Source organism: Erithacus rubecula (genome assembly GCF_903797595.1).
Source record: "Erithacus rubecula genome assembly, chromosome: 4".
In the NCBI taxonomy this organism is placed as follows: Eukaryota; Metazoa; Chordata; class Aves; order Passeriformes; family Muscicapidae; genus Erithacus; species Erithacus rubecula.
This window is the reverse complement of record NC_136686.1, coordinates 27,418,603-27,697,579: the sequence shown is the minus strand read 5'-3', so window position 1 is coordinate 27,697,579 and position 278,977 is coordinate 27,418,603. Positions and strand designations below refer to the sequence as shown.

Sequence of the window (278,977 nt, the reverse complement as noted above, 5' to 3'; positions counted from 1 at the left end):
CTGTTAGAGGGGTAAAAATTAGAGGCTGAAGGTCACAACAAAAAAAGATGATGGGAATGGGTGGGATGGACATCTTCAGCATCCCTCAGAAGACCTCTGAGAAACACGCAGCTTCCATGGGATGCTTCAAATGTTACTCTTCAAAGAGAGAAACCCAACAAGTAAAACAAGTTCTTGGTGTGTTCTGCAGAAGGTAGGTGTCACCCCTGAATAGTAGTCATCATCCTTCTCTCTTTACTCCTGGTGCCTTTCAGCTTACTGCCTGCTCCCAGCAAATCCTCCCACCTGGCAAACATTTGGATTTGCAGACTCAGAGCAACTACCATTTGCTGCTCACACCTGGCTCATATCACACTCATCCTTGCAGAAATAGCCCTGTAGCCACCAGCTTTGCTGTGTCTTCAAGGTGCTCAGGTCCCCATGTGTGCAGCACAAAAGAAAATTCAGTCCATTTTTTTATCATTCCAGTAATTCCTCAAGGAAAGAGAGCCATCTCAGGGTGGGGGCAGCCAAAGAGCCAGCACTAGGACTGGCTGAAAGGATTTCATCCTTTCCACACTTGCTGTCCTTGCAGCAGAAATATTCCTGCTGTGTTAATGGGATTAAAAAGATGGGTACCCAAGCACTAAGAATTAAGAGAATTTGAGTTCAAAACACTGTGTTTTTTGGAATGGCTGTGTAAACTCACAAATGATCAGCATATGGAGATCAAACTTCCACATTACTAAACACAGAAATGGACTTGGCAGTTTTTCTTAAACTAAAATCTTATGAATGTAGTGGAGATTATTTGTAGGCCAAGGCATTATGGTAACAGAACATAAACTTTTAGGGCAGACAGTTATCTGGCATAATAATTCTGTCTTTACTCATTAACAAACATCAGTAAATGCGTGCTGTAGACACCAATATTGGGAAGTGTCGGGTACAGTGGCGTCTTTGTGAATGAATCTTCTTTCTCTGAGAACTAGACCGCCAATAATTAATTATCTCAATGTCTTTGATCTATTTACTTTGCACATATTTCATCTGTTTTGGTTTGTTACTTGCATTTCAATGACCTCTCACATTACGGAGCAATTCCTTCTGTTGGGAAAATTGCCTTTCCCTTTCCCATGGGAGCACAGCAGTGGACTAACCCCTTCTCAGAGATGACAGGTCCATTTTTTACTTCTCTGAGGATGACTGCACTGATTTAAGGAATCTACCCATATAGAGCAGAGGACTTCACTTTGCTCCTATGAATCCTATGTGTGCATTTACAGCAAACTGCAAACTCTCTTGGGACTGTGAAGCTGTTTGCCTGTTCCCTCAGTTTTAATGCGAACAGAATGGCAAAGGATCACTTTCATTAAAGATCTGTCTCCTACTCATAAAAAGCAAGATCATCTCTATTTCTGACTACTAGTTAAGCACTTAATTGTATTTAACACAGTAATTACAGTGAGATGGGGTGTGCATTGATTTACTGTAGATTTTCCCAGGAGCAGTTTTATTAACTATTCATGTTGGGAACTTGAGTTAAAAAAGGAAGCTTTCTGTCTTTCTTTCTTTGCACATCCATGAAATCCATGTGGGACTTTTTTTCTGATTATTTGGATTGGAACATCTTGGGGAGTTTCCAGTTCCTTCCTCCCACAGGCTGTTATTTCTAACTACCTGATGTTTTAACAGTTTATGCTGTGCATTATATGCTATAGTGAAAGCAGATCTGAGGAGAGACTAGCAAATATTTTATATACTTCTGGTTTCCACTCTTGAAAAACAACATTGAAAAATGCACAGCAAACAACTTTAACTGGAATTACTGAAATCAAATCAGAGTTAATTTTGCATCCCAAAGCTAAGGCTGAGCCCAGTTGTAGTTTGCTATAACCTCGCCTGTCCCCATACAAACCAGTACTTCATTTCAGATAAAATTAGTTCTAGGTTGATCTGTACTAGACAGATTGAGATCCAAACAAGAATGGTGTATTACCAGAAGACAAGTCATGTCACCTCATCACTGCAGGAGAGGGACAGCAGGGGTCTGCCAAGGACACTGGAGTGCAATTCACACCCTGTGTCTGAAGGCCGGGGATTCAATCTCTGACCCTTGAATGCTGCTGTGGTTTGAGTGTAGCCTGCTTCACACTGTCACCAGCCCTCTCTGGTGTTTGCCTCCCTTCACGGTTCTTCTTGCAGGAAGGGCCAAATCTGATTGGTTTTGCTTTGCAGGTTGATACTAGGGCATAAACAACATTTGGTCTCTTACATTTTTTTAAATGACTGAACAGCTGCCCTTGAGCTGCACCACGAAGCAAATTAATTTGCCTGAGCTAATAAAGTGTAAAATGTATCAGACAAAGAGCACAGCAAAAGGATGTTTTAACAAAGGATGTTTTGCACTTGCTTTGAGCCACCATGATGCCCTGGCAGTGGAAGGATGAAGAAGTAGCACCCCATTAGCTGTGCCAGCCCTGGACCTGAGGTGCTTGCAGCCAGACTTGGGGCTGCCATTGCCCCACTAGTGCCTCAGCAGTACCTTGAGAGGCAGCAGCCACTGCAGTTCTAATCCTCTTTTCCTCCACTTTTTGTGCCAGGGAGTGGCCAACAACAGCAACCAAGGGCTGGAATGCCAGTGCATTATACATCTGACATGGAAGAGCAGTGCTGGCAGCATTTTAAGGCACTCTGCAAGAGGCAGTCTTTGAACAACTCTGTGGGAAGTATCCTGCCTCCATTCATCAGGGGCTTATGCTTAGGGGACACAAGTGCCTTGCCCAGAACCACAGAAAGATAAGGTGGGGCTTAAAGAGGATGAGATTTTGTCTTCCAGACCCAAGCAATCAGAGTAGCAGCAGGCAACCTTTCAAAGTCCTGTACCATGCTGGCATTTTCAACATTAGAGATTATGTGCGCTGGGAGAAACTCAGCAGGAGCTAGGAGGGTCATGGCTGCCAGTCCCCTTTTGGCAGGACCTAACCTTCTCAACAGCAAGACCTCAGAGCCCCTTACAAACATTTCTCTAAAGATGCCACAGTGCCCCATCCCTGTCTTGTGGTTACTCTGCTCTTCCACCATTAGACCACACAGTTTTTCCATTAAAGGAAAATTCAAAAGTTGTGGTCCTAGTAGGAGAATATATCTGTGCAAAGAAGAAATCTCATCTCCTTGACTCCTGAGTTCAAGACTCAGGCAACATTTTATGTCTCTTCCAGGAAAACAGAAATTTGTGTTTACTGCAAATGCTTCCTTTGCACTCATTCTATGTCACCATTTGGAAAAATCCCTTCTAAAGTTTAATACAAGGCTTCAGCTTGAGACAAGGAGACAGTCATTAATTCCTATCAGTCCGCTTTTTTTTTTTTTTTTTTTTTTTTGGTAGAAATAAAAGCTAAAAAACTTGCAAGGTAACTTGCTTATGTGGTTATCTCAGACTGCCCTCTTATGGCAGAATTTTAAACTGTTGGTTTTCTTAGGCTTTTTCAAATGTTTTGCAAGCTCAGTTACTGAAATGTCTAGTCTTGAAAATTACTGAACAATGTGAGGGAAGAAGCCACGGTTGCCTGATTGATTTCTGTCCCACACAGGTCCTGTCACCAAGTCATCCTGCCAATCCCAAGCGCTGCCAATCCCCTGGACAGCAGCTTGGCCAAAACCTGGGACCTTTGTGTTTGCCCATCCCTCCTCCTCTAGCAGAAGTGTGCAAAGCTGGTGTGTGTGCTCAGGAAATTTTCTAAACACTTGTGCTTTACACACACATAGACACTGCTCTTCATGTACACTAGAGGAGGCTTGACTTCTTGGAAGTGTGTTTTTCATGCAGGATTAAGGCTCTCAGTGGTCTTCAAATCGCTACAAACTGGAGCATTTTCTCAACTTTTACTGAAGCCATAGGTGAGCTCTGCCATGCAGCCAGCTCCAGAAAACCAGGAGAGAATTGCCACGTTCAGCAGTGATCCTGGGGCGCTGCAGCGTGCCTGAGCTCTGCCACATTCACCCACTAGAGGACAGCAGGAGGGTGTCCCTTGGCCACTGCCTGTCACAGCCCGCAGGAGGGTGTCCCGTGTCACAGCCTGCAGGCATAGACACATCACAGTTAGCAGAAGGCAGTCTGTACACATGAGAACAAGGAACTGATAGCTCAGGTGACATTTTGGTAGCGAGGTTTGGCTCAGGAAGGAAGCCAAAAAACCCGCTCTGCTCCCAAGTATTGTCAGTTTAAGCCACTTCTGCTCTCTTTTATGACAGTGCCCTGGGTATTTTGTAGCTGTCTGACAAGGAAAAACACCAAGGATGTCACCTGCGGTGTAGAGACCCTTTGCCAATTGCTCAAATTCCCAAGTGGAAAAAGGAAACTGAAGTGGCAGCATTGCTTGTTCTAACAGTGACCTGGAGAAAAAATGTCTTTTGTTTCCAGCCATGCAGAGCCAGAGATTATTTAATCCACAGATTTATTTACATTCCTTCCAGCACCAGTGTCTCTGAGGTACAGCCTTCTCCTGATGGCAACAGCTTACAGGCTGGGGAAGGGACATACATAACCTGTATGACCATACAGCCCTCTGGAAGAAGTTATTTCTTCTTACAACTGATTTATAAATAGTGAGGTAAGTGGAGTACAGGAACAGATACTTGACTCATCAACATTTTTTCAGTCCCATTTCGCTCCCAGCTCTTAGTGTATGTTACCTTACCTGAAGTTAAGAAGCCTCAATGTGACCTCTTTTATTTAGAAATTCAGTCTGGGAAATCAATAGCCTGTGCTTTTGATTGCAAAACCAGCAGTCACACCTGGTTAATACATTACAGTCCTGCACGGACTGAGAAGGGAGCCCATACATATAACCACAAGACAGCAACTTCAAAATTTTCTGTGGATTTGACATGAGAAATGGTTATGAATGTCAACAAAACACCTTCCCTCAAAATTAGAAGAGTATAAACAAGAAATCACTGGGTTGCCAGAAGACCAAAATTCAACGCATGAAACCAGTGAGGAAGTGAAATAAATAAAGGTCTGGTTCCTTTCTAATGAGGTGCCCCTGCTGTGAAACTCTTCTCCCCCAGGAGACACTCTCTTACCTGCTAATTCAGCTTGTGAAATGGGGCTGCACTCCCTGTAGTGACTTATTCTAAGTCATTTCTCTCCTTCAACCATCTGCTTTCCTGTGTACTAAGTGGAGATGATCATCATTACATTTACTGCTTTATCCATCTTGGATGATGGATTGCATGAGCCCGAGGACTTTTACAGGCTCCATTCCACTTGTACAGGGAATGTAACATTCAAGGCTCTACTTTCCAGGCTGCTTTGGCCCCTGAAGCCCAGACTCCAGTCCCCCAAACAAGAGTAGGTTTGAACATGACACAGTAAAGGACGGCTGTGTCAGTGCCAAAAGACACTCTGCATAGTCCTGTGTGGTTCCCTTTCCAGCTGTTTCCTCCAGAGCCACTGTGAGTGGAGCTTGTTTCCTTTTTCTTGTCCTCAGGTACCCTCAAATCCAGCAAACCCTGATATTTGCACACAGGACCCAAACACATTTTTGCCCCAGTCCCTGAGCCCAGCACTCTTGCCAGGCTTTGACTGCCTCAGTGAACCTTTAAAAAGCTCCCTGCTACCCTTGGGATCTTGCAGGCTGAGGCACAGATTCCATGTTTTGGTTTTTCTCAGCTGTTTTCCCCCACATGTGGTTGCAGACAGACAGCATGATGTATATCCTCCCTCACCCTTGACAGAGCAGCTTGGAGCCTCTGACAGTGTTCTGTGGAGGGCATGCAGCATCCCATACCTCCTGCTTCTTCAGAGAGGACAGGAAACTGTGCACAAGTTGTCCTGGGCAAAGAAAGTTTTTAAAAGGGTCCTTAAATCATCAAACTATCAAATATGTGACATGATTCCCTTGATTACATAATTCCTTTATCTGCATTCTCTCCAATAATAATGTGGGTATGGCACAAGCAGGAGAACTCCATGCAAAATTCTTCTCCAGGCCAATTCAGTGCAGTGCAATTGCCACTCCTAGTGAGGATGAGGAGCTGTCTTTGCTCCAGATTAACCTCTCATCTGGGCCAGCCAGGTCCAAACCTGTCTTTGCCCAGCCTCACCCAGCAATGCTTGTGTTTATACAACTTTCTCACACATGCTGTCATCCAAGACATCTGAATCATGAGATGTTGTGAGAGGCCCAAATGAAAACACACCAGAAAGACAGCATCCTTTCTCCATGAGGTGACAGCAAAACCTCTGCTTAAGTTGTCCCAGAGCAGCCTGTTCAGATCTGGCCCTGGGGCTTGTGTACCAGGGAGCAGCAGAGGAATCTGTGGACCCTTAGAGGTTAGTTTATAACCAAATGAAAGCAAAGTCTGGATTTCCTGAAAAATGTTGGTAAGTGTTTAACAAAATCCTGGTGAAAAAAGAATCACAAGGGTTTTTAGTGTTAAAAAGAGCTCTGTTAACTGAGGGCATTGGTAAAAATGAGCACTTTCTGCAGTCTCAGTGACTGCCTTGTTTTCCCTACAACAGTCTGGATGCCTTTGCAAATGCTCACAGACTCCTGCTGGTTTTACCTTTTGTTTTAAATGAGAATTTGAAAGCTCTTCACTGTGGTGGCCATCCTTCTGACCACAAATTACCTACAGAGGTCACCACTGGAAAGTCCCAGTTCTTATCACCAGTGACCACACCATTTAAGGTCTGGACATCACAATTTGCTGCACAGAAGCAGTCTGGCAAGTCCATGTGATGTCCCTTGTGTCATGGCCAAGTCACTACAGCATCTATAATTAGAGCAGGACATGCCTGTGGCATTGTGGTGAACACTATCAACAGCTTCCTTTCTGCTGCCACTTGCATGAGGTTGCTGCTGACATACCCAAGGACTTATGAGCCTAGCTGAGATGCAAGAGCAGTGTTGTTTTCTCCATCTTTCTTCATACTTCCCTGTCTGTGGTGATGTTTATTTCCCTTGCTTCTAAGTGCCTCAGTGGAGGGACCAGCTTTTCATCCTGCTGTAGCAGCACTTGTGATTGTGAGACCCCAGTCCCTGCTGGACACAGTGGTGAGATAACAGCTCTGTGTCAGTGATGAGCATTCTGCCTGTGAGTCTGGAGAACAAGCACTCCCCAACACAAAAAGATGTCTGAAAGAGGGTTCAGGAGGTGTATAGGAGGACCTGATTCAGTGCTGTATTCCCAGATCAGTATGCTCCAAGGAGAGGCAAACCAAAAAGATTAATTGTGGTAAAAAGCCTGGAAAGTCAGAAAGATGGCTTTGAAATCTAGTCAATTTTAAAAACTCAAAGTGGTTTCTAAAGCCTGCCAAATGCCCTTTGCAACAAGCAGTGATTTCACAATCTTGTTCTCCCATTTTATTGCATTATTTTTTCACCTTTATTTCATAAAAGGCTCACTTGTGTGGTGGGGCACAAAAAAATCCCCCAAAAGCCAGAGAAATGATACAAGCAGTAAGTCCACAAGGTTGTTGAGGGTTTGAAGTAAACAAACAGGAAAGACGTTTCCTTGAATTGCTTCAGCCTCTAGTACACCAAGGAGGTAATTTTGCCCATATTAGGTGAACTTTTTTCAAAACTGGGTTTTCTACTGTTGTTTCTTAAAGACACAGCTTGAACTTCTCACCACTCACAAAAAGCACAAATAAGTCTGCATCGAGTCCTGGTTCGTGATTATCTTGGCAGTAGAACCACAAAAATTACATCACCTCCTCCTCTACGTAAACTAGTGTCACATCTGTTTTGCAATTTCAGCTTTTATGAAACTTTGCCACAACAGCACTGGGTGACTGTGGATTAAACTGTGCTAAATGTCAGCACTGGATAACTAGAAGTTGTCATAATCTTAGGTTAGGCTCAAAAGTCAATATTTTCTTTTTACATTTTTTCCTGTAAGCAACAAAAAGTGGAGGAAAGAGAAGCCTCCAAAAAGTTTACAGAAAGTGAAACATAAATGTAAATTATTCTATTGTCATTATTATTAAAATAGCATTAGGCACATAAAAAAAAAAAAATAAAGTTATTACAGGAAGGAAGAAGTGTGCCTTCATGTACAGAACAGTGGGAGCAGATATTACAGCCAGGGCCTACCCCTGCTCCTGGATCTGGCCACTTTTCCCTCCTCTCTTTCACAGCCAAGGCTTGGGTGAGCAGAGGCTGATTTCTGAGCTCCTTCTACAGGGAAATTCAGCCTCCACTCTTCTTTCTTGGCCCCTCCCTGTCATGTGGGGAAGGAACTTCCACCCTCTATGAAAATATAAATAATTTTCCACCGTGTTTCCAGCTGTTCATAAATTTTGTTTCTTCTTTACGTAAGGGCTTTCTGAAGCATCTCAAGGTTTGGCAAGCCAGATATCACCCAAAAGAACTTGCTAGTACTTAACCCCATAAAGGTGAAGCAACCCAAGAAGCGTGACAAATACAATAAATTAATATCACACACTTCCTCTCCTATCCCCTGTGTCTATATCATCCATTTAAATGCAATCTCTCCACTGTGGTAACTTCCTCTTGCTATGCATTTTACCATGCCTAAAGGAGCAGGATGCTGCTGTCAGTCTGTCATCTTGTGGGAGACAAACATGTACATGTACATGCACTGATCTCCCATCCAAACCTGTGAATGTTTCCAAGTACACAAATACCAAGGGAAAATAAATACATGAAACATAAATCATCCTTCAAGACCAGGTTTGTAGTTCTCGCAGATCCTCGAGCTCCCACTGGAGTCAAGGGAAATACTGTGAGCACAAAGAGTGCATGCTGCATTCTTTGCTGTGTGATGGGCTCATAAGAGGCAGCTGTTGGCTCTCCACTCCCAGTGTTTAGGCAGCAACAGAAAGGAAACAAAACAAAATGCAGTCTAAGCCCCTGGAAATGCACAAGTACATAGAAAAAGCTGGGGTGGGGAAAAAAAACCTTTTTTTTTTTTTTTTTCTGTGCCTCGTAAGGTTTTACGGTCTTTATTTCTCCCACAGAGGGGTTTCTAGGTAAGAGTTATCTCAGCCATGACACATTTGAATTATTTTAAAGTATGGTGACATTTCTATACAAAACTATTTAATTGTTGTAACTAGGAAGCTGAAATTTTCCTGGGCTTTTTTTCCCTCCTTTTTTTTTTCCTTTCTTTTACTGCAACTGCTTTTTCCTGCCCCAAAGCCCTCGTTTAAACATGCATGAGGAGCAAGGTCTGGCAGAGAATTGACTGATCACACTGCAAATATGCCACCAGGTTTCCATTGGTTTATTTGAGGGGGACTGTAGCTGTGTCAATGGCAGATGTCTTGCTGTCTCACATGGACAGGGTTTTTGTCTGATGCTACTGTGGGAAGGGATCAGGGGAACCAGAAGGCCCCCATTTACACCCTAATCCAACCCAATGGCAAATTTGTTATTTCCTGGTCTTTCTTTATCTCCATCATCCTCTTCATCCTCTTCTATATAATTGTCTTGCCATCTCCGAATTGTGGGTAACTAAAAGCAACCATTTAAACTGCTGTTCTACAGAGGGGAAAATGACAACAATTTTTGGGTTTACAGGTAGTTATCAAAAAGCAACTGCTTTTCCAGCAAAACTGCCCTTATTTTATGTGCCACTTTCACATTCTGGCTTCGTTTCCTCTCTGCAATTTAGTTAGAGGGGGAGAGACATATAAATTTCCTGTGCATGCTGCCAGAAGGTTTTGCCCTCGAAAGCTCAGATCAGCAGGTAGCAAATTGGGGCTACTCGGGATCCACATGAGAGAGGCAAAATCAGCGTCGGGATCTGTAGGAAGCAACGAAATAGCATTAACTTGGTAGAGGTGTGACTTAGGAAATCTCTCCTTGTCACATACTTTAGAAGATAACAACCATAAGACCCACAATAAAAAACGTGTTAAGTGCAGTAGTGTTATCTGTACATTTCAAGTAAAAAAAAAAAAAAAAAAAAAAAAAAAAAAAAAAAAAAAAAAAAAAAAAAAAAAAAAATTAAAAACCCAAAACAATCTTTCATTGTTTCGCAGGACTGGTCTCTTGCAAGTTGAAATAAAGTACTGGAGCAATATACTGTTCTCTAGGGGTTAATGTTACATTAATCAGAACTGACAAGCATGAAAATCATTCTTTGTTGTCTTTAAATTGCTAATTTAAGATTGAAATCTAAAACGCTTGAGCACTGATCGTTAACACTGACGCTCAAACAAAACCCAAGTAAAATCTTCTCTCCTATGGGCCACTAAACAATTGTTTTACATTTGGTTGAGAAAGCAAATGCAAAGTCTGTAACTAAATCCTAATGTATCGTTTAAGTGTTTCAATTCACAGGCTTTCTTTGGCTAAACTTCAACGAATTGTACTACATTTAATTGAAAAGCAGCATTTGCACAGGCATTTACATCTGAAGGCAGAAAAAGTGGCATTGTACCATGTGGAGCAGTGGCAGCAAGAATTCCCCCAAATCCAATTTTTTACAGGTATTTTTTTTTCCAGTTGCAGAGGTATTGCAAAGAGCTGATTCTCAATTTAGATACTGAGCAAAGTCTGAGATACTTAGTAAAACGAAGCTTATTTAATAAGCTCATTAAAGTTTTTAAAATGCATTAAAGGGTACAGTCCGACCTCAGTGCAATGGAGATGAACACCGATAAAATCAAGGCGAATAATACACTATCAGCAGTTACAAAACTATATTAAAAAAAAAAAAAAAAGTATGAAAAGTATGTAGCAGCAGAACGAATAGACAAGCCTGTCCTTCTTCTGCTTCTTTACTGGAATTGGACGCTGTGTTAGGGCCGAATCAAGTCCAGTTTCTTTTGCCAGTTGGAATATTTGCAGGCTCAGATCCATTAGCAGACGCAGCTCCCACCGCAGTCCTTGGACATACGCGTTCGACGCTGAAATAAGCTGAAGCTGAATCTCCAGGTTGGTTGAAGCAAACTCCCTGGCCTAAAAACATTAAAGTCCGAACTCGTCAGTGCATCTGTTTCGACCTGTTCCTTTGTGATGAGGAGGGCGGAATAAAGACATCTGTGATAGAGTCACTCTGTGTGACTGTACGGATGCCCCAATGGGCGAATAGAGTAGGAGAAGGGCTGGGGGCAAAGCAAGCTGTCTCTCGGTTTCTCTGAGAAGCCAGTGAGATACAGTAGCTGTGATAGCCAGCATCCAGAGTGAAGAATGTCACATTTATCACATCTGAGCACTTTGCCTTTCATTGCAATTACAGTAAAGCAGGCTTGAGCTATGCAGACATACTTCCCACATCCATTGACCTCGATGGGAGATCCATAGCAAATCCTAGGGCAGAACCTGCTACACAAAAGACGTGTTAAAGACAGAAGCACTGTCATGCAGAACAAGCTCTTAGAGTAGAAGAAAAGGACTCAGCATTTGGCCAAGGAGAGGGGTCATGCACTGAGGGTGCTTTGTATTCTGGGAAGGACGTGGGACGATGACTCTCCAGACTCATGGGGAGCAAAGGCAGAGGAATACAGGATTTAGGGAAAGCAAAAACGCAAGAGATTCTGAGCATTCTCTCATCTGGCAGCTAAATCCACAATATGAAGGTTTCTGCAGAGGAGAGAATTTATCTTTCCACCTGGCTGATAGCAGTGTAACACTGTCCTTGAATTAATTGGAACAACATTCCTGTACTGGTTAACCCCAACATCACAAAGAAATCTCCTTCTGCTGTTTAGACTCAAAATCAGCTCAAATTTAAGTCACATATATTGTATGGTTGAGCAGGAAACGTTTTACCCTGTACACTTGTTTTTACAAGAAAATGTGGGAAGATTTGGTTTATATAATTCCATTGCATTAAATTCTACCTCTTGACACTTCCAATGCATTTTTAGCTGTTTTCTATGAAAGATTGGCAGAAGCAGGACCTGTCTGTTTAGTTTTAGTAACAATATTTGTGTTAGAGTTGGAACTCAGAAGCTCACCAGCAGCATAAGGAGAACTAGCCAAATAGATAATAATGAAAATTAACCTTAGAGTCTCTGACCTTTCAATCAAAATCTATAGCACATGACTAAACAACTGTTTGTTAAATATTAATTACTATTTCAAGTTCTTTAATAAGCAAAAGAACCAAGCAAAAACTACCCTAAAAAATCATTAAGTATTATCATGTATTTAGCATTGTTAAAAGGCCTTCAAAGCCCTGGTCCAAATATTCCTATACTGTTTAACCATTTTACCCATGGAGATAGGTTTGACTGCATTTTTCTGGCAAAGCCAATGTGAAGAAGTAAAGGGAAATCAAAAGGGAGGAAGAAGGATGGAATAAGCATGGCATTAACCTTGATAATGACAATTTTCACTAAAATCAGTATTAAAATTAGTATTTTCTGGTCTTTTTTTCTTATGAAAGAAAGTGTGTGAAGTTTTGGAAAAAATTCTAGTAATTAGTAACGTCATATGTAAACTTTATAATTTCTTTTTTGCTTTTACATCTGAAGATTATTTGAAAACTCAGGAATTATCACAAACTTTCATCTCATTTTTGAAAAATGCATATTTGCAAAATACATCTGTGTTTAGATCCAGCTGAAGTTTGATGAAATGAGTACACCTGCAGTACACCAGCAGACACCCAAACACAAGTATCCCTACACAGGCTAAGTGCAGGATTCAATTGCCTAAGGATAAGCAAGTGAGGCATCTGTCAACCCTGGTAATCTGAGTTGGGGAGAGAGCTCAGGCCCACAGGAAGATTCGATTCTTCTCAGACTCTCCCTCATGCCAGTCAGCTTCCAAGGTTGCCTTTGGTGCCCAGAGGCATCTATGGTGCCTATACTTAAGCAACTAAGCAAGTCTGCATTCCTGCTACAGGCAACAGGGATCCAAGGCTTTATTCAGTTGTCTACATGATAGCATCTAAAGCAATGTGAGAACCCCTAAGGTTCTGAGATACCTGCCCAGAGCCAGCAGATGTGGCACAGGACATATGGGAACTGAGGCATTTCCAGAAGCATACCCACAGACCAGGAAGGACATCCCACAGTGGCACTTGATGTTCACAGAACTGAGCTCTTTGTGAGTAGTTTCAAAGGAGACTGCATTCTAGAGATTCATTGAACCAGCCATCAGCTCTCTGCTTCGGGTCAGCCTAAGCACAGCTGCAGTGCTCAGTTCAGCACCATTTGAGATGTCACAGGTTAGTCTACAGCTTGTCTCCAGCTGCTGCTCCAGAAGGGCATTGCAGTCCTGCAGGTTACATGTCAGGTAAGCCACCCCTGTTTGAACATCTCACACCACAGAAGTACCTCAGGAACATCTTACACAAGTTCATCTTACCCACCCCCAGCCCTCATGGGAATTAAAACACTTAGTTCATATGCAGACACCATCACATGAGTCATCATCTTGAACTGAACTGCAGCCCAAAAGCTTCACAGGCACTGGAGAAAATCCTGTTATTTTCTCTTTGAGAATTTCTCTCTGAGCTCTGAATCTGTTTATAGATAAATTGAAGGGTTGGATTTTGGGGGTTTTTTGCATCAATAAACATGGAAACACAATGATCTCCCACTGCAGGTGTTGCATTAAGGTAAACATGCAAATATTGCCCAAACAGGAATATACTGGTTCATACGTGTATTGAGATTTTAGATATGCTTTCTCAGATTCACCTCCTTTTGTGCTGTTTTAAAATGCTCCCACTGTTTTAGAAAAAAAAATGTATTTATCATCTAGGGCTGAACTAGAAAGCATCAAGCTGATCCTATTAACATATGTAAATTTGTGATTTATTATTGCTCCCCTCATGTCATCTATTTTCTGTGCCTCAGATGTGCAATTAACTCCATGTAGTCAGGCCCATCTGCCAACATCTCCACAGAACACGACTGTACTGTTGTAAAAGCATCAGAACAGATTTCCTGATCACCAGTATTGCCTTGCTCTTCAGGGAAGCTGGTTGACTCTACATGAGGAGAGATTTCACATGGGAGCAGCTTGATGCCAGGACAGGTGCTGGTGCGAGCAGCGCGGGTGCAGGCAGAGTGAATCCCAGAGCAATGAGCTCACATCCCAGCACTGCGGCTGCCAGGGTGACATCACACCCTGCAAGCTCGGGGACATACAGCACATGAGCACCACTCTTAACTGGGACCTGCAAACAAGAGTGTTTGCACTAGCAAGAGAAAAAGACGACTCTGTGTTTGTTTAAAGCTTGCTTTCCTTTCTTTAGCTTACATGAGACTTTTTCTCTTTCCCTTTTCACAAGTTTTGAGCATTCAAACCCTAAATCCAGACCCAAACCTAGTGGAGAAAAAGACAACAGGTATCACACCAACTCTCTTTTCAGATAGACCCAAAAGGCTTGGTTAGCCTACCACTTTGTTGTTCTTAGGTATCAAAAGCTAGTACTATTTTATAATTACATTTATATTTGACAGAAATTTGAAGTTTCATACACTAGCAAAAGTTTAGACACCTCATTGGAATAATAGCTTATGTCAAATGCACTAAGTAAATTTTTTTCCAGCTGTACTAATGTAGTAGTTGTACATAATTCTAGCAACCATTTAAGAACACATTAAAACTATTTGCCATATTGGAACATTTTAACATTAAGTCAGAGGTGATGTTTCAGTTAGAGGTGGTTATGCCCTCCAGAAAATGTTTTCACACATCATAGGAGGTTACTTACTGCTTCTAGGAATTTATTACATTTGCTTGCTTCTTGACAATATATTCTGTATTTGGCATCCATTTTTATAAATGCCCAATGAATTTTAAATTAAACCACATTTGGGAAATCAATTTTTGGCTGTCTCAATAAATCACAACCTTCTAGCTGTAATGTCTGGATGGTGGAAATGACTTGAGTCTTATTATATGTCCCTAAGGCTCAGGAATTCTCTTATCAGCCTTGAATGTTTTTAAGGTGGATATTACTTAGAAGAATAAATATATGACTCAGAGAAAGGTTAAAGGAAGGTGAAAAATTTTAAGCAGGATGTCACTAAAGGCACGCAAGAAGCAGGGCAGATATGGTAGGAGCAGCACATAGCAATTCAGTGATTTACTTGTTATGCCAAAGCCAAATTCCAAATCAACATTTTGCAATGGATTAGCCAATGTGGCAGGAACAGAGACTGAAGTCTGCCTTAACCCAGTAAGGATATGAAATGTGTTTAGTGAATATCAGCTGAAACTTGTCCATTAACAGGTAAACCACACACAAACATGAAAAAAACCCAAAAAAAACAACATCCTTTATTCTGTGTTAAATCAGACACTTGCAGAGACAGCAGACACAAGGCAAATCTCTGGTACACTGGAACAAGGTTTGGATACATAAGCACTGCTTGATGAAGGTGAAAGGGTGTTAGAGAGATGATAAGACTACAAAATTTAAAATTGGCATAAATAAAAACGAATTTTTGAGGCTCATAATCACTTTGGGAATAGCTGCTTAAAGTGGCCATTTAGGATATAAATGGAGCTGGTGACAAGGCCTCAGGCTGTGTCTGAGTGAGCCACCAGCTGGGAGTGGGGTAAGTATGTGCATGGCTGAGAGCCACCATTTCCCATTTGCATTGCTGGCTTCAGCCTTCCTGTGAGCAGCCCAGATCAAAGCCTCCTCAGGATGCTTAGGAAAAACAGGATTTGGGATTCTTTCTCAGTGCCCTGGATGGTAATGCCCTGAGCCTCACCTATGCTTCATTCACCTAGAAAACACGGGCAAGACCTCCAGTGTGTGCTGAGGCATCAGGAAATTGGATTCCTCCTCTAGAGGCTCCTGGAGTTGAGGAGCCCAGGGGACAGCAGCCTGCAAAGGCAGCTGAAGAGGTCCCAGTAGGGATGGCCAGTCAGTCTGGTCTTGAGAGCAAATCCAACATCCACTTAACCAATGCACACGCACACACACACATTGAGATTCTGAGTGTAGAATGGTGTAATAGCACTCCAGCAAGAAACCATGGAAGGGTTAGTTTGCCAACCACGATTCAAGAAGAAATTGCTACTGTTAAAGACAGAATAGGAACTTGACAAAATAGTTATTTGAAAGTTGTTAAAGTTATCTTAAAACACCTAACAGGGAGATGCAAATATGTGGAATCACTAAGCATGAACAATTCCCATAAATATTTTGCTTAGGCAACAATATTTCTCACTTTAAAGTTAAAATTTTGAAACAGATTTGAAGCCTGGTGTCTTCAATTGTATACATTTTTAATGAGTTTCTGAAAGCACCATGACAAAGTGACCCTGCAGACAAATGGAATTGTGCCTCTTGGCCACATCCTGCAAATACCATCTCAGCAGCCTCATCAGAAACAGAAAGAATGGGAATGCACTACTGAAGAAGAATTGAGGCAACCAGGGCCTAAAGATTTAACCGTTTAAACTGAAACACATTTTCTCTCATGACACAACTAGGAACACAGAAACAGATGTGCGAGATTTTAATGCTGCCATGAAAACATCCTAATGCATAACGGATCCAAAAAAAGGGAGGAGGGGGAATCTGAAATGCTCACACTGCACCAAACCACTGCTTGCTTATTGTGAGTAAGCAGCAGCTCACACATCACAACTATGTTTTGTAACAGCCAGCAGCACCAAACTTTCTGAGCAGGTTCACATAAACCACAAGCCAGCCTGCTTCAGCATGGATGAAGAAATGATGCTGCCCAGCCAGGAGGGGTTATTAGCAGATTCCTCTTGTCCCAAACACAGCCTGCCCTTACACAGGGCAGAGCAGAAGGCATGCACACGTGTAAATTAATTCAGCGCTGGCAGAACTGGAAAGCAACTAAAACCAGCTGGCCGCACTTCAGGAACTTTACTTCTAAAAGTATCAGTGTAAAGAGACGTCAAATTTAAAAACCAGAACATCTGCAGGACGTGAGGTAACAAGTCTTTTGCCTATTTACATATCTGTAATGAAACCTGAGACTGAAAAACTACTCAATAGATGGGTAACAGGGACCTGATAAGACACTGGGGTTTTTACCACGTGAGCTGCCTTGCAGAAGTTTCCACAAACAACATGCACAGAGATATGAAGGCGTTTCAAGGGCTGAGGTCTCCGGTGCGTGACTGTTGCGTCCAGGCAGCGCCCAGGCCACAGATGGCTCCTGGTGGCACCTTCCAGCGGGGGAGCCACCGAGAGGCCTGGGGCACAGGCACACAGTTGCCGCTGTAAGGTCGACGACACCGATAACAAACCATGGGTGAAAATGTAGGAAGGAAATCTGGGCACCCACTCCTGGGGGGCCAAGAAGCGGTTCTTCCCGGCTGGGTACAGACCCGTCCCAGGGCAAACAGGTGCCCCGCGGGCAAGGGCCGGTCAGCGGCAGCTCCTCGGCACCTCGGGAACTGGCTCCCGACGGCCCCGCCGCTCCCCGCCAGGCCGCCCGCGTCCGGCCCCGCGGGACCGGCCCGGCGGGCGGGGGAGGCCGGGGGAGGTGGGAGGAGACGTGGGAAGGACTTCGGTTGCCACTACAAATCTGGTGACAGAGCCGCCGCCGGCACATGGCGATGGGCAGGTGGGTGCGGGGCGGCGGCAGGGCCCGGCGCGGCCGGGGGTGCGGGTGCTGAGCGAGTGCGGGGATATTGGCGGCGCCGCCCCGCCACCGCCGCGCGTTTCTCCGCCGCCCGCCGCGCTCCCCGCCCGGGCGGGGGTGTGGGGCGGGCGGAGCGGCCCCGCGCGGCACTGACGTCGCGGAGGGGCCGCTCCGAGGCGGCGGCGGCGGCTCGGGGCGCCCAAGATGGCGGCGAGAGAAGGGTGCGTGCGGGAGCGGCGGGTGGGAGCGGCAGCGGCGCTGCCAGTGCGCCCCGGGCCGGCCTGCGGGGAGCAGGTGCCCGGCGGAGGGCAGCGCGGGGCGGGAGACACCGGCGCCTTTTCCCCGGGGAGGGACGGTAGCGGCGGCGCGGTGCCTGCGGAGGGGCACCTGAGGAGGAGGCGGGTGGAGCCGGGCACGGCGCGGGGTCGGAGGAGCGGGACGCTGGGACCGGGCACCCCCGCCAGGCAGCAGGGGCTGTGCGCCTTCCCGCCGCGCTCGGTGTGTGGCGGAGAACCCCTGCATGGGCCCGCTCCCTGAGGGGCCGGGAGGGCGTCGAGGTGAGGGGGAGCGCGGTGGGCGGCGGTGAACGGGGCCCGCCGCTCTCGGCTCCTGCCGGCTGTGGCAGCAGGCGAAGTCGCGCCATGTCGCGGTGCGCCGGGCTCGCCGGAGCTGCGGGATCGCACGGCGGCACCGAGCCCTGGGCCAGCCGGTGCCCGCACCCACCGGGGCTGTCAGAACAGCGGCTGTCAGAGCACTCGGAGGGGCTCGTTCTTTAAACGGGATGAACTGTTAAGTGTAACGTCGGATCAGTAAGAAGTGCCGTGTTTTTCGTACTGCTGTGGAAGTGCTTCAATCTGTATTGTTTCTTTATCGTGAGGTCTCCACTGGAGGAAACGTGCGATTATTTGCAGGAGTAGACATCGAATGTAAAAATGTGCCGCTGTCTGTGGTGTCCTGGGGTAGCACTGGATGTACATTCTTTATCTGGTTAAAAAAAAAAAAAAAAAAAAAATAGAGCGAAAAAAGTTAAATGGCGATCTGCACGGCTCTGAAGAAGGGGGACTGGGAGATTCTTGTCAAAGGCTGTTCTTTTAGAAATCTGTAATAATTCACAAAATTCATTTTTGAAGTGCTGCTTTCATTTGAAACCTAAATTGTTGTGCCTGCAGACCTGTATTGCAGCTGGAAGTAAAACACATAAGTGTTTCGTCGAGATGTTTTCTTAAAGAAAACTCGTTTAAAAAAACAACAAAGTAGTACATCTGCCTTCTAGTTAATGTATTTGTTATTTAAAACTTTGAGTTAGGTACCCATGATTCCTGTGTTTTCAGATATTCAGCAGAGCCTGAGGAAAATCAGTTTGCAAACGGTCATCTGATTTAAATGCCAGAATATAAATGGGGCACAAGAGCACACCCACGTGTAAATGTAATTGCAAAATTCTGCACTGCATTTCTAGTATAATGTTTGAAACTTCTCATTTATGTGTTAGGCAATTAATTACACAAGTAGTGACTGTGGGTAAAATACATAATTTTGTTTATATTTATAGTTACACTTTATAAATTTTATCGGCTGTGAAAATGACCCTTGAATTATTAAAATCTTGAATTTTTTTTCTTTTATGGAAGAAAAACATCAATTTTCATGATTTCTAAGTTGGTCTTGGCATCAAGTACTTTTTCAGCTCATTAATTACCCAAAAATGTGTATTTTGCCAGCCATTCTTGAGTGGAACAAACGGAATGAACGTGTTAGTAAGGTTGAAATATAATACAATTAACAAATCCTTTTCTATATATCTTTGTTTCTGGCTTGTGAAACTTTGGTGCAGGAAAAAACTTCTGTGTATCTCTCTGTTTCCAGACAACTTAATGCTTTCAATGGTGCTATTCTATATGCTAGTAGTGGTTATTTTGCTTACTTCTTCAGCTCAGGTCTGTGGTAAGAACACAGAGGGGGGCTTGATCTCTGAAGTGCTGGTCAACTAATTCAGAGTTTCTTTGTGTGTGTGCACAGAACTGAACCTCAGGAGAGAAGAATGCAGAAACTAGAGCTGAATAACTTCCTTTAGGGAATTTTAACGTTGGAGCATTAGATTGTACTATTTTATTCCAGCTGCAGTTTTCAGGTGTGGGAATGAGTATGCAGTATTCTTCCTGTTTCTTCCAGCATTATCTGTCACATCACTCCTGTTTTTACCCTGAGATCTTTTGCCAGGTTTTAGTTCTAAGGCACAGTTTTTAAATGTGGGTTTATGCAGTCCCAGTACTTCCAACATTTGTGATGTCAGCGTGCTGCTTGACATTAATCTGAAATTTTCTTGGTCTCACTTTTGTACTCTAAGCTTTTTTTTTGCAGTGTTTTCAGATATTGCTCTTTTTGACCAAACTGCTTTTTGATTTCACTTTTTTTTCAAAGAAAGACTTCTCTCATGCTAAGATGTTTCCTCCCCCCTCCCCCTTCCACCCTGTCTCTTTTCTCCACACATCGATGTAGGTGGGAAAATGTCATGCTGGCTTGGTTGCTGGTGGGGGAGCTGGGGCTTTAGGTTTTCCCCTTCGAGGTGCTGATGTTGCACTTTCGTAGAATTGTGCTGCTTTTTGCATGAAGAGCTTGAATGTGCAGTCCTGATTTACACAGTCCAGAAATCAGTGAACTACTTTTCAATATTTGCTTATGCTGAGGCATGTGAGCAGTTTTAGTCTTGAGAATGTTTTTAGAAGTATGAAAAAAGTAATCTGATCATAGAGTATTAAAAGGAAGGGAAAGTAAGTCACAGGCTTTATGCAGTGACTTTAACAAATTCAGAAACAGTTGACCTGTCAGATTCCTCTGACTGACAGCATTGCTGTGTGTGACAGCCCTGAGGGGAGGCAGGGTTTAGTGTTCTTTTCTGGTTTGCTGGAAAGGGCTATTACTAATAGGTTATGCAGTAGAATCTGTGTATGTTAACCCAAAACCACCAAGATGAGTCTTTCCCCTTAAAATTCTCTATACCACATTTAATTATTGCAGCACACTTTACATACATACTACAATTCTGAATTTTATCAGTGTTACATATGTTCCAGTTTGTTGTGGAAAAGAGGTTGTCAGACCAGAAGACACGTGAAAATGCTGATTGTCTTATTTGTAAAGACAATATAAAAAGCAGACTTAGAGTGCACAGCTATTTGTAAAAGAATATAATTGGCAGTCTGCAGATAAGATTGTCTTTTGGAAGGAATGAATGTTATGGATGCAAGCAAATGAAAAAGTTAAGCAAGCCATTAATTTGTGATCAGTTGACCATAAAACACAAGAGATCTCCACCTCCCCTAATACACTATGGCTGGCACTTGATCTGGGAGCTGCTGAATGGCTCCCCAGAGGTTGTGGTGCCTGAAATTCCTTGGACTGGAAACAACTCTTAGCCAGAATGAATGAGAGATTAATAGGGGCATGTAAAACTGTGTACAGTTTTTTAGTTTTTCTACAGCTGGTTCACGTTTTTCTTCATTACAGAATAAATTCTATACAACATATGCAGTGCTGGGTGCTGATTATGTGCTTAGAGAGTTATTACAGCTCTTCTGTTGGTATCTGTATTGTAACATTTTAAAAGGCACTAGCCATGAGCCAGTTAACCAAACAAAGCAATTTTTTTAATATTTTAATGACAGTTTTATCAAAGTACCAAATTAGATCCTCTTTTCTAGCCATCTGCAACCTTTGCCTGTTTCTCTTCCTTAGTTGTGTCATGTACATTAGGATTCCCTCTATCTAATGCTTATTTTACACTAAACATCTGTTCTATATTGAGTAATCTATTCTTATATGTTTCAGAAGTGTAGAAATTGATAAATGTTAGCATATTTAAGGCTAATAGCTGGAATACAGCTTTTTTGGTTCTATCCAGAGTTGTGTAAATCACTCAGTTTTGTAGTATGGTTTATGCTGTAAAGCATAGACTCCAGGACCTTGAACTGTACAGCCTAGGCCAGGTCCAGAGCATGTATTTGTAAGGACAAACTCATCTCACTTGGCATAGATTAGAATATTTGACAAAGCCTTGAACTCCTCAGGTGAATGAATTGTTTCATCTGGCAAGGACTGTGCATAATGGTACTGGCACTGTGTACTGGGCTCCTTGGCCCTTCTGGTCAGTGATATCGTGGGCACAAATGGCCCAGATCAAATGTAATCACTTCCTGATGCATCATAGCACCGTCATCATTTATCTCTGGATGTTATATCTAAACAAGATAGTCAAAGGAAATGGTAAAAATGAGAATGAATCACTGTCTCTTTAATTTTTCGCTAATCAGAGACTGTTTTGATTAAATGCACCTTATCAGAGGAAGCAAAAACAGCAGCTTGGTTGAACATATAAATGCAACCATACAAGCTTAATAAAGGATATAAGCCAGTGCTAGTCAGACTTCTAAATGATCTTTTGAACACCTGGATTAGAAAGTTTAAAAGTTTATCATAACTGATGTATGTATCTCCTGTAGTTCTGTCTTAACAAATGGAGTTCTGCTTTGCCAAGTTACTCTTTTAGAGGTGTTAGGACGATGTGTTAAAATGTAGATATTTAAGATACATTATTATAGAAATGGTATAATTGGGTTTGCTGAGCACAGAGGGGCAGTGATTTAATTAAACATATGGATTAATTAAGGGTTTGAGTTGTATAAAGCCTCATTTTTCTGAACTGTTTGTACTGTGTAAACATAATAAATTTAAGTGAACTTTGCACTTCTGCACCTGTATGCTTAGGGGCAGAATTAATAGGAAAATTTTGGAATCACAGAATGGTTTGAGTTGCAAGGGACCATAAAAATCCTGTAGTCCAATCCCCTGCTGTGCACAGGGACACCTCCAATTAGACCCAGTTGTTTAGAGTCCAATCCCGCCTGGCCCTGAACAGTTCTAGGGATGGGGGCATCCACAGCTTCTCTGAGCAGCCTTTCTCACTTTATGTTTGTATCCAAATTGTGTAACAGCATCTTTTAACAAAATCAGTGCCCCTTTATAAAAAAAAAACAAACCAGGCCTAAAGTATAGCTAGTATGCTTCAGTCTGAGCCACAAAGCACTGGGACTATAAACAGTGGTATGCAGGCAATTTCGTGTGAACATGGAACTGTTGTTGAAGATGTGTGTGTGTGGTTCCACATGACTGATTTTTTTTCACGTGTTTGGTGGGACTCAGCTGGATGATGATAGTACCAAATTCATATTGAGATGAAGATCTCTGACTCCTGTAAAAGGGTTTTTATAACTTCCTTTTTTTATTTTTTTATTTAGTTGCAGGTCGGAGTATCATGGGCAGAAAATCGTTTGGATGATGTGTTTTGCCAGCATATCTCTGCAATTTGAGTTTTAACGATGGATAAGTGTAAGCACGTCGGGCGTCTGCGGCTGGCCCAGGATCACTCCATTCTCAATCCTCAGAAATGGCATTGCATGGACTGCAATACTACGGAATCGGTGTGGGCGTGCCTCAGCTGCTCGCACGTGGCGTGTGGAAGATACATTGAAGAACATGCACTAAAGCACTTTCAGGAGAGCAGCCACCCGGTGGCGTTGGAAGTAAACGAGCTGTATGTTTTCTGTTATCTCTGCGACGATTACGTTCTCAATGACAACGCGACCGGCGATTTGAAGCTCTTGCGGAGCACGCTGAGTGCCATCAAGAGTCAGAACTATGAGTGCACTACTCGAAGCGGGAGGACTTTGCGTTCCACGGGTACAAGTGATGATTCCTACCTTGCACACGGTGGTGCCCAAGCCACGCTTCGGAATGAAGACAGGATGTTCACAGCTCTCTGGCACCGGCGGCGTGCCGTCCTCGGCAAAGTGTTCAGGTCGTGGCTTGAGTTGACACCTACTGGAAGAAGGATTTTGGAAGAAGAAAGGCGTCAAGAAGAAGCAGAGCTAAAAAAGGACAAAGCCAGGAAGAGAAGACAAGAACGAAAGCGTGAGTTGAAAGCGGAGATGGAAAAGATGCCTCCAAGAAAGAGCAGTCGTTTACAAAATCAGATTAGAATGTACTCAAAACCTGAACCCTGCCCTCAGAAAACTTTAGAGAACATGGAATTTTTGGCAGAGTTGAAAGAAGCATATACCTCAGAAGACCTGAGATTGAAAAAAATAAGTGACTCTCCAATTAAACGAAGGCCTACAGTGACTCCTGGAGTGACGGGACTGAGAAACCTGGGAAACACATGCTATATGAATTCTGTCCTGCAAGTATTAAGTCACTTACTTGTTTTTCGAGAATGCTTTTTAAAGCTTGATCTCAACCAAACTCAGGAACTGCTGGCATCAGCAACCAATGGTAAAACAAGATCTTCATCTAGACACCTGTCGGTAGCTGCCTCAACATTACGCGTGAATGAGAACCAAGAGAAAGTAAGGGGATCGTACTCTGTGAGGCGGCCTAGTTTATCCTCTGGATTAAGTGGAGGAGCATCAAAAAGTATGGAGCTTATTCAGCCCAGGGAGCCCAGTTCAAAGCATATTTCTCTCTGTCATGAGTTGCATACTCTATTCCAGGTTATGTGGTCTGGCAAATGGGCACTGGTGTCTCCTTTTGCCATGCTTCATTCTGTGTGGAGACTAATTCCAGCCTTCAGAGGATATGCCCAACAAGATGCTCAGGAATTTCTCTGTGAACTTTTGGATAAAGTACAGCAGGAACTGGAGACTACAGGGACCAGATACCCAGCTCTCATCCCTGCTTCTCAAAGAAAACTTATAAAGCAGGTTTTGAATGTGGTTAACAACATTTTTCATGGACAGCTATTAAGTCAGGTATGTTTTATGATTACTTTTTTTAAGGTGTTTAATGATTTCTAGTTCTGAATTTACTCCACTCAAGAATGGACATACTTTAAAGGTTTATACGTTTATAGCTATTGGGGGGGGGGATTGTGAGGATTTATTACACAGTTTCAGAAGAAATAGTACACAGTTTTCAACAGAAGCCATCCAATAGCCCTCCTGCTACCAAAAACCAGGCTATTCAAACCCAATACACCTGTTAATCATAGAAGTCTTGAATTTGTTAATTTTGAATTTTAAAATGCACATTTCCACCCACCCAGAAATACTTGTATTCGCTGTTAAGCACAAACTCAGTTGAAGGAATAAAGAATTTACAATTTTAAGTATCTGGCTTATCACTATAGTGCTACTAGATAAAAGGTGTTAAGAAAGGTGTTAATCTCATCTAAGTAGAAACTGATTAGGTAATGGATGTCAAGCAGGATATTATTTCACTAAATAGCTTGAATTTGAGATTGGTTACCAGTGAGTAATTGTATGTTGATTTTATGTTCAGAAATACTAATACTTCTTTTCTGTTACAACACCAAGATACAGAAGGCTCTGTCAACACCTTCTTTCTGCATGACCACGGTTTTTTTTTTCCTTTCTGCTTCTCAGCTCCCTGTTAAGTATTTCAGTGCGTTCACTGCTATTATGCATATCCCAACAGCGTATGTGTACAAATGTCTGAAAACTGACTGAACAAACAAATGCTAGTTTCTGTTGAATTAATCTACAAACTAATCACATTGCAGCAGGAAAAGAAGTTGGGAAATTCCTGGCTCCTGGAATGGATCTGTAGTATACATGAATACGTTACCGAGGGAGTGTGGAAACATTTGAAATTTGAATTTTGAATATTGTGTGTAAAGAAAAGACTTAACACAAAATTGTCTGTTCCTGGTATTCTGACTATGTGATTGTTGGTTTAGTGTTTTAATATGTAAAACTGGAAATCCCAGGTGGTTTTTGACTAAGGGTAGCATTGCTACAATATCTATAAACTTCATAGGAAGGTAATAGGGTTGCTTGCAGCATATGTCAGCCCTCAGTCATTTTAGGTTTTGTGAAACTACTGGAAACTGTTAGATTTATCAATAAAACTGGGTCACCAGCTACCTTCTGTCTGGCCCAGTGTACAAGCACTTCTGTGGCATACTTCCTATCCTTGGGTAGTACATACCTAATATCAGTGTTTCAGTGTTGCACAACTGTGTTTAGTATATTATATCATTACGGAGTTTATTGTTTGAAAATTCCACTTCTCTCCAAAATAACAATTTTATAATCAAAATGATTTTTTTTAGGAATACTGACAAGGTTTGCTTGTGTTGCAAACCTCCTTACAGGATTCATTGCTTTGGTAAGAATTTTCAAGGCTACTTTCACATACTTTTAGCTTTATGTGAAAAGGTTTGTGACTAGAAACCCTTCAACCTTCCAGAGATCCAGGAGGGGAGTAGTGAGAATTCACTAATGAGTAAACTAAAACAAGAGAACAAACAAAACCAAAACCAATGCAAAACAAAAAACCCTTCTGATTTCCACACTATTGAGTAAAACAGAAAGGGAATTCAGCAGATTTGAGGTATCCTGTGACTTCTGTGACTACGTACAGCTCTTAGTGCAGCTGCTCTATGTCTGTGTGCAGAATACAGCTTTGATGAACTCAGGAATGCCTGAAGTGCGAGGGACAAGGAAAAGAGTATTGAGGCTGTTAACTAATAATTTCTCCCTGGCTCATTAGGCAGTTCCCACGGACTGTTCAACACTTTACCCCTCCCAGTGTTCCCTTTATCTTTTGCCACTGCTTTTTTTATAGTTTAGTCTTCACTTGTGGTTTTGAACATGATAAATATTGTAAGGAAAAGGTAAGCCCTGAAGATTTCTTCCTTGTAAAATACATTCAGGCATCTTAATGATTTAATCCCTGGTATTTGCACATGGAAAAATGAACTTTAAAACTTCTGTTAGGCAGTTTTTTTCCTTTCCTCAGTAAGATTCCTACAGCGTGATTTCACTAGGTGTTTGACAGAACTGCTTTAATGAAATTAACAAAAAAGGCATGAAAACAGCCATTAAGTGCTGAAAAAAACCCCCAAACTTCTTCCTATGTCATCTCATCTTGGACAGTGTTAGCTCTTAAAAGCAACACTGTGGACTCAGTGAATGTTTAGTCCTTACAGGCTTAGCTTTATCTACCAGCAAGATAAAGTAATACCGTGATAAATATAGTAATAAAAATAAAGTAATATGTAAATAAAATACTGTGACGGTACTACAGTTTCTCTCTAGAGTATAGTTGGAGCTGTTCCCAGCTGCCCTTATTAAAAACAAGACAGGATTTTAGTCTCATGTTTTAAGTTACATCTTACTTCATTGAAAAAGGGGAATTGGGAAGTGTCTGCAGTGTGCTGTTTCCATTTTAAAGCCCCTAAAATGTTACTATTTTTAATGGTCCTTTGTACAGAAGATATAAGTTCAAGAGACTTGATTCTGTGAGATACTCAAGTGCTATGAAGTCAATCTCCTGACCTTCAAACCTCAGGAATACTATGGACTACTCTTGATAAAGTACACAGAGGATCCCTTACAGTGCTGATAAGCTGTGTGTTTACTTAGGTGTCACATTACTTTCACATGTGCAGCTAAACTTTTTTCCCCCTCCTTCTAGTTCTAATTTAACTTGAAGGGAAGTCATAACCCTGAGTTTGCCATCAGTCTGTTGCTATTGAAGTGCTGCCTGGTTCAGCAGTAACTGAATTTAGGATACAAGATTAAGAAAGCAGAGAACTGAATGTTTGAGAATCTTATGCAGATTACTTTTTGTTAACTAGAAGTTTTGGGTGATGTCAAAACAATTGAATGTTTTATATGAGGTAGTTGTTTTTGTTTTGCTATGTTCTCAGTTGATTTAAAGTAAGTTTTCTTCATCTGCTGCTTGAAATAGCTTACTGTTTTATGGAACACTAAACGGGGTAATGGGTAACTCCAGGAATAGTGTGAGCAAATTGCCTCTGTTTTTATGTTTTATATTTATTCTACTACCCATTTTAGTATTTCAGCTTTTCACTTTGTAGTATTGTGAAACTGCAATACCTGGTACATCTAAGAGAAAAAACAATCTGCATTGTAGGTGCAAAACCCTTCCCCTCTGTTCTGTCTTTTCACATGCTAGTCTTCTACAGCAATTGTTTGGAGAAAGTGGCTCATACCTCTCAAACCCATTGGGACTCTGAGGAGATCCCAGTATGTCTATTGAAATCCTAATTGTTTTCAATCCCTCAGTGCTTGTACTCTTGTGGAAGGTCCTTTACTGTCTCCTGTCCTCAGCCTTCAATGGGAAAGGAGAAACTACTGTGCTGGAACTCATGTGGCAGTAGCTAGCTCACAGATTTCTAAAGTACACTTCAAGAGCTCAAGTGTGTTAGCTGTAGTCTCATAAGTTTTTTGGCTTGTGTTTTTTTAAATAGTACCAACTAAACAGCACAGTATGCAACTATTTTAAAAGTATCTTTATTTCAATTTTGTCCATATTAAGCAAGGAAGGGGACAGGCATCTTTCTAAAAATCCAGAAATTAAAATAGCAGATTTTATGTACTCATTTTTATGTATTCAGAAATCATATGAGCAGAAATTCTCATGCAAGGATAAAATCCACCTTGAGTTTCCTTCTCCAGGCTGAGCAGTCCAGCTCTCTCAGCCTTTCCTCATAGGTCAGGTATGTCTGAAGTTTTTCATCGTCTTCCTGGCCCTTTGGTGGACTCAGTGCAGCATATTATCCACGTCTCCCTTGAGCACTGGGCCCAGCAGTTCAGCTGTGTGGGGGCTGAGGAGAAGGTGGGGATCACCTGCTGGTGATGCTCTGCCAAGTGCAGCTCCAGAGGCATTGGCCTCCTTTGCCATAAGGGCACGTTACTGGCTTATGGGCAGCTCGTGCCCCAGGTCATTCTCTTCTCCCCCCAGGTCATTCTCTTCCCCCCCCAGCCTGTAGTGGTGCCTGAGTGATTCCTGCCCAGGAGCAGGATGTGGTGTTTCCTTTTGTAGAGCTGCATAAGGTTCTTGTCCCATTTCCCAGCCCTGTCCCATTATCACTGGGTGGCAGTGCCCTCAGCCAGCCTACCAGCCACTCCTCCTGTTTTGTGTCATCGGCAGACTTCTCAGAGTTTAGAAAAACTGGCTCAAATATTTTTTTCAGCAATGCCTGGTAGGAACTAGCTTTTGATACCTCTAGGCATGCTTAAAACGTCCTAAGCAGTTTGGTTACTTCCTGATAATTTTAAAGATGGAATCTGAGCAAAATGTTTCCTACTGCTCCTGCTCAGCATGGCAGAATAACAGCATGCAGTGATCAGAGGATATGCCAAGTCTCAACGAGTGAAGTAGGTTCCTACCAGTGTACTATGCAAACTATTCTTAAAGCATGTTTCAGGAAAGATTGTCTGAGAAAAGGGGAAATGTGATTTTTGAGTTGTTTGAAAGCCTTCAGTTTTGGGTAGTATGCTGTGAGTTCGAGTTTAGGGAGTAATGCTGAGGGTGATCTGCTGGGTATTAACTCTCCCACTGAATAGACTGTTAAAAAAACAAGAACTTTAGGCTTAAGGGATAATTTGCACTTAAATCAGCCGATGCCATGTATACTGATTTCTATATTTTGGTGTTAGTCCTTGTGTTTTTGTGTTTAGCCTGACCTACAAAATGATTGTCAAGTTGTTTTCCAACTAGATGAAAGTATAATTTTAAACCAATCTATAAGAGGCCTTGAATCTCAGACCACAGTTAGCTGTGGTTACGCTTTATGTTATTCTGCTAATAGATAAAGATCATTGTGATGATGCTGTATGCTTATGACTGTGAAGTTCAGTTGGGGTTCTTTTGTGCTGTCATATGAATTTGGCATTGTAGCTCTATTCCAGAGATTCCCTTCAACTTCAATTACTTTCCTGTGCAAAAATTGAGTTACTAATCATAATATATATGTCTCATCTAGTGAAAGCACAAGAATGGGACTGGCTATTTTTCCTCTTCTTAAAAACAACAAAGGAAAAAAAGAGTTGGGGCAGAGGTGGTTAAGAGTTTTCTTTCTTCCATGCAAGTGCAGGGAACATAGGCAAAACTGTTGATGATGGAGTTGGCTTTTCTGCAGCAATATGTTAACTATTTTCTTTGGTTGCATTTACACTGAATGCCATCCAGGGCAGTGGCTGTCTGTCACGTTATTGTGGCCACAGTGATGCTTGTCTGAGTAGTCTCTGTGCTTAGCTTGAATCAAGCAATTTGATCCAGCTCTTTTCAGTCTGGCCTTTGGCCCATGATTGAATACTAAGCTTTAACCAAACAATTGTATTTAGTACCCATGTTTCAAGGCATGAGAGGGTGGTCAGGGCAGAACATAAGGTAGAGATTTCAGACTAGTTAAAAATCTGTAGTTTATTTTGATCTAATGTGAACTTCACATTTGCTTTGCTATAAATGACAGCATTAAAGCTTCCTATAATAGCAATTTTGAATTATAATGGGAAAATGGAATCAAACTCTGAATTTATAAAGTATAATCATGGACATCACTAACCAGATTGCTAGAGTAGACTCACTTCCTTATTACTGTTGTGCATACTTATACTATACCAAGTTACACTGGACAAATGCTTAAAGTTTTTGCCCCTTGAGTTCATGTTTGGGGTTCTTTTTGTTTTGTATTTTACAAAATCTCATCTCACTCAACCAACTTTTGAACAATTTTTACAATTTCTGCCCCTCTCATGGAGAAAGAAAATCTGGGTTGTTACTGTGTGAATGATAATGGAGTATGAGATAAAGTGGTCCCATTTAGGACAGAAAGAATAGTGATGGGAGTGTTGTGAAGCCAATGCCAATGGACAGGCCAGTGCAGATGGATTCTATGGAAGGCTGGGAATCCTCCTGCTTTTTGAGTAATCCAGTTGGTAAGCTCAGGCTTGGCTAAGAAGAATGCTTCCACCCTTGCTGCAGCCGTGGTTGGCTGTCCTTTCCCACCTCTTCCAGGAGCAGGAGCACACAGGGGCTGCTGGGGTTGGGAGGCTTGCCCAGTGTGTCAGGTTACCATGCTGTTGGCAGCTACATAAATCCCAGAGTTTAACTCTGCTGCTGTCAGGACTGCCTTGGATTTGGGGAAGTAAGAGCAGCTGTATATCAGTACAGGGTTTTATCCCCTGTACAAATCAGCTTTGCTCACGGTTGCATGACAAGATGAGAAGCAGATTTATGGCATCTGTTTGTGTTCTTCAGGTTTTTTGACTGGCAAAAATTGGAAACTGGATCTATTATTCTCTTCTTTTTGTCTGGGATACTACTCATTAGCTACTTGGGAAAGAAGATCTTAACTTAGATTATTAATATAATACACTAAATTTAAAACTTCAGAATATCTTAAATTTATCTGTATTGAGGTCATGTGTGTTCTACATCCTGAGCTCCTTAATCTTAAGTGTGCATTCATGTGCAACAAATTCTTAAGTAACTCATCAATTAGATAAACTTACGGCCCAACAAAAGTGCCCATTTGTATGGCAGAAATGTATTAGTCATTCTGGGTTTGAGCTGGAGTGTGGTTGTACTGTGGCCAAACATACCATTTTGTCTCCCATGTCTAAATTTCAGCTCTGAATTACTAATGATTTGTGGCTTTGAAATGTTGCCAGATGTTAGCACTTACAAAAGATGCTCCTGAGAGTGTAAATTAAAACAGAAGAATCTCCTCTTTTCTATCATGTCAGTTTGAAGTTTTGTTTTCTAAGAACAAGGCAGTGGCATTTTCATCTTAGAACTTAAAGCAACTAACAGCTTTCCTAGATGCACTGCTAAATGTTCATGCTGGGACACAAATCCACATGTGCACTAGGTGGCTAATGCAGAGATGGAGTATAAGCTGTTGCAGCTACTGAGTGCAGTTACAAGAACACCTAGGAGGAAGATACCATGAGGTGACAGATAGGTCCTTATATAAATGATCATGAAATACCAAAGAAGGGAGAATAATTACCTAACAGCAAAGCTTCAGAGGAGAACAATGGAGCATCTGAACAAAACTGAGTGTACTTTCACACTTGTGTTGGCTTACTAACCAAACTGAACTACACTGAATTCGTGTAGAGCAGCAGGAGCATAAAGTGAAATAACAATCTTTGGATGTCACATGAATTTTTATTCCATTATTATTATGTCTTTCTGTTAGCTGTTCCAAACAACTTGTGGTATTTTCCTAAATAGGAAGTATGCAACACCTAATGTGTTGTCTTTCCAGCTTAGAAGAGCTGCTGCTTTTAACCTATTTTCTTAAGTATTGAATGTTATCCTGAATTGATTGTCTCCTGCTGTAGTATCTGCGTTTTCCAGGTTGACTCACTTCACATCTTTACATTTTATTTATGTTGTCTTACTGCTTGTCCTTTCCCTAGTGTAACAGTGGATCCACTTACTGAAAGAAGAAATAAATTATTTTTACCTGTTAATTTTTCTTTGAAGAAGTGTGCTTCCTAATCCAGGCTTCCCTGGAAGACTTACAAAGTAAGAAGGACATGACTTTAAAATCCCCAGCTGTTCCTTTTTTTTTGTTTGTTTGGGGTTTTTTTTGTTTTGGTTTTTTTTTTTTTGTTTTTTTGGTTTTTTTTTTTTTTTTGTTTGTGTGTGTGTTTTTTTTATTTATTTTCAAATTAACCTATATTGTAATTTCTCATGTAAATTTTCCTTTTGGAGAAAAGACTCCGGAGACTTCACCAGCTGCTTTCTTTTGGATGGTCCCAGACAGAACATTTTGGCACTGTTTTTGTTTCTCAGTAAAACGTAAGAACACTTATTTGTTTATGGTAACAGTTTTGGATGTGCTGCTTCAGAGAAATGAAATAAAGTGTATCACTCTGTTCTTAAATTACTTTGTCTTGTCTTTGGTTACCCTTGGTTATCTCTAGGAAAAAGAGTCTCTTTTTAGAGCTGTGTTATGGTACATGTTTAGCAAAGTACATTTTTGAGTCTAAGCAGCTGGTGATATGTCTTTTTTTACAGGTTACATGTCTCACCTGTGACAATAAATCAAATACCATAGAACCTTTCTGGGACCTGTCCCTGGAATTTCCCGAGAGGTATCACTGTAATGGCAAGGAGATGTCGTCGCAGTATCCATGTCTGCTGACAGAAATGCTGGCCAAGTTTACAGAAACTGAAGCTTTGGAAGGAAAGATATATGCATGTGATCAGTGCAACAGTGAGTAAAGGCAGTATGTACTCATGCATATGTTCTCTGTGTAAAATATAAGCTGACAGTTAAAGTATAGAAGTCTTAAAACTATGTTGCAAACAAAGACCACTTTCTGTTGTCCTGTGTGGTCACTTGACAGCTGTTACTTGCCCCCTAGAAGATTCAGTTGTTTAAAAGGTGTTTTGAAGTGTGATGCTTCATTTAGATACAACCTCATGACAATATAATGGGGTTTCTAGTAGTTCCAGATGAAGAAGCCATCACCTTTTTAAATTAAGGTGACTAATATAATCCCACAAGTATTTTTTACTTGCATTGCAAAATAATCCTTACAAAACTGCTCTCAGAGCATGTCCTTTTTAAGAAGGCATGTACCATAGATATTTAGGTCCACACAAATTCTGTGGATAAAACTTAGACTGAAATATAAAGCTGTTGCCAAGATTTGTATTGTGTAACTGTGTGTTTGACCTCAGCAAAACGAAGGAAGTTTTCTTCTAAACCAGTTATACTCACAGAAGCTCAGAAGCAGCTTATGGTGTGTCGACTACCTCAGGTTCTCAGATTACACCTTAAACGGTTTAGGTAAGTAGTACCACAACAAAAAGTGTTGCAAACTGACAAATTGAGTCTTGCACTACATTGCTTAGGATCAATGTTCTTCAGCATCAGTTTCGTTTCCCTTTGCTAGTATGGTGAGAAATAGTTACTAGAAACTTCTTTTTCTTGTTCACTTGAAACATCAGTAAGGTATGTTATAAGCAAGGAATTAACTTTTTGGATTTCAGATACTTGCTACTTTAGTACCAGAATTATTTTATCCTTGTTTTTGGTCAAAACCTATTATCTTTGCTCTGAACTCTATTGGTAAAAATTAATCTTGTGATATTTTAAGGTAGAGTAGGATGCCTTTAATCACTAATGCACAGATCTGGACTGTATTCAACGGAAGGCTCAGATAACCTTCCTATATCCAAATACATGTATACATTCAGCTTCAGAATAGGGAAGTGGACACTGCATCTTTGTGAACTCTTAGCCCAACATCAGTACCCTTGTAAAAAGGAAACTGAAAATAAGATAGAATAAATGAGAAATACCAAAGAGGTATAATGGGTGGGAAATACTTCCTATTCACCACTGCACTGATCTTAAGATGGATGTTTCAGAAGATGAGAGCAGTAGTACCATAGACACATTTAAAAGGCCTTAAAATAAAGAAGTGAAAGAGGAAGCCTAGAAAGAAAAGACTAGTGAAAATAGTGAAAATACTATGTTCCGTTCAAACATAATTTAAAATGCTGTGTTTTTTCTTTAAAAAAAAAACCACCCAAAAGTTTTCATTTGATTTAACTTTCCAGGTGGTCAGGACGCAATCACCGTGAGAAGATTGGTGTACATGTTAGTTTTGATCAAATGCTAAACATGGAGCCTTATTGCTGCAGGGAATCCCTCAAGTCTCTCCTGCCTGACTGCTTCATCTATGACTTGTCTGCTGTGGTAATGCATCACGGGAAAGGATTTGGCTCAGGGCACTACACTGCCTACTGCTACAATTCTGAAGGAGGTAGGAACCAGCTGGGAAATGAGCAGTGAGGGAGAAAGGGGTGTTCCTAATTCTAAACTGATACAATGACTGTCTTTTCTCAAAAGCAAAAGGGAATAAATTGTAGCTGATCTGCCTGGAATGACAAGTGCAGCTCTGTAGACCAACAGTTCTGTTTTTGTATTGCCTCGTTAAATGTGTTCTAGCTATAAATTCTCTTGTAAATCTGAGGAAGCTAAGTTGGGCTTTTAAAACATTGAGGCAAATAAACCAGATCAACTGAAACAGTTTACTGTTTGTACATAACTCGTTAAATGGGACCAAACACTAATTAATTATTAAGTATGATGCAATCACTTAAAATCAGTGTCCTGATGACATGTTTTTTCTGGTATATTTCCTTATTATAGGATTTTGGGTACACTGCAATGATTCAAAACTCAACATGTGCACTATGGAAGAAGTATGCAAAGCTCAAGCCTACATTTTGTTTTACAGCCAACGACTTACTCAGGCAAATGGACATGGTAGAGTCTCCTGTCCTAGCACAGCTGAAAGTCAGCAGCACACAGAATTAGCTGGCTGTTCCAGGGACAACAGCAGCAACTAATCCAAAGCCAGTTAACTGTGCTTATGGTAAAGTTTTAAATTGTCATAACTATGTATTTTTAAAAGGAAGTACAGTATTGTACTTTTTCAATGTTTATATCGTTTTGTATTAGTTGAAGTACTCTTTACAATGGTTAGCAAAAGTTTTTATTGACAATAAGTAACTTTCTAAGTACCTAGAATTTCAATACAGCTATTTTTTTAAGGAAGAGATTGCTATGTGCATTTAAATTTACCTCAGGCTATTTTTTTAAGCTGGTTTTGTATTTTGATAATATTTTTGAATTGGTTTAGAAAATTTACTTCAATGGGCAACTGGTATTCTTCTGGTTAATTTTCTGTATATGCTTGTGTACATTTTATAGTATAGTTCTAATGATACCATGATTCTTACTGTCTTGCAGGAATTGTTAGTAGGTCTTAGAATATTGACATTCACCAGCAAGCAATGTTAAAACATGTCAGATAGTAAGTAAATTTTTTGTAGGCAACTTTCTGTGAAATTACTTTGCAAGCTTGAATGACTATACTAAAGATACACTGATAGAATTTCTTAAAATATGAATTTGAGGAAATACAGCACAAAGGTATTTTTATGTGAGAGGAGTATTTAATAACACAAGAATGTATCTTTACCAAGACTTGCATGTTTTAACCTTAACAAACCTGACAACATAATACTCAAGTGCCAAATTCAAAGTAATTTAACAACTAGTGGCTTTTTTATTCCAAAAATGTAAAAAGTTTTCTTAAACAAGTAAAAACTCACAACAAGCAAAAACTCCCCAACAATAAAACCACACTCACCTCACTGTCATTGCTACAAGAACATTAGCATCCCTTTTCTTGAATTGGACCAGCTTGCTTTAAGCTCTGGCAAGCATTGTCTGTCTCAATCATCTCTGAACAAACAGCTGATGAAAAGCAGCTGCAATGTTTGCATGAAAGCATTCTCACTCTGGTTTCATTACCCACAACTGCTGTACCTTGTACTACATGGTCCTACCACTAGCATTAACAGAACTGTGCAGTGAGGAGAATCTAACAAGCAGAATTATCAATCCTCCACAGAGGTAGTTAATGCCAGTTAAATTTTGTGAAGTCATTTTGCGTAAGTCCTATGCAAATTGTTACCTCATTTTCTGCAAAGTTTATACCTCAATAAATTGCCTTGATATGGACAGAAAAGTGTGTGTGTACTGGAATTAATTCCTACATTATTAAATTTATAAAAATTCTTTTTAGATTTTGTCTAATGGGGTTTAAGGTGTCAATTATACAACTGCATTGACCATCTGTCAGTGATTTAACAGCTGATTTTATTAATGACTTTTGCTATCATTGCTGTTTCTGAAAGTTGCCATATTATAGCAAGAACATAGGAGCCTCAAACTTCAGTCTTGTGCTCATCCTAATTAAGTGTAAGAAACAGTTCATGTGGTGGTTTGGGAAATTTTTTCATTGTTTGGGTTTTTTTGTGGCTTTGTTTTTGTTTTTTTTTTTCTTTTCTGCTGTCCTTGCTGGTGAGGAAATTAATGTAATTTAAACACTTTTTTCTACTTACAGGTAGTTCAGAAAATTTGCCTTTCAGGCTTCTGATACTTTTTCTTCTTCCAAGTACATCTCTTAGGAGATCCATAGGGATTTTTAGAGACTCAAGCATTAAAGGAAGAGTCTGTCTTTGGATCTGTAGAGAGCAACTTGGCTGTGAGAGTCCATTACCCTCAATCTTCACTATTGAGCACATACTCAAGTCCCTTATAAGGACTCTTACCCTGCCATCTTTACTAGAAAAATTGCCTAGGCTGTGTTTCCAGCTCTTCCTCTGCATTGCAGCAAAGATTACTAAGTGTCAAGGCTTTCTCTGAAAGGCCTGATTAGCTCTACAAAAGCAAATCCAGCTTTCTTGCCATTGCTGCTAGTGGATAGAATAAGAGAAGGGGAGGATAAAGAGTTCTAGTCTTCCTAATCAAGGCAGTGGGGAGGGTAGAGATGATTTGTGCAGTCCACCACAAGGATGAGCTAATTTAGTTGCTCTTCTCCACAGCTTCTACTTCAGTTCTTAATACTTAAGTAGATTCAGGTAGTAGCTCTGCACCCTTTAACAGATTAAGGCTGCTGGCCTCCTTTGCCATAAGGGCATCTTATTGGTTCATGGACAGCTTCTACCCCAGGTCCTTCTTGAGGCACTGCTTCCCATGGAGCCTGTGATTCCTGCCCAGGAGCAGGAGTGGTGATTCCCATTGTAGAGCTGTGTAAGGTTTTTCATGTCTCATTTCCTGGGCCTGTCCTGCTCCCCTTGTGTGGCAGTGCCCCCAGCTGGTTTATCAGCCACTCCTCCTGCTTTGTGTTATCTGCAAGCTTGCCGAGTGATCACAGGGATGCAGCACACAGGCTGAAGTAGCTTCATTTTAATCTGAAAAATAGTAACAGTTTCCAATTCCAGTGGTAATTGCTGTGTGCATCCTGGCAGCACCTGCCTTCACTTTTCACTAGTAGTAGAGAAGGCTTCTATAGAGCCCTCTCCCATTTAAGGGATTCAAAAATTTAGGCTTACTGAAAGAAAAAAAAAAAAAATTAGTTTCAAAAACTGGAGACACAGGCACTTCCAAAGCAAAAGGGTAAAACATTTACTGTTCATCTGAACTGCTGACTAGCCTACACAGCTTTAGGTTTTTTTCCTAGAGGCCTGTTTCTTTGTTGAAGAAGGGAGATGTAAGCATTGGTAGAAATGCAAAGCAAAGCTAAAATGAGTATCACTTGGAGTTATAAGAGTTGGGTGCTTGTCATGGCAAAAACACAAGTCAGAAATTATGAGAGAGTCACAGCAGAGTTGTCTATTTTTTCTTTTGCTTTAAAAATACTGAAACATTCAAAATTATAAAACCAGAAAAGCCTCTTGAATACTTGTAGAAAAGAAAAAACCTGCCTAAGTCTTAAAAAATTGTAACCTGCTTCAAAGCATGCCATGCTTTTCTCAAGCTACATGGTCTTTATCTCTAAATTCCCCTTCATGAAAGTGTTTGGACTGAGGAAAATATACTGCCCACCTCCCATATTCCACAGAAGGCCAAGTACAAACACTGCATAATCCTGGGAAATTAAGAACAGTGAAAAGCCTCTTTTTTTGTTGTTGTTTAAAAGTAAAATTTCCTCTATCTCCACAAAAAAATCAAAATAACAAGTTCCAGTTATGTTTACACATCCCATCATGAAGTTTCCATACTGTGTTTTTGTTCTGAAATACTGGTAGTATTTTGATACACTGAAGTGAATATGACACAACCACATAGACAGAGCAGCAGTTTTCTTGCTAGAACAGGAACTCCACTTGTCTCCCCACATCCTATTTCAGCCTCCTCTTTGAAATGTTGTGGTTATACTCACCTGGCTATGCCTGTGTACCCACCAGACCTGTCTTACCCACACCTAAGAGGAGAAGCATGGTATTTGAGTCTAAAATTAGGAAAATCCTAGGCCATGCCTTTACTAAAAGGACTCATCACAAAGGGTCCAGCTGTACATGCTCTAAAAATGTGTCACACAAGGTCTGTGTGAAAGAACCCTGCCAAGTAGCTTCTGAACTCTGGCTTCTAATAATTTCTACAAAAACTATCACCATTTCTGGTACTGCATGTAAAAGGAACAAGATTGACCCCAATCTTATTTGGGTGTTCTGGGTATTTGAAAACAAACTTCAACATCTGGCTCCAAAGTCTTTTGGTAAACTTCTGTCAAGTGACAAGAGAGCATGGTTCACTTACCAGACAGCACAGTCAGGACTTTTAACACAGCAACAAGAAAAGGCAGCCTGAAGAGCATGAAAGCAGTAGGAAATGCATTTATGTAAAGCAGGTAGAAATAGGGTTTGCCTTTTATACTGCTGGGCAGGAGGATGCAGGAGGGCCAGCAACACAGGACGCTTGTGTTCAGATACACCCAGTTAAATTCGTGGGCAGCAATCCTCATACTCTGCAAGTATTTTTCTGAGTCATTTCCACTGCAACTTGTTACACATGATTACAGCCTCCACCTGTGAACTAACAAAGCCAGCAAGTCAAAAAGTTGAGGCTATAGTCCAAACTAGCTCTGCTAGTTGGCAACAAAAAAAAACCCCAAAACCAAGGGAAAGAAAACACATCATTGATCCATAAAACCAATGGTTCTAAAGTGACCATCAGTGAAGTTAAGAAAGCCTTAAGCTTTCTTAAACAATATCAAGTCCCACTGAGCTGCTACTAAACAGGCACCCTCTGAAGAGAAAAGTCTGGGAATTGCCAATAAGCAGGCAAGAACTGAAGCAGATTTGTCTTGCTTGTTTCTAGCACTTTGTATAAAAATAGGGGAGCAAGAAGCCAGAATCTGCTTGTATCACATCAAGAAGTGCAGAAGAGTATGGCCTTGTTAGCATAAATAAAAATAGTAGCAGCAATGTACCCAGCAATTCTGCTCACCACAGATTCTTTCAAGTGCCAGCTTTCACTTTGCAATGCACAAGCACCTACACTAGCTACTGTTACTTGGGAAGCTGAGACACACATAACCACACAGCTGCACAAATGAAAATTCATTGCTGAGATGCCAAGATTCCCAAACAGCAACAGCAGAAATACACATTTCAGTATGCCATTCCATCCATTTCTGCAAGTTTAAACAGTACTGAGTTTAAAAAATACTTTTAACTGGGGAAAAGCCCCCACCAGTCTATTACTTTTAAACTGTAGGCAGTACATGACACTACTCCCCTCTAAATAGCAGCTTACATAATCATGATTGAAAGGACAAAAATCAAATTTTACTCAAACACAGAGGAGAAAAACTGATGTTTCTAAGTTAATATGCACTCTTCTATAGACAGGCTGTGACTATAATGGAGCAAGTGAAGTGTCTGTTTCCTAAGCATTTATGTTTAAGGCACTGTTACGGACCTAAAAACAGAGCTGTCATTTTTATCACCAGTAACTATTGAAAATTTTAATACGCAAGTAATGAAGTAAAGATACAGCATTGGAAGACATATTGCATATAGGCCTGCAGAGCCATGGGATTTAGTCTACCTTTACAAATGAGATCCAACAGTCAGATTTCACTGCAGCAGCAGGAAGTCAGATAATGACTTTTTATGTCAAGAAAACAAATACTCCAGATTATTTTGCCTGCATGAAGTAACTTCTAACACTCAAAAATAAATAGTTTTTCTTGTCCCTACCACTTGTGCAGTCAAATGTGAACTTTAAAAGTACAGGAAATCACATGAAATTTTACTCAGTGCAAGAGGGCATGCCAATGGCAAAGATTATGTAGGCACATACACTAAATTTGAGTTTACTTCAGCTCAAAGCTGCATGTTGATGCCACCAGCAGCAGAGACCACCAGCTGCATTTGTCATGTTCTAATACAGCTAAAAGATTGGCACTCGCAAAACCTTTACCACACACCTTTACTGTAGTTGTCACATTTTGTCCTGTAAACTGTTGATGACTTTTTGATCTGTATCCCACCACTGACAAGCCTATTTAAACAAGCATGAAAGGCCAAGTTTCATATGAAGTGCAAGACGAGGTCCAGTTTCAAGACAAGAAATGGCGAATCAAGTTTGCAAAATATTTAATAGAGTAGTTTCCCAGTGGACTCCTGACCAGAATCATAACCAGACTTCTAAAAAGTATATATATTTTCAGATTTGAAAATTTATCTTTATTTTTTACAAAATGGATTTCAGGAAGTTTAAAAGGCAATATCATAGAGGACTGGGGCGCAGAAATCAGGTGTAGTCATTCAAAGCATTCAAGTAGGAATATGGTCATATAAATATTTGAAAAGCATCTTTTATCATAAATGTTCAGAACAAAATGTATAACTCATTCCAAACTAAAAATTGAGCTTTATAGCACGTATTTCCCTGAACAGAAAAAATAAGTAACTTTTGAAATATTTCTAAAGGCCTGAAAGCTTTTTCCATGGTTAGTTACAATTAGAAGACTTGCCTTAGATTAAATTCCTTCCTTTCCAAATACGGAAAGTATTAACATCAGTCCACTGTTAAAACAGACAATGTGTTGCAAATTAATTCTGGTATAGTATGTTCCAAGAAAGCCTAGAGTATAAAGGTGCTGAGGTGGCTCTGAGTTAGTAGTCGTCCCCCCTGCTGACGACCTCCTTGCAGGTGGGGCGCAGCAGGATGGTGTGCTCGAACTGCGCCGTGTAGGAGCCCTTGATGTCGCACAGGGGCGGGTACGGGTCCACGATGCCCAGGTCGCACAGGTTCTTCAGCGCCATCAGGTATTTGCTCTCCCCCAGGCGATCCAGCCACCGGCGGCAGAAGGCAAGAGTACCAAAGTTTTCATTGATAACATTTAGCAAGTGTTTTGCTCTGGGAAGCCTTGAAGGAAAGAAAAAACAAAGAATGTGTTGGAGAAGAAAGAGGTTTGGCCAGCATGCATTCGCTACAGAAACAGAACACGCCAATTAAGAATAAGGTTAGACTGCAATGTCTTTTCAGACTGCCTAGACTTGGGTTGTCTTTCTACATCAATCACATGTTCTCTTTAGAAAGTAATGTGCATTCTCCTCCTGCAAATAGATAACCTTCAAAACAGACTGTGAACCTTTCTGCAGGCTAAACTAAACAGGGTTAGGAATCTTACTCTTAAAAAATAATTTCATTTTATAAATTATTCCTGATCCAGAGTAGTCAGTAATCTGAACTAATTTTGGCAGAAGCTTGGTGGTTTAAAATGCTGAGTTTTCACTTCTGAAGTCAAATACTCGGTAAGCTTTTTATTCATACTTCTTACAATATATAGGCATAGAAAGATATATATTTATAGATCTACTAAGAACTAAGCTTATTTGCAGTCAAGCAGTTCCTTTGCCATCTCTAGTCTAATTCTTCTTCTAATACATTCCTATTATGTGCTATGGAAAAGCAGGTCTGCCTGCCATGGTTCCAACCAGAGTAGTCTTTGCTTCAAATAATATGCAGCACTCCTAGAAATGCCAAATGAAAACCCAGTGAAACTAAAAATGAGTAGTTTTTTCATTTTACAGCAATGCACTAAAACAAGAACTCAAAACTCAAAATATCCATGAAATAAAACAGACAGTATGAATAGCTTAACAGATTCTGGGAATAGCAGAAAGACACTGTGGCACACAACCACAGTACAGATATTAACTATCAAAATACACCAGGCAAAATCCAACCTTATTGGCACATGGCCGACATCGAAGTTCTTCATGTAATGAGAACACTCCATATCATCATGAACAACGCCTTTTCCTGTGCTACCAAAGGTTTCTATGGCATACACTTCACCTTCCTAAGGACAGAAAAAAGGAACATGCTGCAATATGAAGATGTCACATCGTGTCATTCTGATACAATCTCATTATTACAACTTCTGAATACAAGCCATTAAATATGAATAGATTCAATCCCCAAATCAACGTAGAAAAAAATTCAGCATGGAGATTTCACACATTAGAGTTACAGGTATCTCCAAATCATCAACTATTTACATTAGTACCATTTTATTTCAAGCCAGAAGCATCAGTATGTTTCTACTCACAATTTCTCAAAGTCCTTGCAGTTAAAACATTACCAAGACATACATCTAACATAGCTAAGAAACTACATTTGCTAATTGGAAGTACTTCTCCTGTGCTATTCAGATACAAGTCCTAGGAAATGTATAGTTTAGACATAGCAAATAGATGTTGATTACAGACACTTACTGCACTGATGAACTTTTCTGCCCAATTTCTGCAAGAATTTTCTGGTAACAGGTGCTAGTATATACCCTTAACCTGCTCATTTCCATTCCACAAGATGAATTTCTTCAAGAAATGAAGGTGATATATATCTGCAAGGGCATTATCAAAACTCTAGCCAAGAACATACTGAAATGCCATTTACAAACTCATTTCTGTCAAGTGCATTCAAATAACAGCAGGACTGTGACAGGGACTTGACAAGCTGGGACATCAAACACTGAGGGACACTATGAGTTGCACTGTTTATTTTATTAAGCTACTTTTAAAGTCACAAGCCCAAAATAAGAAGCCATATGAAAAGCAGTAACACAGGCTTCAAATTTAAGACAAAGTCTTGAAGATGTCCCTAAATATTCAACTGACTCAATAAAAAAACATAAATCCTCAAAAACCCCCACACAATGCTGCCACAAGATTCACTTAACACCCACTTCTTCTGAATAAGGATCATCAGAGGCTCTGTTAGTCACAAAAATCTCACTGGATTGTAGTTTGATACTATAATTAGCACAGTACAGTAAGACCTTGGCTATGCTCCACATTCTTCATTGCCAAGCTCACTGTGTTTAATGATATAGGATTGTGTCCTAAGTAACCTACAGGAGCTGAAGAAATTAAAAAACCAAGCCATTAACTAAGTTAAACTAAGAAGAACACACACATTTTTCTATCTTTCTTTTCCAATACTCTTAGTCCCTTTGCACAGTCATAGCTAAGATGATAGTTAAAAATCTGTCTTTTTGTGCACATCATAGGTCATCAACTACAATACAAGTTTTGGGTGATGAAAGTGAGGCTACCTCAAATAACAACCCTGTGCCTATTCAGCTCTTACAAGTCTTACCTATCCTGATAGACTTACTGGTGATCATTAATGATGAGGCTTAGAATGAAATTAAAAGCTTCCTGTCTCATCACCCATCTTTTAAATCTTACCTCATTAGAACAAGAGCTTCAGTGAAAATTATGGCTAAATCTCAGGTTCCATGTTTAAATACTGCCTTTCTAACCGCTACTGTGTCATATCAAGTACAGCCATTGCCCTTCCCCTGCTCCAAAACACTATCCAAACAACATCTTTCAACTAGCCTCTCACATTAGTTACAAATTCACTTAATTATTTTGCATCTGCAGAGAAAAACTGCACTGGAAGCTTAAAAAACCCAAAACAACTATATCTAACTTTACTCAAAAAAAGGTATCCAAAACTACACTATGTATATATTTATCAAGAACTACCTGAGTAAGAGAATATTACATTACTGAAGAAACAAACAAGGAGTATGAATAACCTGCAAGTCATTCAGGAAAAGTTTGATTTCCTGAATTCCAGTTCATTCCTAAATATGAATTTTTGTCCTTTTCCATGCTCCGAAATGCAATATTCCAACGCTCCATTTAATAACATGTACACACTGAGACAGAAATATGCAGAAGTTTCAATAAGTCGTATTACTATGGCATTCAGATTTCAACAGTAGTGGGTTTCTTTTGTTTTTTTGTTTGGTGGCTTGTTTTTTTCAATAGCAGGGTTCCAATGTTTCAATTTCAGATAGTGTTAGATACCTGAACATCCCAGGGCTAAAATGAAGAAGCTGCTGAGACAAAACTACTCCTGTACAGGAGCATTACACAGTACAGCAGTTATTCCAATGCAATTTTCACTGTGATCACAAATCTACAAACTGAAAGTGCACAGGAAATGCTATTCTTGCAATGATACTGGGGAAATTTAACAGAAAGAATAAAGAACTCAACTTACCTCCATTCTTGTGGCTTCTCCTCCTTTCACAATGGGTACTGTTTTTCCTGCATGTATCCTATACGGCCCAATGGAGTGTCCATTCAAATTGCGAATTGGCTTCACTTTGGAAGAAAACATTAATATTACAGGCAATTTCCTAACAAATGGTAAACTCTTTAAGGCAATTTGTTTGTTACCCCATATGAAAGTACAACAGTGAGCTGCCATATTGCAGAGGAACCAAATACAGAACCATCCACACTAACACACTTGTACTAACACTAGCCAAGAAACAAGTTAGTTTTGTATGCTTTAGAAAGGCTTCATTATTAAAGAGGAGCAACTCCCATAGTAATAAAACCTTATTAATAAAGTCAAACAGCAAGTATCAAATTATCACTACAGTTCAAAACTGTTGTTTAGCTCCATCTTATCTGTTAAAGATACAACATGTGAAAGGATAAGCTAAGAACATTTCTCCAACGGAAAAGTCAGTCATAAACATGTATTTATGCAAGACTCATACCATACTTCTAGCAGGAAAGTCTTCTCAATATCCTACATCAAGATTAATATGATAATACAAATCTACATACAGATATGCACTTCTAAAACAACTATCCCTATATAAAGAACTTGCCTTGGTATGTTTTGCCATCAATTTCAACTTCATAAGACTCCATAACTTCTTGTATGGCCTCTCCCACATCACAGAGACGTACATCTATTCCAGCACACTGAAAATAAAGTGCAAATATAAGTGGAAAATAATCACAACATTTACTGAAAAAGACTTTGCAAATTACTTACATAATTATCATACCTTTATTCCAGTATTTGTGGCATCCTTTACAGCTTCTAATAGTCTGTCATATTTTGGATTGAATGTGACTGTAAAAGCACAGTCAATAATACGACCTGAAATCAGCAGAACTTAGTTAGCTTTATAGTATTTGCATTGATGAACATTCTCAAAGTTTCATTTAATAAATGAAAACTAACCACTAATATGTGTTCCAAAATCTATTTTGCAAATATCATTGTATTGCAGGACTGTTGGATCTCCAGCATTGGGAGTGTAGTGGGCAGCACAGTTATTCAGAGAACACCCCGTAGGAAATGCAAGACCTGCATTTAAACCATTTTCCTTTATCAGCTTACGAGAGCAGTCTTCTAGTTTTTCACTAAAAGGCAGAGAGGGGAGGGGAAAAAAAAAAGAACAGCTGTCATTAGTATTTCTTATGATTACTTCAAATAAATCAATGCAAGAACAAAACCTCAGAAAAATATTAAAGCAAATGTTTTTATGTCAAACCAAACTACTTGTATGCTAAGTAGACAGAAAATCCTAGGCTGAAAAACACAGGCACAACACAACAACCCTCAGTTCTTTGTGTTGTTTCCTCTACCCCTTCTTGGGCAAAAATGAGTCCCTCTCTATCGTTTTTAATCTAAGTTTAAAATAATTATCCTTACAAGCTACATTTAATCCATTCTTCCTGAGAAGCAGAAGTTAGATGACCAAAGTTTAGGCAAATGAAATACATGTTTTACAATTACTGTGATTTAAAAGGAGGTGGGAAAAGGAGGTAAAGCCTTTATTTATTAAAAAACTTTGATTATAAAAGGACATTTTAAAAAAATATTGAGTGATAATGATGACAAAATAAAACCTTGTGAGACTACCATTTGCTTTTTGTCTAATCTCAAGGTGCTAGCTATTGCAAATTCACAAATACACGTTCACCGGTGCATTCTCCTTCAATGTCAGTGAATGAGGTAAATGGCAGCTCACTGCAGTGCACCAAACTGATTTTAAGAAAGCCAGAGAAATATGAAAAAAGAGAGCATATTTTAATCTGCAAAGCCCCATAGCCTGAGCTACTTTAGGAAGAATAGCCATGTTTTGAGAAAATGACTGCTTTAAACAGTCAAACTGTATAATTCACTATGACAGATTTGTTTCACCCAGACTAGTGAGATGCCTTTCTTCTACTTTCCCTCATGGTATATTACATCTTTCTGTTATCCTTGCACAGTTACCTTGGGGATCAGCTCTCATTAGCTTTCTTACTATCCTACTCTTGTCAGCACAGTCCTCAGTCACACCAGGCTGAAAGCACCTGATTTTGGAAGCTAAACTGTTCTGGATCAGTGCAGTACTTGGACAGTAGACATTCAATCTAGATAAACTGAAGGACAGAAAAAGTAATAGTTGGAAGAGTCACAAAAATCAGTCCAGGCTAATTATTTCTTTAACCTTAATCAAATTCATGTTCATCTGAATCCATTTGCTCAGTTATTTCTTACTAACTGAGAATAATAAAAAGCCCCACTGTGTTTCCACCAGAAACATCAGTCAGTCAATGAAGACTAAACACAGTCCAAACCTTCCTGTCCTGAACACACAGCCATGCTGGTTTTATGCCTCTTTGCCCAGTCCCAGGCACAGACTGCACCTGCACTGTCCAATGGCATTTCATGACAATTCTGGCAAGCAGCAGCAGTGTGACTGCTATTCCTGCTTCTCCCAGCACTGCAGAGTAGCAAGGGCACTGAAATCTACATGAAGCATATAATCAAAGTAAGTGAACATCTTGGAAAGCTTAGTTAAATATTCAGTATAATTCCAGGCCCTGTAAAGCTGCATAAGCTAAAAATACAAGAGGAAACTTAAAGGAAGTAATTGGCAACACTGCTTGTGTTTTCCCCAACACTCATTGCACAGTGAATTAAGCACACAAAACTGAGACTAAATCTCTCCCCCTCTGGAAAATGAAGAAAAATCTACAACAGAGACTTTCCAGAAGATGTATGTTCTCACCAGATTTCTATCATTGTCATTCCAGGTTTTATCCAGCTCATAACGTATTTCCTCACTTGTCTGTGTGCCTCTGCAGCCTCCCGAAAATCATTCCATATTTCCTCACTGGCTTGGTCTAGTGCTTTCTTTTCTTCACTAGTTGTTCTCCAAGCAGCAGTTCGCCTTAAAAATAAAGGAAATGTTTCACAAGGGTTACTATGATCACAGCAATCATTACAACTTCTAAAGCCTGCAAAGTGTTTATTAACCAGTCAAGTCTACGTTCCTGTGTGTAACAGAAAAGATCCTGATTCATACAATTTTCTGAATAAAGGAAGCCTATTAAAAAAAAAATATATATATATATATATATATCAGTACCACAGACTAGCAGCTGAGAAAGATAGTAACATCCTATCAAAGGCCCAGACAAGCAGGGTGCTTGATGGATGCCCATGTTTTCAAAGAGACAGAACAGGTATATAAAACTCATATTAATGCCTCCAATGCCACCTTAAGTTTAGCAGGGCAAAAAACTGCAACAGGCTCTACTCATTCAAAAAGTTTTATTTTCTCACAATCTTTTTAATTCAGACAGCACTGTTCCCTTATAGAGATGAACCTCAGCACTGTAGTGTGTCTGCTTGGCCCAGAAACTGTTGCTGACACAGACAATAAGCATCTTAAAAATTAAAGAGCTTGCAGGTCCAGTATTATTTTCATTCATGCTCAGAATATTTAGGTAATAACAGCTAACACAGTGCATGGCAACTGTAACACACGCCAAAATGTTACTTTCTAAATGGGCTGGATAGTGAATTAACATTTGTTACAGGAGAGTATCACTCATTGTGACTCTTTGGTAGGTTCATAGAACAAACACACAAATATTTGTAATATAGGACTAAGTATAAAATTAGCTTTGAATATATTTTGCATTATGAAAAAATCCAACTCAACTAAGGTTTAATAAAAGCAAACAAACAAAAATATAATTTAAGTACACCAATAATCATCAGACTACTGTGACTACAAAGTAGAGATAACCCTTCAAATGGTGAAGCTGCAGTCACATAACAGTGCAAAAAACCCCAGTGATGACTTAAAGTACTCTGTATATGCTATACAAGACAAAAACTACTCAGAACAATACACAGCTACACAAGCTGGCAGATGGGTCTTAAAAGAAAATGCGTGGTGGACAGAGGGACCAAAGACGCTGAAATATATCTGTTTTCAAATTTAGAAATTAATGCAAGAGAGTTTATTCTAAGCAAACAACCAAGTACACAGAGTGTAAAGGATTAGTCTTTGAAATCCAAAAGTGTAGCTTTTTGCCTGTTTCACAGTCATGTAACTTTGAACATTTTCTTTACAGCCAAAAAACAGGTACCAGTGAGCCAAGAGTCTATGCCCTGCAGTTTTGCTGCATTTTGAACTAACAACATATAAATATATGCAAATTTTAAGTATATGTATTTATACTGAGTATTTAAAAAGAGTGGCAAAGATAAAGGGGGATAACAGGCTATTCCATAAATCTTTCTTGGGATGATCAGAGGATGCAAAATATTTTGAGACCCTATTTCTTGTTTCCATTGAACTTTCTACTCCTTTTCAGATGAAAGTGCAAAGGAGAAATCCCACATTTACCTTTCTGAATGGTTTTATTGCTCCCATAACAAGCATCACACATACTACTCTTATAATTTGCCTCAATTTGGCAAATTCTACCAAAAAAAGAAAGCAACGGGCTGCAACACCTGGGCCCTCACAAGGCCACTAAAAAACTGGACTTCTGCCAGCAGAGTAGTTATTGAAGATGGAAAAGGTGCACTGCAGAAAAACACTGGGGACAGAGACTCAAGGATCCTTTCAGACTGTTCTGGATTCCAGCAGTGAACAGCCCTTGGTAGCAAGAACTGCTGACAGAGTCTGGGCAGCTGCTCTGCCATCTGTCACAGACTTGAGTGCAAACTCCAGCAAACTGGCAGCAAGCCATCCTCACTCTGTCTTACTGTATTTCAGCATATAGCCACCTCACACAAGTCAAGTGGGGGACAGAACTGCCTCTACATGTAAAAACACTGTCAGACCCAAAGCATTTTGCTGACAAAGCTGCACTACCACCACCTGGGAGCTCAGCAAGGGAGACAACGAGATTTCTGCTAGGGCCTAAGCACTTCAGGACATGTGAAAAATCAGTTGGTCAGATGAAGGCCTCACACCAAACATCAAGTCCTCCAACAGATACATAAGCTAACAAGTTTTTGGCAGTTTCCTAATGTGCTGCCTGCTACATGTCAACTGAAGAAATTCAACTCTCACTCCAAGCCATTTGGTCCAGCTTTTCACTCCAGTTCACAGCCTGCAATTTTCACTACTACCAATCTTTACAGGATCACACTGTAAACTAGATTCTAGTGATCAAAGAATTCCAGAAAATAATTTCCCCAGATTATCTTCACCCAGATATTCCATGTATGCTGGAAGGAAGAGATGCCATCCAGAGGGACCAGCACAAACTTGAGAGGTGGGCCTGTGTGAACCTCATGAAGTTCAACAAGGTCAAGAACAAGGTTCTGCACCCTGGGTCAGGACAATCCCATCACAAATACAAGCTGGGTGAAGGATGGATTGAGAGCAGCTCTGAGAAGGATTTGGGAGTGCTGGTGGAAAGAAGCTCCACATGACCCAGCAATGTGCACTCACAGCCCAGAAAGCCAAATCATACACTGGGTTGCATCAAAAGCAGCATGGCCAGCAGGTCAAGGATGGTGATTCTGCCCCTCTTCTCCATTCTTATGAGATCACACCTGGATTATTCAATTCAGCTCTGGGACCCAGAGAAAGATGTAGAGCTGTTTCAGTGAGTGGAGAAGGGCCATAAAGATGATGATGGCTGTAATACTCCTATGAAGACAGGCTGAGAAGAGTAGGGGCCATTCAGACTGGGGAGACCTTATACCCCTTCCCCACCCTAAAAGGGAGAGATTTTTTCCCCAAGTTCATGTAGCGACAAGGCAAGGGGTAACGGCTATAAACTGAAAGGTCAGTTTAGATGAGAAGCTAGGGAGAAATCCTTTACTGTGAGGGTGTTGTGGCACTGGAACAGGTTGCCCAGAGAAGTTGTGGAAGGTGCTCCTGCCCATGGCAGGAGGGTTGGAACTAGCTGATCTTCAAGGTATCTTCCAAAGCAAAGAAATCTGTGACTCAGAGGCAGAAACAAGAAGGCAAGATCAAGAATCCCTTAATCCTACTTTAACAAAATTAGTGTATCATGAAATATTGCTTATTTATTTTCTGCCTTCCCAGTTGTATAATTTCAAACTCCCACATCTTCATGAAAAAGCACAAGCTTTAAAGAAAACAAAAAAACCCCAAAAAACCCTGGAGAAATTAAAATGCTAAAACTGTTAGTCTGTTGTCTATGGAAGTATTGATTATCTCCTTTTTTAATTTTTTTTGCCGAAATTTGAATGACACCCACCTCTAGTTGAACTTCTCACACAAAATACACAATTGCAGGTTGATGAAAGGTAACTTTAGAAAGCACATGAAATCAACAGTTAAGAATAGAAGTGCAACTCTTAAAAAAATCAAAGCCAAAACCCTACTGACCTCAGCATGAACAAGACATGGAACAAAAATGCTCCACCAATATATAAATTGAAGCTATTACTCAGAATATGAAACATCCTGGCATTAACATCAACTACTAATTTAAGTAGTTGCTTATAGGAAATACTTAAGTAGGATATTAAGATTTAAATATTTAAATTAGGAAGAACTGTAAGCACATATTTGCTTAAGCACATTACATGAGGAAACTATTTCAAGTTCCTCCGAAGTGTGTATTTTTCCTCCATAGCAGAACATCGCAGTACAGAAAAGATGTCCCACTTAAATCCTTTTATGAAAGGAGGTTTGTTTTTATGGCTTTTGTCCCTTTTCTTTTCAATAAATAGTAGTTAAACCAGAGCAAATATTTTAATCTTCAAGAGCTCAGTATGTATGAAAGGTGTACAAAGAGTGTGTTATTTGTTAATAAACTATGTACATGCTTAAGCTGCTTATTATCAAATTTCCTGGTTTACTCAAATCATATTCTTATGAACATGGCACATGTTAAATGCTTAACTCTTAAACATTTAAAAAAAAAATCACTCTTGGTTAAGCCTGTCAGAACTATCCTGTGCAAGCTCTTCACTAGCATGCTGATCTTGTGCATGCAAACAAGGCAGTCATTTATAAATAAATAGGAGTACACTTTGTGTTCAAATTGAAAAGTTGAAAAAGAAGAAAAAGCTTCCTTAAAAACAAATTTTCATCTCACACAAATGAAATCACATTATCTGAACACAATTTATAGGAGGTACCAAACCCTTATTCATTTTACTTACATGCTATGAGAAACAGGTGTGGACTTGAAATAACTAATAAAAAAACATTTCAAAGTAATTTCATTCAGAAGAAAAAATCATTGAAAACTAGGCAATGCTTTCAGACATGCCAGTATTTACCCACTCTCTCCCTTTGGTTTAAACTATTTTTTCAGAGCTTTAATTCAATATTTCCTGAGAAGTTTCACAGTTTTCAGTAATACTTGGTCTTTTCATTCAACTTTGCATGCAATTCAAGCTAATTCTATACCGTGCATCCTGTGTCTCTCCCAGGTAAAATATGATCTTCCACAAGACTTCATACAAGGGAAAAAAATAATCAGGAAAACTCACTCAAGTTGGTATGCCCTAGTTTCTAACAATGCATAAAGTGTAAAAACATAAGGGTGCAGATTCTCTGAAACTACTGCAAGCTGTTTCTTGTTTAGTGCAATTGGACATTATTCCCCCATCACTGTGAGTTACAAAAACAGGTGAGGTTACAGTAACTATATTCATTCCAAGAGAGAGAAGTACAGAATATACAATGTAGGCTTTTAAATTAAATGGAGACACTGACATGTTTCTACCAAAAACAAGTAAGAAAAAGTTAAAATCTCAATGGTCACAAAACTGCTACATAATAGTCTCTCATCTCCCTGAATTTTAAACCTTCACTCACTTCTAATTCAGACAATGTTTTTCTTACAAGCTTCCTGCTGGAAGTCTGTTGGTACCCTGGGTCTCAAGGACCCCCTCCCTCATGGCAATTCTGCTCGTACTGGCTACACTTTTAATTAAAAGACAAATAATTCTGGCTTGAAGACCTGTATTCACTGAGTTCCTAGATAATCTAGTTAAAGAAAAAAAGGACAAAACCAAAAGCATATTACTCATTTTTTCCATTTAGTTGTACATTAATATTTTTTTCAGCACATCAGAATGAAAGCATTTATTTCTCAAGCTAAAAACACTCACCCATCTTGTGTTGGTGGATATTCGCATTCTTCCCCCTTCGGGAATACATTGCTGGGAAACAGATCACATATTGGAATAGAAGGTGGATCTGTCTGGACCTTAGCTGTTGAGTATAATTCAAGACAGTGTTACACATGGGACTCTGGAAATACTAACCATCTGACTTCAACCATAAAATTTAAACTGCAAAAATTATTTAAGATCCCCTTAACTAGAATCTGGGCCTCTACCAAAACAACATTGTATCACACTGCCCTCATAAGACTCTATTTAGCCAATGCTCAAGGCCTATGAATGCCTTCAATGGCATGCAGGGATACCAGAAAGAAGATAACTCAGGCAGACTTAGGCCTACAAATGCAAACTGCACCCCTAAATTTATTTCAGCTGCAAGAACAGCACTTTCACACTTAATACCAAATATTCACATAGTTTGTATTTTTATGCTTGATACCTACGTCCTTTCTTCTTTTTCTTCTTCTTCTTCTTTTTCCCAGTTGCTCCATCTCCTTCACCCTCTCCATCTATAGGAAAGAAAGTGCTCAGCTGAACATAAAATAATTGTAAAAGAACCAAAGAAGTTTGAATAAAACATAAAAATAACTGGACTATCTGGAAACACTTCTCTCACAGCAGAATTTAACGGATTAAAACATCCAGAAGCTGCCACCAAGCACCAGCATTTTCAGTCCCTACACCAAACACAGACTTAAGAAAATAGTTTTGAGAGTTGACAACAAACATATCACCAAAGAGAGGAGAAAAAGAGAGCTCATGTAAAGCATTTTCAGAAAGTCATACCTCATATTCTTCTGTTCTCAATCCAGGCAAATAGATGCCTGGAATTGTTGAAGGACATAAGAGGGAACTGTATCAGACACAACAGCTAACAAAAAGCTAAAAACTACTGCTTCCACCCCATCTTCTGATGCTTCAGCTAAAATAACTTACTGGATCTTGAAAGATAAAGACCCCAAAGTAAAGATGACAGCACTCTAGGCCAGGATAAGTTTAATCTTGAGATAACAGGGAAGGTCACAAACAACACTCAGCAAAACCACTGAACGTGGGAGATACAAGGGAGGTCAAACACTGGAACAGGTTTCCCTGGTGGAAAGATGGAAGATGCCCCATCCCTGGAAACAGTCAGGATCAGGCTGAATGGGGCTTTCAGAAATGTGATCTAGCTGAAGATGACCCAGCTCACTGCAGAGACTTGGACCAGGTGAACTTTAAAGGTCTCTTCCAACCCAAAACATTCTATGAATTTATACCAGTGGGAGGTTTGCAGGGAGCACAGCAGGTAAGCACCAGCCACATCATTTACAGCCACACTTGGGAGGTAACAACAACCCTGCAGACTTTAGATTTGACATCTAATGCCTATTTACTTCATACTCAGTATCTCAGGTGCCATCAGCTATCTAAACCTTATAGTCCCAAACATAATTTCTTTTCAAAGTAGATAAGTACTAGTCATCTACATGTAGAACATTTTCAACTACAGCAAGGAATAAAATTAATTTAATTCTAGAGTCAAGTCAAATCATTCCCTTTTGAGTGTATTTATGAAGAAGCTTGTATTTAAAAAGAAAATCAACCCAAGCATTGACCAGCTGCTCCAGTCACTAGATTTCAAGCCTCTCATGATGGCCAATATCATCACCAATGTTATGGCATGAGTGCTGTAATTCTGCAGCTGGGGCAAATTTCAGTAATGTCACCCCTGCCCCTCCCCAGCTCACTTTGGCACTAAGTATCTTAAATTTCTGTAAAAAAATTGCAAATATAAGTACTTTGTATCTATAGCATGGTCCCAATTTACCAGATTTTTCATCAATCTGTATTTCATAGGCAACCAAAAATCCTTACCAATGCATACAAATTTCTTTAAAATGTGGTAACTTTGTCACATTTGTCTTGACCTTGAGCAGTGCCCAAATCATTCATAAAGAAATCAGACATACTCCAGAGTTCATTTACCAACTGATTTTTTTTTTTTAAGTCTAAGCCTAAACTGAAGGGAAAAAAATCTCAGCATTTCTTAAATATTGTTGCTGCTGCTATCTGTATATTGTAGCTTTTTCATACATCACTGCACATGAAACTGCCAACTGCAAGCCAAACTAACCCAGTCTATGCTTTCATGTCCTTGAAGACTACTGCAGACTAACTGTGCTGCCAGAAACATAACTACTGCATCTGACCAATACTCTGCTTGTCTTCAGGTTATTTAGCTGCTAAGAAAAAAAAACTGTCACCAGCACAGCAATTTCCAATCTTTGCAAAACAGAATAGCCATTTAATAACCTAGCACAGTATCAGCATATTTTAACATGGCAAGGGAAATACAAAGAGCACTTCCTAATCTCTCCTAGAGTTCAAAAGTTATAGAGACTCCTTTTTGAAGCCACTCAGTTATAGGCTTATCAAGAGGAAAAAGAAAAAAAAAAGGGAGTACGTGTTTTACTGATTTTAATCTAATGCAGCATGTCTTAAGGAAACAATTCTGAAACTACACAATTAAATGGTAAATAGTGAAAGCCAGTACAGGCAAGAACACAGCTTTCTGCAAAAAATAATTAGCTTTAATTTTTCTGCAAAAGCATCAATTTTACTAAAAACCCATCCAAGTCTCTTATGTGAAGAAAGGGAATATTGTTAATTCAGTCATAGCATCACTTCTTTTTTTATGCTTTCTAATACTGTAATGCAATTGCTAATACTGCAAAAAGGATAGAGCATAGCATTTGATCTGTAACTATCATTGTTATTTCTTCTGAGATAAAACTAACTATTCTAATGATTTCAAATATTTCTTTTCATTGTATACAGTTTCCACTACCCTCTGCAACACACCTTCCTCAAGTTACAATGATGGCAAAGCACATATTGAGTTAATTTCAACTCCATAACCTGAAAGATACTATGAAACCATAAGACTACATTTCTAGGCAAAGTACATGCATTAAACTTGATGCTGCAGATTGGTAATGGTCAAAGATAAATTTGTTACTTAATACGTCTCAGCACTCTGATTCAATTTTTTAAAACTTCCATACCCAATTCATTAAAATGAAATTCTGGAAGGACAAATACTAGCAAGTGAACTAAGAAGATTTCAATGTGCTGAGCCAACTTTATATGCTAATTCAGAAAAATGATACTAAATTAGTAATTTAAGAAATGTGTTTTCTTAAACATCCACTTCTGTTGAGAACCGTTCATCAAACCAAAGGAAATATAGCACCTTTAGCCAATACTCCTACAGAAAAGATGGACCCAGTCTGGATTTCAATACAGACACTTTCAAAGTTCTTGCTTAGAAAATCAGCAACAAGGCGTGTGTCATGCCTCTGTAATAATCTCCTCTCAATTCAGTTTTAATGAAAAATTGCAATTACAGATGAGCAGGTTTTAAGTCACTGGTAAAGACTCTAAAACCCATTAATTAAAATGCTCCCTTAAAATTTTCCCTATATGTTTTATTTTAAGCCAAGAATAAGAGACAAAATTTGGAATACAAATGTCTACTGATCATGGCAACGCAAGTGAGAATGATTTACAGCTCACCTTATCTCAAACTAAACATTTCCCTTCAGCAGGTAGATCCTTGAAAACACAAACCATTAACAAAGCTCGTACTCCTGCTATTTTTTTACATGTATGCCTGTGCAAAATCATTGACAAACAGTAGAAAATAGAGATAGTTGCATCTCACCTCTCCAAAAAAAAACCCTACCAAAACCAAACCAAATAAGACACCTGTCTGTTAAAAGGGAGTCTCAGAAGAAGCTGGAACTGGAAATGTTGGGAGAAAATACAAGTTATACTTGCCATCATCATCATCATCTTTTTCTTTTTCCTCCAGTGCTTGCTTGTCCAATTGCTTTGCTATATCATCAAGAGCTCCTTCCATTTCTTTGTCAGTTTCTTGTCCTGTTTGTAAAGTTAGACTTACAGTAAAACATTTGCTCCACATTAGTAAACAATACCCCCCAAAACTTCATTAAAACATTATGTTGTACTCATCCTACAAACACCTGACCACCTAATGACTTCTTTGATCTTAAAGCAGCCCCAAAGTGCAAGGCTGTAGGACAGTACAGTCAGGTGGTGTTAATGAAACCCGCATATAAAGGTAGATTACCCTGACACTTCTGATTCCATTTTTTTCTGCCAGGGTAACTAATTTTTCTTCCCATTGCTGCAGCCTGCTCTTGTGAGATAATATGGGCGTAAAGTAGATAATTATAAACGCAACAGCACGATCATCGCTGACTGATGGCCTGCTAAAACAAACCCAAACCATCGCGCCTTTACGCTATTTGCCCAGACTTGCTCCAGCTCCCTCCGAGAACTCGGGAGGGGTGCAGAGCCTCCATCAGGCGGCATGACTTTTACAGCAGCAGTCTTACACCTTTCTCCCCTCGGGGCACAGGAGAGAGTGAGGGAAGCGGTGGCTTCTCTTGCGCACACCGGAGCAGGGAGGACATCCCCAGGCCCAAGCGAGCAGCAGCACCCCCTGAGCACCGTGAGCCCCCTCCGAGCCGCGGGTATCCCCCTCGGCCCGCACCGCTGCCACGGGCCGGGACAGCGGCCTCGGCGGCGCCCCGCACCGCACGCCGGGACCCTGGAGCCGCCCCGCGCCCACCGCCGCGCCCGCTCCCGGTGTGCCGGCCCGCCGCCCAGCCCGTCAGCGCAGGGTCGCGGCGCGGCCCGGCCCCTACCCCCGGGGCCCGCTCTGCCCTTCTTCTTCTTCTTGCGCTTCTTCTTGGCGCCATCCTCGGCACCCAGCCCGGCCGCGCCGTCCCTGTCCTCGGGCTCGGGGGGCAGCTCGCCGTTCAGGTGCTGCTCCCGCTCCTCCGCCCGCTCCACGCCCGCCATGTCGCCGCGGCCGCGCCGCCTCGCGCGCACGGAGCGAGCCCAGCAGAGCGTCGGGGCCGGCGCCACGCTCTGTGGTGCGCGCGGGGCACGCCGGGACGGCGGAGGACTCAGCCGGGAGGACGGGAGGAGGCGGGGCCCCAGCCGCGCACGCGCAATGCGCGCGAGGGCCCGTGAGGGGACAGCGGGGGCGGGGCCGCGCGATAAGAAATGGAATCAAGAAATCGTGCAAAAACAGCTCTTTCCCTCAGGAGGAACAGCTGCTGCATTCCCTCACAGCATGTAAGATCGTTAAGGTTTTGCCTTTTGAAGGCACTGAGGAAGTGTGACTTACACGAGAGATAACTGGTGTACAGAAGGAAAATAATACAAGGGGGAAAAAAATCACTTGTTCCAAGTCACAGAGCAAAAAAGGGAAGATTCTAATACGTGATTAAGGACACTGCTTTGTCCCATTTCTACTACTATGTGGAAAACTGAGGCAAAATGTCAACATTGCCAACATCCATTTTTGAAGTATTAAATCAGCCCAATCCTTAAAATTAGTTTACTGAGTTTATACTTTTCACAGGTTTTCTACTAGTATAACCATTCTGGCTGAAAAATCCTTTTTCCTCCTTGCTATACTTGAATATAACACATATAATAACTGTATAATACAATGCCGTTATAATTTATAACATATAAAAGTTAAAACCGGGCCTTGTGTTGCATAACTATGTTTTAAAACGCTTCTGCAGGCAGTTTTTTGCTTGGGATAACTGGTAATGCCTTGTTCCTCACTGAGGTACCAATTCTGCTCCCTTGGCCCCACCAAGGCCAGCTGGTGCCATCTGCCCCTTCCCTGCCTCTCACCCATGGGCATTTCCTCATTCCTGATACATTTCCCAGCAAGAACAGGATTTAAAAACATTGAGCTAGTGTTCTAGTACTGATCAAAGTCCATCCTGCTCCAGGCAAGTGTCCCAGCAGCACTGCTTTCACACTGAAAATGGAAAATACAAAAGCATGTGCACTAACACTGCCTAGAACACTCTGGGATTATTATTTTCTGTTCTGGTTTCCTAATTGGGTAGAAGCAGAATCTACAGAGCTGATTTGGTTTGGGGTTTTATTATGGATGGTGGCAGGAGAAAGGGGGAGCATCAATGGTTAAATTTCCTGAATTCTCCATTTTGAGTCATCTCACATCTTCCTGTTGTGTGCTTATTACAGTTGGGCACTGTAATGGTCCCAGGCTATCTGACAGCAGTGGTTTTGTGGTTTGCTGTAATCCATTAGTCTCTCATACATCAGACTGCTGAACCACTCACTCTAACTCCCCCTGCTGCCTTTGACAGCTTGAAAACGAGTGCTTGTGCTCCTGTTCCATTTGATCTGGTGTGTGCCAAAACAGACAGGTTCCCAGACCATGGATTTTGTTGACTTTAGAAGTGAAGTGAGAGATAAAGGAGTCCATAAAATCTACAGAAATGGGGAAGACAGAAGTAGAGATACTGGCCAGAGATAGATAAAGTAAGAATACATCTCATGCTGGAGCTGCAAACATGAGATCTGGAAATGCATCAGAGGAAAAAAAATCACTAACAGAATCAATGTTTCTGTGATCAGCTAACTAACAAAGGCAGTTTTCTAAGAGCATTGTTTCTTTCCTCCCCAGAATGACTCTGGCACCATTCATAGTCACTGTGATAACCCAGCAGAGAGGGAGAGATGGCTTGTGCCACATGGTTCAGCAGTTTGGCCTGTCTCTGTTTAGGTGGGGACATTTCTTTGAGATGCTATTGTTTACTCAGCTGATGATTTTTAGAAAGTGTGTCCAAGTGTCATTATGCTTGGGTGTGTTATTCTACCAATTTTGTCTGAAAATCAACCTTTGCATAAATTCCCTTTCTTTAAAAAAGTAGGCTGAAAATAAATTGTAGAGTGATGTCACACTTGACATAGAAATGCAGCAGAGTGAAAGCAAACTGTGAGAGAGGTAGGAAAAGCAGGATTAACTGAGTGTCTCTACAGTTTGAGATGGTGTTATTGAACCCAGGCTGTGTTCATCAGTCTCTCAGCAAAGTGGGGACATTGGACAAAGCAAAGTTAAGCATTTTCCAGGTTATGCTACTTCCAGACTCAAAATTATGTATATTTATATGTGTATGTACATTATATATGTAAGAGACTATGTAAGACATAACTAGGGGGGGAATAGTGTGATAACCAATGTGCAAAAATAGAAACGCTCTATTAAAAAAATTGCAAAGTGGGAGTAAGAAGCTGGCCTGGCTGCACTGACAAAGCCAATATTAACATGAACAGGCTGACAACTGGTTCCATGTTCCCCATCTGGCTTCTCTTAAGAGAATCCAAGCTCATGGATGCAGAGAGAGTGAGAACATCTTGTAGAATGCCCTTGCCAGCTCAGAGTTTTTTGTCCTTCTTCTATTATTGCCAGTCAGCAGTTCCTAGCGTTTAATACACATTATATTAATGGATGCTATTTTTCCCAATTGCATGCTGTACTAGACAGCATGATAAGGTGAAAGTGCCAGCCAGACCATGGGCCAGGGGTACCTGTGATACCATTTTTAGCTGGAAGTTTTTGTTTTCTCACTATTCATTTTTCTTAACCAACCTCCCAGACAAAGGCAGGCAGTGGCTGGAGAATTAAGGGAAGGGCTGAATGCAGTCCAAAACATTCAGCAGGATTTGAAACACTTCCCTGAAAGACAACACAGAGAGTCACCTCCTCTTATTTTTCTTCTAAGGGCATTGCTCCAATTGCACTATTTTCTGAGCAAATGAAGTTATGATCTTCAGAAAAAGACTTTTTTTTAGGGTGTGTTATGTTTTCTGTTGAGTTCTGTTTTCAAATCGTGTGTATGTGTCAAGAAATGGCATGGAATGAAGTGTGGGAGCTGTCTCTGACAGGTGTGGTTTAATCCTGGAAAAAGGGTGAGCAAGGACAACTAGGGAGTAAGTGGCCTATACCAGCCCCCAGAAGTGTTGAACAGTGGGATGTTATATTTGTTTCTGTTTGTATTTCTGGGACTGATGCCATTATTTATGTGTTTATGACACTTTAATACTCTTTTTCCTAGCTTAGGGCCAAAACTTACAGTCCTTACTCAGCTGTAAAAATTCACTGAAGCCAATGAGGAAATTTTCATGACTAGAGGCTTAATATTAGGCCTAAATGCTGGAAGTAGACAAGGAAAATATTTCCTGTATGATAGCAAATATGTTTTATGGACTCTAGAAGGAAAGATATTCCTTGTCACCCTTTGCTGAGGACAAAGGATTCTTGTACTCTAAAATTATTTTATCACTTAAATGAAGTAGCTAGATCAAAGTGGCAAAACTAGACAAAAAATTCATATTTAACTCTCTTCAATGTGGCCTTCTTCCCACATTCTTTAGTGATTGCTTTTTCTTTCTTTTTGCCAAACACCAGTTATATTACAGTTTGTCAGCTGTAATCAAAACATACTGCTTTACCTCAGCTGGTGTCTCAACATCTGTGTCCCTTGGAGGACAGGTTTCAAGGGATGTATGAGTGCTTCTGAAAAGAAGCAAATTTCATCTCTCTTAAGTGGTGAAAGTCACCGTGAGAAGCACAGAGTGCTGTGTGTGTACTCAGACTGGGACAAAGCAAATACTTCTCAGTTTGTATCAATAGATGCATGCTGTGAAATATAAAAGTTAGCTTATGGCCTTCTTTAGAGCTTACTTTTCAAATTGCTTTTAAACTGCAAGATTCACATGGACAAAACAAGTCAGTGCCTTGGGAAGACTTCTTATATTTCTGTGACAAGGAGCTATTGCATTTGGCTGGTATGCAGAAACATACATTAGGACATGCTGCAGTGACCATCTCCCTGCAGCACCTCTCTGTGCCTGTGCCTAGTCTTGGTAAGAGATGAAAGGCTACAGAGAACCAAGGGTCCCTAGACTTCTGATTTTAAATAATTTTTTGTTATTTTTAATAGAGTCATAAGAATTATTTTTTATAATAAAAGCATATTTCTTGATGTACTCACTGAGCCATAACTGCAGATGGAAGCAGTTTTCTTTTTGTGGTAAAAAACTGAGGCAGTGTATATCTTCAGAAGTAATTGTAGGTCATATACCTCCTGAAAACCCTAATTTAGAGTGGTATGAACCTAAATTATCAGAAAGTTATATTTTGAACTCGAGATTTGTAATCAATTTTATATAATTTAATACACTGATGTATTAATGTATTCCCATTCACATAAAGGTTCTTTCCTTGTCTGAAGAAAATTTTCAAGACCTCACATAGAAAGTAATTTCTCAGCTTCACTGTTAGTATGGAAAGCACTAACAATTTCTTTTCCACAGCCTGCTGGCGTAGCAATTTTCCTCTGGGTTGCTCCACCTCTTTTTCATTCTGGGGAGTAATGGAAGTAATGTTTACAGTTGCAGTGCAGGATACAGTACCTGTATATTTCTTTCATCAGGTACTTTCTTTTATATCCAGGATAGTCTTCTGTTTCACCTTCACAACTTCTCCAGTCTTAAATTGGAAACAGTCATTCATTTTGCTGTAGATGAAAATTAGAATGAAAGAGAAAGGCAAGAAACCAGACCTGTTCTTGCATTTCTCTATAGATCTTCCCCCTGGTTTTACTGCCAGGTTATGGTGTGACACCACCAGTGGTGGGAGCAAGGACATTTCTGTCAACTACTTTTTCGAGGAAGGCACAAAAATTACCCCCAAAGCAGATGTGGCCCAAACAGAGCAGGAGAGACAGGGGAAGCACAGGGCCAGACCTGGCTCTCTGCCATGCAGTGTGAGCAGAGAGAGATAAGTGGGAAGGTGACAGTGTCCTACATCTAAACCTACCTCCTTGAGCTGTGATACCTAATGTTCATTTCTGCTGTCAGCATTTCATGAGTTTAATATATTTAACTTTAAAACATTGAACAGTTAGATATGTAATGCTGTATTTGTCTTGTTCTACTATTCCAATGCTTTGTTCTATTGTTTTGGCTTGGACTGAACAATAGCACATTGCTGGGTGCAGAGCTCTGTGGATTTCATGAAATTCATGTCTGCTGAGTAATGTACTGGGAGCCAGTGTTCACAACATTCCTCTGGGGTGTGACTCCCCAGGATAACTGGGCTTTAAGTTCAGATCTCATCACATTTGCTTTAAACAGATATTTTTGTTACAAGGGCAAACATTGTTTTGCCTAACTTGCTTTGGAATTTCAGAAATTTACTCCAGATTGTTTCAGTTTAAGAACTTATTTGTGTGCATTCAGAGAGTAAAAGAAGCTACCATTGAAACTAGAAGGGGTGACTGTGTGGTTACAACTAAGCTTGTTTGTGTTTAGAGGCTTGAAGGCTAAGACTTTTCTTGGTAAACTTTCTTTGTATTTTAGATTTTTAAACTTAAAAAAATGTTAAGAAATTTTCCACATTGGCAGGCTTCTAATTATAATAAAAATGGCCCTCCCAAAACCATGGAAAATCACAGTTTTCAAACTGGGAAAAAAAAAAACCAACAGAAAGTAGGATAGATAGAATCAGTAGCTACTGGAGAAGACTTTTTTAGACACTCAAAGTTTTATTACATTGAAAAGTTCTTTGCATGTTACATCTAAGAAAGGAAAATTATGAATTTATTGATTACCATTCTCTGGGGCAAGAGAAAAAATTTTACATGGGAGAGGCGAAATCAATAACCATGTTAAATTACATTGTATTGCACTTAGGCAGGTGTAGTCCAAAGCATATGCTGTCAGTGCAAGGATCCTGGTTTGGCACTGGCTGCACTGAATTTGCTCATGCTGCTCTGCACAGGTGTTTCTAAGCTCAATCTAGGAGTGTCTCCTTGGGAGGAAATGTGGCTCAGTCTCAGCTGTGTAAGGGCGGCTGCCAGCCTGTTCACAAATGATAGTGGCAGCAAAGATAACCCCTCTGTTTTCTGGGGGTTTTAACTGCTATTGGTCTCACTGAATAATACACCTTTTTTTCTCCTCAGCACAATTCAAGGCAGGAGTGTCATCTGTACAGGGGAGCATACAGAAAGGCATGAAGATGCTTTCTTAAAGAGTGATACAATGGAACAATATCCAGTTTTATGATGTGTCCCTGTGTAAAACCACCATGTAGGGCTCAAACCCAAGGATCTGCCCAATATCTTTGATCCCACAGGCAGATGACAGCTCACCACTTAAATCCATGGCTGCCAGCGTGTTGCAGGAACTTGGAGAGAAATTGCAGCTCCTTGCTGGGTATGAGACTGGTAACATGCTAACCTGGAGCTGAATAGAAGTCAGTGGGGGGAATGATTACCATAATTAGCCCCAGAAGTCACTAGTGTACAAAAGTGTGGGAACCAGGTGAAGCCAAGTCTCAGAGGAGGTTGAAAGTGGTGCTCTTGAATCCAAACATACAGAGTGTGAAATCAATGCCATCAGAAGAGAACAATGCAAGAAAAGCTTTGCTTTACCAGCCTGCACTACAAAGGAAAAAAGAAAACCTGAGACAGCACCAGACATGTCTCCCTGAAGTAAAGGTAAGGTCACGCTGTGTAAATGTGCTGTGTTGTAATGTTTGGCCTCCAAAGAATAGAAGGGACTTTCTGTTAAGTTTACACTCTCAGCTGACTGATTAGGCCAACATGCTCCACTTTATAGCTTGTTATACTGCAGTTCTCTGCATAGCAGTGTTTTAGGACATGATGAAATAACTTTGCAGCTGAAGCAAGAGGTACAAACACTTAGAAGAACAAAGCCAGTGAAACTGGGCAATGTTTCAAACCATTTATCAAAGCATTTTTAGTCTCCTCTTCCAAGGTGAATGATAGAGTCATAACATATTGCGCCAGCAAAAATATTTGCATCCAGAGCATTTCATTCAGCAAGTGTAAGTAATCCTCAGTGCAGAACCGCAGGTTGGGGTCAAGCCCATTCTAGCTCTCTAGGTGCTACTGCAGTCTTCTCTGTAAAAAACAAAACAAAACAAAACAACAAAACAAAACAAAAAACCAAAACAAAACAAAACCACAAAAAAACCCCAAAAACCAGAAAAACCAACCAAGAAACAAGCAAACAAAAAAACCAGCAACCCCCCCAATACAAGCAAACAGAAAAAAACCCCTTCGGTTTATGTTTCTGAAAGCAGACTCACCCTTCAATTTATGATACTAAGCACTGCAATCTGTTTTCTTCCCCTCCAGCTCCTGCTGTGCAAATTGATGCTAGTCAGGCATCCATTGCAATCAGCTTCTCACTGTCATCCAACATCTGTGAAGAAAGAGTTATATGGCTCTTAGCAGAGGTGCTTAGAATTATGCAGTACCTGAAAAGCTATTCTGAATGTCTGATTTAACTGAAGTATGAATTAACATAAGGGAGAACTTGTCAAACAATAACTCTCCTTGATTCTTGGATATAATATTTTTTAGTATATCCAGTCTTTTTCTTATTATCTCTGATCATCTGCCAACAAGGTTTTCTACAGAGCCACTGCATATCCACTACTCTTTGCTAGTAGAATACAGAGTGACTAAATGCTTTCAGATGTTATATTAAACCTTTTCCTACTGGAAACCATTTGATCACATGTATTTGACATAATTCCACTTCTCTGAATGGGAGAACTAATGGACTAACTGAAAAGTTATTCACAAGGCATTATATCATTTCTGCCTAAAACATGGACAGATTTGATGATCTGAAAGGAACAACTGCAGTGATCACTCTGCAGTGATCTTTGTATTTCTTTAAGGACACTATGTTAAAAAAAAAAAAGCGCGTTTGTTCATTTTCTTTCTAATGCTGCCCATGAAGTTGGTCAGGTGCCACTGGGGCTGCAGAACTGAAATTCCTTGGCTGGTGAAGGTTAAAAGTGCTGCAGTCCATCCTAGCATGGAGGATCAGCTCCATAACCAAATAAATGGGTACTGAAAATTATACCATTTCTTGTTTTCTGAAAATGTGGCATCCACTTCTTCTGGCTGTAACAAATAATTTCCCAAATGCTCTGGTGTAAAGTTGCAAGCTCTTGGTGTCCCTGAGCTATTAAGTTTGCAAGAGTATTGATTCCACCTTTAGCTCTTGTGCTCACCAGCAGCCTCTTACTCTTCTGCGTCAGCGATCTCAAGACTGTGCACACTTCCTTTCAGCACTCTGCCAGTGCATCTGCCAGTGCACTGTATAGTCTGGCAGCTGTTAGAGTTTCCTTAATCTCAGATGAACACCTAAAGAGCTGAGACAACCAGCTTCCACTAACCTGTCCATACCTTTTCCTGTCTCTTGGGAGCTCCCATTTGCTTGGTCAGTCATCACAGGTTTATTTTCTTTATTTGGCAAAGGGAGTGCTGAGCAGCAGGTCATGGATTTCTGTGTCTACAACTCTTACCCACAAAGTTCTTGTTTCTGAATAATTTACAAAGCAAAATATACCTCCCATAGTGCAGCTGCAACCACATTTGTCTTACAGGACGGGTTCTAGACATCTTCATGCTGCTTATATTTAAGCCTTCTATCATAGTACAAGAGAGCCTTAACACCCTGGAGGATCCCCATATAGAACTGGCCAAGAGTTTAAAATGTATGGTAGCTTATAAATACATCAGCCATTCTCTGATCATCAACTAGAGTGCTTAAATAGTATTAAGGAATGGAGGAGATATCAGGATAGTTAAGATTTACACTGCCTGATCAATTCTTCAAGGAAGAAACATTTAAATTTATAAAGCAGGCTATATTTAAATGAAAAAAATATTTGCTGATAATTTAAAGTATTAATTATTTACAAGTTATTAAAGTTCACTTGTATAATTTTGTATCTGCAGCACAGTTTCTGAATTTCTACTGTTACATCTTGCTTTTTAACTGACAGTTCCTGTACACTGGCAAAATTATAAGCATATTCAGATTTAATCTTATGTGGATAATCATCACTCATAATAATAGGTTAAGTAGTAAGTGGCTGTCTAAAATCTAGCAGTTTTCCATGCGTGAAGTGTATATGCTACAATGTATTGTATAATATAGTATACTGGTATATTATTCCTCGTGGAATGGGTTATAATCACTGCCTGACTCCTTGGGAAACTGAGTAGCCCAAAATCCAAAAGAATTGATGCTGCAGCAAAACATGGAGTTTGTGCTTTTTGGCTGGCCTCTGCATGTCACCTTCCAATTGCTATGTAATGTGTTTGCAAAGCCAAGAAAAAGAAGAGCAACAAAAATGTTTACTATTTGGGGCTTACACAGGAAGTATAATATTTAGTGATTATTTAAATGAGCACTGTTGTCTTCCCACCTCAGAGACCTATGTCTTAGAATTACCTGGTTTAGAGAACTCTCTGAAATGTCATTTACCCTTGTGGATTCTGGATCCTGGCTTGCAGTTGTTATAAGAAGAGCACAGAGCTCATCCAAACACTGAGAATACCTGAGACTCTCTGTGGTGCAGCTGCTCTGGGGTCTTCCATTTAATCACATTCCCCAAAGCTCTGCAATTAGACGATTTAATCATCTAGTTGATTATGGTACAAATAGATCATGAGGTCTCCATACAAGCAAAGTGTTCCCTTTCATAAGACCTGAGCATGTCTGCAAGGATTTGCAGACCCTGTTGGTCCATCAGGTTGGAAGTAAAATGCTGCTTCTGATACTGCTGTATGCTGATGCTGCCACTAGATTCCTTTGTTAGTGCCATGAGAGTTGGCTTAACATTCTTAAATATTTATGCTTAGCCTGGTCAGCAAAAAGTTTATACTGAGCAATATTTTTTGGCAAAATTGGAACAGCAAGAAAGATTGGCTTGAAGAAATAACATTACTTTGATTTTTATCAGCTGATATTTTTCCTAATTAGCTCACCTCAAAATTGACCAGCTTCTGTGCTCGTTTTTTCCTTTAATGGTTTTGTTTCCCTAACCACTATTGTGATGACCTGCACATTTTTATAACTGCTTTAGGACTAACAGATAAAGCTACTGGAGGCATGTACTCATATATACACATAGAACAGTGCACATAGAGTGTCTGATTGAAAAGGATGTCTGCTGAGAGCAGGACTAAATACATGCCTCCTAGGTTTGAGTTAGTTTAGCCAGCCTCAAATTCTTCAAATTCCTTCTCAAGATCTCACTTAAATTTGGCTGTTAGATAAAGAAATTTTAAAATATTTAAACTATTGTTCTTTCTCAGAAGGATGAAGTAAGCAATAACAATGAAGAGCAGCACAACAGGTATATGGAATACAAGATGGTGAAGGTGAAGTTAAAAAATCAGATAGACTTTCAAAGTTGACTGCTCCTCAGTGTCAAAGGATCTCTGCTACGTGCATGTATATGTTGGTGTGGTAATTTCTGATGCCAGCTTAACCACAAGCTACTTACATAATCTTGGACATCTTACTAGATCCCTTTCTATCTGAAACTAATGTATTTAATAATACTTACCATCAGTGTTTACACAGATCCTCAGGATTCTCACAATTTAAAATATTGCAAAATTGTATAATTCTCTGTAGAGGGGTCTTAAGGAAAGATCATTGATGAAACAAAACAGAAATCTGTCACTTAAGGTTGATACTGACTGGGGAGAGAGTTTGGAGATCAGCAGGTTGTTCTTAGTCAAGTGGATGGATTTTGTACTGAGACCTCTGCTCATCTTCCATTCCTCCCAACCTGCTTGTTCAAGGAAGGACATGACTGATTATCCATATGACCTGGGCCCAATACCCAGGATACAAAGCTGATGGAGAGTGGTTAGTCCCTGTGCTTTCTGCAGAGGCATGTAACAGAAACCATAAAACTAGAGAATAGTAACTCCTTGACTCTCATTTTAGCTGTCCTCTGGGCATCTTGCTGTTTGCCAAAGCTCTGCAAGGTCCCACAGGGGGTTTCTCTACCTGCATATTTAGCCCTTATCCAGGTCTCACTATAGTTGCACCCCATTTGGACATGGCAGCATCTGCCTTCCTAACAGGCAGGGAGGTGCATTGTCAACACTTCCTTGAAGCTGCAAATTAGTGCAGAGAGCATGAAGCTGTACAAAGATATGAACAATGTGAACAATAATGGACACAAGAGAGGTGCTATGTTGTGCAACCTAACTTTTTTCTGCAGCCTGGAGTTATATCTTAGTTGGGTGTGTAACAGTGGGCTGGGTTTATTTTGGTTGATTGTTTTTCATCTACCCTCTTCATTGAAAAAACATAAAACTGAGCAGTCTTTGATGGCCAGAATTTTGCTCAGACAGATGAATAATCCGTGGAGAGTTTGGCATTGGAGGATATTGACTTGGGAAGAAGAAAAACACCTTGAATGCAAGTCAGGTGGAGGTGGAGAACTTTGTTCCCTCTACAAGTCCCTTCTAGGAGTCAAATGCCTCCATTCTTTCAAGCAGCCCCAAAGCACTGTGTTATCTAAATTGCTAAACTAGATGGAAATTGCTTTGAAAATTTAACTTCCCATTTGTTGTGAGGAAAGGATGCACTTTGGCTTATTAGAAAATTTAAATATACAAAGGAGACCAGCAGGCAATTGGGAACCAGCCTTCTGACTGGCTGAAATACATGACATGAGCTGCAGATGGATATTTCACTGAGACAAATTGCAGGCACACTCTTGTCTTATTCACCACTTCTTAGTGCCTCACAATGCAGTGAGCTACAATGCTATAGGTCATAAAAAGAGCCTATGAATGAAATGTTATTTGTTCTATGTATCGTTCAAGCATAATTATGATTTTCATATTAAAATAATTGGCATAACTTTATGGAGAAAGTGGGGCTACTGACATAACCCTGAAAAGTTTACATACAACAAGAAACTGAGATATATCTGGGTGACCACCGGCAAATACTTGCAGTTGTTTGGCTCCTCTAATTAAATGCATCTGACTTTCGTAAGTCTCAGCTCCTTTTTCTAGTCTGTTTTTAATAAGGATAGAAATTAAGACCATAATTATCTTTTTTGAGATCTCAGTAGATGCCTTTTGCAAGAAAAGTAGGTTTAAAGTGTTGCTTATGGTTTTATATTTTCATCCTGGTTCTGTTTCACTGGGTTTTGTTCATTCTCCCAGGTTTGTGTTATGCCATCTCATTAAAACAGTTGCAAGGATTTGTTTGGATGCTTATCCTTCTATACAGCTTTCTTTATTTGAGGGTGGATCTCCTATGTGAAGGGGTCTGTTGTTAAACTGCAGCAGGATGAACACTGGTATTTTCTATATCCTCTGTGTCAGTTTCAAATGCAGCTGTAAAAACAGATCACTTCTTGTGGGAAAGCAAACACACAGGTGATTTCCTCTGAAGATTCAGGTCCACCAGACCTTGTAAACTGAACATCAGCATTTTTCTTCTGGATAATGTTATCAGCATCCATCGTATTCTTAAAGAATATTAAATATAGAGACATAAAAGTGTTCCCAGAATGGCCAGCTGAGGGCACATGCATGCATCATATCTACATGCTATTTGGCCTTATTTTTCTTCCTTTAAAGTTTACAATAGATTTTGAAGTGTTTTAGAACTCCAAGGAATTTACTATTGGTTGGAAATGGTATTAATTTCACACCATTTAACACCAGCTCATTTTTAATTTGTATTGCTAAACCAAGAATTTAACCCAACTCTAGTCTGCATCACAGGAATAAAAATTTATACCTTCCTCACAGGCTTGTACCATGAGAAAAGTCAGATGAAAGAGCAGATATGCAAAGTGACTCTTTAATTAAGGACTCATAGATCAAAGAGAGCTTCTTGGATTGCATGGCTCCACTGAGATACACCAGGAAAAACAGGTTTCATATTTCTAATTGTTTACAGCAACAGAGTAGCAGTGATGCTTAATCAGGAGGGAGGTTTGGTGACTAATAAAAATTAAAGGTCAGAGAATGGAAATGGCCCTGGGATGGCAGGCATGCCCAGCCAGGTATAGCACAGGTAATATTTATTGCTTTACTTTTCTTGCTGTTCTTAACTTTTTTTTTTTTCTCCCATTTTCACATCTTTTGTTCTCTCTTAGGTGTCCTAACTGCAGGGAACATGATGCTTGAATTCCTTTAGCATATCATAGAATCAGAGAATTGTTTGGGTGGGAAGGAGCCTTAAAAATCATTGAGTTGCCAGCCCTCCTGTCATGGGCAGGGACACTTTCCACTAGACCAGGTTGCTCAGAGCCCCATCCAACCCAGTCTTGGACACTTCCAGGAACAGGATATCCACAACTTCTCTTGTCAATCTGTTCTTTACAAAGAATATCTCTCCCAACAGCACCTACATGAGGGGCTACCTTTACCTCTGTTTTACTCAAGTAGCATCTTGGCAAGAAGGAGGAAAAGCAAACTGCCTGCAACAGTTTTAATTCAGGATTTCAAGAGAGGTCCATCCTCCCAGATGAAAGCATCTTGTAAACGTCTTTTCATGGGAGCTTGGGAAAATGAATGAGCCATTCCTCATTTTGCTTTTGGGCATATTCACTAGCAGGCAGTTTTTTACCTTACTCCAGGCCTCATGCATTTTTCACTGAAATCCGTGAAAAGTTTCTCACTGCTTTTTAGTTACCAGAGCTGGTCCTAACAAGCTGCAAACATTACAGAAAGAGAGGTAGAACATTTGTGACCCCAGTCAGTAAGCATGACTTCAGGCATGGAGTTTGTAAACAAGACCATTATTTACAGAGGTTGGATCAGTGATTTTTTAAATTCTTGCTACCCATTACCGAGCTACTGGCACCATGCCTAGTATTTTATGCCAGGCCTACATAAGGCCCTGACAGAATGACAAGTATCCAAACCCATACCCAGTTCATTACTTGGCTCATACTACAGGCTGGCAGCTGATATAAAGGAATAACTTCAAACAAATGGCAATAAAATTCTGAACAGCTGCCATGACTGTTTCATATAGGCAAATATTCCTACTTGGACTTGGTTTATTTTTTTCTGTAAACTGACTTTTGTTTATGTGGTAAAATCTGCAGGCATATTCAAATCTTCATGATATTCAAAAATATCATGCTGCATCTACAGTTTTAGTTTTTACTAAGTCTGCAAAATTGAAGGCATATAATTTTTGAAGGAGTTTGTATTATCAAATACAGATTAAAGAATGCTACAGATCATAGAATTTAACAAATATATCAGATTAATTTTATGTTTACAGGAGACTTATGAAAATGTTAGAGTCTGTAAAGCTGTTAGTTTTTGAACATAATATTTGAATGGGTAGGAGTGCCAGAGGCTGGAAAAGACTTGTGCAAATTGACTTTTGGATTAAACAGCAACAGTTCCAAGACCCCTGCTTGGTGACACCAGGGCATTCTTCATGATCCATGTGCACAGACAATGCTAGAGCTTTAGTCTATACAGCACCACCTTCCAAAACATGTACTGTGTCAGTACACTTACTTTAGGCAGAAGCCATCACACAAGGGTCTGTGAGCTGTCTCTGTCCACAGTTCTTGAGCTACAAGATAACTTTGCAGGACTTGAATGAGAATGACAGCACTAAAACATGTTTGTAGACTTAAGCCTTGAGTAATTGATAATTTCCTCATCTATGACCGCCTGTCTTGGATCATCCTTTGAGAATTCAGTCTGCTTCTTCCATTCAAACATAAATATGAAAGCTTGTTGGAGTTAGTAAACTTTTTTTTTTTCCCTTTAAAGTTAACGAATTCATCACAGTGAGGATTGCATGGTGCTTTGCAATTGGCTTCTACAAGTAGCAACATGAAGGTTTGTCTTTGGCACTGCTGCAGGGTGTGGCTCTTCCACAGTTCGAAGGGTTGGTGTGTTGTAACTGCTACAGGATTGCATTTTGTGAAGGCTATTTAAAAATATTATTTGCCCTGCAAACTCTGGAATTGATGAGCTTTTCCATAAAATACACCTCCCAAGTTTTTTGGGTTTTTTTTCCTTTTAAAGATGCTAACTATATTGCCCCTAACTGATAAAGTTAAGAACTTCTAGAGGTTAAATATATACTCCTGTTGATTTGTGCCAATATCCACCTGCTATAGGTCTGGCTCAAAGGAACAGTTATTTCTATGCAGTTAGGTTCCTATTCCTGCCCTTTTTTTCAATCTAGTTTCCTTAATTATTTAATTATTCTCTATTCACAATTTTTGATTAAGTCTCTACCACCCTACATCCAGTGAATTTAGGTGCAGCCAGAATACAGCTGAATATTCTTTTTTTCCTCTGAAAGGATGGTTAAATATTATCTGTAGTTTATCTAGAATTCTCTGATCTACCAAACAAAATACTAAGTATACTTACTGTCCATTCAGAGGTGGCTATAATTTATTGTGATGTAGGATGTGGGTATTGAATGAAGCCCCAAGAAATTCTGATTGATATCTTTCTGGTCTTCACTTTGATGCAGTGTTCTGTCTGTCCAGTTAGGTTAACTATCCAGCCAAAACTCTACATGTTTATGACAAAGGCTGTCTTATAGTTAGGTTGAAACATGCTTTGGTGAGATAGATTTTTTTGGGTGATTTGCCAGTCAGGAAAAATATATTTACAGTTGGAAAAGCATAAGAAATCTATGAACCAAGTAAAACAAAAATAGAATTCTGTTTGTTTAGATTTTATTTCCATCCTCCTATTATGCATGAAACCATTTAGCCTAGAAAAGGTAAAAGCATGCATTGCAAATAGGAAACATGTATACATCTTATTAATTTGAAGAGGAATTTTGATTTACTACTGAATTTCTGGGAAATTCAATTTTTCAGTTATTAAATGACACCTTGTAAAATATCCACAATGTGTAGCTCACAGGCTTGGATATTAGAACACAATCCATGAAGGTACTACTAGTAATACCACTATATTTAGCAAAAAAAAACCCATCCCAACCTCTCATTTGCACAATTTTCTGCTTACATGGACAAGGAAGCATTCTAAGTGAGGGAAGATAAATTACTAAATGAACATATTAAAAATCTAGCCTATCTTTTATTTGCTTGGAAACAAAAATTCAAACTATATTTCGTAATCTAAGATTCGGTTGTTTGAAAATGGATATGGAAAGTGATATTTGCTTACATCATATCATCTGTAGTTAATAACATTTTAAATACTTGTAATTGTTATTTCATGAGAGGTTAGATGGAAACACCAAAAATGGTCTAAACTTTGTGATAAATCAGAATTTGTCTTTATTCTCTGCCCTATGTTTCTTACTAATGATCTTTCCTCTGAATTTTAAACAGTACTTCTTACTTATAGTCAGAGAGAAACTCTCAATTATTATTCTTATCTTCCAAAAATCAAATAATCTTTTTTTTTTTAATAGCAATAAAATAGCTTTAGTTTTTTTCCAGCTGTCAGCAATCCAAACAGTTAAAGATAGTACATAGCAAAACTTCATAAACCAGCAAATATCTAATTATAATGAAATCAGTGAGTAACTGTAACAGGAGTGATAAATACTCTCTTTAAATTTAAGTATAGCAGGTGATTGTCTTTCTCCAGGAGTTGGATTCTAAGATTAGTGCCATTTTCTGGAGTCCTGTTAGTGTCTGCTTTCATGTCTGCCTATGAAGTTTCTGCACCCCAAGAACTCTCTCATACTAGACATGGTCATCTTTATGAAGAACTGGGCAGTGGGCAACACAATCCATATCCTGCACCAGGCTACACCTTTAGATAACAGCTAATCCTTTCAATTCTCTCTGTCCTCAGTAAGCATAGCATAATCAGAGATCATTAAAACCAGATATATTGCCATTACCTGTCATTTAGTAGTACTTTGCATCCATATATTCTAATACTTTTCTTCAAAACTGCTATTATTTGGACAAACTATTGGAAAAAATTGAAATTTAGAGGAGATTAGAGCTCATTATGAGACAATTCTTCTGATTCTTACCTATGTAGCCTTTAAATATGTTTAGCCACAGAATCTTTGTATTAATCTCTTCTGAAAGGTCTTATATAAGATGTAATTCACAGATGCAAATCTGAAAAAATATCAGTATTTGCAGGATTTAAATTACTATTTACACTGCCACATGGTAGAATCTCTAACATTTTTAGAGAATATATTGCTATGCAACCCGAAATGTTGTTAAAAAGAAGAAAATCAGTTAAAATTTCTGTGATTCTGTAATTGAGTGATTAACTTTTGCTATTAGCTCTCCATTTTGTATCACAGAGTAGATGAGTTATAAGTTCAAAATCACTATCAATTCCCCAATCAATGCCTCCTTTGTCACTGATTTCAGCAGTGGTGGTGTATTTTGGGAATTGACTTCATAAACCTTCAGAAAATGTCTGACCTTCCTCTGCAGCCCTTAAGGAAGGGCATAATTCAGTCTGCAGATGCTCTCTCAATTATCTCAGGTATGCAGAGATCACAAGGGAAGAGGAAAGAGAACAGCAAAGCTCCCAAGTAAGAAACTCCTGTCCTTATAGATCAGATGCTCCTCCTCACAGCATGTAGCAGGAACCATGCTCTTACCCTTCCAGGTGAATGAGGGGGGCAAGGAGAAAGGATAAAATAACCTGTTCACTAACTGGCTCTTTTCTGACTACTTGCTTATTCCACACAGTAAGAATTTACACTCTTTTTTTAATGAGGTGTTTTTAGCAGTACCTTGGAGCCTTCATATGACATTCTAAAAGCAGCAACAACCATGAAGCTGCAGTTGTGAAGATTTGAAAAAATGCCCATGTTAGATCTTTAAATACTATTTTAGCAAATAATATTGACTTTTTTTTTTTTGTATTATCAGACGCATTTGTGATAGTAACTTTCCAAATACTCTGTTTGGGAGCAGTGCTTCTCTAAACCAGCATTTATGAAGACACCAGCCCTATGTGTCTTGTTCTTGATTGATGCTCTACTTTTTCAAGTTCCACCACCTGACAAGTGTAATATATAGAAAATCTGAGTTTCAGACTTGCTTTCTCAGAGTTTGTTTAGAGTCATAGTCATACTATTTTGTTTGTCTGCTTAAAAACGTGTAAGGGCAACCAGAAAAACAGAGGGAATATTGTTTACAGCATCTGAATCCTTTTCAAGTACAAGATGGTCTATATTTGATTTTAAGTAATCTGTTAGTCTCAGATGAATGTCTTTTCATTTAATCCATTAAAGCAAAGAGGTTTGCAATATCCTTGGCAATCCTCTGAAACCTGACTTCACCCAGACATGGCACATCTTGCTAATGCAAGTTGCTCATCTGTTTCATTTTGCCATTAAACCTTCCCTTACGTACTGTTATTTTCTCGTGCAATAGTAAGATCAAATCAGAGAAGCTGCCTATGGCTGTCTCTATGTAAATAAAAGAAGGAATGTACTGTATGCTGTTAATTCACAGTGAGATATCTAAACTCAAGTTGGACAGGTTGGCTCCAATGCAAACACTGCTGATAAGAGTTTACTAGCAGTTTATTTCTGTAAATTGTTAAGTAGTTCACCTTTCCTCCAAGCCATTACAGCACTGCATGGTATGTGGGTAAGAAGAGTAGTAACTTAAATAATCCTCTACTGTCCTTCATGTTGTGTCTGCAGTTTCTTATAATAAAAAAAGTTGACATGATTTCTCACTCTATCTTCGGTGGCTCAAGGTTCCCTTGTGTCTTTGAGGCAAGTCTGCTTTCATTGATACCTTTCCTATGGGTGAATAGAAAAAGTGGGGTTTTTACAAACTCCACAATGTCTAAAAATGAGCAAAATTAAAGGAACAAGATAGGAGTGAACAAGAGCAGAGTGGCAGGTGTTTAATGATGACATGATGTCTTCACTAGAGGTATAAAGATAAGGTTCTGGATCTTGGCATTCCTGCTGTCTGCTTTATAGGACCAAACAACCTACAGAACGCTCCCCAATTTACAAAGGACTTCTTAAACAAATCAGTCTTCACCACACTTGTAAAAGACAAATAATACCAACACACATAGCACATCCACATGAATGTAAAATGAGTATACTACAAGCAACTGCCTAAGAGGTGCCTATAAGACCTTCAAATAATTAGGGAATAACCTCTGAAGTCTGCTCTTGGCTGCTACCAAAGCCCGCCTGGTTAGCTCATCTAGTTAAAGCACATCCTTCTTTCTGCTGTTGGCTGGATTTCAGAGGCTGTTTTGGCAGAAGCCAGGAGATCTGCAGCACTCCTGGTTGCATCAGAACTTATGAAACAACTGAAATGCTGAGATGACTGCACGCCTTAGATAATAGGAGATGACTGGGCCTAGGCCTCTCATTTATAGGGACGATTTTATGCTCTTCTGCAGTCTGTACTTGATTTATCATTAACACTCTCCCTTACACTATTTTATCTTTCTCATGGCAGGGACAAGCTGTGGGTGACATCCCAGGCTGGTTAACTTACAGTGCTTCACAGAATTATGGGAGAGGAAGGAAAGACATACCTGATGAAGTCATAATCAGATTCCCTATCTGCCACACCTGGAGTATGATTACCTCACTGACAATCAAATGTCCATTAAGGAGCAGATCAAAATACTGTGTCTCATCTTCAAAAAACAAACACTTGTGAAGATGAAACAAAACAGCTGTATGAAGTAAGAACAAGAATAGAAGTATGCCTTGTGCTCAGGTGGGTTTTACTAGGTGGCAGATAGTTTTCCAACATGTTCTTAAAAACTTTTAAAGAGGTTTTTAGTTTTAATAATTTTATGTTTATCTCATTGCTAAACCGTCTAAAAGGTTGTCTCACCAGAAATGTCTAACTGGCACCAATTCCAAATATGTGTTCTACAGGAAATTAGGAAATTCATATTGAAAAAATATTTCTAGAGGAGAACAAAAGTTTAGAAACACTAGAATTTCCTACTTTTAAAAAAAATCTTGTTTCTGAAAACTAAATATTGAGTCCTTATCTTTGAAGATGGAGTAAATTGCTATTCCTAGCTTAGATTAATTCCTCACATCATTCATTGTTCTAAAACAGCTGAGGGAGTAACCCTGAACAATCACTTAATGTAAAGCAGGGCCCTAAAACTGAGAACTCTGTGGCAGAGTGCCAGGAAATTCTGTGGTATGTGTGTGACTTCTGTGGCATTGTGGGACCCAAAGATTAGTAACCACAAGAAGCTTTTGCTTTAGTTGAGCAGAAATCTGTCATTTGGTTAGCAGTGTGACAAAGTATCTTTTTGTTGCTATTGAAATATTTTGGTTTCTGGGAATCAGCACTTTCTAATATAAACAAATGAAAAAACATTCCACACAGAAGCATGCTGCTAGAAAATTTCAAGCCAGATCATTTTCCTTACAGTATAAACTTAGTGAGTAGTGATTTAATGACTCCCTTCACACGGCCAAGTATTAAGGAAATACACAGCACAAAGGTTATTTGTGTAAGTTTGTAAAAAGACTGGAAATATGAGTAAGTTAAAGTTTGTAAAGGCAAAAAAGCAGAAGATAAGTAATATGACAAACACTTTAAGACAAGAAATGAGGGTTTTTGTGTCCATGTTCCCTGAATGTTGTCTGTTACCTGAAAATTTCTCAATAGAGTTAAGAGTAGAAGATGTAGTAGAGATTGAACAGGCATTTTTATCATCATTGGCATAGAGGGGCACAACAGTAAACATCAGTGACTTCTGTATTCAAAATATTCCATCTGTCACTAGATATGAGTGGAGCTGCACTGAAATGCAAATGTTAAGAAGATTTAAGTCTGCATACATGCAGCTTCAGTACCAGTTAAGGCATTCAAATTACTTCTTTCACTGAGTCTTATTTTTCCAGTTCTTGAGAAACTGGTCACACAGCAACTGTAATTTCTGATTTGCATTTTAAAAGTTGTCATAGAAGAAGTGACGTTCTGGCCTTCAGGAAGTCTTTGAGAGAATTCCCATGCATTTCAGCACTTAACAGGATTTTTAGTCCAATTATCAAGGGCTAAATCTGAATGAAATATCTGCCTTTAAGAAGAAGAATGTAAGGATGTTTTCAGACCTAAATTTTCATGATTTTTCTTTCTGCTGGAAGCCTGACCCAAAAACCTATTTGGGAAATAAGTGGGAAAAAAGGTTTGTGTATTACCTCCTTAACTCACCTTTGAGTTGGCCCCTGTCCACTAATGGTAGGAGCTTAAGATTTTGAAAGCCTGTGTTCCAGAGAGTTATGACAAATCTAAATATGACCCTGTGGTCACAACTATGAAGTCCAGTTTTATAAATCAGAGGAGCTGTTAATTCTATGAAGAGTTAATTAGATTTGCAAAGAGAAATTGAGACATTTAGAAGCCCCTGTCATCAAACTTACAGTGTAAATAATCATTGCTATCTGATTTGAAAGAGAAATTTGAGTTCATAAGTGCTTATTTAGAAGGAATGTTACTAGCTTAATTGGTCAAGCAAAATTTACCACCTATCTAATTATATACTTGTCCTTCCCTTATTGCTTCTGGATTGTCCAGATTCCCTTCACCTCCACACATGCAATATCAATTCTGCAGATTCATTTACAGATTGTAAGGGTTCCTTATTAGAAAAGAGACCTAACATAGCTCCTGGCAGTTTTTTTTTGGATGTTAAAATAGTTACAGTCATTATTTAACTTTCAATGCCACTTCTGTGATCTGATTACAAATGACTGCATTTTAAGAGCATTTGAACCATCAGGAGAGCAGAATGCTAATCTTTGCTCTTCAGGAGTACTGACTGTTATCCCAGCAGCCTCACTCTTCTTTATCTATTAGCAATTCAGGAATTTCAATGCATCAGTTCATTCTCATTCCACCTGCAAGGGGTAAGAAGCACATGCCAGTTGCCACAGCATTAGAAAAGGAATATGATTTATATAATCTAGCCATCTCTGTGCACTTAACCCCATTTCTCTTTCATCTCTGGTGAAAAGTCTTGATGTACATCAGTCAACAGCATGTTTTAGTCTTTAAAAAAATAAGAAACCTTCCATTTTCCAACATAGAGAAGTAGTCTTAGGAAATCAGGAAAACGTGTAAGATGGAACATGCACTGATGTTAGTTTTAAGTAGATACATAGTTTCCATACATTATCTGGAAACAGTAGAATTTTTTTGCAAGAGATTAATTTATAGGTGATTTATTCCATTGAAGTTTTGCATGCAATGTGTACATTGCATATTTTGAAATACATTACTGTTGAAACACTGTGAAGAGAGGATTCTCCAGGTCTTCTTCCCCCCTGTTGACAAGCTGTTTACCTCTGTTGCAAGCTGTTATTAGGCTGCAAAAATGCAATCATGTTTTGCATTGCACAGAATTGCATTAAATTGGATTTTGATAATCCCCACACCTTTCCGTAAACACCAGCACAAACACTGTTTTGCTTAGTTGTTTTAACTACTTTCTCCCAGTAGGAGAGAGCACCCACTAACAGTTGTTTGGTTATTCTTTGCTCAGTTCTTACTAAAGGTGAGGAACATGCACTGCTTCCTCTCTTTTCTGTGTACATTTTAGTGTCAGCCATGGCAATAGAACAGAGGTACTTTTAAACATCCTGTCATCTTTGCTATGGCAAAATTATGGCTGTTTTTGTCACTTGGGAACAAGGTATTCCTGCAGAAAGAAAAATTTCTCTACATGACACCTATCTGCAATCAGCCTCTCTGTCCACTGGGTGACACCAGCAGCCTATCTGACATCTGTTAGCTGTGCATAGCGCCACAGAACACATATCTGAAGAAGATTTAACCACAGAGCTTCTCTTTTCCTGGTAGTACTAGGAACATTGTCTTTCCACTCTGGTGGAAAAGTGAGATAAATTAATAGCAAAACTAAAATGCAGGAAAAAACTACATGTTTCAAACCTACTACATGTAGTTTAAAAGGCTGAAGGTGACAAAGTGAGAAAACACTCCATAAAATACACAATGAACTGAGGCCCTGTTGTACAAACTCATTAAGAGGACATGCTTTAATATGAATGACTCACAGCTGATGAAAATGATTGTGAACAATATCTCAGGTAACAAATTACTAAAATGCAGTTTATTCTGTCCCGTTACCTTTTTTGCATTCCCATATGGAGATAATTTATCAGTTTTGAAAGAAAGATCATGATAACATGTGATTTTTCTGGCTGATAAACTGATTAATCCTTAGAACAGCTTACAAACTACTTTTAAAAATAATTTAAAGACTTTCTCATTTATGGGCAACAGTGTGATTTTGCTGTTGATTTTGTCATTTTAACTTTTTATTTACCTGTAATTCACTGCTACAAAGATTAGCCACCAGTACATGCTTGATTTAGTTCTTCTTCTGATACAGATATAAACAAAAGATGCTTGAGGAGTAAAACCTAAAATCTAATTGGCCTGTCAGCATGGTCTTAATTACTTGTTTTAAAAGCTGAATGCTAAAGGCAAGGTGGCTGGTTCTTTTGTTCAACAAGAAAGTAACTGTTGTTTGAGGAAGAATGGAGTTTGGTTTTAGAAGGAATGTGTTAATAGTCCTTCCTATCAACACCCCTGATGTCTCTCAGATGGTAAATAATCAATCCATAAGCCTATTTCACCTGGTTACAATTCCCATGGCCTTTCAGCTGATAGAGTGAACATCCCATAGAAATGGAGCTCTTTGCTCTGTCCAGGGGAGTATTCAACTCATCTTCAAGCAATTCCCAGACAGATTCACCCCACGGTTCCTGTGCTCAGCTGCAAAAGCTTTAACCTACCAAGAGCAGTAGTCCTTCAGAACAGTTTACCAGGACAGATTTGTTGAACTTGACCAAAGCTGTACTGCCAGATATCAACATTCTCTGAGGATAGGGGGGCACTAAGGAAACCTGCCTGAAGTAGCAGCTCCAGCTGTCCTTGTGTTATTGCATACAGTAGGGACTTGCAAATACCAGAAGAAAGATAAGCTTCAGATGCAACTCTGCCAGAAGTCACAAATTGGAAAGAGTCACAGTCATTTCTAGAGCAGATCAAAAGCAAAGTAATAAATAATATTCAGAAGTTGTGGATTCTAAAATAGGCTATGGTACTTTTCTGTTGGACAACAGCACAGCCTCTGCTGAAGATTTGGGACTGGCCTGATTGCAGTTTAAAAGTAATAGTAATAAAGAATGAAGTCACTACATTTAGGGTAGACTACAACTCTTTTGTACTTCTGAAAAATTTGTCATATGCCAGAGATGACAAAATTTCAGGTCACGCTTGATTGTCTGGAATGTTCAAAGCTTGTTACAGACAGCTCCAGCAGCATTGTGTAATACTCACTAATTGATAATCAGTTGGTGTATGAAATTAGTAGTCAGCTAGTCACTAAGGGCAGAATAATTTACATGGGGAAACAGAATTAGAATTATTCATAAAGATGCAAAATGGATACAATAGCTTTTAACACTGAAGTAAGAGATCTAAGGCTTTCATTGTCAAATCCCTGAAAACTTTTGATCACTCTTTGTAATGCAAGCACAATGTTAGTCAAAGGGTAAATAAAACATTCTTGAGATTCTGGTACACAGCACGTGACTGTGTTCACCACATCTCAATAAGAGATATAAATATAGAATGGCTGTTCATATAACAAAGGACTTAATAAGGTAGCTTACAAAAGAGGCTGAGATAAGCAAGAGCTTTATAAAGCAAAAATGTGTGGCAAAGGAATAAGAAATAATTATGGATTGTTTCTGAATGCACAGATTGATCAGACACACCAAGGAGGAGATAAACAGCAGATTTCAAACAAAAGGATGTTCTTTTTCTTACAGCACGTCATTAAATTGTGGAAGTCTTTGCCACAGGATGTTGTGGAGGCCAAAAGTGTAAGTGTGTTCAAAATGGAATTAGATACATTCCTGAGAGCTGGCTCTGTTGGCAGCTGTGAAAAGTGATGGCCAGACATGACTTTTGGTTGAGGAAATCTCTCAGTTGTTAATCCCCTGGTAATTGAAGTGCCCTGAATTGTTAACTGCTTATGGCTGATATGGATCACAAAAAGAAGGATTTTCTTTTAAATGTTGCACCATTCCTCCCCCAGTTACCAGCCACTCACAGTGCTGGTAGAGAAGTTAAATGAGCCTTTGGTATAATCCTGCACATCTGTTTTTAGACCAGTATGCACAAGGATATTGCTTTAATTGGGGTAAAATTTTAGGATTAGGGAGGAAAATGCACAGAGTTCATGAGAAGAAGGTTCTTTACCTCTGAAGTCATCCTTGGCAACATATATCAAACAATTTTGTGTATTTTAATTTGTAAAGCCTCAGTGAAGCAAAACTAATGTTCCCAGGAGGGAAAGGTCTCTCTCAAACTGTGTAAAAGATTAAAATCTTACTTTTACATTAAAAACCTAAAACATACTTTCTTCTAGAAGCAGATAACTAATTTCCTCTGGTCCTTGGAATTTCCTCAGATGATCAGGAAAAAAACCCCTTCAAAATGAAACACAATTGTCTCTCTGTTTAATGAATTAAAAGGCTACTCTTAGTACACTTAGGACAGAGTCCATCCTTAATTTCCTACTAAAATTGTTGTTCAGCTAAATAAATACAAAGGAGTTTAAGAGAAGGAATTCATGGCCTCAAAAAAAAAAAAAAGTTCCAATTTTAATGAACATGCTAAGCAAGAAGGAAATGCTGTATGATATTAAACATTTGCCTTTAGACAGTTTTCTATATAGTCTCTTAGATGCCTTGAGGAAATGGTTTTACAGAAGCATCGTAGTTGCTCCCAGGGGCAGTTGTTTCTCCTGATTGTGGCATGTACTTCCTGCCATATGGACAATCCAACTCTCTCCCCCTGCCCCCATCTAAAGATGTTCAGCCAGGACTTAATTCCTGTGCTTTCAAAATGTTAGGGATCTGTGTGTTTGAGGGGTAGGAGGCAGAAGGGAACCTTTATTTGCAAGAAGTGGCTTTTCAAAAGCATTGTTTGTGATGATTTAAAATAACCACCAAACACCAAATATTCCTGCACTTTTGTTTCCCATGGGATTTTCATTTCTCATTTTTCCAAAGTAGATGCCTTTTCTGTATAGTTGACAATTTGATAATCATGCCCTATTTGTGAAGTGATGAGGAGAACATATGAACCCTACAATAATAAAACATGGTATGCTTACATGCAGACACACATGCAAAACACAGTGCTGTTCCAGTTTAAGAGTGAATTTAAGCCAAGATACCTCTTTCCCCCATTGGTGCCATACTGCATGGAGCAATGGTTATGTATCATGAGAGCTGGCAGAGGGGCACTGGCATTGAATGGTTAAATTTCTAGGTGTATAATCACCTCTGGATGTGACTGACTTACATCTACCAGTACAATTCTCAATAACTGCACTTTCCAGTTTCTGGAGCATGTCAAACTGACACCATGATGTGATGGAGAGGGGAAAGCAACATGAAGTCTAACACACATCCCTGGGTTTGGAAATGTTTTTCAGTGCCTAAGGAAAGCAACAAGGGCTGTGAAAGTTACTTAGTGTTTACTTAGTGTAAGCACAGATGGAATTGGTCCATTAGTCCAGATTCTCCATTTATCACAAACAATGACAGAGGCCTCTCCAGCAAGCAGCAGAATGCCTGGTTTGTGCCACTGGCAACCTGCTAAATGTGAAAACCAGCCACAAACTCACCAAATGTTCAAGGAAGCTAGAAGAGGAAAAATGGAAAGGAAACAAAGCAGGAAGAGAAGAAAGCTTGCCCTCGCTAACACCTGCTGTGTTTGCTGTTAGTGGTGAAATCCATACACACCTATAAACAGCCATCCAAGCATAGATGCAAAGCATGGATGAAGAGTAGGAGAATCCATGGGTTTTTCTCCCTCAGAATATGAATATTTACCAAATTCCCATTAAAGGTCAGGTGACACCAGTCAGACCTTAATCCCAAACTTCCCCATCCCCAGCCAGTCAAGCATGCAGGCTTGAGGTGGGAAACAACAAAGATTTAATTAAATCCACTGGTAACTTTTCATTATTGTTCCTACATGAATATAGGTTGAAAATATGGAGACAGCATAGTGATAAGGCACAGTACTGGTTGTACCAGCCAAGCTAATTTATCAGCATGAAGAGCATTACAGGTGAGGTTTTCATGACACTTTTCCCTTGAAAAATAGAGTAGTTCCCTGAAAAAGGTGAGGGAAAGTTACACAATTCATTTCATTTCAGCTGATTCTCATGATCCAAAACTCTTTAAAGGAAGGCTGGGTTCTGTAATTGCATTTGCCTTCCAGCCTTGCCAGCTTCTTAAGTGCACTCATTGTGAGACAGGCTGAATGCTTTCAGCTGATTTGGCAGCTTATCAATATCATGGAAGGAATTTGTGCCAGTGAATTTGGACTTTTCTGGACTGAAGAGTTGGATGGGAGTCTTCTGAGAATATAATTAAAAATAGTTTCTGCCATTTTTTGCTGCAGATAATCAAGATGACAATGTTTTAAATCATTTTTCTCCAGTAAAAGTAATGCTTAAGAAATAAGCCCAGGATGTAAAATGCTCTATTTATACAGAGAACCCAACAATATATATATCAACTCTCTGTCAGTTTTATGGTTCAGGTAAGATATTTTGAAAAGGCTAGTCAGGAACTTAGAAGGAAAGCAATGCTGCTTCTACTCTTGGTTTCTTTGATTAAGAATGGCATTTTGTCTATTTTGTGATGATAGTGTACTTATTAGCTTATTAACCATTATGTTATTCACTATCTCATTCAAAATTATTCAGCCAAACAGCTATTAATCAATAACAAATTTTTGTTACTGTCATCCTACTGAACAGGCAATTTGGTTTTCAGTTAGGCCTTTAGGCAAACCTGTAACAACAGTTCTTGACTCTCATACTCTAGAAATAATCTGAAGAGGTCATTAAGCCTTGCAGTTTTTACCAGTACAAAATCAACTATGTCAGTGGCATTATGGAGACAAGAGATGGTACAGTCCTGAATGAGCTGTAGACATCTACAAAACAGACCTTTAGACTTGAATTTATCTTCTAGAATATTTCACAGCCCCAGAAGAAAAATAGGCACTTCCACTATGGAATTTATCTCCTTCCAATGTACAGTGTGAGTCAGATGAATCATATGCTGGAAATGCCTGTTTCTCTCATGTGGGATTCACCCCCAGGTGAGTTGAAATCCATTCTTGCTGGTTAAACTGTTTGAAAAGACTCAGTGATAGAAAAGCCACAATATCTTTACAAAAATACATCTGAGTGCTTTATTCTCATATTGCTATCTAGTTTTAGTTTCCTACAATTAAAACCTGTTCTTTCTTGCTCTGTTTACACAGACAAGGAGAACAGACTGTTCTCTCTGTAGTATGTCATATTTTTATGTCCTTTTCTGTCCCCCATAACTGTACTCTGGCACTCAATCTTCATGTCTGTATGTTAAACAAGCCCAGGTTATGCAACCCTTCTTTATTGGTCATATCTTCTGGAGCTCTGGCCATTCCCCTTGCTTTCCTGCAGATTCATGCTGGTTGATATGAATTTGGCCACTCCAGCATTGCTGAACTTACAAGTTATACTTTGTATTTCCCAAGTTAGATTGCTATTTGCACACCCCACCATGATTAAAAGTTGTATGTCATCATCACCAGCACAGATACTCTATTACATGAAAAGCACAGCTCAACTATCTTGTTTGTACCTAACCAGGCCAAGAAGGGTGGTACTACAAAACCCAAAGAGATAACAAAGCTTTCATTAAATGTATTTCAGCCATAGTGATTAAATTTAAATAAAATTCAGCATGAGCAATTTTTTTTTTTAATTGAACATCTGAAATACACATGTGATTTTGTCCAGTTGCCTCTCTAAGGAACAGTTTGAATCAACAGAATTGTTTTATGATAAGAGCATGTGAAGTTTGGTAATCCACATGAAATATTCCTCGACAGAAGGAAGAAGGAAATTAACCTCAAGAATGACCGTCTCGGTCAAAAAACACTAGGGAAAGAGAACTTGTGATAACTTGAAGACAGCCCTAATTGACTTCTTTAGTGAGCTGGAATGATGCAGAAGGATACATAAGAGGAAAAGTATGGGCTGAGCTGGGCTGAACTCATAAAACCTCTACTGTGCATTTCTTATGTCTGCATTTAATATCTCAAAGTTCCATTCTCCCAAAGGTTAAAAGAAATCAGGATGAAGATATATATGCTTATAAAACCAACCTACTGTTGCCAAAAATAAAACACTTTTTATTTTGACTATTTTTTAAAAATGTTCTGACATGTTACTGCACAGAAGTTCAGAATTTCATTAGTTTTAAAGTTCATCTTTGACCTTTCACCTTTTTATGTGGAAGAATTAGTCAGGGAAAAAAAAAACCCATTACTCTTTGCCCTGGCTTGCTTATTATGACTCTCTCAAGAATTTCAGTCTGGGGCTATTTGCCAGAACTATGTTTAGCTCTGAGAGGAGAAAAAATTCCCCCCCACCCCCACCCCAAATGCCACCATCCAAATTTATCTCTCAGCTTTTACTAAAGACCTGGGGTTTAAAACACTCGATTAAATTTATCCCAGTTGGAGTAAAAGCTTTGCTATGCCAGTTTATACTTACTGAGAAAAGTTGACCTTGAGAGCTGGTTGCTAGTGAATCTTCTTATTTTATAATTTCCAGGTGTTTTAGAGGTGAAGAAAGCCAGAAAGATGTCCTGTAGAAGGTAAAACTTTTACTTATGCCATAAAATGCCAGCCTCTGATAATCATGTGTTACAGAAATTTGAAAAACAATGGAAACCTGACTAGTAACATTTACATACCATGCGAGAAAAGCAAAGCTTCAAGTATTCCTGAATTTTATGCTTGAAGGCACAAATTGACTGCTTGTGGTGGAAAGAATAATGAAATTCCTCCATGTCATAACATCACAGAATCAACCAGGTGAATTGTAATGGAAAGGGCTACATTCTTCTGACAGTGATTGTGATTGCCAGAGGCAGCCTTCTCATTTATATTCATGTAGAAAAGTTTCAATGCATTGGGCATTCATGCATCAGGTCATTTTTGGAACAGAGATACCTACTCCTTCTATCAGCCTCTTCATTTTGTACATTTATAGACCACACATATCAGAGAACAGCAGTGCTGTTTGCAAAGCACTCTACAGGTAATCCCACAGTGGCAAAAAGTTGCTTCCCTATCTGCTTGTTATCATTTCCCTTGTTAGCCACACTGAAAGCTGTCAGACCTCCAAAGGAAACAACAAAATCAGTGTGCACTCCACCACATTTTGGCTGTAGGATAATGCCCATGGTTATGAAGCCAACATTGGACCAGTGCTGGAGCTTCCTCCTCCATGTGTCAGTGAAAGGTTCAGTTGGACAACACTACACATGAGGACCAAGCCAAAGTGCAAACCCCTGGTGTATAGAGCAGAGGCAGTAAGCTGGGCTGGAGGTGGCTTTGGGTTTCTTCTCATGTGTTCTGTTCTTCCACCAAATGCAAGGAAAGAGCATGCAGAACTGAGGGAGAATGATAAGAGAGACAGAGAAATAAGACTGGACAATCTGTGTAATGAAAAACAAGATTAGGAAAGGGATGGAAGGGGATGTTATGGGAAGCAGGATGAGGCATTATCAAAAAGAAAAACCAGGGAGAGAAACATAGTACAAGATATGAGGAAGAGAATAAAATAAGAATAGCAAAATCAAGAAAGAGTCAGGAAACTTAGAATAATGAGTAAGAATTTGCCTCAAGGGGAAGAACACAGACATAAAAGGGTCCATGTAGCCAGAGAAGCAGAAGCCAAGTGCTTGTGTCATTTCTACTTGCTGAAGTACATTCAAAATTGTACCCCAAGGAGAGCTTATAGGATTCCCTTTGTTATGATGCTGACACAGCTCCCAGCAGTGAATTTAAACAAGAGGAAAGAGAAATGAGGACCTTTGCCATAATGTGACACGTATTATGTTGATGTAACTGTTCATCGCTTCGAAATCTGCACTGCTCTGAGTGCTCCTCTCACACAGGTAAATAAAGCTCTTCATAGTAATGAGACTAATGCTACTCAATTGAAAGAAAAATGTTTCAGTGTTGAGTAAAACAATGCTATAATAATTTTTGCCTATGAAACTGAAAAATGCATTATATGTTTTCTTCTCCTCTTAATTACCCATAAGTAAAAGCAGTGTTCTATGTTATGTTCATTACTGGTTATATTGCAGATTAACACATAATGGTATGGGTATAAGATGAAGGGAATTCAATGGTTCTCTGGATTTCCTTCTAGTGAGTAATACATAGATTGTTGCTTGAATATGCATTACCCTGAAGTATTCACAGAGTCCTGCAAGCCGAGAGCTTCCCTGAAGTAAACCAGAGGTTTCCAATTGTTTAACACTGGGAACATCCCACACACAAGCAGCTTTGGACAGTACATCAGCTTAAATGATCCTTCTAATTCAATTCAGCCAATTTTCTCTAAAACAAAGACTCCTTTACATTGCCAGACCAATGACATGGGTCTTCATGTCAGCACAAATCTGATGCAACTACGTCACTGACTGAGAAAAGGCTATTGCTCTCAACTTCCTTCTTGTATCTAGTATTTCAGTGGGCTTTTCCTCAAGCCCTAAGTCTGACATCATCCATATGTTATATCTGTATGGAACTGTTTTTACAATATGTTGGAAAATGATTTTTCTTATTTGAACTTGCTCTGGTAATTTTGTCTGGGGACATAGACTAGTGACTAAAACTCAAAGCGAACAGAAACACTCTAAAAATCCAGAATGCTCCTTTCATTTGTTGACATCTTACTACAAAATGCATCATTAACCCAACTAGTTTAAGAATTCTAGCACAAAACCTAATCTGGCTTTTAGCTCATCTGCTTTGTTAAGAATGTCATGATGTGATAGTAATCTGTAAATACCAGCTTCAGGAAAATTCAAATGGTTGAGGCATCATGAAATCACTTCAGAATCAAAATCAATTTCAAAAATGTGGAAATAAGAATTGGGAAATGCTTCTGGATCTTTCTGAACAGCTCTGAATTAGCTTTAGTTTTGTGGTTCACTTTTCTATGGAGAAAGAATTGTTAAACTTTCAGATTTTGCCCACATTTTGAAAACTTGGGGCTTTGAATATCAAGCCTAGTTAATTCCTATAGGTTTATAATCACTTGTCAAAATAACTTCAGTCCCCTTTCTTTTCTAAAAAAGCTTCCTAAAAAATACAGCATTTAAATAGGAAAGTTCATTGCTACTTACAAAAGTTTAGAAGCAGGATATCCTACTTTACTCCTTCTTGGTAAAAACACAACAACAACAACAACAACACATCAAAGAAAAATATTTTGTTTGCATATGAAGAGAAAACCCAAACAAACAGTTGTTTTTTCCTGTATCTAAGGTACTTTCCTGTGTTCATCTTCAAATATGTCATATTATGACACACCTAAACTGGAATATTACCTGGATGGACAGTGGGTTTTGATAGTCCATGCAGAATGTTGTTTTGTACCCTCCTGTATACTCTTTGGAAGTCTTGGAAGGACTGGAAGAATCTGAGTTGTATTTTTTAATTCTTAAATATTTTATACAAAAAGTTGTGAAAGGTGAAAGCTTAAAGTCATAATAAAGTTGTAAGTCAGGCTACCTAACAATCCTCTTTGTTTTTCAATCTATCATCTTCATTTAGAATAAGAGGTTACTCTTGCCAATTCAGTAACTTTTTTGTTTGTTTGTTTTTGTTCTCTTCTTTGGCAGATGTACATCCCAGGAAAGCTGCTCTTTGCCAACTCTATTAAAAATGGGTACAGCCAATCTACTAAAGACCTTAAAAATAGCTAAGAAAAAGAGTCATTATCACACGAGTTACTTCCAAGTGTTTTCACGTTCAGGTATTTTACTTTCAATCAGCATTGGTTTTAATAATTTAATTTTGAGACCTTTGGCTTCTTTGTTTAGTTTCTTAAATATAAAGCACTGTGACTCAGAGCAGCAAGTACAGCAGTCTCAGTATCAAGGTACTTGGACACTTTCAGTATGTTTACAAATTCTCCATCTTGTATATTCCTTCCTGTCCATTCAACAAGTTTGGGGAATCTAAACCCTGCTGCTGAGTTACAGAATCTTTACTGGTAGTTACTGTCAAGGAGGAAACAAGAAAAGAGGAAGGTTCTGGGCTCATCCCCTGTTTTTTTGGGTATGTCTGACCAATATTTACTTGTTTTATGGGCTGTTATATTTATATTTTGGCATTAGTCATAAAAATTTAATTACAATTAAATGAACAATTACTTTAGCCAGCTGTCTTCTAGCAGCTAGCTTCTTTATTTCCTTAATAGCCGCAGGGAAGCTTTAGAAACATAACCTAGAGAAATATCAGGAGATGGTCAAATACCTCACATCTTCATAGTGAGCAGACAGCTCCTGGAGGGAGCATTCCCAGGAGCTAAAGCATGTGCTGCAACTTCTATGGCTCTCTCATAGAAGTTTCCAAAGCAGAAATAAAGACAGGCAGGAAAAGGAAATAATTGCAACTTCTGCAATTTATTTACTATATGGCTTTTGGAAACCATATAACTATTTTCAATTTAAAGCTGATGTAAGCCAGTAATCAAACTGAAACTTCTGAGTGCCTGGAATGAATGCAAAGGTCACTGTTTCCCACTCCTGATTTAACCAATACATCATGCAGGCAATGATGATGATTAAGCTACTGTTAATAGCTAAGGAGCAGGTGATAACAGTGACAACAAAGAAGAACACAGAACACAGGCCAAAGTGAATTGAGCTCTCAGCTAGCTTAGACAGGTCATGGAAAGTCTCTTTTTTTGACTTCTTTTTAACTTCACAAAACAATGTATTTCACTTATATTGAACAATGGCGTACATTATAGTTGCAGTCTATTCATCTCTGAAGGAAGCTTGTCACTTCATGTGCACACAAAACAATTATTGGAGTGGTAGAGAAGTCAGGGATTAAATGTAACATATATCAGATAATAATAACAGTTGCATTTTCAAACACAATAATTAATTGCTCACCATGCTTTCTCTCCAAGTCAAGTGTTCTTGATTGAAGTCTGGACAGATCAGCTTTAGGCTGGGTGTTTTTTGCAAACACTTCTGTGAGTGATTGAAAAGACTACACTGGCCTGTGGAATTCCCTGTGCTAGTTCTTCTCTGCACTAGAATTTACCTTAATATTTTCCACTGTGGCATCATCCCTAAATGCAACTTCAGAAGCAAATAGCAAATGCATGCTTAGACAGGTATTTGCCTAATCTAAACCTACATATAACCCATATGAGGTGTGGTCAGAACCAGCATGGTTATTCTACATGTGTGTTTCTTGTTACCACAACACCATGACAAGAACATTCTGGAACTGGAACATTCCATGGGGTTCTTTCATGCACAGGTGCAACTGTGGCACAGAAATAGTTTTAATGAAGGAGAGGGTGATGAACAATCTGTGTGAAAACCAAGGCTATGTGACATAGCTATTTCCATAAACTCTACCATAATTACAAAGATAGTGCTGAGATGAGATTAACTTCATCCTTAAGTTTCTGAGAACAGAAGCTTTTGGTATTTTCCCATCTTGCTAGCTGATCTCCCAGCCTCAAAAATTGCTGGATACTCAACACACAGGTGCGTGTGCAAGTTCTGTTCACTTCCTTTCTTTTAATAGGTTGGTCCCACAGGACAGGACCTTTGAACTCTTTCCTCCTGCATACCATTCTGTGAGATCCTATTGAGAGCTGCAGGTTAGGGAAGATACTGCACTGCTAAAAAAGGAATTAGCATAAGTGAAGCACTGAAAATTTTGACTTTCACTGAGAGGATAAAAAAAGCACTATAATTTCTCTATGGGTTCATGGAGTGATTTCTTGTGAGTTAGCATTTTCTTGTTTGTAAATCAGCTGTTTATTTAATGGAAGTAAGCAAACACACCCTGACCTGCATTCATTTTTTTTACTCTTCATTTACCTGTAAGATGAATTAAGCGTGGACATGGCACAGATAACTGACTGACTTAAGTTGATGGCTATATTCCTAGGAAAAAATAGCCCTTGGAATCCTTTTCCAAATCTCTCCTCAAAATTTGTTTCTCTCAGGAAGCCCATCAATGTCTTAGCAAATGTAAGCAGAAACAATCTCCCTAAGAGTTATGGGCTTCATAATTCAGTACATTTTTTGTGTTTTGTCCATTTCTTTATACCTTTGGGAGTCCCATTCCATGTTTCTTCTTTACTCTGTTATAAAAGTACAGACTATGCTGCAAAATTAAGCTTTTTAAAATAAAGCTGATTACATGTTGGGATCAGTGGAACAATACAATAGAAGTCTGAATGGTTGGATTTTTAGGACTGCTCTACCTACCTCAGGCTGACCCACTACAGTAGATCAGGTTACTTGATGTGGTGTGAGTACTTCCAATATGAAGCAGCACAGTAGAAGGATGAGAAGAACAGGTTTTAATGACAGAAAGAAGAAATACAGCCATACAACTGATACAAAAAGTTCACAATATAACACAGGAGTCTAATAAAGTAGCAGAAAACTTGAGAAACAGGAAGAAAGTTTCAGATGGTTGAAGAAAGAGGCTTGCTCAAAAAGATACAATCTTAAGTCTTCATAGATATATATACATTCTTGGCAGTATAGGAAACATACAGTTCTAACATAGAAAATATTGACTGAAGTGGTAGTATCAATTCCTGAAGAATATTTGCATATGGTACATTATGAAGTATGCACACAGGCAAATTAGCATTCAAGAAGTCTCCGAGTAAAGGAAAGCATTACGGATTCCTTTTTGGTAGACACTCCTTCTAGCAGCAGCAATTGGTTCTGTTCAGTATTCAACATGAAAACAAACACACAAACCTGAAAACAGCAAACAGTAAGCAAAATCTTTTGCACAATGAATTATGCACCGATTTGGCAGCAAGATTAAAAAAATATTAAAAACTACCTCACCTCTTGCCTTTCATGATCAAATTATTTCCCTTCTTTCCAGTAACCTTTTAAGCCTGTTTTCCTGGGGATGTGAACAAGGTGAGAGTGGGTCATACCTAAGTGAGAAGAGTGGTCAATAGCTGTTAACCCTAAAACCAAATCAGGGAATGTTTACAGGAGGAAGTGTGCATGAGCCACAGCTCCTAACAGCAGCAGAACATAGCCTTTGATAAGTTCTGATACAAAAGTCTAAACATTACCGGGAACCAAAACCTCAGATAAACGGAGCCACTCTGTCCTGTTGCCTCTCTTTTAGCACTGTCAAAGCCTGCAAAGGAAGTCTGTCTCTTAGGAGTCACACATGAGTAGAACATCTCCTGCAGAGCACCTAAGCCCCATTCCTGGATTAAAGATCTACCTGCTACCAATGTCCTCAACTGACACATTATTTTTTTCCTAAAGTCCTGCCTACACAGGCATTTAGGTGATGCTAAAAGGTGTTTTGCCAACAGTTGCCACAGCACAAAGGTCTCTGAAGGATGATGGGATGATACAATAGGAAGCATGTGACATGCAGAAAAACATGATTTCTTCAGTCATCACCTATTCAGAAAAGAATAACCAGTGCTCATTACTAAAGTGCTTGTACAAAGGAGTCAGCAAAAAATACTGCAGAAACTATTGCCAGGATTGCTTAAAATTAATTTGATCTTCAGGATCAAAGTGGAATTATAAATAAAATTCTGTATAAAAAAACCTAGCAAAGTGCTCATACAGCATTTTTGCATCCCTGTATAAGCATTCTCTATTCCATTAAATCATTACTAATTGGAGGATGGATAAACCACATCCACTACACCTAGGCAACTGCTGGAGACACAGAATAAAGGCAAAAAATAATACAGGTATTAGTGAGGCAGAATTTTATTACAGATGTGAAGAAATATACTGAAGCAACCAAAAAGACTTTAAAAGTGGTTAGCATTACAGTTGAGAAAACTACTTCTAAAACTGGGAAAACCCAAGCACAAATTTCAAAATAGCTCAAAAATAATCCTGGTGATGTACGCGATTAAATAAGAAAAAAAGACTTTAGGTCCTGATTCATATCCATGTCAAAAAAAAAAAAAAAAAAAAAAAAAAAAGGAGGTAAATGAAAGTACAAAAAAGAGAAACAAAATAATTTGGGAAAATATAGGCAGGAAACTCTATCACAAGAGGTCACCATCCAGGAATGCCTTCCTGCTACAGCCTATATCCAGCCCAGAACTTGAGTTCTTGCCCTAGCACAGCCAGCCCCCAGGCTTCATACCTGCTTTAAGGACCTGCTGATCTAAACCTCCTTGAGGCCTATTGAATGAACTGTGTTTAAAGCAGCATCAGCAACTGGCAGGGCAGGTGCAGGAGAGGCTCCATAAAGCTGAATACATGCATTTTCAGTGCAGTGGAAGGAAAGAGACTGACTTCACACAGAACTTAAAGGAAGAGATGCAGAGATTGATTACACACAGCTTGACATAGCAGTACTGAATCTTTCTGTGGAAATGAAACACAGATAAGAGATTTTTTTTAAAGGCTGCTGAAGACTACCAGTCTGGTGAGTGTTTCCTGTCTCCACATGGACAAGAAATCGTGGATCCTTCCCAGTGTCTGCAAACTTCAGAATGTATCATGTGTTCTCCTTCTGTTGCCCTGCCAGAAGTCTCTTGCTGCAGTTTGTTCTTTTGAACATTTCCTCTTACATTTTAGCTCTCATTTATTAGCCAATTAAGCAGCAGCTTCTCAAGATTATTTTCTTTCCCTTCTCTGTGGTTCCTTGGTAATCTATGCTGCCTTTATAAATTTAGGGAATTTAGGGAAATGCTAAGACTTAGCAGGCAGGAGATGCTGAGGAACATGTATTTGTTGACAGGTTTAAGACAGCAAATGGGCATACAGGCACTCATAGCAGCTCAAGTGCAATGCCCTGATATGTGAAAAAAAAATGAAGCAGTTTTTCTAATAAAAGACGTAAAATCAGGTTTGAAATATTTCCACACAGTCTCCTTAATAGAATACAATTATTTTGCCTTTGGATAGCAAGAATTAAGTTTTTGTTTACCTTTCAAGTAAGTAACTGGATAGTTTGATATGAGAAAAGTACAATCCCTTTGCTAGAAAAGCCTTGCAGTGGGATACCTGGCAATACACATTTACATCATAATGGGGTGTGCATGTGTATACACACACGCACACATATATATATTTATAAAGCTTATTCAAACCCCTTAAATTAAGAAATAATTTATTTATGCTCCTCAATAAAAATTCAAAATGGTTCAATTCAGGGAGATTTAGTAATACTTGTATTCTGAAAACACATGCTTTTTACCAGTGGGAAAGGTTTAAGCACAACTGCTAGATCCCAGCTCAAGATCAGGCAGCTGTGGAGCCAAAGCACATTGGCATAGCAGCTGGAGAGGACATGTTCAGCCCCTGCTGCTGAAAGCAGCAAGCTTGTTTAGGGGAAGGCAGACTTAGCCATGACTGTGCCACCCTCCTGTGGGAAAGAACAATAAGGCTCAGGTAATGAGGAACATGTGTTTGAGGGTCAGTCTTGTTGAGGAGGCATTACCATCTCATTGTCATTAAGGAGGGAAAAAAATTCCAGTGAATGGTCTGAAGTCCAGGAAGAAACAGGAAGCCAGGTTGAAATGCAGGTCAAAGCTTCCTGGAAGGAATGTCAGGACAGACATTGCACTAGCCCTAAGAACGCTTCTATTAATGAGTTTCTGACTAAGAATGCACAGCAGCACCTTGGCGGGGATTCCCTCTAGCCTATCATTTCATGAAGGTTAGACAAAGACCTTAGAAATAAAGGGAAAAAGTGACCAAATACCTCAGCAGCTGGCAACAGAATACTGGAGAACAGCTGAAGGCAGCTAAGAGGGAAGAGAGAGACAATCAGAGAAAAGGACAGACCTAGTAAAAATTGGAGCTTGGAAAGACAGCTGCAGAGCCATTGTACCTAACTCAGCACTCCCATGGTCACCCACCTCAGGAGAACCCTTTGCAGAAGTGGTCAAACCAGAAGAGCTTCTCCAGCCCAGGCCTCATCTTTTGCAGTTTGGCCACTAATTTTTAAGTTTCTGTTGGGGATAACTTACCTGGTGCATTACAGATAGTCCCGTAGGTGAGAAACAAACTATAAAATCCTCTCCAATTGGTTTGTGTGGCATATGAAAAGGAAAGGTGGGAAGGAAAAAGTTCACGAGTAGAATTGCTTATAGCATGGATGCTGCAATAGACGAAGATGCTTGTGACAATGATGCTTGTGAAGCATCCTGTTCCTATTTAGGTTTCACTCAGCACTGCTCTGTGATCACTGCAAGCTTTGTGGACCTCAAGCACACAGGTGCCTGCAGACCACCCGTGAACACTCATGCTGGGACACGAAAAACTTGGACTACAATGTCATACTGAGCAGTGCAGGAACAGCCAACATGAACTTGTTTAAATTTCACCAGCTGTGCCTTTGGATCAAAGATCTACAGGACAGTTTGTAGATTTCTGGCTTTTATCCCATAATACAGTTAAAGCCTACTACTATTATTATTATTATTATTATTATTATTATTATTATTGAAACCCAGATATCAAACATTATAAATAGCCTACACTTATGGTACTTCTATTGAGATCAAATGCATGATTCTCTGTCAGTAACAGCTACTGAAGATATTAAGCACTGAAGTTCCTCTTTTTGTTTGTTTAGGAATGGACCTTTTTTTAATAGCACAAAGTAACGGAAAGGATTGGTCACCCTCTTTTGGAAATCTGAGATTATTTTCAGTTCTTGTCCATGCAGCTGGAGAAGGTCAGGAAGCAACTTTTAAATATTAAGATCTGAGCACAAATCAAGCCAACTAATGACTTTATTTTGGGACCTTGTACTAGAATTGCAGTTATTTTAAAAATGCTTTGAAATATTTCTTGAGTAAGCCAGAATTACTTATAAGAGGCAATAAACCCCAAGAGTGTGGTATAAATTTGAGCTGCTACACATTACTGTTTTGACTGTATGCTCCCCATTATAGTGCCTGCCTTCTGTTTCAGTTCTCAAGTGAGAACTAGATCTAGTTATTCCTGTTACAAATACATGTAAAAAGAATTTGTGTGTTATTTTAAAATCTGAACTTTTTAAGAATGGTGGTAAAGAGAGAGGACCATGGGTGTCAGAGGGCCCAGAATGGTGAAACAAGTAAGTAGAAAAAAACATGCATAATAATTTCAGTTTTATTGGCAGTATCATAAGCAGTTATTAGAAACTTTGGGGAATAAGACACAAATGGCCTTGGGCAGTCTAAGCCTCAAGAACAACAATAACAAAAGGAATCAAAATGAGTGAGGAAAATAATGAGTGGCATCATCCTCATTAGGACTGAGGAAGCCAGCTGGAAGTTAAAGCATGGATGCACTTCCAGTCCTATCCATATCCTAAATCACTGAGTGTACAAAAGCCAGCCTAGAGGAGGGACTGGGATTTCATAGCCACTAAGTGACTTAAGCTGTCATAGAACTGCATCCCCTAAACCAAACTGTCCATTAGGCCTTTAAGATTTAAAGCTGAAAAAGTACAAAGATCAAAATAGGTTGATCACATAAAAGTATTCAAGTTTTGGTCCCATTCAACCCTTTTACAATAAGCCACTTTGTAACAGAGACACTTTTTTCCTTGTCTTCTAAATAGCAGTCACTTTTTCATAATCCTGTGTTCAATTCAGAAAATGTAACATGGGCTAACAGTGCACTCACCCTGTTGAGTCAAGTTGTGTTCTGATAAGCTGCCAATAACCTGAGCCATGGCAGTGTGAAAGGGGAGGCAGCACATGGAGAACAGTTTCATACCCAGCTGTAGCTCAAGACAGATTGCTTTATCCATCTACAAAGCAAAGTTCATGGGAGGTAGATTTCACCCCTAGCTATGACTGTGTCCTGTCACACTTACAATACCATTACCTCTTATCTGATTTCTGCACAAATTTCCAAGTCGAATAAATCAAATGTATTTTTTAGCATTTAAAATCCAAGGTGGCAAAATAACACATATACAGGAGGAATTAAATATAATGAGAAAATGAATAAAGCAAACCACCAAGTATTTTAAAAATTAGTCACAGAGGCCTTTGGTTTGATCTCTGATATACATATATTCATTGCCATGTTTCTTGTGTGATAATATATTTTGCAATACATGCTTATTCATCAGAGACCAAAAAAGGTCTGAAAAGTCTAGCTGAAATTTCAACAAGTGCTGTTTGGCATCTTTAGTTTGTGCTAGACCAGGTGGCAGCTGTCGGGAGATCATTTTGTTTTAACAACTTTTTGTTTTGTTAGCAAAGAAAAACATTGTCCGGCCAAATCCCACTGACAGTGAATAAATATTTCTCCTCCATCAGACCAAATATTTTCATTTGCCATCCTAATAGCTAGGGCTAAAAGATCTGAAAAGGTTTTTCTTTCTATATGGTCTCAAATATATTTGAATGGTTTGGTGCTTTATGGGAGGTGATTATTACTCTCTACTGCTGAGGTTAGTCCAGAATACTGCACCACACTTTGGTCATTATACATCCAAAACTGGAGAGATTTCTAAGGAAAGCAAACAAAAGGCAGAAAACATGACCTCTACAGAAGGACTGAGGAGAGTGGAACATCAAAAAAGTTTACTGACAAATCTTGTGAGTACAAGACTATAATGGTGATATAAAGATGACCACTGGCACTGGAACTGGGAATAATTGACCAAACATAAGGCTGAGCACATCTATGGAAAAGGATTAAATCGGAACCTGTTAAGCTGACATCCACCACCACTGGGTCACGAAGTCCCTGAGCCACAGATTGCTGAGGAAAAGCCTGGAGAAGTATCACTACCCAATAGTCTTCTCTCAGCATCTGCTTAGTCCCTGTCACAAGATTCCAGAGCAGCCTGGCCCTTTAAACTGCCCAGTGCCATTCTCAGACTCGGCTTGCTTTTTCAGATGAGATGGCATTAAACCTGTTAATTCTAAAAAAGCAATTAGCCCTGGGAACAAGCCACTTGCAGAACAACAGCTGCCCTTCACAAACCACTTTAAAGGACAAGGGCAATTTAGTATACTTTATCCTCTTGTTTGTTAAAAGGAAAGGGAAAAAAGAAGAAAGGGATAACCTACAATATTACAAAATTCAGTGTGAGAAAACAACTCCAAGCAGTCCATCATATAACTGGGTTTTTATTAGCAAACAAATTAATAAGAAAGTTGCAGATTTTGCACTTCTGATAAGCATAAAATTTCCAATATTGTAACAAACATTTACACAGAGACAGGTGTGCCTCAGGACAAAGTCTGAAATCTCAGTAAAACTGGCTACTCTACCAGATTTCATATTGCATTTAAAAATCTAAGTACAAGATTCAGTTATGTCCAGCAATCCTCTGCTGGGAGTAAAACTGTTTCATTTCTATGACTGATGGCAGAAGCCTTCATATTTGCAAATCTTGCCTGTAGTTGTCAGAGGCACATTTAATTGCATTTGAAAGATGCTCTATTTATCTGTAACTCTCTACATTTCCTTCCATGACACGACCATTTAATTTCTGTCATGAATACACAGACTTAACAAAAGGGACAAGTTATTTTCTCATCACAGATCTTTGCCTAGATTTAAGCCTTTAGGTAGACCTTTAGCTGTAAAGTGAAGCAATATAAAAAGATGCAGTGCTAGACTGCAATCCAATCCAAGAAACAAATATTGTCTTTGGAGTGCTTTCCAGGAAGGATAGAAGGAAAAGAAATTATTTACCTACATAATTACTTGTTTCTTTACTTCACAGAACTACTAGTTGGAAATGGTATAGGGAAAATGCTTGTATTGTTAGCTCTGCTCTTCACAAAGGATTTTGGCTGCTGATACTCTTTGTCATAACCCATAATTTAGTATGGACTTCTTGCTAAATGTTTCACAAAGTTACAAAGCTCTAAGAAGCAAATGTTCTGTTTTCACAAAAATCCCTATCTTGGCTTACAAGCCAAAGAACACAGAACAGCACTCAGACCTTAACATGCTCAATATATTAAGACAACTCATTAGAGCTAATGCACACTTCGGTGTGTTCATAAACATTATTTTAAAGGCAGCAATAAATTATGCCAAGAACTCTGTCAGGTTCATGAAGGAACCTACAGCATGTATGTACAGTCATTTCAAATGACATAATTATGAGGAAATCTGGATCATAACAGAGTGTATGACATACATAGATGGAACCTGATTATCAAATAAAGAGAAGTCAGGCTTTGTATGCTGTACACTGTGAGCAATATTTTTCTTTGGGGAGAATATTAAATAGATCAAAATAAATGACCTGATGGCTGTTTTATACAGAGGTGATGAGAGGCAGAGAAAACAAGTGAGTCCAGGTGTTCATACAGGCAACTTCTAAGACTGCATTAAGTAAGACCATGGAAATCAGTTAATTGCTTGTAGAAAATCTATTTGTTCAAAGCAGGATCAGAACTTCCTCCAAACAGTCATTGTTTGATCATAGCCATGTCTAATGTCAAAGCTGTAATTTTACACTACACCATCTTTGCCAATAATGTAAATTGGCTGGCCCGAGTCTCAGGGCAGCAACACACTATGTGCTGATACAGCTGACTGGAGGTAACTGCTGTTACTGTATCTCTCTCACAAGAATGGTGAAAAGCAAAAAAGCCTAAAAAAGGATCGATCTTTCACCTAGGTGGACTCATGAACTGGTTTATAACATGGCCACAAAACCTTATGTTGACACATCTGCAGGATGAAAATAAACAACTCACATTGGATGGGTAATTTTAGGCCAGCTTCATTACCAAGACCAGCATATAATAAAACTAGGCCTCAAATGAGCCACCAAGGTAGATTCTCCAGGATTTTTTACTAAGGACTGCAGCAAAGGAATAAAGAGATAGCAGCTTTTATAAATGTGAGATCTGTCACCAATTCCAATACCAATCCAACTCAGGCTACTACTGACTTCATCTGAAACTGTGAGGAGAGTGATAATTAATATCCTAAATCTGATCATATTTCCAGGTTGGTACCATAGCCATACACACTGTATGATTTGGATACCATAGAAAAAGTTCAGGAGTACCCTTTCTGGGATACACAACATCAGATCATGAGAAGAAGGTGAATGAATTAATGGAAAAATATTAATGGAAGATATATTTAGGCTGTCAGAACAATTAGCTAGGAACAAAAAATATCTGGGCACTTTGTGAACTCAAGGATCTCAAGTCAAGAATGAGGAAGACTTCTTCAGAAGCATGGACAATGCTTCAAACACAATCTATCCAAAGCAGCTGTTCTAGACTTGGAAAAAACAATGCTTACCACAGAGAAAATAAAAGTGTTTCATCATCTTAGCCTAATCTTTAGTTACAGAAGAATATACTCTACCACTAAGAGGAAGCTTATCTTCTGAATACACTACAAAAAGCATCTCATTATTTTTCTACAACCTCCTCAAGACATCAACCACTCAGCTTCCAGTCACACAAAATAAAGGACTCAGAACACAGTGTTACTGGTCAATGAATAACAGCAAAACGTTCTCTTCCCAAAACCTGTGTGTGAGGGAGAAGACAGGCATTATACAGTGAAAGAACACTGTAAGTCATAATCCCTTCTCTATCAATTGATGTTTCTCTCTTTACCATCTGTGAAGAGTCCACATATTTCACAGTGTTCATGCAAAATCACTGACACAGGCCAGGGAGTTGAATGAAAACACTTGTTTTCTGATGTACCGTCTAGAGTTCCGCCCTAATCTGCTGATCTGCATTACCTTCCCCACTTTCCATGACTCCATCCTAGGAAAGATACTGCTCTGCACTACCAGCATCTAAGAAGCTCTTTACTCAATAGAATCTGAAAAATACAATAAATTCTCTAAGTAACTGATGCAGGTCCTGGAAGTGTATCCAGGTCCAAGTAGAGTATTTCACACAAAGAAGTGGTGCTTGTGCCATTAGAGACACGAGAGTTTCATTTTGTGTCAGAGAACAAAAGGAAGAGAGGACAATGAAACCACTAACCAGCTCTTCTGTGAGGTGAGCATCAGTTTCCTGCTCCTTCTAACACCACCACAGAGAAAAAAAAGACAACTTGCATAACCTCATACCAAACATCCAGACTTCATCATCAGTTAACTAAGTTACAAGAAACAAAATACACAAACGTAGTTCTCTCATGGATTCTTAATCTCACAGGTTAAATTTGTGATCTAAGGAAAAGTGAAAAAACATGAGTGAAAAGCAAGTATGGTGTTAAAGCAAAATACTGCATGTTGTTAAGCTCTCAGATAATTTCCTTTAAGAAAATTACTTCAGGATATAAGCAAAAATTTACAGTTGATCATTATATCAAATCAAACAATTACATTAAGGTTCAGTTTACAAAAGGTTAACAAACAATTAATAGCTGACTTAATAAATAGGTGTTTACTTCTCATCTCTGTCAATCCAACATACAGCTTCTAGCTGTCTATAGTACTTTCTACTGATGTGCTTATAACCTTCCCTAAAATTTACTTGCAACACATTTCTCTAACATGAATTACTACTTATAGAAATCATTTATTAACCCTTCATAAAATTCTAAATAAACATTAATATGAAGCATGACTATACTATTTCAGCCCCATACCCCAGGACACATCAAATACTAGTTCTTTCAAGTTTTTATTAAAAATTCTACATTTTAGCTGGGTGCCACATCACTAGTTGCAGAATCACAAATGCCTATCGTGACTTAGCTAACACACTGCAGACACCAAAAGTGAAACAAAAGTAGTGGAGGAAGATTAGGGAACAGTTCAGGTTTTTCCAAAAGAAATGTCCTGACTTTTGTTGGAACAAACATTGATACCATGACAAAAGAATCAGAGAGCAAAAAAATGGAGTCTGTTGTAAATCAAAACATTGTTTTTCTTTTTAGAAACAACTACAATATGTCATAATATAAATAAATAAAACAGAAAACAAAAAGTAAATTCCCCATTACTAGGATTTTAAAAAGGGAGCAGCCATTTATTTCTTGGATGCAGCCTAAACTTCTCTTACCTGCAAATTTTCAATATACTTAGAAGTCCTATTTAGTGTATCAGTCTTAGGGAACATGATGTATTATATTCAGGTCTCCTTTTTTTCCATCAGTATTTTCAGCTTCAACCTTAGATTTTTCCATCAAACTGCCTGCTGTTGATTTAATAAAGTTCAGCTCAGACTTATACTTTTCCTTCCCTTTCAGAGCCTCTCTCTTCATTTTCACAGTTCTCCACAAGGTCTTCATTCTCCTGTGTCATTTCTTCCTCCTCCTCCTCCTCCTCCCCATCATCTCCAAAAGTCTCTTCCTGCATTGTAGTAAAAGTGAAAGACCTGGCAGCAACTTGTGCAGCCAGACCAGATGTGAAGTTAAAATCTGTTGATATGTGGAGCTGGGCCAGTCTATCTTTGATTTTTGAATGTAATGCATCCTTAGAGGGAGGCTGTGAAGCCTCTAGTGCATCCACACTTCGTGGCTTGAGTTCTTCAGCATCCCTTTCACACTGATAATACATTCTTTCTTCAGCCCCCGTAGAAACATCTTTATCTGCAGTATTGTCTCTGTTTTTCTCCACCTCAGGATCTTCATACAAATATTCTGTCCTGCTTTTATCAGCAGCATTCACTTCTGGATTAGAGTCTTTTTCTTCAGATTCATCACAACTTTGGCTGCAGTTCTGCTTTTCTGTATCTGAATTCATATGTGATCCCTCATTATTTAGTAGCTTCAATGGTTCTACAGGAGACAAGGGTTTCACTGCAGCTTAAAAAGGGGGAAAAAATTAAATAACTAAAAGAAAGCTGCTATATATAAATAATTTATTTGCCTGAAAAGATGCAAGATTATAAGGGTTAAAATTACTTAAAAAAATCCCAAACCAACAGAAACACAACCCACACCAAAACTTAAAATAAAAGTGTTTTCTAATCACAAAGCCAAAATGAAATGTGACAGCTACGTGTAACTATTCCTTAAAATCTATGATGTGAAGAGACAGCACAAAATTGATGGTGTTTAAAGCCAGCATCAAACACAGAGGATGTATTCAGTGTTAAAGCAAAACCCAAGTAAAACTACTGTACTGCATACAGATTAAACTGTCTTCTTCTGAACAACAGTTTACCTAATCCACTAAAGACAGCTGGTACATGAAAGAGTCCTTATAAGCAATATCTGATCTCATACACCACAACATACAAATACAACACATAGCCACACAGTCAGGTCAGGTGTCCTCACAAATAAAATGTGGTTTAATTTAGCCTCTCTTGAAGTTAGTAGCAGCAGTGAGTCCCATTGCCAGCAACGGGATGCTTGCCAGGAAGTCTCTCCTCCCAGTGTTAAGGGTTAGTGTAACTTGATACAATCACTCCTTGAAGAACAGACGTCTTTCATTTTAAGAAAACGATATAATGTCCATTTCCAAGTAACAGATTCCCTAAACTGCAGCAGCTCCATTACAGTAGCAGCACGAACATAAATGAGAGTGGCAACAGCAGATTCCCAAGTTGCATTTCCCTTTCTAATTCCATTCTGACTTTACCCCTGTAAGCAGAGATGAAAATAACTCTGGGAAATACATAAACTTTGCATGGGAAACAAAATTTATGGATTATGATTTTTCAACCACATCGTATTTCAGCAAAATTCACTTTAGTTAGCTGAAGGCAGGCACATCAGTACGGTTGTCATAATGATCATTATTGTCATTAGCACACTGAAATACTGTGGCATTGAATGTGTACTGTACTGTTTGCTTTAAAACCTTATATACCAAAGGAGCACTGCACTGGACTTGTCTCAGCTGTTTATGGAGTGGTTCTTCCCCTGTCTTGTAAAAAATATGCTGCTACTTATTTCTGCCCATTTGCTTGAAGAGACAGGAATATGCACAGTAATCTTACCATTTGGGAGCAAAATTCTTGCCTACTTTCTCCAAAGAACACTTTGAAAGGCAAAATTTCTCAAAAAATAAATAGATAGCTGGCCAATTTGTAGAGTTGATTAATTAATAAACAGGGTGAAATTCATCAATTTTTAGAGCACGGCTTTCCAAATCTGATAAACAGCTATATAACAACTGTTGTATGGACAAGGTGGGAGAAGAGGAAACAGCTGGATACAACACAACCACTGACAGAATGAACTTTTTTGCAGGGGAGAGGTTAGGGAAAGGCTAGAAGTGATTTTGCAGCAGAAGAAAGTTGTTTTACAGTGTTTGACAAATGGAAATGAAGCTACTAAAAACTTAGCAGACCTTTTCTAAAGCACTTACATGTCGTGGCTCAACAGAAGGCCAAAGGACCAGAAACATAAGCTGGCCTATACTTCCATAAACTACCTACTACACAGACTGCAAGAAATATTACCACGGTACTGGGACTTGGAAAACTTGCTTTAGTCTAGTGGTCTGCTAAGATGATATTTTTTTCTTCTGGAATCCAACCTATCATCTCCAATTGACTTCATGTTGTGTTCTTAAGACATATCAACTTGTTTGGAGCTGACCTCTTATGTGGAAATCCTCACCAGCCCCTCCCTAAACAAACCAAAAACCCTATGTCCTTGTTAGGACAAGTCAGAATGGCTAGCTGTGTGCCTTGGCTAACAGATTAAAGCCTTTGAATATTTCAAGATCTTTTTCCACAATAATCACAAGTTAGGAAAACATAAGATTTCTGGAATTTGATTGCCCTGTAAAAGCAAGATTCAAGAGGACTATGGAAAAGTGGTGTCATTGCCATCCATTTGCTTTGGCCAATAGAGACAAGAATATGAACCTTTCTGGGTTTCAATCTTCAAGATAAGGCAAATCAGAAATGTGAAAAGTGCAGATCACAAAAATGTCTCTTTAAGGACTGACTTGTGTTTGGATAAATTATACCATAATATGCCAGGGTCCATGATATAATATTTACTGAGTTGTTTTTCTTTTGAAGAAATATTGAAGGATTTCCTTAAAAACCAGTAGAAGATAGTATATCTGGTGTACATACCAGTCTGTCAGATTAGACACATACAATCTGAGCCAAAAAGAGACAATATTAATTACTTTCATGAACTCCCCTCATGTCTTTCAGGTTTGTAAAGGATGGGAATAATCAATAATTACTCCTATGCAGCTGGAGAAAAATCATACTTTTTTCCCTCCTCACCCTTTTATCTCTAATCCTAAACCAATATAATATCTATACATGGAAAGAAAAGGAACCAACATGAGCCACAAAGGCTTTCTGGTGTACAGTTACTGCAAACTACAGGAGTCAGCTGACTCTTTCCAGCTATGGCCACAGATGGCCTGAGGATATGTTGATATGGATACGTATCAGTTGCTTAAGTAAGGAAATATCCTAGGCAAGTTCTCCTGATAAAAACTCTCTCTGCAAGAGTTCCACTAGGTCTGTCAACACTTGAACTGGAGGTAGGATCACTTCTTCCTCCAACATTTAGGAAAGGAAGACTTGAAGAAATTTATGTGAAGAGTTGTGTGGTGTCGTATCTAACACCAGAGGGATAATACAGAATTCCTACTCCTGAGCAGACTCTGGTGCAATCTGATGTCTCAGGGGTTTTTAATGCAACTAGAAGAGAAATCAGTACCAATGGTCAAATGATGTCTTTTACTACAGTGGTAGCTTAATGGATATAAAGAAAAAAGTTGTTAAGAACAGATATATTTGATGGCTTGATGTGAAAATAGACAGTCTCATAAATAGGTATGATCTGTTACTTTGTGTTCCTAGTAAGTACTGAAAAATTGCAATCCATGGTCATTTTTCTGGTAGACCCTGTCACAGACAGAATCCTTGGATATCCTTGCTGCCAGACCTGAGGATTGTTTTTCATAACATAGAACATGAAACTTTTTAGAAAGTTTTCCCTAACCTCTCTTTAAGAAGAAGAAATGAAAATAAGAAAAAGGAAAGGACAAAGTTCTGTCAGTTTAAAAGACAGTAAATCAAATAGCTCAAGCAGTGAGAGGAATCAACTCTTCTTAGATGGTTTGTGGTTTTTTGTTTTTTTTTTTTTTGGGAACATATTCTGAATTCACTTTCTCATGAAACAAAAGCCAATTCTACTATTTTATTTCTCTAGTATTTCCAAGTCTAGCTCTTCACTTTAACCTATATACTTTTGTACGTCTGGGATAATTTCTGCTGGTTTCTTTAAATTCTGAAAAATAATTTATTTATGCACCCTGATAAAAATTCATATTTACTGGAAAGCCATGAAAGAAAGTCAGTTCAATCTGCATGGTTTATATCCTGACAGCTTTCTTTATGCTGTCTTGATATTTTTGTGTGTTTAATATTTTAGCTCAGTGTTTTGTTTAAAGCCAAATTCCCACTTCTTTGAGTTAATATAAATATATAGTAAAATGATTACTAAAATATAAAGAGATGGAATGGCAACTAAGACTACACAGCTCTGTCAAAGATACTACTACAGCTAAGCAGTGTCTGAATTCTAACATAGTCAGAAATTCATAGCAAACAGACATATATGTTTTCTAAGGAAGGAATTAATTTTCAAAAGAAATGCTTACCATGTTCACTGAATAGTAGCTGTTTCCATTTCTGTCTTTCAATTTCTGAAGCTTTGAATCCTAGTACAGATTTCAATTCTTGTAACACCCTCTTAGATTCCTGTCTCTCTCGCTCTTGCCTCTTTCTTTCTTCTTCAGAGAAGCAGTAAAAATCTTCCCTTTTGTATTCATTATCTGTATCTGAATAATCAACATATGCTTCCAGTTCCTAAAGAAAGAAAGGAAGAAACTCTTGATCTTCACTGTCAGGGTGGACTCAATCCTACAATCTGACTCATGATCAAGCCAACCACAGTAATAGGATGGAGCCCTGTCTGAGCACAGCCAGCAGACCTGATACTGCTCTTGGTGATACCTGTATGAGTTTGGAGCAAGTCTACTCATTAACAAGATTTACCTTCATAGACAAATAGGATCAAGTGATATAGCTTGAAAATGGGAGGCTATTTTTCCATAATTACACGTGAAAATAAGCAATGCTAATGTGGGGTTATTTTTTTTTAAAATTCACACTGTAACCAATTCTTGGTAGTCAGGCATCTTGCTAATTTAACTTACATAAATCCTTATGAAGAGGATATAGAGAATAAAAAACTTCTCTTCCAATTTTAAATATATTGGATTACAAGCATAAAAAAACAGAGCAGAATTTATGTTACAATAATTTTTCAATAAAGTAATTAGTCCCAGATTTTTGATATGGAAAAACATCTAGAGAGATGTTGGGGAGAGGCAAGGGAGGGACAAAGCAGAGCATGGATGTTCACTGTGCTTTCAGAATGCATTTGCCACTCAGTTCTGGAATGGAAGAGGGCCACCTCTCTTCAAGACAGCCCAACCATCACCCAGGAGTTCCTCAAACAACACAAAATTGTTCAGTGTTACAATAAAAAGATACCAAAATGCAGAGACTAAGCAAACTGAAGGCAGGATGATTTGTGCTCAAGCTTGTCACTTTTGCAGCTGTGTCAGTTTATCCAGCAAGAGTAGGACTATTACATATACATACAGCAATTCTCACTTTTTATTACTCTGACTTGTGTTGCTGCTCTCCTTTGGTCACTCATTTCTAATGATATATATATATCAGAAATCAATACTAGTGCTCTTTTTTCCAGGATGGGGAATGTCTCCGCATGGAATAGCACAAGGGATAAACACAATTTTTTTTACTACAAGTCCAATTTTGAAGTGGCACTGGCCACTTACTTGTCTGTCTTGGCAAGACAACAAGGTCACTGCACAAGCAACTGAAAAAAACAATGGATACAGCAAATAATCCCCAATTATTATTTTAAATGATCTTTTTTTAATTTTTTTTTTTTACCTGCTCTTCAGGGATTGGATCTTTGTTTTCTATGTATATGGCAGGCTGTGTTAAAGGTACTGTAGTATGCTGTAGGTTGTCACAGGAAACTTCAATTTTGCCTTTAGGGGAAAAAAGAAAAGGGATTTTTAAAAATAAAATTGAGTATTGGATGATGTTTCTGACTCACTCAAGCAGGGTCCAGGTATTTTTATAAAAGCAGGATTTGCAGATATGAAAAAAATGGTGAGAAGGCTGGTTAGGTTACACTGAAACACTGTTAGAGAGCACTTAAGTAACTTGGCTGTTTTGATAGAAGCTGGGTCCAATGGAACTTGTGCTGAAACACTTCAACTAACAAATCTCAGAAATTCTATAGACTTTGAAAACCTGCAGATAGCAAGCAAAATCAGTACAACCAGAGAAGAGACTTCATTCAGAAGTTTAAAAAAAATAAAATTATAGGCAAAACAGCTTCAAAGAACTGGAAAATATTGGAAGAATTAATTAAGGGAAGTTTACAAGAATATATTTCTGAGGTAGCAAGGAGACAAGTAACAGCCAGTGTGGATTTGTTGAAAATAGAAGATGCTAATTTTTCAATGCAGTAACAGGTCTTGTGTATAGAAAGAACCAAAGACATCCTGCATTTTGTTTTCAGTAGGACTTTTGACATAGTGTCATGACATCATTAAAAGAAAAATGCAAAGGCCTGGAAAAGTTATTTTCTGTGCTAAAGGTGCAAAACAGCCTCTTGGATCATCACAGCATGGTTACCATTTTCAGACCAGAATACATTGAGTGAGGATTTGTCTCAAGTCAAATACTCTCCAATATTTCCAATAGATGAAAGAAAAGAGTTGCATCTCATCATCTCATTAAATCTGCTGCATGAGGATGATCTGAAAGAACACTGAAGGGCACCACTAGGATAAAAAATAATACTGGAAAATCAGAGAGACAAACCAGGTAGAAATGGATTTCAGACCCAGCAGTTTGGTGACAGTTTGGCTGCAAATTTTTGTGCTCTGGAATGGCCAAGTGTGCAAGTACCTCAAAACTGACTGAAGAGCACCACTGAGAAAGTGGTGAGGAGCCTCAATGTTAACTCTACCCCACTGCAAGCAAAAAGCCAAACTACAAACTAGTACATACAAGCAACAGCACTGACTGTTAGACACATGAATTAACATTTCTACTCAGGCACTGATGGGCTGTGGATGGAACACAGTGCCCAGTCTGGGGTCTCTTCATTCAGTAACACAATGGGTCAGAGGGAATATGGAGGAAAACATTGGAAATGATAAGAGGACTAAATATAGTTATCAGGGAAAAGCTGAAGCATAGGGAGTCATGCAGAGAGAAAGAAACATAATAATAATCTTTGAGAATGTAAGAGCCATCAGGAGGAAATGGATTTCCATTGTGGGTGGATCAGAAGTACAGCTTTTAAATTGCAGCAAGAGGTACTTCTATTCAGTAATAACATTCTACTGGTAATGGAATTAAGTGCTGGAATAGATGCCTGGAAATACTGTAAAATGTCTCCAAAGACAGTTCTTTAGGAACAGGTAAATGACATTTACTGACAAATACTAATTTACCCTTGAGAAGGTAAATGGGTTAAATGACCTTGCCAAGCCCCACCTAACCCTATTTTCCATTTCTAATCTATACACTGAACACTTAGGGATGGTGAGATTACAGCAGAGCACCATGGCCTTGCTCTTAAAAATATCTAAAAAAGTTGTGTACATTTGCAAAGACAGAAACCGTTAAAAAGAAAAAAGGATGGAATTTAAACAGTTTGAGGCCCATTGTTTCAAAGATCATTAATGCTGTAACTAGCCATAAAGAGTACTCCATTCTGTAATATTAGCAGTAGATTACTACATGCTTAAATTGTTGAAGTTTAAGTGGTAAGTTTAATCAGTGATGAAAAAATGTGAAAGAATAAAGAGAAGAAGCTGAAAGTTCTAGGAAATGAGCAAAGATGTGCATGTAGATGAATGATTGATAGATCCACCCCTGTCCAAGAAATTTAAATAGAGGTGAATTCTCTTCAATGTGCTAAAGCCCCACTTCTTCTGAGGGTCTGTTCTGTACCTGGCAGGATCAGTGAGTAAAGGCACTGATTCTAGAAATACATCAAATTTTGTAAAGGAAGAAGCCAAACTGCATTCCTTGAAGGAACCATATGCTATAAGATACATGCTGGTGTCACCACCACCAACAGGCTAATATGAGGGTGTGAGAGTTCAAACTATTACCCTGAAAGGCTTTGCTTTAATGTACCTGTAAGAAACCAGCTCTGACATAATGATTCAGGGCAAGAAGCATGTACTGTGTGCTGAAGGGGACTCACCTCTTTATACAGATGCTGTACTGGCTGAAGTAGTTAGTTGAACTAAACATCTATTGTAGCAAAAGTGCTCAGCATCCACTTAGACACAATGCTCTAAGCTCATGAGATTCTTGAAACAACTCTTGTCAAAAGACTGATTAGTTTTAGGATAATAATGCATAAACATAAAAGCTGTGCTGATCTGCTATATTAACAGGAAGGTATCTTCCAAAGAATTTTCAGAAAGCATTGAAAAATAAAAGAGACAATTTATAGAAGTAATTTACATCACATCACTGACAGACCAGCTGTTTAAATTTGTAGGAAGACAGCAAAATAATTCATCTTGATTTCATGTACACCTTGACAAGGTCAACTCACAGAAGCTGGATGGCTTAGAAATATATCAAGAAAGTCAAATGTTGTCAGATAAAAATACTTCTCAATGACCAAAACAATTTAAAGTAGCTCCTGTAGAGTAGTTCAGTAAACTTGTTGCAAAATAGAGGTTCAAGCCCAGCACATTTCCATGAAAGCCAGTGGGCAAAAGTGAATGATTATTTTATTTTTTACTTCCCACATAATCCCTTCCTTCTAGATCACATACGAGGTTATTTTTGTACTGAACTTTAAAAGGAAGCAAGCTGTAATAAAAAGGCCTGCTGTGAAATTTATACACAAAGTAAAAATAAAACTAAAATAACTAAAAATACTATGATGTGTAGTCTAGAAAGAACTTTTAAGGAAAGGGGATAAAAGATCAGTGGAACTGCAGGTTGTGGAGGGCATCAACAAAACACAACAGGTCAGCACATGCAAATATATCAGGCTAGAGCTAACACCCTCGCAGGCTGTTATACACAGCACTAAGGGGGAAGCTGTAAGACTGCACTATCAGGCAAAGTACAGGAGTTTGTTTATACCATGTCTGGACCTGCACAGAGCCTGCAAGAAGCCTCTAGTGCTGCCAGTTCTGATATAAGCAGAACAAGGTTGCCCTGCCTGTCTCTAGGCCCATAGCAATATTTATCCATCTACTGGATATTCCACCCATACATCATTAAGAGCATAGTGCACTTCAGATTTGGATTTCTGTAGGTGACTTGGTGATACCCCAAGTTCTCTCCCCCAGTTTTCCTACTGCAGTCTCCATTACCAGCATTTCTCAGATGCTGGGCTGTGCCTTCCTAGGACAGTAAAAATGCTCCTGGAAAAAAGAAAGATTACAAATTACAGGTTCAATTCCATGTCAGGACAGCCAAAGTTCACTTCAGTTATTTAAGCTGGTTATGCTTCACAGGAACAGCATGAGTAGTACAGATCCTAAGGAGAGGGACAACAAACATAATGCTGGGATATACTGTTCACTAAGACTTTTAAGAATACCAAAGGTTAGTGCTCTCTCATTGAAAGAGGAGGTAAATGGGTATTATATGCTCAACATGATTTAAAATGTTACAGGAAATGTGATTGTCAAAAAAGTATCATGGCAGTGCCCTTATCGTTTCAATTACTGGCATAATTTAAATGCAGTAAATAAATGAAGATCTTGAGGGCAATCCATTGAAATCCTACCCCTTCATGGGTGATTCAAAAAGCCATGATCAGTCTACACTGAAAATGTAACCATCTGAATCCACAGGTCTAACAGAGTTAATATGCTTGCATTTTTGACTGAAACAAAAGCTTCAAGGCCATCACAGTGAAAAAGTCTGATACAAAGACACAGATTTTCAAAGTGTATGGCTGTATGACCTTCTTCAGCTAAAGTTTTGGTACACGGGCTGAACACTGTCATTGATCCATTTGACCATATCATCTCTAAAGTGTATCCCATTAGCTGCTAAATTAATGCCTCACATTTACCTTTTTTATTTGGGTTTCTTCCACCCATTTTTTCCACCTGAGAAATGGCTTCTTCCCAGCAGCTGTTGCTTGCTTGGATATGAGGCTGAATAAACTTTAGTTTTTGTTCCAGAACCTGATGGGCTTCTGTTGTCAACTCAGGTGTCTCCTTAGTGCTAACAAGCTTTTCAAGCTCATCCTCAAGAATTATTACCCTAAGTGATGAGGAGACAAACAGCAGTAAGTAATAAAAAATACTTAACTTCACCATTCTTTCAATAATTTAATGTAATTTAATGTAAGAACTTAATGTACTGTTATTTTCTTCAAGTCCAAAGAACCTAACTCAGTCAATTCCTCAAAGATGCCCCAAAATTTTAAAATTAAAATACTTTTTTCTACATCAAGATACATTGCTTACCTGCATTTGTTATAGAATTCTTATATGTAAGATTAAAGGAGTAGAACAGTCTCAACTGTTGCACCAAGGCAGTGAAAAAATCTTTAAGGATATTTACTAGGTAAATATATTTACATGATATTTACATGAGCTCAATGTTCTTATAAAGCATTTATTATGTTGAAAAATCAATGGAAGATAATTATGTTTTCGTATTTTTTTAAGGGAGTGACAAAAGCAAGGCAAAAATCTTAGAGCACTGCTCATCTTCAAGTTTTCACAAGATACTCAAAGAATACCCAGGAAAAATATTATATTCCATAGTAACCAGGGATATTTGAGCTCATACTGTGTAAAGATATGGCTATGATTTCAAAGACTATATCTGCCTTTTTTGGCTTTTAGCTGAGGACACAAGGTGACAACCCAAAGAACTTCACGTCCAAAGCCTTCTACACTCTTAATTCACGTGTGAACTTACTCATTGAGCAGTGCCTTGAGATGAAGCTGCAGGCTGCGTACCGCTGTCTGGAGACTGTTGAGCTCTCTGGACTCCTGCTTGGCCCTGGCTGGCCACTGCAAGCCCGACTGATGCTGAGTCTCGAAGTAGCGATAGAACTCGTAGCTCCTCTTGAGCTCCTCCAGGCAGGCGGCGTGGGTGTGAGGCAGGCCCTGGGTCACATCGCACAGGATGTGGTGGGGCAGCCGCTCCGGGGACACCAAGGGCTTGGGGGACGCGTTGGCCGGCGACAGCAGCAGCGCCAGCCTCCGGAAAAATTCTGAACTCTGCCCTACCCACAGCTGAAAGAGGACCTGCGAAACAGGGGAGGGTCAGCTATGTGCACCTGGGAAGGCAGGCGGCTTCCAAAGTAAATGTACAGATACACCACGCAAACATTCCTTGGCCAGCAACAGGAACTCTGAAAAACTGCAAAAATCCGCTGACTGTTTTTGAAGGGTATTCCAGAGCACATAAGGTTCAGAGCTTGTGAACCTTAGGTGACTGTTAATTCCTTGATGAAGGATATTAAATGCAATTATGCTCAGAAAGTTGTCGGAGTCCAAAACCTCATACTCCCATCGGCCAGTTTCATTATTTGCTATAATCTCCACATACCCTACAGCTCATTAAGTCATGCCAAAATTCCAGTGGCAGCAAAGACATTTTTCCTTTTATGAGGACAAGCTGTCATTTCTACAATCTAATAACTACTGCATTGCCCCACACCCAACCTTGAAATATGAGCCTAATTGCACTATACTTCAACAACAACAAAAAAATTCTACATCTGAAGAAAGCTGAGCTGCTAACTTATTTTTTTTTTCAGCTGAAGTGAGAAATTCTACCAATACTACTAAGGAAGAAAAGGCTTTTAAGAAATGGATTGATTCGCAATGTTATATATGGTACTAAAGAGGCCAGTCTATCTAGGAGCAAGGTAACTCAAAACTTTAATTTCTTGAGAACATCCACTTCCAGTGAAATGAAAATAACTGTTTCCTTAGTTTAGAGAAGTTTGTTTAGTAGACCATGACAGTACAGCAACATGTTTTACATCTAAAATGAAAAGGAAAGGTGATGATATTTTTCTCTGCAATAATGGCCCTTATTAAAAGGGATCAGTTGTAGGTAATTATGAGGTGTAGACTGAAACTTTTCACAAGCATTCCAGACCAAGGAAGACAAAACATTTACTCATCATGTCAAAAATACTTGGATGCAAACTGATAAAGTATTCCAAAAGAAAAAAGAAATCTCAATTTACAAAAGGTGCTCATGAGAAAAAAGAATACATGAATGACATGAAATTAATTTGGGGCACACATGCAAGACTGATCTGGCTGGGGGCAAAAATGCAAAGCAAACAAATGGGCAGCAATCACTCAAGTGTTCCTGAACGTGTAGTGCCCTGTACAAAAAATCAAAAGCTCATGCTGCAACAAGCACAAAAGAAGACCAATCCCTTCCACCAGACATAAATCACAGGCAGTAAAAAGTAGCACAGAAATAGTGGACTTCAGGAACTGATAATAATAAGATAAACCTACCTGAAAAAAGGCACAACGACAAGAGAAAAGGAAATTCCAGATGTATTTACGGTTGCAAGCAGCTTGCTCTGCCAAAAACTACTGATGATCTTTGCTGACACAGAAAATACCCAACAGACTCTCCTCAGCTTAGACTGGTATTTTTTTTCTTAAGTAAAAATTTTTCACTCTTTAAATTGCTTTACTTCAAGGACAAGGTAACCAAAAGGTACCTGCTATATTTGTCATGTGGCTTAGCAGGACCTGCTTTTTAATATAAAGACAAATTCTCTCAAAGTGAAAAAAAATACCTGAAGAGGACTGCACATACATCCAAGGCTCACCACACAAACATGTCCCAAGGTTATCAAAGTATGTTATACCTAGACAGGAATCTGCTTAGGACTGATTTATGTTAATTTAGTTTGGTTCAGCTATACTACACCCAGCCTACATTGCTGGCTGTTATGACTTACCATAAATTGAGATTTACTAGTTGTTGTGAGCTTAACTGTATCCAGAAAGCATCCTAACCAGTTTAACTAAAACAGAGTTCAGTTAAATTACTGCAAATTGCAGGCAAACAAAGGCTTAGCTTACAAGCTTGGGCACCTCTGACTGCCTTCTTGTGCTTAAAAAGAAGTGGGTATATTAGCAGGCTTACATGGTTGCAATTAGAACTTCAGCTAATGAAATGCAAGAAAAAAAATCCCAATGCTATTTATTGTAGCTCTTAGCTTACAACTAATTAGACAATGCCTTAAAGCTTAGTAATCACTATTACTGGTAACATTTACTGTCAGAACAAAAGAAGTCAAGGTCTATAAATTAAGAGAAAAAAATGCAACAAAAACCAACCCTAGAGAAACAGAAGTCATATAATAATGGAACTTTTCATTAAAAAGACAATGCTCAAGGGGAACTGCCCTGGCAGAGGACCATTAGAATATACAAGGCTTGCATTCAAATGAGATCTTCCTTCCAATTGACTCATGCAAATAAAAAATACCTAACATCTCAAAACAAAATAGATAAAAAGGCCATTATGTGGTTGTCACTCTGTTCAGTTAAAAGTTTTTCAAAGATCAAAGAACTACACTGGCTCATGGCAGCAGGGATCCAAGCTTATGATTTCTACTCCTCAGTGTGACTACATGCAGCTACTCCCTTTGGCATTTACAACCAATTTGTGATTCCCGATGTCTCTCCTTTTATTCATGTCAAGAGATTAGATTAAAAAAATAATTAAACTGGAATTTATCTGAAAAACATCTGGAAATTACTTTATTCAGCTGGGATCAGAGAGCAAAAAATCCTGTTTAAGGGGATTGATCAAGCTGATTGTAGAACTCTGACTTGAACTTCCATGATTCACAGAAAAATATCTTAAAGTTGTATTGTATTGTATTGTCTTTCTCTACATGCACAAAGAAATCACATGAATGCTGATAAATGTAGAAACACATAATAAAAGCTTGATTGACTACACCTTACCCTCAATTCAGTGTGTTGCTACAGGCTAGGACATACAAGCCACAGGACTTCATCATGACAAGAGAAAAATTTTCACCAGAAGCCTGCATGGTTGCCTTAAGCCCTTCTAGGAGAGCTTACCTTGAGTGCAGGCAAGCTGAAGCCATCAGTCAGATTGTGTGCCTCCTCTTCAGAGACCTGCTCTTCACTCAGTCCCAGACCCAGCTCCTTAAAGGGGACCACACAGATGTAGCTGGTCACGTTGTCACTCTCCGAGTTCAGAGGGTAAGTTTAGTTGGAGTTAAGGCGGTAAACAAAGTCACTTTTGCATTAAAAACACAGAAAAGTAAAGAAATACTTAATAAGGTTTCTTATTCCAGGCACCTTTTATGAAAGCACACACTTTCATCCCAAATCCATGTGAATCCTGTTTAACTGGAAATTTTGAAATCCTTATTTGAAGCACAAGTTTTAAAGGCTCTTAGAGGATGAGAGATAAGACATTGACAAAACACCTATGTCAAAATACAAACACATAAAAAGAAACAAAGTAGATTGATGAAAAATCCCTGCATCCCTTTTGAATGAGTGAAACAGCTTACTTTTAAATATTGAGTTTCCAAGAGATAGTTCATGTCAATCTTAAACCGGTTATTAACAGAAGAGAGAGAACAATTGTGCAATTTTAAGTTTTCAAGGTAGCCTGTGGTATAGACTAAACTCAGGATGTGAATTCACTGAGAGGTCTGTCTGTGGATGGACTGCTCAGAGGTCGTTACAGTAAAAGTTCTTTGACATTTCAGAGAGCTCTGTGAAGAACAGGAGCTCTCTGTCATACCATTAACTTACTGATTACCTCACTTATGATCTTGACAGGATGAGTGGCAAACTGGTATCTATCAACACCATTCAGCACATTTAAAATCTCAGTAGGAAAATGTACATTTCCAGTCCCCGAAAATGCTTAGAAGGAGGAAGCAAGCCCAATATAACTGATACCAGAAGACAGATAAAATAATTCATAGACTAGGCAGCATTTATTTTAAAATACTACTAATTTGAGGCTAACCTCAGGCTGGGGAGGAATAGTTCAAGATTTTTGCATGTTTTCTGATAGTTACCCAGTCAAAAATTAGTAAAATTAATTTTAAAACAGAAACATAAACTTATGGCCCTAGGTACAAAATCACACTTGTTCCACAGAAATATATATATATATTTGTAAAGCAGTAATGAAAAGATGATCTTAATTTAAAATATGTGTTTTTTCATTTACAGTTTGATCTAGAAACTGAATGCTCTTATCTCTTGCACATAAAGCCAAATAGAAGCACTTGTCTCTTGCCCAACTAATGTGTTTTCTGGGGGAAGCTACAAGTTCCATCCACTTTCACACCCAAATTTTCCATGTGCTAAATTTTCATAGGATTGAATTTGCAAAAGGGATTTGCTCAAGAGGCATTTACCAGTTAAGCAGAAGAACATTGTGTGAAAAAGTAATATTCTGTGTCCCAGCAAACAGCAAAGCAAAGTGTCCAAGATCTAAAAAACCACATTTCTCCCTCCTTTATCCCTAATGCCCATAAAGGAAGAAGCCTATTAAGTGTTCAGACAAAACCCTGCAATGTAAATTAATCGGGATCAGAATATTACTTTTGTCACCAGCACCTGCCTCACATAAATAGTGTCTATCCTAAATTAACCTGACAGCATGCCCAGCAGAGGGAGCACATAGGATGAGGATGATAACTCCATCATAAATTGAAAATTCAGGACCATTTATCTTAGAAACTACTTGTACTCTTTGTTAGCCTTTTCCTGTAACATGAATTTCCAACAGTATGGATGCCACAAAAAGCAGTTTGGACAGATGTGGATTCCTAAGTCATGCTAACAATAAATTCCAGGCAACATCTCAAATGCAAGGCTTGACTAAGGAGCCACTTACCCATACTGTATCTCAGCCAGGGATTCCCAGTGGCCTCCTGCACCTCCTGCCTTGCCTCCTCTACTGCAGCCCTTCCACTCCCATCTCTTATCTGAGAGATGAAAGCAGAGAACTGACCCCATGCCCCCATTAGCATCCTAAGGATCAAACATTTAGAAAGTTTAAACATATACACACCATTATATACAGGAACACACTTCCTTTGTGCACTTTGATCTAGTAGTATTTTTAGCCCTAATGCCTTCTGTTAAAGCCAAAATACTAAAGCCTAACTACCTTAGATTAGTTAAATTTTTCTGTCTCTGTGAAAATATTTCATTCATCTGTTTAACTTACATGCCTTATTAGCTTGAAAGAAGGCAATGCTACTTAAAAATGAACTGTCAAATCCAGAATAAAATGCCTGTACAGTAAATGTCTACCCTCTATCAGGTCAGACACTCTTATTTACCTAGAGAGAAACAAGAATGCTAATATATCCCTGTATATACCCATTTAATATTCATATTTTAGTCTTCAAAAGCACCATTCCCATCTAAAGACCTAACAGGAGGGCCTCACAGGGAAATCCTAGCTGCTTTTCTACAAAATTCTTGCCTGCTCACCAAGGGTGAGCTAAGTATGTGACAAATTGGCTGGTCATGCAACAAATATTGCACTGAAAAATGCCCAAGTGTCTCTACTCAGACCTTCCAGCATGGCAATTTAGAATTTTATAATCTCAAGAGGGTACTACTTTTTGTTTAGCTTACTTGTTATCTTGTATGAATTTTCCCTCTCCCTAGTTAAAGGTATGTGTTTTTCTAACAGTTCATGATGCAATAACTAAACCTTTACAGAAGAGAAGGAACAAGTTTTTACTAGATTTACAACAGGAAATTTGCAAATTTCCCTGTGCTCAGTGCATCTCAAAGACATAGAATGCATTTTATATGCATTCCATTCTAATGGGGTAAGATATCAGTTTAAAATACTGCTATCCAATGTCTGGTTTTATCACTAATAAAAAAATAACACTATTTATGCCTTGACAACAAACAACATCACCTCACAATAAAATCAAAGCTTTTTAAGTTTACATGGTCCAATGCCCAGGTCTTACCTATCAAAATAATTCAAGGGAAATGGAGTGTCAGACCATTGTGCATCAGCTGAGGATAAGATTATTAACATCAGCCAGTAATACAAGCTAGAAGATTTCCTCCATCCAGCTTGTATATAATTACATCAGATTCCCACGATGCAGAACCCACAAAGCCCTTAAGAACAAAAGTATTAAGCAGCTAGCATGCCGAGGGAAGCACTGCCTGAGTCACCACACAATTCAGTGGAGGACAGTGCAGAGAGCCTTGGAACTGGTCTGCATGACATCCTGTAAGGACTTAACCCAAAGTGCCTAATTTCTATAACCTTAGATTGTGAATTAAAAGAAAAATACTCTTTTCTATGGAATTTTGTTCATTGATTTTGAGCAATGCACTCTTGCTGACATGAACATATCAGAGCAAGAATGGTGTAAGAAAATGCTGAGCTATTTCTGCTAGTACCCAACTATCTCTCCACACAAAATGCAAGCAATATGATGTACCATCTCATTAAATTTCTGGTCTACCAAGTTTGACACAACTGCCGGGTATAAGGCAAAAAGATGACTGCTTATTTTCTCTTCTACATGGGAACAAATTTTAATTAGGACAAAAGTATTTAACTCTACTCAGTGAAGGCAGCTATCTAACAAAAAGAGGGTACACTAGCCACATGTTGAAATTTTATATTGCTGAACGTCTAGTTCTACTGAATAGAAGTGAGAATGATAATATATCAAATTTATGCAATTTGTATCACCACTGAATAAAGCTGTGACTTAAAATTTTTAATTCTCTGTCACAGGTTTATCAGACTGATCTCCTTCTAACATATTTGAGATATACATTAATGTAAAAGCTTAATTTGCTGCAGTTAATTTTGGTAGGTGAAAACCAACTTACCTTTGAACACAGGGATGTTGAGTGAAAGGCCATATTGTTCAGAGAAGAGGATATTTTGGTGCAAGGATATTTTAGGCTAAGAGGAATTATAAAACAAAATATTGAAGGGCTCCAAAACACATCGGCAGCACTTATACCAAAAGCATGGGTGTCAATAATGGTACAAGGTTTTCAGTGCACTGAATCTTATCTTGTACTGAATCTTACCTCACACTGAACAGTACACAAAAAGGCAATTTTTAAGCATATTTCAAACCAAACCAAGCCCCGATTTACTAAGCTACCTTTTCTTTCCCTTGTTTAGATGTGTAATTAGATGCTGTACGCTTCTAGACATCCTGACTCTGAACATTGGCACAACTGCAGGTAGGCAACACAGACTGCCTGAAGTGGTGGGTTTTCAGAGCAAGGATATTTTTTCAGCATGTAGAGGGTAGCCAGTCTGGCAGCTCGGAAGTTGGCTCTGACGGATCGATACACGGCTTTCCGGAGGCCGATCAGGTGCTGACTAGGATGCTGTCCAGCTTTATTAAATGGGCAAGCGGCACTGACCCTGTCAAGCAAACTTGAAAAGTAAAATGTGATACAACTGTACAGATGTCCTAAAGTACTTTTAAAGAATAGTACATCACTTTGCCTATTTCATTATTTAGAAAGTTTTTTTTCAAATCACTCAGTAACTATGAGACTAAAAAGAAAAACTTAGCATATCAGTGATATATTTAATCAAAATTTCAGACAGCAGCCAGGATTCCTCAGAAAATAGCCTAAATTTATTCTCATCTGAGCTATGGCAAAACTCCTGAGCACACTTATTTTCTCTAAAATTTTCTAAAATGGTACAGTAATGATAGACATAACATAGACTTATTTCAATCAGGATACAAAACTATTACAAGCCCACTGTCAGCTTTGGAAATTTTAATACACATGTATTTAACATATACCTCTTTATATCCAAATTCATTTTTCATTAATTTTTTGCAGAAAAAAAGGCGCCAATACATAGCCTTTCATGCAAAACACAATATTCTTTTAACTTCCTGATGCAGAAAATTTTCTAGGTGAAGAGAAATATTTGAGAGGTGACACAGATTTTATAATCATGCAATGAATGGCAGCTGTGTTTATGAGTCTTGACATGTAAACACATGAAATGTATGCACCACACAAGCATATTGGAAAATACATTTGGGTCCAGCTTTTCAGGTGAATATATCATTTAAAAGAAACAATGCCATTTGCCTATTAGAATATAACTCAGTGTGGCTACAGCACTGTAAGAAATTTCCTCATCTGGAAATAAAATGAATTGTGACCTGGGTGAACATTGAATAGGTCTGGGGAACTTTAGCTCCAGCTATATCTCTTCATATACAATGATGTCAAACCTGTGACTGAGATTCTGGAAACAGCCTAGGTGCACTCTACTTGCTGGGACTGTTTTTACTAGAATCAACTCAGGAATGAACACAGTCTGGAGAACAGGACAATCAGTTGTGATTAATTTTTGGGGGACTGGAAGCCTACTTCTGCTGTCACTTTTCCCAGGGCACAGTGAAGAGATGATTTCATGTACAGTCACTTAAAAGGGAAAAAAATACAGGGTACCTGGTAAGCCTGAGGTGGGTTGCTGCATTGGTAACTATTTCTGTAGTCCATCTGACTAAAAAGCTGACCAAGCTGGTAGACTGACACTGCTGGAAAAATGTCAGCAGTGTCAGTCAGTCCTACTCCATATGCTTAGCTGGACCGTGCTGTACATTGGCTGGGAGGGGAAATAGCTTGTGGCCTTCACTATCAAATATGAAAACCAGAGCAGCCCACCCAGTGAGCAAAGCTGGAACCATAGATCAGGATGTTTAACACCATTAACACAGGCAGATTCATGCCAAATATTGCCATACATAGAATATGCTAGCTGAAATATAATATAAAATATCTGCATACCATTTTAAATGATGTGTTATTAAAATGGTTTATATAACATCTTAGAAACTACTTTAAAATCTAAAAAAAAAAATAAAAACAAACTGTGTTTCCATTTCTAAATGTAAATTTACAATGCTAGCCTTGCTGTATCTTTCACTAGGGAACACAACATGTAATGCAGTACATGCCAATCTCTAACCTTTCCCTAGCTTTTGAAAGCAACAACTGGAAGTGTTTATGTATAACCTCTCACATCAGTTTGTAGACCCAAGCCCATGTGAATTGTCAGAAGCAAAGCTCAAAGAAAAAGCTCAAAGAAAAGGAGCAAAATTTTTCTACCATAAAGCAGAGACAGAGATCTATGTTCTACTACAGCAATGAAGACTTTTCCAATTCCTATAGAGAACAAATATAGCGTAACTCATGCACAGCATGTACTGCCAATATTCAGCAAAACAATCTGCTTTCCTTCTGGAATGGATTGTTTCAGTGCTTTTTGTAAAAAAAAATTCTTCCTTATTCTACTAACCTAAATTAGTAGAATCTATCATATGTCTTTCTGTCAGGCATATCATACCCCTAAATTCCTAGTGTTTAATTTATCTTTACAGAATCACAGAATGGTTCGGGTTGGAAGAGAACACAAAGATGCTCCAATTCCAAACCCTCTGCCATGGGCCTGGACACCTTCCACCAGACTCCTGAAAGCCCCATCCAGCCTGGCCCTGAACACTTCCAGGGATGGGTAAGTCACCACTTCTATGAACAATCTGTTCCTGTGTTCCTACCCAGGTGAGGTCTCGGCCATCTCTGCATCACAGAGCTGGTACCATGCAGACACACCTGAAATTCCAACAGCACTAAACACTTCCAAAGCCCATGCTGGAATCAGAATATCAAGTTGTCTTTGAGAGCAGCTAATGTAAGAGAACCCTGACAGGATTAAGAATCACAGAATAGTTAAGACTGGAAGGGACTGCTGGAGGCCATCTAATCCAAGCTCCCTGCTCAAGTTCTTAGTTCCTGATTTCTGTGGCTGCAGTTGATTTTACTGGGTGGAAGAGGAATGAAGGCAAAAGGATGTTTGACTATCTATTTGAGTGTAACAGTCACTATTACACAGCCATAAACCACTTAACATATAGAGAACTGATCAAAAACTTAGCAGTAATAATCTACCATTTACAGACACAGTCCAATATCAATTAATAAGGGGCAAATAGGGTAGAATAAAGCAAAGCCATAGATATTTCAATAGATATTTTAATGGACAGATATTTCAATGGATGTGTAAATTAGCCTAGAGAACAGAAATGGGTGGTGTCATGGGGAGGAAAACCAGCAGTGGAGCACAAGGAACTTCAGGATGAAGCTGCAGACCTGGACTTGCCCTGTTAGGGTTTAGCTAAGAACAATCAAAGTCTGAACTCAGTACTGTTTAAATGACAGCTTCAGTTCCTTTCCACTCACAATACTCTCAATGCACAAGCCAAACTATGCTGAGTTAGCAGTACCTTAAAACAGCTGCCCATGTAACACTGACCAGGATGCTGTACCTGATTGAAATCTCATTTCTTCAAGGATATAAAATAACACAAGAGAATACTCAGTAATTTTTCAAATGCAACCATTTCTATTGCCATGAGATTCTTTCTGAATAAGCACTCAGATTTTGATAACCTTAGTACAGAAATACTAAACTTTGTTCTGCTGAGATTTACTGTAGAAAGTTCAAGAAATAAAAAAGGGAAAACTAACATTTTGGATCATATTCAAAGAGATATTCTAAGTGAAGAATTTCACATTGCCCTGTGCAGCAGCATCTCTTGCATATTTAGATGCAGAAAAGCACACTCTGGAGTTAGAACTCCCTCTAGGCTAAACCACCCCAAAATTTGTACAGCACTGACTTCTTTATCCTGTACAGTTGTTCCAGTGAGGATGCTGGCACAGTCAGACTTCTCCCACTCCATCCATATACCAAAGTCTTTTGAAAAGCTTGCCAAAGTTTCAAGTAAAGAAGCTATTGCATCAAGCATCAGCTTAAAGACCAATCTGTTTTTTGTTAATCTGTTATCTAAGATATGTAGTAAAAGAACAAGGCAGCAGCAATTTAGACATTGACCACAAGTTCGTTTGCTTAAACTTAGGCAAAAATCCAAATGTTTTTCTCATCTGTAATTTGGACAAGCCTGAACAACAATTTTTTTTAAGAACCCGTTTGCAAAGATAAGACTGCCTATTGCTCAAGTATATGCTTCTTCAGCAAAAATCCAGACCAAAACAAAAACCACATAGCTAGGCAGAATGAAGACATGCTTATGCATTCCATAGAGAGTGAAACATTTCTTCAGTAAAACACACTGAAGGTATCTCAAGCTAAAAAATTAATCCAGAATTTGAAGTCATAAGTTGCACACTTGCATGTAAGAACATGTGTCTGAATGCAGAATAATTGGACTGGTGCAGATAAACATCTTGCTGCCCACAAGGGAATTTTTGGGGATTTTTTAGAGAGTTGATTATATTTTAGGTGTTGGTGTTTCCGTCCTTTAGCCTTCAGCCTTCAGAGGAATTGGCACACATATGGATTCATCATAGGTGGTTACAACACAAAAGCATCCACAGCAATGGGAGTGCACAGACACAGACCTGTTGGCTTTGGAATCACTGCAGGCACTGAACATTTTCTGATGTCCTTTCACATAGCAAATCAGCAAAACTTATCAAACAAATACAAGAGCTAAATAATCAGAAACATTTTTGCATCCCTTAAGTGGGAGGCAAATTCAACAGAAACTAATTTAAGAATCTAAATGTTTCAACAATTGCATGTAAGAGAAAAAGACTAATGTTAACTTTACTTGAGGTGGGAAATGATGTTTGATGGGTTTTGCTGATTACTGTGTTATCACTACTTCAGACATATTTGTTAAATGGTTTTCATGTCATCCTGTTTTCTAAAATATAAGCAATTACCTGCAGATCCGTCTATTTACATCAATTTGGTAATGTAAGATAAAAAAAATCTATAAATGATACTCTCCAAAATAGTTAACTTAGTTCAAAGTCCATTTGTTCATATATTCCATTGCTAGCAATGCAGGACATTTCAAAGGCATGTGAGTTTTGTGAGACTTAATTCACCTTCAGGATGCAGGGTTTTGATACTGAGTTGTTAGAATTCATACTTTTAGTATGAATGGTAATTATACTATTTCATGTAAATTAAAACCTTTAAGTATTACATTTTCAGTAATTTCACTTGTTATGGAGACAGTGTAACAAGACAATTTTAGACAACAGCTGGTTTGAATGGATCTGTGTATCAAATAAAGTGAAATACAGACTCACAGGGTAAATCCTCTGGAAATCACTTCAGTCTCTTGAATGAGTCGAAGAGCTTTCCTCACTAGATTAGTGAAGGCTCGGCTATTGGCCACTGTTTCTTCCAGCTGGATACAGTATTTTCGCAGGGACATTTGCAGCTTGGCTGTTCTCCAGGTGCCCCACACTCTAAAGACAGCATAGAGGAGCAGCACTGGTCCGCACAGCAGCCATGATGATTCCTTCCACCACGAAGGAAACATAAGCAGTGCACTTACAAAGGCAAGGAACAACGAGACATCCCTGCAAACAGAGACAGCACCACCAACCACACATTACTGAGGGCAAACAAGTGGGAAAATTACCAAGTTTTCAGTTACAGTTGAGATTACCACATCTTATTGTGGGGCTTTTATGTAGGTCCTGAAGGAAACAGTGAAAACTACTTGTGACAGGTTTAGATGAATACATACATTATATTACTTGGCTCGTATACTCTAAGGAAACCTTTCTTCAGCTTTTTTACAGTATGAGTAGGAGAGTAATGTACCACTTTAAAGGTCAGTTTTTCTTAAACATATGACTTAAAAAAATAGAAAAGAAAATTCAAAAAAAGAAAAAACCTGACTACTCAGCATTATAAGCCAGGGCGTGTAGGAACTGTAATATCTGTACTTCCAGGTTCAAGAGTACAGTAGGGAAGGGCATGTTTCTTTTGGTAGCAAATCCCTCAATTAGTGCCAGCTGTATTTTTTCTAGAGTCTGACTCATTTAACTTGGACACCAATGCACCACTAGTTTCTAACACAATTTTATAAAGATGGCTTGAATAATCTTTTGAAATATTTTGGCACCTTTTGAAAATTCTTAAAGGACAGAGTTCCTAGTATCTCAGTTATCTCTCAAAGACATTAAAAAGCTTATAAAGTTGTTGCTTTCCTCTAGAAAATTCAACATAAATAAGTAACTGCTAGAAAATACACTGTATTTCATATATATTATTACATGGCTTTGTAAAATAATCACAGTCTTCAGAAAGATGGATGGATACCACCTTCAAGGTGCATTACAACTATACTTTTCCAGAATGTTTTCAATGAAAAACATTTCTTTTCCTTCATCCCTTATAGCTGTGTATCCTGCATTTAGGTTTGGAAGTATTCACATGGAATATTTTTCCATTTCTAAAATAAGGCACAATCTCTAAGTTTCTATTTCCTGGACAATTTTGTGGTGCAATTTCAACCAGCTTTACAAGTGTTAACTCTTTAGGGCTACTGGCTACTGATAGGTTTCAGTAAAGGCCCAGGGTTAAAATATTCCAAATATGTAACTACCTCTGAAAGGGACAGACACAGTCTTTAACTTCCTTGGTACATTAAAAAATAAAGTCCCACACATAAAATAAATCACAATCAGCTCACTTCATTCATTTTCAGCTTCTGGCTGGTTAAACCAGTCTTCATGGACAGACCAAAGATGAAAATGCAAACTCCACAACCCATGCCATGGCTATTCCAATTCCTAAGTACCCTCAGAGTTCAAAAGATTTCCCCTAAGTCCCAGCTGGAATCACTGGCAGATTAATTGCATTATTCTTCTTCATATCCTTCCCTTATCTGAACAGAACAAATGATGACTGATCACCATCTTCTACATATCATAACACTATTCCATCCCAGAGATATGCAGGTCCTTTCCTGGAGTGGTACTGCATACCCAATTATTCATCACTTTACTTCTCCTTCCCAAGTATAGCATTAAACTTTTGTCTTTATTGAATTTTCTACAGTTTTTTAAGGTATTTCTCCAAGATACTGTTGACCTCTGGTCTATGAAAACACAAACTTGGTGTCATCTGGAAGGTAAACAACATTCACAAATTTTATAAGTGTACTTTATCAGCTGAAAGTTAAAGAAACTGAATAATGCTAGGAGCAGAAAAATCTGGTTCAAGGGTTCTCTTTCTTGACAGGGAGCATCAATAATGACATAACTTAAACAGTTGAGATGTGACTATAGCAATTTTATCTACATTTTTAGTGTATATATGAGAAAATCTGGGGACTAGTATTATAAGGACCCAAGGACTTGAGAAAAAACATAGTCACTTTAATGTTGCATTTTATATCAAGAATGTACAATATATTTTTTGCTTGTTTCTCAGTGACTATAATGGTAGATATCCTCAATACCATACCAAATATTAGGAGTTGCTAGGGAGCGTAGCGTTGGAAGCTGTCTGTTTTCCTGTTGCTTACACTGCCCTGCAGACAGGATACTGGGGTCAAGGAATTCAATCAGTTCCACATCCTCCTGCAGCAGAACTTCCTGTTGCAGGATGGTACGGAGCGTGTCAACTCGAAATCCAACATCCTTACCATGTACAAATGGGCAGGAGAAAAAATAGGCATTAGTAAAGAATATGTAAATTCTTAATTTTAAGTTAGCAGAACAAAGAAAACACCCACACTACACTTTACTGACAACAGTCTGTTCCCAGGGCACAGGAATGTTTCAGATATATCACAAGTAGCTACTTTTTATTAAACTTGTTTAACTTTAAAAGCTCACATACTTCCTAACAGTTTGGGCTTGCAGAATGCATCACACTGAATCTGTGATCTGACCTAGATAGTAACAATAACTGGAAAAAAGCCAATGAGTATGCCAATATGTTTGCATAAGAATAAGAGAGGTACTGAATCTATTAGAGGATCATTAAAAAAACAGAAAATATTTCTTATAATATGTCATCACATCATTTCTATCATTAACAAACAAAACTTAGAAAGAGAGATATTTCTAATAAGTCAGCAAAAAGCCACTTATGGACACTTAATAACAGTAGGGTCAGTGCACTGGATCAAGACCCCAAGACAAGGCAGGAGTTCCCTCCTGCAGGATTCTGTATCTTTCCCAAGGGAACTCAATCCAAAGATGAAACAGCACAGGTCTCTGAAGACCTCACACCTCTAAACCTCTGGCAAACTTTAGGGAGTTAGTTAGTTGCAGATTTGATGCCTTAAGCATTTGCTATTTTTCCCCCAACTACAGCTCTTCAAGACAAACACGCAATCCAGGAAGACAAACACAACCACCAGAGAAGCCCCCTGAAATTTTCATTTGCATACTGCACCAAACCATAATTACTTCAAGTTAAGAATGTCAAAACAAAACTGAACGAACACTGAACATGTGCATTCCTGCATCTAGCTAATTACAGAAGAGAAAAGAGAATATTTCTGAAAAGCCTCTAGAAGCTTTTAACACAAGTGTGACATTTCACAGTACAAAATCTGTTTCATTTTGCCACTGACAGAATGAGATTCTTTATGAAACCATAAGGTAACTAGTTTAGATATTTTATTCCATGCACAGATGTCACCTCAGATAACTTTCATTCTACTTTCAATGGAAAACATTTGTTTCAGGACTGTGTGCAAGAGGAAACTCTGCCCTCCTCCGATGCATCCTGTGTCATTTCAATACTCTGCTGGAGTATGCAGCAGGACAAACATGTTTTCCATGTTCTTCAGTTATGCCTCCATCTCAAGAAAGTAAGGTTAAAAATTGCTTTTAAGATAATACCCTTGATTCATAGGGGAAGAGGAAGAAAAAAGTCAATCAAAGATCACAAATGAAAGATTTTCAGAGGAAATTTTGTCCTTCTGAGATAAAGGAGAACTGGAATACAGCAGAGCTTTGTGAGAAATGGAAAATTCTAACTTCTTACGTTGATCAATATTTTCTTTTGAAGCTCCATTTGAAGTAATCATTCTTATATCGAAGTAGAAAAAAAGAAAAATCAAGATTCTAGATTCTGGAACAGTCTGACTAAAGTGACATTTGGAAGCCATACTAGTAGTGTGAAGGAGCTGGGTACAAGTTAAAGCAGATGTAGACAAGCCCAGACTGGAAAGTGGTGCTGCAGAGAAAGAGCAGCAGGTTTGCTTTGCCTTTCCCAAAAGCAGAAGCCATGTAGAAACAAAGAGGCCAGGATGGGTCCAGGGCCAGTACAGCTGCACTGTGCTGGTGCTGTGCCTGAGCTAACAAGCTCAAAAAGAGGGTGAAGCAATACTCAGCTGAAGCTCTAGAACCTTTTGTCTTATATGGTCTCTACAAGGCACTAGGCTGCAACATGTGGGCTTTCTCAGTCAGCATCTCCCCACTGCCTTCCACCAAAGGGGTACTTATACTGGAATTAAACTCATTTCAGCTCTCAAGAATTTCTTTATTTCTCACATATTATCTTCCAGATTCTGAACATCTTCAACCTGGCTACTGATACTACTCCTGTCCTTTTGTGTCCAATTTGGCACAGTAAATGAAAACCAGAATTAGTATTATCTAAAGAATAAGTAATACTCTTAGAGCCAAAACAAACAACACAGACTAAATATGTTTTTTTCAGAGGATGAGATACAGAGGAGAGGAAGACCTGTGGATTAGGAAAGGAAATGGAAAAATAAAAAAAGTGATCACTTACCAGTCGGTGAAGTATGTCATCATTTTTCTTATACTGTGGAAAAGGAAACCAGCTTCTAAAAAACTCAACTAGTTTTGACAGGATGTCTTGCTGAAAGGAACAGAGATTACTCCAATTAAAAAAAATTTAAAAAACAACAAAAATCAAAGCCAAAATTAAATAAATAACAGCAGACAGTCTTTATTTCTGCATTTGATTTTCTTGTTAACTCAGACCAAGTACCTGCAAGGAAGTTTCATTTACTATGTCTGGCCTAACTTCAGAGTACACTAAGAGAACATCTGCTTCCCGTCAGTTTGCTTGAGAACAAGAGAATAAAACCTTCAGTAACCCCACCTATTTGGAGCATAATAGATTGTTATGTTGCTCTGTTAAAAATAACTACAGCTAAGATTAGATTGATCTCCAGTTGGCAGCTACTGCATTGATAAAGACTTTCTCTCTCCTGGGGGATAAAAACCCAAAGGTTAAATGACTGACAGGCTGAAAAAAAGTGAAAGACCAGAACAGGAATAACCTCTCCTCACTGCAGCCTGGGCACAAGACTCCAGAGGAATTGTCAACAGAGACAGGGAGAGTGATGGTAAGAGCAGGAAATGCCCCAAAAACACCCAGTCCACACCAGGTACTCTGTGTGTGTACCAGTACTGTGTGCCACCAGGTATTTTGTCTCTATGCTGCTTCCTACCCAACCTAAATCCACACTTTTGTCTGAGCTGTAAAAATAACTTCAGATGCCACTAATAGAGGGACTGCCTCTCAGTCATCACACATTCTACTCGTGTGTTTCCTAAAATAAGAGGAATTACAGATTATAACTGAATAGATGCATGGCTTTGCTTCAGTCTGCAGCCATTCAATTACCACAGCTTTTGACACATCATTCTATCTACTTTCCTCAGACTGAACTGACAGGAAGTATTTTTCAAAATATTTAGTTATATATATTTCATGAACCCTGAGGCCCTGTCTCAATCTTCAGACTGCTGACATGTAATACAATCAAATAGAATGTTTGTAAAAAAAAATTAATTGTGAAGTGCTTACATTTTGTGGCACTTTGTTTTAAAATAATAAAACAAAACCCCATACAGATTCTAACAGCTCAATGTATAAAAGATGACAGCTTCTGTTTCTCCTTCTTGTTTGGTTTTTTTTTCATTTTTTATTCCCCTCTTGTTTGTATTTTTGTTTTTTTGTTTTCCCCTTAACTACAAGTGGGAAATAGAAAAAACCCAAGCAACAGGAGCTCTGAGTTTTGTAATTAACCTGTGTCCAGCCTGACAGCCTTCTGAAAGGCAGTGTGACCAGTCTGGTGCAGCAATCCAGGGCAGAACAGCCTTAATGTCAGGAACTGTAACCCTAAGACCCTTATGCTTCCACAATGTTTGAAATAACTTGTTTTGGTGCCTGTTTAAGTAATCTAACTCAAGTTTTTCTTTACAAATGTCTCATCTTTCTGTACAATTAGATTTTGAGATCTATGCCACAAGGAAGTGTTTTTAGGTCAGTGAAGAGGTAAACCAGTGACAGGGATCTCATAATGATAGCTCTTCCCGAAACACTGACATCATTGTGGTTTAATGGGAGGAGCTATCCCTGCAATTCACACTTAAGACTATGGAATAAATCCAAGTGATTGTATTTTGATGTTGCTCAAGGGCAACGACATAAGTCAAAAGAATGTTCACTAACTGCAGCACAGATCATCCTTCAAGTTTTTTGCAAAGTGGTGCAAAACGAAATAAAATTTTCTAATTATTATTTGTAGAAAATTGAAATCAAATGAACAAAGGTCTTGCTCTGCATTTGAATTTCAGACAAGTATTTCACTGAAAAGTACTTTTCCCTGTACATTGAAAACAGGGCATGGAAAGAATCATCCATTTAATTTAAGAATGTGCCCCTTGAATCCTATCATTTTCAACTGCTTAGCCTTTGGAAGTCTTTGGATTTTTATAATGAACATTTAAACTACACCACGGATAGTTTTACACTGCTACCAGCTTACTAAGTTAGACTGTGGAGTTACTGAGAAAACCCTAGCATGCTACATAAGCAATCTTTTAGTTTATTCTCCATGGTTTAGCTTAAAATTAAAGATCTGAGCCTGCATAAACACTCAACAGGCAAGTCTGTGCTTGAAAATACAAAACAAGACAACCCACTGTCTTGGGCTGTGACCCAATAGAGTACAGCAACACACTGAATTATTCACATCCTTGGAATAGTGTCTCACAGTTTGCATTCCCATTGGGAGTGTTACTGACAAGTAAAACTACTTTCACCAACACACAAGTCAGGTCCTGTTGCCAATGCTTCTGGAGTATTCTTCCAGCTTTAGAACAACACTCAGTCAAACTCTGTAAACTAAACAACAAAGATGCATAACTCCTATAATTTAAAAAAAATATTAGCATAGTACATGCACATCTTAGGTAAATTAATTTGAATCTGAAAAATAATTCTAAGGACTATTTCTCATTTGTGGAGAAATTCTTCAGAAGAAGATAATACTACACGTTGAATACCTTGCATTAAGTGTGTGGGAAGTCCTAGACAAAGGAGTGGTCCCTCTGCCATCCCACATCAGGTCACCTGCACAGCTACTCAGGGCTAGCCCCAACACAATTGTCAGAAGCTGCCTACAGCACCAGCTCTGTTCTAATAACAAAATATCATCATATCTAAGGTGGGACAGGACTGACAGCATAATAAATTGAAACATTCAAAATGCACAGTCTGGGAAAATGGCTGAGAAAGGAAAGATGTAAATGGGAAGTGATAAATTCAGTGAAGATTAAGCAGAATTACCCAAATGGGATTTAACTCCAGAAAACAAGTCTAGAAGCTCTTACTAGCAGTGCTTATGAGTATCAAGTGATCATGAGATCAGGACTTTAGCTGCAACTTTCTCCACATATAGGATCAGCCAGGAACACTGCACCTACAATTACTATGCTAAATCACATCTCCATAATCCCTCAGATGGGAGCTTGGCATTTCATCAGCCCCCAAAACAAAACCTTAAAACACCTTTACAGCTTTTTAACTCAGTGTTCATTAAGACCATGTTCCAATTAAAAAAAAAAAAAAAAAAAGAGGCCGAGAAACCACCATCGAAATCACATGTCCTGAGAAGTATTTAAAATGTGCTTCAAATTCAACTGGTTCCTCTGTATTTCCTTATGCCTGAACCATGCACTCTGTTTGGCAGGACAGCTAGAAATATTTGTATCAGTCACTAGGAACCTTTTTCTTCTCAGATTTCTTTTTTCAGCCCCTGAAGATACCAAAGTAGACCTTTGCTGCATCAAATTCTTGCTGCATGTCACCTGCTTGCAGCTGCACAAGGTTCCCACTTGATTGAACATAAGAGGAGGAAATTATTTCAACTCAAAGACAAAGCAATACTCCAGCTTTACATTTTTATTTTAATGAAGTGTTTAAGGCATTTGGAAACCTGCTTTTCAGAACAGAAGGGAAGTGATATACACATACTGGGAATCACTCAGTGTGGAACAGCATCTGTTCCCTATAATCATAGTTACATCAAGCCTCAAGGAAGATCATTTTATGTTAGGACTGTGGGTAGGTACATATTCAGAAGTCAGAAACCATTTATTTTCCAGACATTTCACCATTTCAGTAGACTAGGCCAGTGAAGGCCAAGAGAAGGGAAATAGTAACAGTCTCATGTAAAACTGAGGAAATTACTTGATAGGAATGCAAATTATTTGTCTGTATGTCATAAAAAAGTAGCAACAAAGCCTCAGATCCTCCTAAATCCAGTTTACTTTTCTAAATGTGTGGCCAGCTGCCTCTCCCTCCTTTTCTTTCCTATTGAGACACCCTATCAAAATGGGACACAGAAATCAAATGACAAAAACAGACTTTCTGACATCAGATTACAAAAGAAAAATGTTAACTCTTCCCAGCTGGTACTGGAATTGCAGCAGGAACAACCTATGACAATTTATCACTAAAAATTACACACTGATTTCTTCCTCATTTCCACTATGTATCCTTGTCTAGACAGAGATGAGACAATGTGAACATCACCTACTGTTTGTAAGAAATGGACAGCCCATTTTCAAGCACCCACTCCCTTCAAGTTGCAAGGTAAACCAGGAAGAATTACTTCTACATCTGACAGAATACTGGAGGAATTGCTGCCAACACAATAAAATTAAGTGTAAAATGCTTGAGGGGAAGGGAGGGGAAAAAACCAGAATACCTGAGGTTTTTAAAAGCAGTATATCTTAATACTTTTGAGGTTCTTAACTCCACAGCATTTTTGTATAAAATTCAGTGGAAATTATACACACAAGCACAATATCACACTGATTTTCTGACTGCCACAAAATTAACTATGCAAAATAATGTAGCTGTCAGTCCATGCATTACTTCATAGAAACCAACAGAGTATCAACCAATGAAATATCATCCTACTTTTTTAATTAACAGTGAGCAAATGTTAACATTTAATAAATAAATAAACAAATATTTAATCAAATCTTCCTACACTAAGTCAGAATAGGTATCTTCAGTGTAAATACACCACAAAACAGCCATTAGCTTTAAAGAGAAAACATATTTTCAGGTGGTTTTTTGAGGGTTATGGTGAATACTAGCTGACAATTCTGAAAACCAAAAGTGGTAGACCTAATATTTCCATGAATACTTTCAAAGGTAGCTCAAAATAAAGAAAATTGTGAGCTAAATCATTATTTAAATTCAGCCTTGCTTTGTGACCAGTGATAGAAGCAATCATTATTAGAAATGCAGTAACTATCCACATCAACTATCTCATTCAGATTGGTTACTGCATTTCTGCTTCCCAGAAATCCTCTTTCTTAATATGTTTTGTCACAGAGAAACTATACTTAGCAACTGAATGCCTGGGAAGGGCTGGAAACTATAAATATTCCGTTCTAGAAAATTACAGGTTCTATTCCCAGAATGTCATGCTAAGCTAACATAATAAGATCCACTACATAAGATAATTTTCAACACTCAAAAAATGATTTATCAAAGCTTCTTGCTCCCCTAGCTTACGTAAGTGCAAAGAAACACTCCAAACTATACTGATTAACCACAACTTCAAGATATGGTAATGGGCTGAGGTTCATTGTCTGGGGGTTTTTGCCTTTGTGTTTTTAAATACAGGAAGTGATTTCTCTCTCTTCTGGTTTCTACTATTTGTGAAGCAATGCAGTTCTCTTGTGAGAAGAAAAATATTCAGCAACAGGAGAGTGCTCACCTTCTGGGCAGCACGCACAGTCTGCTCTCTTTGGCTTTCTGCTGCTGCACATTGCTCTGCCTTCTGTGACACTGATGAACATACTTCAAAATCTGTGTGTCCCAAATCCTGCAGATATTGGTACAGTGGGGAATTCTGAAAAGGGAGTTATAAAAAGAAAAAGGAAAAAAAACCCCAATGTTATAAATCATTCGTGTTTCCCACAAAACACCACTGTGAATTCAGCAACCACACAACCAGCAATGAAAGGATTGAGAAATGGAAAAAAAAATTAGAAAAAGGCTTCTGTTCTCTCCAAGGATGGTACTAGTATTCCGGCTTTAAAAAAACAAATCCCACAGCACATAAACAAAAAAAAACCCTCAACCCCTAAAAACTGCTGACAAAATGAATGATTTACAAACAGTCCTTAATAAAACAGAAAAAGAATGGAATTCTGATCACCAGAGAATAGTGATATTTAGAATGATTAGATATTCATCTATATAGATCTGCAAAATTTCTTCTTGTCATCTATACCGGTATCTGGATTTACTTAGCTCTTATTTTTCAGTTTACAACTATATACATGCCAGTATCTAGGACATATTTGATGGAAACAATACCTAAGATAACTCCAGTTCTGCTCAGGACATGTAAAAAAACTTAATTTTTAAGAGAAATTCTCACCAATCTGTCTGATACAGCCTAGTTAGACAGGGATTAATTTAGACCCCTGAAAAATTTTATCAATGAGAGTATGCAAACACTATCCAACTGTATAGAAAGAACACCAATATATCAATTTAATATATTATCAACCAAAATACTATATATAAAAAGTAAAAACTTTACAGTAAATGATGCACAGTTGTGGAAGCCTGCAGAAATAACCACCAACAGAACACCTACCACTAATAGTTACACTGACTGTCACTAACTTGCTGGTGCAAACTGTGAAGGGGCTCACCTAACTCTGACTGTGCACCAGCACAGCCAAATCTCAGACTGCTTGCCATGAAATAAAATTTGGAAGCTATCATTCATACCAGCTGAACAAATTCACTTATTACCTCTAGGAATTTTGTTAAACCTATCACCTAAGTACTATTTTAATCCCTCTTAACTATTTAAAGCATCCAAAATCATACTTGTGTTTACTGTTTCAGTTACTCACAACAGACTCAGCATCCAGTCATTACCTGAAACTTAAACATTCATACCAACTCACAGGTACAGACAATCACACTCACCCACAATGACAATGATTGTGCAAAACACTAGGATAGGTTAATGACTCATTTCCTTGTCAGAATATTTCCAGTGTGACAACACAATCCTATGTTTTTCTCCAAGTATCCTTCTTCCATGGTTGAGTACTTTTTCAAAATGCATCCAACTCTAATTGTTCTGGATTGGCTGTTTCTCTCCAAGTAGAATATGCTATTTTAGTGGAATTCCTTAATTAAAATGGAAGAGAAAATGTAATAGACTAGAACACTTGTTCTATTTAAGACACTGTTAAATTCACCTAATAACTTCAGGACAAAACTGAGAATATGCATGGATATGCATAACCTTGTCTTGTTAAAGCAGCTTTCATTCAGAGCCAGGCTGCACACTGCCAACACACCTGGAACAACCTGAACACCTCCACACAAGAATTTCTAGGGTGACATGGAATTTTCCCCATTTAGATGAAGACACAGACAAAGCAGTGGGTGAGCAAATAATGTTTTCTTCAAAAGTCATAGTTATAAGACTTGCTGCAGGCAGAACTTCAAGGAAATCACATCTAGGCTCTTGGCAAACCTGACTATCATCTTGACCATACTTGCCATGAGCAAGGCCAGCCATCATAAGACATGACTATTCTTGTATTTTATTGGCACTAACCAACATACAGAGAGCTGGAAAAATAACCCAAAAATACTAAGGAGTCTTTCTACTACTATCTCAGGGTGCACCTTTCTTTGGGGTCCATGATGAGATAATTTTTTAAAAGCTGATCAAGGAAACTGGTCTATTTCTGTTCAGAATAGATCCACTTCTTCATAAAAATGGATGAAGAAAGGCAGAACGAGAGGTAGAGACAGGGACTACCCACTGACAACAGAATGATCTAAAATGCTGAAAGCTATCACTAGTAAGGGAAATATGGCACAGATGTAAGAATGCCCAGTCCTTCCCTTATACTGGTTACCTAGCTACATCACAACCTTCCATCTAACTGTAATTTGTAGGTTTTCTACATTACAGAAACAGCAAAAGATACACAATCTCTCCAAATGTTAATGAAATTTCAGCTCCTAACTAGGAAGAATAATTTTATTTGTTCTTATAATTAAGGTAGAATATGGGTACCTTACTAGTTTTATATAAATCCTTTCTGATTAACTCTTAGAAGGCTTTTACTTGATCTTGTAATGGGTAAATTTACACTCTCTTTTATCACTGTTCAGAAATGGAAATCAGTTTTCTGACTATTATCTTAGGAAATGAAAATTAATTAAAATTTAATGTGAATGTTATTCCTTTAAGTAGATAATGGGTCTTCTCTTTGAGTTTCTCGGAAAGTACTCAGGCTACAAAATCTTCCTCTAACAGATTTCTTTGGCTCCACATGCTTTGTCTATCCCATTCTTTCTAAAATATTCTTAGCAGAACTTGCATATTGGAAAACTCCTGTATTTTTATAAACTTTAATTACCAAGAACTATGCTGTGACTAAAATTCCTTATGTAAGTAAAACCACCATTGTTCCCCTTTCTGAATCCATTAGAAGCATGCATGATGTGAGTAAAGAAAGCAGTGATTAAGAATTGGGTTGAGGCCCTTCTGAAATTAAATTATTGGGAATCTTAACAAACTAATCACAAAAATCTTCCATTAAGAATGAATTGTGTAGCAAAGGCAGCTTCACATTCTGTTTAGAAAAATCTAAAGATTACACCCCTATTAGAAATACCATAGATGGCATACATACATTAGTCTATGCTAACATAAACCACACTATTTATTTATTTATTGTATTCAATTTTTCCTACTGTCTAACAACCCTGTCAATTGCAAAGCTGTGTGGTCTGCATAATTCATTGTTGTTTATAATCAAAAGAGGAAAAAATGGAGGCTGTCTCCACGAATCTATAGAGAATATCTTCCATGACATGTAAGTAATGAAAAAATCTATTACTAGAAAATCCAAATCTAGAAAATCCATTAAAGTAATTTTTAAAAGTTGAAGGATAGATTTTATGTGTGGACATTCATACAGAATTTCCAATATTATCAAGGAACCAGAAAATTATTAAATATGCAACTACACAACTGCAACGTGATATCATTAAAATATCCTATTTTGTATACTCTGTTTCAGTACAAGAGGCAGAAGTATTACACTTAATGCTTACAAAGCATGTTTCATCCTCACAAAGCTCTAATAGCAATAATTAAATCTCCTAATGTGTCTTATGTGTGACAAATTATAGCTCTGAGTTTTTAGCTTAGATCCTTACCCAAACCTCTCACTCCTAAGTCTTTTTTCCCATAAAAAATATTACAGACATGCACATATTCTTGAACATGCACTTCTAACTGTAAGAAAAGTTCCTTGGTTTCAACTCATGCTGTTGTTCATCAGAGCTGTCAGGCTCAGCTGCTTTCACCTGCAAATATCACAATAATATTAAAAATATATACTTCTTGTTTGGGGTAAATAGGAGGCCTCTGTCTTATTTCCTCACAATTTTCTTTTTGCCCAGAATTCATACATTCCTTTTACAACAGTCCAACACTAAAAAGGGGGGAAAAAAAGCACAACAGCATGTACATTTCTGCATATGATATAAATGCTTCACTTTCATTTCAAGAAATTCAGGATACACCAGAAAGTTTGTTTTTGCAAGCAGTAATAGGGGGTAATTAAAAAAATAATTGGACTTGTGAAAAAGCTTCTATCTTAGAATGTGAGGTTAAGGGACAGCAAGTTTGTTTCAGTGGATGGCATGAACAGGGAATTTTAAATACAACATATAATCTTCCTATTAATACAGTATATTATTCTACAGGAATCTATTCCAAGCACTTTTGAATTTTTACTTTCAGCCACTCTAGAACCATTAGTATTACTCCCGTTTGACAGTCAGGTTTGTTTGTTTATTTCTAGTTGTCTCTGGCAGAATGACATGGTAATGAATAATGTACAAAGTAGAGAGGGACTTAAAAAAATAATTAAGCTTATTATTACGTTACCATCATACTATCAGTTATTGACAGGAAATATTATCTAAAGTAAGTGATATCAAAACAAGTTTTTTCAGTAATATGCTGTATTTGTTTCTAAAGTTTCCTCCAAGTTGCTGCCACTTCTTATAAGTCCCTTTCTGAGACACAGGGGACAAGGATTACATTTATGGCCAGGGCATTTTTAAAAATTACGTTAATTGTCCAAAATGAGTGCTGGAAATGAAACAGTTCCAGAACAGACAGAAGACTAAAAGCCATTCTTCCTTGATGTACTTTATACAGATTATATAAGAAAAAAAATTGTTAACAAGTGAAGCAAGATAGTCAGAAACAGCTGATGTACTGAGTAGAAACAAGATTTTTGAAAGTTTGAAGAATCAAAGTTTTCTATGGGCTCAGCAGAGACCAACAGAAAAAAACCCACTTATCTTTTAATTACTTTTCTAATTTGCTGTAGTAATACTGCAAAGTCATTCAACTGTAACCATTTACAGGACAGTATAGGTTTATCTAAGCTCCCATTAACAGAATCAAGAAAGAAAATCCTTTCCTCCTCATTCATAACTCCATGAGCATATTGATTGTAGATCCATACTGCTAAAAATTATTTCACTCACATATATGTTTAATTACAAATCCCCTTTTTTCATTGCTGAAAGTGGTTGAGACTCATTCTAAACCCAGGTTATATTTTGTAGGATTAAAGAATAGTCCACTAAATTACTGTGGGTCTTTAACACTTCTCCAATGCTTATTTTAATAGAGCACTGACTTGGGTTAGGAAAAAAATCATCTAAACTGAAGTCTAAGCATTGTGTTTGCAACTATAAGACAGTAAATATTAAAAAAAAAGTCAAGATCAAGGTGAACACTAGAAGATAATAAAACATAACATTGCTTACTTCTAAGTGATGGAAAGGCTGTATTAGTAGAGAATTCCCTAGCCTCAGAAAAGAGTTTGCTTTTGACAGATAAATACTCAAATACTTGCATCTATTACAAGGCTGTAATAAGGCCTTGTAAGGACAGATAGTGCACTTTAAAATTTGAGGCATTTGGTGTGTATTCTGAGAAAAACCTTTGCAAGTACACATCAGGTAAGACAGTGTTAGCTTTCAAAGCCTTGTTACAACAGCAGCTGAAAATCAAAACCACACCCAATTATTTTTGCTGATGCATCATGAAGCAAATGACTCAGGATTTCTCCAATAAAGACAGGGGCTTCCTTCACCCACCTTATTTTCTATGATAATTTTGTCACTTAGTAGCTAATGAAACAGATTAACCTTAGAAGTAGTATTTAATGACATTGGACAAAGTAAGAGGCTTAAAGATCTCCTCTTAAAATATGGATGTTATTCAAAGCTGAGCTTTCCCATCTGTCAAAAACATTGTGGGACCACCTTAAGCCACCTCCAAAATAACTATGAATTATGAATTATCTGCTTAAAGTCCTAAAAGATCAAACATTTCTACCAGAATGATAGCAAATGCTAAGGTATGCTGAACATGTGGCTAAACTCAAAACAAATTACCAGTACTGAAATCTTCCCCTCACTCAAAACAGATCTGAAAAAGTTGAGCTAACACTCACAGACAGTGCGATCTTTGTCTCCTGGAGGAGCGTATTCCATTTTTCTCTTTGGTACTGCTCCCATGCACCTGAGAGAATGTCGCCCACCTCCCCGTTTCTTTCTGCTTGTCCCTCCAGGATGATCCGAGACGAGGATGAGAAGAAGCCGTCAGTGGAAGTGCACCTGTGTCCCTGCACAGTGGCATTTTCCTCACAGCATCAGCGGATGCCGTTTGAAACTTCCCAGGATCATGCGATTTCTCCTGACTAATGTGGCTTTCTAACTGGGAGGAGGGAGATGAGGATGACAGATTGCTAAAGGCTTTTAAAAAGATGCTGCTTGAAAGAATTATTGCACATTGATCTCGTATTCAGCCATTAATAAGACTTTCCAAGCAACAGTATTTAAAAGCCTTGGTCATATTCTCCTGGCTGGTAACCACCTCCTCCTGAGCACCGACTGACAAAGAGCCAGGCGCTGCTGACAGGGCTAATATTAGACAATGACTTCAAGGCAGCCAAAGAGTCATTTAGATTTCCTATTCTGCTTTCCCCGCCACAGCAGCACAGACCTTGGTTTCTCCAGCACTACTGTATCATCTGATTTAGTAGTAGGCTCTGAGAACTACTTTAAAGCCATTAATCCTTTACTGTTCCCAGATATTTTTTGATGCACAATATCTTGGCCAGTGGCAGGCTCAGACTGGGGGGGGTGGCATGGGGCTGGGTCAGGGGAGGTCTGGGTTGGATATCAGGAGAGAAATTTTTACCTTGGGGGTGGCTGAATACTGGAGCAGGGTCCTCAGGAAGGTGGCCAGGGCATCAGGCCTGTCTGAGTTCAGGAAGCATTTGGAAAATGCCCTCAGGACTATGATGTGATTATTGGGGTGTCCTACATGGGGTCTGGAGTTGGGCTTGATGACCCAGTTGGGCCCCTTCCAATTCAGTATATTCTGTGATTCTATTATATGTATCTATTTTGCATGGACTCGTGTCTTCAAGAGTTTGGGAAGTTTTATAATCTATGTATATTTCTGTATCACTGTATCTCTGACATGGGAATGCTCTTTCCTTTGCACTGTACAGCAGCTGGTTACACATTACTGCCATCATGGAAAAGCACTAGAAAAAAATATTACATACTAGACAAAGCACTGAAATTCACTGAGAGCTATGCACTGTTTATCCATTCAAAAGTGCACCTGCAAATGCAGGTGAAAAGCTGAGAAGGTCCTTTCTGACAGAGATGAAAAATACTGGAAAAACTGCAAGTAAAAGTGGTAAGCGTTACTTTCCCTGAAGGACAAGGTAAGAAGCCAGCCAACTCTGTAGCTGGAGTTTTGGGTAGGAAGTCACTCATCATGCTGGTTATCAGACTAGGCTGATGATACAGCAAGGCTGGTTTGCTTTATACCAGTCACTAACACACAGATTTACTTCTTCATTTACATTTAAAACTATTAATTAAATTAAGGCATTTGGCTGGTAAACTAGTTAAGTATTTCTGACACATTTTTGAAACCTCTTTAAAACATTAGCTCTAAATAATCAACTTATCTACTACAGATCATGTAAATTCTTACTCCTGATGACAACACACTGTGCAAGCATCTTTACTGAAGAAAAAGGCATTCAAGGAACAAAAGGCAATCACATTATGAAGATTAAGAGAGAAAACTATACTGAGCAATTCCTTCTATTCCAGTGTCTCAAGGAAGTTGATTTATGACTTGAAGTTGTAAGAGGAGTACTGCAGTTTTAACGGTCTGTAAACGACTCCAAAGCTACCAATACAGAGGAAGATTTACAAACAGACCTCAAAATTTACTCTGAATCAACATGTACTTTCATCTTAAAATTTTCTATTAAAAATAGTAACGGCAATATAGATTTACACACTATATGGCCCATATAATACTTTTATCCATTTGTTCTGCTATCCAGAAATGCTTGATGAGTTGACTTGGCCTCTGCAAAAACCAGACTGTTCTTCACATAGTTTTAAGCTTGCAGTTTATTTTATTTTCTCTCTGGTATCACCTGCTCCCAGTCATATGATGAAAGTCTGTTCTCCCCTTCAACTTAGCAAACTGCTGAGAAGCAAAATATCTGAAACAGTCCATCCATCACCAACCCAAGTGCCTGTAAGTTCACTGCAATCCTCAGCAGAGCCATCTCCCCAGGCTGCATCTGCACGGTCAGTTTAATCTGCCGTGACCAGGGGCACAGCAGAAAGCTGCACTACCACTCTAGAACACTGATGGTAGTATTTATGCAGCCAGGTGATGGGATGGAACAAGGAAACAATCTGATAGAAAAAAACTAAGATGGATTTTTTTTTTCTCATTCTTAGCTAAATTAGTTTGTCTAATCAGTCTCCTGAGCCACTGTGCAGCATCACCCACAAATCCACATGCCAGCATAAGGAAGAGGAGGGGAATGAACTGCAAAAGAGGAGTGCAGCCCAAACACCTCTTCTGCCAACAGCCCACACTTCAGGCAGACAAAGCACAGTCCTGAAACCAGCTCATTAAAATGACAAGTGAACTGTGGCTTTGACAGAGCTGTATATTTAAAACTGGCTTTATTTCATGCATATGTAAAAAATAAGAGTACTTCATCTTTAGGACACCCAATACTCAGCAAGAAAGGAAAGAACACATACACAATTTATGTGGTATTGTTCAGTCTTTCTACTGAGCCAAACAATCCCAAATTTAAAAGTCTTGACTTACAGTAATGATCTAGAATAAAACATTAGATTCCACAGTGATGCAACCATCTTGACACACAGCCAGCTATTCTTTAACATGTATTTCTACTAGTACTGAAAGAGTTAATGAATAGCAATATTAAGTAAATAATATGGACAGAACTGGTTGTAGGAATGGCACAAGACTCATGAATTAATTAAAACAATATCTCAAGTGAGAAAATATTTTTCCTAATTAAAAAACTTTCATATGGAAATTTTATGCCAGTGAAATTAATTCAGTACTACACAATTCTGTATGTACATAATTCTACATGCAAAGCCTTGTATTTCAAACACTGCATATGCAAAAGCCCTTAAAAAATCTCAGGTAGGGGCAGTTTGATATTGTGTGTGTCAAAACCATATATTTGTGCACTCTGAGTAGCTTTCTTTTGAATACACAGAATTAAAACAGAAATAACACGTTACCTAGAACCCCTCTACCAGAACTGCTCTAACACAGTAAGGATCACTTTCTGGGATTTCAACAATGGTCTGGGTGAAACTGAAGGAAGGAGCATGTATCTCACACATGAAATGAGGCTGAGAGAAGTGAGACTGGTGAGCCTGGAGAAACCTCAGGGTGGGTCTCATATCCAAAGGAAGAGTGCAAAAAGGAGAGAAATAAGCACTTTTCAGTGGTGCTCAGTAACAGGACCAGAGGCAATGGGCACAAACTGAAACACATGAGGTTACCTTTGAACATCAGGAAATTTTTTTGGTGTGAGAGTGACTGAGTATTGGCACAGGTTGCCAGAGAGATTTCTCTGCATCCTTGAAGACAGTCAAATATCATCTGGATATGGCCCTAGGCCATTCTACATGGCCCTACCAGAGCAGGGTGGCAGAACAGATGACCTCCAGAGGTCCCTCTCAATCTCAAACATTCTGTGCTTCTGTGAGCACAGCTTGAATGTCTATCCAAAGGTTTAAAAAAAAAAAAAAAAAAAAAAAAGCTTGTACAAACTCATTAAAATATAGGACAAATTACACAGCTGAAAGCAGAAATTGGAAGCTGAATATGCAGTATTTGGATCACCTTCATCCCAGTGTTCTGAAAGAATGGGCACAGGAGATGAAAGATGCAGCAGAAAGATTTTTAATAAACCTATAAACTCTAAAGCAGAAAAAATCCAAGCATAGTGCCTATATTTAAAAGAAGAAAAAGCAATCAAGAATATGTCAGGTCTATGAATTTGATCAAAAGTCAACATGCTACTAAGAATAATTATTCTTTCTTACAAAATTCAAAGACAAAGAAAAGAAATGATCATCAAAGAAGATACCACATGGGTTCACCAGAGGTAGATTGTGCCAAACTTACTTGACATCTTTCTTTGATAAGACAGGTAATTTTTTTAAGATAAAGGAAATGCAGAAAGTTTTTATGGACTTTTTACACTATGCTGTATGGGTATGGGCGTGGACTTTTGATACTGGACCATACCAGTAAAGATAAAAAAGATGGGAAAGGAACCAAGTATTTTGATGGCAGAGATAACAGTGGTCTACACTGAATGTAAAGCTATTGGATCAGAAGGTTACTAATGGAGTTCATGAAGAATGAATTTTTGGTCAAAGCTTTTGCATTTTTAAAAGCTTTGATATTTGCCATAATTAAACTTGTATCAAAATCCTTGCTAATGACATTTCCTGATAACACCAAGTAGCATCATACATGCAGAAAAGGACTGAGACATAATAGAAAAAAAACTGGAGGACCTTAAGTGAGTATTGATAATGGCATGCAATTTAAAAAAAGACAACAGCAAGACTTTACAAAGAGGTGTAATAAAAACAAACTCTCCCATAACGTGGAAGCTGTTGATAAAATCAAGAACACAAATGAGTGGTTACTCCATCATATTATATTTGAGTCAAACAGTATGAAAACTTGAAAACATTGTTTGTAGGCCTAGCATGCAAGAAATGAAGCATTCCCAGAAGCAAAAAGTGAAAATTGTTGTATAAGACCCTAGCAAGAATGCTGAGTATCATGCTACAAGACGTGGTAAAAATGACAAACAGAAAAATCTGTTTCATGAAAGGAAGCTAAGATATATTGGTTTATCCAGCCTAACATAACCATGATGGACATCAGGAGAAATTCCTTAACGTGAGGAGTACGTAAGCACTACAGCCCAGGTAGGTTGTGGAGTCACTATCCCTGCAAGTGTTCAAGAAACAACTTAATCATGATCCTAGTTGATAAGGTGGTGATCAGCCAAAGGTTGGGCTCAATCTCAGAGGTCTTTTCCAATCTAAATGTTTCTGTGATTATGTAAATTCTAGAAACAGATAAGAAGTATATAAGCTAACAGAAAATATTAGCTGATACACAAGTAAGTATGAAGTGGCAATGAATAAATTTCCAATCAGAAATTTGATGGCAGTTATAAATCATCCAAGTTCTGACATAACCCCTCCACTGGCATGATGTAGAAATTTAGCTGATTTGAACAAGAAGCCTCTTCAATTTATACACTGAAAAAATAAAACGAGATAAAGGATAAAAAGGAGATCACACTGTCCACACAACAATAAAAAAAACCTAACACAATTCCAGTCTCATACAAATAAACAAAATGCCAAAAATTTCCAGAGGATTCTAAGCTACACTGTAACTGCAGCATGATAGTCTTCCAGGTTTTGTATAAATACTCATCTTAAGCAACTTAACATCAATTTGTCATTTCATGATCTCCCTTAATAAATTCAGACAGACACTAATAAAGAACACCATTTATTGTTCCTCCATCATTTAGAACAATCTGCTCTTCACTGCCATGATTCTTAATTTGTCACGCTGCTGGGTAGACAAGCCCAGGCCCAACATATCAGAGGCACCTCTGTGCTTCTTGAGTTCTGTTCCTCCCCACTGTGTTTGTAGTATTTTAATTAGACGACCAACTGCTTGTAACAAATGCAAGAACTGAAGTGCTGGGACTATTCAGTCAGTGAATAAAAATTACTGCTGCAGGAATTAATTTATAAATTGGACAGAATATGGCAGCATTCAGTGGACAGAATAACTGCCCATCATTCACTATTGTTCAGTCATGATGATCTGCAGTGGCATTTGAACTTGATGAAAAACACTGCTTTCCCAAAGCAGAAATGCAGTGTTTGTGCTTCCTTGCTTTCAAAGGTAAATTAATGCAAAAGATACTTGTAAAGTGAGAAAAATGATTGGTCCTCAGAAGCTCAGAAGTATTTATCAGTAGGCCATCATCTGTTTGATGCTGCAAGAATTTTAATGTGGACACCTGTTATTGATGTTTTTAGGGCCAGCTGGACTGAGCTATGACCCAACAAAACACAAAAAAAATAACCTGGGCATGACCATGATATGGAACACATGAACTGTATGCGAATTTATGGAGCAAATGGGCATTTGCTTCCCTCTCCTACCCATCCTTTTGGATATGAGACACATGAAAGGCACTTCTTTCCTGATTAGGCATTTGTTAGCACACCACGACTCCTTAAAACATCGATCGATATCTTGCTGAAGGGAGCTCCAAACGCACAGAGAAAACAGCTGCTCACAGCAACTGAGGTCTAAATGCTAGAGGCCTTCTTGCAACAGCAATTGCTGAAGAACATGGGATGCAACCTACTGGGGTGCAGAAAAAATTTAGCTGCTTACCAGAAATGATAAATGATTCAGAGGCAGAGTTTGGGATTCAAGAAAACAAAAATTAAAAATACAAATATATTGTAGCATTAACTACCCCAATACTTTTTGGCTCATTGCCAATTCCCATCTCTGGCTCAGGTGTGTGAAGTACACTAATTCAATTCTCTGTGGAGCCTTCATTTTAGAATAGCATGAACCCTGCTGAGTACTCCTGATGATAATTTCAGTGTGTATTTCACAGTACCCATTTTTATGAGTCAGAAGCCCACCCAGTTTTGTAGTCACATCAATCGGCCAACCCAAACAGCCGGGATTTGTCCAATTGATGCTTTTCAGATTTTATTATGATGGACCATAATATATGACAGATCTGTTACTGTGCCACTCAGTACACCTCTAAGTGTGCATGGCTATACACACACACACACACACTTGGTGCAGTAAATGTATCCAAGAGCCTTTATTAGTGATGGAAGTCTGTTCCCAAAACACAAGGATAATACTGAAGAGCACACGTAAGGAGATCTTTGTTATGCAGCAGAACTTTTTCAACCAAAATGGCAGTTGCTGCATGAACTGAAGAACTGTGAAACTGTAAAACAAGTAGCACTTTTACTGAAGAGAGAAATGCAGAAGGCAGACATTATACCTGTGAAATAAACTCTCATCACAGATTTCCTGTATGAAAGGAAGTAATTTAAGATAGCAGCAACATAAACAACGAATCTTATTGTTAGGATTCAAGGTTGGTTGTGGATGAATAAAAAACTTTGTGGTACGGACCAAAGACTTACTACTTACACAGCTGAGAAAAAAATAATATCTTATGCAAGGAGTGTTTTGCATCCTGGTTGAAGGAGAAGCTTTATTGCTATAATAATAATAATTATTATTAATTTTAAAGGCAGCATTCCTCTATAACCACTCTGGACGCCTAGAAAACCAGGTGTGCGCTCCATTAAGATCCAATTTCACTTACCCGCGACAAACAGACTCGATTTTGTTACCAAACCGCAACAGCTGATATATTTAGCCACTGTTATTTAAATAAGGCCAAGATGATATTGTAGCTCTAACAAGACGCGACATAACTAAACACGGTTTACGCAAATCTAGTAACAACACAAACGCTACAGAGATAAAGCAGTTTCAGTGCTCGCTGCACAGCTGGGTCCGTGTTGAAAGACACCTTTTACATGAGTGACACCGATTCAGAAGCAGAATTGTTCAGCTATTTTACTCCCTCTGCTCCGACCCCGCACTCCGCCCGCTGACCGGGCACCGCTCCGCAGCCCCGCGGTGCCCCCGCCGCCACGGGCCCCGCCACACCTCCCTCGGCGGCCGCGGCACGGCCCGGGCAGCGCGGCACCGCCGCACAAAGGAGCGCCCGGCCCCGCCGAGCCGGCCCGCCCTCGGCCAGCGCGGAGGGCGCGGCGCTGGCCCCGGCTGCTCCGGGGCGCGGGACACGCCGAGCACCGCCCCGACCCGCCGCTCTGCCGGTCCCGCCCGACGCCGCCCGCCCGCGGCGGGCGCTGCCCTGGGCCGGGCCCCGCGCCCGCCTCGCGTCCCGCGTCCGCCCGACCCGCCCAGAGCTCGCCGCCCCCGGGGGCCGCGGCGCAACGAGGGGCGAAAACACCCGGGCCCGGACCGCACCGGATCGCCCCGCGCCCACCTCAAAAACCACTTCTTCGTCGAACTCCGGTGTCATCCTTGCCCGCCATGCCACCCCCTCCCCGCGGGCACGCTGGGAAACCGAGTCCGCCGTGCCGCCAACCGCGCGGCCCCGCCCCGCCCCACTGGGCGCTGCCTGGCGCCGGGGAGAACTACAGCTCCCAGAAAGCATAGCGAGCGCCCGCTTTCGGGCGCCCTGTGGGCGGTGCTGATGGGGCGGGGGCGGGGCGGGGGGCGGGGCAACGGGGGCGGGGCGGGGCGAGGGCCCGGTAGGGACGGCCAGTAGGGGGCGCCGGCGGGCAGCGTCTGAGGGCGCTCGGTGTGCCGCGGCCGCGGGGTGGGATGCGGCGGTGGCGGGCGGGGGGAGCTGCTCCTGCTCCGGCTGCTCCTCCGGCTGGGTGGCGGCGCGGGGGAACAATGGGCTCCTTCTCCTCGGCCCTCAGAGGGGCCGTGGCGTAAGGGACGAGGGGAAGCGCGGCTCCGCGCCTGGGGAGCACCATGAGCTCCGCCGGTGAGTGTCCGGGGAAACTTTGGGGAGCGGCGGTTTCCGCCCGGCCGGCGGCAGGCGGGGAGTCCGCGTGCCCCCGCGGCCGGACAGCCTCGCCTGGCCCGCTCCGCGGCGGCGGCAACGCGGGGATGAGGGACGGGGATTGCCGCCGGGCGGGAGCCGGAGCCGCCGGCGCTCTCCCTGTCCGGCAGCGCTGCGCCCTCGGCTCGCTCCGGGACAGCGCGGGGAGGCGGGCGGGGAGCGGCCGGAGCGGTGAGGGGCGCACCCGGCTGGCGGCACAGCCTGCCCGGGGCACAGCCCGGCTGGGGGCACAGCCCTGCCCAGGGTCCGCCCTGGGCTCCCCGCACCCCTCGGCACATCTGGCCGCGGGGCCGTGCGGGCACGTCCTGCCCGGGGCTGGGGCTGAGCCCGGCTCTCCGCTCACCGCCCCGCGTGTCCCGAGCGGGTCCCTGCGCCTGGGCTGAGCTCACGGCCGGGAAACCCTGCTGGGGGCCGGGTTCTGGCAGGACAGCCAGCCCCGGGGCTGGGGCTGTCGCTCCGTCTGACTCCGCGGGGCTGCGAGAGTGTCAGCTGCGGCTTTGCTTCGGGATGTACCTGCCTTGGCCGGGATCGTGCAAGCAGGAGCCCCTCGGGGCTGCTGGAAAGCGCTCGCTTCTGGCCCTTCCAGCTGCGGGTTGGAACTGACCTACTTCAGTGCTTTCCTTACCTTTCCTCCCCCGTTTCTTGACCGCTGCCAATTTAGTGACTAAAAGAGCTCCAAGGCAAATTCTTGGTTCAGAACAAGAGCACCCCGTGTTTAAGGGAATTGCTTGTATTTATATTTGCCTGCACAGTGGTGTGCTAACTTTTGTTCAGACATCTGTTAGATTAGTAGGTTCCTTTCTTATCCGCCTAAAGACGAGAGCAGGAGTCGTTTCTGCATTGAAAACGTGTCGTGTAAATTATGATGTATTGGATGGAAACACAGCTAATTGTAGGGTTAAACGGGAAGCAGCAAAATCTTCCTGTAAGGATTGGGGTGGTGGGTGTTGTAAAGAAAAAGCAATACACAGCCATCAAGCAGAAATATCAATCCAGTTCTCAGCGTTTGCCTCTCAAGTATGTCAACTTGTTATTGATTCCAGCGTTAATTAAGTTGTCCGAGCTCTCATAGCTAATCAGAATTTACTGGAAAATGAAAAGCAATTTAATGCATCTTTCTGCTTCATTTAAAATATGTTTGACAGAACTGATTTGTTTAGGTTTTGAAAAGCACGTAATAAAGCAGGTTATCTCTGCTTAACCAGCTGCATTTCATGTTCCCTTTTCTAGTAGAGCTGCTGATTGTGCAGTTCAGCCCATATCTTTTAAGAGTTAAACAGCTGTGCAAATAAGTGTTAGGGGGTGCTCAAGAGCTGTACTGTTAAAATTTGATATGGTACTAAAGTTTCAGAAAGTTGGGTAGATTTTTCAGTACAAAACAGTGATTTCAGGACTTTTAGATCTTAGGTGGTGTGACTAAATCAGTTTTAAGTGTACATTGTGGTGGTGTTTATGGGGAAGGTGGGGACAAAGGGATTCTGGTGAAAAAAGTAAGCAAAAGAGAAGAAGGTATGCTGAGGATTATCAGAACAGAAAGTGGGACAATTTCATGGCAAATCTAAATTTTAGCAAGTTTTTTCAAGAGGGAGGCATAAAGAGTACTGGGGCAGAAAAATGGAAGGTGTGGGGATGAAAAGTATTTTGTGTGTAATGCATTATGTGAAGATAAAAAAATAAATGGGGAACAGGTGAAACAAGATTGGAGATTCATGATCCTGCTGACAGCTTTTGACATTTTAGTTAAGGAGTTCCTAGGCAGGGTATACAAAAGCTGAAGACTGCCAGAAGACAGTTGTGGAGGATAATGTCCCTCTCATTGCTGCAGAACTTAGTGCCTATAATATACAGGCATTCCTTATAAAGCCATTGCTCACATAAAAACTTAACAACTCCTATATTTGAATTTCAGTTCTGTGATCTATAGAATCTCTTTCCTACATTGAAATTATTTAATAGTGAATTAAGTTCTTATTCTGGTTTGTGCTGCATAAGCCAGTTTTCTGACAACTGTTTGGTAGTACAGTGTTTCAGTAAAAATGGTATTGTATGTGAAGGCTTCAGGTGAAACTTGAAATGTTAGAAATCTTTCCTTCAGTTTGGCTTGAAGGGCCTAAGAGCCTCTCTTGTGTCTTCTTTTAGTATACTTTTGGACAAAGCAACATGGTACATCATCATCTGTATTGCTTTAATATTTTTTTAAGTAGCATTTGCAGGTGTCTGCTTGATGTGCAGGGCTTTCTTTAAGAGAGGTACTGTGCTATTTGAGGGGATTGCTGGAGAAATGCCAAGCACGGCTTCTCCCAAGGACAGAAGTGGCAAAAGGCCTGAGATTGATCACCCAGCCTTAACCTTGCTCCAGCTCACCTTCTGCCTTTCTAACTAATGCAGTGCATGTTCTGTTGCTTGCTGCCTACCTTTTCTATTTCCTCTACAAAATTGTTTCAGTTACATCTCAATCCAGAACATAATTCCGTGATGGAGTTCTGCCACAGCTGTTGGTTACATGTTTTAAAATGTACATGTAAGTCTGGAATTGTTGGAACTAAGGTACTATAGCACTTTTTAAAAGTACTTCTATTTAATTTGAAGATTAACTTATTGTAGTGATCAACCCCTATGTTGGTTTTAATCTTCACTTACAGCTATACTCCTGTCCTTGCCTTCTCACATACTGCACAAGATGTATTTATATATACACACTATATATATGATGACAGCAAATGTCCATTTACTCATTTTCTGTCTGAAAGTATTATGCTGGCTTCAAGTATGTGCTTTGCCTTTAAAAGGAGAAAAACAAAAGCTCAGAGTTACAACTTTGACATTTATTATTTCTTGCTGAAGAAACAGTCCTTATATGTGAATCTATAGAGCTTATTTAATGTGGGCAGAATGTATAGTTTAGGCTTGAAATTGGATTTGACAACAACAATGAGAAAAATGTATTTTAATGTCAGAAATGTAGTTCAAATGGAAAAAACATAGCAGGAACAGAATAAACAAAATCAACATGACTTTTCCAATCGAACTTCATTGCTTTCAAGGATTGAAAAAAAATGAGGCCTGCAGGGTTTAATGTCCCTTTAACCCTCGAATGTGTCAAGTCTCATTAGAGTTACTCAGCTCTGTCTCTGCATGTGATCTTAAAAGGTTGTTTATTCATCTCTTGTCCTTACTCTGAAGTTATCCCTGACTTTCCTGTTTTATTTCAATAAGTCAGTGAGTAACTTAAGATTTTGAAATTGATGTTTTCCTTTTGCAGCTTAATTAAGATGTTTCCTAAAACTAGTGGCTTGGAAACCACAGTTTTGCCTTGTACTTTAAAAACTACATGTGTTATCTTCCGGGATGTTATGACTCATTCCTTTTTTTGTTTCTTTTGAGCAGTGGCACCTGAGAAAATCAGAGCCTCTCCATAATGAGAAAATAAATAAACTTCTGCAGGAAATAAATTAATGATCTCACAATACTTTTTTGAGGTGTTTACCTAATGGAACTTTCTTTTTGTAACTGAAAGCAAAGAAATTGACCAGAAAAGCCGTGTAATGAGTCTAAAATTTAGGCTGCTGTGGAACGGTTTTAAAAGTTACAATGGAGTTTTAAAATACTTTACCTCTTTCTCTCTGCAGTATATTGAGTGCCAGTGCAATAATCTCTCAGCATATCCCAAACACAGCAGTAATTATCTTCCTCCCTGCATGCTTTTTAAAAGCCAGATTGGCTTTCTGGTTTTGAAACTGTGAGTTGTAGTGTATTGTGCCAGAAATAGGATCAGTAAATGGGCTGTTGGAGCAAGCTCTTCCTTCATGTGAGAAAGAACAGCACATTGACCTCTTGGTAGATGCTGTCTGGGCATGGCATTATTTTCATATATAGCCTACAGATGTGATTTGCTGTATCTGAGAATACAGATATATGTATAGTCCATATATAAACAAGGTGCTGCAGGACAGCCAATGCGTGTGTTTGCTCTAGGCCAGCTGCTGTGTGGTAACTGTTTGAAGCCCTTTTCTTTTCCTAGTGTGCGTGAAATAAATATACATAACCTTATAGGTGAAAAGGAATGAACTGCCATACATATTGTGTGTAAGAGTATTCATATGACTAGCTTCTATAAAGTAGCTGATTTGTTAAATTTGCACCTTTGCTTAACCCACAGTCACTTGAATGTGTACCCTTATCTTATGCTTAGGCTGAACTGCTATCAAAATCTGATGCCACCCTGATTTATTGTTTTACTTTCTTCCTACTGTTTTGTGGTTCAGAAGATTCATTGCTTTAGGTAGGTTGCAGCTGCCCAGGCTACCTCTTGGGTGACTTCAGATAGTCCCATAGGGCATCCTGAATACCAGGAGGAGAGCCTTTGTTCATGTAAAGCATTGTAAGGAAAGGAATATCAAGTTATGTCAGCTTTGACAGTGTCTTAGAACCATTTGTCCCCTTTTCATGGACTGATGCAAATCAACATGTCTTGTTTCGGTTCTTTTGCTTTCCTAAATATGAAAGTTGATCTCAAAGGTACTGACATAAAAATTACCTGGGAAAAGCATTCCCTTACCAACAGTAGGATTTATTGCAGAATGGGTAGTACTATTTGATTTTTTTGCCTCAGTTCATCTACGTATATCATTATTTCTCCTTGTTCCTATGTAAGGCAGGAAAGAGAACAAGAAGTAATTTGAGAAGGATTTAAAACTGTGTAATAATAATGCTTAAGATTGCAATATCTTAATGGCTTTTCTGTTCATTCTCATGATAGTGCATAGGAGAATACACACAAATGTTTTTAAGTGAGGTCCTCAGTTGTCAAATTCTGTCATCTGAAGGACAGAAATGGGCAGCACTTTAGGGTTAAAGGATTGAGAGTAGAAGTTGCTTCAAGATGTTCTCATCCTCTGAAAGAAATCAAAGGAAGAACAGGAGCACTTACCAGTCAAGCAATAACAAGTGTTGGTCACAGAGGAGATCATCAGCAGGATGAGAATGGGTGTTGCTTTTTCCTCAGCATGCTGAAGGAATTCACCACAGAGATAAATGTCTGTTTTCCGTGCTGTGACCTGAAGTCAGACAAAGAGCATGTGCATTGATCTGCATAGGTGGGTACTGATGGCAATTTGTTGTTAGAAAAACAATGTACTTTTAAATCTACTTTTTCTAAGGGGGTTAGGTGTTATTTTTAAGCACTTTTTTTTTTTCTCCTTCAGCACTGAGCATGGTATTAGCTGTTCATATGAGCAGCAGATTTCCTGTTGGTGATGGCAGCATTGCTAGCCACTTTATTTATGGATTTCTTCCTTTGCATAGTCAAACAGGTTGGAGGGTATCTCTCTGACAGTTTCTCTGGCTCCTAAGCAATTAATCTGCTTATGCAAATAATATTTTTGTTTCTGCTCTTAGATTTGCATTTATTACTGGAATCCCTGGATGCAGGGATTCTCTTTAAGAAATGGGTTAAGGTTGGAGGCAGGAGTGGGGAAAATCATAGTGATGCTCTAATTTCCTAAGGCTAGAGAATCCAATGTCCAGTCCAAAGTTACCTCTGAAAATTCTACACATGTCAGAAAGTGAGTTGCATGTAAGTGCTTGTGGCTCCCCCACAACACTAGGTGGGATGTTTCTGTAGTTAATTATCCCTTAGGTTTCATAAGAATTTTAGAGCTTTGTTTCTAGTTTGAGCTTGTCAAATCTTAGTGGTCAGCTATGGAATCTCAACAGTGGTTAGGTGTTTTTTCCAGTTTTGGTTCTGGGGGCTCTTTTGTGATTCAAGAGCCATCTGTTATTCAGAAACCTTTCACATGTATGTAAGTGATTACCATCTTGGTTTTAAATTCTTGGTTAAATTAATGAGGATGAGCTTCCTTGGGATTTGAAGCATATTTTTTAGACCTTGGATGATTCTGTAGTTATTTCTGAGATTGCCAGAAGGTGACATTGCATTTCACAGTCTGGCAGGTGCTATGTACAGAAATATTTTCAACTCCCTTCATCTTTTATACTTATCAGATTATTTACTGCTTAGCTTCATACCCACATGGAGCTCTCATAAAATAACTACGTGTAATGATTTCCAAATTCTCTTCAATTTTTACTCTCCTAAGCAAAGCCAGCCATCTCTGTCCTTAGGTGAATAGCTAGCTCCATATGGCACCAGGAAAAAGCCCACTGTCCATACAACTAATTACCCCATGCATTTGCTCTTTAATATTTCCTTGATTATGTTTATTGTTTCTCACCTTGCTTATGCTTGCCATTTAAAAAAAAGTCATTCTCATATGACTTCCAGTCATTCCTTACACCTTTATATATAACAGTTGCTTCCTACTTAGTTTTCTTTCTATTCTGGATGGGAAATTGTCTCTTTTAGAACACTGTTATGTAGAACTGTTTTTCATTAGTGATATTGAATTAATTTATAAGCAACTGAACTTTATTTCTTGATTTCTAATGTAAATCTACTATACTTTTACCCTTGTCAGCTGCTCTAATTTTTTTCTAAGTACTTCATTGCTCATATTCTTCAGAGACTTAGAGATATTTTGTTGAGGAAAACTACTGGTATGCATTCCCTTCTTGGAGTCTTTCCTCTCACATCACATTTATGTTTGAAAGGGCTCTTCATCACATTCCTTTCTGATGGAGGGTTTGACTCCAGATCTGTATTGATACCAAGACTGTAATGTGCCTGTTAATACATTGACCCATATCTACTCTAGATGTAATTGCAATCAGTTAAAAGCAGACAGTGGTGTCTTTATTATCCCACACAATTTGCTGGTCTCTTCTGTCTGCCTCAATGCTTTTTAAAACATGGAAGTAATTTGAAAAATTCTAGTAGGCTTCAGAAATCACATTGAATTGCACTTATTATCAGAAGTGAATTTTTCTGCTCTGTTCATTATCCAGGTTTCTGCCACTGCCTTACAAATCACTCGTCTGCTTGCTTTGCTTTTCTTTACATATTCATGGTTTAGTTTTAATAAAACAATGGAGTTTTTTGATAGTTTATTTTCAGGTAATTGTATCATGTCTTAACTTCTGAGTGTGCTCCTTAATAAACACTAGTTAAAAGCCCTGCAGAGTAGTCTAGTTTGGTGGTATCCAAAATGTTAGGCACTTGCACTATAAAGAAGCTTCCAAGGTTATGGTCTTAAGTGGTGTGTGTGGAAAAATAATTCACAGGATATTGCTTACCTAGCTGGCATTTAATCTCCTGTATCTTTTTCAATCTCTTTCTCTCACTTGGGCATCAGGAAGGGGTCCAAAGCAGCCTATCTCTCTCCTATTTCCAGGGAACTTTAATAGCTTAGTAAATATTACTGAACATGGCCCAGCTCTACTACTGTGTTGTGTTCTGTGACAAACTGGGTATCCCTTCTTTGTGTATTTTTACTGTGAGTCACAGGGTCTTTTATTGCTATCACTTCATATTCCAATTAAATAAGCAGTTGACTTGTCTGAAAGTGAGTGTGCAACTCTCTTTTGCTGTTCAGGATCAGTACTTACCCACCTAAAAAGTTAATTTTATTTTTTCCTAGCAATTTGTTGTTTCATCTCTATGTGGGAAACCTGCCTTTAGATGGGATGCAGAAGGTATGATAGCCTTGGTAGTAAGTGGTAGTTGGGTCACTCTTGTCAGTAGCTATAGGGAGCTGTACCTTTGGAAAGAAATTCTGAGTTCCCTCTTGAAAAATTTCTTAAAAATTGTCTCTGCCATCAGAGGTTTCTCTTCACTAATATAATGGCAGCAATGGCAGCCATTCTAAGTGTAGGTAGAGGCAGTGTGGGTACCACTTAGTGATTAATGTCCTAGAAAAACATGGTTTTACTGTTTCTGGCTCTCTGGCTTGCTCTTTAGGAAATAGTTGCAATTGAGGGTATGTTTTTTTTTTTTTTTTTTTTTTTTTTTTTTTTTTTTTTTTTTAAGCCCATCTAGATTTCCTTCAAACCAAGAAATCCCCACAAAACAAATCTAAACTGTGCAACTCCATTCTTGCATTTCTAGGCTGGAGATTAAGATATAGTGCATATCTGTAGAAATAATGGTGGTAAAAGACAACCAAACACCAAACCCACATTTCAAAGGGAATCATAAATCAATGGCCTACCCTATCTGTTTCCATGTGAAACATTAACTAATGTGTTTTCTTGAGGGTGTTATTTGACATGTATATGACTTACTGGAAGTATACCAAAATATTGATCAAAACAAGGCTAGTAAGTATTGAGGTAATACATAAACAGCACAATAAACTTGTTTACTTTTAAAATTTGAGCGTATCAAAAAACACTCAAAGCACTTATCTGAAAATATTGCAGCATATGGAAATGGTCACAAATAATATCCTGAAATATTCAAATATTTCAGACATACTTTGTTTTTGCAAAACAAGCAATCAAACCCCGCCAAACCACTCAAACAACAGGATCAAAACTCCACAATCTCCAAGTTTCTCATGAGCTCCTTTTCCTGAGAGCTGTGCACTCTTCCTGGGGTTTGTCATCTTGTTGTGCCAAGTGGGTCATAATTCATAATAGTGGTGATTGTTTCTAGGTCAGACATGTTAGGAAGAGTAATTTTGTACGGGAAACAGAAGTAGTGTTTTATAATAGAAAGGTTCTGTCTTGCTACAAATTACTGCATCAACCTCATACCACAGACTAACTGAAATGTTGGTAGTGATGTGCCAGTTCTGCAACTGGTGCAGTAATTCATGTCAGTGTTGTTTGAAGGGGAGAGAAAGAGAACAAGGAATTTTAGGTCACACATTTCTCAAGATGGTGGAGGAGGGGACTGAACTACCCTGGTCATTGTTCTGGCTGTCTCATTGTCTTCGTGGCTTACTGTACATGTAGCACTTAACATACTTGCAACATTTAAAAATGGTATTACAGTTAAAACTGCAAAACCAGGCAAATCTGCTCTCCTGTTCTTGGCATCAGACTTTAGCATCTGAGGGAGTACATGTACTAATATTACATAAAACTGTTTGTTTATGAAAAGACTTTGAAAACTTCCCTACCACTCCTTGATATGTCTATTAAAACAAAGAAAGGCACCTAGTAAAAAAGTGGTGTTAGGGGAGGAAGGCATGCTTTTAAGAGAAAAATGTATCCATACACACACTGAGATCTTGTAGGTCACAAGTTAAATGTTAATAATATTGTGTTTCAGGTGAAATTTTTCTGTGGGCAATGGTGTCTAAAGTCTTTGTTTTCCATCCTTTCTAGAAATTAAGAAGCCACCAGTGGCCCCCAAACCAAAATTTGTGCTAGGGCACAAGGCAGGACCTCCACCTGTTGCACCGAAGCCTGATATTGTACTTCCTGGTGGGATACAAGCAGCAAGGAAAACCAAGCCAGCAATTGCACCAAAACCAAAGGTTCTCAAGAGCTCCTCCATCCCAGAAGTTAAACCTCCATCGTCTACACGAAAAAGCACAAAAAGCTTTGAGGAGCACAGGGAAGATTCTTCTCAAACTCTAGACCATTTGAACTATAAAAATGAAACCTCAGAAGGGAGTACTGGAAGCACAGCATATATTCTACCTGTTTCACCTTGCAAATTTGAATGCCTTCATAAACTTGGAAATGGAGAGAACACCTGTAAAACTCAGATCATTCTTGAGCACTTTGATACCTTAGAGAACATCAAGCTTGGTGAAAGAAATGCACTGTCTCTGGGGGATAGTCACAATGAAAAATTGGCAAGTAGAAGTCAGGTAGTTTTGAAAGCCAGCATTTTGGAAGAGAAACTTAAGGATGTCCTAACTCATGGTGTGTTTCCTAACAGCAGTCCTGTGAGGTGCAGGTATTCAGACAAATTTGACAAAGGGGATGGTAGCAGTTCCAAAAACGATGTTAAAATAGAGTTCATGGAACTTGTACAATCTTCATCATCTTCTGAGGTAGCTAAAGGGAAGCAACAAAATGCTGATGGTAAGGTTATTGCTGATGAATTTCAGATGTCTGAAATTTGTCCTAGTTTGACTGAAAATAATCGCAGTTGTTCTTCCCCATTGGACAAGGAAACTCTAGAGAATGAAAATTTAAGTAGCATTAGGGTGTTTTCCGGTGAAGTAGGGATAAAAGCAGATACTGATAAAACCTCCCCTGGAACATCTTCAGTCCTGAGCTCCAAAGTGCTTCCTATCCCTAAGCCAAGAAAGCCACGTGCTGCGTGTCTAGTCCGACAGGATGGCATAGACAGCACAGGAGAAGGAGCAAAGGAACCATCTAATTCAGAGAAAGATTCTTATGGTGTCGTGGACCAAAGCTTAAAAAAGCCAGCAAGAATTAATGTCCTTGGTCAAAGTGTTTGTTATAACAATAATGCAGAAGTGTTTCATCCTGAAAAATGTGAGGTAACTCAAAGCAATGCAGAAAAAATGTCTCAGGTAAAGGAGCCTGCTGTGAAAGAGTCAGCTTCACAAAATCTTTTGCCTCAGTTTTCACACGGAAGTCCTGATTTGGTGAGACATGTTGAATCTTCTTTAAATGCAGACCATAACTCCATGGATGAGGTAACAGATGACACCAGTATGTCAGATGCTGTGGACAAAAGAACTGACTTTGTCAGGTGTGGTACCCTGTCCATGAGTTTGCCAAAGCAGCTCAAATTGGCAAGCAGTCAGCGCTTATCTGCTTCTAACAGTCTCCATGTTTCCCCACAAAACCTGGAAAATAAAGAAGTTAAAATAAAAGATGAGAATTCCCCAAAAGTTGTTCCTAAGAAACCACAGAGGCATGGCCTTCCAGCTGCTGGCCTGCTGAAAAAAGCTGCGTCAGCAGAGCTTGTGGACAAAAGTTCTTACACCTCCAGTGAGGACAAATCAAACAGCCTTCTAGAAGGATCTCACTTTGCACATCCACGAGCCAAGGAGCAGGATGCACTTTCATCCTGTGACATACCCAAACGTTCTTCTGAAAAACCTGTCTGGAAGTTGCCTCATCCTATTCTTCCGTTTTCAGGAAATTCTGAATCATTAAAAGCTGCTACCAGCTTCAGCCACCTGACTGTTGTGACGAAGCCTAGGGCCAAGTCTCTCTCTGCTGTGGACATGGACAGGACAGACAAGCCTTGCAAAGATCATCACAAGAAAAATAGCTTGAAAAAGCTTCTGAACATGAAGCTGTCAGTTTGCTTAAAGAAAAGTGACTTCCAAAAATTTCTGTCTAAAGGCAGCCACTCAGTGGAGAGTGCAATTGCCAACCTTTCCAATGGGGATGGGTATGGACATAACAACCGGAATATAGGGTTTGTAGGCAGTGAAAAGAAAGCTAAATCTGCCAAGGCACATTCCATAGAAATAAGTAGTCCAGCATCACAGAAGAAGAGACAGAGAAACAGGAGTCAGCCTGAGATGCGAAGTAACCAAAGGCTGGAATCTTTAGAAAGACATGGACTTTTGAGGGAGAATTTTTCCCAAATGCCTTTGAATTCTGTAACCAGCTCTTGTGATCCAGAGTACGAGAATGTGCGTCACTATGAGGAAATACCTGAGTATGAGAACTTGCCTTTTGCAATGGGTGCTAGGAGAAATCTCTGCTCTGAATGGCAGAACTCCAGCAGCGTGGAAGACCAGAGCACTGACTTCTATGAAGTTGAGGAGCCTTTTGAAGCTACAAGCACACATTGGAGACTTGACAGGTAAAATAAAGAGAAAAGGGAAGTTAAACAGCTGCATTGTAACCCTGTTGGTTGTAAATATGTTTAAATGATAGCTTGAGAGGCTGTTAACCTCTTTCATTACATGTCAGCAGGACAGTTGTTCCTGTATATCTTTCTGTAGGCTTTTGTTGTTTTGAAAACTGCTTGCACTTGGCAGTGAGTCAAGAGGAAAAGCAAGCTAGTTATTCCTCGTATATTCCTCAAAATTTGGGAAACTTTTCCAGGTTTAATTAGAGCAAATCAGATACAGTCATGTATTTATATCCGAGAATACTTCAATGGGGAGGAATGAACCTTACCAGTCTCATGATGAAGTGGAATAGCTATCCAAAGAGTGCATAGTTGCTAGGTTTGTAGGGGGAATGAACATATTTTTAGATCAGTTGATAGAGCTGGGAAGAGCAGACAAGCTTTTGGTTATGCAAATTCTTCGTCAGGTCTGGAAAGCTTTTTTGGGTATAACAGAAGCTACTGCCTCTCTCTAAATACAGTGAGTCTTCTGTCTCTGCTTGTGCTCCCAGCCAAGGTGGTAGTGATGCACAATTTCTGTGTGACTCATAGGCTCTCTGTGATGGGGTTTGGTAACTGTGCAGGTTGCCACTGTATTTCTTTAGCTCAGGAGGTGGTGGGGACAGATAATATCAGCAGATTCAAAAAGGGATTGGGCAGGTTCATAGATATGAGGAAACAGCCTCCATTTGCCCCAGGAAGCTTTGGATTTGATATTTGGGAAAATGTTTTTGCTGAAAGGGTGGGCAGTCAGGCATTGGAATAGGCTACTGAGGGAAGTGGTGAAATCACTGTCCCTGGAAGCTTCAAGAAATGTCTGCTTGTGGCAGACCTGGGGGACATGGTTTAGTGATGAACGTAGTAGTGCTGGTTTAACAGTTGGACTTAATGATCTTTGAGCCAACCTTAATGGTTCTGTGATTCTATGTCCAAAACAAATTGCTAAATGGAATAGATATTTTAATACTTGTATTGCTGTGATGGTTTCTGAGAAGAGAAACGGGCCACAGAGAGTGGTCAGACTTGTGTGCTCTCCCTAAACAGCATCACTTAGTGTGTCTGTCAGTGTGGTAACAGGTAAAGCATTGCTTTGTCCCGATACAATATCATGCAATTTCTTAACTTCAGCTGATCAGTTTGTCTTACAGATCCTAAATATTTATCTCTAATCAGCAATAAGGATTTGAATGAAATACGCAGCCTGTATGTTTCAAATTCCCCAGCAAACTTCTTCACACTATTGAGAACATATGCATAACGATAAGAGAATAAGAATTAGCTTCTAGATCGTCACATTTAACTTCCTTTTTCATTGAGAGTTACTAAGCATTGTTTCATTTTGGATGTGTATGGCAAACACCTGCTCCAATTAATCTGTGTTCTCTTATATAGGAAGACACAAATATTTTAAGGGCATCCTATGTTAATTGTTTTATAGCTGATATTATCAACATGGGTCTGTTTGTTGGAAAGTATGAAACTTTATCATGGAAAGTAGGATTTCTAGTTATGGGCTAGGTATTGGTACATTTAATCAAGTGGTTGTTGAGTATATTTTTTGTTTATGGCAGGGTGTTTCTTTTAGTTTTGTCCTTGGAATACTTTAGGTTACTGACAGTGTGTATGCTTTTTGTTTAAGTCTAATCTTTGAGCATCTTTCAGGGATTTTGACCACACCCTCTTCATATTCCCTCAATTTGGTGTACCTAAGAAGGGTGGGACCAAACTTGAATAAGAATACATTTCATGTGTTTGTGTGACTCATTTTGGCTGGTGTTATTTTGTTCTGCATACAGGTGAATATCTGTCTGCTTTAGGAAGAGGATAGTTTTGCAGTGTGAAGCATGGTAGATGTGAGATTGCAGTTCCTCCTGAAGTGAAATTCTCTAGTTTTCTTATCTGGCTAGATGTGTGAGATTTATTGTTATTGCCTCTCCACACAAACCTTCCCAGTACTGATGGTGATTAAAGGTTTAAGTGGCCTCACTGGCACATTTACACCTGAAGCTGCTCCCTAAGTTGGGTGTCCTTGGCACAGCTGGAGTTGTGTTGGTTTTTTTTTTTTTTTTAATAGCACACATAGAAAACCAGTACTAGAGCCATTTATGTGTTTATATTAAACTGAATGAAATTCAGGGGACACAGCAGTTCAGTAGTCTCTTGACCTGGATCAGTGCTGCTGGCAGAGCAGGGATGAATATTCGTTTTGGGAGGTGTAAGGGTCCTCGCCCAGACTGGCCAGGCAAGCCTGTCTCCAGTTTCCCCATCCAGTATTATCTCAAAACCTTTGAAGCTTCCTTATCAATGTTGTCTTACCCTTTCTGCATAGCTCTGTAAGAGCTTTTTATCATTTCCTGGGCCAGGCTGTATTATAAAAGCAGTTAGAGAAACAGTGCTGCTGTTATTGAAATAATTGCCTCTTGCATTTTCCCTGGCCTGTCAGAACATGCACTCAGCTCTTTTTCATAGATCGTGGCACACAAATTCCTGTAATGCACTGCTAATAGGGATCTCAAAGTAAATTATGTTATGATTAAAGCCAATGTACAAATGAGATTGTTCTTCTGAGAAATTCAGACCAATTGCCCACACTTCTAGTCATGATAGCACATTCAATATATTAAGTCTGAATGCCAGTCTTGCCATTACCAGAAGAGTTCAATGGTGTCTTTAGCTCATGCTACATTTCTTTCTGGAGAAAGAAATAAAATTTTGATAATGTACTTAATGCTTTGGTGGTTACAGAGGAATTTCCTTGCAATCCCATCTGGTGAAATCAGTATGCTTTAATGGAGAGCAGTAATAGCTTTTGACACTTTTATCTGAACTTCATATGTCACATTTAATTCAGTAATGTTTTGTTTGCTTGAGCCTTGCCACAGGGGGTTAAATGCAAATTGCAGGCCTGGGTGATTAATGGTAGGTATCAGTTGTCAGGACCTCATCTCTGAGATATTTGATGTCAAACTCCTTTCTCCAAGAGAACACTTGGCTTTGAAAGGAAGAGAGTCAGGGTCCTGATCTGGTTTATGAACCACTGAGATGGAACAGGTGCTGCTGATAGGAGTCAGAATAGATTTGTGTTTTGTTAAGTAGTTCAGGGGAATATTCTCAATAATGTAAATAGTGTCAGTAGCTTGGGAGCAGATTGTCTGTTTTGTTTCCATTATATAAAAAAGAAGTCTTTCGAAATAGTGTTTAGGGTTGTTTATTTTGGTCTAGCTTACCTGTTTGACTGCCAATTTAAAATGGTTAATTTAGATGAATGTATTTTTATGAAGACTCTATAAACAAAGTGAGTGAAGACTAGATGCTGTGAGATGGAAAATGTGCTGTAAAGTGTGAAAGAAGTTTTAAATATCATTATCCAGTCAGATAACATCAGGAAATGCTGCTTTCTGGGTTTTGTGTGGGCTTTTTGTGTGTTTGGGGGATTTTGTTTGTTTTGTTTGGCATTTTGTTGGTTTTGTCTGGGTTTTTTGAGTTTTGGGGTTTTTTTTTGAGAAAACAATGGTTCAGGCCTGAAAAGTGAGATGAGAAGTCAGTTGTGCTGGTACCACAATTCATTTAGTGCTGTTGGAAACAGTAGTTGTAATGGTTGTTTCAAAGTAACACCATTCTTTTGAAAATTCCAAATGGAAGAGAAATATTTATGCATTTGTTATCACATTTTTAGTGTCAAACCTTTATTCTGAGGAGGACAGCAAAATCTTCCTTAGATCTAAAAGTGAGTTACATTTGTCCAGTGAACTAAAGAGGCAAAAAACAGTAAGTGTGCCTTGGAACATCTGTCGTGCTGCAGAAAATATTAACTTAAACTTTTTTGGATCTTGTGGCCTTCTTTTTACTATTACATTTTCTAGGTATTTTAGGTTGAGTAATTCTACTCCTGCCTTCTGGGAGTAGATACTGTATTCACTGGCTACTTTGGACAGCATTCCTTGAAGATGTTGCAACTGCTAATTTATTTGACTGTGTCACTTTCTTTCCAGCTAGGGTTTTTCTTTGAAAAGGCCTGGGGACGGGGAAGTACCATGTGACAACAATCCTTTATGTTTCAATGTTGGTTTAATCAAATATTACTTTTTACTTTACCCACACCTGCTGATTTAGAATAATCCATTGGGTCTCCATAAATGAGCATGTCAGTGCAAAATATAAGTTTAGTTTTCTGTACTAAATTTTAGTTTGGGGACTGAGTTGCCAGAGATCAATTAAGTGTCCATGAAAAGCTTTGTGGAATTTTGAGTTTTGTATTGGAATCTGTGTGGTTAAACACTCCACTTTGATACTTATTCCTCTCTGATGTTGTGGTGGGGGATTTTTGTGTTTTCATGAGTTTTGTGGGGTGGAGTTTGTGTGGTTTTGGGTTTGTCTGTCTTTTTCTTTTTTTTGTCTTTTTTTTTTCCCCCCCAATATTCTCATTCAGAAATGCTAAATTAATGAAAACCTTCAAGATCTAAACAGCATTTAGAATACTTCAAGTTCTTCAAATCCTTATGGTGAGATTTGAATGCATAAAATACATTTTAGTTATTGGATGTGTTATACCCATGTCTTCTTTTTACTGAAGTAGAGGACAAGTATGTGGTTTGTTTTTTTTTTTATTTCATCTGTTTCTCAAAGATTGTTTTCTGATCTGAAAAAGGTTGGTTCATCCTTCTGCATCAGCTCTGCAGTTTTGCCTTGTCTTCCAATATTCCCTGTGTGTCTACCTGGCTTCTGCCACCCTTAGTTGTACAAAACATTCTTTCTCTGCAATTGCCCATCATGTTTCAATGAAATAGCTTTAATAATAGGCTATTTAGTTTTCCTATCAGGCTTCATTATCCTTGGTCATGTGTTTTTACTGGCTTTCTTTTTGTGCCATGTTCCCTTGAGCCTGCCCTTCTTTTTCCATCTTTCCTTTCCTCAGCTGTGGTGCAGCAGGGAGGCATCTGCCAGCTCTGAGGGCTTGTCAGTGAGTCAGAGGGCTCAGACCTGCATTCCCAGTCCCCTACAAGGCTGACTGCAGAGCCTGTCTGGCAGTCCCAGCCCCAGAGCTAGGAATGGATAGGAATGGACAAAGCAATTCTTGCCTGTCAGATATAAAGAGCAAGCCTTTTTGCTGACTTGCCACTTTTTGCTCTTAAGACCATGAAGAAATAAATTCTGTAATTGTTAGGCATGTCTAATCAGAGTCAAATCAGGGAGGCATGGAAATGTTGGTGAGAAGTGGTAGTAGTACAGTTGCTTGGGAATATTGATGCTTGACATAAGGACTTTAGGGAGAATGCAGGCACTTGGAACCTTGGGTCTAGAATTCCTCTATTTTGTTAATTATTTTGTACCACTAGGACAACATGTCAAACTACATGGAAGACTTGTGGTTAATTTTTTTACTCAGGAGAGCATATGGACTCTTTTGGGTTTTCTTTTTTCTTTCCATGAAATTTTATGTGAGTCAATGTCTCCTTGATCTGCTTTTCCAGTAAGAGGAGTTTTCCTTAGCATTGGAGTGTATTTGTTATACAGCTTTACACAGTTTAATCTGCTATACAACCTGAAATAAAATGTATATGCTGTAAGAAGAAAATAGGCACTCTGGAAAAATACTCAAATCTTCTAAAGCAAACTGGTAGAACTATGCTGATATTCTCCCCCCTTGCCTCCCCCTCTTTCTAAGATTTTTAAAAAACAGAATAAATAGGAACTTTATTAGAATCTTGACACATTCTCATGCAAATATGTTTTTGAGATGTGCTGATTTAATCTGTTTTGACAGTGGGAGAGATTCTGAGGTCTGATTGCCTCCATCATCAATGAGGGAGAGAAAGAAGTTAGAGAGCTACATTTTTCCAATACTGTTATTCTGGTATACAGTGCAGTCATGAAAAGATTTGAAATATCTTATGGCATGCAGATCCCCAAGATGGTAATGGAAAAAAATTTTGTCTTTGATATTTGTTTCATCTCCCTTTTTTCAAGGGCTCCCTCTTGATTTTGGTAAAAGAAAGAGATGGATGAAGAAGGCTGGCATGGCCAGGGAAACCTCTGACAGAGTTAGAGGTGCAATAATTAAAGTCTTGTAAGTTATCAGGTGGTGCTACAAGTGCTATGTAAAAACAGATGTGGTTTCAATTCTTGACATTATCTTTTTATTTTGTGTAGTTAGGGCTGGGTGTGCTTGTGAGTACGAGAGGCAGTAAGATGGTGACAGTGGTGATGGGCAGTGGCACAGGCACCACTGTGAGCACTGCCCAGTTGCTGGGTGAGTCCTCATCTGCTCTCCAAAAGTTTTGGTTGCTAGTTTGGACATAGTCTTGTGCAGTCTAGAAAATGACATTGTATTAACTTGGATGCACATGCAATTCATTGGCATTAAAAGAGCCATTTTGAGGGTAAACTGTGCTATCCTTTGTTTCCTACTGAAGAAATGCTCACCACAGATAGCAAAAATGTGCAAACTTCTGTTGCCATTGCTCCCCCGGTACAATACAAGGATGTCCTTGTCCTTCCGGTGACGTTGCCCTCAGCTCGGTGCGCTGGCTCTTGGCTTCAGCTGGAGGGTGGCTCAGTGTGCTGGGGCAGCCCAAAGGAAGCAGAGCCTCACATAACGCTGCTGCGTCCCGCAGGCTGCTTCCTAACCCCCTTGTCTTGGGGAACAGGAACTCCAGTGTCACGCACTCCTGTAAATTAATCTGCAGTGCTTTATCTTTTTCTTTCCTCTTGTATTCCATGTTTGTGTTTTTCCTAATTTTGGCATTCTTCGTATGTATTTCCTTTTCTTAAAGGCAGAGGAAGCGAAGTTAGCGCTGCATATTTGTCACCGATGATGGCCTTTCTCCCCCGCCTCCAACCTGTGCGCTCTGCCTCCTTTTGCCAACCGCGATATAAATTAGCAAAATGTAGCTCTAGAGAATACATCAGATGCAGAGTGGAGAGTCAAATGTGATATGGGAATTGATGAAAGACCCATTTATATGCTCAACAGCAGCCTTTTCCTGTGAGTTATTTTCAGCATCAGCTCAGGAAATGTGTGTGTGGAGCTCTGTGGCACAGTGATATTCCAACTGCATTCTAATGTAACAGTATGTGTAAAACAGTAAGATTTTTGGGTGGCACAAAATAAAAACGTAAAGAAAATGATCAAAATATAAGCTTCATTTTTTGTTTAAATGCACACAGTACTGTTAATATGCCACATTTAGCCAATATTTCTATTTGACCTAGTTAAACATGTTTCAATGAATAGATTTACCAAAGTGTGCAGCTATGTTGTTTCAATGCACTAGACAAAATTTAGGTGAAGAAATGCTGGTTTTATTTTAGAAGCTAGAATCCAGTAAGTTTCATTTCGAAACATAAGGTTTATGCAAGTTATAATTTTTCTTTAAAATATCTTTGTGCTTATGAAGAACAGTTCTACTCAAGCAGAAGACTAAAGAAATCTCTAAGATGCATATTAAAAAAATAAAGCCTACAGTTTTGAAAGCTACAGCCTGAGCCTTATGGCTCAGTGATTTCAACTGCTCCGGGTTCACTTGTTTATTTTTTTTTGTTACTTTTTTCCCAGTGATGTTTTTGGGGGTGGGTTGTTCTGTTCAAATTTTTAGATGAGCTGAAAAATTTATAAAGAATGTGTAAATTTCATTTTTCTAATTTGTGCAAAAGAGTAGAGGAAGAAACAAACCTAATCTTGCAAACAGCTCAGTTATTCTTTGCTCTTAGTCAGTGTTGCTCTTGACCAAACTATTTCATCCTCTTTTCTGACTGTCCAGGAAGCTGCATCAGCTCCTGTGCATGCAGAGAGTTATGTGTTTAGGAATTAAGCCACTCCATTTTTATTTCAGATCTAGGTCATTACCTTTTGAGTAATCTGTTACTCAACTTTCTTTTTTCATCTTCTCGATATCTGGTATGCAATAGGATGTGCGTTATTTTTAAATTGAGTAAGCAACTGTTTGAAGAGAGATATTAGAGCCCTGATTCAGGAATAGTCAGACAAAAATCATAAAACTAATGCTGAGTCAATGCAGAAGGTATTGGTTGGGACCTTGCATTAACTCTGATTATAGTGGGCAGAAGTAGCTATGCATTGAAATGTCATGGTACCTTTGGCAGGGGTAAGGTCAATTTTATTTGAAGTGGGTATTAATAAGAAGTTTTGTTCTCCTTTGGGTTTTCCCTTTCCTATTTGATACCTTTATTTTGACATTTCTTTCACAGTTATATTATAGTTTTTCAGAAGTCTATTTAGTGTGTGTTAGACTTCTGTTGTGGTTTTCCTCTTTTTTTTTTTTTTTGTGTGTGACTGGAAAACAAAATGTTATTTTTCTTCTGATCCTGCTGTCCTTTCTCAATCTACTTCATCATACTGTGTCATATTTTTCTGATCCTTTTTTAATATTGTTTTTGCCAGGAGCTTTTTCCAAAGGTCTTGCCCATGAGCATTTCAGCTCTCCCCGTGAAACAAGAATTAGTGATAGGGGAAGGCAAAAAATTTTGCTGCAAGTATCTGTAAGGAGACAATATTGAGAGCTGTTCACACCTTTTTAAACTGTGTTTTCTGAAGTCATGGTGCAAAGTATGCTCATAACTGTAGATTCTCTTTACCTACCCTGGGAGACAGGTAATCCCTCACAGCTTTTGGTGGTCATGGAATGTGGGGACCCCTTTCCCTTTACATGCTTCCAGCCAAGAATTTAAATCCCTAGGTTTTGCAACAGTATTTCACTTTACAGTACTAGTGCTTGAGACTGTCCCATTGTATCCTCCTGGATCATATTCTACTACATTGGCATAATCTTCTTTTGGCACCTTTGCTGGAATGGATGAGATAAGTAAGACTTCTGGCCTAGGCTACATTTCACTCTCATTTTTTGCTTCATGGTCCAATATGCCCAAAGAAAAGTGGAAAAGCAGAGGGACATGAAGATGGCAGTGAAGGTGGGGATGTTTTAGCTCTAATGGTTGACAGTCACCATTGTTCAGAATATCTGAAGTTCAGGTGGCAGTTCTGAATTTATGGTGGGTTAGGTACCAGGTGCATCTGGAGTGATATGAAATTCCTCTTTATGCATTCTAGACTGGCTTGTGAAAGGAAATGTGCTGGTGTTGACTTCTTCAGGCTGGTTGTGGAGGCAAGGTACTACAGCAAAATATAACACATCCATAAAGTGCAGTAATTGATGTCTTTACTAATCTTGCTGATCGTTATCTCATTATATATTTTCTTAAATATTCCATAGAAACCCACTATTATCTTGGTTGGTATTCCTGATTATTTGTCAATCTGAGTGTCTGTCCTGCTTGTCACAATATCGTCCTTACCATGCTGTTCAGGAACTGAGCTGACCCACTGTGGGCAGCAGTTTTCTTGCAGAATTTTAAACTAAGACCTCTCTCTTTCTTATGCTTTTCTTTTTAAATGTAGCTTTGCTGTGGTGAGTGTAGAAACATCTGAAGCATGCATGTGTGTTTATGTTGAACTTTCCAAGGAGCTGAGGAATTGTCAACAAACGGTCTCACTGAGTTGACTTGGGTGAGCACGGGAGGCTGCCTGTGGTGAGCCATCCTTGGGTGCCTCTGGCCTCAGGAGCTTATGTTTGCAAATCACAGCTAAATAAGGAGACAATTTGAGATCTGTTTGCACCTTTTTTAAACTGTGCTTTTTAAAATTGTGCCATGGAAATACAGGCATGACTGTATTGATCATAGTGTGCCTGAAGCAGAGTGACTGACAGAATGGATTATTACTTAATAAGTTTTGTACCCTTTTTTAATGTGAAGTGCATATGACAAATGCACTTTTTTGTTTGGTTGTTTTTGTTTGGGTTTTTTGGGTTTTTTTTTGGTTTTTTGCTTAGAATGTGTCAGCTGTGTTTTTCTTAAATCTCCTTGAGGAAAGTAGTATGTGCTGTCTTGACCTGAGGATAACAAATGCTGAACTGAATGCTGCTGGCTGTAAACACTGGGATAACTTGGTTCAAGCAAGTCAGGTGCAGAAGTTTCCAACATGCTCAGCCAAGTATAAAAGGAGCTGCTAATGGCATGATCTAGCAGGCTAAATGTGGTGGCAGCTCTTGCAGGGTTGGTGATATCCTCCTTGCCCAGAAGTCCCAGGTGTAACCAGTGAGTGTCAGAGGTAGGACTGGGACAAAGAAAGTAGATCTTGGTGTTTCTCCTGGCAAGAGCAAACTTCTGGCATTCTGGATGGCCTCTCTCAGCAGCCAGCCCATTGACCAGGAGACAGCAGACAGCTTTCAAAGTGCAAGCAGCTCTGAGTGAAAATCCATTTCAAATAGATTGTATCGAGTTTTTCTTTTGATAGTGTATTTCTGTCATCAAGGATCCTGGCTTTTTGTAAAAAAAGTAGACACTAATGACTGCATACAGTACATATGATATTGTTTAAAATAATTCTCTTTCAATTCTTGAAGTCTTAAAATTGAAATTTGAAGTGCACGAAATATTTTAATTGTAGTTGCTCAGCTGGATGCTAGTCATTTCTGTTTTCTAGCTGTGATACTTTAAGGAGTGTTTATATTTGTAATTGAATCCTTAAAAGTCTCTAACCAGCCTGGAGAGAATATAGCATAACAGTTCTAAGTGATGCAAATAGCCATGGATTCATTGGCTTAGTTTGCTTGCCCCTTGTTTTGTGGTGCTTTTTATTTTTGAGACCATTGTAGAGGTCTGTTTTAATCCTTGCCATGCCACCTGTGGAAGGTTTCTCGCAGAAGGAACTAATGAATCTCACAGGCATAATCTGTTCAGGTAGTTTTAAAAGATATAAAGAAAGAGAAGATCAAAATCAATCATCATGTTCCTTGGGATCACACCAATATAATCTCAATAGTTGCTTTTTTCTTGTTATTAGTCATAATAATAAGAACTTATTAATACCATTTACTTCTTATTGCAGAAAAGCAAGTGACATAATGTTAGTGTTATTGTGTAAAGTCATATTTGAGAGGGTACCTTGCTATCTTGCTCTCTTGCTGTGAAAAAACACCATTTTTGGCAGAGAAGTTGAAGTCCAAGCAGCTTGGCTGCAATAAGGCAACCAGTCTCCAGTGCTGGCAGCCACATCAGTGCTCTGAGAGAGGCAGCAGCATCCACCAGCCTTTCTCACACTGTCCACTACAGCTAGAGAAGAGAGATGTCATCTCAGCTTCAGCTTTTTCATCTGTGAGTGTCATTAAACCAGAGAGGTGACTGATGCTGTAGAAGTAATTCTGAGAAGTAATCCCCCTGGCCTGGGTTGTATTTCATCTTTATTTGCTGCCTCATGTTCCAGTGTGCCTGAAGGAGAAGTGAAAAGCAGGGGGGACATGAAGACAACAACAAGGGATGGGTTATTTTTAACTCCAATGGTAAACAGCCATTGTTGTCCAGAGAATCTGAAGTTCAAATGAGAGGTGAATATTAAACTCAAGTTAAGCTCCAGGTGCATCTGGAGTGATATGAAATTCATATTTATGCTTTCTAGAGTGGTTTGCAAAAGGAAATGTGCTGATGTTGACTTCTTCAGGCTGGTTGTGGATGGGAGGTATTGCAACAAAATGTAACTCATCCAAAAAGTGCAGTAATTGATGTCTTTACTAATCTTGCTGATCAGTTATCTCATTATATATTTTTTTAACCTTTCATAGAAGCTCACTCGTGATCTTGGTTGGCATCCTTTATTATCTTAGTACTTTGCCAAGTATGCTTGTTTTCTGGAATTGATTTTGTTTTCACAAAAACCTGCAGTAATTAAATAATAAAGACACTGGAATGTCTTTAGAAAGAAACAATAAATAAAAGCAGAAGAAATTCACTAAACAAAAGGGTTATATAACCAAGCATTAATTTAACTTTTGCTTTGACTTTCCGGGAGCATCTTCTATTGTTTGAGCACCCAAATCAGGGAATTACTTCCTAAATTGTTTTGGGATATTAATTTGAGTTCTAGATTTACAGTCCAACCTAGAATGAGATTCTGAATTTAGATAGGACCGAACAGAAAAGATTCCATAGAACATATTGTTTCTTTAGGTCTTTTACTTTTGTGTTTTCTCAGAAGTGTACAACTGGTGTTCATTGAAGGAATCAGTTAGTGAGGCATACTTACAGCTATTAGGAGTATGAGGGGCCTATGAAAAAAATAACAATATTATCAGCTCTTGCCTTCACAGAGAACCAGTGTGCTTTTAGGTCTTAAAAAACAGCAGCTGAATATGCCTTAATTACTAAAATTGCAGGGAATTATGATGCTAAAAATTGAAAATGGATAAGTACTAATAATAGTTGCTTGCTCTCTGGGGAAAAATGAGGTGCAAGCAGCTGTGAAAAGATTGTGAAATGCTGTAATGATATGAAAAGAATTTGAGATTAAATATTATAATAGAGCATCTTTAGTTGCTCTCTGAAGTTCTGGTGTGTATTTTTTAGTTGAATAGGAACTTCAGTTTATGTAATTTTGCCTGCATGTTGAAAGCTTGCTTTAAAAATAAACAAACAAACATAAACACCCACAAAAACCACGCAATAGAACACTGGAGGAAAAGACAGAAGGATAAAACAGAGTATACTGGAGATTCCTTTTAAAACAACAAAAGGTTGAGAAATGAAGAGTTTGGCAGAGTGTCGTGTGCAAGACATTCATGTTCATTCAGCATTCCTACATATTTTTATTACTTACTGAAAGTAGGAAAAGATCTAAAAATAATGAAGATCACAAGGAAGTGTGTGTAAAGCAGTAGCGTGGATGAATCTATTTGAGAAATACTTTGGAGCTGTGGAAACTTGCTTTTTAGTAGTTATGGTGATGCTAACACTTGAAGTCGTTCCAATATACTATACTATAAAATACTTAATGTTGGAGCATTCCATGGCAGACAATCTTTCTGAATGATCTCAGTCAACCTTAAAATACTGTCTGCCTTCTAAAGAAGTTGGAAACTGAGACTGAAATGTTAATTGTGACTTCAGGCTATAGTGTCCTATGCAGGGTCCGAATCAACAGTCTGAAAATGAAGCCCTAAGTGTAGTTGAAGCTTCTGTAGTAAGACAAACAAACTAGTCTGAACTAGTCTTCATCATCTCTTGAAGATAAGTGGTTTTTATGCTGATTCCCAGTGGTAATAGTCTGATGGCAATTTTTGACAGTTTATCTTGCTAGGACCAGTATGTTTTATTTCATGAGTGTTTTACTATTCCAGTAGGAAAATACAGCACAACATATATGCATCAACCCATAAGCCATTCATTCCAAGGCAAACTAACGATTCCTTCATTTTATGTGTGAAATAAAAAAGCCCCGTGTCTATATTTAGACAACTTGCTCACGAGATATGGCAAGATGTTCTTACTCAGTGCACAGCACAGTGAGTTGGCAGGGTTGGTGTTTCACATGACTGATAATGCAGAAGTTTCTATTGGTATTGCTGTGGGTAGGACAAAGGATCGTGATGAAGAGGGAACAAGATAGAGACAGTTCACAGTACCCCAAAATACCTATCAGAAGAGCCACTTAAAATAAGCCTTACTGCATAGTTGTGGTATTTCAGAAAAAAGGGGATTAATATGTTAGAAAAGACTGTTTATTTAAAGATTTACTACTATTTCCAAAGGCAGTTAAAGTGCAAGGGATTTCAATCCAGAGATAACTTTAAGAGAGCCATAAGTACACTTATGTTCTAGATGACTTCAGAGGTAAAAGTACAGAAAAGAGTAATCAGTAAATACATACCTGCTTTCTGTTTTGCCAGAAAAGCTGTCCATGAAAGGTTCAGGTGTAATGTATGAGGAGAATTGTGTGTTCTTCAGCACGTGGCTGATAAACACAAATGAACACCGTAACTCTGTCCCCGTTTTCTGTGAGGAAAACGCAGCTGCAGATACCACTGGAAAGTATCTACCCCTGGTTCCAAAACTGCATCCTATCCCTGAACTGATGGCTTGTTTGATTCTGGAAAATGGCTGAGTGTGAACTGACTCTTGATCATTAATCATCTAATCATCCAATGTGCTTTTTCTTCAAAAAGGAAAGAAAAGAAGGGAAAAAGTATAAAAATTGCCACTAAAAAAAACCCCTCAACAAGATGTATCATGTGGAAGAACCAGAGGGCTGTGAACTGAGCAAATACAGGAAAAAAGTGGAGTAGGTACTATATGTAAGATTTTATACATGGTTGTCTCAGCTGTCATAGCTTCCTTTATGTGAATAGTAGGTGCATAAGCAGCTTATTGCTTCAATATTGTGATTTGTAGGAAGGAAAAATACTTATACAGTGAGTAGCTGACATTTGTGGACACTTACTACACATCCTAAATTATCACTAGATAATTATTAAAATTTTTAAGTAGTTTTTTTTACTGGAACTTTCTATTAGATAAGCTGTCTAATCTTATATTTAGAAAATGCTTCACACAACACGAGCCGGCTGGTTTGTTCTTTATCCTCCAGTGCTGAGGGGATTATGTTTGTGCAAGTAAAATACAGCTTCACCTGGAAGTATTTTTGTTTCTGACTTCCAAAAGGGTGAATTTTCTAAAACTTCTAAGTTTTGGCTCAGCTGTCATGAAAAGTTTAAATGGAAAATGACAACAAAGTCTGGGAGTGGGCATCCAGTAGAATATGTTGAGGCAAAAGAACAGTGATGTCACAGGTGTGAAAACAATGTTTTCTTGATGAGAAGGAATCTCAGTTAACGAAAATTAAAACAGTTGGAAAATACATTTTCCTATATTAAGGCTGGGAAATAGGGCGATAAAATACCTATTAACAAAAATAGACATTAATGAGTAATGGACCAAAAAGTGTATTCCAGTGTGGTCAGAGATAAAGCACTTAATATATTTTGCAGTGGGGGGAAAAATGCTCTTGATCAGAGATAGATTCAGTGACAGATGTGGATAATAAAGCTGAGTAATTTAGTAAAGGAAGGAACAGCAGTAGTTTCTGTTGCGGATTTTGACTAAAGCTGGGGCATATATCTACCTCATGTCATGCTACTGATGTAATAAAGTTGTTTGTCAAAATGAAAATATGAGATGGCATCTGTTAAAATAAATATTCTTGGCTGACTATGACATATATAAACTAGACGAGGAGTTTCTGAATTGCTGAAGTTAATGAATAACTGCAGAAATCTTGGTTTCCTGGTAGCATGATTCCAGAGAAAGCTCCAGTAAAAAGCTGCTTTTTTGCCTTCCTGAAACTCTTGGAGACTTTATGGGAATTGTCCCTGGCACACACCATATACTGTTGTCATCAGCACTCATCTCTGCTATCTTCCTGCATGAACCCAAAGAAAAGGGTGTCTCTCTGCACCCTGGGTGCTGCAGTCTTGGCTCAGGACCTTGTTGAACTCAGTGATAACCTTACAGTCGCCTTCCTCCCTGCCCCCATTCAGTTCTGGGAGACAGTAACTGCTTGGGAGTTTCCCAAGTCCTTCCTGTGTTGTCATAATAGAACCAAGTTATTTTAATCTTCTCTATGTCTTCATGGCTGGCCAAGCTCTGTCCACAGGCCAACTAATCTTCATCTCCAAATATATTTCTATTTGTGATCAGTATTTTTGTATTGGTTTGTTGGTTTTTAATTCCATCTTGAGTAATAAACACTTTGCTGTGGCAGAATCCCCTTCCTATACCTGCTGGGTGCCCTCAGCCCCACTTTCCATGTCGCTGACAAACATGTTTAACATCTCCAGTGCCAATACTGAACCCTGAGGAATATTTCTGCTTTTCAGATTGCTGGCAGACACCTTCCATGGTGACAGGTTTTCTTTCTGGTAGCTATCACAGATAGAGGGGGCAAATCTGCATAGTTACCCTCCATCCCTGCTTTCCTCTAATTCAAAGCAAGGGAAAAAACAGTTGTTACTATACCTTGTCTAGGGAGGTAGAGGGCCAGGTACGTGGAGAAGTGTGTAGCCCTGGCAGTGCAAAATTAGGTGTTGGTCAGCCCTGTGAGATCTCTGCTGGCTGCAGTAGTTTGTGGACAAGGGTTCCTGGGTTTGCTTTTTGTTTTGCAAGATAGCTAATCAGTTTTGGCTCATGTCAAAATAAATCTGTGGCATCCCAGCATCTTTTTGCAGACCTTGGAACACAGATTATGTGATTTTTAGATAGTTTTAGTGTAATTAGAAGTTGGTAGATGTTTTTAAGGATTAAAAGTATGAGCCCAGTGATTTGCTGTGTTTCTATGTAACCTACCAAAAATGTAAGGCTGTTTCCTCTAGTCTGTTTTTCTATCTTTCCTTACGCCTTTTTAAATTTTATTTTAGAATTGCATTTCTTAAATCTCTACTGAAGTTGTCAAGGCTAGTTAGAGGAAGGAGATTGTGTGCCTGTCTCATGAAATTACTGTATTGTGAAGATGGCTGAAACTAATAAAAAGAGATCTCTATAATGATTGTACAGCAGGAGAACAAGGTTATGTTTTATAGCTTTGACAGCTATCCAAAAGGTGTCTGTTTCTGGGGGATGGGTGCTCTTAATAGCAAAAGATTCTGCTTCTCTGCTTTTGAGACTATGTTGGACAGAATGGTTAGGATACTGCTGTCACTGATGCAGTTGTTTAGCATATGCATTGAGAAACAGTCTGTATATATACATGCATCTAGAATCTCACACAGAAAGCTCCAGTGTGAACACCATATCTGGAACAAGATTTGCTGCTGTGAGATAGAAGATAGCAAAATGGCTTGATCTTTGTCCTGGCACACAAATGCTCTATACATGCACATAGCAATAAGGGAATAGATTTAGCAGACTTTGTTGTTAGGCAAACTCTGATGGACATGAATAATATAAGTACTCCAAAGGTACTGTGGCTTTTGCTTGCTGTTAATGAGCATTGTATCAATACTAACATAAATAAAATGTTGCAGTTATGAGCCACTATGGAAAAGCCTCCAATTGTTGTAATCTTCAGACTACCCACTACTGTTTTCAGGGTCTCTGATACCAAGTTGATCATTTATTGTGGGGTGAAATAGAAAGCTCCTTACATAAATGAAGTATGATGTATATATTTTAATATTAGGTCCTTAGAAGAGCACCATGATCATCCCAATGTGGTAATGGGAGATCTTCAATCAGATGAAGAAGATATCATGAACAGTTCTGATGAAGATGATGACACAAATTCTGATTCCAGCAAAGGGGAGACTGATGCTCAAGAAGATAAACAGGTATTCTTCTGAAGCTATTCCTCACTCTTGCAGTATTTCTAATTTGTAACCTGTTGGGATATTTTCAAATGTAAACCACCTGTTAAGGTTGAGGTCTGGCCTTCTGTTATCTTCTTTGAGTGCCGGCTTGGAGTGATTTTCCTTATTTTGATCTTATTTTTTTTTCAAATAAAGAGCAGGAAGATAGTGTTAACTGAATGAAATTAAGTTATGATGGTCCTGTCTCTCCCTTTGGGGGTACCCGTGTTCTGGATTCTCAGTCCTGGATGCCCTGAAATCATCCTGCCCATAGACTAGTGCTTCTCCTCAGCACCAGTCCTGGCAGCTGTTTCCTTTGATAGTAGTTATATCTGCTTCCTTTCTTTAAAAATAATTTAAAAACAAAACAAAAACAATGCCCTAACAAGATAAACAGAAAAACCCTCTGAAGATTTTTAGTGCTGGAAGAGAAGACTTGGCATGTTGGGTCTGAATGTTGTTGAACCAAATGAGAGGACTAAATTGGGAAAGGGAAAGAGTCAAGGGAAAAACTCATCCCTGTGAAACTAAACAAGACTTTACCTGTATAGAAGCTAACTTACCTTTTGTGCCTCTAGAAACGCACTCAACCTTTCTCAATGGAGTTTTACAGGAAAGTGTCCCCATTAGGAGGGTTCTCAGGCAGGTTTTATGGAGTAATTCAGCACTCGCTGTGAGGCATCTGCTGTCGCTTGCTTCAGCTGCCTGCGGCACGTGCGGCTGGCAGCTGGGAATTAACAACCAACTTCCTCACAGCGAGAGCAGCTGCAGAGGAGAATGAAGCAGTCTCTGCATCGGTCATCAGCTGGGCATGTTTTATTTTTCTTTACCACAAGCATCTGGCTGCTTGATGCTTTATATCTGTTAGGGGACTTACAAGGCTTCTTTCCACTGTTGTGCCGGAGAGCCTTATGTGTATCCCTTTGGTTCTCCCATTAGAGACTCTCAGAGCCAGAGTATCTTTGTCTGAGTAAATGCAAAGTGGCCCTTTCAGCACCAGCTGGTATGTGAAAAGTCTTTCAAATGGGGTTAGAAACAGACTGTGATATTTAGTTTTGTAATTGTTTAGTGGTAGCATCTTGTTCTCAAAATACTAATTTTCATCTCATTTGCAACTGACACATCTACAGTGATGGCAGATCCCTTGCTCTGCATAATTGACTTGTGAATTCAGTCTTGCAGGGAGTGTGTCAGCTGTGCTTTTTAAATAGGCACAGAGGCCTGAGGTGAGGTGTTACAATCTTGCCTGAATGCGATTGACCCATACAGGATAGATCTCAGTGTTCTTTGGAAAAAAGTTTAATTTCATAAGTAAAATCCCAGATCTGTGTGCAGATGTCTATCTATATAGTATATAAAATAAGTAATTTTGCACATATGAGGTTATACAAAACTATATATTAAAAAGTTATGTATATAAAGTTATATACATTAAAAAGTTATACAAAACTATTTAATTTAGAAATTAATTTTAATTCAGTAATTAGGTGCGGTGTCATTTGAATTCCAATGAAAAAATGTAATCTAGATTTATTTTTTATTTTCAATACAACAGTATCATTAAAACCAATCTATGAGTACTGTCTGTTCCATGGTTTATTTTCCAGCACCTGAGACTAATTTATAGGTTTCAAGAAGAACTAAATCTTCAGAGAAGTCTTGCAACATTAGTGCTTAAGAACCAAAGTTTTGTGGATAAAATGCCACTGATACCTGATTTTCTAGATAAATTGTTTAGTGCCCATATTATACTACCCACAGTCAATACAGCCTTCCTAGGACTTCATCTCACTTGAGTTGAATATCCTGTGATGTTATAGGGCTCCTCATCCTCTCTTTCTTTGCATCACATTAAAATGAAAGCCTGAATGTGCAATGGATGTGGTGACAGCTGGCAGCAGAGAAGCATATGGCAAATCATGAGAGCTATTTTGGGAAAAGGTGTTCCATCTGAGGGAAATCATACATGGAAGTTACACTGTGTAGTGAACACATTTGCATCCTAATGCCTTCTCCATTTGCTTTGTTATACCTATTCCCTCTATCTGATGTTGAACAGTACTACTGGTTTTTTGGAAGCCAAATGTCCATGTGAAACCCAAAATCTTCTCCACAGTGTTTCAGGCAGATGACAAGGCTCACATATCTGCATCTTTGGAATGCAGTTGCTGTGTATTCCAGCAGCTCTGTTAGTAGATGATCAGAAACTGGCTTTTCTATTCAATGTGAATTTTTTCTTCTTTTTGGTTTTTTTTTTGCCTGTCATCTCATTTTTCAGTAAAGAAAATGTATTTATCTTTTAAGATGTTCCTGAAATGCATTTGAGTTCACAGCAGATATTACTGTTGCTGTAACAATCAGAAAAAAAAATTAAATAAAATATAAATACTACCTGTACTTTAGTATTTTTGCTAAACCAGTAATTGTTTGTTAGGATTTCTTTCATTATGGGCTTCAGTGCTTCTTGTAATAATTCAAAGAAAAGGCTGACAGTGTTGTAAAATCTGCTCCTAGCTAATATTGTTGCTTCCAGATACAAGCTAAAATTATTTTCTCACAGATCCTGAAAAACCAAAAGGTATCAAAGCCAAGAGATTTTACAGCATTATGAAGTGTTTTTCTTAGAAGTAACTATCAAATAATTACATTGAATTTAAGGAACTAATAGCTGGAAATGATCTTTATGACAGTTTTAGTAGGTGTGTAGTGTAATGTGTAATTTTATTTGCAGGGTAAGGCAGCTGGAAAGAAAACAAAGGTTTACCATATTGCCAAGGAGATCATGAGCTCAGAGAAAGTGTAAGTGTCAATACTACACTTAATAACTATTCAATATATTTTAATTGGGCAATTAAAATGTAACTGTTTACTTTTTCTTGCTTTTCTGATAGGTTTGTGGATGTGCTAAAGCTCTTACACATTGTAAGTACTCAAAAAAAAAAGCAGTTTTGCTCTTCTATTTGTTTAATCTATTAAAGTTTTATGTTTAGGCTTTATAGCAGTGACTGTACCTTTTTTTTCTGCTGCATCTATAGATCCAAAATATAAAAATAATCTAATTAAGCTCAACTTTGAAGTTTCACATTTTACATAATGGATGAATATTTTGGTGGTTCCTTCTGGATCTCCTTAATAATTTATGCAGTTCCCAGTTGAGTATGGTTATTGAATACTGAAAATTGAATCAATTTATATTAATCAGAATCATATTTATGAGCCAGCTTGTACTGTCTTATAAATACGTGCATAGCAACAAAAATAAAGTTTTTGGTTAGAATAACTCCTTAAATGGTGGGAGGAGGCAGGAATAATTTATTTTAGAAATGGTACATTAAAATGCACATTCTTGAAGTAATCCAATTAATAGTTAATAGCTCTAATGATGCATCCATCACCATGGCAGCGTATTTTTTTTAAGGTTGCAGTTCCTTCCATCAGAAAGATGTTTGCTTTCTGATAGCTCAGCAAGGGTTAAGTGTTTCATCTGTGTTTGTGCAGATCAGTCATCTGTAAAACATGCTTTGTTGAAGGTGATAATAGGAAATTAATCAAGAATTTTTCTTTCTCTAGCTCTATTTTGTGTGTTTTCTGTCAAGCTTGAAATGTTCTGTGTTTGTACCATTTTGTCACTCTATTAAGTGCAAACATCGTGGCTTTTTTCCTTGGGCAATAGAAGTGGTTATATTGCAAACAGATGCATTGGTTTGTCTCAGTCTCCTGAGAAGCCTATTCTGTGAAACTGGGAAAAGAGGCTCTTTTAAATGGTTGTATACAGTCCTGTAAAACAGAGATTTTTCTCAGGGAACAAAAAACTCACCACATCTTTTGCTGACTCCTCTTTTGCTTTCTTCCTAATACCTGATTTTCTTATCCTGTTCAAGCTTGGATTTTAAGAGCTGGCTCCATCAGCTGGATCAAATATATAATTTATATTCAACATGGTTTCTAATACAGAACTTAATCTTAACTACTGGTAAAAGAAAGAGAGTTGTCCTAGGCAAGTTTTAAGCTGTGTAATTTTAAATTATCATATTTTTCAGACATTTAACTTATTTTTTAAAGGTACCTTTGCTTTTCAGTGTCCCAGTTTTTTAGTGGAGTAATGGAAGAAAGGCTGTTGGTAAGGAGGATACAGGCAAGCAGAAGAATGATGTGCAAAAAGGGAAGGGTAGAGAGCTTAGGAAGTTTTTAGGATAAACTTTAAGCTGTCCCCACAGTGCAGATGTGCAGTGGTGTAGGATATGTTTTGCTTTTCCTTTAATGGATAACTTGCAACTCTATTCATGACAGTCTGCTAGTTTCTAGCTGCCAGATAAAAACTATTAGAAATGTTTTTGTTGGCTAGCAATAACAATCAATGTGTATTCAGCCTGGTTTAACAGGGAGGATGCTAGGCTAGGAGTTTAGGAAATACTTTGTCCTTTACTTGTCAGTTGGCCTGCAGCAGGAACCTTGTGAGTGTCCTTGTCAGAGAGGGCACTGGCTTTGAGGCTCTGTGTGTGTGCATTCTTCATTAAATGAGAACTGCCATAGCTAAGAGAGGTTGCAGACACCCAGTTTTTTATTTCCAGGGAATGGTATGCCTGAGGATTTGTTTGTTTTTTACACACATTAAATCAGTTGATTTAATCATATATTACTTAGGGACAATATTTTAATGTTGATAAAACTATCCTTTTGATTTCACATGCACTGACCACTTTGGCTTACTAACTGCCAGTCAAGCAACCTCTGACAAATTTCTGCATTAGAACTTAGATTCTCCCCAGACTCTTTTACCCATAGTAAAGATTTGGCTTATGGGGGATGCTCCATTGCACCTTCTGAGACATCTATTAGTGGCTTTCCACTTGAAATTTAGTGACTAATTCCATTAGCAATGATCTGAAATGAATAATGCTCTCAGTATATTTTACTCATGTGGCACTAAGGAAGAGGACTGTTGATGTAAGAAAAAGCTTTTTAATTTGCTTCATCTTAGTGCCTTTGAAGTGGAAACTAAAGCAGTTGAGGATGTAGGAATGTGACTGCAAACTGTTTACAAGTACCACTGAAGTTTTTTAGCATTTTTTTCCTATGTTGACCAAGTCAAGTTAGGTGGAGCAACTCTTCCAAGATACCAGAGTGCCAGCCTATGTGGACCTTATCACACACTACAAGTACATCTGACTGCTTCTGTCGAAGACACACTGCAAAACTATAAACACTTGGTAATACTTCTATAAATACTAAACAAGCTGGTCATAACAGAGATAAGGGGCTCACCTGGCTTTGCACACAGCACACAGTCTCAAACAGACTCAGCAAATGGCGCTGCTTGAGGATGTAATCAAACATCAGATGTAATCTTGAATTCTCTGTATTTCTGTTACTGTGTTAGTGCTTTTTTAGGGCAAGATTCCAGTAAAATTCTTTTAGAAACTCCTTAAATGAAACTATCTCTTCTGTATGCATGTTTATAAGATGGTTCATGCATTGCCTCCTGAGAGTGAGCAAGGGTTGAGAATATGGGAGAAGTAATTTTTTCCTAAGGACACTTGCAGAAAAAAAGAACAGTGAACTGAGTGTAAAACACAAGTGACATAAGAGAAACAAGCTTATCACTTTGCTCTGAGTTGCCCTGTGCCTAAAAAACACTCAATGTTCCTGGAAAAAGGAGTAAGGCAGTATTGGTGCCCTTTGTACTTCTTTGTTGTGGGATTCTTTGGAGATGGTTTGTTTAGCATGAGTGAGAGGATCCCCTCAGCAGCATCCTGGCTCTGAGAGGGTGAGCTGTCTGGCTTACTTGTCATTTTTTTTGTCATTTTTTTGTGCTGAATTTTGTTTGCCAAAACTCTCCATTCTTTTTGTTTTTCCCCTCTTTTTGATTTTGTTTCTTCCTTGCTGCTGTGGTATAAGCAGCAAGGCTTCTGGTCCAGCAGAGAAACTTGTTTTTTTGAGGTTACTCCTTCCACTGCATGGCTTGGTGTGAAACTTTTTGCTGTGTGAAAAGTTTAGGCCTGTGGGCTTCTGCCTGAGCCTTTAAGTCTGTGCTTCTAACTTAGACCCTTGTTCTGTCCATATTTGGACTCTGAGACCAAGTAAGTAGAAGCTTGTCAGCAGTCACCTCTTAGTATTTCTGAAGCCACAAGATCAGCCTCTTATTGCAGAAGGCAGATAAGAGGTCAAACATAATTTTCTACTGTGTGTCCTTCCAGAGACACTTACAAGAGTGAAAAATTCTGGTTTAATGTTTCCATTTTTCAGAAGAAAGTTGCAAATTCTGTATATAAAAGCTATATATAATTTTATATATCTATATGTGTGTGTATATATATAATATGATGTCTGTGGTAGCCAAGTATTATGACAAATAATTCATAGTAGACTTGGAAAAAGAATGTAACAAAAAATAAAATAGCTATGGCCTTTGGAGCCAAGTTCTGACCTCTGGTTCTGGCTTACAATTGACTTACTGTTTGACTGTGAAAAATTCTCTCAACATCCATCTCCTTTTTCTCCATCTGCAAAATTTCAGTATTTGACCAGTGTGAAGTGAATATGTTGATAAATTTTTGGTCTCTGAAGTACTTTAGAACTGCTGAGATATTTGACAATGAGTTGCAACTGTAGTCCTCTTACTAAGAAGACTAATAAAATAATTTTAGTTTAGAAGGAAGTATTGTTCTACTACCCAGCCTATTGCCTGAGATAACATTCTGGGAATATGCCACAGACAAATAATTTATTATTGTAAAAAATCAATTACATTATTTCGTTAAAGATTTATGAATTATTTTGTTACCTGAGAAAAAAGGTGTGGAACTGCCTGGCAGCTTTCCAGAATTAATGGCATATATTTGAAAAATGTCATGATCCACACTTAGTCATAGTCTTGATTAACTGTAGTTTCTGTTGTTTAACTTAGCAGTTTATGGCTGATAGTCTGACTCTAGGTAGGAGTGTCTATTTATATTTTAAATAATCTATTTGTGAAATCTTCTTAGCCATATTGCTAAGAAGTCATGTTTACAGTTTGTCACATCTAGCAGCCTGGCTGTTGTGAAACTTCCTCCTCTTCCCTCCTCCTTCCCCATAGGATGTCTGTGTGTGTGTGTGTGTGTATTCCTTGAAAAGCATCCAAGTGCAAACATACTTTTTTCCTTAAATTCAACTGATATTTTAGCTATGTGCAGGTGTATTTATCTGGGAGAGTTGTTCTTCAGTGGAAGGTATTGCTTCTATTTTTTTTTTTTTTTTTTTTTTTTTTTTTTTTTTTTTTTTTTTTTTTTGCTGATGGTATGTTCTGGGAGAACAGATCCAAGGTGAATATTGGTTGAGGCTTTAGGAATAGAATACATGACTATATTTAGATTTTGTAGTACCTTCTCTTCCTGTTAAATTGCCAAGAAGTTTTAATTTCACCCATTTGAAATTATTTTCATTCAGCTATTAGGTACCTGAAGGTGCACTTGACCGAGTCAGCAGCTGAGCAAGGTTTTAGTCTGCTCAGTACCTCTTTGGGTTTGCAACTAAAATTGTCCTTTGCTCCTTAGACTGGCACGGGCAGATCACTGTAGGCTGGGAATCCTTTGGTGGGAAGAATGGTGGGATCATGAATCAGGGCCTTTGCAGAGGAGAAGTGCATGGGCTGATTGCAGATGATTCAGAACAGGGTCAGAATTATTTCAGATGTCACAGCCTTTTTGCTTATTTAGGGAAGTTGCTCTGTAGGAGTGGTGTGAGGAAATGAAAGCAGTGATGATACTAACCTCCTCAAATATTGTTTAAAAACTCCACAGCTATAAGGGGAATGTATGCCAACAGGATAAATATAATTTCTTACACATTTTTAAGTTGGAAGTGTTTTATCAGGCAGTAATTCAGCAACAGTATGTGCTCAGACATCTTTAATATGCCTAGACTCGATTTTCATGTGGACAAATACCCAGTGGGAGGCTGTCTCAGCTTAGCATAAACTAAAACTGTTTCTGATTTGGAAAGAACATTCTTTCCAGGGATGGTGTTGTGTGCTGTCCTCTTAAAGTAGCTCTATGGAAACAATTCCCTTTACCTGATCAGTAAAAAGTGGTATCAGAAGATTATTATTGGACTAGAATATAATGTAATAGTAGAAACTGTAAACAAGCATTTCAAAGAATGTACAATAGCTGCCCCACTTCAGAAAGAAAAAAAAAAATAAATCCTGGTAAGAAGATGGGATGATTAAGTGTAACTAGAATAATATTTTGGGTTTTGTCATGTAGCATATGAACCATGTCTAGAGTTGCAAATGTTTTTCAGTGAAATAAGCAAATTCCAAAGTGTGGCAGGTTAGTTTTTGGATTTTTTTTTGTTCTTGTTGTGAAGTAGTTTTTTTCATGAGTGAGATTTCAGTATTTGAAAGAGCCATTTTTAATTAGAAAGTTTTTAAAATTCACTTGTAATGGATTGCTGCATTGCTTCAAACAGAATAATTTCTAGGACAACTTAGGTGATTGCCTTTGAACAGGCTGATGAAAGCAGTGCTCCTCAGCAGTTTTATATAGGACAGTGTGCTAAATATGTTTGTAATATAAATTGTGTCATGCAGGCATGTATAGATATCAGAGCAATCTATATATTATTTGCAAGAACAATTCTGCTTTTATTTAGCAGTGAACTGATTTAGATTTAGAAGGATCTAGGTTCTGGTACTTAAAATTTCTGCAGTTTCTAATTTCCAAGTAATTCACTTGCTTACATTAAAAGTTGTCATCTGAGTAATTTCCACCCCTTGGGGTGAAATTTCAGGATTTAGTTTGTAAATTAGCATATTTTATAGCTGGTAATTAAAACAGACCTGATCTGTGTTTTGTCCTTTTGGAAATGAAACTACTTTCTCAGAAGGCCAGTACCTTCAAGTGTAAACACTGGTAATTCCAACCTTGTTACATTTGTTTTTCTTTTCCCACCCCCAATCCCCAGGCATGTGCACTCTGCATTCAACTCTTGAGTTTATCTCAAGATGAACTTGGCATGACAGTTACTTCACACCCACTGCCAGGTTAAAAATAAATCTTAATATGATTACAGTGACAAATGCGTAGTCAGCAGTGAAGATAATTTAAAAAAAAATTAAAAGAGCATTGAAATTTAGCTCTTGTTTTGCAGACTTTTGAAATTTGAAAGGTTCACATTATCTTTCTTCCCTGTATTTCATCTCTGCAGCACTTCCTCAGTTTACTCAGTTGTGGAAGGGGACATGGGGTGTGATGAAGTAAAGTTTTGGTTGGCTGTTTTAATGACAGAGCCTTTCATGGCATAATCTATAAAACATGATGAAGCTGATGGACTTTGGGTCAAGCTAGTTGAAAAATCAAATCTGTATTTGGAAAACGCCCTGCAGACTTTGTGAATACTGTGTCTAGAAGTTAAATAAATGGTCTTAACTACAACTGTGTTATCTAGTGGTGCTTAAACCTGGCTCCCTGCTCTCCTTTTGTTGTTTGGTCAGGGGAAAGCCTGGGTTGTTGATTACGTTACAGACAAAATTGCTTTGCTTTTTGTCATGCAAGTCACCTTATGACATTCATACAGAATCCTTGTCTCATCCTATGGCAAAATGCATACAGTATATTGTGTGTGCATACAACTAGGGGCAGGGAAAGAATATTATCATAATATGATGATGCATTTTGCATGAAGATCTCCAGAATGCCTCATTTGAGCTTTTGCCATTGTAATTCCATGTATCATTTCAGTGTTAAGCAGTGCCCTAGGGTCAGAAAAACCCATAAGATGCAGCTGGTAGTTAACCTATGTGTCAGTAGTCTGCACAGAGGATGTAAACCAGAACATTTCCATATGAATAACGCCATCTGTTTCTTAACTCCCTTGCATTTAATTCTCAGCCTTCCCCTTTACATCCAGTGCCCTATATCTCAGTTTGAGTTTCTTGTCAGAGCTGCCCAGTCACAGCCTTTGTGACCCACAGGGTCACAAAGCAAAAAAGCATGTCTGGAGCTCACGTTGCCCAGAGCTGACGTAATGAGGAGAGAGAGCAGGGGAAAGTTGAGGCTTCAGTTTGAGAGACCCTAAATAGTGCCAGATGCTGGACTGATGGGATAGCTAATAAGAGCTGTAGTAGTAGGCCTAGGGAGGGGAAAAGGGGCTATATATTGTTTTTTTCCTCAACCTGAGGACCCTACAGGTTTCCAAAGACAGGTGTGGACCCCATGCACATTTGAAATAAAACTTATTACTGTACTTAGAACATTTTATTTGTCATTTTTTCAAGATACCTGCAGATCATGCATGTGATAGTAGGTTTAATTAACCACAAACTCCGAAAGAGCTGTTTTGGATTAATTCCCTTTTGCCCAAATTTAAGTGAGATACAGTAATATGTAACACAATGTAATTTATATTTTCTTTTTTGTCAGTTAAGACGGTGTTGTTTTTCGAATGAAATGCTAGATTGCTAAACTTTTTGAAAGATTTGTTTGCCTGTGAATAGGGAAAATAGCCTGTATGAGGAATACTGAGTTTCAATCTTGTCCATGCTGATTTGTGTGGGATCAAGATTTTAATTTTGAATAGTTGAATGAGGACCTATGAATCATAGCTCTGTCCTGTTGGAAGCTGGTTATAACATAAAAATACTATAAGATCCTTCAAGAGTGAGTAGGGTGCTCCTCCTCCTCTGTAAATGTTTCAAAGGTACCAGTCAGTGTTGATTTTGATCATTGCCAACATTTAAAATCTTGCAATTACTATGTTGTTATGGTATTTTTGGTTTTTCCTATAGAGCTGCTACATAGATTAATTTTTTTGACCCTACTTTTTGCCCTCCAATATAGTATTTGTAGATAGTTATGAACACTAGGATGGTTTTTAAGTAAGGTGTTATGATTGTATTAGCTGATTTAAAAGTTTTACTTTTTGACTTCATGTTTTCAAGAAGACATTCTAGGCTGCCAATACCCTTGCAGAGACAAGCCTTGTTTAGCCTGTCTTAGTTTCCTCATAAGTAATACTAACACATTTCTTAAGGGCATATTGTAAAAATAATGAACAACTTCTATATTATGCATACAGGACCAAGAAAGTAAAGCTGCAGTGTCAAACCAAAAGGATTAAGGTGGTCCCAGGGGAGTAAATTGAAGCTGCAGAAAAACATAATCCAGATGGTACCTGCCTTGCCTTTGGTAATAGGGAGCAGTGCCTGGAATGCCTGCGATGAGAACTCGGTTGTTGCACTCTGTTGGTGCTTTGAAGGCTGTTCACTCACGGCAAGGGGGGTTTCTGTCCTCTTTGTACTCTGGCAGGATTTCCGGGATGCTGTGGCACATGCCTCTAGGCAACTTGGAAAGCCAGTGATTGAGGACAGAATCCTCAATCAGATCCTCTACTACCTACCTCAGCTCTACGAACTCAATCGGGACCTCCTGAGGGAACTGGAAGAGCGATTATCTCACTGGTGACTATCAATAAATGGATTCCACTCCTTTGATGTTGAAATTTATCTGGGGGGGGCTTTTGTGACTTCATGTGATCATGGTTTGACTCTTGTTTGTGTTTCCTGCACCTTCCTAAATGTCAGAATTTACTTTGAAAGTACAGGAGATGATTTTTCATTTAGGTGTGCTTTTGTGCCATTTAGATGCATCCCAAAAGGTCCAGAAGGCATGCCAATATGTTTTTGTAGCAATCACCGTTTTTATTTGAAATTCTGTTTTTAATTGAAAGTTCTAGTCTCTGCATGAGCATGATAAGTGCACTGATTTCATTAGGGAAAAAGGAGGCTGTTTTGGAGACTGATTTGCATTTTAGAGGTAGTTTAGATCTACTGATCAGGCACAGCACTGACTGACATCTACAATCCCCTTGAAGACCATTCTCAGTTACCACTGGTGGGTGGAGATATACAGAAGCCACTGACTAAGTCACTGCAATGGGTAGAGACTTTCCTCACTCTGAGCTAAAGTGTTCACAGTTCAAAACCATTTTTCAAAGACTCTATATTAAGTAGTTGTCATCTAACACTAGTGTGTTGACGTGTGCCTAATAAAGTTTTTCAGAATAGCAACTGAGATGGTGCCTATCTGCTGTAAGCTTTTTGTTCAGAGCATAAACTAACACATCTTAATCTGAAAAGGGGGATGTTTTGCTGCAGGGTTAAGATGTATGCTTTTTTTAGCTCGAATTGCATCTTTTTTGTTGTTGTTTCTAGGCTTGAGCATCAAAGAATTGCTGATATCTTTGTTAAAAAGGGTCCCTACCTAAAGATGTATTCAACTTACATCAAAGAATTTGATAAAAATGTTGCATTATTAGATGAACAGTGTAAGAAGAATGCAGGATTTGCATCAGTAGTCAAAGACTTTGAGGTATTGTATTATTTTTTAAGATATAAAGATATATCTTAAATCACTGTTTTGTGACTTTTTAGCAGTTGTGATTCTCCACTGGGCTTTAGAAACTGTCCCTATTTTGTTTGTGTTTCAGTGATAGGGTTTTTTCTGCAGTCTTGGCTTAAGACAGGAAGAAGACAAGAGGCTTTTTGAAGGACTCAGTGTTTCAGATTTATATTATTTTGAATGCAAACTCAAGATAATTAGCATCTTTGAAGCATGGATCTTTTAATTCTGTGTTGTGTTTAGAGATGTGGATTAATTAAAACTTCTGCAGGGCACTCCTGTCTTCTCTGCCTGTTTGCCAAATGGACACTCACAGCGGTCACAAAGGAGCATGTTGCTCTTGCTATCCTGTTTCTTTTATATCTGAGAAGCTTCACCTCTCTTCCTCCTGGTTCAAAGCACCTGTTTTGAATCTACAGAATATGAGTGCTTACTCGTGTCTTTCATGCATGGGTAATTTTGTATGCAGTCTTCCACATGGAAATGCTTGCTCTGTAATGTGGTGCTTAACACTGTGGCAATAGCACTTTTCAGAGATAAAAAGCTTATCCAGTAGTTGTTTGTAGGCATGTTTTCTTTTGCTGGAACTTTTGACTGCTGTGGAATTGTTATTTATTTTGGGTGTTTCTTTCAGATGAGCCCCCGCTGTGCTAGTTTGGCCCTCAAGCACTATCTGCTCAAGCCAGTTCAGAGGATTCCCCAATACAGGCTCCTGTTGACAGGTATGGTCAAGCTTTTTGTAGACTTAAGAAGCCAGTCTTCACATGCCCCAGGACACCTGTTTTCAGACAATTGTATCTATCTGTAAGCTGACTTCGGATATGTGAGGCTTTTTAAAATTGTGTCACAATATGTGAAGCTTTTTTTAAATCATGGCATAGGTTTAGAGGCTTTTTTTGGTAATATTGGTTGTGGTAAGATACACAAGCAAGGTCCTAATGTTTCCAGCACTGTAGTGTGTTCTGATGGTAGATTCAACAGCACATAGAAAACAATAAACCTGTCATGGTTTTTGCTTGAATTTATGGTAATAGAAGCCTGTAATTTCCCTTCCTAAAGGGTTGGAATGCTCCTGTTCTGCTTTGGGTTTTGCTTTTTTGTTTCTTTGGGTGGGATGATGGGGTTTTAAGGCAGTATGGAAAATTGGAGCAAGGAGAAGAAAGATATCTATGCAACTGTGAACTTCTGTAAGTGGTTTCTCCATTTCTCCCCCACCCAGGTGTTTTGTCTGTAAAATCTATTCTCTTTTAAAGGCAAAACACATGTTTTTAGTGCATGCCAGTAAGTGCTTAAGACTTAAGGCTTGCTACCAGAGCCAGCTGAGGAGCTGATTTGGAGCTAGGAAATCTGGGCTCTGTACCCTGCTCTGGCACTGGTTTGTTTGGGTGGCCTTGAGCAAGTCATCTCCATGATGCAGTGGGGGTTTTTGTCTGCAAAGGGAGGGCAGTGACAGAGGCCTCCTTTGTGAAGTATTTTAAGATGTGTTTGTTGTAAGAGGGGGATGGCTCCTGTAAGGATTTGGAAATACTTAAGGCATTGTTTTTGAGAGCCATTGCTTCTTGATGAGCAATTTAAAAATAACCTCTGTTTATGTAGTAACTGCAAAATAAAATGCTCCGTGACCTTTTTTTTTTTGGCTCTGTAGCAGCTCATTGGCATTTACCCAGCATGTACTTAGACTAGTGATGCTGTGGCAGGGTTAGACTTAAGTGTTATAGAGCAGTTACCAAGTTATTAATATTGAGTTTTTCATTTCAATAATCTCATTAAACTCAAGATGTTGAAAAAGGGGGGAAAACTCTTATTAAATGGAATATTCTATAGCAGAAAATCTTAATGATAATTAATGAAATCAACTCATAAAATGGCATTTGAGGACTTGGTATAGTTTGTTATACACTTCAAAATCAGTGGAGCCTTGGGTAAGGTCAAAGGTTTTAATTGAAACAGAGTTTAGTTGAATGGAGGGTCAGGATGGAGCAAGTGCCACTGTCAATATACACAGCAGAGCGAGAGATGTCGGGGATGGATGGCACTGAAACAAAACTCAGGTGTTGAAGGGGAATTCCTCATGATGATTAGCTGTGGCTGGGACAGACTGTTTTAGACCTGAAAAAGCCTTATCCTGTGCTGATGGAGGTTATTGTGGGTGTCCCCAGTCTGCAGACCTTACTGTGGCTGCCTGGCTTTAAATACACCTGCAAATGCTGCTGAAAGGAATGGGATTGCCATGCTGGTGGCAAATTTAGAAACGTAATTTTCTCTTGTTCTACATGAACAATAAAAGAGATCAGGCCAAGAATTTAATTATGCTTGAGCTGGAGAGTGATGTTTTGGATCTGTTTCATTTTCAGCCTGTCCAGTCTTTCATGCTTGTATGTTGCCCTTGAGTTCTTACTCTTCCATGTGTCTGTGGAAGACCCATCTGCTTAGTTACTTTCCAACAGCTCTGTGTAATATTGAGCAATGCCTCTATAAACTTGTGCTATATGAACATCTGGAGGATATGCAAAGTATTTGTATCTTTTTTTGCAGTGGGTGAGATGTAACCATGGAGCAGCTGCCTAGGCTGGAGATGGGGGGGATCTGTGGGGAGGAGGGTGAGAGCAGTGGAATGAAAATAATCCAGGAAATGAAGCTATCAGGCCTGAGCCAGCAGGGATTTCTTCCTATTTAGATGTTCTGTGTCAGTGGGACAGCTTTGTACTGGTAACCTGCTGCTTCTCGGTCACATCACAAGATTGTTGCAGTGCTTTGAAGTGGAGTTACTTTTGTGCTAACAAAAGCAGAAGCAGGTGGGCTCATAAATCAGCCAGGGAGATGCACAGCTCAGCACTGTTTCTGTTTAATTATACAGCTTCTCCAGTCCAGTAAGTGCACTTCCACTTCTTCACATACTGGCCCTGAAAACTGTACAGTAAATATTAGATAGCTTTTGGGGGAGGTTAATCAGAGGTCTCCTCTGAGAAATGAAGGAGAGGTGATTCTCTTCTCCCAAAAACTTCTAATTTGAGTAGATGACTTGAGACTGTGCAATGTGAACAGGCTCTTGATTGTCATAGGATAAACCTCTCTCCTCTTTTTCACAGCATAAGGTTGGCAGAGAGTGTCTTTTATTATCCTTAACTGGGTTATAGTGAGAGGAGGCTGAGTGGGATGAAAAATTTGCCTTTTTGCACTCTGCAGCTTTGCAGGTTGGAAATAGAGTTGTCAGACTCAAGGCCAGTTACATGTTGTGGAACAATTGCTTTGAGTCTAAATTAATTATATTAGACAACCCAAGACAAAAAGTAGATAATGATGCAGGAGATAATTTTAAGCAGAAGAAGTGATAGCCACTGCCCCCAGCAAGTAGGAAGAGAGAACTGGGGGCTGCTGTCAAGTAGAAGTAGGCATACAGAAATTTTCATCACAAGAACAGTGCTAATGTGGTCTTATGTTTATTTTTGTTGTGCTTTGGAGTATCCAGCAGAATTAAGAATTTCTGAAGGTATGATTAAGGTCTTTCTAATCTGAACAATGAGAGCTCATTTCAGAGGGGATTTAATTTTTTTTTTTTTTTAAAGGCATTAGATGCTATTTCACCTTAATATATGACTTCTGTATTTTTTTTGTCTAGGAATACTTTTGCAAAAATTGTACTGCAACATTTTTCATGTCTGTAAAATCAGCTTGTCTGTATAGTTTATGCCAGTACCTCCAGAAAGCTGTTGTAAGAACAAAATTTGCAGTGTGTATTCACAAAAGAGACTAAAAATATCTGTTCTGATGCTTCTCTGAAGCTGAGTTTTAGCTGTGAACTGAGGTCCACTTACCAGATAAAGAAAGTATTAAGATGAAAATTACCTATTTATAATTTTCCAGATTTACAGCTGTTTTATTGGCTGCTGCATTTTTGTAAGACAAAGGCTGCCTTCTGTTTTAAATACATAATTTTGAATGAATGCAGTTATGTTAAAATCTTGATTTTTCCCTCTTCTATTCACTGATTATATAATTTAAAATGCTAGAAAAGACCCATACAAAAATGGGTTTGAGTGGTGGTGTTTTGGGAAACGTGTTATAAAGCCCGAATATGCCAAGAAATAATTAGTTCCCATCTTAGTCTCTGGTTTTATGTTTCCACTGCAATTATTTGGATGTTAAATTGGATGCCTTCATGTACCAGGGACAGTACATTTGCCAGCTGCACATTTGCAGATGAGGAACTTATACCCACCTTACCTCTTGTTCCCAGCCTGTAGAGGTGAGTGTGTGGTTTGGGAGCCTTATTTTTCTGTATGAGCTGTAGGGACTCATTTTTTATACTGAGAGATTCTCATTGGAGTTTTTTGTGCTGGCCCCAATGAAGATCAAGTTGCAATTGTAAAGCTCTAATTTGTTAGCTTAATAGTGGAGTCCAAATAGTGCTGTGCCCCAGCAACCTAGCACAGCTCTAATTTGAGAGACCCCTAACCACAGGCAGGGCAGGAGAGGGCAACTGGTGTTGTATTTGTGACAGGTTCCTCAGGTTAAACCAAATTAAACCTGGTGTGAAATCTTCTCAGTTCCTTTCAGAATACCTCCTGTTAAATTTTTTTTTCCATCATTTGAGCCCCTTATCAGAATAACCCAAGGTGAAGCAAGATTAACATTTGTTTTAATTAAATATATGGCCACCTAAATATTGCATTGGAATGGCTGGTAGCTACTACATCACAAGATTTTGAGGGACATGAAGGATGCAGTATTGATGGAGTATAGCAGAAGTAGTTCTGGTGCCAGGTCACACTTGTTTTAAAAGATCACATGTTAATCAAAGCCTGCTAATGATCAGGCAGAGCTCTGAGGAGAGCAGAAAGCAGTGAGTGTTCCCATGGCCCAGCCAATCATGCTTCCCAGAGATCCCTCCCTGCCTCCCAGCTGGTTCCTCTTCCTGCAACCCAACCTGCTCTTCATGCTTCTCCCTTGGATCCTCCCTAAGGTCTCTGCCAAACAATAAAATGTCAGTGCCAAATGTTTCTCTTCCTGTACTTCTGTTTTGCTCAAAGCTTTCATTAACTGTGACAAGTTCTCTCACTTTTTGTAGCTATTGTACTGCAGAAACATGTTTTATAATTCCCTTTTAATTTTGTGCATAAGGAAAAGATTACAATACACTGAATGGTCTCTGAGGGGCATGCATGAAACAAGACATCTTATGAAGGCAGGAACAATTGGCTCCTGATCCTTTTTGAAAGAAAGAATGAATTTGGGTAGGGCAAGCATATGGGAGTAGAATTATTTCACTCCTACATGAAGCTTGTACAACTGAGAAGCTAAAATTGAATGCTTGCTACATTACACGCAATTAGTTTTCATTAGATCTGCCAGAATATTAATACTTCTTTCAAAAGGTAATTATAAATCAGTATTTCTTGCTTTTTTTCAATCTAATGTATATCTCTTGGAATGTTTCTGTTCTGGTTTCTTTTCATTTTATGGACTTCAAAGCTTATAGAGTGTAGATGGTTGATGTTTAACTGAGGATATTTATAAATATTTGATAGGGCATTGCACTTTTTGATGAACTAGACACTCAACCAGGGAATGGAAACTCAAGGGGAATATTTTCTTGTATAGTCATACATTTGGAGTTAATTTTAGTGAAGTAAAATAGATTTTAAAACTACCAAGCCTAATGGATCGAGGGTGCCATCTCGTGGTTGAAGTACATGCCTCACTGAAAACAGAAAATACCAATTTGAACATTGAAGGAAGTATATTGTTTTTATTTCCAAAAAATATTAAACATAATCAGGTCTTCTGTAATGGACTACTTTTTAAATTATCTCCTATAGACTATCTAAGGTGTTCAGACAGATATCTATAATTTTCTAAAGTTTTTGCATCAGCTTAAATGTAAATGATTGCAAATATGTACTAATTTTTCACTTGCTTGTTTTTTCTAAAATAATGTATCATTAATGTATATAAATATATTAATGTATATTGTATAATAATACAATATATCTCTTTTCACTGGAGAAGACCACTGTTTCAATAACCTATCTCTTTGCTGGTGTATTTTCATTATTGAAATGCTAGTTTTCACTTTTAGATCTGTCAAGGTAATAACAAAGATGAAGTAGCAGACCTTTGTTGATTAAGTAGCAGATCTGAATAGTAGATTTCCAGGAAAATGATGGCTTTGCTGCTTTCTGGTGTTGTTTATTTATTTAACAAAACTATCTTTATATTATTTTTTCTTTATACAGATTATTTAAAGAATCTTTTAGAAGAATCTGCAGACTATAGGGATACTCAAGGTAAATGCCCCTTTAAAGAAATAATTGTTAATGTACCAATGTTTCCAGATTTTAAATGTAAAATGCTAAGTCAGTAATAGAAATGTTTTCTATTTAGTTCTAAGTTTCTCAGCAGAGATACAAAAAGACTACAAGCTTGTGTTTCAACAAAGTTTGGAACTGGCAGTCATATCAGCTCATGCTTGAGTTGACACCAAGAGCTAAGAGCAAAGTTCCACAGGCAGTTTAAACAGATATTTCAGGCACTGCTGTTGAAAGAGGCAGTCCCTTGCATCTGTAGATTTTTAATAGGCAGCCTGCTCTCTCCAGTCTTTCTGGCCCCCTCTCTTTTTGTGCTGGGAAAAGCATCCATGTGGCAGAAGTGAGCAATATCAAGGAGCTGCCATGGGTAATATTTAACCTGAGGAGTTGTCCAGTTTGACTTGCTAGAAGCTGCACAAAAAGCACATTACTTAGACACGTTTGCCTGCATGTGGGGAGAAAGGAGATCAGAGGAAATGAGAAGTGGTTGATGATGAGGAGGAGACAGGCCCACGCATTTTGTAGTAGTGCAGGATTAAGATGGTTTAACTCAAGCACATCAATGCAGTGCACATTCAGGCTGTTACCTTCTTCAGAGTGTACCTCAGCAGTACAGAAAATGCTCCCAGGTGTTGTTTCCATTTAATTTGTATGAGATTGTCACATTTGTACAAATCATTACCTTTAGAAGGGTTGTTCAGATGTAGTTGCTTGAACTTCAGTAAATGAATATTTTCAATGTACTGAGCCAAATTTGCTTTCTTTTCTGGTACAGTGCCATGAAATATATGAGTAAATAAATTTTTTAGGACATTTAGACATATTTGAGTATGTTGAAGATACGAGCCAAAAATATTTTAACTGAGGGCTCTTCAAGAGAGAGAAAAGTTCATCTTGCACTTCTTATGGCTGTGAACAAAATAGTACTTGCATTGCATATTAAATAGTTGGCCACTTGAAAAGAGAGCAACCTAAGTACATACTTCACTTTTTTTTGTGGTTTCTCCAGCTTCTCTGGAAGCTTTTTGTAGCTATATCTTTCACAGTGGTTTTTTCTCCCTTATTATATCAAAGATAGAAGCTGAAGCTAAACTATGACAACTAAGTGTTAATTTGACACTTGGCATATTTGGTAGTCCATCTTAGAATTTGGGTAAGAAAAGAGAATGTAATCTTTAGTCATCAAGATCTTTATTGTAATAATTAAGCTTAACTCCTAACTTTGCTTAGTTGTTTAGTTCCACTGCAGGGCCCGGGAGTGAAGGGAAGGAGTGGAGAGGGAGACTAGGTTTGGTTGTGATTAGTAGTCTTGGAAAAAAAAACCAAATAGAGCAATTCTTCTTGCTGACCTTCATTTGAATACATTACTTCAGCTAAGTGGTATAAGTGGAATGCTCTTCCCTGCCAAAAAGCACTTTGTTTATGGATTTTGACCCTATAGATTATTTTATGTTGTTGTTTAGATTCATTTTGTCTTGGCTGTGTAAATGGTCCTGAGATCCTACAACTTTCCCTTCAGTAGCCAGCAAATTTTATAATTTTCTCTAAAATTCTTCAATCTTTCTTAAAGTCAATTAATAAAATTTTAAGAGAGAGATGTATATATATATTAACTGAAACATGAAGGAAAGTATAGCAGAGAGAAGAGAGAATCAAGTGCTCATTCCTATTTCCCTTCATCTTCTTTCACATGGGTGGGAGCTGGGGAGGGTTTTGCATGAAGCAGCTCCAACGTTTCCTAGAAAGAAACCATCAGCTACATTTCAGCTGGCTTGCTTGATACCATGACATCTATATCAAAACTTAAATTTTGATCAAATGCTTGATATGTGCTATGTATTTTAGCTGTTTGTGCTTGCATCACCTTGGTTTGTGACAATCTTTTACAAAAATTCTCGTTTGATTGGATTAGAAGGAGCTTTTTGTTCGTATCTGTTTTGTTTCTTATATGACTTCATATAAGTTCAGTTCATGTAAGTTCAGTTCATATAAGTTTTCAGTTCAGAAAGCTCTGTCTTTTAACATACTTCCTTTCTGAACATTAGTCAATAATAAAGCAAGTGTATGTACTTCTACAATACAAATATTCCAATGATTATCTAGGATAAAACCCCAAGGCCTTGGCTTTACCTGGTTTGGTAGGCTTCTTTGTGGAATTTAACCAAATTTATTCCTTTCTTTTAAGTGCTTGACTGTAATTCAGTTACTCAGAAGGTGCTAAATGCTTTAGAGACTACATTTCATCAGAATAGTTGTACTAGCTTTCTGTTAAGTGTCTTTCTTCTACTTAAGTAAATTGCAGGATTTTGGATAACATCCTTTTATGGGATGGACCCTTGGGCTGAACACTCAATCATTCACATAATCATTTTATGTGACTGCTTTTTGTACTTACACCTTAGGATACTTTACAGTTGAGTTGCTTGTTATTAAATATCAGTATTTAATAAAATTCCTCATATCTGGTAACTTTTTTTCAATTTTTGGTAACTTTTTTTTAACTTATTTTTCTTTTGGTACTGCAAGTTCGAAATTTAGAAATTTGAACTTTACTGTTATTTTGAGGGGCAGGAAAACTAAAGGCAGAAGATAGAAATGGCAAAGATTAATACAATTTTTCTAGGTAGTCTTCCATAAATGGCAGTGATGACATTTGGGTAAAATGGCAAAAACTTAGTCCCTACAGAGTCTCTGTTAAAATGTCATTAACTTTTCTGCACTAGTATAGTAATTTGTTGTGTGAGAAACTGGAATTTAACTTTGCCTGTGGACTGTTTTGAGTAGCTGTAAGAAATAATTGTCACTGTTGAAGCAATGACTTTTTAGGTCGTACTTATTAAACCATGATCCAAATACTCTGGGATTTTTGGCAAGTGCTCCTGAATGAAGTGACTGAAGGATCTTATTGCACAATCTTAGAATGATGTGGAAATGCAGTATGGTATCTGTGCATTACATTATACCAAGGCTAACTGGTCTAACCAAAACATAATTCCTTCATCTTTCAGATGCGTTAGCTGTTGTCATAGAAGTTGCAAACCATGCTAATGACATCATGAAGCAGGGAGTAAGTATTTTGCCTTATAAAGCTGGTTGATTAAAGCTTTCTCTCTCTTTTGTTCCTTAAAATAAATCGTGAATGCAAGGGCAAGTACTTACCTCCTGCTTTTTTTCTCTCATAGGATAACTTTCAGAAACTCATGCAGATCCAGTACAGTTTAAATGGGCACCATGAGATCGTACAGCCAGGAAGGGTAAGTGCCCTACATGGCATTCAGCAGATGGCAGTGAAAGTGTAGATGGTATACAAGCAAAGACTGACACTGGAATATACCAAGAAGAAAATTGCTTCATTATTAGGTTCTAACACTCAAATGAATGCTGCCACTCCATATGCGTGGGTTTTTTTTAGACATTCATCTGACAGAAACATGGATTTTTTTAAATATGATTCCTTGCCAGATCTTGCAGGCAGTTTTTGTCCTCAAGCTTAACCCTGTATTTTTCATGGTTTCATGTGCAGCAAGCTAAACTAATGCAGTCATCCACGCTCACTTTTAGAGAAACCTAAGGATAGACAGCTTTTCTCTGAAAGGGAACCCCAAATCCCAAAACTTGTACAGCACTTCTAGTGTAGTAATAATAATAATCATGATAATAGTTATTAAAAAGTCAGCTCATTTGCATAGTTTGTGCCCTAAAATCCTAAGTTTTGCATTTCTTGTTTTAATTGACTAGGTCTTTTTGAAAGAGGGAACACTGATGAAACTATCACGGAAGGTCATGCAGCCAAGAATGTTTTTTCTGGTAAGATGCTGTGTATGTTGCTATGTGCCTTATAGTAGTGTAACTTAGTGGTTAAAATATCACACTGCAAACATAACTAATAACTCCAGGTAGCAGAAAAGTTTCTAATTGTTGATGTTCTGTTCAGCCAGTTCTAATGTAGAGATCTTGTCTGTGGTGTATGCACTGATTTTAATGGAAAACCTGCTACTGCACCCTTCCCTTCCTCCTTTCCTTCCTCCCATCTCCCTCCTCCTCTCTCCTTGCCCTTGCAGGAGCCCACGTGCATCCTGAGCAGAGCACTGGCTGGAAATTAAGTACTGGGTTCTCTTCCTGCCTCTGCTACTGCTTTGTTTTGAAACTTCTATGCATCTCTGAAGTTTCTGTTTCCACTTGAACGTTTTGTTTATCTCTTCTATTTAGACAGTAAAGCAGCTGTTATCCTGTAATTTATAGCATTATTGGTCCTGGCTGAATTCTATCTTGTAGTTACCCTAATATGAAAAAATACTTCCCTAGGAAGTCCTGGAGTGTATATTGTACCAGTTATGGAAATATTCTCAAAAATGTGGTGCTATATCTCAAGCCTCATAAACCAGATATTGCTAATTTCAGTGTCTCTGTCTTGGATTTTCTCTGTTTTGTTTTATGGGGCAAGGCTTTTTTTTTGTTGTTGTTTGTGGATTTTCCTTAGATATAAATGGTACAGACTAGCATTCAAAAATCACACACAGTGATTTTTCCATTTACCATGTTTTGAAGATTTAGTAATCATTTAAAACATTTGGTGATTTTGCAAAGAATTGCATAACAACAACTTATGAGACACTTCAGGTTTTGGTACTTGTTTATGTGTAGTAAATGAAGTTTGGATCCATGTGTTGAACAGGACAGAAAATAAAAACAGCTACTGTCCAGTAAGTGCACTGAATGAATTCCAAGTAGAACAGGAAATAAACAATAGATGCACTCTAAACTGGTAAAATTCACAATATATGGTTAAGTTTTTCCTTATAATTTTCTAATCTATTCTATCTCCTAGTTTCTGGATTGCTTTGATTTGTTTGAATGGTTAATTCTAATATCCTTTTAAACTAATTTGCTGTATTATATATCTGTGTACATGAGGAACATTTATTTCTGTTTTGACAGCATGTTCTTTGACATCCATGCACTGTTTTCTCATGCCAAATGTATATTTATACAAGGAGGATATAAATAGATACCTATTGTGATCTAAACTCATACATGAAAATGTTTCTTGGATTCTAAGTGGAATAAGAGGAAGTAGAGGATACCCTTCTGGACAGTTATCTCAGTGCTGTAGGAGTTCTGTAGTTCCAGTAAAATGCATCTGAAATTATCTGTTGTTTCACAAACTCTAGTCATTAAAAAGCATTCTGTATTACAGTTCAATGATGCCCTGTTGTATACTACTCCAGTTCAGTCAGGAATGTATAAACTCAACAACATGCTGTCATTGGCTGGAATGAAGGTGAGTCACTTGTTAAAGTGAGCCTTTCTCCAAATCAACCTAAACTCAGGCCTTCAAATTTTGAAAATGCAACTGTTGACTGTTGGCAAGAGATATTAAATATGCTTATGTTCCAGAGCAATCCTACAGGCTTAATGTCTTTTGCATAATGTGGCCTGTGAAATTGCTATTCAGGTTTCCCTAAATATTCTGTTACCACAACATCATCTTGGCTGCATTTCACCCAGTATTGTCCTACTCTGGAATAGTCTGCCTACTTATTTTTTGTATTTTATTTTGTTTAGACTGCTGCCTCACTTTTGCCTTTTAACTTCTTTCATTGCTGACACCCAGAGAGTAGGCATCTTTGCCTGATAAGATCCTGGATCAGAGAACTGGATCAGTTCTCTCTGGTTTATAGAGATTTGCTAATTGTGAGGAAAGATATGACTTTTCTTGCTGAACCCTTGTGGAAAGCATCAAGGTTGAGCCTTGAACCCCACTGGGTAATGATAAGGGACATGCATGACATATAATGACTCAGTCACTGACATGACAGTTAATGGGAACAACAAATCATTGCCTTGGGAGTCATTGTCTCCAGTCCTGTCAGAAAAAATCACCAAGTCCAGTTGCAGTGCAGGTCTGGCATTCAGGTCCAAAGTTTTGCAAGCAGAGCTACAAAATTTACTTTGTTAGCAGATGTCTTGCAGCAGCTCAGACCCACTCTTGACTTTACTCTTGACCTTATGTTTGAAATTTGGTAGCTCAGAAGGATCAACAGGGTAGTCCAGCCCTTGCCCACTCTGGGGTACTCCAATGGGCTCATCTTGTCCTACAGCAGCAGCAGTGCCTTTTTTTGTCCAGTTGCAGGAGGTGCTCAGGGAGCAACATGACTGGGCCTGTGTGGAATGTGTCTGACAGCTCTTGGGTTCCATTCCCCTGTACATCTCCAGTGTTTGTATGAGGGCCAGTGAAACAAAAGGATGGGCTGCATGTAATCATAGTGTAGCGGGACCCTCTGGACTGGTATATGATTTCCTATTTCTGAGTATTTTCTCTCCAGTGTTCCTCTTCTGCAATAAAAATGTAAGAGATTTTGCAGGAATTAAAATTAAAGCAATGACAAAAGTACCATTTCAGTTTGAATGTGAAGTTTTCTCTCTTGGCTGAAGGTTAAGAAGCCAACCCAGGAAGCGTATCAGAATGAACTGAACATTGAAAGTGTAGAGAGATCCTTCATTCTTTCAGCAAGGTAAGTCTTTCAAATAAACACTGATTTTAAAACTTGGAGTTTTCAAGCAGGCCACACAAGCTTTTTAGAGCTTTTGTGCTAAGTGTAATGAAAAGTTACTCTTGACTAGAGTAATTACAGAATAGAGGGAATCAGTAAATCAGAGTGAATAAAACCATTGTTTGGTCCCTCTTTTTCACCTTAGCTACACCTTCAGAAACTTCAAGTAAACTGTAATACTACCCTTGCACTGCCTTTCCTTGAGAGGGTTTCAATTGACTTCATTTTAGGATTTGCTTTTCAGTATTTTTTTGTTCTTCTAAAATTACTGATATGCTCTATGCTACCAAATTCTCTCAGTAACAGCAAAAGGATATATGGTCACTAAGCCCAGGCAGCTCTGGTCATCTTCACTGAGATGCCTTTAGCAAAGGCCTGTTTTTGTGGACTGTTGTTTTTATGGTGCTTGAGTTGAAGTTTTATGTGTTCTGACATTTGTGACAGTGCTGATACCAATGAAGAAAGACATGTTTTCTCTTTTATTTAGCAAAGCTGAGCAAGAGCAGACTGCTGCTTTTTGTGTGACCTTGTAAATACTGACATGAGAATGCACAAAGATAGCAGTATCTGTAGCTGAGGGGTAGACCAAGGTTAACATTGTCAAAGGAGCCAAAGGAAGTAGCTCAATTTTCAGAGCAGTAGTTATTTACAAAAACACATTTGAAATGGGTAATTCTGTATTTCTTAAAAAAATTTAAACATTTCTTCTGTATACTGGGGGTAAAATGCATTTCACAGTTTAGGGTATGGTTCTGCTCCAGCTCTGTGCTGCTGAGGTGCCTTGGTGACTGGATGTCACACAGACACATGAAGGCATTCAGGGGGTGGCAGCAAGCAATGAGGATTTATCTCTGCTTGACTTGAAACAGTGTTACACTTTTAATTCAGTTGTTTTAAAAAATTGTAAAAGAATGATTGGAATTTCTGAAAATGTTATCTTAACATACATGCTATCTATCTTCCACAAAACAGGATAGACTAGTCTTTTTGATGAACAGGTTAAGTGGTAGATTAAAATCAACCCCTGGGAAAGATATGCTGATCCATAAGGGAAAACCCCTATATATAATATGCTCATCAAATTTGGCATAGTTAGTGACATACTTTTGTCTTAACCTTAAAATTGCTGGAATTAACCTCATATTACTGACTGAAGCTGCTACAATTTGCTTTTTTTGTATTAGTGTTGTTGATGTTGCAACTTTGGGGAGCATTCAGCTCTGTTATTTTTGTACTTGCTGGGAGCCATACATGTAGAGGAGCCCTAGGTTAGACAGCAGGGACTATTTGCATGGCATGAAGGAGGTGCTGGAGGCTCCAGATGTAAATAACAGTTTTCAGATTTTCTGTCTTCACTAGAACTGGGCCTGTTGTGGTTTAGGAAGGAAGCAATTGAAAAACACTACCAGCAACAGGTGCATGCATATATTTTTCCCAATCAACTATGTTGTTCCTATTGATAAATATTCTAAATGTGAAAAGAATTTGTGTCTTGTCAATCCAGGTTGCATCTTCCTTTGAATGATCCCTCATTTTGACATCTTATCAGGCCCTATATGGTAAAAAACCCCTTAATTTCAAAACTGTTCAGATTAGTCTTAAAGACACTGGAGACAAATTTCACTTCCGTGTTTTTTTTTTTTTCAAATGGTAAGCATTATGTGGAGTGTGTACATCAAAGAAGATATTCTGAAATGATCCTGACAGCAGGGACAGGGAAGTGAAGAACTAAGCTGGTGAAAAAATTGTTTGTAATAAAAAGCAGGCCAGTTGATAACAGAAATATAGATTAATGCCTAGACAAGATTCTTTGTCACTTCAGGTTTAGTTTTACTGACTGCATTAGTATTCTGCTTTATCTAGTCTGGGTTGAGGTTTCAGTTTTCCTGGGATATCTGTAGGAATGTGAATTGTTTTTCATAGTACAATGCAGTACTGTACTAGAAATCTCTTCATCAGAAAAAGTTAGTGTATCCATCTGCATGATACAGCACTGTACAGAAGTAAAGCTTTGGTCCTGGCAGCAACAGACATGATCTGGTCCCTCACTAATGCTGATGAAGAGCTACCCCAGGCAGGTAGAGCTGCATCTCTTCCTATTCTACCTGAGGGTGATAAGGCAAGACTGGCTCAGCTGGGAGAGGTGCCCTAAGGCTCTGATCCTGGAAGCAAGAGGGACATGCTTCCCCAGTGCCCTCCTAGGGCCACTGAGCTGTTTGGCTCCAGTGAGCAGCTGGATGTTTGCCCCCAGCACATGCATTTGTCAGTAGTAGCTGTTACTGGGGTTCTCTGTAATCCATTTGAGGCTTTCTACTGTGGTGTTAAATCTTAAATAAATAAAAATAATAATGTTTAAAAACCCAAGAAACTCCTGCAATTTTAGTAAACAAAATCACTTTTGGAAGGATGCAACAAATGCTGGACCTGCAGCAGGGAAAGTGATAAGGCTGGGCAGCTAAGGGGGAGGGCTGGAGTGACAGCCAGAAGAAACTGCTGATTTTGCTGCAGCAAACCATTACATCAGTTCTGTTGCCAGTGGTGCCACCTTTGCTCTTACATTCTGAAGGATTGTAAACAGTCCAAAAGGCCACCACTAGCAAACCTACCAAGCACAAAGCTCCTGGTGAAATATTAGGGTGTAAGCCTGTAGCTCATTGTGCAAGCTGCTGCATAGGGAGCAGTCTCCCCCACATGGTGAGGGTGGTGGTGGTATGTAATCTCCAAAACCTATGCCAACTTTCAATTTAATTAACTAATACAGTTACAGGAATCTAATTAAATGTAACCAGATTATGAAAAAGCCAAAGGAGTTGATTAGAGTTATGAATATTACACAGTTAATGCAGACCAGTCGTTCTTTCTGGATGAGGAGTCAAAGGTAAATAGACTGAACAAATTTTTCTACTCAGAATGTGAAATGTTGGGACAAACACTAATGCATTGCTTTGCCCTTACATGTATCTTATTTCCTCTCCTTTTGTTCTGATTTTGTTGCTGTGTGTGCTAGATTTTTTTTTACTTGTGCCTCACAGGCTTCCTGTGTGTTTACTTTAGCAGATTTGTTCTCTCTAATTCTGCATAGTTTCATCTCATTCAAACCCCCCCCCCATTCAAAATATTTCCTTAAAAGGTCCAAAGATGATAAAAGCTTCCAAATTCACCTACAAAACCAATAAACAATAATTGGTGTTAGACACCTCATTTGTCTAAGTCATTGCTTACCTCTTCCCTAATTTTCCTATCTATATGTTTGTGTTCGATTCCTTGGTTTAAACAAATATATTTATTTGATACCAACTAAAAAGTGGGAAATAGAAAAAAATATTGGAAGTGGTTTCTTGTTTAAATTTTACAAGACCTTTTTAAGCTGGCATGGCATCTTAAACAGTCTAGCTGTTCCTCTGCTGCAAAGCTGCTTCATCCTTTCTCAGAGCCTTCTTTGTGTTGCTGGCACAAGTAGTTGTTCAGCTGTGTGATGAACCTAGTCAGTAAATTGATCCAGAGGAAAGGCAGGTTGATGGCTTGCATTAATATGGATTTGTTTCCCAATCTAGCCTGCTGCATAAGTGTGTGTTCTGGCACAAGAGTGAAAATAAGATCTAGTGACTGAGAGAAAGGATAGTAGGCTGCCCTTTGCATCAGGAACAGCACAGATTTATGAAAATGGTTTTATGCCCATGCACAGAGGAGGTGCTTTGGCACTGCACATAATCCAGTATAGCTGCAGGGTCCTGGTGCACCAGATGCTCTGTGTGCTTCTTGTGTCATGCCACTTCAGCCTAATGCTTTCCTTGCACTTGATTAGTGATCCACCAACTGTGGGATAAAGAGACTAAGCTTACCTGTCTGTCTCTTTGAGTTAGCTCATCCAATGGAAACGTTTTGGGAAAAAAATTATTATTTGAAAGTAGCATGACCTGGTAGGAGCAAATAGTTAAGAGAACAAGGCAGGAGAAGAGTCAGTGTGTTTTTATTTGACAGAAACTTGGAGTTTCACAGGGTTGGGTATAACAAATTGCACTCTGAGATAGAAGGAAGCAGGGAGAAAAAAAAAAGCTTGTTGAAATTTCAGGTTGCCTTCAAGATGGAAGGCTCATGCCTTTGTTTTGGGAACATCATTTAAACAAGTATTATTCAGGCTATTCAAGTGTTTGGGGAGGAGGGTGAAGCAATGACGGACAAGCCTTGAAAGAATCACAGGAATTTTGGAAGGAGGAAAGGGAAGAAGGGAATCCACATGACAACAACAAACAAAGAAATCTTTTTTAGTATTAGTCAACATAAATAGCTAACACCATGCCAAAGGTTACAAAATAATGCCAGTTGCAGTAGGAGTTGTAGACATTTTATAAACTGAAATTGCAAGAGGGTTACTCCAATGTGCAATAAAGCTAGCAGAATTCTAATCAACACTTGCTTCTAAGAATGTTAATAATAATAAATTGCTTTTATGTGTTTTTACTTCAACAGTTCTGCTACAGAAAGAGATGAGTGGTTAGAAGCTATCTCCAAGTCAATTGAAGAATATACAAAAAAGAGAATCACATTTAATCCCAGCAAAAGTCTTGAAGAGGTATATCCTATCATTATTGTTGGTTTGTTCCCTTTTTGAATATACAGTTTCCTGTCAGGTGCTTAGAGAAACAAGAGGTACTCCATGATGAATCATAAAGCAGGATGGTAAATAATTGAACAGATGGTAGAACAGAATATTTCATAATGTTACCTACTTCATACATTTAAAATTACTTTCTTCAAAAAAACCCAAATCAGCTTTCACAGTTCTCTCTGTAGCACAGAAGGATGAAATGAAAAGAATTTAAAATAAAGCAGCTATTGATCCAAGTAGGCTGGTAAAGCTTAAAAGTCATTAAATGCATTATAATGGTCACTGATGAAATAGTAGGTAACATTTAAGACCATGACAACTTACCAGAGGCGGCTTTTCAACACTCTTAGCATTATCCTATAATCACTGGTGAATATTAGTCTCATTTCTCCTCACTGAATGTAATGATATTGTGCCTATGTTCTCTCAGGCAGAAGAGAAACAGGAAGAAGATAGTCCTTTGGGGTCAAAGGCTCCCATCTGGATCCCTGACACAAGAGCCACGATGTGCATGATCTGTACGAGTGAATTCACGCTGACATGGAGGAGGCACCACTGCAGGGCGTGTGGGAAGGTTGGGTGATTTTGTGGTTACCTTTTCAGTCACTCATTCAGGTTCCTTGTGTGACATTCAGGTGGAGGCTTATCACCCAAATATTCTTCTAAGCAACACTGTACTATGATGCAGTTATGTGGGTTAGAACCTACATGTTTGGGTTGGTGGTTTGGGGGCCGGGGTTTGGGTTTTTCAGAATAGTATTCAACCTTCAACATGCTATATATTAGTTATTATGCATTCTGGAGTGCTATTTGTGGTTATTTTGCAATTACATAATACCCATGAATGTTAGCTGAAATGAAGAAGTAGCTTCCTCACTCATTTTCATAACATAATGATTTTTGATTTCAAGTTAGTACCAACCTTCTTCTATATTTTAGACTTATAAAAGCTATATCTAATAAATTTCATCTTTCTTGTTTTAATCCAGTGGGAATACAAAACTAGAATGCAATGCAGTTGAGACATCTGTGTTGTAAAGAAATCACCAAGAGAGCAATAGCTTTTTAGCTGTTTCAAAAAATTTATGATTGAAACAGTTCAGTAACACAGTCGGTTTGTTCTGTTTTTAATGGATCATTAATGTTGGCTTATCAACTCCTAATTCAATGATTTTTTTTTTTTATATTTACATTTTTTATTGTTATTGTTTATTTCTATATTTGCATTTAGAGGAGGAAAGGACAGCATGTTGAGCATAAAGACATGGGAACAAGCCAAATTCTTAAAACATTTGCACTGTAAAATAGTGCCTATTTCAGGTTTTTATGGGTTTAAATATGCTGAAGTGAATGTCTTTGGGTATTTGGTGATTTCCAGGTGCACATCATGTGCCATAATCTGTTTCTGTTTCCAGATTGTCTGTCAAGCTTGTTCATCAAACAAACATGGCTTAGACTATATGAAAAACCAGCCAGCTAGAGTATGTGATCATTGCTTCAGGGAGCTACAAAAGCAAGGTAAAGAAAACCTCCACAAACTGTTTGTCTTACTTTTATGGCCTTTATAACATGGTGTGTGCCTCATCTTCACTGTGGGTTCAAGTGCTTTATTCTGCTTGTGCTTGAAAAATGATAGGCACCTGAGATTCTAAGCCAAACAAGCTTCTGTGGAGTAAGCTAGGAAATGGATTTGCCATATATTGGCTCTTTCTTCCAGAAACATGTGCCTTTACCTTATAGTAATGACATGTAGCTTATGCTGCTTTCCTTTTGAAATAATGGGTGTTACATTGCTTTTCATTAATCACAGGGTGCAAGTATACATTAGAGTCCTTGCAGTTTATCCTGGTCTCCCAGGAGGTTCATGTGTACTTTTATACTCTGTAACTTGTATGTCTGTAAACTTCATTTTTGCCAGCTAAGCTGCTGAGATGGCTAAAGTTCTGGGGCTCTGTAGGGACATAGATCTTAATCTTTCTGAAGCTGAGTCTCTTCAGGTCTATAACAGGCCTCAAGCCACTCTCAAGCCTCAGTTCATATATAATTCAGGGATTTGGCATATCTGTACCTCAGTTCTGAAAGCAAACTCATAACCATTGCCTACTGAACACTGGCAATATGGAATTCAACATAAAACACCACAGCTAGAGCAGTTTTCATTGAAATTCTTTCAGAGAATGTGGTACCTGGTGGAAAGCAATGACTGGATAGCCTAATGGTAATAACATTTGTTTAGAGAGGAGGTCCAGGGTCAGTGTCCTCATCCTGAGAAAACTCCAGTACATCTCTTTGAAGAAGCTTCATATCATTCTGCAGAAACAAGTGTAAAATCAATTGAAGCACCTCTCAGTGAGGTGGGAATCCAGTCCCATCTCACAACTGCTGTCAATTAAGTTGGAACACTCAGGTATAAGGTACACAAATGAGCTGTAAACAGACTGGAAGAGCTTTCTGCCCTTCCCTTGGGAGAGGCTCCAGCACAACACAAGCGCTCTAGGCTAGCAGGAAATCTGTGGTGCCCAGTGAAAGGATAAAGCTATGGATCCCAGCACACTGGGGATAACATTTCTCATGGGAGTGCAGAAAGCAGTGTGGATAACCCTGGAAATGACAGTGGGAGCTGCAGTCATGGGAAGGCCATTGTCTGAACTTCCTGCAGGTGTCTGAGTTGGGCACTAGAGGCTGCTGCGCTGCAGGCAATTGCAGCTGCCTGAAGCTGGGAAAGGGCTGGGGAGCAGGTGCAGTACAGCTGGCAATCACAGCAATCATTGCTCTCCTGCTCTTCTCATTATTTCAGAGCCTCACTGAGTTCAGGGCCAACTCTAGAAGTAGGCTTTCTTAAACCACTCATTTTGAGTGCAGCTGTAAAAAAAGTGGTGGTAGTTGCTAGAAAAAGGGGTTTTGAAGAAGTGAAGTGTTACAGAAGTCTTCCAAGAGAAATGAAGTAACTGTCTGTGGAAGTAGAGAAAGACAGCCTGTTCTTGGAGATGGGGAACATCCAGAAGTGTGTGTGTGCTGGAAGAGGAGCATCCTTATTGAATAAGGCTGAGAAGTTAACAGATGTAGAGAATTAAAAGATGAAGTACAGATAACATAGAAGACAGCTGTAAAAATTTGCTGCAATTTTTAAGACTTAATTTTCACCTTCTTTATTAGCCAAGGCAGTACAACATCCAGAAAACAGACTTTGAAAACAAACAAGACCAATTTGTTTAGTTTTAAACTTCTTGGATTTTTTTTCATATGGTTGTGATTTGGAGAATTCTAACTCATTAAGTTAATGATAACACTGAAAAGTTAATTCAGTGCTGAATTTAATCTGATTAGGTGTTACTATTGTAACCCTGTAATCTGAACAAAAATGCCAGCTGTTTTTAAGAAGAAAAGACCAAGAATGAATTGCCTGTGTTTAGTCATCTGTGACTTGAAATCAATATATTCATCCTGTGAATTGTAGATAACCAGTGCACTCCTAAGAGTGGATCCCCAGTCAACCATAAATCTCCATCAAGTGCCTTGTCTACAGTATTACAAAGTATTCCCTCTGGAAGAAAGCAGAAAAAAATTCCTGCAGCCCTCAAAGAAGTAAGTGTTTTATTGGTCAAAAGTGGTGCCTTGTTGGTATTATATCATCCATATTAAGAGTAGGAAAATTAATTCTTCGTTTAACCATATTATCTAGAATCAAAAGTCAAAATCTGTCTCTGAGGTTTGAGTCTTAGTTTTAAATAGGCAGGGACATAAACTATGAAGCACTGTGTAAACTGCATAAACACCTGTGAGACTATGATTCAGAGCTATAATTAAAAATGTAATTTCTTTCTTGCTTTCCTGTGTTTCTCTGAATTGTGATTTATCACTGTGCCAACAGTCAGTGATGAGACTGCTCCACCAACTCAGCTCTTGGTTAATGATTAGGAAAGGCAGAGTGAAACCCTACTTTCTGTAGGTCTTGAGAATGGAAGTGATTTTTCAGTCTGTTTGCTGATGCTACCAAGCTGTGTGTTGCAGTCCACACACCAGAGGGAAGGGATGCCATCTAGAGGGACCTGGATAGACATGAGAGATGGGTCTCTATGTGAACCTTAAAAAATTCAACAAGCCCAAGCACGAGGTCCTGCATGTTTGTCAGGGAAATCCCAAGCATCCCAGGCTGAGTGGATTGATGCTAGCCCTGGGGAGAAAGAGTTATGGCTGTTTGTAGATGAAAAGATCAACATAAATGGGCAATGTGCACTTGCAACCCAGAAAACCAACTGTATCCTGGGCTGCAAGTGCAAGATCCAAAGCAGCATGGCCAGCAGGGTGAGGCAGGGGATTCTGTCCCTCTGCTCTGCTCTGGTGAGACCCCACCTGCTGTATAACTCTGGGATCCCCAACATAATAAGGACATGGACCTGTTGGAATGAGTGCAGAGGAGGCCTACTAAGTTGAGGGAGGACTAGAGCACCTCTCCTAATAGAACAGGCTGAGAGATTTGGGATTGTTCAGTCTGGAGAAGAGAAGGCTCCAGGGAGTTTTGGGAGCAGCCTTCCAGTACCAGAAGAGGGGCCTACAAGAAAGCTGGAGAGGGACTTTTTACAAGGGCATGTAATGACAGGACGAGGGGACCCTTCATAAGTTGAAGGAGAGTAGGTTTAGATTAGATACCAGAAATAAATTCTTTACTATAAGGGTGGTGAGGAACTGGAACAGGTTACCCAAAGAGGTTGTGAACTCTCCATCCCTGGAGGTGTTCAAGACAGACTAGATGGGGCTTTGAGCCATCTAGGCTCAAGCCATGACAGGGGAGTTGCAATGAGATGATCTTTAAGGTCCCTTGCAAGCCAAACCACTCTGTGATTCTAAGATTCTTCTTATATAGGAATATGTGTTCTCCAGCTGTATGTTTTCCTCAGTGTTTCAGCTCTCTCTTGTCCTGTTGAATCCAACTTAAGTTCCAACCTTCATTTTCTGGAAACCTCTCTTCCAGACTGGAGAGATGGTAGCAGGCAAAATAATTTTTCTTTCACCCACCTGAGTTAGTTAGCAACATTAACCTGAGATTAACCTAAGAATTTCAGTCTCTGACAGGCAGGGCTCTGGAAATCTGTTAAGAAAAAAAAAAAAAAAAAGCTATACCATGAAATCTTATTAGGGTTTGTTGACTCTTTTTTATTTATTTTTTTTTCCTCTTCAGGTTTCAGCAAATACAGAAGACTCTACAATGAGTGGCTACCTACACAGATCTAAGGGCAGTAAGAAACCATGGAAACACCTGTGGTTTGTTATAAAAAATAAGGTGCTATACACATATGCTGCTAGTGAGGTAAGAGACCACACACTAGAAATTAAATATCCAATGATAACAGTGTCTTTGTAACAAAGTTGTTTATTCTTATGATCTAGGAAAAAAAGCTATAAAATTAGATCACCTTACAATATTTGATCTGATTGTGTTGCAGTATTTTGAAAAGGCCCAGTAAGCTTGATACTCTAACACACTGATACAGCTACAGTGTTTCTGATTCCAGATCTAGCTTTGAGTACCTCTGCACTGCACACCATTGCTCAGTTGTAGGCATGGTCTGAATCAGTTGAATACAGGGGGGATCTGTTTGCATGCATCACAGTGTAGTAGTGGCAAAGGAACATGGCAAAAGCATCTTGAACTATCTTGTTCTGTAGTTCCATAGGGTATTTTGAATGCTTGAAAAAGGAGTAAACTAAATCTCTTTACTTCTCCTCAAACTGTTTTCTTAAGCCTGGAGTTATTATTTGATACAAAAGAAATGCATCTTATGTAATGGCATTTGCATTTTTTATTTAGAATGTGTAGTCCTATTGCAATGTGGAATAGTCTCTAGCATATACATATATATATACATATATATATATGGTCCCAACATGTGCTGAGGATGTAGTTTACAATGTTCTTAGAATGTTTTGTAATATATATGGATGTCTTGATCTTTGGCTTCAGATCTTTGTATTGTTTTAGTTTACTACTAGCTTTCAAGGGCAAAATATCCAAAGCATCTGTTTTAAGGTATTGCTATCCCTCACCTTCTTTCAAAATGTAAGGCCCAACCTATCCTGGCCATGTAAAGAATTATCCTTCTTCATTCCACACCACCCCCACCCTAGTTATTTCCTGGTTTGTGCTCAGATTTGTTCATGCCAATCTTTATTTTAGAACTTCTGAATTATGTCCAAAACCTGTGATGTTATTTCCACTACAGCATTGGCAATGAAAAATAAAAAACAAAATAAAAAAAAGCAAAACCCAACCCAACCAGTTCTAAAAATAGCTTAAATAATTATGTAGAAAACCATTACTTTTACATCAACTAGAAAGCAATTTCAGAGCATTGCGTCTCTTCTGGCCTTTACAATGGAAAATTTGACAGAAGTAAAAAAAGAGTAAAGTCTGTGACAGTTACTTTAAATTTTCTTTTGCTTCACTTCCTCTGAGATATCAACCTTACAGAGTAGCTTCAGTTTGCAGCTCACAATCACAAAATTAATTAATTCCTAGTATCTTAAACTGAGGAATATCTGTCCTTAGTTTTCATCTTGGTGAGCCATTGCAGGAGACATTAATTAGAGAGTCTAAAGGGAAGGTGCAGTGTTGCCTTGGCCACTTAAGCTACTTATATTTGTTCCAAGTGATGGAAAGATCAATGGAAAAGAAGTGACCTATTAGTGGTATGAAGACCTGAGACAGTAAAACAGATTGCTCAGCTTTACATGACTCTTTTCCAATATCAAGAAATGCTGCTGTCACAGGATACTTTTATTTCACTGTAGAGGCATTTACCAAAGCTTTCACCGGATGTGTCAGTGTTTATGTAAATTTGGGGTGGTTTAGCTATTTTTTCCCCCTCTGTTCATTAGCACTGTAGGGCCTTGCCTAGTTACAAAATTCCTAGTTTTTGAATTTACATAGGACAAAAATACAATTTTTTTCCTTTTCAAAAATACTGTGTATTATATTAATTAATAAAAAGACAAGAGTATTTTAAAAAAGTAACTGAGATAAATGAGGAGGGGTCTTTTCTAGTTGACTGTGAACACTCAGCAATCCTGTTTTCACCTATCCTGTTCATTTCCAGAAAAAAAAAAAATAAAAAAGAAAAAGAGCCATTTAAAAATTTGGATCTTGACTTCAGTGCTTGAGAACACAAATGGCCTCTGTAACTCCTCCTTTTAGCATTCTCACTGCAGTTAATAGCATCTCACTTCACTTCTGAGCTTGCTGGAGAGAGCCCTGGGATTGATGGGCCTCTGGTCTGCTGCCAGGTGGTGGCTGATTTGTTGATACAAGAAATCTTTGCCAGGCAGAATGATGAGACCATGCTGTGAAGGCCAAGGTAGAAGCTTATCAAGGAAATAAAAAGAGGATCATTGATGTTGAAATCTGCAAGGTTTTATTTCCTGTCCCCTGACTCATGCATGGACAATATAAAAAAAAAAGCAGCATTCTGTGCATGTTGTTTACAAATTTTGTTGTATTGTCTGCTGCATTGGTATGGTGTATGAACTCTAAATGCATGCCTTAGTATGTCTGTCTCTAATTTTGTATTTTTTTCCTTGTTACATAGGATGTGGCAGCATTAGAGAGCCAGCCTTTACTTGGATTCACAGTCAGTGAAGTAAAAGGTGAAAACTCAGAGTCTAGAGTGTTCCATTTACTGCACAAAAACACTTTATTTTACATATTCAAGGCAGATGATCCCCATTCAGCTCAAAAGTAAGAAACTATTTGAATTTATTTCTGTTGCATATTTCTAGAAAATTCAGAAGTGGTAAATGTTAGTATTCACACATAAAGCATAAGCTTAAAAGATCCTTATTATATCATAAGTAAATGAAAGTTTAAATTACTTAAACACAAGGTTCTGGTTTCATTAGGGCTTCTGAAATGAAGGAAGCAGACTCTCCCCTAAAAAGGACTGAATGTGGAATGAGAAAGTCAAGGATAAAATAAGAAATATTTCCTTTTCCTCACCCATTCCTCTCATACTAGTCTACTCAAGTGAAAATTGAATGTTATCTTTGGAGAAATCCAGAAAATGTTTTTACGAATTAACTGATATGTCCCTTTCTAAATTTCATCTGTTCATATTAATTATTTTTAATCGATATATGGCAGTGAAAAATAAAGCAAACACTGAAACTTGGTAACCAAGGTTTGAAGTGTGTGAGCTGATGCCCATGAGCACCTAGGCATGCACTCAGACCAAAAGTTTGCATTCAAAGAACATTCACATCTGTGAATGTTCAAGTTTCAAGTCCTGTCTGAATTTGGAGTCATATTTATCAAGTGTGTTGTGTTGGTTTCATATAAAATAACCTGGAAACTTGGTCATGAATCAGTAGAAAACATTCATTACATGATTCATAAAGTAAGCTAGAAACAAGCATAGAAGGAATACATGTAAGCTATCTTTCTTATATGCCTGTCTTATCTGACTGGTTTCATTGCACCTTCTCCAAATGAATTTTACTTTATTAAATAGATTTGATGCATTTACAAGTCCATTGTTAGTACTTAAACTTTCAAATGGATGCAGGTTTAGTTTTCTGCAAATAAGAACATTCTAAAAAACAAGCATCCAGTACAACAGGAAATTTTGAACAGCTGAGAAGTGCTTAATGACACTTCTCTACAGAAAAAAAAATCTGGAAGCCTTTATTTGGTTTTTGGGAGTATTTTGTGCAGATGTGCGTAAATGTTTCTTAGTTAATTAAGATACTAGTCTGTTGTTTTCCCTGTGCCCTCATTTATACTACAAAAAAACAAACTAAAAAAACCCCAGGCATTCAATAGGTTTATTTTTCTACTCAGACAATGGCTTTTCTCATCAGAAGAAAACTTGAAATTGGACATAATGTATTTTACTGAGGTTAGAAATAACTAAGTACTTCAAATTACAAGCTTTCTCCGAGTATTTAATACCCTTAAGGGACATATGCTGAAACTTCAGAATAAATGCTGCTTTTACAGCCTTCAAAGGGAAAACAAAAACATGCTGTTGGCATGTTTGCATCAGTGGACACAATTTTTTCCTGATAGGACCAAAGAAATGTCTGATGTATCTGTCTAAGTGCAGTAATAAATTTTAAGAGATGATTACTTTTCAATGTGGTTTTAAATTCCAGTGCTATGTTCAATGCTTAAGCTGTCGTTTTTTGGTTTTGTTTTGTTTTGGTTTTTTTTTGCATTTGTATTCCACTTTAGTTGGTTTTCATGTATACATGGTAGTGTAGAATACTAAATATATTACTAAAAAGTAAGGTGGTAGATGTTTGAGTTGTGTGTGCAGACATGTGTGAGCACTAATACATGATTAATATGTTCATGCAAAAGCTTGAATTCAAAGAACATGCACAGTCACAAAATTAAATACTCAGGGCAAGGAAGAGCCAACATCTGTGACTAATGTTTAGATACCCTGTAAATACCAAGACAGTTTGAATGCCTGTGATAAAGATAATTACAGTCTTTGTCTCATCCAGTTCTTCCAAGATTTCCACTCAGGAAAAAAAATTCTCATTATGTGGGCCTCTTACCTTTACATACACACAGTTCAGCCCTCACTCAGAAAACAGATTTATTTGTTCTGTAGCATTGCAGTGCTTCAGGAACATTAATTTTCATGTCCTTGAGAAGCTGAGGATGTTTATGACCCCCCCTAACCAAGTAGGAAAAAAACTCAACAGCTATAGGGATTAAAAGTATCTGAATATTAACTTTGAATTTCCAGTTTGAGAAACCTTGGATCAGCTGTTTGGAACTTCCTCCTGTGCCATCTTTGCCCTTCCCTGCCTTTCCATGTGCCATGTGACCTCCTCCCTCAGCCCCACCAGCCCTGGCTTTTAGCAGAAGCACAGAGCGTGGGTTATGCAGATGGCTGCCTCAGTTACAGCAGTGTCCTCATTCCTCACAGATCATGTTTGTGGTGAAAAAGAGGAGCAGTGGGGGTTTCTAAAGCTATGCAGGACCTTGGCATAGCCTACTTTTATTTGATTTCCCAGCTTTACCAGTTCTTCATGCATGTAACTTCACTATGAGAAAGGTACAGAAAAAAGCTTCTATCGTTGTACCAGGCTGCTTTGTATGTTTGGACTCATTGGATAGGTTTTGGTATTTGCACTCACAGACCAACTGGTAGTAGAAGTATGATGTTACTTCTTGTGTGAATTTGAGACAGCAATGAGATTTATTCTTTGTCAGCTACTTCCTAACAGTGTTTTATTTTCTAACAGGTGGATAGAAGCTTTTCAAGAAGGCACTGTATTATAGCAGTGTCAGCATTGTGTCTACAAGTTTAAAGGAAAATATCCAAGAATGGTCATAAAACAGGCCACAGCAATTGTTCAGAGAAACAGAATCCTGCCATTGCAACCTACAAAATTGTATATTTGTCAGGATCAGGAGTTGTTGCATTTTTAGTGTAAAGTAATATTTTTCTAAAGAATTGTATGTATTTCTGTGTTGATACAAAATGTGTTATTTATTAAATTCCAATGTTTACTTAAATGGGCAGAATTATTTGTGCATTGAAGTCCAAAGTGTCCTCAGAATGGCAGATTGTTGGTCAACAGATTCATAAACTATGCTTTATTAAAAAAAAAACCCACAAAACAAATGTGTTGCAATTGTACATTTCCTCGTAATTTGTGTATAGGTTCTTGAGCTGCTGGTGTTCACTTTGCAATTTAGCAAGAACAGATTGGTATAGGAATTTCACAGATTTGGGATCTTTGTGTTGACTAAGTAAGCTCCTTTATGAGAAGTTGTGTGATATTGATGCTCCTTTCCTTGAATTGCACTTGAAGTCTTGCATAGCAGTACATTAAAACAGTACAACAAATTCTGTATCATAAGAACAAAATACAGTTCAATTATTAAAAAACCGAAAAGGGAAAAATATTTTTAAAAACAGTTTGAAATTACAGGGATCAGGCGCTAGAGCTGCTACATACTACAGATACCAGAGAGACTAAATGAGTTATCCAGTAATTGTAGGATGTATTATCTTTTTATGTTCCCAGTAATAATTCAAAACAGAGTAAAAATACATTTTTGATCAAGACAAAATATCTCATTTGTTTTAAAACTTCATGTCAAATGAGTTCTGTACATAATATGAAACACTGTATAAACTATTGTTCAAAGAACAGCAAATAACAATGTGCACCCTCCTCTCTGAAAATGTTAAAACTATTGTATATTTAAATATTACATTTAAACTGGAATTGCCATACCAAGACAATAGAGCTTTTTTCAGTGCAGAAGGCATTGAAAATGCATACCATTCTTTTAAATACCTTTTGTTTACAATATGATTTGTTCTGTTTGACACTTTAAAACAGAATTCAGCTTTAGGTGTTTGGGTTTTTTTTTCCTAAAGAAAATCATCGGTATACCTCATTAGGAAATACTCACTGATGATTCTGGTGCATTTATTCTATTTAACTTTTTAAAAGGTTTAACACTGTAATAGCATAAATGGAACTAGAACTATGAAACCCACATGAAAGGAAGCCATTTTTATGTCAAATGCAATGCATATGTGGTCAGTTAATTTTATGAAACACTTGTCATAGTCCCCTGAATCAAGCAAGTTGTGGTAACAAAATTAAGAGCAATTACTTTTAATTAATAATTTTAATTCCATGTTAATAGCTATTCTGTGGCCTCACAGCAGAAAAAAAAAGAGATGATAGAACAGTTCATATTCATCATGAAAAGGCCAAGAATGAAAATGCAAATCAAAATCCTCTTATTCCCTCAATATACCTCAAAGTCAGGTCCATGATACTAAAAGAGCTCTGAGGAAGCTTAATTTCCAAGAGCTTCTCTAAAGTTAGTAGTGGGCTTGGAAGTCAAATTCTTCATATTAACTGTACAAGAAATTTCATTGACTTTCAGCATTTTGGTAGAGTACCTTTTGAATCAGGGACTTAAGGCTGTAGATCTGACTTCCCTCAGGAATGCTAGAGATTTTACAAGATTGTGCTGGAAATGCAGTAGGAGTGTGATAAAAGCCTTTATTCTCATACAAATGTGGTAAATGAATACTTTTGTTGTATAGAAAGGGTTTTTAATTAATTTTCAAAAACAACTGCTGACTAAAGCTAAGTAAATGATTACCATGTCTCTTCAGGGTGATTTCTGACATGATTTTTACTGTATCCAAAACAAAACTGGTATCAATATAACATAGATGTGACGTGTCGCTTCCAGCTTTTAGTATGAAGAGCTTCTTCATATTTTCATAAGCACTGCACACCAACAAAGATGGCAAATCATGAAGCAGCAAATAAATCAGAAATTTGGCTAGGAGCAAGCTAATTTAATTTCAATTTATGCTTTTTTCCTACTGCAAAACAAAGCAATAAAAGTCAAAACACACACTGAGTAAGGTGTCCAAGTTCTGCTTCATGTGGTGTCAAACTACCTCTAGAGGATTTGGTGCAGAGGGAAAAAATTGTTTAAAGTGTTCTCTAGAAATCAGAGGACTTCTTACAGAAGTGGTTGATCAATCAAAAAAATTGTGACAGAAATAGATTGGAACAGAGCCTTATGAACAATAGTATACATATTGCAGTCACATTCTGTGTGAAATGAATTGTCTTTGTAAATGTGTTTGAATATTTCTTTTCCTCTCTCCTGCATTAGTGTTTTGTATGAAGAACCCACAACACAAGCATTTTCATAACATTTTCAGATGGTTGCTTTTCAAACTTGCCCTATTTTTCCAGTTCATCTCCCAATTTGATTCATTTCCATCAAAAGTAAAATACTCATGTCTTGATTTGGCTAAACACGAAAACAAGATCAGAACTTTTTAGACACCCGGCTACCTCTTCTTATAAGAATCTATAGTTCATAATGAATTTAAGATTGGTTAGGAGAGTATGAGACAAACATTAGCATTGAATATTAGCTTTAACAGTTTTATTAATAGTTACATTAAAGCTTCTAGGATCTTGAATTCTCTTTAACTTAAAACTGTGTGCCCAAAGGACTTAAAACAAACTGAGCAGCTGTGGAATGCATTTGACTTAAATATTTTGTGCATGGAAACTCAATTACTTAACTATGTTTATTACATCATAACATAAAGAGATGTTTGTACCGACACATTCAGTGCATTTGTTTGTTGTAACTGCTGTCCCTTATTTACCATCCAAATAGGCTTTTATTTGGAGCAGTCCTAAATCATACTGTCTAAATGGAAGAATAGAATTTTTATTTTGTAACTGAAAACAGTTAAAAGTTGTAAATATTCCTGTGGATATTCATCATTTTTGTATAAATAAATTCACATTATTTGAGTCTTTGTCTTTTAATATTTTCAGGTTTTATGTATTGTGTAATATGTGTATTCAATGATTTTCAAACACTGGTTGCCACTACCTGCACATCAGTCTTACTTTAAAAATTATTCTAAAGAATTAAGGGGGTTAAGTCTATGTGAAGGTCAAATGAAGGATGTTACATTAATAAATCCTTTTGCAAAATGTGGTTCTGCTGTATCAGTCAAAAGTATGCCTGAATCACAGCTTCTGTTTGCCTTGGGTCCTGCAGGCTTGGGGGAGGCAAAAGTGTCTGGAAAAGGACCAGGGGGTGCTGGTCATCAGCAGCTGAATTTTAGCCAGCTGTGCCCAGGTGGCCAAGAAGGCCAATGGCATCCTGGCCTGGATCAACAATAGGGTGGTCAGCAGAACCAGGGCAGTGATTGTCCACGTGTATTCGACACGGCTCAAATGCCTGTCTTGGTTTGAAAGACAGGTGTCTGCTAAGGAAGGCAGGAACCTCTCTTGAAATGGAAAATGTAAACCCCCTCCCTCCAAATTATTATAATTTTGACATTAAGGAGCTCTCAGGTAAAGATATGGGATTAGGAATAACAGTTCTTTACCAGGAAAATTAAAAATAAAAATACAGCAATACAAAAACCCAAAACGTTGACAGAATCAGAATACAAGCTGACACCCCGTCAGTCAGGGTGTTGGTAGCAGTCTGATTAAATGGTGGCTGTAGTCCTCCTGGAGCGACAGATGTGGTTCAGTGGAAGCAGTGCTCCTGTAGAGGGGTGCAGATTTCCTCTGAAGGTCTAATGATGGTGTGGAAAGGTCTGGTTTTGCTCTGGGAATTCAGTGGGAAAAGGCTGCCCTGATGTTCCAAATACAAGATTTTATCGAGGTAGGAAAGGCTTGGCTCCTCCCCCTGGGTGGAGCATCTCACTATGGGATGATCTAATTTTATCAGTCTGCAGTGGGACCCAATGGACCATAAAGAGAAGATACCGCCTCAAAAGAAGATACCGTCAGAAAAGATAAAGATCACTGCCCTGCCCGGTTTCTACAGATAGTGACAGAATACATACTTTTGGTTACTTCCTGCATTGCAGTATTCGGTTCTAGGTGCTTCACCGCAGGAAAGACACGGAGGTGCTGCAGCGTGTCCAGAGAACAGCAACAGAGCTGGGGAAGGGTCTGGAGCACAGCTCTGGTGAGGAGCGGCTGAGGGAGCTGCTGTTATTTAGTCTGAGAAAAGGAGGCTCAGGGGAGACCTTACCGATCTCTTCAAGTACCTGAAGGGAGGTTGTAGCCACGTGCTCAGGAACAGGACAAGAGGCTTCAAGTTGCAAAATGGGAGGTTTGACCATCCCTGGAGGTACTTAAAAAATGCAGATGTGGCACTTTGGGATATGGTTTAAATGGTGGACTTAGCAGTTGCTGGGCTAAAAGTTGGGGTCAATGATCTTAGAGGTCTTTTCCAACCTAAATGAGTCTTTAATTCTGTAAGTATTTTATCAGGGCATGCGAAGGAGAGACTTTTCTGTCAGGTTAGTTATGCTGCCTCCTTATATATGTTCGAAAGCAGTTTTTTGAAAACTTGCAGTAATAGCAGAAAAGGTTTTGCTTCTCTGCGTGTTTTTGATAGGGATATGTCTCTTGTAATCCTGGCTGACACAGCTACAGAGGCATGCCTTCGTATACACATCAAGTATGAACTGGGTCACTTGCTAAGAAAAAAACAAAGTATGCTTTACCATTACAGTGACATTTCTGCTGTACTGGGGATATAAGAATACTTGGCTTAAATAAGCTTTGGTGCAAAGTACTTGGCATTTGTTGAATTTAACTGCACCACGCTCCATCATTTAGAAATTGGATGTGCAGCTCAAGCTAGTTTGGGAAGTGACAAGTACTATAAATTGAGACAACATTTGACACTTAAAGGAATTGCTTAGCAAGTTAATTTTTCTGACTTAAAAATTCTTCACTAAGTTCATTTACATTTGGTGTTTGGGAACATCTTTGATCAAAAAGCAAAATATGATCCTTGTAAGTCCTGACTCAACCAGTGATCTTGAGCTAGGGTTGATAGATAAAAGTGCAGCTGTGGGACTGGGAGTGGGAAGAATCAAGGAATTTACAAGATAAGAGTGTGCCTAATTTTGTTAATGTTAACACACAAATTTACTTGTTCTTTGGGTATTTTTCCCTATCACTGCTGCTCAGATGTTAATGCTCATGTCATCTGATTCAGTAGAAATTGCATTAAATGGTCTAAATTATTTTCAGATCATGAAATTGCACATACAGCCCTGGTGACCTAAGTGATCTTGAAGTTGCTGTTGATCTGACCACAGCTAGACCATCTTTGTTGAACAGATGAAAGAAGGGAAAGGCTGTATTTAAAGTATAAAACTCTTACTTAAAATCAAGGTAGTTTAAAATAATTAATAGAAACTAAGTAAGTAGCTGACACAACTTTGGTTCAAACAGATGTTGGGCCTTCCCAAGAGCTGTTCATGGCACTGTTGACGTTTAAGGATGGAACTGGCTTCTGCCATGCAGGCGAGGAGCAGCTCTTTCAGACTCAGCTGTTTGAACCCCTGCAGTGACTGTGCAGGCACCGTGTGTGCCTCCATCATGCTGCACGTTCCAAACCCATCCTGCCAGTCTTGCCTATGGATCTGCCTCAGCTGGGAGAGCCCACCAAGCACCCCAAAGCCCAAATGCTGTGTTGTGCACCCGGAGTTAAACACCACTTGATGATTTTTCTCTGCAAGGAACTGCAGTGGGGGTTTGCAGACTTGTGCTCTCCACTCGATTGGCAGAACATTCGAGAACTCTGTTGTTTTGGACCCCTCACTCTGAAAATGAGCATCCAGAGAAGGTCAACCAGGCTGCTGTCGGTGCCAGGGTTTATGAGGAGGCCTGAGGGAGCTGGGCTTGTTTAGTCTCAAGAAGAGGAGGCTTGGGGGCCCCTCATGGCTCTCACAACTACCTGTAAAAAGGGCGCACTGAGGTGAGGGACTGGTCTCTTCTACCGCGCCTTTAAGTAGTACCAGGAGAGATTTCAGATTAGAAAAAATCTTTTGTCCGTTAGGATGGTCGGGCACTGGAACAGGCTGCCCAGGGACGTCGGAGTCACCTTGCCTGGAGGTGTTTTAAGAGGCGCTGTGTTGTGGATCTGGCGCTGGGTGGTGCGGTGTAGGTGTTACAGTGCAGCAGTGCTGGCTGGACCGGGCGCTCCTAGCGGCCTGCTCCAACCGCGATACCTCTGTGGGCCCGACCCGGCCCGGTCCCGTTAGCGGGCACAGCGCTCAGCCCCGGCCCGGTCCCGTTAGCGGGCACAGCGCTCAGCCTCGGCCCGGGAAGGTCCCGTTAGCGGGCACGGCGCTCAGGCTCAACCCCGGCCTGGCCCGGTCCCGCTAGCGGCCGCAGCGCTCAGCCTCGGCCCGGCCCGGTCCCGTTAGCGGCCGCAGCACTCAGTCCCGGCCCGGTTCCGCTAGCGGCGCCGCGCAGCGCCCCGCCCTCCCCGCCGCGCGCCCGGAGCGAGGCTGCAGCGCGGGCGCAGGCGCAGGGCCCGCGGCGGGCGGGGCCGAGCGGCGGCGGAGGCGGGGTCGCGAACTCTGACCCCCGGCAGCCGGAGCCGCGCCGCCGCCAAAGGAACCCGCCGGAGCGGCCAGCGGGCCCGCCAGGTAAGAGGGAGAGGCCCCCGCAGCGGGCGCGGCCCGGCGGCGGGAGCGCGGGCAGCGGCGGCGGCCGCGCTGTAACGGCGCGGGCCCGCGCGGCTCCCGGCCGCCACCGCTGCGGAGCGTGGAGCGGAACGCGCCCGCCCCGCCCCGGGGCCCGGCCCGGCCCCGGGCGGCCCCGCGCCCCCCGACCTTTCACCTACAGGAACCGCTTGCGCGTCCCGCCGCCCCGCATCCGGGCGGCGCCGGCCGCCGCTGCCCGCGGGGCCGGGCAGAGCAGCGCGGGGGGAGCCGGCGATGGTGGCGGTGGCGGTGCTCCTCGTGCTGGGCCCCGCTCCGCGCAGCCATTTTGTGCGGAGACCGCGGCGGGGCGGGCACGGCAGCGGCCCCGCGCCCCCGGCCGGGGCGATGCGAGGGCAGCGAGCCGGGCCGCAGGGAGCTGGGCCGGAGGGGCCCCGGCGCTGCGCTGTAGCCTCAGCGCATCTCGCTTTCCCCTGCCTTTCCTGCGCCTCAGCATCCCCGGGGGTGACCGTGCGCTTCCCCGAACCCCCAGCCCTCCCTGCCTGCCGACGGCGTCTCCCCGCCTGTTCGCTCCTCTTGTACATCCCTGGCGGCTATCCGCGTTTATCTGGGTGAAGGCACTATGTCCTGAGTAACACCCGGTATTGTTTTTACTGGGTCAGGTGACCCTGCCGCTGTGCCTTATTTTGTCCCGTTGGGTGGGGTATTTCTTCTAAGCTGCGGAGTTTGTGGAGTCTTTATTTTTTCTTTGTTGCCATATATTGCTTTAATTGCAAAAAGTATGGCCCCCTGCCCCAGGATGCGCTTACATTTGCAGGTTGTAGCGGGGATAGAGGAGATGCCATGTGTTGAGCAAGTGAACTGAAACAACCGAGTAGGGAAAAAACCTCTTGGTGCTGGAAGTGAGTGGTTCTTGAAAAACCGTGTTAGGCATTCATTCTTATGTGAAATCTCTGATTTGAAGCTACTAATGTCAGCAGAGTGGACTTGGGAAAGTAGTGTAGCAGGAAGAGTTGCATCCACACTTGTCATGGAAAAAATTAAAATAGTTTTCTATAGGACAGCTTCCTGGTTTTAGAATCAGGGTTATATAAGTAGAAATAGATGTATTTGAAGAGTGGGAAAATATCACAATTTCTGTGCCAATTCAGGCAGTGTTCATCTGGTGACTCTGTATTTTTGTACAGCTTTTTCTGTAAGCTACTTTTCTGAAAATAATTCCACAAATGTTTTCCCCACCCTCTTTAGTCCATGTTTGGCAGTTGTGATATGAGATGTTCTGCAATGCATTTAGCCCATAGCTTGCTCTTTGCTGCACAGCTTAACTCAGGGGCACTTGTGTGAGTGAAGTTTTAAGGTCTGTGGAATGTTTGCCTGCTTCTCTCTGTAGCTCTTTCTCCAGAGGTGTTGCTGAGCCTGTCTTATCACAGGATGAAGTATTTCCATGTGATGGTGGTCAGCTGTGTGTGTGATAATACAGGGAAGGTAACTGAGGTCACCAGGGGTTTGCAGTTCTCATCTGCTTGCACTGAATGGTTGGACACCCCTTACTGAATCTGCTGCATTTGCAATAACAAATCAAGATGCTTATTACAAAAAGAAGCTCACAGTAGATAAATTAATTCGATTTCACTTTTCTCCTCAGTTCTTCTTAATATTTCTGGTTTACTTAGTGGTTGTATTTTCTTGTGAAATGTATTTTTCAAGGGAACAAGTTTCATGGGAGTTCTGATATCTTTTAGAACACTCATATCCCAGGCTAGATTGTGGGATAGGAGGGTATTTCTTGCTTGAGGTTTTCATGTTTTGGGTGCTCTTTATAAGTCTGCCTTAATTTTTCAGTTTAAGGTTCTTAGGCTGTGAAGACATGTGAGACACATGTATAGCTCTGAAGCTGACATTGCTTTGGGGGAAAAGAGCTTGAACTATATAACCTCCAGAAGTACCTTTTAACATTAATTATTTCATGATTGTATTGTTATTAAAGAGTAGGGTGAGCATACAGGTGTGCAGGGAACCAAAACCCCACTGATATTGTGGCATGCAGTTAAATAGCTCATCTGTGAAATACTGCTACAGAATACAGTGAAATATCTAATGTGGTAATCCAGTGACTTTGCAAACATGAGATTTCACATTATGGATCAATAGTAAGATTATACTTATACTCAGTTTTTGTGTGAATTTATCATGTGCTAATTGTACTATGTCATTAAAGTTGCAGTGAATTTGCTGGAATTTTCCTGGAGTTTGTGAAGGAAAGCAGTCTCCCTAAAGAAACTGGCTTGGGTCAAAAAAAACCCTGGAAAAAAAGCAGTACCTCTTGCTTAAATAAGGATTTTACTGCATGTAAGGAGTAGAGTGGTGTTGCATCCTAACTAGTCCGTGTTTGTTCTGCTGGGGGACAGAGCGTGGCTCTCAGCTGGCAGGTGCTGCAGCTGGTGCAGGTACAGGGGTGTGTGTCCTGCTTCAGCAGCCATCCTGGCTTAAGCACTTTGAGCAGTAACCTTTGCTAACCTGAGCTGCTTTGGCTGATGGGGATCAGGGAGCCCTCAGGCCTCTGGTGGGTTTAACATCCCTGTGAAGCAGCAGTGACCTGCTGGGGACAGTGGCCACAGGCTCTGGCTGGCACAGCTCTCTGCTTTTTGTCACACACGGGCTGCGGTGTGCAATCAACAGTGACCGTCAGGAGAAACTGAACTGTACCTGGGTTACTGTCCGGCAAAGTTTTTGTTTTGGTTTGGGGTTTTTTTTGGTCCCCCTTAGTGGAGTTTCAAGCTGCTTTTAGCACTTTGGCACATTGTATCCATTACTGGGATATAAAGTAACCTGCTGCAAAACAGGATTGCATCAGTAGAATTTTATGGATAAAACTGCAAAGGTACAGTTAATTAAATTCTTAATCTTGTGTATGCAGACCTGTCCATATTTTTACCCTTCAGTCACCAGCTTTTAATTCCAGAGATTACTGCATTACTTGCCAAAATCTTAAATCAGCAAAGGATTTATTTTTTTTTGTAAAAATAAACTCTTTAAAATTCCAGTTCTCTGGGACTGGAAGATGGCTTGTGCTGTTTAATGATGCAGTGTTGCAGATTTTATAGGAAAATACATTCTTTTTTGAAAATTATGGTCTAAAAACTGCTTTTCTGTGTCAATATTTAGATTAATTTTGTTGACTTTGCCAGACCTTCTCTAAAAGGCTGTTTACATTTGTTTAAATTACTTTTGTTCAACTCAGTAATAAGCCGGGCTGGACTAAGCTCAGTATTTGAAGATCTTTGTTAGAAGTTAAAGTGGAAACTTGAAGAACATAAACCACCAAAAAACCAAAGCCAAACCCTCTGCTATTGGCATATTAACTCTCATAAACAGTTGTTTCATTCCAAGTAAATTGAGGTTGCTGTTTATAATTTAGCTGTAACTGTGGTGTGAGAATTACCCCATTTAGTGTAGTAATTTTGTTTCCTTTGAAGTATTAGCAGGACCATGTGTCAACATGACTTTTAATTGGCCTTTATGTAGAGATTTCTTCAGAGTGCTTTTCACATGTTTATAGGAATTTTAAAAATCCCAAACCCAAAACCAGTTCATGAACACACACCCACACCCCTCTTTAACAAAATCTAATCCTGTGTAGTTGATAACAAAGGAAGAAAACAGAATCACAAAATTACTTGGGTTGGAAGGCAGTGTAAAGATATCTAGTTCCAACCACCCTGCCATGGGCAGGGGTGCCATGCACTACATTAGTTTCCTCAGAGCCCCATTAGACCTGGCTTTGAGTGTTTCCAGGGATGGAGCATCCATAGATTCTCTGGGCAACCTAGGGCCTCACCACCCTCACAGTAAAGAATTTCTTAATATCTTACCTAAACCTGCTCTCTTTCAGTTTGAAGCCATTCCCCTTTATCCTGTTCACTACATACCCTTGTAAAAAGTCCCTCTCCATCTTTCTTGTAGGTTCCCTTCAGGTACTGGAAGGCTGCAGTTAGGTCACCCTAAGCCTTCTCTTCTCCAGGCTGAACAATCCCAATTCTCTCAGCCTTTTCTCACAGGAGAGGTGCTCCACTCCTCTGATCATCTTGGTGGCCTCCTCTGGGCTCTCTCCAGCAGGTCCATGTCCTTCCTGTGCTGGGGCCCCAGAGCTGATGCAGCCCTGCAGGTGGGGTCTGACAGAGCAGAGCAGAGGGGCAGAATCCCCTCCCTCCCCTGCTGCCCACACTGCTCTGGGTGCAGCCCAGGGCACGTTTGGTTTGGGCTGTGGGTGCTCATTGCTGTGTCCAGCCTCTCATCCAGGAGAGCCCTCAAGTCCTCAGCAGGGCTGCTCTTGATCAGTTCATCCCCCAGAATATTTTACATGGGACAATGTCAACAGTGATTTACTGGAAGGATGTGTGAGAAACTCAATTTTGTTGTATGGGGGTTTGTGTCTTTAGGTTTTTTGTTTTGTTTTTCCATTTTATCTGAAGGAAGCTTCCATAGATATGCTGATGTTCAAGTTTCTAAGGGTTGTCTTAGTAGTAGTTTGCTACTTAGTAGTAGCTCTTAGTAGTAGTTGTCTTAGTAGGGGTTTGCTGATTTCTGAAGAGTACCTTCATGTATCAAAGACTTCATCCGTGGCTGTAGTTCAGTGAATGCTCCAAATAACACCTGAATGGGCAATTTGGCATTATAGGTAAGCTGGTGTAACATTGTGAACTCTTCCAAAAAGCAGTGTCTTGATTTTGCTTCTGCTTGCTTTTCCTGTATTGTGTGTAACAATTGTTAGGTGCAGGGTGAATAAAGTCAGAAGATGAATTTACAGCTATACAGCCATGAAGGCAAATGCAGAGTGGAACAAAGCCTTCAGTAGGGCTACCTCTCATGAAATACTGTAATTGTATCATAGAGGATGTACTGCCTCCAGGTGTTCAGAAAGAAGGGTTTGCCCTTGCTGTTCTGTGTTAGGGTGATCTTTCTGTGCCAGCTAGAATGGACCTGGCTGAAGCAAATCCAGTGAATGAGGAAGTCTTCAATCAGATGAGCTTCATGGTCCTGGTTCATGGTGCAGCTTCACCTCTGGTGCAGGGAATCAGTTTGGGGTTTTTCTCATTTTTTGCTTTTGCAGGCTTCAGGTGGAGATGCAGACTATGGCTGACAGTGCACAAGGCAGGTTGACCTGATTAAGTGGCTTTCTCCTTTATCTATCTCTGGCATGTAGGCAGTGCTCCTGTGAATAGGCTCTGCTTACAGACAGCCCCCTTGCCTTTCCTCCTTTTCCCAGTTAATTGTGGGACTAGTGAGCTAAATCAGCTCACCTGCACCTGGTGGGGCAGGTTCTGGAGATACTATGATAAAAGAACCAGAAGCCAAGGCCTAAAAGTGGGACTGTCTCTTTGGTGACCCAAACTGTAAAAATTATTTGTCAGCCACCTGAAAATTTATCCTAGTGATTCTGTTTTCTCGTGTTTTATCCCACTATAGCACTTGCTTACAAGAGAAGGTGGTGAGAGCACTGATTTTAAATTAATTAAACAGGCATGCCTACAAATGCATCTCTTTCTGTATTGCTGTGTGCCTTTTAATTACTCCCTTATGCTTTTGCAAGCATCTCATTTTCCTTGCTTGCCTGCAGGTGCAGCTGCTTCAGTTTCATGTTGTTACTTGTCCCTTATATATGCACTGTCTAAATCTTCATCTCATGCATATTTAAAAACAGAATCTAACTAGGTGTCAAGGGTCACATAAATATTCCTCAGTTCATTGATAAAGAGAATCTTACTCCTTTAAATCTTCCAACTGTTCTACCCTCTTGAACAGTGTGATTTATAGAACAATAATCCAAGAATAGCTCATTTAGCTTGCCATCATTGAGCTTTTCCTGCACTGAGCACAGTAGCATAATTTGTTTCACAAATGTGTTTGAGTTCCATGGCTTAATTTATTATCTATAAAGCATTGCAGAAAACTGCTCTAATGTATAAAGGAATCTTGAGGGGGTTCTTTAACTTATTTAAGCACTAACTCAGGCATGCTTAATCATAGAGGGATCATTAAGTGCATTCTATTTTATGTGTAGGAAGTTATTGAACAACTTTTGCACAGGCTATGCTGAATTCTTAATTAGTATATGATTAGTTTGATAATGGAAGTAGGGACTAGTTTCCATTTTAAGGTACAGTGTACCTGTAAGCCCAACGTGGTGACCTGAGCTAAAATCCTTAGTTGACTCTGAGGTGTATTGAAATCATTCAGTACTGAAGCAGTATGACTACAGAGAGAGCTTGCTTCCTCTTCTTTTGCAGGTAGTTTTCTGTTATGCTAACTTTTGCAACTTTCCTAAAAAAGTCATGTTGACTTTTCTGTATTTGTCTTTACTGTGTGTCATGGTTTAACCTCAGGCAGCCACTCACTTGCTCCCCCTCCAGTGGACTGGGGAGAAAATCAGAAGGGTAAAAGCTAGAAAATGCATGGGTTGAGATAAGCACAGTTCAATAGAGAAAGCAGAAGTCACACAGACAAGCACAGCAAAACAAGGAATAATTCACTGTGTCCACTTAACAGGCAGGTTGCTGGCTGAATATCCAATGTGATGGCAGGGCCCTATCATGTATAATGGTCACTTGGGAAGACAAATGCCATTGTTCTGTCTCCTCCTTCCTCTTTACATTTTTATGTACTGAGCATGATGTCATATGGTATAGACTGTCCTGGCTGTGTCTGCCACGCATCTCCCATGTGCCTCCAACTTCCTCACCAGTGTGGCAGCACAAAAAAGCAGAAAAGGTCTTGGCTGCGTGTAAGCACTGCTCAGAAGTAACAAAAACATCTCTGTGTTATCAGCCCTGTGTCCATGACATATCCAGAACACAGCCCTGTACCAGCTACTGAAAAGAAAATTAACTTTCCCCCAGTCAAAACCAGCACACTGATAAAAGAACAAAAAGTAAAGTTCAAAGTAACTTCTGCAGTCATAACTAGTTAATGTACCCGTACCCCTAAAGTATCTAGAACATACTTGTGTAACTTCATTAGTTTATCAGGTTGATTTCATCTAGGAAAGACCCCTGTATTTAGACACATCCCATACATAGTAATAAGAAGAGTCATTATTCATTCAATACATACAAACTGATTTAACAATGCCAGCAGGGTAAGTTTAACTACTAAAATTTTACAAACATTGGTTTTGTACCAGTAAAACTGGTCAGGGGTATGACAGTTCTTTCCAAAGTAAACTGAAGATCTTTGGAATGGACAGAATTTTTTCATGTTGTATCTTGATGCTGATGTGGTTAGCCCTTACTCATTTAAAGGATATTACTTCAGAATCAAGGATATTACTTCAGAGTCAAGGCACTTAATAGTAGGGCATCTATACCAACAGTGTAATATAATAAAATAAGAGAAATTGTCATTTATATTAAATTGGGCATTGAAGCATAAAGACATATACTTACTGCTACTACTTTTAAAGTCCTTAGCCTACCCTGGTATAATATTCCAAAATACTATTAATAGGAACTTCCTACTAGGACAATTAAAGTTGTATAACTTTTGTCCCTGGAGAAGGGTAAGTTAAGTAGTGATGTCTTCTGGGTATAACTGAATTGTACTAGTGGAGAGGTTAGTGCTTCTAGCTACCAACCCTCAAAATTGCTGTCTGCTCTTATGGGAATGTTTCCTGACCTGTTTGAAGTATGCCTGAAATACTTTAAGAACTAAGTATTTAGGAAGTTATTTTTACTAAAACATTGAGAAAACTCTGGCACATAAAAGCTGAGGAAGAAGTTGAGGAGTGGTTTTATTTGGTGCAAGCTAATGAAAGTTTTCTACTCTGTGTTGGCCTACAGAATGCTTGTCTAAAGTAGCAATGGAACACCATTGGACTTGATGATGCCAGATTCACCACCACCCAGCTTATACTAACATGATAGTGATGCATTTAAAAATACTTCTTGTCAAGTCTTGTCAAGAAGGCTCACTAACTCATTTATAAGGACATAAACTAACAATATGTAACTTAGAGACAAAAAGATTTTGGTAGCTTTTTGAGTCTGAAGACTGAATAGAAAAACAATAAATGCATTTTAATGCATTTAAGAGGAAGTCTAATGTATGCCTTCTGCCAAAACACCTGCTTTTAGATGCTGCTTCTAGTGGATGGGGGGATTGTGCTCAAACTCAGATGATTTGTGTAGCTTTGACAACTGGTTCTGCATCCATAAGTTGAATCTCCTTGTGCTTGTTCCAGACAGCACGTAGAGGTAGGACAGGTTCAACCTTTTCTCCAGGTTCCCCTTCATCATAAGGGTTCAGTCTTGTTTGCATACTTGATGTCCTTTGCTCATGCAAATGTAGTTTAAATAAGTCTCTTTTAGGAAAGTTTCAAAAATTCAGTGCTTGGTTTATGCCTCTCTGAGAGCCATTTTCTCTGCAACTGGTGCATCATAGTTGAACACATATGTGTTCCTTCACTGTTTTACTCCAAGGTGAAACATGTCAGTTTAAATCAGTTTCAGTTTTCAGGCTAAGTTGTTATACTAATACATCTTGAGTGTGAGGGCAGTCACATCTGATTTAGGAGAATTAACTAGTTGGTGCAGATTAATACCTCCAAGTGATTTTTTGGTTATTTTGTAATGAAGTAGCATTTATTTCTGGCACTCTATGTAATCAGTACAATATTTTGTCCCTATTATTTTATTTAAAAGAAGAAAACATTGCCTGCCTTGAAAATTCCAAGTGCTCTTTGAATAGTGATTATGCTGCAGCTCACTGGATGCAGAAGTGGGCTAATAGAGTGCTTCTGCAAGGATGCTGACATTTAGATCTTCATGGGAGATAATGCTTTTCACTGTAAGCTTCAGCATATCTTTATATGCCTGTTATCTTTTGTCCTAATTTAACTAATAATGTAGCATGCTAGTGAGTGATTTAGAATAGTCTACAGGGCATGAATCTTTCTGTATTTTCCCTTTCACACATTAATTAGGCTTTAGTATACCATTGGGCAAACCTCTAAGGACTGCAGCTCTTGCTCAAGTCAAAAAAGATTTCTCAAGTTTCAGAACAGAATTAGCTTGAGTTAAATTTGAGTTAAAAGAGAGTTAATTTTTTTTATTTGCATGGCTCATTGGGGAAGCTTTGAGATTCTCTGAGGAGGAGATAATTCTTAGGAGTTCCAGAAAAGTTAAAGAATGAAAGCCAGTATTAGTGTTAAGACTACTGTCTTTGTTCATGCAAGAAGTAGGTATTGCAGTGTCCTTAATTCACTTTTGTCAGAAAGAATTTTTGTACAGTGCTTTATAATTTGTGAATGCTCCTTTTATGTGCTGCCTAGTGAATATTTTTCTATATATAATACATGCCTTGCCAAATAAACAAGGCATGCATCTGAATCCTTTATACTGCATTAATGTAGCAGTATCTGTTAAACCCCACCAAATTCTTATGAAGATTTGGGTTCATGCTGTAGCTACAGTATTGATAATGAAAAAACATCTTTTTTTTTTTTTTTTTTTTTTTTTTTTTTTTTAAACACTTGTCTTCTGTGTCCCATACACTGCCTCCTGTAAATAAAAAAATTGACCTTCAAGCACTCCTGTTAATATTAAATAATCTGATGAGTTTAGAAGAAGTTAGATTTGCCCCTCTTGATTTGCATTAATAAAACTGTCTGTGTTCCAGTTTTTAAATGTTAAATATGTACCTGCTGATGTCATGGTCAGTCATAGACTTCTGTTCTCACAGTGATTTTACTATATTGTTGTTTGTTGGAAAAGCAGAAGAGAAAAAACAGGAAGTCCCTGTGTGAGTTATTTAAATAAAACATTACAAAGTTTTCAAATAGCAAATCATTTATTTTTCTAGTATAATCCAACTATAAATTCTGCAGGGTTGTCATCTTCATATAACTGTGACCACACTTATGTGAACTATATTTTCCCCAGGTTATTTTTACTTTTGAAACTACAGATGTTAAGCATTTTCTTTCCTTTCTTTGACAGGAAATTCTGGTGATTAAAGATCATGGCAACCATAGAGGAACTGGCCCATCAAATTTTTGAGCAGCAAATGGGAGAGGTACATAAATTTTGAATCCTTTTTAAGACCAATTGAATAACAAAATGCACAGACTGATATGTAAAAACCAAAAACACAAGAGAAAATTTTTTGTACAGACAAGGCTTCTGGACACTTCCCTCAGGAGGCAGAAGAACCTACTCTGTGCATTTTAAAGTTCTGCTGCAAAGCCTTTTTTGCCAAAGTTCACCCCACAGAAATTAAGAACAGTTTAGCAGTGTTTCCAGAAAGTCACTGAGTTTCAGCTTGTTCTCTGGCCTGTAGTGGTTTTCAGAGAGCCATCTGGTTGTGCAATTGCTTTACTCACTTCTAGTTAAAATTGTCAGGACACAGCTTTTACTTTACAACAATGCAATTACTTAATTTGCCATTTTTGTTTTCACTAGTAAAGTTTTGCCATGTTCTTCACTTTCAGATGTGTGCTTGTTCTTGTCAAAAGAAAGATAGAGCTACTGTTCCTGCAGGTTTTTAGTTTTGGTTCTTTGTGACCTGTGTGCAGGATCTGTGTACTGCAGTCAGAGAACTGCCAGAGATGCACAGATAGTTTGGGTGTGGATATGAGTATACATAGTATCTAGGAAGTTTCAGCATAGCATATTAAATATTAGCACCACTTTAAATTAGATAGGGAGGTAATTTGACTTAAATAAATGTTAGTCTTTTGCTTGAAATATCCAGTCCTGGATTTGTGTTTAGACATAGACTTATTTCTCAAGTAATTTTATTTCCTCTCAGCCTTGATTTCAGATGGAGAAGTTGGAGTGGGGAGTGGGATGGTTAATTATACTCTGAATAAATTCTCACAGTGGTTTTTTTGTTGTTGGGTTTTTTTGTTTGTTTTGTTCTGTTTTTTTTTTTTTTTTTAATATGTGAGTGTTGCTAGGGCTATCTCAAAAGGATGTGAGTGGTTTATGGGATGTATGATGTTTTCTTCTTGTCACTTGTCCTCTTTATTAGGCAAGAACTTTTGTTTAATGCAGTTTTGCTTTGGGACTATAATTCTTTGTTGAGGTCTAAATAGACCTGTATTTCCTGTTTATATTTGTTTCTTTTTGACAGTACAAGGCTAGTCAAAGCTAGCTGAAGTGTACATTCCACTCAGAGGACAGTGTGATGATGGTGTTTAGCCTCTGTGCAGTTGTTTCTCAATTTCATAATGTGATTCCAGGAGACACTGAGCTGACTTTTTATCTAAGTACCATGGGGGAGAGAGGGTCCTTTTTCTGTTTCTTTCCTTTTTAATTTCCCTACCAACAGCAAGCTAATAACCCAGCCAAAACAAGTGGAAGGGTTTCTGCTGGGTTAGCAGAGTAGAGTCTGAGAAGGCTCCAATGAATACCAGAGGCAGCACAAAGAATATGGCTGATAGCCTAAGGAAGGCAGGGGAGAAAACAGAGTGAAGGTGCAGTGCTGCAGAGGGGTGTAGCTGTTGCTGTTTGTGGGGAAATGACAGCTCTACAGTTTTCATGGCTGTTTTGTCAGCAGGGTGGTTAAGGATTTGTCCTTTAGCAAGGCTTTACTGTGTCTGAGACAGTCACACTATATTTGGCAGCTTAACCATTCCCCAGTCCTCCCTTAGCCACTTATTCTCACTTATTCTTTTGCTAGTCTTGCTCATGTAAGCTCTGTGTGTCAGTATCCAATGGATAAAACTAGGAAAAAAATTATCTGCAGCATAGTGGAGAAAGGTCATCTCCCTGTTGGTTGTGATCAGTGCCTTATTTTATACAAGGTGCAGCCCAACCAGGCACATGGTTGGAAGGACTGAAAAGTGTCCCTGAGGGCAGTGCAAGCTGGGACTCCTTAAGCCAAAATTACTGTCAACAGTGTATGCCATGCATTAATGTGCTGCCTGAAAGGTGGAATCAGCAAAGAAAGCAGTCTCACAGGGGCCTCCATGCAATGGTTTACATTGCTGCATACCTACAGGCTGTAATTTCTTGGTGGCATTTCTAATCTCTGTAAACACTGAAAAATCATAGTTTAAGATCTAGGGAACTTCAGCAGTATTTTTTGGTAGCATTTATGATTTTCTTGGATGTTCAAGTAGTTTTAATTGAATTTATAAAAAATTACATGAGTAGAACCTGAAAGAAAAAGGTGTTGCAATATTAAGGAGAATGAAAATGCTTCTGTGTGTCATTGAAATAATGGTCAGAAGTGTTTTGTACATAGATATTGATTTTTTTTTTTATAATATCAGTTGTTGTTCATGAAGCATTTTAAATCACAAGATTGCCACCAACAATTTTACAGTGGTGTTCATAAACATGCTTTTGGTAATTTAGGGCTTTTTACATGAAAGCAAAAAAATTGGAGCAGAATACAACCCTGTCTATATGGGTCATTGTGCAGTGATTGTCATTGCTCAGATTCTGCCATCTGCTAGTCATCTTTTGCTCAGTGAGAGATAATTCCTATTTCTACATCAAGACCACATTTCTTGATTCATGTAGGGAAGCTACCTGCCAAGAGCCTGCAGCATTCTTCTTTCTTTAATCTGTGGATTGGTACAGTAAGTATATGGTGGATCATTTCCACAGTCCTGCCAGTTTACTGTAACAGAGGAAAGTTACATAGTTGTTGAAACGATCTGTCACACATAAAAAGTACAATTTTTAACAAAGTTTGCAGTTACTCTTATCAGTATTAACTGCAATAAAAATCTTATATTCTGCATAGAAGTAAAACTGTCAAGCTGACATTTTGTGGGGTTAAAAAGCAGTTTTACCTTACACAACTTGTGGATCATGACATTTTAAGGGAGCAAATGTAAAGCATTTCTATAATATGTAGCTTATTTTGTAAAGCAAAAGCAAATGCACATAAAACTTTATTTGCTTCTGAACCACCACGTGTGCCTGTCAATTCGAGTGGCTGATGCAGAACTTCAGTGCTTGAAAGTACCTCTCATGAACTAAAAATGCTGCTGGGTAATGAGCAGCATTTTGTCCTTTACTTAAGCAAAGAAGTGGATGAATTGTTTAAAAGTATTTGTACTCAGAAAAGTGGGGTATTTTTAGAAAGCAATGTCCAGAAATGGTTTGGGCAGTAGTTTGACAAGCATTTCTTTTGGTAATGCTGGCAGCTTAAGCAATCTCCCCAGCTTAGCCTCACTCATTTGCTGATATCTGCTTCTGAGCATTGTGGAGACTGGATTGAAGGTTTGATCTGTGCTAAGAATAGCCTTTGTTTGCTGGGCTGCTTTTCAGCCTGCATCGGTGTCCTGTTCCAGATCATGGAAAGACTAACCAGCCAGTTTTGCTTACCACACTGAAGGGAAAGGAGCAAGTAGATTATGAGACTGTTACCAAAAGTAACACCTTTTTGGGCGAAATTTCAAAATCAACACAGGCTCATGTGAGTTTGTGTTTCTGCTATAAGGAGAAGTCTTCCCCTCCACCATCTCCCTCTCATACTGACCTCCAGCTGCGTGTTCTGGCCTGCTTTTGTCTGCTGGTACTAGCATTTAGATAATGGTATGGCTGCAAAATCAGGAGGCTGATCCAGGAGGAACAAAAACACTCATAAACTGTTACAAAATAGTACCTTTATTGCAATATGCGTATATATTCTCTTTATTCATTGAGAGGGGCAATCAGGGGCAGAGGAGTATTTGTGTAATGGTGTAAATACTGGGAATTATTGGTAATACAGATTTGCAGGATGTTGCAGGCAGTTTTTGAATAGCAGAAAGGTTTTGGAATTACCCAGGAATCTAAGACAAAAATTTCCATTTGAAGGTGTCTGTAAACTCCATGAAGACAAATTCTCTTTGTACTGCAAAAAATCTATCGCTTCTGATCAAGCCTCTACAAATAGAAGCTGTCCTTAAGTTTTGAGGGATAATGTAATGAAGAATAACTTTCTCCATTGGCTGTGCCACTGGCTGTGGGATGCAAAGAATTTGTAAAATATTGATAATTGTTAAAACATTTCCATGAATTATGTCTGAGAATGTTCACAGAGAATTTAATACAAGCTAGCTACACTGTTTGCAAACTTCATGCAATTTGTTCGTTTTCCCTACCTTTGTTAGTAGTTCCCCTGTATAGAATTTTTTAACAGAAAAACTGGAACTGTCAATTGCTGTGTTTACATACAAAACCCCTTCTGTCACTTCAAGTGAGCCATTAAACAGCATTTATTGCAAGCATAGCACAGCTGTGATGATAGGTATTGTGTCATGAACATCAACAGTAGTAAATATTTAGCTTGATTGTCAACAATTAATTGCTTTACTTAAAGTGTTTGTAAATTTTGTGTTGGAAGATATTTCAAAATGGGTTTATATCAAAATTTTCTGATTTCTAACAATTAAGGTGTTGAATTAGACTAGTCATTCACATTTTTTTATAGAATAAGAGAGACTTTCCATGGTCTTGATCAGAGAAATTAGAAGTTGATGAAACCTTTAAGCTTTAATCCATTAAAGCAGTGGAACCATTAACATATTCATTGTCAGTCCATTATGTTTGTTTCTTCTTTCCAGGTTGCCCATTCCCAGGAAGGTGGTACACAAACACTAATGGATGGGGCAGCACAAAGGATACAGATTGTCCCTGCAGACTCGGGCCTCGCTTTATCCCAGCGCATACAGGTATGCTTCATCTGATGCATTTTGAAAGCAGAGGTGAACTATTGGCTTCTGCCACTTTTCACATGCTGTTCTTTTTTGTTTTCATCATGTTACTTGCTTTAATGTAAATATTCAGCCCTGGAATGCAAAGACCCTTTCTGTATAAACAGGAATAAAACATCATTCTGGCCTTTTCTTCCCTTTTTTCCTTTTCTTTTTTTTCCACCGTAAGAATTTTAACATTACAAAAACTCTGAGTCACTGAACAGCAAAATACTTTTTGCAAGTGAAGATATTCCTTGAAAGTTGAATGTTTTGTTGATTTGGTAGTTCAGCTAAGTTGGAGGGTTTCTACATTCTGGAGCAGAAGCAGGGAGTGAAATACTGCATTTCATCTTTGAAGTAATGAAAAAGTACTGAACTTAATGTCTGAGAAGAATACTGGTTTGGTTGTCCCAACCTATGTTGCATGTTTTGGTATAATAATCCATATCCTGGCCAAGTAATAACCTCCAGTTGAAGTGAGGGTAGTGACATTTTTGGCAATGTAGTTACTTAAATCAACATAGAAATGTGTATAAGGAGAATTGAAAGATTTGGGGAATTAAATTTATATTTGATGCCTTAGAAGTCAGTACAAGTCATTTTTATTTTTAATTTTCATTGTAGAGAAAAACATCAACTGCAGAATAAATGTAAAAAATATTCTCAGAGATATTTATAAGCACACATTTAAGTGAGCCAGCTTCTAGTATAATCTTGGCTGCTTTTACTTTTACCAGTTTCATTCTAAAACATTGTCATCTGTTTTTTTTCCTGTTTTGGTGCATTATGTTCAAGCTTCAATCTTCCAAGGCTCTTCACAACCAACCCCATACATGATAGGTTTTCTTAGACCTGTGCTCTAGTTGTGGTATCTGCTTTACCAATACTGTAGGTCTTTATTCTTTCAGCTACCTCTGTTCCATTTCTGCACTTTGTGTACAGCTGTACTTTTTATTAATTAATTCATACTCACCAGTTAACCAATTAACCACCATTCTGTCTTCAAAAAGGATGGTAAGCCCTTTGGTTGTTGTCTCTTGATATGTGTGGAACAACACTCAGCCAAAACACTCATCCTTCCTGCAAGAGACATCTATAAACATACCACTAGAATCAAACTTAGTAATAAAAACTTTGCTCAGAGAAGAATTTATGTGAAGAGCAAAGTACTTTGTAGGAATAAATGTATCTCAGTGAAATGTCCACCATAAATCTTACATTGAATAATTTTGAGTACATACTTTCAATCAATATTTTTCCTTTATTATTATTAAATGCACCTAATTATCTGAAATATTGAAATAGAAAATCCTCAATAAAAGGTTCTTTAAAACATGTTTCATTAGTCACTCTTCTTCGGGAATGCTAGCATTTCTTCTGGGAGAAAAATTGAATCTTACATTTGTTCAACAGGCATTTCTGCACAAAATTGGCTGTTATGAACAGGTGTATTAGTTGTCTGTGTTTAGACATTTTCTTTTTTGTAAAATAGGAACACAGAGTTACTGAGGTGTTTAATTTATTGAAATGATGTCCAAATGCAAATCAAAACTTGTTAACAGACAAGGCTTAAAAGCAATAAAGGAAAATAATATCTTCCAGTATCATCAGGGTGCTTAAATGAAATACATGAGGTTAGTGTATTTTTATGCAGTCAATCCTGAATTGATATAGTCCTGTTTTATAATATTATTGTTTTAGCAATATTGAGTTTCAGGTTATTAAGAAAGGTAATGTGCTGTCACTGATCCGTGGTGGATTCGTGGTCAGAAGATGAGTGGTTTTCCATTCCCTCTGATTATTTTTTTCCTCTTACCTTGACATTTAGGTATTGCAAGTTGTTGTACAATGATCAACTGCTCTCCTTTTCACTGTCCCCACTGCAGTGGAGGTGGAGGTTTTGTAGGTGTATGGCCATAAGAGTTACCTGCAGACAGAACGTGCTTAATTGTTAAAACTGTTTTCTCTTATGCCTTTATCAGTTGTCAAATGATTGTCAGCTGCAGAAATCACTTGTGTAGGTTGAATAGCTTTGTAAGGATATTAATGTAACACTGTACCTACTATATCATGTAATGAAAACTACCTGGGGATCCTCCTAAAATTGCAGGAACCCTATTTATTATCTACAAATACATACATTTTTTTAGACACACAGCTGAGCTACAATTGGAAAAAAGATAACTTAGTATATATGTCCCAAAAATAATTTCAGCTATAGTTCTAGTTTGTGTCTTTGCTGTTTGGGACATACTGGTTTTCCAGTATACTTTGTATAAATCTAACTAGATGGAATATACATAGATGGAGTATATACCTTTTTTGGGGTACATGCAGTTGTACTTTTAAGATTTGATAGGGAGACAGATTTTAGCTAAGAGGGTCTTTCAAAAAGCAAGTCTGGAAATTCAAAAAACAGAACAATGTTCTGTTTGGCTTTTGTACATCTATGCACCCTGTTGAGAATAACATACGTTGCATTTCTCTTAATCCAAATAAAATAGATGTTTGGAAAGAAGGGGAACAGAATAGCAGCTACTTTGAAAATAGCCAAAAATTGCACAGGAGAAATAAAGGTTGTAAATGAAGGAAAATAGAACAAGGAAAAGGAAATTAAAAGGGAAAGGAAGTTTGTCTTCTAAAGAATACAGAACCAGCATAAAGGAATTTAAAGAAGAAATAAGGGTCTGCTGTAGCCATTTATGGTCCAGACATGGGGATATATGCAGAAACTGAACAGAAAATTTATCATACTGATGATTATTGTCATGCTTTAGCATTGTCTTCTCATGTTACACCTCAAATCCCATGATAATTTTTGTTCTTTAGCATTTAGAATTTTATAATTTTACCTGCACTTTTCTCTTAGATATGCTTTTAATAATATTTTGCATAGAAAAAGGTTGAAATCTGATATATATTAAAATGTTAAGAGCACAAGGCCCCCTGAAGGAAACCCATTGATTTTGTGTATTGGAACTCAGGATTTCTGAATATTTGAAAGTGGCTATATTGTGTTATAACTGCTGAAATTGGATACTCATCTCTGCTTACCTTTTAAAAATGTAAACTATACACAGGTATTGAGCATTTAGAGAAAGTATTAAGCCTGTTGTGAAGGTGCAATAGCAAAATTGATAAAAAACTCCTGAAATCACTCCTCGTTCAGTTTCTTTGTGCCTTGGTTCTCCACCTAGGAAATATAATTAATATTGGCAGCCCAGTTACTATGGAGCTAGTTATGGTAAGTATTAGACAATGAAATAAATGTCATCTGTAGTAAAAGTAAAATTAATATCTGTATTATGAATGTTGGAGATGTGTAGATAGATGTAAATATTTGGCTATAGTTTAAAAAACAAGTTAATAAGAGTTATTTTTTTTGACCTGTAATTCAAAATACTTTGTAGGAAGCAGTTTTTGTAGGATATTTCTTCTTAGTCTCCAGAATAAACCAGGCAATTTTCCATGTAGGCATTTTGATAGAGAAATGAAGTGAATAAAAGGGAGGTTTATAATAGAATATATACATACAGAATCTTGATTATTTTCTCTGAGGTTTATAATCTTTTGACAAAGTTGGCAGAAAGTGGAGGATTATTTAATAAAATTCTGCTGTATTTGTGCTTGAAAATAAGGATAAAATTGAAAAGACCCTCTGTAGATCTATTCTTGATTGTAAAATGAAAATCAATTTTTCCTTTAAAAAAAAGAAAAGAAAAAAAGGCAGGGAAAGAGATTCAATGTTTCACTTACTTTATTTAGATATGTATATGTAAAATAAAGGTCCCCACAAAATGGAGTCTAAAATGTAAATACAGGTGCAACAATATAATTGTTTTTCCTGCTGTTTGCTGCTTACTTTTTTCACTTGGACATCTACATTTGTGGTTTTAAGAATTTTTTTTATTAAGTAACCAGACCTTGGAGGTGCTGCAAACACTTTATGTAGAATACAGTGAATTCAAGATTTAACATTTCTTATAACCTGATGGGTCTTAGGGCTCAGCTACAGAGTTCTGGATGTTAGAATTGTCAAGAGTTTCAGTAGTGTTGTAAAAGCATGCACCAGTTGTAAAAATTGAGTATGAACTCAGGTTTTAACTTCAGACACCCTTGATTGAAATGTGTTTCAAATACAGTGAAAATCCAAGTTTTTGCCTGAGTTTAATTCGCTCTTGTGTGATGGAGGGGAAGATGATCCTGCTTCTCTAATGTGAAAGGCAAAATTCCCATTTCCTTCAAGTGCCCGGATTGGGTCCAAAAGGTTAACTTAAATCACCATAACAATTTGAGATAAATGTATTATTAGATTGTCACAGATCAGCAGACGGGCCAGAAGATTCAGATTGTTACAGCACTTGATCAGAGCTCAGCAGGCAAGCAGTTCATCTTAACAAATCATGATGGCTCTACCCCAAGCAAGGTGATCCTTGCCAGACAAGATTCCACTCCAGGAAAAGTTATCCTAGCAACTCCAGATGCTGCAGGTGTCAACCAACTGTTTTTTGCATCCCCTGATATATCTGCACAACACATCCAGGTAGATAACCCACTTTATTTCATATTTTTCATTCAAATGGGATAAGAAAAGATGTTTTATTTCCGAATAAGTCTGTCTGGGTTCTCCTTTTTGATTTTTTTAAAGTATAATTTTCCTTGCACTAGGACTCATTGTGGATACTTAAAAATTATGAGAAAGCTTTTTTTAGTAAATTTCTTGCTTTTAAAATTTATATGTTGGCTCATGATGTTAGGAAGAATACAGTTATTTTTATTGTCATTTCCAGATTCTGCCATGCCAACAGTCCTTTATTTCTGCTCATAAACTCTCAATCTGTTTTCGTTTATTGTTGGAAAACATTCACTTTCCTCCATTGTCCCTCTCACTTTACATTCCCTTGTGCTCATTTTCCTTTCTATACACTGTTGCAACTGCTGTTCTGCTGTGTGAATTGTAGTCCACAGCAGTGCTTAGACTATTTAGTAGAGAAATGCATTACTCTGTGGGGGTGAGAAAATAACACTAATGATTTTGAGTTTACTAAGTGATACTGTAACTATCCAGGATTATAACTCCCTGAAGTGATCCCCAGTGTACCTTACTCCCATTCACAGTATATGTGCTGCTTCCTTAGTTGCCACTCTCAAACTTCCAAGCTTTCTGTCCCACATCCTCAGCCTGGCAGGGATAGGATGTGAAGAATGTCAAAAACATGCAAGAAGAGTTGGGAGATGTGGCCTCCTTCAGCATGAAGCAGGAGGTTACTGCACTCCATCTAAAGTACAACAGTTACTGCATACAGTTCACCCACGTACCTTGATGCTGCTGTTAAAAGGCATCAGTGATAGGCCAGACAACATTCAGACAGCTGCAGTCCATTTAGTCCCACATCAAACATTATGACCATCAATAGCTGCTTAAGGAAAAATATTAAAAGATGGCCAAGTAAATAATGATCTTTCTGAGCATATCCTTTTACTTCCATTAGCTGATGATACTGAGGAACCTCCTGATTTGGATACTGCAGTAAGACCATCATATTTGATAGCTGCTATTATAGTTGAACAACATTTTTTTGTTATTTATAAAGACCATGTAAGCTTTTAGTCTGTATAATACCTTATAGTATTGTATGGTGTGCAAAGAATATGTTAGATGATTTGACCATCTGAGAGAAGTGTTTAATTAGGTGTCTCTTGCACTATAAGATACTATTAAGCATTTTTGTGGGATTTATAAATCACTATGAAGTCCTCTTTCAGGCAATCTCTTTTCAGCTGCAGACCGTTAAACTGTTCAGTTTGTCTCTTCTGTGAAGCAGCCCCCTGATTCACTACCCACATATTTTGTAAACTTGGAAGAATCTCTATTACATAATACTTCTGTTTTTGAAACTCACAGTTCTTTGCAAATGGACATTCTAGGTTCTTCCTCCAAAGAATTTGATTACTATGAATAGGGGACCAGTAGCAAAAGCCAATCTTATTGAGAGGCACTGAAGCATGCTTAGTGTTCTCATACACTTTGTATTTCAGATAAGCCTCAACAAAAGTGTAAACCAGTGGGATATGAGTAGTCCACATAAAAATTATTTTCAAAGACAGCTTAAGAGATGAGAATTGTGTCACACTGGCATAATTGGCAAAATTCAGGAAAAGAGGATATCTGTACAAAAAAATTGAAAGCTGTAGTTCTGATTGTATCATTTGGGCAAATTAGGTCACTTTGAGAGGTGACAGAGTATTCTGTCACTCCAGTTAAATTGTTCTGTTTTCTGCTGATATGTATGGGTAGAGATCTCCTTTGTCATTTTAAAAGTTCATGAAATACAGAGTATTTCCATTCATTTATTGTTCACCTGCATCCCTTTGGGATTTTTTGTGTTTTCTCCCTCAAATTACCTTTCCGTCTGCAATTTCATCTGTTTTCTTCTTCTTCTGTCGCCTTTCCTTGAAATGCCCATTTGTTTCTTCTGCCAAAAGCCTCTCTGTTAGTGTATTTTATCTTTACATTGACTCATTTGGCAAGACCCTTTCTCCCATCATCTATATTAACTTGAGTGGCTCATCACCATATTGATAACAAATTTTTATTCTTCATGTTCACGGTCAGTAAGTTCCCTGAGTCGGATTTTTTCTCCTCATGGAGATTCTTTAGTCCTTCTTTATGCCATTTCAGTGCAGCTTTAATTTATGGAAGGACTTTGAATTTATTTTTATATATTTTATGTAAGACCGTGAAAATACATGACAATACTGAAAATTTTGAAGGATCAAAAGGTGAATATTCTTTTAACTCATCATCTTGTTTTTTATAGAAGGTTGATGTTTTTTTAAGGAAAACTTGAGAGATGAATCTCAGAGACAGTATTGTTAACAAGGCTAACTAGAAAGAAGTATGCTTGTTAAACTTCCCTGCATATATCATCTGTACTGTGTTCCAAACTCTAAAAAGCACAATTTCTCAATTTTCTGTGTGGAAGAGAGAGTACTTTCTCTTTCGAGTACTTCCCATTTTATCAGAGGTCCTGTTCTGAGTACACAAAGCAAGAATGAGGAGTCTGGCTTCCCTTTAAGGCATAGTAGAAGTTAAAAACTCTTCAAGCTTCTAAACTATATTCTGTTTTTAATGAGAAGAATATGTTTTTCTTTTCTATGTCAAGATGATGTTTGGTTGTTACTTGTTATTTGTGTGTTCCTTTTTTAAATGGAGTTTTTGCTGTGCTTTATTTATCTTGTGGTAGGATAGTTTTCAAAGATTAAGTGAAATGTTTTGATGCCTGCCCTGTAGTATTGGGATTCTAATTCCAAATTATGTGCTTAACAAAGCTTTACAGGTACCAGAGATGAGTGAGACAAGACAAGAATACTTTAATAATGTCAAACTGTTACTGAAAGCCAAGCTATATACCAGTTGGAAGTTAATGGTAGTGTCTAGAGATATTTACTTTTGGTCCATATTTATGTGTATTATGAAAAAAGGAGTTAATAAACTTCTTGTAGACCCTAGTAGCCTTTACAAGGGATTTTTTTTTGTCTGCCTGTTTAGTGCTTTTGTCTCTTGTACTATGGATGAGCCCTTAGTATATAAATATAAAATTGAACAAAAGGCAAAAGTATGCAGATGCTACAAGTTTTTCAGAATGTCAGTCCATTTTGCAGAAGTAGTATTTAGAGAAATGAACTCTTGAATTCTTCCCAAAAGCATTACAAGTAAAGACTCTTGTTCCCTCCTGAAAGGGAGCACAGTGGCATGGCAGGGAGTGACTTTGTGTCTCTGAAGACTATTAAATGTAATCAAGAAAACATGATACTTTGTAGATTTAGTCCCCTAGCTTAGACAAAAACCAGAAGCATGAGATACATTTTACTATTTCTAGATGGTGAGAAAAAGAAAAATTAAATTCTTTTGCACTTTTTTTCAGATTTTAACAGACAACTCCCCCAGTGAACAGGGCCTAAATAAAGTGTTTGATCTGTGTGTTGTATGTGGAGACAAAGCATCAGGTATTTATTTTTTCTTTCTTTTTTTTTTTTAAGGTAGTGCAATTTTATAAAAGCAGCTTAAAATTCTTCTCAAGCTGTGTAACAGTTTGCATGCATATACATGTATAAATTTCTATTCATGTGGTGGAGCATTTCACTAAATGACACTCTAGTATCCATGGATAGGATTTATTGTTGTTTTACATAAAATCATAGAATATACTGAGTTGGAAAGAACACACAAGGATCACTGAAATCCAGCTCCTGGCCATCCCTGCACAGGACACCCCAAAAGTCACACCATGTGTCTGAGAGCAATGTCCAATGCTTCCTGAGCTCTGTCAGGCTTGGTGCTGTGACCCCTGCCCTGGGGAGCCAGTGCCAGTGCCCAGCCACCCTCTGGCTAAAGAACCTTTTTCTTAACATCTAACCTAAATCTCCCTGACCAGCTTCATGCCATTCCCTTGGGTCCTGGCACCAGAGGGAGTAGGTCAGTGCCTGCTCATCCATTTCCCCTGGTGAGGTACCTGCAGACCATTATGAGGTCTCTCTTCAGCAGGAAGCAAATTTGCTAGAAAGTAAAATGTATTGACATTTTTTCCCCCAAAAAAGTCGGCAAAGTTTAACATAAAAAAAATACTGTTGCTAGATGTCTAAATACTTGTCAGACCTCACCCATCTAAAGGAAATTTCTTCCAAACTTGAGGCAAAGATCCTATTGATGTGTTCTAATTGTTAAAACTTCTCTGACTCCCCCAGAGGAGGGCTGGAGTCTCCCTTTAGGGGCTGGAGATCCAAGGAGGTTTTCCTCTTGTGCTGGCCTTGGAATGTTGGGCAGTGGTAATGACTTTGGAGAGAGGGCCATGTTCCTCTGAGCAGCTGCAGGTTTTGGGGAGCTTCCCATGTGACAAGCACTGTCATGAAAACTGCTTTCCAGGCACTTCCAAGCTACATCAAAAGAGTAGGTGAAGAAGCAGCCCTGGTACTTTACAGAATGAATATTCATAATCCAGCTGCCACTAAAATATTTCAGACATCATTCTTTTAATATTTATGATGCTTTTGAAATTTCACATTTTAGTAGTGATAAAAAAAAGTTGTGATAAAGGAATCTGGAAAACCTGTCAGAATTTCTAGAAATTTCAGGAAAGAGTCTAAAAGTGCTTTCCCCTTAATTAGTTCATATTTGTGATTTATTTTGCAATGTGCCATAAGTATTTCGAAGATTCCTAAATTAAAATTGTAACTGCCAAGCATGCCTTCATCAATCCTTTTCAGTGATGTTTATATTTAATGCCAAATCAAAATAATTTATTTCTAAAAATAATTTTAAAACTTACTTTTTGTAGTCTATTCTAGACATTTTTATATTATTCAGAAAACTTGCAGAAGTAATTTTCAAAAAAATAAATTTGTAGCTATTCTAGATTATTCTTTCATTGATGGTTTACTGTAAGAACTACAGACATACCATTATCCTGTTAGGAAATGAAAGGTGAAAGTAAATCTTTGAAGTGATTGCCTCATGCTGTCAAGTGCCATGTTTGTACTTGCCATGGTTCCATTAGATTTAATCCATACACAAACAATTTCAACAGCTGAATTTGTAATGAGCAATCATGGGGCTTATCTGTGAAGAAAATTACTAGAGAAATGTATATTTTTTTTTTTTGTTGTGTTCTTACTAACCTGTTTTCTTAGTCTGTTTTAACACTACTGCCAACAGATAAGGAAATAATTTAACGAGCAACTTGCCTGTTTGTAAAATCCTGTTTTAGTGCTTTGAACTAGAAAAATGGTTCACTTGCTTTTTTATGTTGTTTTATAGCCCCAATATATTTTAAGATCTGCAACCCATGGGGAAAAACAAGTGTTCCTTTTCTGGGTAAAATAGATAATACTTTAATAAATGTAAAGTCTAAAAAACTAATATTGTACTGTAAAATTAATGCCACGTTTTCTGTTATTTTGCAACTAGGGCGTCATTATGGCGCAGTAACCTGTGAGGGATGCAAAGGGTTCTTTAAAAGGAGCATACGGAAGAATTTAGTTTATTCCTGCCGAGGAACAAAGGACTGTGTCATTAACAAGCACCACCGGAATCGCTGTCAGTACTGCCGGCTGCAGAGATGCATCGCCTTTGGCATGAAACAAGATTGTAAGTCTGAGGAAGAGCAAACTGCTTTGCCTGGCAGCTACTTCGTGCTACAAAAGATATGCTTTGTGTAGATACAAATCGTTATCTTGGTTACATATACTTAAATCATTGTATCTTTTGCCTTTAAAGAATTGTAGGGATTTGGTGTATCAGAAGTGTTAAATGTTTCCAGGTGTTTGCTTTAAAAGCTTAATAGGCTCCATCCCATGTGATATAAGTGAGTGAATTGTTACCCCTACATGGCAAATATCAAGCATGTCTGCATTTTTTTTTGTGCTGTTCCGCTTTATGTATAAATGAAGTTACTAAACTTTCTGAACTCTACCTTCCTTTCAGTTTTTCAACAACTGAGATTACTGGCAATTGTTGTTCACTTTTGGCAAAACTCTGCAGAGATAGATATTTACAAGACAGAGATCCATAGTGATCTAAAGTTCAGTTCTTACTGATTCCTGCAGATTCCAAGTTCCTTTTTAACTTTCCATACATTAGATGTAGTGGTGTTGCAATATCAAAGCAGTTTCAGAATACTAAATGCACAGAAAATCACACAAACCACAAATTCTTCAGACCTAATACTGTGACACTGTTGCAGTACATACAGTATTGGTCTTGTTCTCTGCTCTCTGTCATCCTGCACTTATTTTACTGACCCTCTTGAACTTCTGTGGACATTTTCCTCCTTACAGCCCTGCTTCTGTCAGCAGAAATCAGTAACACAGAGGAAATTAATTCAGAAAGGGAGGAAAAGCTGGGGCAGTGAAAGTGGATCTTTACCCTCTAGTTCAGCTGGCAGTAAGTAAGAAAAGGCCCCTCCACAGAAGACTTTTTAAGCAGAACGAAATCACTGGGCTTAGGGATCAGAAGGCAGGAAAATAATCTCTGGGTCATGGGGGAATACTGAGTGGGGAGAGGATTGTTTGGTGATAAGAAGTCTCATTCCTCAATGAGGTGAAGAAAGGGAGGAAACTTAGCATGTTCTTGAACTGTAGCTCCCTCAGTGAGGGTTTTTTGTCACTTTTCTCATCAAAGTGAGACCCTGCTACAGAGCACAGCATATGCAAAGGAAGATGAAGTACTTGCCTCCATCTCCCACCCTTGAAAGCACTGTTTATGGGTTGCAGGCCGACTTAAATAGCATTGTCAATACTTAATATTACAATATTTACAGTTTAAGATACTTTTCAGTGTAAAAATTTGAATTGCATCAGAGTCTACTGCTACCCTGAAAATATTTTAATTTTTTATCTGAAGTTACACGTTTTTCACATTGCTACATTTTCCCCATAGGGGATAATACTGTAAGTTTCATTTTAATGTTCAAAGCAAGGTGATACATCTGTAGCCTAAAGCCTGGATTCATTCCACCTTGTTTCACTGAGTCATTCAAATTAAAAATCCACATCTTCTCTGAAGTCAGTGACTGTGGGTCAGGGTGTTTCCCAGTTTGATCTTAAATGGTCTGAACTGAACTTTGTGAATGTATGTACCTTTCCCTCTGTATTCTCTGAGATTCAAACTTGAGAAGCTTCTCTAAGTGAATGAAGTCACATGAGTTCAACACAGACCCACAATCCATGGAAAGACATACCATGAGTCCTTTATAAAGGAAGTGAGAGTGTGAGATAGTGAAACTGAGAGAATGAGAAGCTTTAAGCTTCCACTTTGATTCAAATTTAAAATTGTAATTGTAACTTTAAAATGTTATATATATTCTATCTTAGATTTTGAATACTAAAATAATTTCACTTAGAACTCAAAAAGTCAGTGTCCTGGTTTATATTCAATTTGTTAGCTTGTTGGTTATGGGATATATCTGATATATATTATAGTTATTTTAAAAATTATTATTAAAATCAAATATGAAGTAAAGAAAAAATATTATCTCTTATTCTGTAATTTGGAGTGATTTAATAGTTGGGTGTTATTTCTGTAGCTGTACAGTGTGAGAGGAAACCTATTGAAGTGTCAAGAGAAAAATCTTCAAACTGTGCAGCTTCTACAGAAAAGATCTACATTCGGAAAGATCTTCGTAGTCCATTAGCTGCAACCCCAACTTTTGTAACAGACAATGAAACAGCAAGGTATGTAAATTGTATTGAGAAGTGGCTATCTCTGTCTTCTGAAAAAGGAAAATTCAGTTTTAAAATTAATCAAAATTAATATTTGTGCTGTTTTCTGTCAGGTCAACAGGTTTGCTGGAATCGGGAATGTTTGTTAACATTCATCCATCTTCAGTAAAAAGTGAGCCTACTGTGCTGATGACTCCAGATAAGGTATGACTGATCTAATAAGTGGAGTAATTGCTGTCATTGTATATGTAAGGAGAGAAGGGTGTTCTATTTGGTTGAATTAATTTTTAAAACACTCCTTTGAAACATATGCCACTGTTACAAATGCCTTCTCTTTACAAGAATCCTCTTAGCCTCACACAGTTAAAATGCTAAAAGTACAACAAAGTAGATGGCCCTTCCTTCTTATTTTTGGAGAGCCTTAAGGGGGCTGTATTATTTTAATTTTTCTGTTGGGATAATCCTGACACTTGGCTCACTCTTTTGTACAAATAAAGTGAAGCGTTCACAAAACCTCTCATGGCACTAGCACAGTGCCATGTGTAAATATGGTTGGATTTTTTTCTCCTGAATCATTGTCTTTTTGGCAAAGCTGATAAGACCTATCTCATCAACAATTTCTGGGCTGGTTTTCCTTTGTTTCCATTTTGTTGCACTTACTGATCCACTAAAGCCATGTGGTATCTTCCTCATGTATGCACAATAGGAAGCATTTGTGGTTTTCCAGCTGATATTACATTAGCTCATCCTGTTTTCCATTTTACTTTGCCTGCTCTGTCTGGTGTTAGCAGCAGCATACTAGTCTGTAATAATGTACTTTTTTCTTTCTTTTTTCTGGGACAGAGTGGGACACAACTTACTGCCTCTCTGAGTTGCTAGCCAGTACTGAATCACTTGTTTCCTTTGCATTTAAACAGACATAAGCACCAAAGAGGCTAAAGCAAAATGCTTTTTCTGCTTGTTTATGAAGGTGACTTTTCATGCATTCCTTCTTCAGACATTCTCCTACCCTTTTACTACTGACTCATTTACATGGGCAAGGAAGATGCTAAAAATATAATCTATAGTGGTTTTTTATTCCTGGTGATGGACTAGTGTGTAGACATGTGAAATCTTCTTTCTGCACTTGCTTACTATCAGTAGTATTCTTTCTGAAAGAAAAATATAGCTATTACTTTTACAAGTAAATGTCAAAATATTCCATATTTTAAATGCAATGCAATGTCTAATTGGTGTATTGTGATTACCCATGTATTGAAAACAGTTTTACTGGTGTATCTTTGCAATGTTCAATTCTTCATTTATATGTAAGTTAGGCTCTTCTTTGAATGTTAACTGCTGCAACTTAACTGAGAAATAAAAGCTGTTCTTCTCTCTTTAGGTAGAAGCATGTCAAGGAGATTTAAGTACACTGGCAAATGTGGTGACTTCATTAGCAAATCTCAGCAAATGCAAAGATATGTCACAAAGCAGTACAGAGCTATCCATGATTGAGAGTTTGAGTAATGGAGATGCATCATTACCTGAACACAAGCAAGAAGAGCAAGCTAGTAGTGATGTTACAAGGTAAGGCATGTTACACTTAAAATTGCTGTCCTTTTGAAAAAGGTCTCTGTCAATTCAGACCAGTCAATTGGCTGAATCAACAACTTACCTGCTTTAAAAGTAATAGTAATATCACCATAAGCTCATGTAGAAGATAAATATTGTAAGATTCTTCCAAGTGAAATGAAATTTCTATTAGAGAAATATTTCCTTTTAGCTGTTTGTACTTGAAATTAATTTCACTCTAAGTGTTTCAGCTGATTTTGTTCCCTTTTTGTTGGCCACACTAAGGTATATTAGGTCTTGTAATATAGTCTTAGTACTTTGCATCGTCCTGAAATCTTGTTCTTAAGAGATCTCATCTGTGTGATAAGTGCTTGTAACTGTTAATCACCTTAAAAGCTTGAAAAACATTTTCCTTCTACACAGGAGAAGTTACAGTATTCTCATTATCAATATTAATACATTCACTGAGTATCTTACAAACTCATGTCTTGCACTGGTTTCAACTGAGCCATTGTGGTGAGCATCTGTAAGATGTATATACAGAATATCCACAGTTAATACATCAATCACAATCATGTTCTTCCTTGGGTGTCATCTCATGCAAGCTTCTGACTGCTGTCCCAGCAATATTCTTTTACACACCATCTACATTTTGCATACTGTTCTAAAAGTGTGTGTGGAGTAAACTGTTAAGGGGAAAAAGGTGTGTAGTGGCTGAAATACCTGATTTCCCCTGTGATCTCTACTGCTTTGTGTAATTGCAAGCAGGTTACATTTTTTTCTGCTCCTTTCTTTATATACTGCTTAGAAAGTCAGTCTGACTTTTTATAGATGCTGATTTGGGCTTTTGCTGTGACCCCTTAGGTAAAGAATGTTAGAATATGCAGTGTAAGTAGTATTGTTACATGTGTTGATAGACATCATTCAATACTATGGCTGTTCAAAGAGATGTAGTTGCTGGCACTTCCAAATGCTTTTTTTACCAACTTCAGGGTTTCTGTTCAGTTTTAAAAGTCTGTCTATGAAAAGGCATCATGTTCTCTCAGCCAGAGAGCTTGAAAGAGCTCTGACTTAACATACTCTTGTCAAGTAGGTTGCCTAATAGTTGTACAGTGGGGAGGTTCAAGTTAAATATTGCTGTGAAAGGGGGTAGTTGTTACTCCAAGAGAAACTGATTTTTTTCTCTAAATCTTTGATTTCCCTGTTGGGCCCTATGCCAGCATGGTCTAAAAGACACAGATGTTTATTGAGAAGAAGAGTTTAAGGGGCTTGAGAGAGCACATTTCATCCATCCATGCTTTTCTTTCATGCATTTTATTATATTCATTGCTTGCAGTAATTTCACTTTTGCTGATACAGAGTACAACTTTTGCTGCAAGCACACAACTCCTTTTATATTGTGATTTTACATGCCTTGTCCTCTAATGCTTCATGATGTTCTTTCTTTACAGTTTATCTGCAGTCCTGTATATCTGTTGATGTCTGAGCCTGACAAAAAGAGAACCAAAATTGTTTGTAGCAAAGGATATCAATAAGGATATCAGTGCCATGTATTTTAATGTTGATTGTGCCTTATTTTCTCACTTTGTGGGCTAGATTTTCATAGCTCCCAGGCAAGTTTTGTTCTCGATTCTCTTTTCCATGGTGTTTTACCTTACAGACATTGATCATGTTGGGACTTTGTGTAGGAAAGGACTCACATTACTGAGCCATGAGGAAGCAAAGCTACTACTGACTTCTGCTGGCTTACTACTGGCAGTTTGTGAGATAGGAGGGAGCATATTTCTTTGAAAGCAACATTGAAAAATGAGTTGGGAAGAAAGTGCCATGGGCAGACATGGTTAACACGTGTAGATGTCCACACTATTTAAAAAGGACTCTTCAGCCTGTGCTGGAATAAATACAGGATGGTGACAGATGCATATGACATCTACCCTTTGGGGAAAGGGGAAGTCTTGTTACCTTCTTAAATTTCTGTCCCTGCCACGTGAAGAGCCCTGCAGAGGTCCTGTTGTTTCTTAAGAAGCAGCTGTCACTGAGCTGCTCTGTTTGCCTGTTCTACCTAAGACTGCAAAGAGTGAATTGTGGAAGACCTGGAACTCAGATCTTCTAGCAGGAGTCTATGGTATAGTTTCTAGAGCTGAGCCATGAATGCCTTCCCTTTGTGCCAACTTTGCACATACCAGAGACAGAAGATGGTCCAAGTATGTCTGTATAGTTCACTCGTGTATGCCCCAGTCATCCTCATGTGTACACACCAAGGTGCACAGGCATAGTGAGGACCAAAGAGTAATTCATTTACCATCCCAAGCCTTGAGGCAGTGTCAGCAGCTCTTTCACTGTGATATTTCATTTGGTTGTGGGTATTTATGCCAAACAGCTTGATTTTTGTAGCATGTTAGTGAATTCCTATAGCTACAGAAGGGTAGAGAAGGTGGCAAAGTTGTATCCCAGATTCTGGCATTAAATCAGTGATTTTAGACTCTGTGATAATAAGCATGTCTCTAAATTGAGAATGAGTTTTACATGAAAGCTGATAATCAGCTTTTGTAAAGTTTTCAGGCCTTGGAGCATAAGTTTTTCACACAACACCATAGAGAAATGTTGCTGTTCCTAGGATATGTCATCTGTCTGTAGGCAATGATCAAGTTTATATATTTTTGATTGAAGGTGTGTCAGTTGTGGTTCTCAGGTATGTTTATGAACAGAAAAACAACATGTATTATCAAGCAGCAAAATATTGAGTAACCTCTCTGCTTGTCCTGACATCTGTGCTCTGGCATTGGGGCTTGTGAAAGCAAAGAGTCCCTGCCACGCAGCAGAGGCTACTGAGGATCATATTGAAAGCATGGGAGTGCTTTCTCTTACATATTTTGAAACAGTCTTCAAACTAAGTGGAAAAATCTAACTACAACTCATTACTTAACAAAAAAAATACAAAATCTTAGTCTGTGCTTCATATCAGTTAAAGCCTTTAAAATTTATACATGCACTAAGTGACTGTAACAGCAGTCTGGTGATCATGTCCTCAAAACTCATGCCAGCGCTCTCAGTGAACATCTCTAAAGAGATCTTGAAAAGCAAACTGTGATTCAGCAGCACAACCAATATGTCAAAACTGTGAATTTTTTGGCAACTAGTGTAAACAGGATCTGCTGCTAATTTTTGTTTCAAAGTTCGGTGGAATGTCATGTAAAGCTACTGACTTTTATTTTCCAAATCTCACTATTTGAAACAGGCTTCTACATACAGGTTTCAGACTTGTGCAGTTTCCTCTTAAATTGAAGCAATCTCTAAAATGAATTTTTTTTTTTTGTTTGTGATCTTACAGGGCATTTGATACTCTTGCAAAAGCATTAAATCCAGGAGAGAGTGCAGCATGCCAGAACTCTGAAAATATTGACACCAATGCACAGCTGCTTGGAGGAGAAACAAGCATGAACATTGTTGAAATAGAGGGGCCACTACTCAGTGATGCTCATGTAGCATTCAGGGTACTGAATATTTTCTTACTGTTGCCTACTTATAATTGTTTTGACATAGTAATGTACAATAATGATTTGACTAAATTTTATTTTTAATTTCTTAGAGGAATATTTGTTCAGGTGTTGACATTAATTTCCAGTTAATAAACTGCTTTTGTTCACTGGTTAATTCTTTGTTTGGGAGAAAGTACTGCACTCTGCAGTGGTTTAGTTTCACTGGTGATTTTATAGTTTCTTACCTTAAAAATACTGGGTAGTCCATACAAAAGGATTTACATAGACAATAGTATTTGCATGAAGCAGAGTCAGCATTCAAATTCTCACTTGTTAACAGGTGGGGCTGATGCAATCTGCAAATGGATTTTGACACTTTTGAGTGTATCTATCAGTTTCTTGTTTGTGTAGATAACCTATTTTAGCATGGTAATAATTGATTTAAATATAGTTTGTGTTAGTTAGCCATATGTTTTCTGGATTTTCTCATTTTACAAGCTTTCAGAAATTCCTTCTATCTTTTTTTTTCATAATCTTATTTTTCATAGACAAATCAAAAAGCTTAATAATATTCAATCTTAGTAACAGGCATTTGGTTTAACTTTATCCCCTCTTATCAGTGACTATTTTGATCATTCAAATGATCCTCTCTGATGCTAATGTAAGGGTTTTTTTTAAAAATTGCATCAGCCAGAACATTATATTAAAAAGTATTCGTTTCTGAAGACAGAATTACAAGCTCTAAGCTATTTTGGGCCAAGTCTCTTTCTTCACATATGCTGGTAAAGTCACTAATTTTACTTATTAACATTGTGGAAGGTCCTTTCTGATGTATGTTGGTTATATTTTTTGGACTTGGGAGTAGCTGTATATTAGGTATTTTACTCAAACACCAAAAGATTTCTTATGTATTTATTTGTAAGATATTAATTAAAAGTAAAAAAAAAAAAATTTTTGTGAAATAGAATTCCCACACACACACTCTCTCTCTCTCTCTCGTTCTGTCCAGGAGTTGTAACTCCTCTAGTGTAAGCAACTTCATTCCAGTTACAATGATTATTCTCTTATTCTTGGAGAATATCTCAGAAGTTGAGCTTTCAGATTTTCCATCTCCAGTTGTCCCAAACATGAATCTTCATCTAAAAATCAAATTTTTTTGTCTTTTTTGTTGCTATGTTGTTATATAACATACAGTGTGTAATGGTGTGGCAAATAATGCAAAAGTCAAACATTGTTTTATGTTGGGATTATAGCTTTTTTATTTAAAGAACAATTTTCTTTTTTCACTTAAAAGAAACTAAAAAGACTGGTTTCTCCTAAACATATTATGGAGAAATTGAAATAACTATCTTACACTTTCTTCTTTTTTCTTTTTTTCTTCCTGCTTTGTTTCTGCAGCTCACCATGCCTTCTCCTATGCCTGATTATCTTAATGTTCACTATATCTGTGAGTCTGCCTCCAGGTTGCTTTTCTTGTCTATGCACTGGGCACGTTCCATTCCATCTTTCCAAGCTTTGGGGTAAGTGTTCAGTTACTCTATTCAATTATGTTGTGGATATGTGCTTTTGAATTTCTGGTTTTTGCTGTCTTCTTCAGGGATTTCTAAAAATACAAAACTACTAATTAAAGTTGTTATAAATCTTAATTGTGAGCTAAATTTTCTGAATTAAAACTACTCCAAATTCAGGAGTTTGGTTGGGTTTTGTAAGAAAAAGGAATGGATTTAAGACAATTGAATGCCCACACATTGCTGCTTCTTAAATGTATTTTGAGAAAATAGAAATTCCTATCAGTTTTTTAATAGCTACAGCTCTGTGCTACATACTGATGCTTATCAGGCAATCACCAAAAAGAAGCTGCTGTCTGAATCCCCAAAATTTTTATCTGTATAAGGTGTATTACTAATAATAATTTTGCCTTTAATAACTTACACAAAGAAAATAGCTAGATTCAGCAAATATTCAGAATGAAGTTGTGTAATTTCAGAAGATTTGCCAAAAATAAATGGCTCTAGTAATCAAAAGGTAATTCTAACTGGTCTTTTTGCAGTTTGTATAGCATCCTGTATCTTCATCAGAATTCAGTTTATAACTTAAAATTCTTACATTCAGTTTTGTAGTCCATTGCTGATCATCATGAAAAACCATGTCCAAACTGCATGGGAAGAAGTGATTTATGTTATATTGAGAAGTAATTTTATGAAAATAAAATTACATGAAATAAAGAAACTGTATCAGCTCTGACCCAAATGGTGAATAAATCTGCAGTGTTTCTGTTTAATTCAATATCAAAATAGCCTGTGACTGTGCCAGCAAAGAGAATTCCTTTGTAAAATGGTGGATTGTCCCCTTTTCCAGAAAAGCTGTCAAAATCACAGATGATCTGTGATTACCATTTGTGTTTACTCAGATGCTTCAGCTGAATGATTCTACAATTTTTAAGGAAAGATACTGTATTGTGTGTAATTAAGCCTGTGGTTTGGAGAAGGAGAAAGGAAAATTGTATAAAGTTAAAGAATAATAAGGGTAAAAAAATATGTAAATATGATGTTTTATTTTGGTAGCTATTGTTGACTTGCAGAATTGCAAAATGCATAACAAATGAACATAATACATACATTACGACATTCTAAGCTTTAAAAAGGTTTTTGTTACAGAGAGACACTGCAAATTAGTACAAATTGGTATTCTAACAACAAGGGAATTGCTTCTTAAAAATAAAATGTAGTATAGAAAACCTCTCCAGAGAGATTTAACAGGAAAAATCTGCACATGCTCTTTTTTATTTGTTATTTTAATAACAGATATATATATATATATATATATATATATATAAAACAATGTATTTTTCTGCCGCCATAGTAGTGTTAATATTCACCTGTAATAGCATTTATAGACCCAGTCAAGATCATGAGCAACAGTATATAAACAACATAAATTCAGTTTTCCTTTGAAGCACTTAAAATGCAAACTATTTTCAAGTGCATATTTATTTTAAATTAATTCAGCCTTTATAGTTGGGGCACATTATATCCTGTAATTTTCAGAAGGGTGACTCATTTCACTTTTAAACTGAACAGAAATTCATGGAGCATGATTAGTAATGGTTTTGTGAGGAAGATGGATAATTGTACCTAGGTTGTTTCCTCCTCAGGCAACATTCTCTTTTAGTCACAGCAGGATTCTTGCCTTTGACCTAATGGTGCCAGATAGTGATTAGTTCATCTTCCTGCATGGTCATCTTTGTTCACAAGAGAATTTCCTACTGAAACCTTCTCCCAGCTAGTTACAGCCTCTTAGTTTTGTCAGGCTGCTTAAGCAAGTTGAAGAACTGGTTCTTTGATCAGCCATAAGGATGCTGTAGATGATGTGTTAATCTACACACAGGTATCAGAGGAGTAGCCAGTGCACCCTGTTTTCAATGGTGCTCAGCATAGTCCCTTTGATTATGTTAAAGGAGATGAACAAAGATGTGACTAATACGTGCAGAAGCTGCATGTACAGTGTCATGTCTACCATAAAAAAACTTGATCATAATGAAAAATATTGCACTCATTGCTCTCTCTGTAATCCAGTTAAGGACAAGGCTGTGTTCACCAGTCATTTGACATCTTATTATTGCACTAAATCATCAGAACTGTTCCTGAAGATTGCATCAACGTTCTTGCAAAAATCCATTCCAATGTATTTTGAAATCCTAGCTTTAATATGCTTTTCTTCTTTGTTAGATCTTGTACTGCTTTTAAATTTGTTATTTATATTTACTGGCTAAAACTGTGAATTTACTGGCTAAAACTGTGAAATGTGTACTTGAATTTGTCTCCTCTGTGGTGGGATTTCCTTTCTGAGCTACTGAGCTCTTGTTAGGCTCTGTGAGTTGGAGATGTTTGGCATTACTGAAAGGTAGTGGCTGAATATGAATTGATATATTTAATTCTAATCTACAGCAGAGAAATCTTTATAACTGATATTTATATTTTGAAGTCTTGTCTTTCAAACCTTATTCCAAACTTTAAAGGGATGCAGAAAGTAGCAGTCAGGTAGCTCAGAACCTTGATCACACATGTTCCATTTCATCTGTATCTTTGATTTAAAAATTATACAACCTGTCAGTTTTCAAGTGACAAAAAAAAAATAAAAATACCTGAGTCTGTTCTACATCCACAATTTTTGTCCATGCATATAAATGTTGTCCCAAATCCTAAGAAAACTGATGGAGTGATGGAGTACTCTGTGACAGTTTTAATTTAGTCTGACTTCAGCTGTCTTTTGTAATAGAAATTTGGCTTTTAGGTCATTTAAACAAAAATTTATTGCTTCACAAAAGTCACTTTAAACCAATTTTAATTCTAGCATGCAAAGAAAAATGATACAGAGCTTCACTTTGGTGTTGGTTGTAATGATTGAATTAGGTTGAGGCTATATGAAGTGTTCTTCAAATTTAAAAAAATGTGTGAATGCAAATGGCTGGTCTTATTAAATTATTGTGCTTTTTAATAGACAGGATAACAGCATATCATTAGTAAAAGCCTGCTGGAATGAACTTTTTACACTTGGCCTAGCACAATGTTCACAAGTTATGAATGTGGCAACGATCTTATCTGCTTTTGTCAATCATCTTCAAGGCAGTTTACAACAAGGTAAGATGTATACTCTGCACATGCCAGACTTGGGGAATTACTTTTTTTTTTTTTAAGTTTTGAAGTGTACAGAAGCTCTTTATCCTTCAGTTATTACTGTAAATTTACTATTTAAAGAATTTCATGTTAGTATTGACACAAAATGATACTAGCCACTACAGTTCACAAGATAGAATTTTTTAGCAACTTTACAAAAGTCAGTTATGTTAATATTTGCCTCCAAATGAAAAAAAAAAAGCATTTTTATTTCTCTGTGTTGTATATTTTTCATTCAAATGAAAGGCATGTCAGTTGGCCTTTTTAATTCTGTTCTGAGCAGGAAGGGAGTCTTTTAGCTAAGCTTTGTGTGCTTTTGGAGGTTGTCAGCACTAAAAACTAACCAGTCAATAATAGTATAATGTTCATCTGTTCATAGTCATAACACATTATTGATAAGGTAGATGCACATACAAAAATCTAAACATTTTAATATTTAACTAAAGTATTGAGTTATTTACTGTTAGGTGTATGAAAATTCACTGTTGTTGATGCTGTGCAAATGCAGATTGGTAAAATGGAAAAAATCAGCCTACCGAACTATAGATTTTTCATCTTCTTTTATGATAAGGTAATTAAAGAATTATTTCCAAGGGGTTTCTATGATTTAAAACCATCCACAAGATCCTCCTATAAATAATGATGATAGCTTAAAACAAACCAATCAAAATGCAAGATGTACTGTGTCAGGTACAGGTACTAACAAGTCTGTCTCTAGGCAGATACAAAGGGAATCTGGAAATTTTGATCTATGTACTGTATAAAGTATGTTTACCAAAAAGGGTACCATAGTAGTTAGTCATGCTTTTATCACTATTACAAATACATATATCTATAATTTAAATAGGGAATTTAGGTTGACTGCAAGAACCAGTTGTGCAGTATGCCAGCTGCAGTATCTCCAAGAGATACCAAGTTTGTGGAGTCTAGAGGCTCTAGTTTGATGGGTTATGGAGGGCACAAAGTTTTCAGGGTGCTTTACTATTGCTGGCTCAAGGGGAACAGCTCTACACCAGCCATATTCCCTTCAGTGCAAGTCAGGGAAGGCATATAGCACACCTTTCTTGCAGTGGCATGGTCTCTGATTAAAACAACCCATGGAGCTGTACACTATCCTGCCATGTGGCACCTGATCTTTAGACACACAGCACAGGTCAGCAGTAGCAGTGTATGCTTTACTTATAAGTAGTCTCTTCCTTTCATTTCAAGCTCTAGTCCATGCCTGATAACTGGAAGCAGTAGTGGCAGGAAGAGCTCCAATTGGAAGAGGTGGAAAAAAGTGTTAATACTCCATAATGGTTGGTGTCAAGATTATTCAGACCTAATAAGAATTTATAGATGGCATAGACTTCCCATTGTTTGAATCTAATAAAACAACTATTTTAAAAATTACAGTGTGAAACACATTTTTTGCATGTGTGTTAGCTTTGTATTTTTTTGTGTGTGTCTTGATTTAGATAAGCTGCCAACAGACAGAGGAAGACTAGTAATGGAGCATGTCTTCAAATTGCAAGAGTTTTGTAACAGCATGGTTAAGCTGTGTCTAGATGGATATGAATATGCATATTTGAAAGCAATTGTCCTCTTCAGTCCTGGTATGTAATTATTCCAAATGTAAAACTTTAATCTGTGCTATTTGTTGCTGTATAACTATTTCATTATAAGCAGTTACTGGCTTATTTGCTGAGGAATATTGGAAGGTGTGTAAGGACTGTAGGAAGAGGAGGGCTAATCTTCTAATGTAAACAGCTGAATGTTGCTTTGGGGACTTTTTTGTCAGGGAGGGACTGTGGAAATATGATTCTTTTTATTTGTAGATTTTTATTCTTAGCTGTGCCACTCATGCTTTTTGTTGGTTTGGGTTTTTGGCTGCTTTAGTTTTTTTTTCTTTTTTTTTTTCCTTTTCATGTATTTATTTATTTATTTATTGTTTTTAATTCTGTGCTTCCTTTCTGGGGTACATTTTCTGATGACCTGCAGTTTAATTTTCTGCACTGTTGCTGTTGCACATCCAGATGAGATGGATTGAAGTTGGGATTTTAATATATGAAAGACTATGTGGGCATCAGTTCTCACATTTAGAATTACAGAAACATCACCTCCCTCCACAGAAAATGCATATAGCATTTCTGGTGAATGAACACCACAAACATTCACTTATGTTATTATTTCTTCTTCTAAACAGTATTTGCTTAATGTACTCTCAGTAACATTATTACATATGCATTAGACAGTGAAGGTAATATAACTTTATTTTCCTTCTGGATGATTAGTTTACAATAGGGAGGAAAGAGTCCTCTGGTTATGGTAGATATTCACTGAGTAATTACACTGTGTAACCTATATGCCTGGACTATAGAAAGTTACAAAATTAAATTTCTTTAATTGAAAGAATTCACTTTTCACAAAAGGCATTCAGGTTTTCTATCAGTATCTTGCAGATCTTAGATTAGTCATTCAGAATAGGGATTTAATACAAAGCCAAAGTGAAGTCTTTTGATGAAAGAAAAATGTACAAATCTCAAATACTTCCTCTGTCTTCAAGAATTTTTCACTCTCACATTTAGAAAATAAGTATTCGGTTACTCCATTTTGCATTAGAAGGTTTTAAAAGCACCAGCAGCTTCTTTAATCCTTGTTACTCTGCCTTTTGTAGATACTGATGTCCTGTAGAAAAGATTGGAACAGATGTTAAAATGCTGTCAGAATTTTAGTGACCCCTGTCAGTAGTGTAGGACATGGAGGAAATCTGGGTATTTGGTTCTTGTCTGTTCTGTAGACTTACTAGATCCAAGATGAACATTATTTTTGTGTTCAGTTGCAGTTCAGCCTTACACAGAAAAATCAATTGAGGTGAGAAAATCTCTTAGAACTTGGACACTTCCAAAATGTAAATTTTAAGCAGGTTTTCTAATATATAGAATTCATATATAATTCATATTCTTGCTTTTGCAGTTTCCCTTAGATTTGAATGGTCTTCTCTATATGTGTCTTCTCTATATGGTCTTCTCTAAAAGTGGCAGCATCAGCAGGAATTCATGGTATTCATCTAAGTGCACAAACAGAATCCTGCATATCTTCCATTGCTACCTATATATATATACATCAGTGATGAAAGACTTCTGAGATGAAAGATATTCATGTAAATAAAAGGTGGTATAAGTAGAGTCAGAATCCTTCAGGAAAGATAAATTTCCAGAGGATATTCCTATTGTGATATTTTTCAATTGTGGATCACTAAGGAAAATCAGATCCTGGGTGTTTTACTGTAAAACATAATCCTGCTGTCAGTCCTTATGACTAGGAGAGTCTTGCATAGTTTTATGTGTTTGCTTGTACAGTTCACTGTATCACTGACACAGTTTCAGTTTCCTGATAAGCAGGACTCACCATTAAACCCACTAAGTTTAAACACAATATTAAGCATACTTGAAAATCTTTGCAGTTTTCCTTTTCTGCTGAGGACTGAACGGGTTCAAATACACCATTATTACAGCAGAGATTTTCTCTAAGTGAATGGTCAAAGGATGTTTGCTGGTTTAATTTTAATAAATAATACTTGAGAAGATGTAATTCTACTGCAAGTGTTCCTTATCCCAAAATAATCCTTTTCATGTCATTCTTATACTAAGAACTGGTATAGGTTACACCAGGAAAGAAACAAAATTATGGGAGAATACCTCAAGTCCATTTTTTTTAGAATGATGTCCACTAGGATTTATGATAGAATCCTCTCGCATTTCTGGAAAAATCAGTCCTGTTAAACACCAAACAATACTTCTTGAGAAACCTTGCACTTGCAAAGTTGTATTTACCTATTTGTTTAGTCTGAAGTTTGTCTCCATCAAATTGCATTTGACAACACAAAAGGTAGAAGGAAAAATACCTTGGGAAAAGACTCTTGTCCAGTCACATGATTGAGAGAAATTTTCTTTAGCTGATGTTTTCAAATTTATATTACTAATGAGTAGTTGCTTTAATGGCAATATGTTGTCAGGACTCTTGATCCTTGGGCCACAAAACAAAATCTTCATACTTGTGAAATATTTGGTACCTTGAACAGAAGGGATGTCCTGGCAATGACTCACAGGCCAGAAATTATAATTGCAGGGATTTTACTGCTGTGCTGCAGGATGGGGCTGGGCTGTGCATGCAGCAGAGCCCTAAGGTAAGAACCTCTGCTTAAGTAGGCCCTGGTGATTCAGCTGTGCCAAGCCAGCTGTTTGATTGCCACAAGACAGCCTTGGGCAAAGAGATTAGTATAAAGGGTCTGCCAAGAAGACTTGACATCTTTATAAATGGCTGCAAGTGTATAAGCAGTGGTCTTCAAACTGCTGTTTCCAGAAATTGACTTCTCACTGTGTTCCTGACATGGCCCTGAAAGCAGCAGCATGAAGTGGTGCATTTTGCACATCAACTCTTAAGTCTTCATCTATGTGATTTGTCATGCTAGTATGACAGTAAAAATTTTACATTCAGATAGATGGAAAATAAAATTACAGGCCATGTAGAGAGTTCAGAATTACTGGATAATAATTTCCAAGAGTGACTTGGCAGCTAGGTTGATGTCCTTTCATTTTAGCAATGCTTACATTTCAAGTAGGTTCAAATCACTGCTAAAAATTATGATTAGCACATTTAAAATTTTTGCACCAAATAGTTGAGAAAGAACAATCTGTTACATACAAACTTATCTGAACTCAAAAAGCATTTGAACAATGCTGTCAGGCACATGGTTTGATTCTTGGGGTGTCTTGTGCAGGCCCAGGAGTTGGACGGTCAATGATACTGATGGGTCCCTTCTAACTCAGCATATTCTATGATTCAGTGCTGTTTTCTGCATGTTTTAGGAACCAGACAGCTCACAGCTTTTTATTCTGCTTCTTCCACTGATCTTAATTTTATCCTCCACTTTTCACTTAAATATTATTTGTGGATCTAATGTTCCAGAAAATGTCAGTGTGTTGAAACAATCCTGTTTTACTGCTACTCAGAGAACAGAGTTGTATCATCAAGATTAACATAAATATTGGAAGCACTGAATTTATTTGAATGTTTTAAAATGTCTGATTTTATTTATGGAAAGTTAAGTAAAATATATATGTAAAGAAGGAGAAATATAAGGAGGTAAAGTAGTGTCTACCACTAAAACTGAAGTTGCTGCAGCTATCACATAATTTTTTCAGTGTGTTGGCAACTAGATAGTCTGTGTGGATTTTAGTTCATTTTCTGTAGAATGGGTATAACAAAGAAGAGGGGTTTTTTTCAGATCACCCAGGTCTAGAAAATGTGGTACAGATTGAGAAATTTCAAGAAAAAGCTTACATGGAGTTCCAAGACTATGTAACAAAGGCGTATCCGGATGATACTTACAGGTCTGTAAACTTAGATGCTTACTTGATTGGTTCTCTTTTCAGAGTCACTGATTTGTACAGTTTTACATGTAATAGATATGTAGGTTTTCTTCCTACCTCCTTAAAGTTAAAAAATTACCTTTAGAACCACTTTAAATGTTATGCATGTGGTCATATATGAGTAGTATTTTTCTTACCATTATTAATTTCTAAGATTAAATATCATAAATATTAGTAACATTCAATTTGAATTGCATCTCTTTGGAATATTTCCTCATTTAGTCTTAAATCCAAACATACACAGTACATGTAGTTGACAGGTATTCGCACATTTTCTGTACTGTTCAAGACATGACTAAACAAATTTAATGCCATACTGATTTAAAATATTTAAGCCTTTCATGAACTAGATGTAGCAAACTTTGACCAGTAGTGTCCCTTGTCATTTCTTTTGCTAATAACATCATGGAAAACAACACCAAAATCTGTGATCTGCTAAGTAATACTTTTCACCAAACTTATTTTCCAGACTATCTAGACTTCTTCTCCGGTTGCCTGCTCTTAGGCTGATGAGTGCAGCCATCACTGAAGAGCTGTTCTTCGCAGGACTGATTGGAAATGTTCAGATTGACAGCATCATCCCGTACATTCTGCGAATGGAGACAGCTGACTACAACTCTCAGATCATAGGTCATGGCATGTAAAAGTAGCAGCCCAGGATTCTGTACCATGGCAATCGTGGTGATGTAAATGCATACCCTGTCTCCAAGAGATGGTCATAGCCTTCCAATGCACCTTTCCAAAGAAGGCTCATATTCCTCCTTTCCAGGACACTTAGGAAACATGGTGGAGTGTATTAGGATATAGTATCACTTCCTGTTCTTTATCTGCTTTCAAGGACTTGTAAATTAACTTGATATCTGAAGAAAGTCAAGAATTGTCCATCCTATTTTTGTAGGTAGACGGACTTGGAATATTTGTTTATGAAGTTCAGGCTTATGAGGAAACTGAAGAAGCTTTGGTGAACTAAGGTATCTCAACTTAGTTTGATGTTTTAGACAAATAAATTAGCTTTCTTCTCCGAGTTTTGTTTTCAGTGTTTTGCTACTAGTTATTTTTCACTTATCAAATCAAAAATACATAATCAAATATCCTGAAAAGGCCAGTTTCCATGCAGACAAAACCTGACTTAGTTTTGACTGTTGTTTTGAAGAGATTTGTTTTGCGCTGAATTAAACACTGGATACCATTACGAGTGCAGGGAAAGTAGAGAATGTTCACATTTTTAAATATTCTGATGTTAACATTGATGCAGTTGATCAAAAGAGAAGCAGCAGAGTCAGCAGTGACTGTTTTGCAGATGCAACAGAACACTGTATTGTAGCAATAACTTGGTAGACGTCAGCTGTTTTATACTACAAAAAACTAACAGAGGTGTATACTGCAGGCATTCAAAGACAGCATACTCCTGCATTTTCACACTACCCCTCCCTCTTTCATACTCAGTGCCCAGTGAATGCCTCTTAACTTCTGTCCATGTCTTTATTTTTTGTGATGGCCCTTGGGTATGTAATTCTCTTTTCCAATGAGTCTTCAATGATTACTTTTCAAATTTGAGTTTGTCAAATCCAGTGTCCTTTCATATGGGAGCATAACCTTTGCTGCTTTTCCTTTCCTTTTTAGAAATAGGTCTAGATATTCCATGCATGTTGCCTGAATTGTACTCCATAGCTCCATCTAAGCACAAGTTTAAATGTTCTTCTGTCTTTAGGGTGTGACTCACTCGACAAGTAACACTGACAATCAGTTGCTTCTTGCTTCCTTCTGCAATAGGAAGTTACAGACCCCTGGCATGTTTATTTCATTTTGCTTAAAATGAAAGAAGTGCTAGTGAAAGTGCTAGTGTCCTTCAGACATTAGTATTTAGGATTTTCTGAATCTTGGGCCAAGGCCAAGTTCTATTTAGCATGATCCCTTTCTTTCTCTGGCAAAACTGAGTGAGGAAGAGCCTCACCCAATCAAATGACACATGATTGCACCAGGAATTGTTTAGCCTGAAGATCAGATTAAATGGAAGGTTTTGCCCACTCTGCAGTGGCAGTTTCAAGGCCATCCTTAACATCAAGAGACTACTAGATGAGGTTTGGGTTCTAAAGGTGTTGAGTTCTGTAGTTTTTCTCAGCATCTGAGGATCGCTACCAGACAAAAAAAAAACCTCAAGAACTGCCTCTGACACTGAATTTCTGTTCTTCTTAATTCCACTGACTGAGCTGCTTAGATCTTCCTCTACCCAAGCTCCATAATCAGAATCAGATGAGGATTGGGGTTAAAAGAGGCCTTGCTTTGAATGCTTCCAGGAATGGGGCATTCACAGCTTCTCTGGGCAACCTGTTCTAGGGCCTCACCACCCTCACAGTAAAGAATTTCTTGCCAATATCTTACCTAAACCTGCTCTCTTTCAGTTTGAAGCAATTTCCCTTTATCCTGTTCACTACATACCCTTGTAAAAAGTCCCTCTCCATCTTTCTTGTAGGTTCCCTTCAGGTACTGGAAGGCTGCAGTTAGGTCACCCTAAGCCTTCTCTTCTCCAGGCTGAACAATCCCAATTCTCTCAGCCTTTTCTCACAGGAGAGGTGCTCCACTCCTCTGATCATCTTGGTGGCCTCCTCTGGGCTCTCTCCAGCAGGTCCATGTCCTTCCTGTGCTGGGGCCCCAGAGCTGATGCAGCCCTGCAGGTGGGGTCTGACAGAGCAGAGCAGAGGGGCAGAATCCCCTCCCTCCCCTGCTGCCCACACTGCTCTGGGTGCAGCCCAGGGCACGTTTGGTTTGGGCTGTGAGTGCTCATGGCTGGGTCATGTCCAGCCTCTCACCCACCTGCACCCCCAAGTGCTCAGCAGGGCTGTTCTCCATCTGTTCATCCCTCAGCCTGGATTGATAGCAGGGGTTACCCAGGTGCAGCACCTTGCACTCAGCCTTATTAAACCTCATGAGATTCCCATGGACCCACTTCTTGAGCTTGCCCAGCTCCCTCTGGATGGCATCCCATCCTTCAGGTGTGTCAGCCACACCACTCAGCTTGGTGCCATCAGCAAATCTGCTGAGGGTGCACGTGATCTCTTAATCTGTGACATTAATGAAGTTAATAAATAACACTGGCCTTGATATGGATCCCCCATGTCACAGATGTCCCTTGGGATTCTGATCCATTGAACACTACCCTCATCTAACAGTCCACCCATCAAATCAATCTCTCTAGTTCAGAAAGAAGAATGTTGTGGAGGACCATACTACACAATTGATCATATCCAGTCCCACAGATCAAAGCACTTAGTGCTGAGGACCCCTGATGGCATAGAGCAATGTGTGTGGGCCTTTGCTGTGCCTTGGCACTTACTGGCTTGCTGGAAGACAGCTTTCTGTGTTGGAGCTGGCCATGGCAGCTGAGCTCTTCTCATGTTATACCTTTTGAAGGTTGTAGCATTCAATTTCTTTATCTGTGTTTCCTGGAGAGCTGTATGAAGATGACTATCCTGTGCCTCAGGAGGTGTGAATCTCAGCAGCAGAGTTCATGGAATTATGAAGGACTGTTGCTGCCAGCCTGCTGTGCTCATTCTCTGCCATGGGTGAGAGGCCTGTTTTTGATCTGTAGGACCAAGCTGCAGATGGGAGGTGGATCATTCTTCAGTTCAGCTCTCCTCGGAAATTCTGACCCTGCTTTCTAATGCCTTGCTATCCCTTACCCACTTCTGGCCCTAGCAGGCACAGGAGAGTTACAGTTCTCTACATTAAAAGTACAAAGGAAACTGACAATATGCTATTCCTGAATATATTGGAGATAGTTTTCCGGGCATTCCACTACTCTTGGAAGGGTTTTACTCTAATATACTAGGTAACAGTAAGATGGAAATAAAAACCTGCTTTCCTTTGTAGTGCAGTACACTGTGCAAATCTCTCTCACATCCTTGAAATTTTTCACTCCATAGCTTGAGCCTCAGGTGTAATATGCAGTTCTTTGTTTATAGCTGACCAAAAGGTTGAGCTGATGCAGCCTGTCATGTGGTACGGTCCAGCCTTGGAAACAGCTGAGAAAATCCCAGTGCATCTACAGATGTAAATTTTTAGCAATTGAATCCCTCAGTTCTGCCATCTTTATTGCTTGAAGAGACCTTGAAAGATCTTTCATTCCAACCTTTCATGGGAACAGGAACCCAGAAGAGACTATCTAGTACCCTGTCCAATCACATCTTGCAGTGATTGATTGCTCTCAGCATGAGAAATGTCTATTATGTCAAGATCATCAAGACTTCTTGAAGAGTGACTTTGCACCAATGTCAGCCACTTCCCTTAATATTCTAGAGTGGATTTCTTCTGAGCCCAAGGATTTCTGTGGGTTGAGCCCTTGCAAGAGGCTGCAGACCAGTTGTTCACCTACTGCTGGCTTGACACATGCATTGTTGTAGATACTTGATCCAGTGCTCTGCAGTCCAGCTATGCTGGTAAAGATGGAAGTAAAGAAGATACTGAGAACCTCTGCCTTATCAGCATGGCTAGTGAGTAGTTTCCCTGCCTAGTTAGGCAGTGGCTCTATATCTTCCCTGTGCTTCTACTTACTACTGACATATCTGTAGAAACCCTTCTTGCTATTCTTGACAGCTTTGGCCGATTTTAGTTCTAGCTGAGCCTTAGCATTCTAACTGCATCTCTGCGTGCCCTAGCAAGGGTTTTGCAATCCTTGATAGGTGTTTAACTGCCTTGCCATAGCTAGTATGTGTCTTTTTTTTTTTCTTTTTTTCATTTTTTTTATTTTTAAAAATTTTATTAAAGCACTGTTTTGGAGGGGATGTCCTCAGAACCTGATTTTCTCTGGACTCCTGTCTTTGTTTCCTCTTTGTGCCCTAGTCTGTTTGAATGCAAGTTAACTTCAGTTACACATGGACTGCAGCTACTAGGTCAAGACTACATGCTTACTGTATGTTAATTCATAAGCACAGAAACCTTGGTCATGCTTCATATCAGGTTGTTTAAATTCAGGTGTTTGTATATTGTGAGAGCCAAAAAACCCTTGCATTTTATGATCTTGTATACCTCTGACATTTGGACCTCTAAAGAGCCAAAGTGCATACATACCACACATAGCAAACAATTCTGGCTACTGGTAAGTGACCTTTTTTCCCCTGAAATTTTGCATTTTTATAATAATATATTTTCAAGATTGATGTAAAGGTGGAATGCAACTGATTTATGCTGCCTGCCAAGTAATCTATTCTGTCTTTACAATGATCTAAAAGATTCATCCAGTACAGGAGGTTGTTGTTTCAGTGTTATTCACTTTGCTCAGTGAGATTCTTCATCAATTATTTCAAATTATTTAATTAATCGTTCTTAAACTATAAATTCATCCTTTTGATAAGGAATGAGGCATAACAGGGTTTTCTCAGGAATGGGAGCTTTAAAACAGGTAAATACAGGAATCAACATGTTTTTTTCTTATTCATCCATATTAACCATTACAGTCATCTAAGAACAATGCAACAGCTCATGGAAAAACCAAACTATGACGTCCTAGTTTTATTGTTTTGGTTACTTTAGGATAACTGTTTCTAAGTGAAATGAAATATATCAAGTTACCTTCAACTGAGACCCTTAGTGTTTCTAGCAGTTATTTTTTATCATTACATGATCTACATTACCACCTGTGCAATATTTTGTCATTTATAGTCCTTGGTACTAAGAGATTGACTAACATTACTGTGTTCTGTCAGTACCACTGTCAATACAATAACAAAAATGTGACTACTGAAGCTTACTGCACCATGGATGTTAAAATATTTCATTATTTTTGTGATTTCTTTTCAATGTTAAATGTTAACTTTTTTATCTTCGCAAGCCTTGACAGCTTTCAGAGCCAGTCAGGATTTAACCAAATTGTGGCATTTACCAACCAAAAACTCTTTGACAATGAAAGAAGAGGTTTAGTTTTAACAGCTTTAAAATTTTCGATGTTGAGAGCAAGAAAAATCATTTTAATATGAATTACATGAAAGGAAAAAAATTTTATACATTTTAGAATCCTGTAATTTAAAGATGATAGTACTGTTACACACAATAAGGTTACTAGTTCAAGTATTTTTCATGAAAGTGTATGTTGCACACGTGTATGTGGATTTAGGTTGTTTCATACTGCTAAAGTTCCTAGTGCAAATAATTGTTATATTTTAAACTTTTTTTAAGAGTACCTTCATTGCAACACCTTCCGTAGTTACAAACCTATCTGTCCATACATTTCTTCTTGTTGTGTGATCTTCAGGGTCAGTGAAAGTCAGTCTGTTGTTTTTGAAACTGGTCCTGTTCATTTTGTTCAGGCTCTGTGGTTTGCTAGTAAATCAGTTTCAGTGTAAGCAATACAATGTCACTGTAGTTGTCTTGCTGTTATATGGAAAAAAAAACCACTTAAAATGTCTTGAAACCTGGCTAAGTTGGAAAACTATTTTGGATGTATTTTTAAAAATAAATTGTAAGTTTCTATAATAGAAAACAATTGCAATATCCTATTACTTCGTTAGTGTTTTATACAGATTATTGTATGGACCTAGAACACTGTACGTGATTAGAAATAGTTTGTGGATGGTTCACATTATTATTACACAGTGTAGTACTCTCAGTTATATTCAGTCTCTGGGATTTGTGGTAGCTGCAGTATCTTACTGTTTGCTAATCTTTGTTGCAATTAACTCTTTGTTTCCATACTTCCCACCTTCTGGCCTGTGCATTTGACAATTAATAATTTATTGTAAAATTTAATTTACCAGTGTCTTGGTTTTTAAAATGCTGTATGGAAATATGTATTGTAATGAACCCCGATCATAGATCTTCATGTCATACAATGCAAAAATTGATATTTTGAAACAAGTATTTGATTGATTATGGATCAGTTTTAGGTTGAAAATTGCAGGTTGAACAAAGCACTTTTTCTTTTGAAAGAAACAGACTTCAGATGTTCAAATAAATTTAAATACTTCAAATAAGTATTTAAAACTTATCTTAGTTTTAAATACTACTGGATAAAAAAATAATTTATTGTGAAATCAGCACAAGTTTAGTCTATTTCAGAACTGATTTCTCTGTGATAATTTAAAAAGTGTAAGATTTTTAGTTGTTGTCTTCTGTTATAAATGAATGTGGCATTTGCATGGATGTGCAGATAACTCGGAACATTATCCCAAATGAGAAACTAATTGCCATGCTTTCCATGTTTAAATTCTGAAATGTTTTTATCATGAAGTAAAGTAATTACTCACTGACACAGTGCGAGAAAATGTAAGGTGCACTGGTAAGATAAAGTTTGGTTAATGCAATGAGTTTGTTAATTATGAGAGCTGGAAATAAGCATTTAGTCTCTTTTCCAAGAAATTTTATTTCAGGCTCCATATTGCCTCAGTTTTAAAGGACTTAACCTTTCTTGTTAGTTAGAATCACAGAATGGTTTGGGTTGGAAGGAATCTTACATATCATGTAGATCCAACCCCTGCCATGGGCAGGGACACCTCCCAGTAGACCAGATTGCTCAAAGCCCCATCCAACCTGGCCTTGAACACTTCCAGGGATGGGGCATCCACAACTTCTCTGGACACCTGTTCCAGTGTCCACTACACTTATCATACAGAATTTCATAGACTCACAGAATTGGTAAGGTTGGAAAAGACCTCTAGGATCATGAGTCCAACTGTTCCATCCATGTGTCTAGTCTGAATCTGCCCTCTTGCAGAGTCAAACCATTGTCCCTCATCCTGTCACTACAGGCCCTGATGTCTTTTTCCATCTTCCTTGTAGTCCTCTTTTAATTATTAAAAGGCAACTAGAAGCTCTCCACAGAGCTTCTCTAGTCTGAACAACCCCAACTCTCAGTCTCTCTTCATAGGAGAGGGGCATAAGCCCTCTGACCGTTTTTGTGGCCCTCCTCTGGATCCACTAACTTCTACAGGGCCCTGTTCCCCAGTCAGTCTGGTAATGAACTAGTCTTTCTTCTGCCAGTAACTTTCCATGACCTTTTGGGCCACCTCTGTGGCATTCGTCTTTTTCTGTCAACAAACATCCCTAGAACCCAGTCTTCCCTTACCTCCTAATGCCTCTATCAAATAACTCCAAAGAACATTTCTATTTCATCACAGGAATCCATCTATGATGAGCTGCTTTTCTTCCCATATGTACCAAGTCTTGTATTAATAAATGCTGTGGATAGCCCTACCTTTGTCTGATATCCAACAGCTAATACAGAATTCATTTTCTCTTAGGTGAATCTTTATGAGAGGTCAGGGTTGTGCATTTGGCTTGAATGTAAGAACCAGCTGTGCTCCCAGAGGCACTGTGTTGCAGGTAAAAGCAAGTCATTTGGACCACTAGAGCATCATCATCTTCATGTATCAATTTTGGATGCTTGAGGGTTTTGTGGCTGTTGATATTGTTGAACAAATGCATTTCCCGATTATATCTTTTATAATTGGATCTTGTAGTAATGCTTGCCCAAATATCTTTTTTAGTTAACTCTGCTTGGATTAAGGGGAGGTGGTGGGGTGCTGATAAGGGGACAGGAATATTTGTGTTCTGTGTGAAATGGTAGGGGAAAAGGGATAGCACAGAAGTGATGTTATGGGAATGCTTTCAACTACTGTGGTGGATTTGCCTGTGAAAACAGAGAAACCAGATGGAACTTGCTCCACCATGGGTTCTTCTGAACTAATACAGTACATTTCACTGAGCAGAACTGTCTGCTGGACATCAGAGAAGCAAACTGCCATGCTCTGAACCTCCTGGCAATACCAGCTCTCCAGACAAGAAAGCTGGTTGGGAAGAGCCGTGAGCAGCCAACCCTGTGGCTTTGGTTCTTTGCAGACCTGCAGTCTAATCCCTTCCAGTGAGCTGTTCATGAGGTATCTGAGCTCCTTTATAATGACTTCATCTCCTTCATCCTAGAGTTTTACCAGGGAGCAAACTGAACAGCCACGTAGTTTGGCTAATGAAGGCTACCTGAGGAACAGCTCCAAAAGCAATTTTTCTTTCACTCTCTAATGGAAGAATTTTGCCATTGGAAAATCAAAGAGTTACTGCTGGAGAAATAACCCAGACATCTCTCACAAAGTGGCAGGTCTTTTCCAAAAGTGCCAGTAAATTTATTATTCTAGGAGTTTTGGGAGCTAAACTGTTCTCACAGTTTACATACTCAATTGTTTTTGAAAATTATGAAGTATGTGCATGTTTGGTAACATTCCCCTTAATTCCAGGATATGAAGCTATCTTCTAACTTTTTTAACCAGTAGAACCCAAGTGAAAAAACTTCTTCCACTGTGTTTTTGGGAAATATATAGGCATGATAGGACTAAAAAATGTGTTAGTGAAAGCATTAGAGATTTCACTGTTTAGACTAAAGTGAATGCACTATGGTTAGAGACTGGATTAGATTATTACTTGATACTGAATTGTGAAAATTTGTGTGGTGGATTGGACTTTGCTTCTGGAATTTTGCAGTTTTAGAAGGTTGGGGCAGGAATAAGAGCATGGTATGCTCTTATTTGTCAGTCTTCTGTTGGAATTTTTTTTCTTAGTTTAATTAAGAAAAGGATTTCCATTTATTGTTGCAAATGTATGTTCCACAGTTGTGAAACACTGCAGAGTAAATGTACATGACTTTCCATACGAAGAGGAAATGGCAGTGGAATAGGCAAATGTAATAAAAAGAGTTATTCTAAGGTAAAATGTAAAAACTAAATTATTCTGTAGATCAGTTGACTTTTGCACTTTTTGAGAATATATGAACTTCAGTTTTTCAAGATCAGTTGCACCACTGAATAAAACTCTTTAAAGGAAAAATGAAACTATATAGGATTCAGTGAGATGACTGTGTGCTAACAAAATGAAGGGAAGTGTGTCATCCTTTTAGTCATTCAGGAAATAGACTTGTTTGTTTTCAAAAAATATGTTGTTATTCTGTCTTAGGAAAGAAGCCAACTACTTGTGTTCAGATTTGAGAGGCTTGTTTCAGACATTTTAGGCTTGAAAAAAAGTTCTGGCACTAATTTTATGACATGTACTTGAACTAGAGGAGAAAAGCATGGCAGCATTAAATGTATTTAGCAAGAGTTTTTGAGGCAATGAGGTTCAGTATGCTAATTTTGGGGTAAAAAAAGCAACATCTAACAAGAGTCTTAAATTTAAAAACCCTGGGAATTAAATATTTCATATGGTGCATGAGTGTGACAAGCACCTTGACAGCATTTCAATGCTGTCTCCCAAAGATGTCCCAGTAAATCCTTAGGAAGACATACTTGAATTTGCATTCCACTGTATTCAACTGTGACATTTGCACTGAGTTCAGAGAGAGTTTCTGAACACAGTAGTCAGATTCTCTTTTTCATGTACAGTGACACATTAACAGAAGCAATTTAAGTGGATGTGATGGGACTTCAGCAGGTATAAGATAATGAAATTCTCAGTGGAGATCTCACTTGACTAAAGTAATGGAGAAAATGTACAAAAAAAAAATTAAAATGTAATTCAAAGAAGATGCTGTAAAATGTTTCTGCTTCTAAGGAAGTATTTCCCACAAAATCTTCAGTAGCATCAAAGTCACATTAAGAAGTTGATCCATTTTTCCAGTTTTGTGTCACAATGCCTTTTTCTCCTCAGTGCTCTCAGACAAGGAACCATGGTGCCATA

The 278,977-nt window shown here is 38.6% G+C and overlaps 5 protein-coding genes and 1 long non-coding RNA gene across 19 annotated transcripts; 4 read left to right on the top strand and 2 right to left on the bottom strand.

The window, feature by feature from the left end:
• Window positions 1-17,358: 17,358 nt before the first annotated feature.
• Window positions 17,359-36,107, top strand: USP44 (ubiquitin specific peptidase 44). 6 transcript variants are annotated; one of them, XM_079304644.1, is made up of 6 exons: window positions 17,359-17,482; window positions 22,795-24,303; window positions 32,360-32,558; window positions 33,029-33,137; window positions 33,914-34,119; window positions 34,509-36,092. In XM_079304644.1, the coding sequence occupies exons 2-6, from the start codon at window positions 22,876-22,878 to the stop codon at window positions 34,706-34,708; spliced, it is 2,142 nt and encodes a 713-aa protein (XP_079160770.1). In that variant the 5' UTR covers window positions 17,359-17,482; window positions 22,795-22,875; the 3' UTR covers window positions 34,709-36,092. The 6 variants fall into 6 exon arrangements, with proteins under 6 accessions (XP_079160770.1, XP_079160772.1, XP_079160768.1 ...); XM_079304646.1 differs by lacking the exon at window positions 17,359-17,482 and adding an exon at window positions 17,597-17,721 and having other exon boundaries at window positions 33,059-33,137; window positions 34,509-36,106; XM_079304642.1 differs by lacking the exon at window positions 17,359-17,482 and adding an exon at window positions 17,597-17,721 and having other exon boundaries at window positions 34,509-36,091.
• Window positions 36,108-40,298: 4,191 nt separating this feature from the next.
• On the bottom strand, window positions 40,299-57,395 carry METAP2 (methionyl aminopeptidase 2). The gene is made up of 11 exons (XM_079303544.1): window positions 57,122-57,395; window positions 56,229-56,330; window positions 52,850-52,915; window positions 52,392-52,494; window positions 47,053-47,214; window positions 45,231-45,412; window positions 45,052-45,146; window positions 44,869-44,965; window positions 44,247-44,350; window positions 41,915-42,030; window positions 40,299-41,090 (listed from the first exon to the last, which is right to left on the bottom strand). Exons 1-11 carry the CDS (start codon window positions 57,276-57,278, stop codon window positions 40,838-40,840), a joined length of 1,437 nt encoding a protein of 478 aa, XP_079159670.1. The 5' UTR covers window positions 57,279-57,395; the 3' UTR covers window positions 40,299-40,837.
• A 79-nt stretch (window positions 57,396-57,474) lies between these two features.
• LOC306801493 lies at window positions 57,475-61,880 on the top strand. The gene is made up of 3 exons (XR_013774103.1): window positions 57,475-57,557; window positions 58,936-59,034; window positions 61,768-61,880. It is a non-coding gene; the product is annotated as an uncharacterized lncRNA (long non-coding RNA).
• A 40,969-nt stretch (window positions 61,881-102,849) lies between these two features.
• On the bottom strand, window positions 102,850-150,173 carry VEZT (vezatin, adherens junctions transmembrane protein). Of its 4 annotated transcripts, none has more exons than XM_079303227.1 (12): window positions 149,986-150,148; window positions 136,122-136,256; window positions 130,859-130,948; window positions 128,570-128,745; window positions 126,397-126,672; window positions 121,526-121,663; window positions 117,316-117,463; window positions 114,155-114,486; window positions 113,295-113,488; window positions 109,106-109,206; window positions 107,779-107,986; window positions 102,850-103,994 (listed from the first exon to the last, which is right to left on the bottom strand). In XM_079303227.1, the coding sequence occupies exons 1-12, from the start codon at window positions 150,019-150,021 to the stop codon at window positions 103,414-103,416; spliced, it is 2,415 nt and encodes an 804-aa protein (XP_079159353.1). In that variant the 5' UTR covers window positions 150,022-150,148; the 3' UTR covers window positions 102,850-103,413. The 4 variants fall into 4 exon arrangements, with proteins under 4 accessions (XP_079159353.1, XP_079159352.1, XP_079159354.1 ...); XM_079303226.1 differs by having other exon boundaries at window positions 121,526-121,675; window positions 149,986-150,147; XM_079303228.1 differs by having other exon boundaries at window positions 103,888-104,777; window positions 121,526-121,675; window positions 149,986-150,172.
• Window positions 150,174-150,264: 91 nt separating this feature from the next.
• FGD6 (FYVE, RhoGEF and PH domain containing 6) lies at window positions 150,265-221,018 on the top strand. Its single transcript, XM_079303225.1, has 21 exons — window positions 150,265-150,495; window positions 159,802-162,220; window positions 179,271-179,418; window positions 182,168-182,235; window positions 182,328-182,358; window positions 190,725-190,876; window positions 191,630-191,786; window positions 192,451-192,538; window positions 198,053-198,103; window positions 201,133-201,191; window positions 201,307-201,378; window positions 201,863-201,931; window positions 203,322-203,405; window positions 204,560-204,639; window positions 209,149-209,251; window positions 209,718-209,861; window positions 210,703-210,805; window positions 212,745-212,872; window positions 214,467-214,595; window positions 216,871-217,019; window positions 219,539-221,018. Exons 1-21 carry the CDS (start codon window positions 150,483-150,485, stop codon window positions 219,573-219,575), a joined length of 4,284 nt encoding a protein of 1,427 aa, XP_079159351.1. The 5' UTR covers window positions 150,265-150,482; the 3' UTR covers window positions 219,576-221,018.
• A 5,132-nt stretch (window positions 221,019-226,150) lies between these two features.
• Window positions 226,151-269,351, top strand: NR2C1 (nuclear receptor subfamily 2 group C member 1). 6 transcript variants are annotated; one of them, XM_079303535.1, is made up of 15 exons: window positions 226,152-226,281; window positions 236,289-236,364; window positions 240,857-240,964; window positions 245,301-245,531; window positions 248,917-248,998; window positions 250,956-251,135; window positions 253,072-253,219; window positions 253,321-253,411; window positions 254,589-254,773; window positions 258,090-258,252; window positions 259,636-259,757; window positions 262,738-262,877; window positions 264,371-264,508; window positions 268,183-268,288; window positions 268,797-269,351. In XM_079303535.1, the coding sequence occupies exons 2-15, from the start codon at window positions 236,311-236,313 to the stop codon at window positions 268,969-268,971; spliced, it is 1,923 nt and encodes a 640-aa protein (XP_079159661.1). In that variant the 5' UTR covers window positions 226,152-226,281; window positions 236,289-236,310; the 3' UTR covers window positions 268,972-269,351. The 6 variants fall into 6 exon arrangements, with proteins under 6 accessions (XP_079159665.1, XP_079159666.1, XP_079159661.1 ...); XM_079303536.1 differs by lacking the exon at window positions 226,152-226,281 and adding an exon at window positions 232,991-234,545; XM_079303537.1 differs by lacking the exon at window positions 226,152-226,281 and adding an exon at window positions 234,575-235,137.
• The last annotated feature ends 9,626 nt before the right edge of the window (window positions 269,352-278,977 follow it).

Coding starts and splice junctions, on each gene's coding strand:
- USP44 (XM_079304644.1), top strand. CDS start 22,876: ATGGATAAGTGTAAGCACGTCGGGCGTCTGCGGCTGGCCCAGGATCAC. Junction 33,138..33,913: donor TTACACCTTAAACGGTTTAG/GTAAGTAGTACC, acceptor TTAACTTTCCAG/GTGGTCAGGACGCAATCACC. Junction 34,120..34,508: donor CTGCTACAATTCTGAAGGAG/GTAGGAACCAGC, acceptor TCCTTATTATAG/GATTTTGGGTACACTGCAAT.
- METAP2 (XM_079303544.1), bottom strand. CDS start 57,278: ATGGCGGGCGTGGAGCGGGCGGAGGAGCGGGAGCAGCACCTGAACGGC. Junction 52,495..52,849: donor GAAGAAAAAGAAGAAAGGAC/GTAGGTATCAAG, acceptor TATACTCAACAG/CTAAGGTCCAGACAGATCCA. Junction 42,031..44,246: donor GAGAAGCCACAAGAATGGAG/GTAAGTTGAGTT, acceptor TTCTGTCCTTAG/GAAGGTGAAGTGTATGCCAT.
- VEZT (XM_079303226.1), bottom strand. CDS start 150,021: ATGACACCGGAGTTCGACGAAGAAGTGGTTTTTGAG. Junction 121,676..126,396: donor ATTTCCAGAGGATTTACCCT/GTGAGTCTGTAT, acceptor TTACTTTTCAAG/TTTGCTTGACAGGGTCAGTG. Junction 113,489..114,154: donor CTCAAGGCACTGCTCAATGA/GTAAGTTCACAC, acceptor CTCATCACTTAG/GGTAATAATTCTTGAGGATG.
- FGD6 (XM_079303225.1), top strand. Junction 210,806..212,744: donor CAGGGAGCTACAAAAGCAAG/GTAAAGAAAACC, acceptor TGTGAATTGTAG/ATAACCAGTGCACTCCTAAG. Junction 217,020..219,538: donor GATCCCCATTCAGCTCAAAA/GTAAGAAACTAT, acceptor ATTTTCTAACAG/GTGGATAGAAGCTTTTCAAG.
- NR2C1 (XM_079303535.1), top strand. CDS start 236,311: ATGGCAACCATAGAGGAACTGGCCCATCAAATTTTTGAGCAGCAAATG. Junction 251,136..253,071: donor CTTTGGCATGAAACAAGATT/GTAAGTCTGAGG, acceptor TTATTTCTGTAG/CTGTACAGTGTGAGAGGAAA. Junction 262,878..264,370: donor TCAAGGCAGTTTACAACAAG/GTAAGATGTATA, acceptor GTCTTGATTTAG/ATAAGCTGCCAACAGACAGA.